Genomic DNA, 233,423 nt, shown 5'->3' on the forward strand with positions numbered 1-233,423 from the left:
AAATATGTCAGAGCAGTCAAATACTGAGATCATAAGAATGTGGCCAAATACTTAGTTGCAGGGTAGTAAGAAAGACCATAATTTTGAAATATTACGAAAGACTTATTACTTAGAAAGAAATATTACTTAGAAAAGCAGTTGGCATTACAGACTCCTAGCCAAAGGTGCCAGCTGTGCTATGGGCTTGAGTGGCAGGCAGGATGAAGGCACAGTTTCTGCAGTAATGACCAAAGGTGGAGGAGATATAAACATCGTCAAGACCACGTATTACATTAGCAAATGAAAGGGCTGACAAAGAGGGACAGGACTGAGAGATGATGTAAAGTCATTAAGGCTCATGGATTTAAAATCATTGAGAGGTTGAGCACAAGCTGATGAGTCCAAGCCTGGCAGCAACACTGAGAAGGCACGGAGATGGAGGAGAATGCAGTAATGGGGTCAGAGAAGAGCAGAGCTTCCTGAAAATGAAGACATCTCTGTGGCCCTCGTGACAGCTGGGAAAATTATAATCAAAACTGTGGGCTGGATGAGGAGCTGAGGGTAAAGTAATGAGGAGCAGAGGAGTAAAATGAGATGTAAAAATAAATAAATAAATGAAAAATAACAAGCTGTAATCAGTGAGAGTGAGATTTTTGGAGGTGGTGCAAAACAATACTGAGACTGTGTTAAGCTCCTGAAATTCAGCAAGTGGTATAGATGGGTTCTTAATTAGAACTTTAATGAACTATCTGACAATCTATGGTATTCTTTCTAATGAACTGGAAGGGACAATGGGAAGTACTCACTACCAGCTGGCAGGCAGGCAGAGCACTTAGCTACAGCAAGCGGGAGGCCCTGCAAGCATGGTGTCATGCAATTGAGGCCTCTCTGACACTTCTGCTTAGGTAAGGATGCTACAGCAGAAAGAATTAGAATTTTAAAAGAAGCTTCTACTTAAACTATAGAGACTGAAACGCTCTCCACATGTACGAGAAGCTTCTCTCCAAAGGCCTTGGATACAGAAGCAGATAGACTTGCAGCCCTGTACCCTGTACAAGGCTGGTGGGTACACAGCTGCCATTGACTTCAAGGGGGCTTTCTTGGCCAAAGACCTCTGGGGGCTGTGGAAATGCAGTCACAAAATAAAATATTTTATTTTTTTTTTCTGCATGTCTCCAGAAGGAGAGAGTTTATTAAAAATTAAATGGAAAGGGTTAAATAAAAAAAAAAAAACCTACAGAAACAAGATCTACCTTAGTCTCTGTAAAAAAACATGATAACTATGTCTCTCCTATGCATGACAGGGATAATAATAATAGTAATAATAAAGTTTAGGTAGATGAATCACATGAATATATCTCTCCATCTATGTATAATATATGAATCTTGAGATTACGCAGCTTACAAGGGACCAACTCATCAGTCAGTGCAATTATATTAACATCTATCAAGCAACATGTAATTATATAAACAGTGTGTATTTAGTGTTTTGTTGCTCATTTTGAGGTGGGGAATCTATTCTTCATAGCAAAGACTCCCATTTCATTCAGGAAAGCAAGTAAAGAATGGCACTGGAATGGTTTCTTAGTGCAAACTGCCTATGCATATTCTCCATTCATAAAACACTTCTGCAGCACCAACTCTTTAACTCAGTGGTGTGTGCTCTGTAATCCATTATATTGTGCAATCTACAAAGTATATTTGTTTTGCTAGTGACTGTAGTTCACGCAATTATTCTAAGCCATAACAACACAGATATGTTACATTTGTAATTTTGTTTTGCATTTAGACAGAAATTCATTTATTTTACTGTGGGGTGTCTTACACTGAGGGAGAAACTATTTTTCCTGGTATGTTTCTTAGCAGATATTGGAAGTGTTTCTCACAAAGATTTAGTAGCAACTAAACATTAAAATATATATATCTTGGTGCTGAGAAGGGATGAGTTTCAAAATGCAGGAGGCATGGAAGATCTAAGTCTTAGCTGCAAACTGTAAGGCAGATGCCCACCGTCCTAGCACCTAGATCTACTATGGCCACCTGCAGGTTTTAAACCAGGGCAAACCTGATCAGCATCACTATTCTGCACATCCTGGTTCTCTCTGAAAGGAAAGAGAGCAGCCAGGCAGGGTCTTCCAATGCATCTCTGGAGTTTTAGTAGAAGCTTCTTTTAAAATTTTAATTATTTCTGAGGTAGCATCTTTACTTGAGCAGAAATATGTGACAGAGTGTCTGGCCCACAGCAGAGGCTTGTTCAGCAAGAGTTTGCATTGGCCAATAACCTGTCAGTGTAACTTCAAGTTACAGACCTATGGCCTTATGTCTAATTAGGTAATTCTTGATTTTCTGCTCTGTAAAACCAAGTGGTCTTCTGGTCTTTCTATTTCTGCTATATTCTTTATTGCTTACTTTTCTTGCTTCCTATTTCTGGTTGTGATCTTATAGGATTTATTGCATTCAAAGAGAAAACTTTATAGACCATAGACATGATACTATAGAAAATGTGTTAAAAATTTCATCAGTAGTGTTCTCATCCATATTCTGTAGTGAACTAGTGCCCTGGCATGGGCTTGCCTCCTGGAAACCTCGCCTGTTCAACTACAGATTAAGTTAAAGGTTTACTACTTGCAAGAACAGAACTGCACAAACATTCCTTGATTTATTCTGAACAAATGTGTATGTCTTTGATTTCAGATATGCAGACTTAGAGGTGGAGAGTGATCTTGTGGTGAGAAATGGGGTGAAGCAGACATGGTTTCATTTCCTGCCTGTACTACAGGCTTGCTATGTAACCCAAGATAAGCTACTAAGCACTTTATCCATTATTACATACTCTGAAAACTTGAGATAATAATATTGTATTTCACTTTGTATGCCCTTATTCTTGCCTATTAAAATAACATGCTTTCTGGCTTAACGTGGTTGGGGATGTATTTGTACAGTAAACAAACAAGTACATGAATACAGAACTCACTTTCCAAGACTTCAAATCTGTGCATATTCAGGATTTGCTCATAAATGTAAATTGGCCTTGAATGGGAGTGCTTGCACAAATCTGTCTGCCTATTCATCTAGTTGCAGGTGTGTTCAGGTCATGGGAGTGATCTGGAGTTGCTGCTAACTGGAATTCATGAATAACAAAGCGGTTTTCAGGACCTAAGAGTTCAATCAGAATTAAGCTAGCATTTTCTTTATTTCATGTTCATTATCAACTAACGAGGAGGGTTTGTTTCATCATATACCTCTATGATTTAGGTTATTTGCCTGAAAAATGAGATTTGATTAGAATCCTTAATCTAGTTCTTCCAGATTTCTGGTACATGACAGGTGAGGAGCCAGTAACTTCAGAAATCAAGAGGTTATTCTCTCAGCTTCCATGGAAATTCTACAGTAATTAATAACATTATGTTGTAAATAACAGTTAACTGGGAATTCTTAACTGGTATTTTCATGACAAACTGTAACTGCTGTGAATGGCCACACTCCACTTTATGATTTTGCTCAGGCAATTTCCTTACCACCTTAGTATGCTAAGAGTCATTCAGGCAGAGTAAAATGTTTACGGCCAACTTTGATGCACAGTTCATAAAAGTGATTACCATGGATTAATGAATAGACAGACATACATTTGGATCCAGGCCTGATAATATGACTGAGTTGAGGATTGGAGTTATTCATACTTCATTGCTAAAAACATCTGAAGGAAGAAAAATTACCGTGTAACCTGACTAGCCTAAATTTGAATAAATATATGTGTTCTCTCCCCCAAAATCTGCCTGTAGTCTCAGTGGCTATGACTTTACTCTTTATGTGCTTTAATCCCCATAGTTGTTCATTTGTACAGAAACCAAAGCTGTAGTCTAGTTCAGACCTGGATGCAGACAGATGGATTGATCCCTGACACAGAGGTGTTGCCAGTAGCATAAAATGGCACCTATCTGTTAGCTGTGTCACTACCTTGTGACTAATAATGGGGGAAAAGCAGGGCTGTGTAACCCCACTGCCCTGTTAATACTGTCATTTTATTTTGGGATGAAAGGCACTAGATGGATCTGATCATTAAGGCAATGAAAAATTTTCCTACAGTTAGGACCAGAGAAATATTAGTCCTTAAAAAAAATAATATTTTATTACTTTTTGATGCATGAACCTGATATTCATATCAGGTGGCATATTGTAAAACTAAAAAATGTCTAGATATCTCAGCACGTGAGTCTAATAAATTAAATCAATAGCTGATGGTGTTCTGCACATCTTGTCCTTGATTTATGTATTAGATTTTTATAATTTGATTGGCTTTGATTTTAAGGCTTTGTTCCTCTCCAGTCAGACCCTTGACTTGTCTCCCTTGATCCCTATCAAACAATAATTATGAAATGATATGACTGTTAGAACACAACATTTGCAAAACATAAAAATGAAACAACAAAGATTCCCAAACAGTTCTGTTTACCAAAAATATATTAAAAAAAAAAAACCATATTTCTATACAAGTGTATTTTTTCTTGAAAGTTTGTTATGCGGGCTTGATAAGGATTCCTTCCTGTATTAAAAAATAAAATAAAATAAAATCTTTCATTTCTGTAGACAGTGTGAGACTTCCTGGACTATTCCTCCTAACTCTCTATCTCCACAATTCCACCTAAGTCTACTTACAATTCCACCTAAATCCACTTCACCATTTGGAGTCTGCCCATTTTGAAGTTACTGCTGATAGCTATACGCTGACTGAGGAATCGGCACTATATTATCAGAAGTGCTATTTACATTTGCTTTGATGTCGTTTCTGGCAGTCTTACCATCTGCAGGCGTATAAAAGTAACACCTGTTCAATGAATTCAGAATAAGGACAGTTTATGGAGGTATCCACACAGAACATTACAGAAGCTATCTGGTAGCCTGGAACATTAAAAAGAATATCAAGAGATAAAATACTAATCTTATTCAAAACTCTTGCACTGAAAACTGGACAATAATATTCAGGGTTTAGGAAAGAGAATGATTTTTTTTATATATATATATTTTTTTAGACAGATGAAGAGTTCAAGGATAGTTACATGTCAGTAAAAATGCTAAATGTCTGTAACAACTCCACTGAAATCAGAGGTGTTTCTTTGAGTTTACAGTGATGGAAGTGAGCTTAGAAATTAGTTCTCAGTCTCTAAAGTGGTTAAGCTATCCAGGGAATTGATGCCTCTACCCTTCTCCTTCGCCAGAAGGCTTTCTATGTAGTTCACGTTTAATTTCTTAATGCATCATGCTCTTCCTGGAGAGACTGAGCTTTGTCTTCTACTCTCTGTTGATTCACTTTGCTGGAAATTAATGTTTAGCCTTTATTTGCCCATTAATCTAGTGTTGTAGGACAAATCTATTTTATATATTTGAAACTGTATGTCTGTGTGTGCTCACATATCAAAACAATAGTATAATTCTATAAAGAGCAACAACACACTGTTCTGAGACTGGCTGGGTTGCTTTTTCTCCTTTAGTTTTTATTACTTTTTAATACAGCGATGCCCTGTGTTACAAGTTTTCACTGCGTGAAGGCCTTTGCTGCAGAGACTTATTACATATAGACAGGCACAGGTCTCCTTTTATCGTAGTGATGCAGGTCAAATGAACCGATAAGTAAAGTGTTTCATAATAGAGTTTATGTTAAGCAGGATGTTGAATGAGTTTTGTTATGCTGAAGCCTTATAAATGTTATTACTTAAAATATAGCCTTTAATCACTTAATGGCTAATAACACTAATATTTTGTTTTTGTGCAGTAGTTCAATTAAATTAAATAAAACTGCAGTCAAAGGAATGTTTTAATTCCTTTTCTGTGTTTTTTTTTTTACCTTTCCTTTCTTTATCAGTTAGTAGTACAAAAAATTCTGTATTGCAGGACTTGAAAGGCACAGAGCCCAGACAATACAAATTGTTCAGGGATCGTCTTCAGCTCTGCCAGAGCCCTCATGATTCTCACTATTTCTGTTTTCATTCATGTCAGCCTTGAAATGTTTATTTTTCAGCTTAGGAGTAGGGTACGAATGTAAGCGGTTTGCTTTTTAAGATGCTGCCCCCCATTGTGTTGGCCGCTCTGGAGCACTTTGTCTGTAGGCATGGCAATAAAAAGTAGAGGGCATGATACAATTCACACTCATTCTAGTGTAAAAGGCAGCCAAAGTAAATGGAGTTAGACTGAAATAAGACTTAGACCAGTTTCAGACTCCAGTTACAGGTGCGGGATTGGACTGTGGTTCTTCATTTTCTCTTTAAAAGGAAAACATGGCTTATTCCTTACATTTTTTTTTGTCCAAAATGTTAATCATTTGTAAGTAGGATTTCTCTGAAAGCTCTGTACATGTATAAAATATAAAAATATAGAATCATAGAATCACAGAATGGTTTGGGTTGGAAGGGACCTTAAAGACCCAGTTCCAATCCCCTGCCATGGTCAACCTCCCAATTGACTAGGTTGCCCAAAGCCCCATCCAGCCTGGCCTTGAACACCACAGGGATGGGGCAACCACTGCTTCTCTGGACAGCCTGTGCCAGTGCCTCACCACTCTCTGAGTGAAGAATTTCTTCCTTACATCTAATCTAAATCTACCCTCTTTTAGATTTAGAGAGAAATCATGATGACCAGTTAGTGGAAGCAAACAAAAACAGGAGCAAATTCAAACATTTAATTATTTAAATTTCTATAACACTACTTGTGATACTACTGTCCATAAAATGAAGATATCCCTAAAGATTTCTCCTGCTTAAAGTTATGTGCATGTAATTACTGTATCACGAAACATAATTATGGTACCCTCAGAGCTTTTCTATAGTTTTTACAAGCAACCTGACAAGGGATTGATCAAGTGCAGCAAACACTCCAACAACACAATTTGTATTAATTTCATCTCACAATATCAATTTAAATAAATACAAAACTGTTGAAGTATGGTTTTAATGCTATAAATGCCTGAACCTCTTATAACAAATTATTTTACAAAATGGTCCTTATGACAACATGTAGTGATAATCAGATTTATTCCTCTCAGGGAAAATGGTCCTCTAAAGATGAGAAAATCTGACTTTTCATGAAGCTATCTAGTACAGTAACAAAAAACAGACATTGTTGCTTGGAAGTTGTTCTTTCAAAGTTCATCCTTTTAATATGTAAAGTTAGAAATATTTATTCTTATGCACATGTTTTAGGTTGTCTACACTAAATTTCATCTGCCATTCCATCTCTCACCAGGGACCAAGAGGTGTCTGCTCCTCTTGACAGTGGAAATTGTCTGTACTAACTTAGTGTCATCAGCGGTCTTTGTAACCTCAGTATTTATCTCCTTGGCTGTATCATTATCATCGAGTCATATATTGTTCATATTACAAAAAAGATGTGTTTAGGAAGGTACAGCAAGTGCATATTTAAGGACCTGTGTAGGAGGGAAAAGGAACCATGGTGAACATCTGCAAAAGTTGTGTTTGTACTGGTGGTTTTGGGGAACTGGAAAGCTCCTCTCCCTCTCTTGTTCCCTTCCCCCGTCCCATTGTGAGGCTGTAGTGGGTCACCTGGGCTGAGCTGTCTTTGTACAAAGTAGCCTTGGTGTGGATCCAGGACTAGAAATGAGGGACAGACATGTGCATACAGGTGTGGTTCTTGACTGAGACTAGACGTAACTGCCCATGCTATGAGAATCAGCATTGAAATCTTTTAGAGGAATACTCCTTGAGCCTCCTATGGTCCATGTGCTTCTGCAATGAGTGCTGAGTTTCCACTCAGCAGATGCTGCACCCTAAGAGCCAGCTCTTCCTCTTGAGTTCATCAGCCGTTGAGACCACAGTAGATGTAAGGAAGGAACTATTACCTCCAGTAGCCTCAAGAACTGGTGAGCAGATGCATCAGAAAGAGCAGTCAGGCATTGGAATTGATTGCCCAGGGAGGTGGTGGAGTCACCGGCCCTGGGGGGTCTTTAAGGAAAGGTTGGACATGGTGCTTTGGGACATGGTTTAGTGGGTGACATTGGTAGTAGGGGGATGGCTGGACCAGATGATCCTGGAGGTCTTTTTGAACCCTAATGATTGTACGATTCAATGATATCTCTGATGTGATGCAAGAACAAGAATTCACAGAGTGTCTTCACATGGGTATTGATATTGGAGATGAAGACAGGAAGAGAAGAGGGGTGTGCACAGGCTGTACTAGGCACTTCAGCTGATGTAGTGGACTGCCCTTGGCAGCCAGAATCCATGAATAGATAAGATGGGGAGAACCATCCAGCACCATCTTATTTCTCTCTGCCCCACACAACTCCCACAGATGGGGCATTATGGTTTATTCATGAGAGGCTCCATACCATGTTTCATTAAAAATCGATTCTGCTGCATAGACAAATGATCAAAGCGCATACTTTATAATGAGTTCCTTTGTCTATGCCAACTCCCCAAATTCTGTTATTAGTGGCATAGATAGTGTGTGTTAATTCAGATTATGTCTTAATAATTATGTCCTTTTGGCAGGCCAACATGACATCTTCCCAAAACCACAACTCTCACCTTCAAATACTGGCCAAATTACTCAGGGCTGAGCCACCATCCCTGTCCTGCTAAAAAGATTACTTCATCTTCTAAGTGTGTCATGCAAGCTGCTTTAACTATGAGCTAATTTAAATTTCTTATGGTTTGGCTAAGATTAGCTCATAGAGTGACATTTAAATTTCATTTGCTCACAGTAATTTTGTTGTGCAGAATGTTGCAGATAACAGAGAAACGACAGATTATGTAAATAGCCATTTATAAACACAGTGGCTTTTTTCAATCCATTGTTCTGAACATCCTACCCAAATTGCCTTGTGCATGTTCCTCATTTTAAATATGTGTCTGTGATCAGACACTGTGCTTCAACAAACATTTTGAAGCTTCACCCGTCTCCTGAAAAGTAAACCTGTTAAAGTAAAAACACTGTTAAAAGCCAGTTATTTCATATACAACAATAGCTACAAAAATTCCTGCATAAAGGGCAAAAGATATAAACTAGCCATCTGCTACAAGCAGCATCAACAACACTCAAAAGTGTAAGAAAGACATGATAATATTTGAAGTGAGATTGCTAGGCATTTCCCAGAAAGCCACATACGTTTCTTTTTCATTACACTATTTGGAAGCCTCTTCAAATTATGGCAGTGAGAGCTTGGGAGAGATGGTTGAGTTAAATATTCATACAAATCCTAGTGTTAAACTCTGCATCTTCCCACATGCCACTGTATCCTGTAAGGACACTGCCATCACACAGATAAGCGGTGTTTGTTGGTGTGGGGAAAGCACTTGCTTCCAAGGGCAGGACTTTTCAAGTCCTGCTTGGAAGGAGAAACACCCATGGAGGAGTTGTTTTGTGTGGATTCTGTTTTACTAATTAAGCTCAATGCAAAAGTTAGAAATAATAAAAGGGAGAAAGGAAAGAAGGGGATGGTTTTGCTGAAATGATAAGATACAAGTTGAAGGCCAAACAGAACTCCTTAGTGCTAAATAAAAGAGAAGACATGAAGAAAAGCAGCGCTTTCAGTTGTATTCACTGAGATAAGAGACTGAATTAAGCCTTGCTGCTCTAATGGCAGTGATGACGGCTTAAGCGGGTGTGACTTGTGGGAAGACCAGATGAATGCCCTTCAGCAGGAGCAGGTGACACCAGCCCTGACAGCCACAATGGCATTTCTCCTCCAGGAGAAGCTCCTGCTTCGGTGCCAGCTGGTTGTCCATTGCCCCAGGCTCCAGCAAAGCACTCTGCTCTCTGCTGTGCTCCAGACTGTGTCTTCCAATTGCAGAGTGGTGAGTGGTTTTCAGAAATATCACTGTTCAAACAGGAGCCAGAAGGAGCTACCTTTCATGTGGATGGGATACAGCTGGCCTCCTTTAGGTCAATTGGTTAGACTTAATTTTGGTTTGATTTTCTGGTTCAGTAGCTGAGGTAGAGAAAACCAAATGTAAAAGCTTTGAATGGTCCAGTAATAAGAGAAGTGTCTGAAAAGTATGCAAGAAAGGTGTGTCCTAAATGATATAAAATATATATGTTGCATAAATACATGGTATTTTTTTAAAACAATGTTGCATTAATGATAAATGCATAATTACAGTGAAGTCATTTAAACCCAGTGATCTTCGATGTATTTGTAAATATTTTTGTAAACATACAAATCTTTTAATTGCATTATGGCTATTAGTACCTATTATTAGTGTGGTCCTAATGTACTTGTTATAATCAGATTTCCATATTGTTTATTAATAAAGACTGTATTAATATGTAGCAAAATTTAAATATGTTATATTCATCCATTTTTCAAGCTAACAGCTGTTATGTGCTTTCATTATAGCTCAGATGTGAGTAAATGCTTTCTAAAATATGTTATTAAATATTGTGTGACTATTCCCTACATATGTTATTTTATATTTATGTTTGTGTTAACAGAATTGTGCAAGCACTGATGGCAGATGCAGGACGACAAAGTTCAACTGTGCATAAAAACGTAAAGCTGTGTTGTGCAGCTATATCCTTAAGATAGGCCAACTACGGTGTCATCGTATTCTGGGAAAAAAAAAAAAAAAAAAAAGAAAAAAAGAAAAAAAAGTGGGTTGTAATCTGTGAATATCCACTTAACATGAATCCGATAAGCATAACTAAAGAAAACAATTTGAAGAGAGGTGGATGGAAAGAGTTAGTCTGAGAGGCATTCAGTTTTATCTGAGATCCATTAAGGTAAGGTTGTGGATGGAGTACACTTCACAGAGAGCATTTCAACAGTAGCACTAGATGCTTCCTCCATATTGCATTTATTAGCATGATAACTGGCTTTCTACCACCACAACCATGAGTCATGCCTCTTCTAAAACAACAATAGCTTTGTGGAATATATCGGTCAAATCCCAGGGCAGCATGTGCTCTCAGCATCAATTTCATGAGGTGTTTGGACACCGCAGATATTGTATTCAAAGAATGGGAGAGGCTTCCAGCTCCACAGTCTGCCCCTCACTTGTGGGATGAGCATACAGGACAGAAGCTGCCATGTACAGTTTCTGCTTTTCACCTCCCAGACCCCCTAGGCAGGGGTCTTCTTGCTTCAGAGACTTTGGAAGAACTGATGGAGGATGAGGAGAGGACAATGTTTTTTCCATGGAAAATCTGATCAATCAGACATGAAGTGGGTTGGTAAGGACTAACACAAAGGCACAGAGCAGTAAAGGGGATCTTCTTCTTCCTCCCATCAGGAAGAAGTAGACACAAGGACGTTTTAGACTGTCTGGTTCTCAGCAGCAGAAACATCATGAGGGACTGTAGAAAGGGATAAACTCTGAAGATAATCAGGAAGGAGAGTTCAGGAGACAAATACATTTGGGGAAGAAATGGAGGGATGCGAAAGAAAGGCTCATGCGCTGTGCCTGCAGCTTTTGTGACATACTGTCTGGACTGCCCCACATCATTGCAGAGACAGTGCCCATCCTGGGCTGAAGAGGAACATCTAAGCAGGTGTACTTGCTTTGGCCTTTTCTTTCAAAGCAACCAAAGGAGACAAACCAGTGTCAGGTGTGACTGGGAGGCTAGTTCAGGGCTGTATTGAGATTACCAGCTAATTATCCACTGCTGCCAAAAGAGGGCTATGACTTTGAGCTATCTTAAGGATAATAACTAACTCCCAGTTTTGGTCTCACAGGCCCCTAGTTTCTGAATAATTACTTCCCAGAAGATATTATTCATATAATTTCAGAAAGATTCAGAGTTCATGATGAATTGTACTACTTTGATTAAGTGATTTAAATAAATTTCTCCCTATGATGTTATTTCTCACTACCATTTTCAAAAGATCAGAAAACAAAGTTCAAAACCTGTTAAAAAATAACTGAAATACTTTAGCATAATTTGTTTCCTAAACTTTTCAAAACTTGTCTAGCCTTGGCTGAACAATTATGTGCAAGCTAAAAAGTATTTTCTCTCTTTTGATAGAAACTGGGAGAAGAAAAATACAGAAGTCAAATGCTATCTTTCATGTTAGAAGCCTATAGAAATACTATATTCAATATTAACCTTGGAAAGGCTATCAGCATTCTACATTCAGTCCTGATATTTTGTTATAATGTTAAATAATTAATTGCATATGTATAGCTACCCAAAGGACTTTTGCAATCAAAACTTCTATAGCTCCTTTCAAACCCACTTATTGGCTCTTCAGAATTTGTTTGCTTTTCCTCCCAGAGGTTAAGGACAAAAATAGATTCATCTTCTCTGAAGCATCGTGGAAAAACTATTCCCCTATTTACCTTGAAACTTCTTTAATCTTTCTCTCCCTCCCTTCCTTCCCAATTCTGTTTCAGAGGGTATATTTTAGGGGACACAAAAGCTCAGTTTGGGGACCTAAATTGGAATTTGGTAGCCCAGGTGTCTTGCCAAAAGAAAAAGATAGTCAACTCCAGAGGATAATGCAAATCTACTCTGGTGACTACCCGCTTGTAGCTGAATACAAAATTCTATGAAGACTTACAGAGAAAAAATTAAACAACATTATTCTCTTAGTTGCTTCTAATTTACAGTTGACAGGCAGGTTTCTAGTCTTGTCATGCACAATAGGAGTTAAACAAAAGCATAATGCAATTTAGCGCTTTAAAATTTATCTTTCATCATCACTAAAATGAGTCAAATCTTTAAATATTGCCACTAATGCCTTTTCTGGAATCTGTGCCTGCATTACTTTCTGTTTCACTTTCACCAAATAAACAGTTTTTTATTTCTTAAGTCTATTGCTATGTTATTATTTAATGAAAAGATGAGATCTGGGCTGAAGTATCATAGTACTTATAAAGTAGGATCAATAATTAGTAAAATAATTGTTCTGATATTTTGCAATACCTTTTTCTGTAGTCTATGTATATCAATAACTCCACTAAGCTTGCTGAACTTTATTCAGAAATTGATATTTTCAGTGGCAGAGAGAGAGAGAGAGATCAAGTAATCTAACTGCTTGACCTAGTAGAACATACAAAAATGCATCTGGTATTTTTTGCACTGAATCCATTATCTTCCACTTAAGCCACAGTATGCCTTTTGGAAAGACCTATAATTCTGAGGCAAAGATTTCAAATAAAGGAAAATCCACTTCATATTGTGATGTGCTGTATCACTGGTTAAATAAAAAGTTTTTCTCACAGTAATTTTTTACCTTTGAAATGGAATGCATTTAGTCTCTCAGAAATTTATGATTACTGAGAAAACCCTACATTTCCTTTCAGGTGGTTACATGTACTTTGTTTCCAAAGTTAGGCTTAAAAAAATCACTTGTATGTATTTCCAACCAATTGCCAACCATTGTGATTCTATTTAATTCTGATACTGTTTAAGTGCACCTGTCACTCCTACGCCGAATGATTGTAATAGATCACCAGCATGAGGCTGGCAGATATGTCAGTTCCTGAGGTGGAGTAGTGTCATAACTTTTAGTTAAAAAAAAAATAAAAAATTAAAGAAGTTACTTATTAAAGAAGTTACTTGAGAGTTTGGGCCAATTGTATCTAGCTGCATTGACCTATAACAATTCTTTCTTCTTTAAGAAATCTTTCAAAATTAAAATCTCTTTCAAAACATTAGGTGTTTCCTGGAGTGGCTGCCTTGGAGCAGTGTGTGATCTGACCCCACTCTCCCATTCTGCACTAACACTGGACAGCTTCCTAGCACTGCAGGCAGGATGAAGAAGGGAAACTAGAGCTTAATGCCACCTCCTGATAGGACACCATAGCTCCTGGGTGCCCTGTGAGTGCCTGGCCCAAGACTGATAGGGAAGTGGATGTCACCTGGACAATCCTGTTGTCTGCAGTGGATGCTGGCTGTCACAATGTGCCAGGTATGCAAAAAAGCAGCTGTCATCCTTGACAACTATTAGGAATAATTGCCAAATTTTCTCATTTTTTCTACTCACAGGGTGCTAAGCCCTCTGTTTTTTTTTTTCAAGTAACCACTGAAGAAATGACACAGTGGCAATGTCTTGCCTCTCTGAACCAAAAATGGCACTATCTGTGCTATGGTCCATCTTGTTTCTGGACCTCAGGCTATGTTCTTTATAGCATATGTTTCACTAAAAATATATTTTTTGCTAGTTTAATTCAGTGATGAATTTTACAGATGCATGAGACGAGAACTCAAATCTCTTGTAGTTTATCTATATGGTTTATTATACTGTATATATATGCTACTTAATTGTAAGGTCCCTGTCAACACAGTGTCATCACTAGAAAAAAGTAGGGTAAAAAATTTGGGAACATAGCTAACATAGGATAATGTAGAATTCCCAATAAAACCCCACTAATTTTGTCTGAAATGTACTTGTGCTTTATTGCTGACTAAAGGAATGACAATTCTTTCCTATCCCCTGAGTAAGTAACTAGGACTCTGCATACTGAAAGGAAATGGATTACTTAGATTTAAAAGAGACTTCAGTGAATAAAAAAGTACTAAAGCACAGCCTGATGTAACTCCAGGCTGAAAGAAGAGGGAGAATATGGTTGCCATATGAGTATTCTGAGTTATATGACCCCTTAGGCACTGCTAATAGGGAGGAAAATGGGTAGAGCTCCTCTTGCGCATCTCTTGCAGAATAAGAAATGCAAAGGCAGTGCAGCATATCTCTCATGGCAAAGCCTCAGTGCTGGTTACAGAATTAAGGGGAGAAATGTTGTTTGCAATACTGAGGTATCTCATCTAGTTTAACCTCACCATATCCGCTGGTGTGAATGTTTTATTATAACTGTTAGGACTACAATAGCTTCCTTTCTCCCCAGCCTCATTATTGTTCAAGAGATATGTAGTGGGAGGAAATATGAGCTGAAACAATCCTGTTTTCATGCTTGTCACTTGACACAACTGCTGCTGCACAAGGTCGCTGGCTGGTGGAAAGATTGCCACCACATTGCCTTCAATATCAATATCAGAGCATTATTTTCTCTCTCGCCGCATGCATTTTTGAATTAATTTGCAACACAGGGTAGTAACCCAGGAAGCCTCTCTCCTTTCCGCTATCATTTTCAATATCAGTCCTCAGGTGTCTCTCCTGCTATGGTAATCTACATAAGAGGTCAGCTGACTTTTTCCTGTGGTATAATAACAGAAGGCAAAACCAGCTTTAGGCTTTTCAGCTAGGGGTGTGCTGCGGTGAATCCTGACATGCAAGTCCCACAAATAGCATGCAGGTCCCCTCAATACACTGGGGAGCAGTAGCATCCAGGGGGACTTGCATGCTCAGGCTTCCTCATGGCCTGGAGCATACCCAGGTCCCACTGGCATAGACCTGGGACACAGCTGATGGACCTCCTATATCACCCATGCTGAATCTAGTTAAAAAACCTGTGATCGGATTAGAAATGTGACAAGGAAGAATTAGAGGATTTTGTGTGAATATTTCTCTATCCTATTTCTTTTCTTTCAAACTTTTATTTTAAATGATTAATTTATATTGTATAAGATGACTCATTCCCTTCTTTAGTGCAAGGTTGGACCTTCTGAATATCAAGTTTACTGCTATGTGGGACTACAGTTCCCTAAGGGTCTTCATCTGCCAATAATCTTAATTGCAGTTTGCTGTAATTGACATCTTATCTATTTCGTCTCCTTCTTTCCAGTTAGAAAATTCAACCCCCTGACAAGCTAGCTCTAGTATTTGGTGAATGTGATAATTAAGCAGGAATTGGCAACCACTTCATAGTCAAACTATATTTTGTTTTTAATTAAAACTGCATCTAAGCCTTTGGTGAGGCATAAAAATGAATCTTAACCATACCTAGACCTTGTATTGGGTTTATGTGGAAAGGTTTTGGAAGTGGGAGGGCTGCAGGTGTGGATTCCATAAGAAGAATCCAGAAGCTGCCCCAGTCAGATAAGAGCCAGTTTCAGCTCAAATGCAAAAAGCTGTACAACATCAGCTGGGAGAGAGGAGTGAGAAAATGAGAGAGAAACAACACGACAGACCCCAGGTTCAGTGCAGAAGGAGGGCAGGAGGTGCTCCAGGCATGGAGCAGAAGCTCCCCTGCGAAGAGGCCCTGGTGGAGCAGGCTGTCCCCCTGCAGCCCATGGGTCCTACATGGAGCAGATCTCCACGCTGCAGCCTGTGGAGGAGCCACTGGTGGAGCAGGTGGATGTGGCCTGGAGGAGGCTGTGGCCCATGGAGAGCAGCCGCAGGAGCAGGCCCCGGGCTGGAGCTGCAGCCCGTGGAGAGGAGCCCACGCAGGAGCAGGGGGGTTGGGGGGAGCTGCAGCCCATGGGGGATCTGTGCTGGAGCAGTTTGCTCCTGGGGGATGGAGCCTGTGGTACGGAGCCATGTGGGAGCAGTGCTCGAAGAGCTGCTGCCTGTGGGCAGCCCCCGCAGGCTCAGTTCGGGAAGGACAGCATCCCGTGGGAAGGACCCCACGGGGAGCAGGGGCAGGGAGAAGGAGTGGCAGAGATGAAGCATCAGGGACTGACCGCAGCCCCCAATCTCCTTTCCCCTGCACCTCTCAAGGGAAGGAGGTGGAAGAGGGTGGATGGGGGAGCATATTTTTAGTTTGCGTTTAGTTTCTCACTGCTCTGGGCTGCTTGTGATAGGCAGTAAATTATGTTAATCTCCCTATGCTGAGTCTGTTTTGCCTGTGGTGGTAACTGTTGAGCAACCTCCCCGTCCTTATCTCAACCCTTGAGCCCTTTTTCATTGTATTCTCTCCCCCTTTGTTTTTAGGAGGAGTGAGAGTGGTTGTGGTGGAGCTGAGCTACCTACTGGTGTGAAACCACCACAGTCCTAATGCCATGCCCCCCAGTTACAGCTGGTGCAAAGGGATGTCAACAGAAGGCAGCCTTTCTCTGCTGATTTACATCAGTCAGGTGAAAATGGGATTCATTGATCTTTTTCTCAGAACTTTACAGAAAATTACCTCCTTCTTGAAAGTCTCCAAAGGAATAAAAATTTACCATTTAAAAACATTTTGGCCTTGGTGTTACAGTTTGTCCATATTCTAGACAAGTAGTTATATTTCAACTCTTTCAATCTAAAATTGATTGACGTCTTTTGTTTAGCTTCAATCTATAGACTTATAACTTTGTTATAACAACAACAAAAAAGTGTATTTTAAAGTGGAAAACAATTTAGAACAAAGTAATTAATTACTAATGATTATATCAGTGAAGCTGACAGTTGGTACAGTTTTGACCAAAACTCATTTCTAAATTGTTGTGTTGTATCATAAATTTTCCATGGCTGCATTTTTGGTGGGAAAAAAAAAAAGAAGAGTAGTTGGTTGTCATCCTTCACAACTGTGTAAAACAGATCCTTCCCCATCTCAGAAAGTTTGTAGCAGAAGAGTCCTTTTTCCTTCTGCGAAGTCCCTTCCCAGGAGGTTCTGTCCTGGCTGCTTTCCAAGCTGCCCCGGCAGTATTTTAAGGATTTGGGGATACAAAGTAAAGCAATAGTAGAAAACTAGGGTTTAATTATTGTGCGACCCCTGGTAAGACTTCTTGCATAATTAAGTATTTCTGTTATTTCTAAACTCTAGTCTAGATGAAAAAGTGAACAACCCTTATTTGTCTGTTTTATTTGATATACCTTTTAAATTCATGACATCTGGGTTGTGCCAGGTTCTGCTCAATTGAACGTTTGTGCCAATCATTTGGAACAGCATGCTGACTATTGATCTATTACTCCTCTTTGCTTCACTGCGAATTCACACAAACATACTCCAAATAAATATGCATTGAAATTGCGCAGTAAAGATTTGTACAAAACCAAACAAAAGGAAGAGGTGTTTCAACTCATATCTAGTTAGACCAGAAGTTCTTAGTTGGTGATATTGTGGAAGCTAAAGTTTATCATCAGTTAAAGGTGAGTCTGTGTTGGTTCATGGAAGAAAAGTTCTGTGAGAGTTCTTTAATACAGAGAAGTTGCCTGTAGTGAACTAGAGAAAAGCTCCATTTCCTCTAATGAAGGTTGGATGGATATTTACTTATTCTATTGTATAGTTTTTCCTAGGCTTCAGCTTTCAGGCACTCCTAAATAAAGCATATTAAGATAGTTGGATGCCTCTTCTGACCCAGGACAGCTGTCTTTATAATCTTATGTTCAGAGATGGAGTGCTGAACCATGTTCACTGCTTTGAGCAAGGAGGCTCTATTTTGGTACATTGTCTTAGCACAGAGTTTTAAAAGTTCAAAACTACATGTGCTACTAGAATAAATGTCATTTACAGCAATACCTAACACTCAGTCAAAGCGAGGTTTCTAATAGGCTTCTTTTGGTAATGAAATGTAGCTGCCAAGCCTGATTCTAAAGACAATGAGTCACAAAAGAAACAGAAGTAGAAGTCAATTCATCTCACCTAACTAGACATCCCTGATACAAGTGACCCTATCTGAACTAGTCATGCTCCCTGTGTATTCAACAGAGTGTAGTCAATAAGTAATGTAAGAGAGTGTGAATTTCTCTCCAGTGACTGTGATGGAAACCTCAGAGCTCTAGTTCAGATTAAGACATCTGACTTCCAGGCAAATCAGCTTTGATGTTTAATAGGATTTTCAAAGCAACTAGGCTAGTAATAAATGTAGACAGCCAACATATTACTGGATGCCCAGTCACTTGGGAAGAAATCATAGCTGGGAACATCTCCCTTTCCTCCTCCTTTCCTTAAACTTTTATTGCTGACCATGGCATTACATGATACGTAATTTCCCTTCAGCTGGTTGGGGTCAGCTGTCCCAGTGGTGTCCGTTCCCAGCTTCTTGCCCATCCCCAGCTTCCTCGCTGGAGAACAGGCTGGAGTGAGAAACAGAGAAGGCCTTGATGTTGTGCAAGCACTCTTCAGCAATAGTCAGAGTATTGGTGTGTTATGAACACTATTTTAGTCACAAATCCATAACACAGAACCATATGGTCTGCTGTTAAGAAGATTAATTCCTTCCCAACCAGACTGACTACACCCTAACATGTTAACAATTCCAGACCCCCATTTAGATCAGATTTGAATGATTATGATTATGATTATTTCATAAGAATGAAGCTCTTGTTAAACATTTTAATCCAAACCCCTGTTCTCCATCTGAGGAAAGGAGACCCTTAGCTCCTGTTCCAGAGCCAGTGTGAGAGGTGACATATCCAGCCAGCCTTGCACAGTTTCCAGCTCAGCACTTTCCAGCCCACACTTCAGTGTCTGTCCTCCTGGTGTACCTCTGGGCCAGGCTGGCAGAGGAATGCATCCCAACTTGTTGTACAGCACCTCCTGATACTGACAGCAGAAAGAAATCCTATTACCCCCCTTTACAGAGCCAGAAAATTCTTAAAGAATGGTTTTCTGTCAACTTGTATCTTTTCTGTCCCTTGTGTGTGCCAGAACTCCAGAGAATAGGCATTGACTGGTTCCTCTCTCTTACGTGCCTTTTGCAGGTTTCTTATACACCAGTCATTCCTTGTGGACTTAGCAGTAGTCCAGTAAAACAGAAGGATATGATCAGGGAAATACTATTTAGGTAAAGGGCTTTTAAAATGAGGGTGGAAACCCCCGAAGAATTCTGAATAAATAAATAAATAAATAATCTTTTCAAAAGTACCTGCAATGGTTTCTGTTTCAGGGTTGAGATCACATTAGCAAGGCTTACATTCAGACAATTCTAGATGGATAAACTTGCAGCAAAGACAGCAAGCTGGGGCCCTGTGGTCGTGATTGGCCCAGGGGAAGCTTACAGTTTTTCCCCTTAAATGGAGGAGAGGTAGATACATCATCCAGCATCAGTACTGGTATTTCAAGAGCACACTGAACACCTTTCACAGTACTGGTGCAGGTTATTCTCTATGCTATCGCAAAATCCTCCATTAAGCATGCTGTGAAGAAGTCATGGCAGATCGCTGCACCAAACTGGCTTTGAGTTATTAAGTGGTAATTTACAAGAGATACAACCCTGCAGATGTCTGAAGGAAAGGAATGCAAATGAAAAATATGCAGGTCAGGAAGGGGACATTAAGAGGAGGAAACTCAGCTGCATCCAAATTCTGATGTTACCCCATGAAGGGCTTTGTTTCTTTTCTGAGAAGGGCTGGTTGCTTTTCTTCATGGGGAGAGGGGGTAGAGAAGAGGAAAGAAGCAGTATTTCAAGAGGATGTTAAGGGAATTGCAAGCTTGTGCTTGAGACAAGTTTAAGAGTAATCTATAAGCATAACTTCATATCACAGAAGGGAATGGTGGGGGTGAAAAAGGGATCTGTACTGATTCCTAAAGGTTCATGTAGTCAAGGTGCTTGTGTGTATGTGTTTAGGCATATCGCTCATGGACTGCTACTCTATATCAATATATGTATTCCTGCATATGCATCATATCCAATTTTACAGAGAAAATCAAATGACACGAGAAAATCTCCGAGACGGTTTGGATCTGAGATGAAGCTTAGCAGCTTGGCTCTGACATGGGCTGTGCAACAGGCTTGAGAGGAAGGCCAAAGCACACAGCCACAGGTGGGAAGAGGATTGTGTTCCCTCCGTTGTGTGAAGGCTTGCCCAGTCTGCTGAGAAATGGAGACTGGATAAGCCCTCAGGGATAAAGTTTAACATCCATTCCTACATTTCTTTTTTTTTTGTGTGTGTGTGTTTGTGTGTGTGTGTGTGATGACATTTCTGGGTATTACTGCAAATAATGCCTGTTTTGTATTTAAATGCTTTGTCCTGCAGTCTGATTCAGAGGTGCTTTCAGTGCAGGGCTTGATGAGGCTGGCAAAATGAGAAAAAACAGTCCTTGATAAAGGAGGGTCAGCAAGGCAGGGCACAGCAGTCTTTTAAAATGGGAAAATTCTTGCTAGTTTCTACAGATGAAAAACACAGTCTCTGTAACCATAGAAACATGATGGGCCAAGGATAATGCTGAACTTCTGATGAATTTCTTTTCAGTATAAAACAGTGTTTGGAGGAAGAGATATAATGTAGATAAGGAGTAGTAATAACAGCACTTTACTGTCTGTACTTCCTTCCCCTGTTAGCTCTTGGAATACTTTTGATAGGTCTTATTATTCTATTTTACAGGATGGGAAACAGAGACACGGGGAAGCAACATTGATTTCCCCATGGCACACGGCGGAACCAGGAATAAAACCCAAGTCTTCTCAGGTTAATCGGGGTTGAATTAACAGAAGGAACCAAAGTGCTCACAAGTAGCTTTGTGAGTGTTCCAGCAAAAGTTACATGAGATGTGATATGTGTTCCTGCAAGTTACATGCTGCACTCAGTCGTGCTCTTTGGCTGTCTCTATACAAGAGTATCTGTGTTCCACATGCCTGAACTACCAGCTCTGATCTATCCAAATTCTGGGCAGGTGTTTTGGTTTTGTGCCCAAGCTATAGGCTTCAGTCTGTGCCTCTGTGGCTCCTTTGCTTTTGATGTGCAACATATATAGACATACCTCGGCTAATCCCTACCCTGCTGCAGTCACACTATCAACAGAATGGAGACAGAACTTTCATTTTTCACTCTGCCATGGCACCAAGATACCTTGTAAAATCCAAACATGCAAAATTCCAGTGGCACTTTGGGTTTTAGCTCCTAAATGCTCATTCAGGCCTAAGGATAAAACTCCAGCCTCCACTGAATTTTGTTGGTATGAATGAGGACAAAATTTTTCAATACAAATTTGACAAGATAACAGGAACAGAGTAAGGAGCCTGAGCAAGGAAGGGAGATTTGTAGAAAGCTGGCCAGTCTTGCTGACTTTCAGTTTTCTTATGTATTGATGTGAAGCAAAAGCCTCATGAACATGAAAACCTAGATGTCAGCAGCAGAGCTCAGATACTGCAATGGCAGTAAATAAATGGAAGAAATGACACAAATGAGTTGCTTGGAAATATTTGCCAGGAATTTGACATGTATCCAGTCTCTGAAAATACCAGCAGTGCCTAGGCATTTCATTTCTAAACCCATAATAATTGCACTTAATCTGCGCAATAAATTCCTCCCGTGAAAGAAAACGTTGATCATTGTAAGAGTGTTAATAGCTCCCCCCAATGCTAAAAGGATCTGCATATATGCATAAACACTAAGGGTTCCCACCAAGCATCCACAGATGTAACATAGGATAAGATAATTAGCAATTAATGATGTGGCAATTACAGAAGTAAACAACAAGCTTAGATCACACAGTAGCCTTTCAGGCAATGACGGAACTCATTTTTCATGCGTTCAATTTAGAAATGAGACTTTTTCCTGTGGAATCCCTTTTGATTTTGACCAGAGTAATGCATACAAAATTCTATCCTGTGGAGGCATTCATAAAGCCAAAGGACATATTTAAAAAACTATACTCCCTTATAGCCACAGGGAATACATTTTCATCTCCACTCTGCAGGATTCTCTTGAGGGCTTTGCGTGCTAAGGTTGCGATGAAAAGAAGTTATTTAAACTGTATAAATCAAACATCACAACACTATAAAATCAGAAGCCCCATTAGGACAATTAAGGGGGTCAAAATTAGGCTACTAGATACCTTATCATGGAGTCAGAAAAAAAAAAAAAAACATTAAGTCCTCTTAAAAAGATGATTCATTGATGAGTGACTTGAGGCATTTTGCTCTTAGAAGAATAGCCTACAAAAACATCCTTTGCAAGGGAGGTACTCAGGGCTAATCAACAGAGGAATGAGCATAGGCAGTATATGAACTGCTCATTCTGATTAGCAAAAGCATGAGCTGGGGCTTTTCATGGGATGTTTGCATCCATTTGGTAATATTTTTTTCGCCTGATGGTTGCAGCACTCTTCTGGAGCATATGGCTTTGAATCCCTTCAACTGGGGGGTGGGGGGAGAAGATGATTAAACCATAATCTTCCTTTCTGGATGATAGCCCTTGCCAAAAGCCAACAGTACGAACCACTGCGACCTCTCCAATTGCTGTGAGGCTCAGAAATGATGGCTGTGCCTTTTCTAGGACTTGATGCTGTCAGTGATGGGGGTGTCTCCATGAGATTAAGGTTATAAGCCAAAGGCAAGAGGACTTTCAGAGCCACTTAACCTTTGTGTTTGCTTTGTCAGATTCTCTTGAAGTGTTGCTGTTGTTCAAAAAAATAAAATAGAATTTCAAACATTTTTGTCATATCTAGCCTTTAAGCGGAGATCAGGCATTTCAGCCCATTTGGATTATATGTGAAGCACTCTGCTTTTCTTTCAGTGCTAGTTTCAAACAGCTGGATTCTGCATCTGGCAAGAAAAAGAATTATTATTTTTTAAAACTGCATATGCCTGTCACACTCTCTTTGAAATGCTAATGGCTATAGAACCGAGAGCTCATTTCCTATTCTGACAAGCAAATGATTAAAATCAGCCTGTCTATCCCTCTTTGGCCTCTGTTTGAGCTGTCCAATAGCCACAATGCTTTGGCAATGAAAATAGATTTTAGAGGAGATATCTCATCATGGGGAAGATTTCCTTTGTATAGATTCATATGTGAATTTTTATATAGAAAAAGATGTATCAGTTCTGGAGTCATGAATATACCAAACTAGGAGGCTGATTCTGTGATTAAATAGTTAAATTTCTGTAAATAAAGTATTTATTTTCTGTCAGGTACGAAAACATCGCTCAGTGTCTCTTCTTTGTCAGGTCTGTGAACATATGTTTTCCAGTGGACATCAGTTACTTCATCCACTTTGACCTCGGATTTTTGGCCATATTTTCTTAGGATAGTAAGCCTTTATACCTTTCTAAGAGGATTTTCTTAGTTTTGTATAATGCCTGGAGTTCTGGCAACAGTTAGAAAACAAATTAATATTTTAATGAGGAACATAGGTAGCTGATGCAAAATTTCAAAGAGAATATTGAAAAATAACCTGTTTGTAAGCGTATGAATGAGTCTCACCTGTACACTGCTCTGTTAGACCACTTACATTCTGGACATATCTGCAGAACTAGACTTTGAATTGTGCCAGCGGGGAATTCCCCTTCTGTGAAGATGCTGCAATGGGAAGGAGGGAGCTTGTTTGAAAAACTAAATATGTAGTTCCTTTCTGTATTATGAGTAACTGTCCATCGGAAATGTAAATTCATTAAAAGGCAGTTGTTACAAGTTTAGAAATGATCTGTACTCACTTTAGCAACAAGATGTAAATGTGTGTGTATGTGTAGGAGGCAGGCTGAAAGGGGACAACAGGGTGTAACTGAGAAATAAAGGTCTGGAGGGGGCTGGTTAGACCAGTAAATTGTAGTTATGACTCTCCTCCTGTCATTCTCCCATCTTACCTACTGCAAACTCACAAAAAATTCTCCAGCTCTGTAACAAATTTAAGACTTACAGTATAAAAGACATAATACCTCAAAAATGTTGAGTGTGTCATGAGAAGAGAGCAGGGGATCTCCAAGACATTTACAGTGTCATGTTAGCCACCTATCAACTCCATTTACTTATATCAGTTGAAAATATAATTAACTATTTTAAATACATAAATTTTTCTTTGTTTTAAAATTATTTTTAAAAGTATAAACCAGTAAGCATTTCTATGTATTTCTTGTAGATTAAGAGAATAAGGAGAGACTTGCTTTATTTAGAAGTTTATACAATTAACCTTTTGATAGCAAAAAGCCAGGTATCTCAGCCACGGCACTAATAATTTTCTAATGAAATCTTTTGCACAAAGACTTTCAGCCCTGGTGACTTATTTTGCATGACTTTTTAGCTGCCTGAAGTTTCTCTTCAGTTGTGTCTCTTACAGCTTGCAAATGTACAAGTCCAATGTCTGGGGAACCTTGAGACTGATATGCATTGTTTCCTCCAGCCTAGCAGTGGATTCATTTTCCAGTGCCCTCAGCTAGTTTCATATAATTTTTCACAGTCAAAAGAAGACTTATTTAAAAAAAAAAAAAAAAAAAAAAGTTTTATTGTTTGTAGAGCCTGCTACTTAATTCCGATGATTCTGTCTACCTTACTAACCCAGTCAGGCTATGGCCAATTTTGTCTCCTGTTTCATATGAGTTCTTAACTGTAAATATCAGTAAGGAAATTGTATTTACCTGTTTCTGTTCTGCTTTGAAATTCTGAAACTCCAAAAATATTTATGTGAAACAAATCAATATATTAAGTTTCAACTTGATTTCAGATCACGGCATTTAGAATCAATTTTATGTTTAATGCTTTTAAAAAGAGCAGTATTATGAAGCAATACAATAACTTCACTGCTATTATGATAGCATCCATAATCCTGGGGCAATTTCAGTTTGCTTACATTGGAAGTATCTTGGCAAATTGTAAGTTCTAATTAAACACTTGCATTTGTGATTAATCATAACTATAGCTACATGGAGATCCACTAATTTCTTCAGAGATGAGTAAGCAGTGTGCACTGCTGTGTTTACTCAGTACCATGGGTAAAGCATGCACATGAGGGAGAGACATTTGGAACCACCACAACAATCTGAGACATGACATCATCATCTTGACCACCTATATTCTCAAAATGAAACAAACAAGCTAGAGACACCAGCTGTTCTTACTTAGGTGCCCCAAACTTAGTCTGTTAAGTCTAAACTGGATGTTCCAGACTGCCTTAACCATCTACACAAGCCAATGTACAAACAGAACAATTCATCTTGCTCTAAGGTACATCTCTAATATAAGCCTGATAAACCAGCAAAAGGAGGAGCCTCTTTCTATCCCTTGATTTGAAATGAAACACATCAGCTAAGGCTTAAGCAGCTAACTTAGAGATATCGCAAATCAGTGAAATGAACTTTACCCCTTTTAAACATATTTGAGAAAACTGTTTTTACACCTGGGTCTTTGATACCCAGTGCATCCTCCAAATCTAGATCTTCAAAGAGTCTTCTAAAGATCAGCAGAGGAATCTGTATTTAATGTCTTACTCCATGGGCAGTTTAAGTCACCCAAGTTCAATTTAGAACTGATGAAGTCTTAAATTATCAAGCTACCAGTATATAATAGCTATTGGCTATTATCTATCTGGTACTCCTATTCTTCATTCTTTGCCCTTTAGCTTACTTTTGAAAAAAAATCTACTGACAAACTTTTATCATAGAATCATAGAATGGTTTTAAAGGACCTTAAAGATCGTCTGGTTCCAAGCACCCTGCCACAGGCAGGGCCACCTGCCACCAGACCAGACTGTTCAAAGACCCACCCAGCCTGGCCTTGAACACATCCAGTGATGGGGAAGTTCATTCAACTTTTCGAAGGAGTAAGGTTTTTCATCCTCAAAATATTATTTGATACATAAAAAGAATTTCCTTTCCAAGCTCAGGAAGTGTAGCTGACATCTTCAAAGTCTTTGATACAACGATGATCATATTTGTGTTTGTTACTTTGCTTGTTGTGATCAAAACGTTGTTCCAATTGACTCTGCATGGTTTTTAGATATTGGTTCATTTTATAACATCTCTCTGACTCTTGTTGTCTTAAATTACGAAGCTGAATATAATTTTAAACTAGGAAATTTGAATTTTTATTTTTATAAAAGAAATTGGATCCAAACATCCCATACTGTTCATTTTAACCATTTTTATTCCAATATTGTGGTATTTTCCTGAGAACAAAGCATATCACCCTGAAAATAGCTATCCAGTTTTATTGAGTACCTTGTTTTCCTGTAAACAGGTGTATGACATCCTCTTCTGAGCTGTAAATAATAAGAAAACTCTGTCCTATGCCCCAGTCCTTGACAGTCCAAACAAAGGCTGTGTGATAGTAATGGATACCAACTTCTTCCATGATGTCAATGTGAGGATGTACCGACTGCTAGTGAAAGACAGAAGGGGAAGGTAGAGTAGAAAATAGTAAAAATCTCAAAGGATGCAGAAATGGAATCTGATAGCAGAAATTCACAGAGATCAAGGATCTTGCAATCAGACACAAAATCATTACCTTCATAACTACAGGTTGCTGCTTCTCCCACACTTAAATAGGCAGACACACACGGCAGACTTAGAGGAACCATAAATGAAGGTTAAATCTGTACTAATCTACCTAAGCTTCATTAGATAAACAAGAAGACATTGTCTTATAAAGTCTCTGATTTCCTGAGATTTTTATAGACAAAACCTACTTGGGAAGTAATATGCATTTGAGGCATTGATAGCTGTGGATTGAACTACGGTCTCATGAATATTCAAGACAAATCTGGAATGTGTTTTTCATGGCCTGAAGCTTGTACCTCAGTGTACAGCCTTGGGTTATCTAACTGCTTGACCCTTAGAGAGAAGTGAATTTGATCCCTTATATACTACTCTGTAGGAAGTTTGCAAGATATTTAGCAAAATATACTGATAAAGGCTTTACAAATGAAGCTAGAGATACGAAGATGAGATAACTTGTGTTTAACTTTAGCACATGCAATAGGACACTTCCAAGGGCAGGAATGATAAAGTGTTTAAGCAATATATGTGATTAACTATGCAGAGAGGAAAAGGATAAAGACCTGACAGGGAATATATTCTGTAAAGACTCTTATCAATTGACTCTTACCAGTCAAAGCAAAGGTTAGAGTGTATTTGCAGTGATGAGCAGGTGACATAACCCTTGCAAAAATAGGTCCCTAGCCAAAAGGTAGATAGCTCCATACCCAGATCTCATTTCAGGACAAGTATCATTTACAGAAAAAACCTTTGAAACACAAATACCACTTGCTAGTAGTTCACAGGGGAATGGCACCTTCTTTGTTTCAGTAAGCTGGGTGATTTCCCCCAATATCTCCCTACAAATCTTAGAAGAGCAAAAACCGTAAGCAACCTGGAAAACTCCCAAAACAAAAGAACGCCTGCAAAACTCCTTTGCTGTTTGATTCCTGGCTTATGTGAATTTAGAGTTTCGTTAATCATTAGAAAAGGTTAAGTATGTTTTTGTTACTTAGCAACCATGCCTAGTTTTTAAAAGTTTGGTTTTAAATTATATCATGCATTTATCCATATTTTTCTCTGCTTCTTTTCTCACTGGAATTCAAATGCATGAAAGTTTGAATGTAGCCAACCACCTGAACTCCTGATCTTTGCTCCTACCTGCTTGCAAGAAATATGGAAAATCAGAAATAAAATACAAACTGGAGCCTCTCATCTGCATGAGGATTTATTCTTAGCTGGTTTTCAATTTGCACTGTGATGGCAGAGAAAATAACCTAACGCAAATCACAAGGTTATTTTTAGTCTTTGTTTTATTTTCCCTTCCAGTGTTTTGGTTGTGGTAGAGCTTTGTGCTTTATCAGTTTCAACCTAAACATGGAAGCCTGAGATGAGTATATTTTCAGTATTATTTCTGAGAAGTGTGATTAACTTTGGAATCAGTTAAAATATTGTACTACTCTGTTTAGCTGATGCTCATGTATATTTTAATACCAGACAAATATTTAACCTAATGCAGTATGAACTGCAATGCTTGTACACCCTAAAGGTTACTTGCTTTTTCCAGTTATGTCAGTTGCTGTTATAGAGGATGTTACTTCTTTCTGAAAGCTTTGGTTTGCTTACCCATTTTACAATATTAAGTTGACATCCTAGCTAGGTAAAATCAATGAGAGCTTTCTTATAGAGTATCCTGGAGTCAAGATTTTACTTTGTAAGTGAAAAACACAGTTTGGAAAAAAAAAAAAAAAAAAAAAAAAAAAAAAAAGTAAATAATTGTAAATATTATAAATAATAATAAAACATCATATCCTGAAAGTACAAAATGCTAAAGCAGTTATCTATTGCAGCGACTAAGCTCTTGTTTCTCCCTGGAAGCTGCACAGCATGCACATGAACAGCCAGCTGCTGAGGCCTCTGTCTGCCCAGGAGCTCTGCTCTTGTGAGCTGATAGATCAGAAGTTACCTGGAATTTGGCAGTTCTCATTATTTGTCCTTTTTAACATCAATGGTGTTCAGCAATGATTGTGAATGCAGAGCTGTACAAGCCATTCCAAAGGTCCTGCGATGCTTATTTTGGATTTTTTGCTGTGCTGACAACACATCTATTTCTGTTCATAGCAGCAAGGTGAGCCTGAAGAAACAGAGGAAGCTAAAGAGCACAAGTGCTTCAGCAGCTTAGTGTGTACTGGGTCTTGGTCCATGTGGGAATAATTTCAGAATCTCAGGCAGCCAACAGAGAAATGGATCCCACTTATCAGGGCAGAGAAACCAGCCTGCTTCAAACCCCCATAGATATCTGGAAGGCTTTGGAACACTGGGTTTATATTCATAGGATGAGGACTACGAAGAAACGTAGAACTGATAAGGTAAGAGGAACTTTTGCCAAACTCATGTTATTTCCCACTGTTTTGGAGAAGGTTTCTGTTCTTTCTCAGTCTTCTATAAGTAACAAGGGCAACTGCCTGAGCCTGACATTGTAGGAAGCACTGGTGAAAATCAACAAATGTAAGAGTAAACAGAGAAGAGTGTATGTCCTGTTGGACATTAGTCTAATTCTGACTGTAATGGTGGTATCTTCAGTCTTCCCACTCTAGAAATGTCTTCTAATTCTCCACTCCACCTTGGTTCAGGGCAAAGGTTGTGTAATTGTTGTGCAAAGGGAAGAGTCCTAGTTGAGGCTCCACATGCAGCACTTCGAAGCAGCAGTCTCCAGGAGAGTGCAAGCACAGGGCACCTCCTGCCTGCCTCTGAGTTGTGGTTATTTTGCCAGTAGTCTGCAGAAACTTCACACTTCCTCCCTGAACAGGACCTAACTTCCAGGAAAGCAGAGAAACACCCATGGGATGGGACATGTATGCAGGAGGTTCTTGTTTAATTCTAGGAGTGTTCCACAGGTATGTTCCCCAAAGGGTACCAACCTGCAACATAAGTCATCCATTCCGGTTTATCCATCCATTTTTTTAATCCCAAATTCATTTGTGCAGGTTATGGATTATTCACACCCAGAAAACTGTCTTCATACTTCTAGTGTGCTCGGATCTTTCTTTTTTTATAAAAAATCATGACATTTTCTAGATTTCATCACCAGATTAAGTGCATTTTCCGGAGTTACCCAGATTTACTTTCAGAAACAGCAACTGACATTTCCTTAAAAAAATAAAAAGGGTGGAGGAGAAAGAAAACCATCCCTAAGCTGACAGAATGCAACAGTAGGAGGCAAGCATTCAGCTGGCAGTTACTTACTTCCTGGCATGCAATTTTAATTAAGGAGTCAGCATGTCTGCTACACAAGCCCACAGGAGGCAGTAACTAAAAATGACTGGGAAAATGTCCACGCGTAAAAAGGTAGGAGAAAGAAACAATGACACTATATTTCAGGAGGCTAATTGAATATGTTCATCCCTACTTTTCTCTACATAAGACCTATTACCAAAGGGAAACCAAGCAGAAGTTGCTGTATCACTGAATGCACAGAAATACCTATTTTGCAGTATATAGTCAGAGATTCACTATTGATCCAAGGGAAATGAAAGACAGCATCCATTTGTTGTTGTTGTTGTTGATATGTTTTTGATATGTTGTTGATTTTTTTTTTTTTTAGTTTTAGCATTTCTGCAATGAGATTTTTTTTTTTATATTTTATGCTGGGAACATTGCATTCAGTGCAATTATGCCTTTCACCAAGCAGTTAAGTTGCCCAGTGAGTAAGAAGCATGAGTGACCTGCTCAGGAGCCTTGTTCTGAGGTAGCAGTTTATATTTTTAAGCCATAACCCGGCCAGATTTTTTTTTTTTTTTTCCTTAGACCATAGCTGTAGTGATTACTTAGCCAAGTAAGTCAGCAAGGAGATTACTTTAAATCACTTCTAGTAATTTTTTCATAAAAAACTTTTTTTCCCTGATATGATGAGTTTTTCTTCTTTTTGCAGAGCCAATCATGAGGACATAGAGACTGATTCATATCCTGTACTTCCAACAACCATTATTAATCACACAAATATCTTTCCAAAGAGGTACTGCAAAATCCCTCATTGAAATCTTGTTGTTGGCTGTTACTTTCTCCACTGGTAAATATTCAAATGTAACACTGAGAAATAAAAAGGAGAGAGTTCATGCACCTGCCTTGTTTTATATCTATACACATCAATCTGAAAGGACTGGGACTAAAAATAATTTGTGAAAGAAAAGCAAATTAATATGATATGACTTAAAATTAGAGCTATGGGTTCTGCGGAGAAAAGAACTGGTCAGCTAATCTCAGTCTTTCTGCCTTTGTGTCACTTCCACTTATTAAGAGCTCTTCAGCTGGCAGGTATAAAATTTATGCTTATTGGGTGAATATTGGAGGAACACAGTGAAGTCAGATGACTGAATAAAAAATTCATCTATTTTTTTGTTTCTGTAAGTGCCATTGAGTAGGCTCATTATGGGTCAAAATATTATTTATGAGAGGGTGTAACTTGGGATGAAACAATGAAAAATCAGTCATGAATTTCTCCCTCCTCCTGTTGAACTGCCTTTATGAATCGGGATTGATGGGGCAGTGTTCAGAACAAGCTAGGACCATGAGAGCTGTGTGAGGCTGTACATGATCTGTCTCTTCTCTCTTTCCACAGAACCAGAGACCAGATCAAAAAGACTCTAATGCTAATATTTAAGATTTTGATGTCTTGCTCATATGAACAAAATTCATGAGAAAGAGTGCTTTACTGCCTTTTCTTTTTGTCTTAAGCTAACCTATAGGGAGAAATTTTCTTTTACTGAGCAGAAGAGAAAATATCCTAGATTTTTTTTTTTTTCTCATAACCCTGCAAAATCCAGACATGAATAGAATAGCCTGAAGATCTCTGTAATTTGAACCAACTGACAATGATCACTTCAGGAGCCATCAGCTCCTTGAAAATTGCCATAGTTTACTGACTGGCAGTTGCTTCTCCTATCTGTCTTAAACTACAAAATGCCCTAAAGGAATTGAAGAAAGGGAAGCATAAAGACCCAGTAATAAGCTCTATATCACTGCAGAATTGGCAGAATTGCCAGTTTTTAGCCAAAAAAAAAAAAAAAAAAAAAAGGAGAAGGTAATAACCAGTAGCTATAGGGCTACCAATTTTTGCTCCCAGACCACAGCCACACCCATCAGTATTGGTGTGTCAGGGTCTGCAAAGCCCAGCCATCCTCTGCAACCTGCTGGTCCCTGCTAGGATATTTGGGTTGATGACATTTGCCACCAGGTTTAACCAGCTGACATTTTTTGTTTCTTTATAATAAATAACTTGATGCACTATTCTGAAGCAGTTTGAACTTCTAGCCATCTTACTATTAAATAAGCTGAAACATCCTTTTGCCAGTCTCTCTCCCTTTGTCTCTGGAAAGCATCATTTCAGAAGATGCTAAGTCAAGCGAACCTTCTTCTGGGGACCCTGGTCTCTCCATCTCAATTGGAAAGGGACTCTGGGCAGTGGATGAATTGAAACACCTGTAATGTAGCTGCCTCAAATTTAGTGATAAGAATTTCATGCAGAAAAACAAAACAAAAGAAAACAAAACCAAACAAACTCACTCCATTTCAATACCAGACTTTCCAAAATGTTAGCCCATACTTCATCCTATACTTTTGCTTGGTGAACCTCAAACTCTGGTTTCCTTTGAACAATGACTGTAGCTTTAAAGGTGAGGTATTTATCTTGTGCGTGTAAAGAAGGGACTGGTGTCCAAAGCGGCTACAAAGAAGTTCTTAATAAACTCAGCTAAAATCAGCTGCATGCCTCTAGTCTCTCTGTATAATTTTATACAAAGACATGAAAAAAAAAAAAAAAAAAAAAGGTTTTTTAGATGAAATAAAGCTGCCCTCAGGCAGTGATAAATTGCAATGGAAGAGCCAATTCAACTGATCGCTATATTACAGACAGCATGGTTCCTGTGTTGCAAGGATAATATTTATTTTCATATGGATGGGCTGTTCTTGATTTAATTTATTTGTGATAGAAAGCTCAGGTAGGCATCAAAACTGCAATTGCAAAGCATGGCTGCACCGTGATTATCTAAGCATGGCATACATGATCGTTTATTGCATTTAATCAATAGCAGCTCAGAGATAATGCTTCTTCATGCTGAGGGCTTTAGGAAGAAACACAGACCTTCTGTGGCTATGAGGAGGGCAGGAAAGAGGGCCTGCTCCTGAGTATTACCCCCTGCTCTGTACACAGTGTCCAGAGAGGAGGAAAGCTGGGAAAGGGAAACAAGCCCAAGAACTGCGACACCAGGATTAAGCAGAGGTGGATGAAAAAGGAGAGAAAATCATGAAGAGCTTTAGGGGTTAGGAGGTGCATGAAGCAAAACTGAGTGCTGTCCCCTAGGCTCCATTAGGAGCCTGTGGAAGCCTGGAACAGGAAGAGTGCCCCATTAAATGCCTCACTCATGACTGACATCCAACAGAGCTCAGAGAAGAGCTCCCAATAGTCTATTTCCATGCATATTGATTTTTTTCTTTAAAGCTTATCCACGATATTCATGAAATTTTAAGGAAAATGCTCCTTGACAAACATTAGATGTCTTCTCGAGTTTTCTAATGGAAAAGTGATCTGGACTTCTAAATGCATAACATTTAAAGTGAATGTGCAAGAGCCATTTTTTTCTCTTCCAAATCCAGCTAACAAAAAAGTCACTCTGATCTCCAGTTTGAATCTGCAGGAATACCCTTATAAAGGATATTCCATAATTTTGGGGTTCTGGTAGACAAAAAGCTCGACCTGAGCCAGCAGTGCATGCTTGCAGCCCAGAAGACCGACTGCGTCCTGGGCTGCATCAACAGAGGATTGGCCAGCAGGGGAGGGAGGGGTTGTCCCCCTCTGCTCTGCCTTTGTGAAGACCTGCTTGGAGTACTGCATCCAGGTGTGGGGCCCCCAGCACAAGAAGGATGTGGGTTTGAGTTCGAGTGGGTTTTAAACTAAAAGAGGAGAGAGTTAGATTAGATGTTGAGAGGAAATTCTTCACTCAGAGGGTGGTGAGGCACTGGCAGTGGTTGCCCATAGAAGCTATGGATGCCCCATCCCTGTAAGTGCTCGAGGCCAGGGTGGGTGGGGCTTTTAGCAACCTGGTGTGGTGGGAGGTGTCCCTGCCCATGGCAGGGGGGTTGGAACTAAATGGTCTTCAAGATCCCTTCCAACCCAAGCCATTCTAAGATTCCATGATTTTACGTGAATTTCCCTGCTTATTTCATATCGATTTCTTGAACTCCCTAATACCTGGGGGTTAGGGAGTACATAGCAGCAACATTTACCTGCCTCTGGATCCCACTCATTAAATATTTAAATATTAATATGAAGAGTTTTTGTTTGTTTGCTTTTGATTTTTGAGTGTATTATTTGCACTAAGTGTGCAAGCAGCCCAGAGGCAGGCCAATAACAGAAGCAAAATCAAAACACACATGAGAAACAGAGAATGAAAGAAATGGGAAAATGGGAGAACAATTGCCTCTGGCCATCATTTTACAGTTTTTAGATAAGTTTTGAAAAAATATTAACTCATTTTCCCCTGTAGTTATGTAGCTGCAGTCTCTGCAACTGTAAGGAAATAAAAAAAATAATAAAAAAAAAAAGCGGAGTGAAATGGTTTTGAGATTTTAAAATGTCACCAGTAGAACTGAAAGAGAATATATCTTTTTACAGATACATGTTAGGTAGTGTTTTTTTTTCATTGTTGTTGTTTGTTTTTTGTTTTTAAAGCATTCATCCTGTCAGGCATTTGGCTCCCCTATGGGACAGGTGAAATTTAAAAGAATAGATATCATGGTCTTCAGAGTAAATCTATTCATTATAAATAGAAAGGACAATACTTGGATAGGTTCCCAAATATGATAAACAAATGAAGAGACTCTTGGGTATGTCTAATTTATGTTATCTGTAAATTTAAACTGTACAACTGCAGCACTAAAAGCTCAATAGACTTTATCTTGCCTGGTATCATTGGCAGCTGTCCAGTAAAGCACTTACACATGGCTTAATTTTAAGGACATGATGCCCTGGTTTCAAGCCAGAGTACCCAGCAGCGTATTGGAATAATTCAGTGACAAGTATTTTGAAAAGCCATGCAAAAAATACTGTTCTGCTGCTTCTTAAGAACGACTATATGTGGTTGATTTAAACACATTATTTTACCATTACGTTTTGAAGATACACCTAGAATATTCCTTTCAGGTAGCTGTAGAGAGCAATGACGTCTCCCCCGAGCCTCCCCTTCTCCAGACTAAACAACCCCAGCTCCCTCAGCTGCTCCCCACAGAACTTGTACTCTTCATCAGATTTGTAGCCCTTCTCTGTGCATGCTCCAGGGCCTTGATGTCCTTCTTGCAGTGAGGGGCCCAGAACTGAACACAGTACTCAAGGTGTGTCCTCACCAGAGTTGAGTACTGGAGGACAATCACCTCCCTGCTCCTGCTGCCTACACTATTCCTGATACAAGCCAGGATGCTGTTGGCTTTCTTGGCCACCTGGGCACACTGCTGGTTCAGCTGGATTTTGCTCCATTCACTACCACTCTCTGGGCCCGGCCATCCAGCCAGTTTTTAACCCAGCAAAGCTTGTACCTGTCCAAGCCATGGGCTGCCAACTTCTCCGGGAGAATGCTGTAGGAAAGCTCATGTCTCCCTGCCTCAGGGTCCTCTTTTAGCTGCTGCACTGGACATGAACTCATACACACACGTTCTTTACGTGAACAGGTACAGAACACCCACTTCTCTCACTAGTTGAGAGTTGGATGATGAATGCCATGTTGCTAAATGAATTTAATTTATTAATGGGTCAAAAATCCATTAAACACTTTCTGACACGAATACATTTATAGCTGAATATGTGATATCATATAGTCACTTTACTTACCTATGATTAACTGAGGCAATGCCAATTAAAACTGAGATAAAAAAAGTTTGTAGACATTTATTAGTTTCATATTTCTTGTGTTTTCCTAACTGCTACCTACAGTGCAATTAGTGGCATAGGCCATTAATAAATTCAAGGTCAAATTGCACAATCTTTCTTAAAAATAAGAGGGAAATGAGCTAACAGAATTGGAAATAACAGCAAGGCAAAGCACAAGGACCCTAATAGGTTTACTGACCTTCACTCTTCAGATGGGTTAGTAGTCATTATAATGCTGTGAATGTTCCCTTAAATAATTTAGATGCCATTGCTTGCTTCTTTGAGGCACTTCATCAAGGTTCTGTGAAGCCAGCAAAGCATGGATAAATATTGAAACTCCTCAAAAATATAATAGACAAAACTGCTGCTCCATTGCATCCCAGTTATCTTACTTCTAAGTTTTTGCTCAGCTGTTTTAAGAACTTCCAACATACTCCTAAATAATTAATTCAAAAATTACATGCATTCTGAAGGAAAACAGGAAGTGGGGGAAAACCCGTTTATGTATAGCTTCAGCCTGTAATGTTTCTTCTATTTTCATTTTAGTGAAATTCCTTTAGCATGGTTGGCCCAATGTGGAAGAAATCAGTAAAGCAAAGCCATAGCTTAAAAGTCATGGTTGCCATACATGAAGAAAAAAACAAACAAACAAACAAAAAAAAAAACCAGCAAAACAAAACCAAATGGGTAGAACTTAATATAAAATATTGAAAAGACTGCCTAAACTTTAGAGAGTATTTTCTTTTAATATTTTTTTTTTCACAGACAAACTGAACTTAAGTACCTCCTGCCTCCTTTGAACAATTAGCAACAGATTACACCCATTTCACTGCCATATGCATTTGAAGTTCATGAAGTTCATAGGTACAACCTTAATATTTCTTTAAGGCTTTGAGTGCAACATTTCAGTTCCATTGGCTTCTGCAATGTCAGGGTCCTGGAGTTTATATATCTGATAGCCCCCACACTTCGGCTGCTTGACAAGCTGTCCTGCTCTTGGCAGGTTTTTTTTTAGAGTTCTTTTTCCTCCTAGTAGCTAGGATGAAAATAGTGGTGATAACACACTGATGTCTTAGTTGTTGCAGAGAAGTGCTTGCACATAGCCAAGGACTTTTCAGCTCCTTGTGTTGCTCCTTGTGTTGTCCAGGAGCTGGGAGGGAACACAGCCAGGACAGCTGGCCCAGACTGGCCAAAGGGATGTCCCATACCTTGTGGTGTCATGCTGAATAATCAAGATGAGGTGGCTGGCCTGGGTTGGGGGTGTCTGCTGCCTAGGGACAGGCATCGATTAGTGGGTGGTGAGCAATGGCATTGTGCATCACTTGTACTTATTATTACTACTTTGTACTTTTTATTACTACTACTATTATCATCATCATCATTACTATTATTTCTCTTCCTTTTGTGTCCTATTAAACTGTCTTTATCTCAACCCAAGAGCTTTTACTTTTTCTCTCTTGATTCTCTCCCCCACCCCACTGTGTGTGTGTGTGAGCAAATGTCTGTGTGGTGCTTTGCTGCCTGCCGGATTAAGCCACAACACAAGCACAGAGCCACCAAGCTGAGCAGAAGCTGTAACTTTGGACTACTTACTGATAGCTACCTACTTACTGGTACCTGCTTTCTCAGAATCCTCCCCAGCCAATGTTCAGAATGCATTACAAGTAGCAAAGGAAATAAAAAATAAGACAAAAAAAATGTTTAACAAGTAAATTAGAAGGAATAACAAAGAATGCATAGGCCATAGTTCACAGGGAAAGAGGAGCAATTAGTGATGACACAGAGAAGATGAAATCTTAAGTCGTTTTACTTTTGTTTTAATTTTCATACAAAAAGTCAGTTGCGACCAGATGCTCAATAAACTTAAATTATTAAGGATATAAGAAGCAAGCCCAAATAGAAAAAGAACAGGTGAAAAAATATTTATATAGGTAAGATGTACTTAGATCAGTGACAACTGACTCATTTGCCCTTCTGAGTACTTAAGGAATTTACATGAAACAATTCCAGAATAATTAGCATTTGTTTGTGAGACCTCATAGCAGATGGTGAGGTATGCCAGGAGTAAAGAAAGATCAGCCTAATGTGTCTAATTCACTCTTGTATCCAGAAAACTACTGAAATAAGTAATTAAATAATCAATTTTAAATATTTAAAGGATAATAACTTGATAAGAAACAGACAGCACTAATTTGTCAAGAGCAACTCATGTCAAAGAAATCAATTTCTTTCTCTAGCTACCTGGTGACTTTGACTGGTCTAGTGGATGGAGAAGCAGTAAAAGTAATGTATCTTGGCTTTGGAAAGGCTTTTGTTCCATGACATACTCCTAAACAAACTAGGGAGATAAACCAAAGAAAAGTATATAGAGTGGGCATATGTCTGTGTTCAAAGTCTGCACTGAAAAAAACAGTGGTTGCTTGCTAAAAAAGTGGCAGCATATATCCTATAGGTTATCTTGGAGAATATCCTGATTCTGTGAGATTTAGTTTCATCCGTGATTTAATTCATATATAAGAAAATGCTATAATAAAATCGGCCAACATAAATGTCTTATGGGTTGTGAGCTCTTTGGAGACAGGTTTAGAATACAAAAATATCTTGCTGAATTGTATAAATGCTCTGAAATAATAATAAGTAAAAAAAATATATAAGTGCAGAGAGCTCCAGTTAGCAAGGCAATACCTAGTGCACAAGTGAAAAATGTGAAAAGTGAACTGGGCACCATGTTCAAAGTTCAGTGTGTATAGTGGATCAGAAACAGATGCTTCTCTAAATAGAAGAAAGAAAAAAAAAATGCAGTCTGCATGTTGGTATGCATGAACAAAAATGTGAGGTCTAAAGCAGTTATTGCACTGCTGCCAGAACTTCTGGGCCTTAGCTATATCTATCTGCTACATCTGCCTATATTATTGGATCCATGGTGTATCCACAGCAACCCCCACCTTTATGGGCACCCCCATGTCCAGGAGGGATGTGACTATAATGGGAAGTGTCAAGAACATGAGAAGAAATAATAAAATATTTAGAAAATGATTATTATATGAAAAAATTGAATTTCCAAAAGGATCTGCTGCCACCACACGCAGATAATGACATGAGCAGTACAGCTAATCAGAATCACACATGGTATACATTACAAATTGTCTCTCTTCACATGCTGAATTTCTCCACCTGTGACTGGCCATTGATATTATGCCCATGAATGTACAGATACAACAGAATTGTAGGCTAAAAAGCAGAAGTCTGAGTAAGTGACAGAATGGCAGCTCTGCATATTAAAAACAGACCAAAAAAAATTATCCTGTAAGGAGAATAATGATCATCAATTGGTCAATAGGTACTCGGGGGCTATCTGAGATGGGACTACTTTATTTGAGGAAGATTTAGATTATATATCAGGGATTATAATATGCATTACGCAGTTTTTTGTAACTCTACTTTGTTGAATGCTTCTCTTTACATAACTTGGCAATTAGTTGAAAGCAGAGCTTTTTTCTCATTAATTTCTAGCTGTAGTGGTACTTCCTGAAGTTAACAGCAGAATTATCATTTATAAATGCTAGCATGTTAACTGAATTCAAACCATTTGTTTTTTTACTACGCTTTCTGCATTTACAAGGATTGTTAATATAGTTTCAATACTGTCTTGGCTACAATCAAAATTACAAAGAAATATTTCCCTTTTGAATTTGTAGTAATAAGCAGCTGCAAAAACAGTTTTTGGTTTTTGTGCTTAGAGGTCTTAGTAGCCACAAGAAAAAAAAAATCATGAAAAAACCCAAACCCAACAATTTCTCATTCTAATCAATCTTCAGCTATTTTCACAATTAAGAAACAAGCCAATATAATGTTGGCAATGAATTGCTTAGTCCTGCTGAGATGCATAATTTTATCCTAGGGGAGCACGTATCTTGGGAAACAGTTCTATTTAATTTGCAACCATAATCAAGTGATGTGATTTTATTTATATAGGAAAAGTGTATGAATTTTATTTACAAATGGATTGCAGCAGGATGTGGCTCTCTACCTTGGGTAATCACACTGAAAGGGCTTAAAACTATTCTTTGGGTAAAATGAGTGGGATTTTCTACAGATCTGACCCACTGCTAACTAGCTCAAATCTTCCATTAATGTTGTGTTTCACCATTTTCTCAAAAGCTTTTTTATTTTCACTTGCTTTGCTAGCCTAGAAGAGTTTTACAATTTTGCTACGGCCCTACACAAGACAGTAGCTGGCAATAATTAGTACTACTGTTTTCTTTCAGTATTTTTCACATTTATGCTAACACTATTAACTTGTCACAAAAACACCCCATTGGCCTCAAATCAGAGATAGCTTGGCATTTGTCAGCTGTGGACGAGGAAGAGGTCCCAAGATGTGCTCATTCTGGAGCCTGCTTAAGCAGCTGAGTCAGGTTGAGGACAAGTCCTTGGGCTGCAAACTGCCAGTAATGGTACCAACTGTCAGAAGACCACCTCAAGAGCTGTACTCCCAGGTGATGAAGTGAGGTAAAGTCCTTGGGAAAGGCTGCTCTAGAGACCAGCTAACATGTAGCTAATTTTGATTGTGATACAGTTTGAGGGAGCTTTACAGACAAGATGTTTGTCTGGCTGGACCAACATCTGCTGTCTGCCCCTGTGCTTTGCCAGCTTTGAAGGGGAAATTTTATCTGTTCATTAGCTAGGAGGAGGTTGAGATTTCCTGCAATTTAGTCCACACGTGGTGGTGTAGCAGAAGCAGAAAATTCCCATGCTCCTGGTAACTTCATATAGCTTTCATTGGCCTTGTCAGCATCATGCATAATACATCTATTTTATCCGTGTGGTCTGTAAAACCACCCTGGAAGTCCAACACAACTCAAGACTGAGGTGGTAAATGGCTGCAAGAAAGCACTGGGAAGTTTGGCTCTGATTAAAAGGCTTTACTCATAATCCATTATTAAATGAACTGTGTTCCACACCTAAGAATTTCAAGAGTGGTGTTTAAAAATACCATCAGTGAGATATTGCTTAAGCCATGAATTCTATAATTGCTACACTGAAATTGTGCAGTGCAACCAGGAAAGGTTTAATGGCTTATTGGAGTTGAAGAATTGTTCTTAATGGGCACAAAACTCCGTCTGCTTTCACAGTGTGAACAGGGAAAATTATGGTACTATCTATGCCATCCATTTCCTTCTCCTCTGATGCATTATAATAGCATCTAAAGAAAGCGCTAGCCAGCACATGGTTTTCTATATTATGCAAACTGAACTTTTCAAATCCGTGAAGGATGTCAGCAAAAGTTGTCAGTCTTATACATGGATCATTACCAGTTTTGAAAGGTGAGACTCAGAACTGCAAATTGTAGGTTAGCTTCTCTCTCTCTCTCTCTCTTCATGCCTTCCTTTACTTCTTCCCTACTCCCTTTCCCATCTCATTTCTTGGTTGTCCCCCCCACACACACACACTTCCCCCTCCCCTTCTTCCTTTTATTTATATATTTTTGCAATAACAAGCAGTGTCTTGCGAGGCAAAATAAAAGACTGATAAAGGACAATTGTTCAGAGAAATTATCTAGGAGGGTAGAAAATTCTTTTGCATTTTCTTGTCGTGTGTTATGAATTCAAGCAAGTGCTACAATAAACAAGGTACTTTTATTCTGTTTACTTCAACTGAGCCAAATAGTAAATGCTATGAAATGTTTGTGGCTTAGTTACACGTGTCTGGAATGCTTATGTTGTGTAGCTCTAGTACATATGCTTATGTCTGCTTTTCTAGCTATGCTCATGATGTGCACAGGTGAAGATGGACATCACAGAGGGAATTACAATATTCAGTGTGAAGAACAATTAATCTCAGTGATGCTCTGTGTACTGTAAAGGCCAAGCCTCTTAGCAGTGAATCCTGTGTAAAAAGCCACCTATATTAAAAACTTTTGGTTTTATTTTTAGTTAAAGAAATTTGCCTGCCCTAAAGATCCAACTTCTGTATTTTAACATGTTTTGGATTTATATTTTTTTTTCTGTGCCCAAAAGCTGAAGAAAAATCCATGAATCTGCCTGCCTGCTTAGTGCTGGAAATATTAAATTACTTTCTCAATCTGTTCAGACTGATTCATAATTTAGGCATATCTTGATGTTACTGTGCCCATGTCTCTCTGCATGTTGCAGGACCAAGATCCTGGTGCAGTGAGACACTCTTACCCTTAGCTCCCAGGGGCAAAGGTCTCTTCCCACTCCTTGGAGGGTAAAAAGTGGGAGAGGGCAGAAGTGTGATTCTGGTCCCATCTGCCAGATCCAGACCTTCCCCTCACAGCTGGCTGCCCATGCTACTGGCTTATAGCTATCCTTTTTAGGCTCATGACTATAAATTTCTTGCCTACATGGAGTCTGTCAGGAGGAGAATACATCTTATACCTGGTAACTTTGGTCTCTCTTCTGGGATATAAATACTCTGGGTTCAAATCTCTCAGCGTTTGAGGAGGGATCACAAAAGAAGTTTTCATGCATCTTGTGTTGTTAGAGGATGTCGGAGGATGGAAAGAGAAATCTCTAAGTGAAGGAAGCAGATCTCACAAAAATGCCCTGCAGCACTCTTGGACTGATGCCTGAGAAGAGAGTTTCAGGCACTAACTTCTCCTTAGTGTTTTATTTTAGGTGGTTTGGGTGTATTAGCTTGCTGTTTCTTCAGTGATAACTTGTTTATGCCCGTATCTTGTACTGGAGTTTTGAAAACTTAGGACAGCAATATGAATCCCACCTTAGAGCTTGACACCCAGTTTTCTACATTTGTCACAAATGGATGTGGCAGAACCTGAAGCTTTTCATCAAAGGATGACCAAATAAAATGGTTGGAGGCAACTCTTACAGACATCCCTGAGGGGCTGCTCCAGCACCGCAACCTATAATGATACACCCTGACTTCAAGGGGCACTGAATCAACTAGGGCCTTCAGGGTCTGTTTTGCATTGGTATGTTGCTTTCTGAATTTCTAATTAGGCACCAAGCATTTAGAGACTATGATATATTTATTTTGTATTTGTAGAGGAACCTGCCAGAAAGCAGAATTTTTATTTTAATTGCTTTATAAAGCTCAAAGACCTTTTTCCTTTTCAAATTCTTTTAAAAGTGGATGGTTTTCAATATCCAGTAAGTTTAAATTATTCTCATCAGGTACTCTTCTCCACCATATATATCAGGGTTAAGATAGCATACAATAAAAAAAGGTTTAAGAAATCTCAGGCACTTTTATTGAAAGACAACCGTTCTTCACACACCACAGTTTTAGATCCTGCTAATTTATCACAAAATAAATGTTAGACTGTACAGCATTTGGGAAATACTTATTTTAAAAATAGGAAATCAGTTGTGTAAAGAAATGTCATACAGCAATTGAACATTTCACAGGTAAAGGAACATACAACAGCTTCCAAGAGCACAATGCAAAAGTATTAAAGCATAGCACTTACAAAGAGTTTGGTAATTGTTAAAAAACGCAAATCATGACATCAACTTTGCACAGACAAAGAACTAAGCTGATAACTTAGTTATCATTTATCACCGGCAGCTGCAAAGTAATCTGACATCTGTGCAGACCTGGCCTCTGGGGAATCTCCCCAGCCCCAAGTTGCTGTGGGCAGCAGCGTGACTCCATCAGGGCAGCTGGCATCCGTGTGGGCTGCCAGCAGCAGGACGGGAGAGGTGGCAGGAATGGACTTCTCTATATTTAAGGGATCACTAACCACAGAAACAGCCTTTGGGTCCTGACAGCAGCTGCACATAGGATACAGCAGTCTTTAGATTGTTGTAATTAGTATGATAACTGTCTTGGTATCTACACCTAATCAAAAATTTGAAAAAAAGGGTAAAATGTGGTGTGTGTTTTTTCACTCCACCCTTCTGGAGCTGCTGCTGCACTGCTGCTCAGCCACCCCTCAGGCTACAGACCCGGTTGCTTTAAACTAGTAAACAAACACAGGTACTTCATTTTAAAAGTACATTAGGGAATTTACACTGCAAGATTGATCTGACTGATGTGTGTAGTAATGGAACAGTGCAGAAGCTTTTTCCAGGGTGTACTTGTTTTGCGGTTACTAGTAATCTAAAAACACATCCTCCAAAAGCAAAGTGAAAATATATTAGAGATTGTACAGCCATAGGAAAGGGGAACAGAGACCTGGCACATCTCCCCTAATGAAGTATATGACAAAGGCTTCATTTAATTCAGTAGGAATGAGACCACAAAATAAATAGTATGTCATAAATATTACTTATGTAATAATACAATTGTCTAATTAGACTCATCTGAGACAAAAAAAAAAATACAATATTCTATATGGAAATTATGCACAAAGCAATTTACAAATAGTTGATGCAGTCATCATGTATTAATCAACTTTTAAAACGATTGTAGATGCATTTCCACCACTTGCCACAATACTGACAAACTCTGGGCAAAGCAAGGAACCTCACAGTGCCGGTAAGGAGCACGCAGCCAGCATGGCATGCTGTGTCTGCACGCAGAGCCAAAGCCACCCACAGGGTACCCAGAGCCAAGCCTTCTGAGCTCCTTTTTTCTCCATCTCAACACTCTCAGGTGAGGAATTTCCATCAGTATTAATCTCTGCTCTGCAGAGATCTTAATTTTGATGTAAAAAGGTCCTTAGAAGGTTTAAAAATAAGTTAGCAATAATGTCAGCTTAGCTCAAAGATTGTGTCTGACCCATTCCTTACACTTTTAGCAAAACAAGAAAAAAATGCTAGTGAAACACTACCTTTCCACTACTACCAACTTGTTTATTCATGACTGGTTTGCATACAGCATACAATCTGTCAAAAACCTCACGCTCAATCATTTCATTTTTGTCACTAGTTTATCATATTGTGACAGTTAATATGCTGGTCACTGACAGTTTATTTATAATTCTGCATTTCATTTTGGTAACTTATAAATACACATGGCACAGCAAACAACTTTAACTTTCATTACTTTACAAATCCCTTCCTTCTCTCTTTGCACATAATTCACTCTGTACACAGATTGTAGCAAAAATAGTTTTTAAAGTGCATTCTTCATTAAATAATTTAAATCTTTCTTTTTTACAAAGCAAGAATCTTTTTCAGGATCTGGTAGATCCTGAAAAAAATTACTTAGTTTAGGGAAATTCTGTGGTCTGCATTATGTGGGAGTTCGGATTTACACATGGGTCTTTCTCAACATATTGTCTACAATCCTATGAATAAACCAAAAAGTAGAGCAAAGGAATGGCTGAGAATTATCCAGCACAAACTGAGCTTCAGCTTATGCTGAAAACAATGTCACTTACTACAGAGTTGACAACTTCTGCAGAGTTCTCTTCAATGGTTCAAAATGATTAGTTTCTTCCATGAAGATACACAACTTCAAGAGAGAATACAGGTGTCAAAGCACAATTTAATAGCACAGTGCATTTGTGGACCTCTGTGGGCCTCAATGGCATATTCAAGGCTGAGGTTACAACAGTCAGTTTTGTATTCTGAACATTAACAAAACCAGGGACAGCTCATAAGCACTTAACAAATTTCCTCTTGCTGAATAGCAGTTGTCACATGATTAAAATACTGTCAATTCCTTGAAGAGCAGACCAGGAGAGGCTGAAAATACCACTTTCACTGAGAGTAGTGAACGCCAAGCCACAAAGAGGACTTTTCCCTACCCTTATGTTTTGTGAAAAAAATAAAAAGCATTTTTTCCCATAGAAAATATTATTTCCCAAATAAAAGGCAGGGAAAAAAAAATCTATTCCACAAAATGAATACTAAAACGAATACAGTATGTTTGTTCATTTGTTTAAAGACAAAAAATATTCACCAAGAGGACAGAAAAGCACTGAAGTACATTACCCAGGGTAGCCCTGCTGTCTCCATGCTGGAGGTTTTCAAGATGTGACTAGACAAATCCCTGATCAACCCAAGCTCAGTGCTAACCTTGCTTTGACTGAGGTCAGACAAGATGGTCCTCAGAGATCCCTCCCACAGGAAATATTCTATGATTCATTGTTTCCAATGCTCTTGAATAATCTGGAAATTATTGACTCAATTGGAAATGTAAGACCTGGGAACCTTATAGTAAGAGCACTGTCTCAGCTGGTTTTCTTCTCTATGCCTTCAGGATCAAGGGACTATATAAACCACGAACTCCTTGTTTCTGTGCTGCACATCCTTCTGCAAAGACACAGTAAAACCTATGTCTTTGATTAGCTATTTGCATATACATTCTCCTATAGTGCCTGATGAGGCTTCATTTAGATAGGTGTTGCATATCTGTGACCATAATTATTACTGCAGTGTATCAATTAACACTCACACAGTGGCAGCTCGTGATTGGCCTAGTCATTGACATAGCCCTATCTTGCTAGGCACTGTACAAAAAGTACAAAAAAGAAAAGAAAGAAGAAGTTAGCCATCATAAAGAGATAGCAGCTTCAGCCATGTTGGCAAAGTGTAATGGCACGTACAGATAACAATTAGTACACAGAACCATCATCATTAAGAGAAAGTGCGTCTTCACTCCAATAATTCATCACAGCTGAACCTGCAACCTGTAGCTAATAGAAGAAACTATATATAACAATCCTATACATAGTATTCTGGCATTATAGACAGCATGGTTGATATCTCTACTCTAAATGCACACTAACAAAAATAAACATAAAAAAGTAAAATATCTAATCAAAAAACTAAAGCTTTTTTTTTTTTTGGCTTTTTTTTTTTTTTGGTAGGAAAAATCAATAATTTACAGGATCCATAAAAGACAGATTAAGGCTTTCATCCATCACTGAGGTTCCCCAAGGGATGACCCAACCTAAATACATGAAAATTTGGTTCACACTATTAACTAAACACTCTTTACAAATTGTCATGTGTCCTCCCAACAGGTGGAAAAAACAACTCCATAGTCCTTACTGTGAAAACATACAACAGTTATATACAATTTCAGTAGCTGAAGATATCTCTGAACTGCAAGCTTCTTTTGACTACATTGCACTTTTTTGTTTCTAAAATTCGTACACTAGAATCCTTAAACTGCTACCTGTCCTGTAGAGGTCATGCACCTCCTGATGAAGATGCACTACAGTCTTGTTTGATGAATTGAGCGTTACATCTTCAGCACTCTGTCTTGTGCTTTCATTCACCAGGAGGATATATCTCTACTTTTGGCAGAGAAGCATGATGAGAATTTAGTCTCCATTCATATTGATCAACTCAGATCTATCAATTCATTTTTATACAGGAAAATTCTAGACAACATATACAACTATGACATGTTTCAGTGAGGTCCTGGAAGGAGATAGATTTTAAACATATGCTTAAGTACATATTCTCCTTCCAGATTACAAGGTGCTTAACAGATAAAGTGCTGCCTAAGTGACCATGCTGCTCTTCTCCCTTTTTTGCACGTTTGACAGGTCTGTAAACCATATGTTCAAGACAATTCCCCAACCTGATTTTTGTTTATGATCAACACCATTTCAAATAGCATTTGAATCTAGAAAACAGAAAAACAGTATGTTCTTGGACAAAACCCAAATGTCACCAGGGGTCATAGTAAGAATAGACACTTGAAATAATAACATCTAAATCTCATTATTTCTCTACCCTGAGCATGGGGGCAAACTGCCAGTGACAATAGCTATGTACATTTAGTTTTTCCTTCATAACATGAAGATATAAACGTTCAGACTAGCTGAACTATATTAGAAACTTGATCTGACTTGATGATATTTAGAAAGTCTAACATTCTTCCTGATTAGACTCTCAGAACAGATCATCAGTCTCTTGGACTGTGGAATAAGGCATTTACAGTAATGGGGATCCCTATTGTTATAGTGACAAAAAGCATTTTAAGTGACTCACCATATGCCAGTGGAACAGAAAAGAAACAAAAACAATCCAAACCAATCCCCAGGTTTTGTGGTGGTGTGTTGTTTGTTTGTTTGTTTTTTACAACCCTGTGCTGTTTGAAGAAATGATTGGTGCCCAACTTGGATAAGTATAGAGATCGAATATAGGCACTATCCATGTCATAATTCCAAGCATAACGACAGCAACTCCGATGATATTAATGCCCAAACCAGCTTTCACCTAAAGGAGGGAGAAAAGAAATCAAAGACTAATATCAAGCCTGTGAAGAAAGTTTTTAAAATGGTAAAAATCAGACAATAATGTTGCAGAGTGATTATCAGAACCCTTTGGATAGTGTTGCTTAAAACTCACCATGTCCATTACAGTTAAATGACCATATGAAAACACAATGGCATTGGCTGGGTTTGCTACTGGAAGAAGGAATGCAAAAGAAGTACATAGTGTGGCAGGTATCAAAATGAAGAGTGGGTTCACGTGAATGGCTTCAGCCTGCAGAAAGAAAAATAAAAAAGAACAGCTGTCAGGGGATGCATTTGCTAAATGAAATACATAAATGCAAACTTACTATATTAACACAAGCAAACTGTAAACTGCCAGCTTAAATAGTGAAAAATAACCTTTTCTGGTAACTCTTTTATAAGATTATATCTGAAAATGCTCCAGAGGAGAACAGGTATTTCTAGCACAGGATAGTTAATGAACCCTAAATTCACACCTGATTTTTCTCTAATTGTAGCTGAGTCTCTAATATGAAAAACTCTTGCAAAGAGTGTGGGCACAGCACAAGCACTAAAACCAAAACACTGCCAGAAAGATGATGAAGTTGAATTTGTGTATAATGCGCAGGAGGTACTCAATGTAGTAAGGACTGAGTTTTCTTGTGAGATAGGGAATGGAGATTAGTGTATGGCTAGATTGGTCAAGTAGCAAAGACAAGAAGATAGCCATAGTAAGTTTTGAAGAAGAATTGGGTGTTTTGATAAAGATAATGAGAAAAAAAAAAAAAAAAAAAAAAAAAAAAAAAGGAAAAAAAATGAGGAAAGGAGAGAAGAAATGAGAAGTACGTCTAAGCACATCTATTAGACCTCTCTTCTTTTTGGTGACAGCTTGAATGGTGCATTGTTAACCATTTTTTTTTTGAAGATTTGGTCCTGAAGAAACACTGTGAGAGTTGTCCTTTCAAGTGTTTCCATTATACTCAAATAGGAGTAACAGCTTCAATTTTTGAGTATTGCACATTTATCTTAATTTTACTGATACAGCATCTCTTGTAAGAAAGACAAGACAACCAGCTATCCAATGAACATGGCAATAAAGAAAAAAAAAAAAAGTTAAGAAGTACTTTATGTAGACTTTTAAAAAACTGCTTCTTTGAGCAGCTATATTATTACATGGATGACAGAGCACAATCTGGTTAAAAGCAACCTCTATGATACTCACCAAAGGAGATAATATAGGCAAAAATATTGTAATGGTGGCTGGATTGCTGGCAACTTCTGTTACTGAAGTGACAATAAGGCATGATATCAGAATAATTAGCCACAGGGGTAGTGATCCTAGGGGGGTCAATTTACTTGCTACCCAGTCAGACAGTTTTGAAACCTGCACAAGAAATATGACAACATGATTATGTTTTACAAAACACTGAACAGAAAACTATAATGAAATGGTATTGAACAGGAATTAACTCATTTGTTAATTATGAAGTATTTGTGTAAAATAGAAAAAAAAAATATCTGAAATAATTCCATGTTCCTACCACATGTTTTTAAGTACATTTTTCTAAGTTACTGTTGTCCTGTAGGCACCCATGCAAGCTATATTCCATTTATTTATATTTGCACCTTTGAGAAGGTTAGAGGAGATGTACTCAGAAAATTTGTCATACACATATATCAGGCTTCATAAACAAATCTTGGGCCAAGACCTGTTTGATTTGCTGGAGTAGCCAGCAGGACTCTGCATAGGAATTACCTCAGAAACCTCTGCACAATTCCTACCACATTGGGCTTAAATTAAAACAAGTAATTAACAGTAATCATCTTTGTTCATAGCCTCTGAAGTCAAGGAAAACTTTTTTTTTTTTCTTACCCCCACTTTGTAAACATCTTGCATATTCACATTTATCCTGTTCAATATTGCTACAAGAACAATTTGCTAAAATAAGAGAGTAACCTTGAATCCTCTGCATGTCTGACTTGTGTCTGATGTGGGTCATGCTAATTGCACAGATCTTCTATAAATTGCATTACCTCACAGCCGTCTGCCAATGCAAACCCGCCACCAACAAGAATAGCTATTTCCCAGGGCATGCATGACTGAAATTCCTTCCAAGTAATCAGTGGAGTGTAACCATAAGCAGCTAAAGAAAAAAAAAATCACCAACGTTTAAAAACATCTTGAAAAACATCTTGAAATAATTTCTCTGAAGAAATACTTTGAAAATATTCAAAGGCAAAATCTAATCATTATAACCTGAATAAAGTCTTTGACAGAAACAACCTGTACTTCTGGGACAGATCCTTGGCTGCTGGAAACTATCACAGCTGGAAGACGACAGCTACAAAAGTTTCCACCAGCGGAGCATTGGCCCCTTTCCCCTCCTTCCCTGTGTGGAAGACTGCTATGGGATATCAGTAAGACTAACTTAATCAACAAAACTCTACTGTTCATACAGATTGCCAAGGTAACACTCTATAGGCTCATTTAGGTTTTGATCTCTGCCCTGTGTAGCCCAATTCAAAGCCTGTAGCAGTCTCTGGAGAGGTGTTTTTCACTGATGCCAGGGAGCTGCAGACAGCAGGCTGCTGTACAGCACTGGCTCACAGAGCTCACACTGCCTGAATGCTATCACCTGTGCCAGGGAGGCTATATTCCCCCACAAGGCATTATCTTGTATTAAGGTTGTGACATCAGTATTTAAAGACATTCCTCTACTGAATGCAATGTGTTATGTTTACGGCCGAACCTTCAATACTGTATTGTAATAAAACACAGATCAAAAGATACTTAACTGCTTTCTCCATTTGAAGTCTTAGACAATGTTTTTGCAGGAATAATAAAGAACAGGAGGCCAATCACCAGGGCAGTTGTTGAATCCGTAGCATAGCCTTTGTACCTGAGTTAACAAGAATAACACAAGAGAACAGCATGTACATATATACAGTCAGGACAGCAGTCTGCTATGTTGTGTGCCTGTGCCCAGGTGCTGGCTCCCCTGTAAGGAGAGGTCGGGGCTGCCCCAAGCCAGGCACACTCCAATGGGCCCAACACATGACATGGCTGGGCCCAGCAGCCAAAACGGTGGCATATTTGGGAAAATGTGTTTAAGAAAGAGTAAAAAATGACACATAGGAGGTGACAAGTGAAGAAAATAAATGAGGAAAAGACCCTTGTGACCACCACAGTTAGAGAAGGAGAAGGAGGTGCTGCAGGCATGGCAGCAGAGATCACCCTGCATACATGTGGAAGAAACCATGGTGAAGCAGTGGAAAAGTGTGAGGAGAAAGGAGCAGCAGAGAGGAGCTGTGACGGACTGACCACAGCCCCGACTCCCCATCTCCCTGTGCCACTCAGGGTGGGAGGGCACAGAGTCAAGGATGAAGAAGTAACTTTGAGCTTCAGGAAAGGGAAGGGAAGGGAAGGAGGAGTGTTGTTTTAATTTGCCTTTGTTTCTCACTGTCTGAACTGTTTTAATAGAGAGTAAATAAAAATAATTTTCCCCAAGTTGATTCTGTTCTACCTATGATGGTAATTGATATGTGGTGTCCCTGTCTTTATCTTTCCCCGTGAGCTCTTCCATCATATTTTTTCCTGCTGCCCTATTGAGGAGGGGGACTGAGATGGCAGCTGGTGGCCAGCAGTCTGGCAGCTGGCCAGTGTCAGCCCACCACATCTGCAGAAATAGAACATGTAAGCCCTATAAATTCATCAGTTCATGTCCTGAGTAAACGTGCACTACTTTGTCATTCAGGAATAAGCTGGGGGAGGAGGATGTTTAGGAATAGCTGCTGCTTAAACAACTCATTTTCACAGTTCAGTGGTAAATTTAATAATTTTAATATGCTCTGTAATAGATCCAGTCCAACAGGCCTGAAGAGCACTGTGCCTACCCACAAAGGATGATGCTCTTGTAGCTAAGGGAAGACAGCAGAACTTTATTATCCTCCTGTGGCTGTCACCGCTGTGGTCACAGACACAACGGCCGTGTTTACTTTGAACATTTCCTGTGCGTGAGAATTCCTTGCACCAGTGTTTTTTCAGCTGATCCAATTTCCTTCAAACTAGTACAGAGTACAAGACCAGGCAAAGTGCAAAGCTGACCGCCAAGGCAATTTTAACACACACTTAACACATCCACCTGATTCTGTTAGATAACTGATCTTATTTCAGTCAAAATAGTCTGTCATTCAATAGAATTAAAAAAAAAAATTGCTAAGAAAGTCAAACCCAACAGTTTTTAAAGCTCAGTAATGTTTTAATATTTACTGTAAATTATTATTTTTTCCTGAACCAATATATTAGTCCTCTCAGCCTCATACTACGTAATTCTCTGCATTTTCAGTAGGTGCATGCATAACTTCTCAGCAGATCTCAGGCTTAAGGTTTTATATTAAATCAAGGCTTTTCACCAAAAGGGAAAAATCATCTCCAATTATAGGTTACAAATGTATACTCTGGTAGATCCCTTTTCTTTAACATCATTAGATGAGATTCACAAAACCTTAATATGCATAGCACACTGATATCACAGCCAGTATAGTTTTAGCTAAAACTGTCACAAAATGAACCTGCCATAAGAGTTGAAGTGGCTCGCTAATACATTTTTGTCTCCTGTTTTCTGTTGTCTGCCAGCACAGAACATGCTTTTAAAAAACAAACTTGTAATGGTTTGTTAAGGCAGAGGGTTCTGCCCATATATCAACTTTAGCCTAGGTCCAGGTGCACTGGGGTTAAAAATCAGAAAATCCCTTCCTCTAGCATCCTATCCTGCACTCTTTTAAGACTTTATATATGTATATATAAAATAAATACAGAATCACAGAATCACAGATTTTACAAATGATATTTATATAGTACTATATATATATATATATATATGTGGGTTATATAATGTTATATACATTGATAAGATCCCCCATGAGCCTTCTTTTCTCTAGGTTAAACAGTCCCAGCTCTCTCAGCCTTTCCTCATAGGAAAGGTGTTCCAATCCCTTCATCTTTGTGGCCCTTTGCTGGACTATCTCCAGTAGCTCTGTGTTTGACTTGTACTGGGGAGCCCAGAACTGGACACAATTCTTCATGGCCTCACCAGTACAGGACAAGGATCATCTCCCTGGACCTGTTGACCACTGTCCTTTGCTGCACTGTCCTTTGCTGCAAGAGCACAGTGCTGACTCATGTTCAATTTGGTGTCCACCAGAACCTCCAGATCCTTTTCTACCACACTACTTTCCAACTATGCAACCCTTTGCATGCAGTAGTGTCTGGAGTCGTTTCTCCCCAGGTGCAGGACTTTGCATAACCTCTTGTTCAACAAGGAAAGTGCAATTATTTTGCTAACAAAAACAAAAAACAGAGAACACAGTATTCCTTGTGCCAAACACTATTTTCAGAAAACTTGCTTGGGAGACACACACACACAATAGCCTACCATTAGTCATACTATTATGGAGACACACTTGAGACCTTTCCAGAGAGTAGCTATTCAATAATTGGTGAATTTTGAGATTAATAATTTTCAAAATCTACTTATCCAATCTGTAATGCAATTGCATATACAATATTGACTTGCTTGTAACACTGGAAATCTGATTGTTATTTAAGAAAGTAAAAAATCCATTAATCAAGGAAAATTCACAATAACTCCAACTGATATCATTGTAGAAAAAAGGACTGTGAGGAAAAAAAAAGGGGGGGGGGGAAATATGATGACACAAACTCGACACAAACTCAGACAAAAACCTGAGGAAGAGTGAAGGAAACCCACCTTGTGTACATCAGCTCTAATCAGCTGCAGCCCAGAGTTGAAATTTCTGTTTCTTATGAGGTTCATAAAGTGCTAGCCAAAGGCCAACTTGAAATTCATTTAATTGAAGCTAATACCCTATAACCTGGAATCAAGCCAGGACATAGGTGGAAACTGCTGTAGCAAGAAGCGATGTGTGATCCTTTGCTGTCAACAGATGGAGAGGAAACAGGCATTTTCACCCTGCACTTCCCTCTGTAGTGCTATAAACATTGATTAAACCATTCTGCTATCTGCCTCCAGAGGGAGGTAACAGGGGCTCAGGGCGCCACAGCAATGGATTAGTCTTTGCTAGACTTACAAAATTTCCTTGAGAAAAATGAACTTACAAATGTAAAGTGTGTTTGAAAGGCATTTGATTTAGTATGGCTATTAATGATTCTTAAAAATGAGCTCTACTCAATACTGATACAGCACAAATGTGGGTAAGAATTGCCTGACATTTCAAAAAGTGGGGAGGATATCATCACTGAATACCAATCTTTCTGCTGGAGAAATCTGAAAAGAAATTGGTGTCTATATTTTAAAAGAGTATTCAGTAACTTGTGAAGATGCACACGAGGGGCTGGAAACATGAACTTGGATTGTGAGAGTGATAAGAATTTGTTTCTTAAAGGAAAACTTGACTCATTCCATTTGGTTTGTCAAAAAGAAGCTTGTAATGTGATATAATTAAACCAGGTAAGTATATCCTTAAAGCACTTATCACCAAAAAAAAAAAAAAAAAAAAGTAATCTAGCAGGGAAAGACAAAAACAGATGGCTGGAAGCTATATGCAAACAGCAAACAAGGTGTAAATTTGTCTTGTTTATTTTGGCAACAGAGATGAGTATCTACCAGAATAAACTATCGAAGAAAGTGGTAAATGCCAAAATATGAGGAATCTATATTTTTCCACCCTGATATCAAGCCTGGTTGCTTTCTGGGAAATATTCTAATAAAATAAATCTCTACCAGGCTTGACACACAGAAACATGTAGCAGCTTCTGATCTTTAGCATGTTATAAGAAATGAGGGGGTGGTCCTGTCTAGTTTAAGACCCTGGGACTGTTGTCAAACCAACTTAAAAGTTCCCACTTAGTGGCCCAGGGGGTACTCAAAGTTACTTTAGCTCTGACATTGCAGCTTTGCTCCTCTAGTTTCATGGACTGTTTTATAGTAAGGTCAAAGCTCATCTGTGCAGGTGACAGAACTTCCCTCAGGCTGACTCAAGACTGGGATAAAATCCTGTAGAAAATAAGTACTATCATAAATGTAAGGGCAGAAAATATTTCCATACATTTGCTTTCTTTAACATATACTTAAGGAAGTTGTGCACATGCCTGTCACTCTATATCACAATGCAAAACACTGAACAGCTGTGTGTGCAAAGGCAGTAGTGAACACATGCATGAGAGATGTAAGCCACAGTTCATGCACTGTAGAAGTCCCTTGGGCATGACAGTATTAAGCGCAATGCATTGATAGATGCCTTTTGCCTGTTTTTTCCTTAGTTTTCTTTAAAGATGGTGGTTAACTACTACTCCTAGCTGTACCTGTGCTGGCTTCTTACCCCACTCATCTTGACTGGGAAGTTTTCTGTTGCTTGTGAAAGTAAAATTTTAAATTCCTGGTTTGATGCCTATTAGTGCAAATGATGGATAAATTAAAGCTTTCTAGAAATAGGAAATGTCTGAAGAGTAATACATGCTTTCTTTCCCCTTTTCTAACAAAAGTTAGAGATTAACACAGGCTTTTTTTCTCTTCAGGTTACCTCACAGAAATTATAACGTGATTCATCTTGATGTGACATGATGCATGCTTGCATTCCTTTCCAAGGAAAACATTTCAGGGCATCCACAAAATAACATCCCCACACAGAACCTATAACCACGTATGAGAATATTCTGCTTTTCCCTGTCAGTGAACAAAATCCTCAGACAACAGTAAACAGACAGCTTCAAATAAGAAAATGTAGATCTCTGGACTAAAATAATTCATTTGAGTAATAAGTCCCAAATCTGAAAGGTTGTTTACCAGGTCTGTTTTTCAGTATCAGATGTATCTCATTAAATGGAGCTCAATGAGCACTGAATGTTAATATCAGGCAGAAAGGGAGGCAAAGCCAGCCTGATTGCTTAGCTGGCTGATTGCTTGATTAGGTCAACACTCCAAAACCCTTTAAGATTACCGTGGTTCATATGAGACAATGATCATCAGGTCTTTTGTTGTTGTTATGAGGGAAAAAAATGTTCCTTGGCAATTTTTTGGGTAACAAAAAAGTAAATCATTTTAAAACAATCTTAGTTTTTATGCACTTAATGCTATTTCTACAAAAAAAAAAAAAAAAAAAAAAAAAAACCAACCAACCAACCAAAAAAAACTCCTCACCTTAAATCTTCAAAACACTACTATTATTCTTTGCAAATCCCTTTCCAGATGTACTAGCAGAGCATTGCTGTGTGTTTGCATGTGCGTGTGTGTGTTTGATAGACTGCCTGAATGGTGTGAACATATTTCAAGAGAGGAGGGATGATGGATGTGTGTGCACATGTCATTCATGGAAACAGAAACACAAAATGGAAAGTTACCATCTGAGTCTAATTCTGGCCTTTGACTCAGATAGTGATAAACGTTAAATCTACAAGGGCCTAAACAGCACAAAGTCCTGCTCCTCCCTGTCCCTCCTCCCAGTCGTCCAACTACTTCCCAGTACTCTAGAGCAAAATTCAGACCTTTATCACAGAACAATGCCAAAATTACAGTAATTACAGCAAGAGAACAGGAGCTATTACAAGCATCACTGTATTATAGATTCTTGGAAGACCAAGCAATTTCTTAGTGAAAACACATCTAGGTGATCCTGGGGAAGGGACTGCAGAAGCAAGCTGAAGCAAAAGGACAAAAAAGTGTAGCAGTTCCGGATTAGTTCCTCCTTTTTGATGGTTTGTTTAACTGTGACTTTGTGAGAGTTCTGTATGAACAGATAGTAATTTATGTCAATAATTAAAGCTATCAAAGCAGAGGATGTTGGCCTATTTGCATAGAAGTTGGGCTGTCACTAATGGCAGCAGATCAAAAAATCCTAACCAAAGATCTTGTTCTTGAAACTGCAGATTTGGCAAGGAAATAGGAAAGAGTAACACCAATCACTATGCCTTCTCCATCACCAGATCAAGTCTAAAAGATAGGCGTAATCCTTTTTAGAAGGTACTTTGTTTAATACTGCAATGGGTTTAGGACATTTCAGATATTGCAGCACATACCTCTATGGAACTGCCACAGTTGTACCTATTCTCTATATACTACAGAAGTTTTTAAAAATGTCATCATGGCATCTTTCCAAATTATTAAATGCATTTTTTTCTATCATTTTTCCATTTTTTCTTTTATATTTTTATTGTGAAGTAAAGAATGTATGCAGTTAAAACATGGTGCAGTGAATCTCACTGGTGTATCAAAAAGATTACTTACTTTGGGAATAGTGAAGACCATCCTGGGATGAAGCCAGGTTCTCTGGTAAACCACAGCAGGGTCATTAAAATGAATAGGATAAGCGTAACAATTTCTGGGTAGCTATAGCAGAAACACAATGGGTTATACATTTTCTTGAATTTACACTTGGATTTACTTGTTCTTGTTTGCAGGTTCATAGTCTGACATACCTCATTGGTCCAAGCTTTTTGTATTCTTCCTGAATCACCTTTGCCGAGGCCTCTTCTCTAGCTGTTTTTTTCTTGCCACACTTGAACATGCTTTTAAAACTGGAAGGCAAATCAGCAATATTGGAAGATGGATTAACAGTGTATGCAGAAGAAAAAAAAGTCCACCCCTTCCAGTTAGCAATAGCATTTTACAAAAATTTCTCACTTTACAATGCAGTGTCTCCCATTTAATTATCACATACTAAACTGAGCACATTGGAATTAATTGGCAAAGTCCAGTGGGAGACTGACAGAGGCAGCAATAAAATGTGTCCTGCTATTGACTAGCTCATTTGTTTTATCCTATAATGGGTTTAGGACATTTCAGATGTTGCTCACAGGGAAGATGAAGCTTTAATCTTGGGAACTAATTGAAACAATCAAAAGCATAATCTGTCTGTTTAATGAAAGTCATACATGATTACAACTTTACTTTGTATTTTAATGAAAAAGTTTGTATTGCATAAGTAGCCTGCATACTGATCAGCAGAACAGTTGCTACAAGCTAGGTTTTCATTCTTCGATAATATTAAAAAGAACACTATCAAAACGATCAAGAAAAAAATGAAAGAATAAATGTTCAGATACAGAATGGTAAGATTGGGCTTATTGTAAGTCTGCTTAAGAGCAGGCAGTCTCACTTTTCATCTCTTGCACCATAAGTAACCATGTAACTGGAAGACAGCAGGCCCCATTGTTATCTCTGCAGGTGTTAGTAAATTCATGGAGAACAAGGCTTTGAAGAGTCAGCCAAAAAGAAATATTATTCTCTGCAAAACCTTAAAAGCACAAACTCCAAGAGAAAGAAAAACCTGCCACCACATACAAATATTGGAAAAAATGAACTTTTTTACTTTACATTCAGAAATGTAGTCAACCAGTTTATAGCACAGGTATTGCTCAAGTATTCAAGTCAATCCCTGATTCCAGCAAAGAGCAACATCCTGCCTGTCTTTAACATCTTCAGGTCTTAGACTAAAATGCACATCATTTCCATACTCTTTAGTCTTGCACATGCAATATTTAATTATGCAATAATTAATAATAATGCAATACTTAATTATGTTGTGTGTATATTTTAAAGGAAGGGATATCATCATTTATGATATAGACTTTTCATACTAGGCTGAGTAGTCAGGGATCCTTATTTTAGAGAATTCTTGTCTCTTCCAGAGATGGAGCTCTACTAATCAAGGATGTAAAATTGCTGTTGCTGCATTATCTTTTTAACAAGCCTGTTAAACCTAGGTGGAATATTTACTCCTGGTATAAAGCATCTTTTATACTATCAACCTTTACTCTTATTGATTACATCATTTACTTACTCAAACCCAAGGAAAAGCCACTGGAGCCAGACCCAAGAGAGCACCAGAATAACGACTGTGATGGGGATAGAAAGGATAAACCAAGATCCAAAGTTGATGCACTTGCAATCTGGATAACGTCTGGATGAAAGTTTAAAACAAAACAAAAAAAAATACTGTTTAGTTAAGCTTAGCAAAGGAATGAAGACTTGTGAGAAGTGCCAGAAAGCCCTCTTTTCCAAGAGAGTGCTTCTGGTTGGCAGCTGCCTTCAGCATGAGGTGGCCTCTGGTGGCCTCTTTCTTCACCCTCCCATGCTGTTCCTGATCATCATGACTACCACATGAACTGTCCCTGCAGCTGTGCCACAGTTGTTTGAGCATTGGGTCAGCAACAGATCTGTGCATCTCCCACTGATCTAGGTGCATCTAACCTGTTCAGGAGGCAAGGAAGGGCCACTCACAATGTTAAGGGCCACTGGGACTGCAAAGAAGCAGAATCAAAGAAAAGCTGCTCTCTGAAAGGAGACTTCTAGCACAAGCAAATATACTTGAGTCTCCAATGAACTTAGAAGACAACAGTGGAGACAATGTAGAGACATTTATTATTAAAGGTTCCAAAAGGTATTCAAAGCTCATTAGAAAGAAATTTATTATTACTAATTTCCAGAACAGGTGGGGATGTTTATCTGTCAGGTGGATTGTCTCACAAGTCACATTGTCTCTATGAGGCTTCCTTCATCTGCTATTTGCAGATGTGGGTCTGACAACCACAGCTCTCTCTGTCATCTGCAGTTCAAATACGGAGAAATGGGCTTGGGTCTTCTGAAAGAAGAAAATTTACTGTTGAATGAGATAGATGCCAGAAAGGCAAGAATAATGAATCCTACCTTTAGTTTGTCAATTTACTTTATGAACAGATTTCTTTCCATCTTTGAGCCTCTGCAGCTCTGCTGAGAGAGCTTCTACTGCTACAAGTGAAAATTCTAGCTTTCTTGGACAGCTTTCTTCCTTCATGCAAAATCAGATGGAAGGGAAAACACAATGTCCAGAAGGAGACTGCAATGACTATTTCCAATTATTATGCAATCTTTTGTATTTCATGCCTTGCTAGAAGAAAAACAAATGCAATGGTCTCATAGGTCATTGAGACAATAAATGTTTATTATAAATGCTATCTCACATGTTGTGCAATTTTTAGGATTAACTTGTATATATTATGATGTTGACATATATTGCAATTAAAGTGTCAGCTGGGATTAAACTACAACGCCTACCCACTTCTTGAGATGGATGCTGTAAATTGCAATTGTACATAGTGATGAGACAGTGAAAATGGCTATTATATACTATTTATAGATTACATGGCTATTTCGCTTTTATTACATGATTAGCCACATTGATTTTTGAATGTACATACTCCAATATAGGAAAAAATGACATCAGCACAGCAATGACTTAGCATTTCATCACTTGCTAAGTATTATGATCTTATTTTTGACATATGCTTGATAATTCCTTATTGAAAAGAAAACAAGCTCTTGAACACTTTATACTAAAGGGTCAACTCCATTATAAAATATTAATTTATGCTGGTCAGGTTTCATGGTAAGTTTGTGCAGTGCTGAACATATATTTAAGCATTTATAGTAATCTTAATAATAAAGTTATCTAATCTTCATTTCAGTAGCAAATATTCCTCAGGTAGATTGGATAATAAATATAAATAGTTACAAAAATTATCTATTAAGTAGCACTGGCTGGGTTATCTGCTATAGTTAGCTTGTAGGTCTTGCCTGAGGCAAGGATGGACAGGACACACTGAACTAGTTGTTTTCCAGATCTGTTTTCTGCAGAAAATGAAGAAGTGTGATTGATTTTAATAATTCCTACATTGCAGTGATATGGTCAGTAACAGTGCACTTTTTCCAGGGAAACAGTACAAATGCCAACAAACTTGTTTCATAGAACAAATCCAGACAAGATTGATTATTCTTTTCATGACTTTTATAAAATTACTGAGGTTGAAAATAATACGATGTTGGCAAAGTTTGATTCTTCATGTTGGAAGGTCAAACTCAGTTATCAGAAAGGCATTGGGGAAATTGAGGAAACTGTCAGTGAGCCTGACTGAATTAAAGGTTTCCTTACAGGATTTACTCTTCCTCAAGCATAGGAGAGCTCAGTTCTCTGCTTGGCAGTGAGCCTTTGACTGAATCAAAGGTTTCCTTACAGGATTTACTCTTCCTCAAGCAAAGAAGAGCTCAGTTCTCTGCTTGGCAATGCTGTGTATGACAGGCTTCCCTCTGTAGCCTCCCCATAGCTTTCCCCTGGGTGCAGCCGCCTGGGCTCCTAGGATCCGTGGCGCCACTGATACAGCCCAGCTGCAAACCTTGGATTGCAGCTCCGGAGAAACTGCTTGGTCATGTGAAAGAGCTGTGAGAAAGTCTGTACAGCACAGATACGTAAGATAAGAGAGGTAAAACTGCAGATATGATACTTGGCAGACTGTAGCAGCCTGAATGATTCAACTGGAAACATACCAATACAGAAAGGGATACAATACTAAAAATCAGTAAAAACAGAGTCAGAAGAAAGGGACCCAGCACCGCTAAGGATCTGGTCAGGGAGCATTGAGGACCAACTTATCCTCACTGATGCCCCCTGGCAAGTAAAGGCTTCTGGGTGTCTCATGGGAAGTGGTGCGCAGAGTAATGCTTAGCCTACCAGCTGTCTAATCAGCTTCTTGGTATCAGAGCCAATATTTATATATTTTCTTTTCAGTTGGATATATTCTAGACACTGTATTGGAGTGTCTCTTTGTGCACAATTAAAGAATGAATAGAGTGACCCTGGGAGGATTAGTAGCAATTCTGTCTTGAAAAGCAGCCCTGGGAGAAGTTGGTCTCACTGGCAGGGATGCTTAGCATCGTTGCTGCCAGTGCTTGCTTCTGCTCTGTGGAACAGGGCTTAATTGCGTGTCCTAAATCAACAGCAGGCTGAGGATTCCCAGCAAGGCACAGACTCCAACACTAACGCAGATATACGATCTTCCTCTTCACCTTTTTCATATTACAAATGAAAAGGAGGGAAGAGGGAGAACAATAAACACTGATTGTAGTTTATTTAATACTAAAATTGGGAAGTTATGAAGAATACAGAATTCTTCAGTGTTTTGTCACTTAGATGGAAACCCAAGAATATTCTTGGTGTATACAGCTCTCTTGCTGAATTGTCCTCCTTATGATGCTCGTTATGATGCTTATGATTTATCATCCTTGTGATGCTTATAATGCATAAAGGTAGGCTGCAAATGTGTCCAAGTCATGCTAATGGGTCAATTCCTCCTTCAGACAGGACATAAATACAAATGAGGCCTCTTAGGAGAGGGGTGCAAGACAGTTAAACAAAAAATATTTGCACAGTTAGGTGGTAGATACAGCTTAAGTTAAGGATTAGGCTCAGTGGTTGTGTAAAGATTAAACAAAAACCTGGTGGGGTATAAAACTGGATTATACACATAGTGCTCCATGTACACCTCATGCTCCTAGCAGAGGATGAAGACCCAGGGAGAGAACAGCAATCTGCTTATGCATTCTTGAAGAGATTGTTAACAGCTAAGACAAACTGAAAAACCAGCTGTGAGCCAGTTTTCTTCAGGTTTGCTAAAACTTCAAGGGAAACGAACAAGAACAGTTCTTATCCCTAGTAATCAATCTTGGATTCTCCTAGGCTTGTGAGTATGGAGCCTGCTTGAACTAGAAATGCTTGTATGTTTAAAAGTTATAAGTTTATAGCTTATAAGTTTAAACCTACATGTTTAGAAGTCTGAAGGACTTACAAAGCCACAATCTGCCCTGTTTGTTTGGCCCCAGTAACAGGCAATCTCTCATAATGTCCATACTGGTTCCATTGTTCCTATCTGCACCAGACCTTCTTGTAGCACAGACTGTTTTACAGTGAATTTCATCCATTCACAGAATACAGGTTTCACTGTTTTGCTGTCTACAACATAGAATATTGGGCAGAGGGTAATAACAGGATTGTGTTTTATTTTTTCCTGTGTTAAAATTAGAGTAGGAATATTTCCGGCAACGAGTAATTTGCAGAAGAAAAAAAAAAAAGTTAAACAAGAACTATTGGTTTTTCAAAAGGTCTGGAACAACACCTGCCAATTTTAATTTTGAAGTACTTTTAATTAGAAAAGGAATATTAAAAAAAAAAATTAATAACCTCAAACCAAAGTGTTCCATTGAAAATAAAGTTTCAGATTGGCTTGAAATGATTTGCTTTCTCATTGATTAACAGATCTAAATTTCTCATTTCAGCAATCCACTAAGCATAACTTCCTGGAAGTCTCCTGATTCTTCTTGCTAAGTGGACCTGAACTTAGTATTGTTTTTCTCTTCACACAAGCCCAACCTTTTCCATGCAAATACTCAAAGAATACTCCTCAACCAAAGAATGGTCATCTTTTTGTATGTATTGGATGATCACTTACAGACGATCATCCATGTAAGTCAAATACAACCATGCAATTTCATTTTAACCCTTTAACAAAAAAAAATAATGAAAAGAAAGCAATAGAATCAAGTATGATCAAATCAAAGGGTAAGGTTTCTAATGCATTTTAGGGGAGCCATTTGAGAGCTCAAGGAAGAACAGTTAAAATTCTGGATTAAGAAGAATACAAATAATTTAATATAGTCTCTTACGTATTGAAGTGCTCAGCAAAAATCAAATTAGTCGATGTTCCTGTGATTGTTGTCAACCCTCCAATGGTAGCAGAATAAGCAATACATAAGCACATCACTTTGAAAATCCCACTGTATTTGTCCTCTCTGCTTTTTCTCCCTGTTTCAGCAGGTGGTAGGTTCTGCTTAGTAAGAATATAGACTGATTAACATATAAGAAGGGCTCATCATCAAGCACAAAAATAGGATTCAAGGATGTCCCAGAACAGTCAGACAATTTTCTGATAATACAGCCATATGAAGTGTGGTTTGGTTTGCAGTGGCAGTGCAATTATTCATGCAAAGGAAAAGAAGGGAGAGTCAAACCCTGAAGTCCTTTGCCTGAACTGCCTCAGTCTTTACACAGGAACTGCCTTTATATATACTGATACATATACACCTGATATATAGAATCATTCTCTGATGAGGTTGGTTTAATCACATAAAACACCTTGGAAGCACAAAACCAGTAAAAGATAACTAAATAAGCAAACTGTATGTATATGCGAATCCACACATACTTATTCACATAAAACTAGCTTCATTGCTAGCAGCACCATGTTAAGTGTTACATAGGAGTGAGATTTGGGTTAAAACAAAATTGCACATTAACAGAATAAGAAAAGATACCTTACATACCTGTTCCTTTTCTTTTTCATTTTCCTTTTCAATTGTGCACACGGTACTACTCATATCGGTGTCATATCTGCAAAAACAAAAGTATTAATTGCAATAAACAGATGTTCTACTTAGATGAATTCTTAAGAGAAAATTTAGAAAATGAATAACTATTACCCATTAACTTGTTTGCCTTTCTCTGTCCAGTCACTGTTTTCACATTCTCCTACATTTTCTGTAAGACATTGACAGAAAGACAAATAAATGTTTAGGGGTACAAATCTGGAATGTCTCTATCAGCATGTCCCATTCCTTGCAACTGCTCTGTATCATCCCATGAACACATTTACAAGTGCAAAACAGCTAAGTTGTGCCCTAATCCTCCACAACTCATATTACCCCAGGGTCTCAGTCTCATAATGATGAGAAATCTTCTCCTAATTTACAATTCATCTGTGTATTTAACCAGTTTAGATTCATTTGTTCTTCCAACGCTACCCTAGAGCTTAAAGAGCTCTCTTCTCTTGCTAACATTTAACCTCCCGTGTATTTATAGCCTGTAGTTATATTTTTTTTCAGACTTCATTTTACTACGCTGAACAAGCCAGCCTCATGTCTTCTCCTCTCCTGCTGTATTCTGCACCTGTTCAATTTTAATTAATCTTTGTGAATGTGAGAGGCCTCATGCACAGTAATCAAAGAGATGTCTCTCAACAAAACACATAATGATGCTGTTACTTGCCTAGCCCTTCATGTTATGTGGTGTTTCGTGTGCTGCAGAGTGAGGGTGGGCAAACAAAAACTGTACCATACACCTACCGTCAAGCTCCAGCGCCAGGTTAGTGGAGCCATTAGAGTAGGACATCTCCAGCATGTCAGCTTCTGCATCAGCTGTGGTGATCTGCTGAGCTACGGCCTCTACAATCGGCATCACCATGGCAGCCGCAGAGGTGTTGCTGAGCCACATCGACAAGAAACTACAGCTCACCATGAAACCCAGTGTAAGCCTGGAACAGGAGAGAAGAGTCTGTTACTGCTGCAACAACACCTCCTATCACCAGGCTGTTTAATATAAATGGAAAGCTTTTTCAACAGAAAGCTTGAATGTAAGAAACAGTAAATATTTACAGCTTGTAACTGACCTCTGAGGAAGCTGATGAATTAGAATGATTTTGGTCAAAGATATTTTCACACTGAAATAGAGTTATAAGGGTCAAATATACTTATAAATGGAAATTAAAGAAATAATGTTTATCTACAGAATAATACTGTATATGAATCATCTTTGAAGAAAGAGCGCCATGGATGTCACAAATTCAGATCAAACTTAAAATGGCTATACTACTAATGCTATTAGTCTTGTATTGTACAAGCTAGCTCAAAACTCTGGGCTGTGAGTCACTTAGGCTGTGAATCCTCTGGATATCAGTCTGGGTGTTATAAGGAGAAGTATTAGCAATTCAGTAGGTGGCACTTAGTTTTTAACCTATACCTCAAAGTGTAGGGATTATTAGTGCTTCAATAAAGGCTATATTTCATATTAAATGGGAAAGTGAAGGTCATTATAAGTCTTGGTCTGGTCTTAGTGCAGCTTGTGCTAAGTTTGCTTCAAAATAGGAACTGCATCTACCCTACTAGAGTCGCTCCAGATTTGCACTAAAAAAAAAAAAAAAAAAAGCAAATATTCTACATCACATCTTGTGAAATCGGGTTAAATTTAACATACAGACTACACTGTCATATTTAATGCATCTCTTGGAGTTGTAAATGAGACTAGTTCTCTTGGCTTCTTGTCCCAAGGTGTTGGCAGTGTCACTGGACACCTGCCATGCATCACCATAGCAAGGCAGTAAACATGAGTGAAGGGACTGTGGTGGTACAGCAGTTTATGAAAAGTCACTTGTGCAATCTGAAAAGCTCTTTGCCTGGCCTAGATCAAAAGCTTTGTAAAAGCTCTATGGATTACTCAACACATGAAAATGAGATTTAATATAAAAATAATGTAAGCAATGTATTATGACATAAAAATAGCATTCAAAATGCCTCTCATAGCCTTTCATTTCAGCTAATGGTGAAAACATTTCAAACTTGCTTCTTTTTTTTTTTTTCTCAATATGGGTACAAAAAGTTCAATACCTTGATACCCTGTCTTTCCTCTGTGCACTTTTAATTGCATAACAATGAAATGATCTTTAGAACTGCAAGTGGCAGACCTGATTCAACACAAATTGTCAGCACTATTATAAATCCCATTAACTTTACTCAGTTCTTGATCAGGTCCTCAGATGGAAGTTGGGGAAGAATCGTGTTTTCAGGAGAAACATTTGTGCAGAAAACACTGGTCAGGATAAGTACTCCCGCTGTCCTACACCCCACCCACTACTGCATTCTCAATGCCCTCTACTGCAGGAAACTCCTACAGTGATATCTCTGCCTTGGGCTGGATGTGGCTCCAGTGTGCAAAAGCTGTCTGGGGACTCTTGCTTGTGGAGGAGGGGGGTTATGCAGAAAGAACAGTGTGCATCACTTTGCAGGGGCACATAGCTTATGAGCAATAGATGCTGAGAGGCAGGAGGATCCTCTCCTTCACAGATCATCTTATCATAAACTTATCATCTTGTTACCATAATTAGGAAGTGTGATAGAGCTGAGATAGGAGGGATTCTGCTTCCTCAGGGTTACATAGCTGTCTGTGGAACTGCTCCGGGTATCTTCAGCAGCTGGATGCAGGTTCCTGCATCCACAGCATGTTCCTCAGCAGTTTTCGGTTAGTGGATCACACCATTGACTTGTATTCTCCCTTTCAAGATTTCATCCAAAAGATAACTGCATACCGTAGAAAAAGAATATAAGGAGTATTTTGTCAAAGAGAAAGAGAAGAAAGAGAAGAAAGAGAGAAAGAAAGAGAGAGAAAGAGAGAGAGAAAAAGAAAGAGAGAAAGAGAGAAAAAGAAAAAAAAAAAAAAAAAAGAAAAAGAAAGCTACCAGCTGTCTGAAGATGTGGGAAAAATCAAAGTACATGTGATATTTAAATTTAGGACAGACAAACTACCAAGGAATAGAAATATTCCAGTATTTCCAAGAAGTGTTATTAGTTAGATCACTCAGGAGGTATCTTATGTTTTAGACCTAGCTTTCTACTTTTCTGACTTTTTACTTCCCATCACTTTCTGTTTTCTGACAAGGAGTCATAAACATTGTATATTCTGGGAAGCCAGATTCACTTTACAGATCTTATCTGCAGCCTCACTGGTGTGCTGACAGATGAATCTGGGGGCCTAAAGCACTCCTAGAAGCTTTCCTTGCAAGCAAAGAAAAGTTTTCACTTCATAAGATATATGTTGATAGCAAGTCAGTAAAGAGTGCAAGATTTCATTTCTCTCATCACCTCATCCAGCTGGGGAAGTTCCTATTCCTTTGATATTTTCTTCACAAGTTGACAAAGAAAAAAACATAAATAGAGGCACTGTGCTTCATGTGTTTTTCCTTTGCCAACACAACTTTCATGACTTTATTTTCCCTCTTGTGTATCTCAACTCCTTTTCTGTATTTGTGAAGTTTCCAGAATTTTGCAAACAGTACTGAACTACAGATAAATATAAAGTATAGCACAGATTTTTGGTTGTAGGCATCAGGTATGTAAAGTGCTAAACATTATTAGGACCCTTACATTATTCACAGATTCATAAGTTGTTTGGTATTTTTGATGTTTTTGTTGCTGCTTAGAAGGTTCCTTATTATGAGCAGAATCACTGTAGGGAACTTTCAGTGTTATAATTAGTATTTCAGCAAAATAATAAAGTGTCACCTACAAATCAATCATATCATTTCAAATATCTACTTTGTTTCAGTAGAAAAGAAAAGGTGGATTTCTACTGCAGAATAAGCAGTAGGCAATTATTTCTGGAATTCGAAGCTTTCCACAAGTATTATTGTCCTCCAAGACATTGTTTAGCACGTACCATGCGGGGTTGACACCCACTAACATCACCATTCTCAAAGCCACTCTTTTGTGGAAATTCCATTTTTCTATCGATGTTGCCAAACAAATTACTCCCATCAGCAACAGATGAAAGTCTTTAAAATAAGCAGATGCCACCTGAAATAAAAAACAAAGAAGTTATGTTAATTAGTTGTTTTCTTTTTTATTAGTACTTGATACTAGCAGTTCAATACAGATATGTATTGAAATGCATGTGGAGAAAGATTTTTGGTTTAAACTTTCATTAAAGGTTTCATGTAAAATTTCATTAAAGCTCTTAATTTCATTTAAACCAAATAACAATGTGCCAAAGAACACAGTGTTAAAACTCAAAGAAAAATAAGGCTTGTGGTATAAACAACCTAAGATCATCAGTCATGTCTCACATAAAATCTAAATAACCAATGAAATGCTGCTTTTTATTAACATAGCCACCTATTGAACAGAGAAAAGAACAACTTTAAACATGGAGATATAAAATATCATCTGTGGTGTCGTCTCTGATGTGCAGATAGATTTTGCACACAGGGTCTTTACTGTACATGTATCATACTGCTTCCGTAACATTAAGGATATCTTAAATCTATCTAGCATTTTCCCATTGACTGGCATCTAAGCATTGAATCACCGTCTAGGAAAATAAATAAATAAATAAATAAATAAATAAATAAATAAATAAATAAATAAAAGAAATATGGACCAGTCCTGAGGACAAATCACATACAAATCACGTGAGCTTGAGATAGGCCTACTGTGACTGGCACTCAGCAAATCCATGGATTTAACCCATCCGGTTCTTTCTTTGCAGATTTTGTTATTGAAATCTATAGTATGATAGGGAAAAAGGAAAAAATTACCTCCTTGGATTCCATTATACCAAACAGTGGGAACATAAATGCAGGAAGCAAAGCTGAAACAGCCAGCGGCAAAGGTTCTGTGAGCCAAAAGATGGCAACTACAAACAGTGTGTATGCACATTCTGCTTCCTAGAATACAAATAACACCAATGAAAACAGGAATGGATCACACAGAAGGAAAAAAAGTCACAATTGCAAAAAGTCTGGCTATGTCAGCTGAGAGATTACCTCCACCTGGAACTAGTATGAGTCAAGGGACCTGGATTCAGGGTACTTACTGTCTTCTATTGATAATCTTGCTAAGGTACAAAGCAGTCTGTAAATAGGTTTAAAGAATGTTTTGATATACTTAAATTCTACCACTTATGAAAGGACATAAAAAAAAGACATTGCTTTTCCTTCAAGCACAATTAATCCTATAGCTCATTCTGGAGCTTTCTCAGACCATGAATGAACATAAATAATAGAGTCATAAAAACATTAAGGTTGGAAAAGACCTCCAAGATCATCTGGTCCAACCATCCCCCTACCACCAATATCACACGGTAAACCATGACCATGTGCCAGGTCCAACCTTTCCTTGAACACCCTCAGGAACAGTGACACCACCACCTCTCTGGGCAACCCGTTCCAATGCCTGACTGCTCTTTCTGAGAAGAAATGTCTTCTCACTTTCAGCCAGAACCTCCCCTGGCACAACCTGAGGCCATTCGCTCTAGTCCTATTGCTAGTTATCTGCAAGAGGTCGACCCCCAGCTCTCCACACCTTCCTTTAAGGCCATTGTAGAGAGCAATAAGGTCTCCCCTGAGCCTCCTCTTCCCCAGAGTAAACAACCCCAGTGCCCTCAGCCGCTCCTCACAGGACTTGTGTTCCAGGCCCTTCACCAGCTTCGTAGCCCTTCTCTGGGCATGCTCCAGGGCCTCGATGTCCTTCTTGTAGTGAGGGACCTAAAGTTGAACACAATATTTGAGGTGCAGCCTCACCAGAGCATAGTACAGGGGGATGATAATCCTTCCTGCTCCTGCTGGCTACATGCACTATTTCTGATACAAGCAACCATTACAAACATTCTGCAGCTACAAGCACACAGAATGCAACTTTTAAACCTCTTGGAGTGTTTGCAGTCAATAATAAGTCAAATTTTGGCTCTTCTGTAATCAATTAAATTTTGTCACCAGTATCAATAAGGTGAGAATAACATATAATATGAAAAACAAGCCTGACAAGAAACACCGTTACTGTTCTTAAGATTTGTAATTTTAGCGAGTGACTTTCATTCAGAATTCTGGAAAACAGGATTTATTTCAGTGCTGCCAGTAAAATGCAGCCATCTCTTTGCTGATAAAGAACAAATGAGAAAAGACTAGGCTGAGGGAGGAAGAGTAAACAACATGGAATCAACTGAGGATGCAGCCAAATATAAAGAGATTAAGTGAACCTAGTTTTTTCTAGAATCCTAGAAGCCCATTTTTTATAGTTTTGATTTATATTTCTGCTCTTGAAGAAACTGGTTTAGATCTTTTAATGTCAATGTTTAGGACATGAAACTACTTAGCAGCAACAGAGACTGTTTGCAGTAGAAGAGGAACTGAATGAAACGGGGCTGAGAACCTCTTACTGAAATCAAGATTAAATCCAAGTCAGTCAGCTATGTCTAGCATTCATTTTTGGGAAAGCTTGTGATATATATATATGAAACTACTTAAGAATGACGATTCACTTATCACCTAACAAATATTTATCTCACTTAAGTACTACCAGATTAAGAACTTTGCAGATTCTTAATGCTCAGAGAGGAATAGTGAAACTGTGAAGTGAGACAGTGTGAAGCCTGTTGCTATGTATCAGCTATCTATATATGATGCAAGGACTTCTGAACTGGACTTTAATGTATTTTCATTATACATGTTATGTATAATGCATGTGTGATAACGCATCACAGGAGAATTCTATTTCATTCTGTTGATATCAGACTGTGCCAAATGGAAGCACTAATATAATAAGATAGCTGTTCCATCAGCCTGGAGTTGTCACAAGGGTTACTGAATGCCAGCAGAATTTATTTCAAGTGAAATAAAACTAAGGTATTCTGCCATAACCTATGCTATATTTAGGAACCAGAGGGAATTTCTCAGAACATTCATTCCAGTCATTTGCTGTCAGACAACACAGTATATGATGAACTTAACAAAATCTATCATCAAATAAAAAAGTAATTTCATCTGTCGGTTCAACTCCACTGTCAAACACACAGAGCTGATTAAAAGTAGCCAAAATGTAATGGTAAGGACAGGATTTTCAAGGTGGTATGGGTGATGTTAAATGAGAAAAACATTTACTAAACAAGAAAAAATATATATAATTCAGAACTTCATGCAACCAGCACAGAATCTTTCTTATATTACAGCTGTTGTCTTCTATACATTTCTATGAAAATACTCTGAGTTGATCAAACAAACAAACAAAAATCCACAGTGCAAACATAATGAAGTAATTTTGAAAAGATCTGGGAATCTCAAGCTTGACATACAGCTGCAAAATAATTACCTGTCACAGCAGGTCACTTACTTTGGTTTTGATGATGAGTGGGAGTGGAAGTAAAAGCAGTGGGGTGAGGACAATGAGCAGGAACCTTCGGTAGGCCAGGAGGTAGTTAAGAACCTTCATGGTTGATGGCTGATGATGAACTTTCCTGCAGAAACTGCTGAAAAAAAAATAGGTCTGACTTTAAATAGCTAACTCTGATTAATATTTTTCCAAACTATCACCTTTAGCCATTGCTAAAGCAGGCCAGTAAACCAAGTTAAAATTAAATCTTGCTTTTTATGGCTTTAGTGACTTTATTAACAGTAGGTTGATAAGATAAGTGTTCATCATAAACCAAGGCTAGATGCCTGTCTCCTCATGACTTTCTCCCCCTGCCTTTCCTCATAACAAATCTATGTAATTAGAACAGGTTTTAGGCAACTAGATAACCAAACATTTCAGGTGCTCTCCCAGTCACTGCTGGCTACTGTAGGAAACTGAAACATCCCATATACATAGAACATATGTTCAAGCCCAATTATGTCATGAAGTGAAAACATATAGAAGATCATTTTGCTGGACAGAGTTAAAAATCTAATTTTCAAAACTTAAGAGGACAAGGTCTTGAGCATCTTGATCTAGCTCTGAACTTTGTTTTGAGCAAAAGCTTAGACTAGATGACCTCCAGAAGTCCTTTCCAGCCTTAATCTTTCTATTGATTCTGTCGTTTTGAGTTTGAAATACATGAGAAAAATAGGTTCTCTCTGTCTTGTCTGGCAAAGAGTGTATGATTTTTTGTTTGTCATCTCATCTTATCCTGTTTTCTCACAGAAACGGGAGAAAACAGGATAAGATGTTCCATGTAGCTTTGACGAAGACTAAGAATGGGAGAGTTTATGAGATGATCAAAAATGAATAAATACTATTGCCTGAATTTTCCTGTTTTCAGTAAAAGAAAACATTGTACCATGTTTGTTATACAACAGAATAGCATCAAATAAAGAAGAAGAAAAAGTAGGAAAGAGTTTTGTATCTGTGGGTAAAGATCAAAAGGGAAAAGAACACACTTCTTCATGCTTAGGATCTTAAGTAAAACAGAAGATTGGAAGAGAAGACATGAAGGAGTCTTTGAACTACAATCAGAAGCATCAAAAGGCCAGTTAATAAGGCAGATTTTAAAAATCTGTATAACTTTTGATTATATGGATCCCTCGTATGAGGATACAGACAAAACAGGTGCACAGACTGCCAGTGTTGGGGACAAAGTTTCAGTTTCTGAAGATAGGACTTTGTTTTTTACTAGGGAAGCAGCATTTCAAATCTAACTGACAGGAAGGAATTGATTGACAACCCAAAGATGGAAAATAATTTGGTGGTAAAAGTAATCATAAAATAACAGCCTTTGCTATGTCACAGAAAGAAATAATTGGGAAAACAGCTTTGACACAACTCAGAACTGAGCCTGAGACCTCCTGAGAAGATAATGTACGGGATAGAGTTCAGGTGAACTGGTAGGTTTTGAAAGGGGCTATTCTAAATATATAATGGTAAACTATCCTACTCACAGAGTTCGAAGACAGTGAGCACAGAGAGAATTTATGGTTCCTGCACCAGGAAAACTTCAAATATCTGAAAATGCAAATGGGATTTTATGAGATCTGGGAAAAATGGCATGTGTCTGAGGACTGCTATAAAGAACAACATAAATATGGGAGAATAAATTCATGTAGATTTGTATGTGAAATATATTTCAGTTGTAGATGTCAAGGAAAATTTCTGTTAAAATGTCAGAAGTAAGAAGAAAACAGAGAAGAGTAAAAGGATTTAATAAACAGAAGGGAAGGCAAACTGCAGACAGAGCTGAAGTATTCAAGATTTTCTTTGCCTGAGTATTCACAAAGGTAAATGACAGTCAATTCTCTAATGAAATTAATTTTAATAAGGAAAAAGGAATGCAATATGGGCATGGTGCTGATGGGAGTGCTGAACATTTAGATTTAATATATGTATTCAAGTCAACAGTTCCATATGAAATTCACCCATAATTCATTGGTGAGAATTCATGCAGTAATCTGAGAACTTTTACAATGTATTTGAATACTTTCTGATATGCCATATATTTGAAAAACTGTGGAGGATTACAAGTTTCTAACAAATTGGTCAGGCATATATGGAAACGAAATATGGCTAATATATTTCAGGCAAACCCAATCTAATGTTCTTTTTCTTTTATGAGGCAACTGGCTTAGTAATCAAATATCAAATATATGTATTTTATTTGATTTTAATACACCCTTTAGATGAACTAATAGAAATTCAGAAACAAACGCAGAAGAAATGCTCTAGGGGAAAATGACATTTGGGTGCACAACTGGAAAAAGAAAAAAAAAAAAAAGCTGTTCTTGAAGAGTACTTATGAATATTTTACATTCATACTTAAATGACATTTCAAATAGTGTCCTGAAGTGGTCTGTTCTGATTAATTTTCTAGCCCGTATTTTCATTAGTTATTTGAATCATAATCTAGCAATGGAGAGAACAAAGTTTGTACACAGAAGTAATACATTCCAAGTCTTATTAAACCAAAAATGCTGTTTTTATCCAGTATTCCCAGACCATCATGACTATAGCAAAATGTGGCATGGAAATGGGCTTACGGATTTTAAAACAAAACAGAGAAAGAGACTTCCAATCAATACTAATCCAAGTGAATTATTCCTGATGAGACAGTAGAAAATGGCTTGCAGAATTATCATCCAAATTTGCAAGACTTTTTCCAGATCCCTGGTCTCAGATTTACAGTCAGCCACTAGAGATATTCAGAGCAAAATTGGGAGCTAAAAAGAAAGAAAGAAATGCCCTTCCATGTTTCTGCTGAGGCACATTTCTGGAGCAGTTAAGCCTTTACAAGTAACCTGAGAATGTATCAACAGACAGATGCTCAGGTAGATTATTATCTAGGTTATTAGGAAGAGAATGCATCTTTCCCTGTATGGGGATGCATGGCAGATCAATTAAATCACACTGCTGCATACTCTAAGGCAAGTGTCATGTACTTAGTGTGGTGGAGGTGACCACCAGGTGGTTAGGAACTTACCCAGTAACCTGTACCACTGCCCAAAACACTATCCTGGGCCTTGAAAAGCAAGTTCTGTGGTGGCACAGTAGCCCAGAAAGAATCAAGTCATGGAATGGTACTCATTTAAAAACATAAAAAATAAATCATTAAGTCCTGAGCCAAGGAACACGACACCAATTGGGTGTACCACATTCTCTATGATATACCAGCCTCTGGGAAGATTAAATGATTCAATGGACTGATAAAGACTACACTGCAACACATAGGCATTGGGATGCAAATTTAGTAGCCAGAGGATCAGATAACCAACCTAGTTCTGGCCCCCCACACCCCTCTCAACACCTTTGTACTGTGGAAGGAGATAAGGTGAGTGACCACCATATCAGATGGAGCCAAAGTCACTGAATAAAAAATGTCAATACACATTTAAAGAAAAAATTACAAGTGTGGCCCTTAGATGGAATGATATTTGCATGTATATCAAAGGACAGGAAAGAGGGTGGTCGTTAAAGGAGAAGTACTGGATAGTGTGGGACCTAAGAATGATGTAGGTGCTGGTGAAGATTGTACTGTGTGTGGCTGGGGTGGAATTAATTTTCTTCATAGCAGCCTGTATGCTGTTGTATTTTGGATTTGTGAGTAAAACGGTTGATAACACACCAGTGTTTCAGTTATTTCTGAGCAGAACTTGCAGAGCATCACGACCCTACTTTTTCCCACTCTGCCCTCTCAGCAAGTAGGCTGGGGGTGTGGAAGAAGTTGGGAAGGGACATAACAAAAACGATATTCCATGCCATATGATGTCACACTCAGCAATAAAATCTGAGGGAAAGGATGTTTTGAGAAGACAGGCATTGCTCAGAGTCTGGCTGAGGACTGGTCTGCTTGGGGGAGGTGGACAGTGATTGACTGCCTTTACATTGCTTGTGGTTGTGGGTTTTTTTGTTGTTTTGTTTTGTTTTGTTTTTCTTGTTGTTTTGTTTTGTTGTTGTTCTTTCCTCCCCTTTCCTTTGCTTACTAAACTATTTCCACCCATGAGTTTTCTCACTTCTGTTCTTCTTATTCTCTCCCTTGTTCTTCTGCAGGGCACAGTGAGCTGCTGGGTGGTGCTTGGCTGCTGAACCAAGTCAATCCACCACACCTTGCCAAAGGCCTTGTAAGTTATGTTGACACTCTCCATCTTACTTTGCCTTTGTCTTTTGACCATCACAGATATAATGGCAATACTACTGTCCAAAACTGAAAGAAACACTTCAGTTACACAGTGATACCAGGGATTTTCAAAAGCACGCAAAATTTTAGTACATGGCTTTGCAGGGCAGGATCCTTGGAAACATGGGGATAAAAAAACATGAAAGAAACATCCTTATCAGATGTTGATCTTATGGGATTAACAGGATACCTTTATAGAATGAGATGATAAGCAACATTTTACAGCAGCACTTCTAATTTAGCAGCAAAGCATTTGTTATACCAATAAATAATTATTGTAATGGGAAGGCTATGTCCTAATCACTTACTGCAAAAGATGTGGGGCACTGCAGAAAGAAATAACTCTCTTTGGTTTGGGTCTTAAAAAGTTTGAACAAACAGGATATAGCAAATACCTATCAATAAAACAATTGCATCAGAATTACTAACTTTATTATTATTGAATAATTAACTTTCCCTCACTCTTGTTTGCAACATCTCCAGTTTTATTTGAGTATTTATTTACCACTGTCAGGGATCACAGGGTTTATTTTCTTGCCAGAGAAAAACTAAATATCTTTAGTATGAACCCAACATTGACTGATGCATTTTAAAAGATGGAATTGAGAATAAATATTTACTAAATGAAAAGCATGGAAATTAAAACATAAGTACTAATTTCTTAAGATCTTGCATATTCTGCTAGGCATTCAACCATCTCAGGAAATTTTGCCTGGCTGTTTCCCATTTTTACACCTCGTTATTTTTTCCTGAAAAGCTTAACAGCTTTGGGGACTGAAAATTTAATTTACAACCCCAGAAAGTACATGTGAAGAGAAAGAAACTCTCCTTCTCTCTCCTTTTCTCCCTGTTACAGATATGAAAACAGGGAAGTAAAAACAATCAGTATTACGTTAAGGATCAGTGGTAGAATTGGGTGTGTATTCACAGGTGTTTCCCACCACACAGGGCCTCCCATCAAATCAGTAGTGAAGAGAAACGATGCTATGAATGTGCTGGGTCTTGATCAAGATTTTGTGAGAAACACAAAGGAATCAAAGCACCAGATGTTGGGAAAATGTAATAGTATATCTAAGATTTAGCACTTAGGGGTGTTGGTGGAATAAAATCACATCCTGAAGTGTTCCCATTTCTAAGTACATATCCAACATGATGGCAAACAACTGCTCCAACAAACTCTAAATGCCCTAAAAACTCTCTTAAGTTAGTAAATCCTTATGGAAATGTGATTTGATGTATTTAAAACTCCTCCCACCACCCTTTGGTCTTTTTTAAAACTGTCTCCTAAGGAACAGTGTCTTCTAACCTTAGCGGAATGCTATCAGGGACAATGTGATTTGTATGGAAAAGGGGGTAAACCAACATGCAGAGCACACGGGGGGAAAAAATGAAAAAAATATAAGGAATTCTAATAATTCAAGACTCTGGACAACATGTGGACTTAACACAAACTAAGGAAGGAAACTTCTGAAATAGTTTGGATGATGTATTCCTGTGATCTTGTCCTGATTTTCTAAAGAGTGGTAGTTAAAAAATACCTTCAAAGCACTCTTTTCCTTCCAATTTTCTTTGCATTTCTGCTCCTAAATTACAGAACTGCTGGGAAAGTGATAGCTCTTTGGAAGAGATTATTGACAATGTTTGGAGAAGCAGTTCAGAGAAACCAGATGAAATCTATTTTCATCCTGTAGCGAGAAAAGAAGAGACACATTTCATACCTACATTCAAGCTGTATTTCTGAATGGACAGAATTTGACATGTGTTGAGTATGTTTCCAGACTTACTCCATAAAAGCAAACAAAATAAAAAGAAACAAAGCACAATGACTTTAAGCATTTTGAAGACTAAAATTTCAGTATTCATTGTAAGCACAGTATATCACTCCTTTTAGTTTTGAATAGAAACCTACTGTGCTTGAAGGACATTATTGCCACGATTTTTCAAGATGACCTGTACTCACAGTCTTGTTCTTTGAATCAGTTCAAGTGCTTCAGCAATTACTGTATAATCTTTCTTCCTTCTGAAGCTGAATCCTCTCTTCTAATGATGCTAGATAGTGCTGAGATCCTCTGCTATACTCATTCATCCCAGTAGAATCCATGCCTATATGTCTTCCCACCAGAATAACTGGTCAGCAGCAAAAATAGTGATATGAAGTAGTTTTTCCAAAACACAATTTACATGTAAACTAAATATATATACTGCCTGTATAAATGTAAAATACAAATGTATAATAATATAAATACAGATGATTTAAAAGAAATAATTAGCTGGGATAATGGTCTCATGTATGTAGCATACCCTGAAAGCTTAGAAAGGCCCAGTTATTTGATTATACTCATTATAAAAAGTCTGTATCTACATGAATTTGTTTCTCACAAACTCCTTGATAATGTTTATCTCCAACTCTGAACTAGCTGTAAACAAGTTAGCTTCAGAACTGGAAGCAAATTAGCTTCATCAGTGCCTTTGGTAAATTAGTTCTGCTGAGAGTGTTTCCTGGCTGAAACTGATTCATTGTCTGTTAGTTTATCAAGTACACAAGGATGTATTTTGAATTGGCTTTTTATTTATATATATATATATACACATATATATGTATGTGTATATATATAAACACACACACAACTATTTTGCCTTCAGCTTTTTCTATGACTTTTCCAGTTTTGAATTAAATCATTTCTTTTTTTGTTCCTTTTTTATTTATTTATATTTTTTGAGGATGTGATTTCTATGTAATTATGCTCTTTGTCCCCATGCAGCATCTTCACTTATTTTGGTCTTTATTCAACCTTTATTTATTTATTTATTTATGATATTTATTCAACTTTTTCTTGTTTATGATCAGTATAATGCAATGCACCTTCTGATGGAGAACTTCCTTGTTCTTGTTTTACTGCTTTTAGAAGGGAAAGCTTAAACACAGGACAAGATAATTTACTGTCCGTGTTGTCTGTTCTGTAACAGTAAAAACAACAAACTAGACTTCAAAGTGACGGAAAAAATACCTTTTTAGTTATTAATATTTTTAAGTCACAAGAGTAGGTTTGTTGTTAAATTAATTCTGAATGCTACTCGTGGGGCTGAGCTGATTACCTAGGAATAAAAGAAATGTTATAATTGCAGACTTTGTTTTTTTGTTTGTTTGTTTGTTTTGCACATTGAGACACTGAGCTAGCAGATTTCTGAGGGATTTTGGCCTGTAAGATACATGGTTGGCACTAGTGAATGAATAAATCTTGACTTGGGTTCTGACTGAGTTTGCCTGTAAACTCAGAAGGTGTTCTATGGGAGTTGCAGAGATGATGCATTGAAAACCTGTTCTTACAGACAAAACTGCATTTCACAACTTTCAGTTCCTAGTTTCACAAAGCAAACCTAGCTAGTGTGTTTACCTTATTGTTTTCTCTTTTTTCCCCACTTGCTTAGTATGAGGAAAAGTCGCATGCATCTAACAGTATTTTGTTGATTTGTCTGTTTGCACTTCAGGAGAAGTGTCTGTTATGACTGTAAGAGCACTGACCAAGAAGGAGCAATGAGTGGCGCAGACAGTATGCTGGGGAAGTTGTTTTCTGTCCAGTGTTTGGCCAAAAGGGCCAACCATACCCTGGGGTGCATCAGGCCCAGCACTGCCAGCCAGTCAAGGGAAGTGATTGTCCTGCTCTGCTCTGTGATGGTGCAGCCTCACCGTGAGCACTGTGTGCGGTTTTGGGTGCCACAGTATAAGAGGATATAAAACTGTTAGAGTGTCCAAAGGAAGCCTACAAAAATAGTTAAGAGTCTATGGGGCAAGACGTATGAGGAGCAGCTGAGGTCCCCTGGTTTGCTCAGCCCAGAGCAGAACAGGCTGAGAGGAGGCCTCATGGCAGCCTGCAGCTCCCTCACAAAGGGAGGGGCAGGCTCTGAGCTCACTTTGTGCAATGTTTTGCTCCACCATCTTTCCAGAGGTTTCACTGAATGTCCCACGTTCATGTACGTGGTTGTCCAATGTGCTCCTTTTCAGGAAGAATCATTCTGCCTCATGCTCTTGGCAAACTTTCTTTGCTGGCAACCAATACATAATGGAGGGGAAAAAACAAACAAACAAACAAGAAAAAAAAAAAAGAACTCTCATAAACTTTCCATTTTCCTGCATATTATTCTCAGTGACCAAAAAGACAATAGTATCATTCTTTAAGAGACATTTCCTCTGATCTACTGTCATGCAACTCTGGCACAAAAACGGAACACTAACTTTACATCGTACATAAACCTAATTCACCATTTAACAACTTTCTGTCTCCCTAAAATCAAATCATAGAATCATAGAATGGTTTGGGTTGGAAGGGATCTTTAAAGATCACCCAGTTCAACCTCCCTGCCATGGACACAGACATCGCTCACTAGATCACGCTGCCCAGAGCCAGATCCAACCTGACTGAACAATTCAGATGGGGCATCTGCTTTTCTGGGCAACTTATTCCAGTGCCTCACCACTCTCAGAGTGAAGAATTTGTTTCTTAAATCAATTCTAAATCTACACACTTTCAGTTTAAAATCATTCCCCCTTGTCCTATCACTACACTCCCTTCTAAAATGTCTCTCTCCATCTTTCTTATAAGCTCCCTTTAAGTACTGAAATGCTGCCATGTGTCTCCCTGTAGCCTTCTCTAGGCTAAACCCCCACTTTCTCAGCCTTTCTTCAAAGGTGAAGTCTGTTTTCCTGCCTTTCCTGCTTCATTTCTTACACAAGGGAATTGAAAGCTCTTGCACCCTATAAAAAGTGTCCTTAAAGAGCTGCCTATGAAGAAAACATGATTTCCATGTTTTGCTTATTGAATGATGGCCCATGTAGTTTGGGATGTATGAATCCTCCTTCATCAAGAGGACCAAAATCTTTAACCTAGAGAGGATATGCATGGGCAAATCTTTTTATCAGAACAGACACTCCCAAAGTCTGGTCAAGTATGTGTGCATACCAGAGTGTCTAACTGCCATGTGTGGTCTAATGGTCTGCTGGAGTTTTTAGTACAAATGTTTCAGACTTCTCCCCACTCAAAGGTATACATTCCCCATGTAATAAAGTAAGGGAGCCCATGCTAGAGTAAATATGAATTTGTAAATCTCTTCAGAACATGAGGTGCTAATAATACTCTCCTAGATTACACAACACGTTTGGCAATTAGTTTCAAAATATGTTTGTGAAAGTAGTTCATATTTTTTTCATCAGACAACCTGAGCTAGAAAAATTCAGGTGCCACCTGATTAAACACCATCCTATGTTTTTGATCTTTATCATTTTGGAGGATGTATTTTGTTTTAAAATTAATGGCATGATATGATTCCCAGAAAAGAGCTTTCTTTTTTTGGAAGGCTGCATGTTTCAGCTCATACAGAATGCAAAATAAGCAGGAAAAAAAAGTCTGCCTAGATTGGCACTGTTGACTATAAAATATGGCTTTGTTTGCAGGGGGCTTTCCTTCATGACAGCAAAATCTACTTGATGTGGTCTTCCATCAACTAAAATTTGAGTCATATTGAGCACTGTACCATAATGATATGTGTTGGGAAGCAATATGATAAGGGAAAATATTTAAATCACTTCATCAGTTGTTTGCTGGCTTAACAGCTTTTTGTTGTTTAATTATTTCAAGTGATGACAGCTAACTGGAAGTGGTATAATTATACTTTCTGCAATTGATGTTGTCTGTGCGCTGATGACATGCTAATGTCATCAGCCATGCTGACTTTTGTCTGAGATGACTGATCAGTTTGTGTTACTGTTGAGGAAAGAACTTAATCGGGCAAAACCATTGACTATTATCTTTGATTTATACTCAGAACAATGTTCAACTTCCACTTCTTTGGAAGAACAGAGGAAGAATTATTGCAAAGAAGAGTACTACATTCATCCTGGGGAAATACAAAATTGAATCAAGATAGTTTGTAAAAAATGGGTGTAAGAATTTTTAACTGATCAATGTCACTGAGTAAAATTTTTTGGAGTAATTATCCTTAAATGATCATTCCTAAACTTAATCTGATTTTTTTCCATTTTACAGTCACTAATAACTTTAGCAGTTTGCCTTGTTCTATAGAAGATAGTTCTTGTTCCATTTTATTAATATGCTTTAAAAGACATAAGATTTATTTTTCTCCATCAAATTTAACCTTGTGAGAAAATAAACGTTGGTGGGTTTTTTGTTGTTTGTTTCAGTATTCCCAAGAGCTATTTTATTGATCAATCTTCTATTATATTACCTACATGTTCTCCACATTCATGCCATAGGAATTTAATTCTATTTTCTCTTCTTAGTACAGATTTTTGGAATTCCTTATTAGATCTTCTCCTGCCTTGGCTCCAAACTTGAAATTAATAATTTATTCTCCAAAATGGTGTATGTTTTTCATAAACATCCATATGCAAATCACATTAAAAAAAAAAATCTTACAATGGTTAGTTATGTGTAAAGTTTTGACTTCATAAAACTTCTGAGTTTTGAAGTATATCTTCTCCTCCAATAATCTTATGTACTTGCCATTATAAAGTTTATCAAACTGCTAGATGATCTCACCATCCAAAGTATTCTCATTGACAGGCATATATTTTGGCTAATCTTCAATCCTGTTTTTCTCATCCCTTCCTTCAGTTTTCAGTCATCCTTTGTGTCTTTTCCTGTGACCAGGTTATCATACACAATAAAATTGGAGCAGCCGTTTAAGTTTATACAGTCCTGAGAATATTCCCTTTTCATAGCCACACCAAAGACGGGTTTATCTTAATCAAGATTTTGCTTCCTAATCTTTCACTAATTTTGGACAATAAACACACAGACATGTTTACAGAGGAATTCTTGGTAATCCAGACTCTCTCAAAAAAATTCTATGAAATCTTGTAGCAAAACAAAGCATACAAGTGCTCCCATCTCCCCATGCAGTAGCAACAAGCTAGACTTAAAGTAAAATTGTCAAATTGTCCTGGGGGCCATCTGAAGATATTCTTTATTTTTCTTCACTCTTTTAGTGGGAGCTCTCTCAGCACCTAGTGAGCACCGTACAAGCTTGGCTTGGTGGAGTGTCTCCTGTGCAGCCAGGAGGCTGAATGCTTTGCTGGTAGTCAATGTGGTCATGTTGCATGCCCTACGTCAGGCAGTTCCAGTGAAAGGGAAGAGGTTCATGAAGCAAGACACTGCTTGGAGGAGAGAGTAAGATGCTAGCACACACAACATATAATCAGCCCCATTCAGCATGGCCAGGAATCTTTCTGTTAACAAAGTTGATTAAAGTTCAGGCTGAAACTGCAGTGATGAGAGAAGGCTGCAGGCACAAACTTCCCCTGGGGTGGGAACTGTCTCTGCTCTCATCTTCACAGCCCTGTCTGCACAGATTCATAGATTGTCTTCAGTGTTATCACTGGGACTACCCAAAGAAGTAATGGAGTGTTAGCAAAAAGTCATCTGTGGAATACTTTCTAAAATGGTTAATTCTGTTGAGATGAAAAGTGACCAAATGTAAATTATGTTATACCTACAGAACTAATCTTCATGAATTAACAAGTGTTTACCTTAACCTAGCTAAACAAAGTGTTTGCAACTCAATATTTTACAAGAAGTTTCACTGAATTTGAAAGTAATCTGCCTAACATGTTATGAGAAAGGCAACATGAGATTTCCTGTGCTGTGCTGCAAGTGTTTTTTCTTTCAGGAAAACTGTTTATTGTGGGGTACAAGAGCAGTCACATAACAAGATAGAATATTTGTATCAGTGTTATTTAATCACCAGTGCAGGAAAACATATATTTCAATGGAAACATATATTTCCAAGAAAACATATTTCAGTAATCAAAGACTGAAATCCAGATGTAAAAACTCACCGTAGAATTACAGGATTCGCTCTGCATCCAGTAATGTATTTATTAATATAATAAAGCAAAAGTACATAAGAGAAAAATATTAATCAATAATTGCTTAACCATTAATATTTTCTTTTAAAACAGACCAAATACAGAAATCAGGTCCTGAGTTGCTCTGAACCATATTTTCAGGCTCTTCCAATTTGCATCATTTGAAATTGAATCAGTATTGAAATCTAACAGCCTGAAAGATCAGGAAGTACTAATCATGAGGTTTGGTTAGCACTCGCCCATTCTCCCTTATTCTGAAATAATTACTTATTTCAAGTTCAAAGCAAACTGCAAATTAATATTGTAGGGCCATGCTGGTTTTGTGGAAAGAGTCAGAATTCTTCTTAATTATGCCTAACAGCATACATGAAAACCACAGAAAAATGATATTACTTTGTTATTAGAAGTAATTCTGAGCCTGTACTTGAGATCTTAAGATGTCTTAAGAGTTTCTTTTTCCCTGCATGTGCATTTCACATCTTCAGCATTCGTTCATTGAAAGCCTATCTATGTCAGCCTTTGAAGCCAATAGGAGCTCCGAGTACACAGTGGTGCCAGCACCTAATAAATAACAAATCTGTTCATCAGTTATAGTGCAGAACTAGGGGACATTCACATCCCCCCCAGAATTCATTATGATGGAGGGAAAGAGAAGCTGTGGCAATTCCCCACAAAAAATAACTGTAAGAAAAGCTGTAGGAGCAGAAGCTAGGACTTTTGAAATATGCTGTTTAATTGGACACCATCCAAAGTCCTGAAACATTCTGCAGAAGCCTCTTGGTCCTTGTGATGTGTTTTCATTGAGTCCTCAGCAGGATTCTGGAGGACTTGGACTCCTGGCAGAGCCCGGAGCTCCCTGGTTCCCAGCCAGCTCGGCCACACATAGCTAAGCCTCCAGGCTCAGGGTCAGCGGAGGCTCACAAACATCCATCAGCATTAGGCAAGGCTTCTCCAACAAGTAAATGGAACATAACTTCAGAGGCAGGTCTACAGCATGTCTGCTGTTACCTCTGTGCAGCAGAGATGAAGCAGGAATAAACTACTGCTCATTTACCTGGAGGAGGGTGCATACACTAGATCTTGCAGGATTGTCAAGCATGACACATGGAAACTTGCTCTGTAGCCAGGCTAAATTTTCAGCAGCAGCCAATGCCAACAACAGCTGGACAACTGAATTTTGGAAACAGCTTGTGTCTTAGATGGCTCCCCTCCCCCCCTTAATTTCTAACCTGCAGCATTTTTTGCTCTTAGTTTAGTTTCATTCTGATTCAAAACAAAGGTAAGTTTTGATATTAACTTCTCCTGTGAACTGGAAACACACTGCCTTGGCCAGCTCTACTGTTCCATTCCAATGACCTACTTGCCTGGAGGATCTGCTTAGGCCAAGGAATTCAGATCACCAGATCCAGTGGGTGTAAATTAGGCCAGAAGGGACACAAAGCATACTTAACATATCAGAAAACAGAAATGTCTTTTTCTGTCTTATAAATCAATAGTATCAATTTTCATATGAAAGATTTCATTAGCCATGTATTTCCAATTCACAAGAAAATATGATGGAGAAGAAGGAGATACATTACGACTCCAAAAATATATGAAGTGTGGCACCCTGGAATTCCTTATTGAAATTACTTATGGAGAGACATTAATCACTGTGCCCTCCAACTTGGCTTCAGGTCACGACCTTTACTCTTAATCTTTGCAAAGATTAACATCTAGACAACTTACATATATAGCTCTGTAAAAGATTTACAGACTGAGACTGTAGGAATGAGCTTCCCCTCCTTCTGGTTCTTGCAAATTAAATTCTGGATTACGTTCTCTTTCTCCTCACCCTCCATAAAATTTTCCATAAAATTCTAGCCATAGTGGAATAATAAAATAAAGAAATAAATAAATAAGTAGTAAGACCTCTTCAGATCAGGGTCCTTTTTTTTTTTTTTTTTTTTTTTTTTCCTAAAGCATGTCTTGAATGATTATTACTTTACCTATGAACAGGCAGAAGGAAACACTTTGGAAGAAAAGGTTGTATTTGTGTATGCTGATAGGTAGCAAAGTACCTGCAGCTTTGGGCTCCCAAGGGCTGCATTCTTACAAAGCAAACTAAACAGCAGCAGCTTCAATTAAGTTCTTGGCCAACTGTTGGATACACTTTAAACAAATCGTTCACATTTCAATGAAATTAACCCTTTCTTTCCTTTTCTGTTATGTCATGTGGCAACTTTCACAGAAAACAAACAAACAAAAACCCCACCTTACTATCCCTGATCAATTTCCCTTATTTTTTGAAAAACGTACCTCCTACCTGAGTCAACAGTTTAAAATCCCATTATAGCACACCTATTTGTTCAGTACATAAAAGTCTTTCTGGAAAACTAGAATGGCATTCCCAACTATGGCACTCAAGGCCAGCCTGACGCTGTACCAACCACTCACACTCACTATATCCAGTCCCTGGAGGGGGACAACACACCTCCCATGTTCTCACCTCAGTCTCCTCTACCAAGGTTGGCACAGGGATGGGCTGTCAGCCCCAACTGTCAGTGCCCAAATAGCCAAATTCCTCCTGCCTGCCCACAGCTGTGGGCAGTGGTCCCAGTCAGGAGGAGGGATGGTAGCCTGAACTAAGGTTTACAAAAACAGATCCATCTCCTCTTGCTGCTGAGGCTGAGACAGCTTCCAGTGGATATTTCTGCCGTGTGGGTTAACAGCATCCATGTCCCATTTCATTTAGGGTCTTCATGCTCTGGAGGCAAACTGACAGCAAGCGCTGTCAACCCACTGCAGCCAAATGTGACAATCTGTAGACACACACCCATTTCCCAAGGTATTCTGGAACATGATAACAGGGGGTTAATGAGACTTTCTGTCAGATTCTGGAAAACTCTCTCCTGGCTAATCAAGCAGTCCGTAAATTCCTCTGTCACAAGGTCCAGTGCCTCCACATTCCTCCACAAAGTGTCAGGGTGATCTAACGACAGGAAGTCTGCAGCTGCTGGTTGCAGAGCAACCAAGGAGAGAAGCACTGCATTATACCGATTTGGTCTCCAGCCAGACTCAGGTTTGTGTTGCTGGTGCTGGGGAATAGCTGAGCACAGCTGGGTGAGGAGACTGGAGCTGTCCTCAGCTTTGGAGTTTCCTCACAAGGCCAGTTCCCTAGGGCGGGTCCTCAAAGGCAATCAAAAGGCTCTAAGACTTGAAAAAAAAAAAAAAAAAAAAAAAAAAAAAAAAAAAAAAAAGCTAGATAGGACATAGGACATTAATAAAATTGATTTTTATACATAACTCCCTCTCTGACTCACTCCTTTATGCTGGGCTCGGTTCAGACATCTTTGTGGCTTCCTGTCCACAGGAAATTTTGTGCAAACCCCAGTGATCTGGGAAGGCTTCCCTCAGGCCCTGCAGGGCTGACTCTGCTGCTCGCAGCCCTTTCTGTCTCTGAGCTGCAGGTTCCCAGCCCCGTGCCCTGCTCCCCCACTACCCTTCACTTGCTCTCAAACTTTCCTCATCCTGATGCACTCTTGCTCCCGAGAGTTCCCACTCTTCTCTCTTGAGAGGCCAAATAGCAAAACCAGCTCTGAAGACAGAACTCTGGCTCTGGCAAGGGTCTGCTCTGGCTCTGCAGGACCTGAGGCACAAGACAGCCTGCAGCCAGGACGAGCCACATCAGCCTGGGATATGGGTCATGGGGAGCCTGACTGTGCAGGCAGAACAGGCCTCCTTGTGCCCATGCGTACATGGAGGTAACACGCTTCAGTTCCATTCCCTGTAGCCAAACTCCAGAAAGGCCAATATTTTATCCAAAATAAAACCCCAAATCTGAAGTCCCTCCCCAAACTTTGGAGAAGGCCAGCTGCAGACCTACAGAGTTGGTCATGCGCAGACCTAATCATTGCAAAACAACATTCTTACACCCATGCCCTCTGTTACCGATATTGACGGCAGTACAACAATAAATGTAATGATTAGGAATTAATGTCCTCACCTGATGTGAATTAACATTGGCTAATCCCTGCAGCTGAGCCAACTTCTTACTGGTAGTGAGCAGCATATTGCAAACACTGGCTATTGCAAACACAGGCCCTATGGTGAGCTATAGCTGAAGACAACCAAATACATACGTGTTCTTAGGTGAATTTCAAAAATCTGCATACAGGATTCCCTGCTTTCCTACTCATTTATTTTATTTTATTTTCAACTAATTTTGCACTACCTTTATTTATTTATTTATTGCCAAGGCTGCTTTTCACAGTGAATGTCTGTTGCTTGCTGTAGCATGGTTTGACAGACACTTCTTACAGTAAACAGCAAGCAAACAAACTGTCCATACATTGTGGTAAATCCATATTTTATAGCAGGTATGTGCTGTACTTTTAATTTAAGCGTGTATAAAGTTCGTAGGTGCAACACAGTAATTCAAATGGTAATTTTTAATACGCAAACTTTCTCATAAGCTCTACTATTGCGAAGATGACTAGAATTTGAATGCCAATAAATGTTTGAACCTTTGTAAAACATTTCTAGGTTTCACAAGGAATCAAGCCCTCTGGGTCTTTTGTCTCTAATATAGATAAAAAATATCCTATTAATCTTCATTCATTCCTCAGATAATGAAAAATAAAAAGTAGCATTACGCTCCTGAGGTTCTGATATTTATCAGTTTGAAGGGTTATTCCTACTCAAAGGCTGTCTGAAAGAGGACAGATTTCTCCTGCAGGAATAGTAAGAGATTAAATGGGTCTCACTTCTTCCACTTGCATATTTTAGAAATCATTGGAATAAAAAGATTGTTTATAGAGATTCTCCTCATTTTTTGTTCAGCTCATACACAATTAAAAAGTCGGAACTGTTTCTCTCCTCTCAGCAAATTGTAAGGAACCAATGTGCTTTAGATATCTGAGGATCTGGCACTGTTACAGTTAATTACTGGAATATTATTATTTTTAAAATCATCCTTATCCTGCTAAATTATTATATTACAGTCAGGCCTACAAGACTCAAACTGAAACTGTGGAAATATTGCACTAAGGGTATAATGTCTATTTTCCTTCTAACTTGGAAACTTGCTTTTATCTTGAAAATAAAGGGAAAAATGCAATAACACAACCAAAACAACATTAAAAGTTTCTTTTTCCTGACTTCAGTGAAACAAAACTTACATTACCACTACACTAAGTGAGGGGAAAATGAGGACAGCTGTCAAGAGTCTAAGTACAATTTAATCTACAGTTTAATCTGAAGTAAAAATGTCTCCTTCACCAATTTATTTTAAAATAATGCTGTTTCACTGGCACAAAATAAATAATTGTTCAGATATTTTACCTGAAAAAGTGGATGTTCAGCTTTCCAAAGAAGCATAAAATTCCTTGCAGCTGCACAGCATCATTTACTAGTTTCAAGGCACATCTCAGTGATTCTCTCTTTTACTGAAGCAGAAATCATGGCACATGGAGAGGAAGGTGTGAATTTTTCTAAAGCAGCCTGTCATTCAGAATGCTTCCATGTTAGGGGCTAGTCTCCAACAAAGTTAATTTCCAGTCAGAATCTGAATGTGTAGGTTCAATTGTCATCATGTTCAGCTGCACTGTCAATTGCTTGTATTAACCTGGTGTTGGAGAACCTTTAGCTTAGCTCTTCATCTAATTCCATCTGCAGGCATTACAAAATTGTGTCCAAAAATTGAGCCTTTTGCACTGAGTGACATATTGTAGATTATTGGTAGACTAAATGTCAGTCAGAAAAAAAATGGATTTCTCCAGTTCCAACCTCTAGGTAATTTTGCCTCCCTACTCCAAGCCTTCCTGATGTGCCCACAACCTTCTGCTTCTTATAATTATATTTAGGAGCTTAGTATTTTAAGACCTAAAGAGAACTAAGGGGGAATTATCTTATCTCAAGTGTCTGCTTCGTATCAATTAAACATGAAAAACAATATGAGATAGTAATGAAAAGGAATGAACATAAAACCAGATTCATATATGAACATGTGTCAGTGACAGCTACCTCCATGGTGGACCAAACAGTGCATTTGCAGTATTTCTGCAATATTCCAGCAATGGGGATGAGATCACAGTTCCTAATATAACCTCATTATGTGTCCTGCTGTATGAACTGAAGTTATTCAAGGCAGAGTATAAAATTATACGGAAAGCTTCGAGGGGAAGCAAGTTCTCTTCTTTACTCCTGAAGCTGCCTTAGAAAAGGGTTGTGGCAGGCTTGTAGAGCAAGTACCGGACAATGCAAGAGCAGGGTAGCAGAAAGCAAGGAATGATAAATCTTAGACCTGAAATGTCTGACTGTCAAACCCTCTCCACTGGTCTGCAACCGCTGAATGAGAGAAGAACTGAAAATGATTTGGCTAACAGGGCTGACAAGCACTTCATCTTTGCCAGCAGGTTCAAAACTCAGAAGTCACACTGCAATCTGACAGTCCCTACGTTGTTTGCTAAAAAATGACCGAATCTCACTGACTTTTTTGTTCTCCTCAGGGTGAAGGCTATACTGGCAGAAATATGACAGAAATACTCTTCAAGAATAATTGGTTTATCGAAGTGGCACACTTCTAGCAATAGACTTAATTAAAGTTTTAAAAGTTCAAGCTTCACTTATGGAGCTACTTAACCAGTTACTTGCTTTGTAATTGACTCAAATGCTGTCATTTGCATTTGAAGTTAAAAACAAGCTGCATTGCCTTTTGTGTGGTTTTGTTTGTTTGGGTTTTGTTTGTTTTCACATCATATTGCGGCAGCAATTTTTATTTACTAGAGATGCACAAGATGAGATTTGAAACAACACATTTTTTTCTTTATCATTCATTTTCTCTATCATTTAATAAACCTCCCTTTCCCTGAAGTATGTGAAAGCCTAAAAAAATAAGCCATTTGATACACGGGCACTATTGCCCTCTTTGGTGCTACATGCATGACTGAGCAAAAGGCAATGGAACAAGTTATGCCCATAACACCCACAAAAAAAGACAAAAGTAAAATCATCTCTCCTTCTCCCTGCCTGTGGTGAGGGGTCTAACATCCCAGTGACCAGATCTAACTCAGACTGGGAACATAAGGGGTTTGATTTAAACACAGAAGGTTTGCAGCCCTGTCATTCAGCCATGTGTTTTGCAACCTCTTACTGTCTACTCTGCAATGGGCTATGCCAGATTTCATCTGCAATGGGCTATGCCAGATTTCAAAGATAAAGCCAAATCTGAAGCCTACAGAAGGAGCTGGAAAAATTCCTGTTCTTCCCAATGCCTTTGGAGCCTCGTTTCTAACCAATGCTGCCCCTTAAATACAGATATTGCAGGGCATCTGCTGGAAGCTGTGTATTATCCCTGGACAGTGTAACCAACGTGCTGGGCTGGCACTTCCCCTGTCCTCACAGAAACAAGGAATGCCTGAAAACCGGAGGAAATCAATGCCAGTTTGCCCTTAATTGCTCGGCAGTACAGCAATTGCTTCACATTAGCAGTTAACTAACAGAGGTAACATTCAAAAGTTAGGGAAAACCCCATAGTATCGCTATGTTTAATTTTCCCTATTCCATTTCCAAGCTGTTACATGATCTGGTGAAGTCCTGCTTTGTTCTCTCAGAGTCTGTTGCCATGGAAGTGACTAAAATATCACAAGTTAAGCTTTACAGCCTCTATTTCCTAAACAAATAAGTGCCTTTTCCTTCAGCAAAGGACGACAAATAGCACTTGTGCTGCTCCCTGATAGGCATTGAACTTGCCAAATGCTTTTAAGTACTGTGCTCAGCTCCAAGCAATCAGGTCACCTAACAGGAAGAACCAGCTAGAACATGCAGCCTTGTCTGTGGGCAGGAGAGGGATATTCCGGAGTTGCAGTCTTCACAGTATTTCCAAATCAGACCTGGTTCACCCTTCACTTCTGCTGTGTACTAGCAAACAGATGCATTGCAAACATGAAGAAGAGGGGAAACAAGGTGAGCTTGAACACAGGTGAAGCTTGAAGTCAGACATGCAATTGGGCAAGATAACCCAATGAACAAAAAAGATGAAACAGGAAAAGGCTTGATGTTCAACTGCCAACCCAGTTCTGCCTATGAGGGAGTAGGACGATGCCTTCATTTTTGATAGAATCATAGAATCATTAAGGTTGGTAAAGACCTCCAAGACCATCTGGTTCAGCCATCACCCTACCACCAATGTCACCCAATAACCCTCATCCCTAAGCACCATGTTCCAACCTTTCCTTAACACCCCCAGGGGCAGTGACTCCACCACCTCCCTGGGCAACCCGTTCCAATGCCTGACTGCTCTTTCTGAGAAGAAATGTCTCCTCATTTCCAACCAGAAATTCCCCTGGCACAACTTGAGGCCATTCCTTCTAGTCCTATCACTAGCTACCTGTGAGAAGAGACCGACCCCCAGCTCGCCACACCTTCCTTTCAGGTAGCTGTAGAGAACAATAAGGTCTGCCCTGAGTCTCCTCTTCTCCAGACCAAACACCCCCAATTCCCTCAGTCACTCCCCACAGGACTTGTGTTCCAGGCCCTTCACCAGCTTCGTAGCCCTGCTCTGGACACACTCCAGGGCCTCGATGTCCTTGTAGTGAGGGGCCCGAAGCTGAACACAGTATTCGAAGTGTGGCCTCACCAGAGCCAAGTACAGGGGGACGATCACCTCCCTGCTCCTGCTGGCTACACTATTCCTGATACAAGCCAGGATGTCATTGGCCTTCTTGGCCACCTGGGCACACTGCTGGCTCATATTCAGGTGAGCATTGACCAACATCCCTGGATCCTTTTCCTTTGCACAGTTTTTCAGCCACTCTTCCCCAAGCCTGTAGCACTGCTTGGGGTTGTTGTGACCAAAGTGCTGAGGGCACTTTGACACTTCTCTTTGACACTTCTCAGAGAGGAGAGCTGACACTGCTTGACGTGTTTTTCATAAACACTGAAGTTCAGGAGATCATAGATACTCCTGCTGTGCCTGCTGCCTGTAGGGATAGTGGAAGGAGAGAAGGACACCTTGCTTTCCTGCTTCTTAACCCCAAGATAACCTGAGGCAAGCCAGCCCATTGTTTGCAAGGGGGCGGACTCGAATGGCTCAGCACAGTGTTTGTTTTCTCTACCTAACACGTTCAGAGCAAGCTAACAGGAGGACTGGAAGCAGTCTGACACTGCAGGTTCTCCCTTGGAGACTGTTTTCAAAGAGCAAATATAGCTGTACTCACTTTTTCTGTATAAGCAGATCCTTTCTCAGAATAAAAGCTTCACTCAGAAAAGCTGTTTGCATGTTTGTTTGTTTTTTTTCACAACACATGCATTTCTACAGAACAAAGATTATGGTGACAGAAGTATTCCTGGCATTTAAAGCAGATTCTGTGGTTTCCCATTTATTTATTTATGTATTATTCCCCACAGGAAGGAAGCTGGGAAAGAGACAGGAAATTCATCTTTTTATTTACAGGTTTCTTCTCTAAACTTCTGCAGCATTTCATAGATTTATACAAAAAACATTAATTCCTCTATCCTGTGCAGGTCTCCCAATCTCTTTTTAGAGCTCCTCCATACAAGGATTTTTTTTTTTTCCTACATTCCTCTGTTTTCTAAGTCAGTTTGAATTTATATATTTGTGAGCAACTTTTCATCAAAAGGAGGCTTAAGGCTTGGCCCTTGACTATTGATTCTTTTGACTAAATTGTTTTTGAGCAGATGTAGGTTCTGTGTTGCTTGTGTTTTTGATGAGCTTACAATAACTGAAATTTAGAAATATTGGGCAGTGACACATGATCTGCAGTCCCAACTGCCTTGGCAAGGATTGAACAAGCTAAGCGAGACCAGGCTCAGTCAATGTGCTCACCATACCAGGTGAGTGGTATGGAAGCAGAAGCATCTCTAGGAGGTGGTGGTAATACCACACTGCAGAGCAGAGAGACATAAATCTGAAGAGGCTTCATATTAGCCCTTCAGGAGCGGGAGGAAAACTGCTAATCTTAGAGGCTTGGCCAGACGGTATGGCTGATACAGCCAGTGTCATCCCAAATACCAGCTGTGTTCTCCACTTAACAGGCAATTTCACACAATGCTGTAGTTCAGCAGAAAATAGAGGTTATATTCTGCCAAAAGCTGCAGTCTTTCCTTACAGATGAAGCAATTTGCACCAGAACATTTTGATTTGAAGACCTTTTTCTGTATGAGAAGCATGTATTAGTATTAGGGATGAGATGACTACCACCATAGCACCACCAGTAAAGCAAGGTCACTATGTTCCTTAACAGCATTAAAAGTATCTAATAAGTGATTGTTTAACATTGGACTTAGTGTTTAAAGGGAAAAGATCATCCTTCCAAATACACTAAAAGAATAATAATTAATGACAATAATGAAATGATTGTACTTAGAACACTAAAAACAGATATCATTGCCTCTGCTGCAAGTGCCCATCAGTCTTCTTTTCATAAAAAGGGTATAAAACATTGGAACACAGATTGCATGGCAGTTGAAGGTCTGTGCTGACACTTTGAGACAGGAGGCCCAATATATTAAAGTATCAAAGAAGAGGAACACTTGAGCTACAATTCTGATTGCTGTGTAATTTGCATGTACAGCAACAGCCTCGCCATAAACAGCTTTTAGAATGAGTCACATTGCACAGCAGGTGAATCCAGTCCTGGATTTGCAGCAGACACACACACTGCTGATTAGACAAGATGCAGATTTTATTTAATGAGTAACATGCAATTTACTGAATCTTTGAAGAGAAACCTTTGGCTATTCCAGATGAAGACAATGACCCCACTGAAGGGTCTTTTACCTTTCTGATAAGGAAAGGTGGTAAAAGTAACTAGAAGGTAGTCATTCATTATGCAAAATCCTTTATCTCATTCAATTCTTAGACACCAGTTTTACCACAGAAAGTGTTTCAAATAATACAACTGAGAAAACTATCTGTTAATCTTTAACTCGTTCATTTGTCACCAGAAGTGTGCTTGACCCAACAATCTATGACCAGTAATCCCTTTCTGCCCCCTTGAACTTCAAAGAGTGCTATAAAAGCAATTATAGGAGAAATGGGTTCAAATTATGTCAGAACATGAAGAAACTCTCATTTCCCTCACTCAGTCAATAAATAATTCTTGTGCTACTTAAGGCAAACCAAAACAAAACTCGCACTGATTTCTCTCCACTTGGGTACCTAAGCATCGTTACTAGGCCACACGGGTTGGTAGTAGCAAACTATGAAGGTCCACCTTTTTGCTGCAAAACCAACCAAACCGGTAGATTCCCCAAAATGTCTGTGAAAATCCAAATCAATGAAATATGATGCAACCGTTCCACTCTGGCCGCGTAAGTACACACCCACAAAAGTTGTACAAGCAAAAGCAGGCCATCTGTTTTGTAATTGTAACACAAGCTAGCTCTAAAAAAGATAGACGAAGCCTCAGACTTTCCCATTCAAAATTCAAATGCCTGTTTCAAACACTCTGGGGGTCCGCTTCTGCTGCTTCACACACGTGGTAAGACAAACGGGTATAGCCTGAGCAGGGCTCCCTCCTCCCACTCCTTCCAGCCACCTCAGCGTCTGGAGGGCCTCCAAAGCCGGGGTTCCTGCCTCAACTTGCAGACAGCCCCCAGCAGCAGCTCTGGGAGTAAACGTGGAAAATTTGGGGAGCTTTCTGAGACATCCCAGTATCACGCGGGTGCGCACACCCTCACGTGTAGTGGCAGGGCCCTTTGTGGCCGCCCTTGCTTGTCCAGTGGGGTGTAGGACTCTGGGAGATGCTCAGTCTGAGAAAAACAGGATGGCCCATATTGCCCCTTCTCTTCCACATTTCCTTTCCCTCATTTTTGTTAAAGATAAGGGTTGAGACCATCTGAGGCCTGGGATACCTGTTCAACTGCAATCTGAAGATACAGAATGGGAGGAGGAGGCCGCACCTGGATCATGGTGCCCTCTAGGTACTGCCTGTGGTCAGCCTTTAGGGTCTGTGTATCAGGATATGAAAGAGCACCCTTGAGATTTCTCTCACACATTAGCTGAACTGTGTTCAGGCACGCGCAGACATAAGACAGCACCCAAAATGGAGCTGGTTCTGCCTCCCAGGCTGTCTGCAGTGTGGTCTTGAGCCCTGCTATGCCACCTGTCTGCCTGCATGCTTTGGTTTCTTCTTCTGACAGCTATGAAAAAAATCCTTCATCAATATCACTATAATGTGTTAAGACATCAATGTTTGCAGCTATGTGCTTTGCTCCCCTGCCAGACTTTTATTACTCAGAAACAGCAATGACAGACATAGACAAGCACCTGCATCTCACCTACTCTAGTGCAAAATCTGGTATATTACCTCCCTAGTGAAAAACGAGAGCACAGCAGTGTGAACTGAATGAACAGCTGAGCCACAGGTACACATGAATAGAAGGCAGGGTAGATTGAGAGAGCAATGTCTTAAGTCATGCCAGTATGCCTCAGTGAAAGATATTTGTAAAATAGGTGAATTGATCACTCTGCTATCCGTATGTACCCATACTTATCTTGAAGAATAAGGATACATAAAATTACAATTCTAACATTACATCAAAGTCTTGAACTTACCCATCCTCCAAAAGTACTTTTATGAAAACATTTGTGTGTTTGTTTTTCTTCATGTTTCAAACATTATTATTGCACGGTTTTCATTAGCCAAAGAAAGTTGCATATAATACATGTCCCATGGTCACCGTACCCCATCCTATGTGACTTCTACACAACTATTTAAAGGAGTATTAAACCAGACTGGAAATGGACTGGAAATGTCCACAGTCTTCTACTGGACATGAATATTGCCATTTGAAAAACAGAAAAGATACGATCATTCAGTAAATCATTTTCTATCATGGTAGTAATAAATGATATGTAAGAGTCAAAACTTAAGTTCAGTTATAATAATTCAAGAACATACCAGATCCAGGGGTATAGAGAAATCCAGCCAACCTAGAGCAAGGAATCTGTGTTCAAACAGAAGGCAACTAAAAGTTGTGGTGAAGAAAAGGAAACCTCTTCATTTGTGGTACATCAGTGGCAGATGATCTGCTCTTGGATCTCAGGCACTGTAGGAAGGTCTCCTTTCCACCCACACAGGTAGGAAGACTGAGATGCTGACCCACATTGTGGAAGTGAGAGACTAGTTACTTAGGGAACCACCCCTTGGCAAGATCTTGTTTCTTTCTTTGCTTTTTTTTTTTTTTTTTTTTTTTTCACTGCAACTCAGTATTTTTTTTAAGCTTCTAGAAATCAGAGTTCTGAAGAAACAGCTCTTTCCTCCTTGATTTTGCATTGATAAATTTTGATAGAGAATATACTAATCTGAGAGAATAACCATCATTAGCAAACAGAAGATTGGGTTCCTTTATTGAAAGATTATTAGACGCAACAGGATTTTTGTGTTTGAGCAGACTGAAGGTGTTTTATATTTGTTTCTTACTATCCCACCTATTGCAATTGGCAACTAATTAAATTAATTTTCCCAAAGTCTTTTTATATTTTTTAGCTTGTGACAGTGACTGGTTAAGTGGTTTCCGTATCCTTACCTCGACCCATGAGTTTTTTCTTTTCCGTCTTATTTTCTCCTCTGTCCTGTAGAGGAGGGGCAATGAGGGAGCAGCTGGGTTGGCATCTAACATTTGGCCAAAGTCAACCCATCATGGGATGCAACAGAAAAAAAACAGCATGCAGGAAAAGGACTCCCTGCCCCCATTGCATACATGTAAGTGTGCATCGTTTTGCTCCTCTTGTTCAATGTAAGGAGAAGATTATGTAAAAAATGTAAGGAGATTATCCACTTGTCCCCACAATCATCACCACCTGCTGAGACTACTGCTAGCTTTTTGCCAGCAGTGACCAATACCCAATATTCAGGCTTCTTCTCATATCTTTGATTATCCTAGGAGTTAGCTTTCTCATGGTCATTCCTTATTTTCAGTATCTCTAGGTTCCCCTGCTTGATCATAGATTATGTCGAAAGAGTTATGGAGCCCTCTAATGCCTGGACACTGCCTAATTCGGCTGATACAGATTTGCATATTATTTACCAGGCACCCAGAAGGAAAGGAGGAACCAATTACTTCATTGAGTCTTCCCTTGACAGATGGAATGACTTATCCTCCTTTACTGCCTACATAAAAATACTACTTTGGGACTATTTCTACTATATTCTGTTTCATTATAAGTCATTTATGGGTTTCCACATGGTTTGTGAAAGGTCATTTTGTAAGCAGATAAACCAGTACATCAGGACACAAAATGAACCTATACCTTAAAGGAATATAAGGAACCTATTCCTTATATAATAGGAACAGGAGTCAGAAGACTCAGGTTGTAGCTCCATCTCTGCTCTCCCCTCCAAGTGATCACTGCTGAGTTCTGAGATGAAATGCCTTAAGTAACTTATGGCTTCAGGCCTTTGGGGTTTGGTTTTTCTCTGGTCTTAACCTTCTTGAATTTCTAAGGTTATATTGATTTTCAAGTTGTGCTGTAGGGTTGTTTTGTTTTCTTCTTTGAGAAAAAAAAAAACAGAAACTATCAATAAAGTTTCATTTATTTATACATTAGATAGGAAAAAAAAAGACTTTTGTTGTTGTTGTTGTTTTAGCTGTGCTCTTTCCCATCATCCCCTCTATCTTTATTATTTTGTACTTTTTAGAAAAATGAGCTGGCACTCATGGAAGTCAGTGGAAATACTTCTGGTAACTTCAGTGAGCTCTAGGGGAAGTCCTAAAGGCTCACACCTTCCAGGCAGAGCTAATGTTCTTGCTGGAACTGTTCCCTGGGCAGGCATGTTTTAACAAGTGCACCTATGATTAAGCTGGATTGTGAAAACAGAAGTACACAGAACCGTGAGCCCCTGACACATTTCTAACTTTATTAACAAGGTAAACAGATGCAGGCAGGTGCAAAATCCTTTTAGGATTTCTTGAGGCCCAGCCCCTTCTGGAATCAGTAGTCTTGTGTTTGCCTCTGGCTGCAGGGCAGCGCAATGTACAGCCGCAGGGATTCAAGATGGCATGGGGGCTCTGGTGGTGCACACAGCCCCCTGGCGTGGTGTTGGGTGTCCTCCTCCAAGGGCTGGCAGTGGGATGCTGCAGGGGTGGCCGCTGTGAGAACCGTACAGAGCAGCTCATCCTCTGCTAAGAAGGACCCTTATTGTCCCCTCCAGGCCATCTGGCCTCCAGGACAGTGAGGGTTGCTGATAATCACCTGCTTTTCCTGCACTTTTCCAGCTCAGACCTCACAATAGTAGCCCTGCACATCAAGGGCTACAACACATGGCTTGTCCCAGCTCTGGAGTTGGAAGGAACCTTACAGATCATCTAGTTCCAAGCCCTCTGCCATAGGAAGGGACATCTACTAGATCAGGTTGGCCAAGGAACCATCCAGCCTGGCCTTGAGCACCTCCAGGGATGGGGCATCCACAGCTTCTCTGGGCAGCCTGTGCCAGTGCCTCACCACCCTCTGGGTGAAGAATTTCTTCCTAATGTCTAATCTAAATCTACGCTCTTTTAGTTTAAGACCATTCCCCCTTGTCCTATCATTATCTACCCAAGTAAAGAGTCCTTCTCCATAATTTTTTAAGACTCCTTTAAGTATTGAAAGATTGTAATGAGATCTCTCTGGAGCCTTCTTTTTTCTCCAGGCTGAACATCTCCTCTTCCTACTTGATCTCTTCTGAAAGAGGCCTACATTTTCTCTATGGCACAGCCTATGTGAAACTCTTTCCTCCTCCCCTGCTCCTAGTCTAGCCTAGGCGAGCAAGGGAGGGTACACGTATCCTCAGTGCCACACTACAGTCAGCATACTGTGAGCTCTAGGACTGTTCATAGGCTCAAGGGGAGGCTGGACAAAGACATGGGATATAAATATACCTAGAATTATTAAATACAGACCCCAGCTCTTGCTGAAGAAGTCCCGGAGCTTAAATGGTTGAGACCAGGAGAACATGTGCAGGAAGTACTAATACTCACAGTACTCATACCACTGCTGGGGACAGGATCCTGAGCTAGGTGGCCTTCTAAAGCTGTTCTTCAGTTCTCATATATCATCACCGTTGAACAAAATCTATTCCAAATTTTGTTGAATCTATATAAAAGTCATACAAAAGCTGTCTTAAACCAAGCCCCTCATAATGTCCTTCTTCTCTTGTGGCTATCAGTTACACAACTATTATATAAATTTTCAATGAAGCCTCATTTGTCTGACTTGCTTTAAAAGGAAACTAATAAAGTACATCCAGTTGTCTCTTCTGGCAATTGATTTTTACAGAGAAAAAGTGCCTTTCTAGCACTGCATTTTTGTGTAGATCAAATGCCAGCATTCCTCAAGGTTTTGAAAAACATCTGGGAAAAATACTGTACCAGTGGAGTCCCTCCTGTAGTTACATGCCAGCATCATTTCTGTTTTCCAAGTCAGGGTTGAATTATACAGACAGAATATCTTCACATTGTATTTCATTTACCTCTTTGACTTCATACCAAAAACATGGCATCCAGGAACAATGGGTAGAAACTATTACTGGTTTAGTTAAATAATTGATTCTAACCTTCTTTCCTCTTTATCATTGTCCTATGACATGGATTAGGATCAAAATTTTTTTTTCTCATGTGACAGATGTAACCTTGTCAAAATGTTATCTTTTTGTTCTTTAACTACTAATAGAACATGTACAATCTTAACAAAGCATTACAAACAAAAGAATAAAAATATATTTCACCTTTTTTTCATCATTTTACCACTTAGTTTCTTATAACATTTAGCAATTCACTCCACAGTCAGATTTCCCAGTGAGAGGCTGTAGTACCTTTATTATTTGCAAAGGAATTCATCAAACCAAGTGTTTTCAGACTTCTGGAATCAGTGAGATGACCATAAACATGCTCAGACTTAAACAGTACCTTCACACAGTGCTTCTAGTGACTATAGGTTTTTTTCTCCTTTTCTGTACAAACTTCAAAACTACTTCAAATATACCCAGAAGAAAGAATGCTAAGAAAATTACCTTATCTTCGTTAACATATTGTCTGCACTGCACATTTAATCATACTTAGTATGATAATAAGTTTAATTTCTTATTGAATAAGTTATTTATAAATCCTTCCCATTTTTCTCTGTTGCGATAATCTTTCTTCACCAAAAATATATAATATGAAGGCAGTTTGTACTGGTCTTTGTAATAGCCAGAGAGAGTAATAACCTTGACAACCTCACCTCAGACCTTAACACAGTTAATAAAAAATCATGGTAATAACAAGCAGAATTATTTCTATTGCCAAACATACGGGAAATTTTAATATGTAGTTTGATTATCCCATTCTGCTATGATATCTTTTTAGGTTACACATACTGTAAAGTAGAAGGGTAATAAAAGACATAAATATCAACCCAGGAGAATCTGAAGCAGCATATAATTAAATCAATCCATGGCTATTCTGTCTGTGGAACTGACAGAGCAGGACCTTTGGGATCATCAAATCTGCTGTTTGCTGTGAGCTGCATGATCATGTGGACTCCATAGGCCAGGATCCACAGTAAAATTGCAGATGTCACCAAGCCCATCCAGATTCCAGGAGAGAAGAAACCCGTACAGTCACTGGCATAAGAAAACTGGCCGTTTTCCACATTGAATCCTTGAAGCTGAGAATGAAGAAAGGTAGATGAGTGCAATTAAATATAGAGCACAGACCCAGCGGATTTCAGGATGTATGTGGGCATTACAAAAAACACACTCACAGCCCATTTAAAAAGAGTGAGAACGAAATCCTTTGCTAACAATTTTTCAGGTCCCCTTTCCACCCAGAAAATTTAAGATGTGGAAGTTTTATATTTGGCAAGAGGGAGGTTGTGTTCCCACTTCAGAAATGTGTGTTACTGTTAGAAGTAGATTTCCAAACAAGATGTGTGATCACTATAGCTTGATGACCACTGCAGAATCAGGACTCTCAATGTACTCAAAGGCATGTGAACTAAAGCTCCCCAAATGAAGGGAGATGTGTTGAAATACCCCGTTGTTTTTAGGTAATAGCTCCTTGACAAGCAGAACTTCTGAAGCCTACTTTAAAATGCGTCTAATGATAGATGACTTTTTAAGCTGAGTTTTAGTAAAAATTCAAGAAGTTGGGAAGGTTTTTCTCCCCACCTTCTTAGACATCAGAGATGCAAAAGAGAAGAGGCAGCTTCCTTCACTGAGGTGTGGATTCTATGTTGTATATTCACATATGAAACCTAAGTTTTCCTTGTGGTTAGGGAATCTTGTATTTCTTCTCTGATTGATTTCTCAAAGTCTGCTACTGGTTGATCTCATGCCGTATAATTTTCCTTGGAAAAATCAACCGATTCGAGGATCTATTCTCTGCCTAGCCATCAATTTTGCAAAAATAATCAACAATCTGAATGCCTTTGAGACTGATACCATTCTAAATTTTTTGCTAAAACCAGTCAAAGGATTAGGAAACTATGAAGAAAGCGAAGACAATCCTCCCTCTACACACATGGACATAATGACATAAGCACCGATTCCTTCGAAAGTAAGGGAAACTTACTGGTGGAAGAAAATTAAGGAAAAGAAGATATTGGATTTTTATTTTTCTATGTTCCAGTTCCATGATTACTCTATGCTTTCAGATAAACTAATGTGAAAGCTTTGTGGTAATAACTGAGTTTGCAGTTCCTAGGTAAAGTGTTGCTGCAGATACTAAAGAAATTAGTCTGTGGATTGCATACAATGCTACATCAGTGAGCTGACTGAGTTTGAGGTCATTTGTGGCTCAGGCAGCTGAAGTTAAGGTGTACATTATGTGTGGTAAAAGCAACGACTATACCTTACAGAATGCTGATTAATAAAGCTATTATCATATGCAGAAGCGAGGCCCATTTAGGCACTGTGGAGGCGAAGATAATTTTAGCACTAAAAGATTTTCTGGGCCTCTCGACGAATCTTTCCAAGTCAGATCGTGGTAGCTAACTTGCAAATCTTGAATGCTTTCACTACAGGCAGCCAGAGTTCTGATTAAAGCAGGATTACTGAAAGTAAGCTGTTGGGCAGGATAACTGCATGGTTTTCGAGAATACAGGTGATTACCAAAGCCTTTTCTTGTTAAGCCACTGCTTTGTCATGAAATATAGTCTGAAAGACATATTTACAATAAAAACAGAAAACAGGTGATGATTTATGTAATTTAAGATAAGTAAGTTACCACACTTAGGGGAAATTTCCAAAGCACTTAATAGCTGTATTTGCTTCAGCAAAGCTTTATCACTTCTGATTTAGAAACAGAAATGCTAAATTTTATTATGTTGAACTTATTGATGATTGTTTTGTTTGTTTGTTTCTTTTTGAAGAAGGATTATGCTTATTGAACCTCTGAGGGTGAAAGCTTTAACTGTACATTCTTAAAATGCGATGCCTACTTTTAGGAAGGAGACGAAGTATATGCAGGATTCTTTTATTGTTTTTCTGAAGCTTAATCATTTCTGTGGGGGTGTTACATCCCAGCTGGGAGGTAAAAATGTGACTACTACTTACGAAAAAGTTAAAAATACTTTAATGTACTTCTCTAATTTTTGTGAATGCAAAATGCAGGATACAAGCCTCTGTCCTGCAGAAGTTTTCATTTCACTGTTTGAACCAGCATCATTTGTCAAGACTGTACTCGTCTACATTTATTGTTTATTTTTTAAATTATTTTGTTTGAATTGTTTCATTATTTGACCTTTGACAAAGCCTTCAAGTAAATCTGTTGTTTTCATTGCTCTTAAAAGTACAATGCACATCTAATTTTTTAAGGTAGAAATACTTCAGCCACAAAGAATCCTAATTATCCTAATCCTTATTAACTTTAAAGTTTTGCTATTTTTTGTTAAAAGCAAAGTGGCTTCTAAATCAGTATGATGCATATTAAAGAAAAACTGTGCTTGATGGCAGACTCCTGTTTAATTTCACAGAAACTCTTGAGATCCTCAAAACGATCATGGTAGAACAACCATTCTTGTTACAAAAAAATAATGCATTGGTACCCTTTACACGGATGAGCAGTGACATTGTGTAATGGCTTTGTCTAGATACCATCCTACAGAGGTTCTTACATGGTAGTGACCAAGCTAGCTCCAGAACTAAAGCAAATGGCTGCTCATTTCAACACCGACCTGGAACAGGCTATGCAAGGCTTCACTGTGTGGGTGCCATGACCTTCTAATACAGTGATACTGCTTTGATGACCCAAGGTTGTAAAGTGCAATTGTACGAACTAGATTGGCACTGGATCTTGGTCTCTGATTCATTGCATAACACTGAAATTAAAATCATGTTTCTCAGTGTCAGCAACAGATCTTGTGCTGGCTGCAATCACTAAGCACATCCCATGTGCTTTTTTCAACTTACAACATAGCTTGGGAAATACCTAACCTCATTATTGGTCAAAGACAGATACTGAGATCGTTTAGACTTTATTACATGTAAGTGGAAGACAGTTGGAAAGGTATGATCTAGTTCAGAGGGAATTTACTTAGAAAGTGGCCCAAAATGGAGACTTTCTGGTTTTACTGAGTCACATGCAATGAAAATGATCTGAACAGGCCTTTGCAGACTGTTTTTTTTACTTAGGACTTACTAGAGAAAAAGGCCTTACCCCAAAGGAAAGTTCTGTTGTCTGAACAGTGGAAGGAGCTAATGGTCCAAATCAGTAAGGAAGGTGGGCAACCTACTACTTCTACTTTTAATCAAGATACTAGTGGAAGGATGGCTGCTAAAGATAGAACAAGACTTCTCCCTAAGCTTTGAGATGACAACAGTATCAAGGTACACAGAAATTCTAGGAAAAGGTAGGTTGTTGTAAGTGGACCTTTTGTATTTTCTTAGACTATGTATTTTCATAGCTTAGCTTCAAAGATTTGACTAAGCAAAATCCAGTTGCACAGACTCAGGTATTTTCAAGCCTTTCCATAAACAATACAATCAGAAGGAAACTTAACAACATTGGTAATTAACAACATTTGAGAAGCTATATTGCTTCTCAAAAACTGTGGGACTTAGGATCTGTGGATTTCTGCAAAGGGGAAGATAAAAACTAATGATTTGGAAGGAAAGCTGCCAGAGATACTTAGGTTTAGCATTTTTATGTGACTGAATAATGACCAAAGATATTAAATTTGCTGTTATTTCAATTCTTCATTTTTGCATTCCATCTTTTAGAATCTGAATCTGCAATGGAAGTAGCTATGGGTAGTAGGAAGAAATTAAATCTCACCACCAATGCTGTTCCTTCAGGATTGCCAATGTTTAAGCTGAAATGTCAAATACTAATTCAGATCATTGAGACTGTGTGCTACCAAAATCATAACTATGACCATATTAGCATTTGTATCCAGTTATCACGAGATTAGTGCATCTCTAACAAATAAAAGTCCACTTTGGAATTATTCCTATCATTTTCATGCTCTTTAATCAAAGATATCCCTTAATGTAATATTGTTTCAAAATATAAGTGTTGATGTACTTGTCCTAAGTGAAGATCTGTGCCCAAAATAATAGACACAATCATCTACACCTCACATATGTAGACTGCACTACTGCACTAAATATACAGAAAATCTATATCTCATTAAAAAAAGGAGAAAAAATAAAAAAAAAGAAGAAAAAGAAGCAAACTGCTTTCCTTCTGGGCCATACAGGACCTAATATTGCTTCTGATTGAAGCTCATGGCAAACCTTCCATTAAATCTAATTGTACTGGGCTTTGTTTCTGTCTGTAGGAGTTTAGACAGTCTATGTCATTGAAAGCTGTAACCACACTAAGCTGTACTTTCCTAGGTAAATAAAGAGCAAAGAAATCAAATAAAAACAAAGTAAGCAGCATAAAGCCACCCACTTAAGAGGCCCATGTTTCCAATAGCAGCCCAATTCATTAAACAGGCATGGAGATTTAGTCATTCTTTGCCTGATTAAGCACATTTGGTTTTATTGGCTTTTCTTCTCTGCAGACAACTTCAGAATTTTTTTGTTTTTCACAGCTGTGCTTCCATGTTCTTATTGTTCAGCAACTGCCATCTCTTTTACCCCTTTATTAAATAGCTCACCTATGGGGAACAGCTTTTCTTTTTACTTTTTTTCCTCAGGCTGAATTGAAAGTAAGGGCATTATGAATGTGTGTCGTTCAGCACCTACAATAGCAAGTAATAGTTCCTAGAATTATCTCTGAAATGGCAATGTGTACTCACTTGGAAACTGGAAATGAAAACATCCCAGTTTCTTGCTTCACTGTTGGATGGAATCAGCCTTGCAGGATAGAGAGTGCTTGTTCCCACCAGCTGACAATGAAATGAATACTCTGCAGGAGCAGAGATGACAGAAACATTAAACGTAGCAATTTTTCCTTCTTGTTCAATCTCAACTGAATCCAAAGTGGACCAATATCTAGCTGAGCCTTCATAGAACTTGTTGGTCATTATAAACCTAGAAAGACAACAGAGAAAAAAAAAAAAGAGTTCAAATGACAGAAAAAAAAAAATAACCTTCATTTGATAAAGCACTGGTTGCAAATAAAGGTCCACAATCAGTAGCTGCATACATCACAGTTGGTATCTTGGCCTCCCATGTCATTAGGATTGTTCATAAGTGAAGAGCCTTTGTGAATGTTTCTATTCCTTCTTGGAGTTTCATCTCACAAGCTGTGGCAGGCAAGGAGCAAGCAAATGTGATTTCATTCTTCAAGGGCCTCTACCAATGCAGTATTTCATCAGTTACCAACAGTTTATAATCAGTGAAGCTGAACTTGAGAGACTGTCAACAGGCCTGCAGTGGCTCTCAATAAACAATTTATGGGATTTTATTTTTTTTTTAGATTGCTTTTATGATAGGTACAGGCCTGATAACCATTTTGATTTATCATTGCAATTCTTCCATGTCTCAGATGCCTAAATAGCAATCTGCCTTTGCAAATGTCTGAATTTACACTGGAGGACAGATTTTTCTTTCACTAGATGAGGAGGAGGGGTTGTTAGCTCTAGTTTCCTAATTTGTAGCAGGTTAGCCACAAATGAATATTTTCTTATTTTACAACAGTCAGTTAACAGTAATTTATTATTATGGAATTTGTATGTAAGTTACTACCACTGCAGTATGAACATCGCCCGAATGTTTTGAGTTAGAAATAATTGAGAACATCCAGAAGTACATCTTTGTTTATACACATCAGGACTATGTCTTCATCTTTACTATTTTTATCCTGTTGCTTTTAGGTAATCATGTTATCTCTTAAGGAAATGATAAACTTTTATCTTTATTGTATGTTGCCTAATACTTTAGCCCTATTTGGTTTATGTACTCATTCATCTATTGTTTGCTGAAGATTTTTTCTGCTTATTGATATCCACAAAGCATTTAGAAGAAGAATCTTTTTAGGAATAAGTGACCCTTGCTACAAAATTAAATATTCTAATATGTCTATCCACAATGGGTGTTGCTATCTGTGGGTCTTAACATATTGGGTAACATTGGGATTCAATTATGATAGGTTTGAAAAATAATTAGTTTAGAAATGTGGAACAATACAGAATATTATATGTTCCGTATGATGTATAGATGGAGAAGAAAACATTCTCTATTGCTTGTTTAAATCACTTACTTTCAGTAGCATATCATCCACACAATGTAAGAGTGTAAACTAAACACAACGTTCCTTAGAAATAAAGACCAAAATCACTACATTAATTGAACTTTTTTTTTTTTTCCTTAAAAAAAAAATAATCTGTGGCTTTTGATTCATATAACTCCATAATCCTGCAGAGTTTCAAAATCCTCAGAAGAAATCCTAGAACTCAAAGTGTCGTTCAGGTGAGAAAAGGATGTTTTGTCTTATGGCATTCCTTTATGTCCTGAACTTAAACAGCTCTTTCCACACTACACTCAGCTGCAAACATCAATGAAAAAAAAAAAATATATATATATCCTTTGAATTGCATTTAGTACACGTTCACACATATTTATGGAATGATTTTCTATTGTTCAAATGATAAAGTTACAAAATTAAAACCTATATACTCATAGATACTAATTGCTAGAAGAAGGGAATCTTTTCCTGATACATAGCACAAACTGAACAGAATTTGCAGCTATAGGCACTAGCTGCACTTTTTCAATGTAAAGAGAAGGACAGTTATAAATACACAGAAGCTTACTTAAATGTTTGTACCAATCACAGATATTGGGTGTGTTCTGTACCTTTGCTAAGAAGATAAGAAGACGAGGAAATTCCTTGGAAACTTACCATATGAACAAACAAGTTTTATAAGGCTATGTATATAAGTACAATCTAAAGTGGCATCTGCGAGAACACTGTCTCTTCGCATTGCACAAAAACTAAAGCTTAAACTTTTTTTTTTTTTTTTAATTTATGAGAATTAAGATTTTAATTAGGGAACTAGTTGCACAAGGTTAGTGTACCTATCCAGGCTTTTGTCCTTAGAATTTTTCCAAACAACTGATAGTAATTGTCTCCAACAAGGACACACTTAACTGATAATTGATAAAACTGTTAATGTGTTACATTACAAAAAAGACATTCAAGTAACAAAAATCAATACTTTTTTAAATTTAAGTTAATAAATATTTTCTTAGGTGAATAGATAGAATGAACTTGACATAGCAAATGCATGACAAGGGGAGGAGAGGTAATGAAGACTTTATTTGTAGAACTGAAAGTTCTTGCCTTTTACAGGAAATGATGGGCTCATATTGACTATTAGAGGCAATACAGGAAGCAAATTTACACATAGCCATTACGTACTTGTGAGTATTGTGGCACAAACTATTCTTGGTCATGTGCCAGACTCCCTTTGTGCCAGATAACCATACGAACTCTAAATGCCATCAGCTGTTACCATTTCATGCAGCTATTCATTACAAGGAGATAAGTTTCTGAAAAGGAAGTTTTCTGGAATTACTGCTGTCCCAAAGATTGTAAAAAGAAGCACAACTGTTACGCAAAAGACTTTACAACACAGTTCTTGGATCTATTCTATTCCATTCTATATATGCTACACAACAACAAGTACTTGGAAGTTTAAGTGGGGAAAAGAGTAAGGAAGTCCTGTCCAGGTAACACTGTGCACTTCTATCCACTTTGGCACCGTTCCCCAGAGAAGATGACAAACAGATGCATGAACAGCTGGAGGTCATCGGCTGCTGAGAAAGCTGAGATGCTTTTTTTCTTCCAGCAAAAGCCCGCTGCTCCTACCCCTGCTGCAGCATTAGTGCACTTTTCTAAAACTCACACAGCCAGAAGCCCTCTCGTATGGCTCCCCAGCAGCTCACCCCTCTTTGGCAAGTGCAAGAGGTTGACCACTGCTCTTGCTGGAGGGAGGGAGAGGGAGAGGCAGCTGTTTGCATAACAAGGCAGCTATTGCAGTTGCTTGTAGGAGATGGATATGCCTAGCTGCTCAGCATAATGTGGAAGACTTGTAGTGTTTAAGGGCAAGTAGTGTATCTAGCTCATGCTGCTGAGGTTAGAGTTTATTTTACTGAGGAACAAATAGAGCTATTTGAACGTGCTCTTGTCTGGCGTCACTTTATTTCTTCAGGGAATGTTCCCCTACACCTAAGTAGATGGCCTTTACAGGGAAAAAAACACAGTCATGGCTCTATCCTGCGTTCCTTCCCACCTCTTTGCCCTGCTTGTGTCCTTTTCACAGAGGCAGAATGTGCTCTTACTAAAAAGTCATCTTGAACAAGAAATGTAATTGAAGTGAACCAGAAGGTGAGCAACCAGAGGTTGTAATGTATCTGTGGGTTTTAGAAGTCCTTGAGAACAGACACAGTGGGATAAGCAAAGTAAATAATATGCTCCTTTATCATGAAAGATCAATGGATTTCTCTGGTTCTGTTGAGTATGTATTACATACCCCATGCAATATCACATTATGGTAGCAAATAGTAGCTAAAATGACCTCATTGTCTCTTAAAGCAAGAGATAAGACCAAATAACGCAAATGACAAGGCGTGTCTTTAGCAGAAAGTTTTCTTTACAAAGTCTTCTGAGGTGTCATGGGTTGATGTTGGCCAGCAGCCAAGCACCCACATACCCACTTGCTCACTCCCTGCTCCCAATGGGGCAAGGGAGAGAATAGGAAGAGAAGAGCAAAGAAACTTGTGGTTTGAGTTGAAGACAGTTTAGTAAGTGAAGGAAAGAGGAAAAAAGGTGATGCAAAAGCAATCACTTCCTCCCGGAAGTAGACCAGTGATCAGCAAATACCTGAGCAATGGCTACCCTGAAAGCCAAAAACCCCACAGCCCTTTCTTCCGCTACCCCAGTTTATATTGCTAAGCACTTTTCACATATAAAAAATTTTCGCTTTAGGCATTTTTGTCTCTACACACATGAAGCTCCAGATGCTTTTTGGAGGGGCAGGATAGTGGTAAGGTTTTAAATAGCAAAGCATATTCATTGTTTTGCCACCTATCACGGCCTCTGATCATAACTACAAGTGTCTCTGTTCACTCTAAACACAACTCCAGACACATAACTGGCTCTCGTCAAGACAGGTCCTTGTTACATGCAAATTCAGTTCAATGCAAGCTACCTGGTCCAAATCCTTCCCCTGTAACTAAGCAATTAACTGAGGTACTGAAATGAAAAGGCCATGTTATCTTTGCCAGAGCTTAAGAAAGCATCTGCTACTGCTGTGAGGACTGCCATACAACTACTGGTCCACAAACCTCAGTTCTTTCCTCAGCAGCAGGAACAGCAGTTGATTTTTTATCCTCATCTCTAAAGTATATTAGTGAGAGCAACAGCAACAAGTTTTCCCTTTGAGTTTTCATGCCAGGTCTTCCTTTTCCATATTTTCTCTTCCCTGTTCTTATGGTAGAAGAATCCTGGTCTTATCACCGTCCACAGAGCAGAAAAATTATCAGTTTTTGCAACCCTCATTAGCCACATGCAAACTCCAACAGAGTACACTTGTAATCCTCATCAACACTAAACACAACCCTGGCAATGCTGTTAGACTTCAGCTACTAGAATTATTTACAAATTACAGTTCAGTTTTCCTGAGACCGGGTTATGTTCTGATCCTATGAGCAAAACAAGATGCTTTATATGCCACTATGTTACAGTATGGTTGTTTGCCTGCACTACTTTTTCAGAACTTTACCTGAGCATGCTAATGTATTCTCTATATAAAGACTATTATTCCTCTCTATATAAAGACTATAATTGTTCTACTCTATGATAACTCCTCCACAAAGAAACAAAATAATGATTTTAAAAACATTTTCACTTAACTCCTCCTCTTTTTTCTTTGTCCTGGTTTACAAATGGGCTTTATACATCGCAAAGATTTATTTAAGAGTAAATCATAAGTTACCTTATCTCTAGGCTGTTGATCCCATTCACAGGCTTTGTGTATTTTAATGACAGTCTGAGAGTAAGAAAAAGATTTTTAATGTTAGAGTAGTCAGCTTTAATTAGATCATTGTGACATTTCAATCAGAGGGAATATTCTGAATCAATAGGCAATTACAGAAGTCATGTAGCAAAGGTTCACAGCACAAAAAGTACACAGAAAAATATGACAAAATATTTCTATAGTCTTTTTTTTTTTTTTTTACCCAAGAACAGGTGCTTCAAAATAAAGGAAAACAGAGATCATGTTTCATTAATGTATTTCCAACTGAAGTACCACCTACCAACTGGCAATATTCCACTTCAAGGGAATTTTACAATGAAACGATCATCTCATTAATGACAGCAGAGATCTCTGTGACTGTAAGATCATGCACAGAGAAACCTGGTTGGACCAAATATAAACAAACAAGGAACTAAGTAATGTACAAGGAAAAAAATATAGAAAAATAGAGGGTGCATCTGAACACTCTCTGTGATCTTGACTCAATCTTCATCCAAGAATATTAAATGCAAAATGCAAATTTTGGGTGCTTTGGAAGAAGAAAGATTTATCCTTTATTAACTTCTCATTGTTTCATTTGATTAGCTTTCAGAACCACATATATGTGAAAAGTGAAATTTCTTGTTCTACTCACGTTGTGTTGACGTCGGAGCACACAGAGGAAGAAATGTCCACATTCTGGATTACAAATGTTGCATTTGTCAAATCTATAAAAACTGAACTGTAGGCTTTGAGGCTGAAATTACCAGCATAAAAAAGGATGCAAGTATTATTTCCAATGGTCACATTCACAGGAGGATATGATGAACTGTCTTCCTCAGTGGCCATTAACTGTCGTCTTAAATTCCACATCGTTTCAGTTCTTCTAGAAATCTGGAACAACAGCACATTAACAATTCATCACCTTTGGAAGAGATGATGTCAACTGAACACAGACCTTTAACATTCTCTCCCATGAGCCCCCATCCTTCTTAGATATGTAGTTGACCTCAATATTTATAATTGTCTGTCTTTTTAATTAGCAGTATGGAGGTTAATTGGGTGGTATTAACCTTGGTTCCTATGGTCAGGTGTCCACGAATGAAAACAAGCACCACTGACATGAGGTAAATTAATATAAAACTGTGTCAATGCTGCCTTAAGATAGTAGTATGCATTGCTGTTAGCAGATAAAAGAAATATATGTATAGATTACAGACGAATAAACAGAAATAAATTCACCTCTTTCCTGTGATAAAATCACAAGAAAACTTCAACTTGCCAGCTCAGTGGCCACACTCCTTAGTAACGATAACAGTTTTCACACTGTTGATTTTAACAAGCATGAAAGAACGCTACTTAAAAATAGCAGTGTTATATTTAGGCTCTTCTGATGGCTTTGGGAAGATCTATGCTCACTTGGCTGAGATGGGGAACTCTTATATGAGACTTCACTGCAAATACATTTGCTTGCAGGAATTTTTTAATAGGTAGTGCCTTCTTTATAAGAAGTGCCTTTCTGTATAAGGGAAGTGGCAGCAGTGCCACTTGCCCCTTTTCCCAGGGCACCTTTGGTAAAAAAATTCCCACTGATGTAAATGGTAAAACCTAGCTGATCGCATTGGACAAAAACTTTATCCTGGTGTTCGTGTCTCACTCTTTACTTCCTACTCTGTTTGTATCTGTGCTGTTCCATCTGTTTTGAACGCTCACATCAGCTTTACAGCTTGTTATTCTACAAGTGCCCTCTGCCCTTGGATAACTTTGGGATACAAGAAATGAGAGTCATAACAGGAGTTACCAGAACCGTAATTATGTGGAACTATTGCCTGGAATCATTTTAACAGGTTTAAAGACAGGCAAGGACTTTTCTTCCAGTCTGGAAGAGAAGCTATAATACCACTTTATAACCTGTCTGTGGAGAGGAGCCCCAAAAGATTTTGTCACATTAACTGCTGCCCTCTAAACGCTGTGGGCCATCTGTTATTTACAGTGCATCTTTGCAGATAGCGATCTCACTCTGTGAACAAAGCAGAACGGGTCGAGTAAAAACCTTTGACTAAACACTCAAACAAAGATTGCAATCTTCCTCTCCCATACATGCATACTTTATGAATTCCTTTTTAATTCACAGTAGTGCCTTTTCAAATACATCAGAACATGCATTATTTTAAATGAATACCACTTCCTTTAAAAGAAGAGTGTACAACAAAAGAAAATATTCAACTTTTGATATAAAACTTTTAATCTTCCCTTAGGCTCTCCTGAAATGTAATCATTTTATTTCAAACTGAGAGGAAGAGCTGAAGTCTAAATTATATCCTGTCTAACAATTGACTTCACTATGTGGGCCCTGCATATCATCTAAAGAGGGCTTTAAAAACCACCTGCTAATAGCTGAAAACAATGCTGCATCGGAGACTGCGATTGGGCTGACTTTGGGGATTAGTTTAAAGTACCTTAAAATAAAAAGAAAGCTATTAGAATATCGTCATGAGACTGCAGCTTTATTTCTATTGCTCTGCTGCCAGTACTTTGTTGTGAGGCTCTCACATAAAGATTCCCTTTGGTCTCTGAACAGGCATATAAACCAGAAGAGCGTTTACCTGTAAAGAAGGGGTGTCAGGGACTAAGGAATCCATTAGTTTCCTCTGACTGAACCTGTTTTAACAAATTTACTCATGCTGAAGAAGAGAGGCAACCCAGCTTGCCAGTCACATTTCTAAAATCAGGCTTTGTTTCAGTCATTTCTGTGACTGAAAATAGAGAAAGCTGTGGACTGTGCAGCCCAGCAGGTCCTCACCTGCATAGCTACAGGCAGGCAGGACAGCTACACCCGACAGGAGCCTGGCAGTCACCTCTCTGCAGATATGTCCTCCAAGCACTTACCAGCCTGTCTACTCACCCCTTCAGCCTGAAGGTCTATTTCTATCAGGTACCTGTGGCTGGTGTAATTCAGCACATTCAAAACCTGAAAGCATACCTCACAGCAACTCAAGATAATTTAGCCTTGAGGCTGGAGGGAGGATATCTGAAATACCCCAGCCTGGGACCCAGTGCAGAACCAAAGACAGTGATTGCTGCTTGCCCCGACCTTCAGTTTGAAGCTGAGAGCCCCACCACCACATCCCTGCCTCCATATTTCAGAATAAGCCTTCTTATTCCTTTGTTGCTGCACAAACATGAGCTTACTAAATAAAAATCATCTTCCCCATACCATATATTCCATGCTAAGCTACAAATGACAAGATGCTATGTTGAGAAATTGATTGTGTTTACATTGAATTCTTGTAAATCAATTAGATTATTTAGGAACAACCCATAGTGGCAATGCTCTCAATCATTAAAGCATACTTAATTCTGTTGCTTAGTGACCCCTTCACCTTTACCTAATCTGAACCATACACACTGAGAGTCACTGTCTTGTTTGTCTGGATTTATCAACGGCATTTTAGATCTCAAGTATGCAGTGATCACAAGACCCGATTAAACAAGGTACAAGGGAAAAAAAAAAAAAAGTGCAATTTACATTGGCTTAGCTCACAAATGAACACCATGGTTACTAACTGAACCTGCAGCAGAAGTAGCCTGGACAAAATTCTTCCCTTTCATCTGGTTTGCAACCCTCCTCATTCAGAATCATCTCTCTTGGAAAGGAGAAACACAGCTGATCTGGCAATATTTTGATGCACCAACATGCCAATCTTTTTCAAAGCAAACAGACCTTACATCCAAAATTATTCGTTTTGCTGTCATTGCTGTTTTTGTTTTTTTGTTGGCTGTTCCAAAACAGAATGGCTAGAGACAAGAAAAAAGATATGGGGCCATTTCATATATTTGAAATTACAAACAAATACAAATTGCAAGCTTGCAAACACATAAAAAAATACTGGGCAAACACAATTTTCATTGGGTAAAATTATGAATGGTAATGAACCATAGAAACAGGCTACACTTTGTACTAGTTCCGAAGTGGAATTTTTGGATGTAAGTTCAGCAGGTGGTTATGTCTTTTTTTTGTCTTGTACTTCTTGACTTTTCAATGGTTATGTTTAGCTGTGCACATCAATAAGAGAAGTGTCCCGATTGTGGTCATTGCTTCTTTTCATTTCTAAGAATATGGGTCTATGACCACATCTCTGTGAAGCTGTTGCTCCTCTTGTAACAGCTAGAGGAATGAAGAGGTCATTCTGTACTTTTAGGGAATGGAGGGAGTAAGGAGGATAATTACACTCCCTTTCTCTTTGTAGGTTGTATCTTTGCCCAGTCCTTGCCTCAAAACCAGTACCATGATCTGTGGTGTGGTCTCTGTATATATCACGCTTAGATGGCAAATGGTCATTTTTCCAAATTTGGTCATAATACAATTAAGCCAGGTGTTGAAATCAGAAAACTACATAAAATCTCCATTTCCATTAACAGCAAAACAAAGCAAAAATCAGAAAGTTCCATGTAAGTGCAGAAAGGACCAGATAATTGATGTGACAAAACCATGTGAAAGGTTGCACTATAGCACCCCAAAGACATATACCTGCTAGCTGAACCAGATCTTCCTTTGGTACCTTGAACTGCATCTACCCATAACCTGCCATCAGTAAAGCTTTTGACAGGATACCAAACTGACTGTACATTTGCATTTTCTCCATTTGCTTTAACAGGGATCTTTACAGTGCTTGCTTGCAAAGCATCCTTTTAAAAATGATGCTAGAACGCTGTTGTGTGCTGAGTGCAGCGGTGCTGGTCCCAGCATGATGTCAGATAATGCTGCTTGCTGGGCTTTGGCTGTGGCACAGCAGAAGTCACTCAGCATTCACGTCTCAGCCAAATATCAGTACATTTCAATTCCTTCTTCTGAAATTTCCCTTTCCTTCATGCCAAAAGAGGTCAGTTTTCGTACAGATTTTCAGACTGATAAAAGATCTCAGCCTCACCACAGACAGCAACACCAGCACTACGACCAGCCCCAGCTCTGCCAATACATCAGCTTTGCCAAAAGATACTGTACCAAAAATTTGGGATGCAGGTAATGGCTGTTTGTATATTAATGTTAAAAGTCATCAATTTAAAAAGCAACCACTGGAATTCAGAATCACTGCAAATATGTTCTTTTCAGTGTCAAGTTTAGAAAAATTGCAAGCATTGCAAGAAGAAAAAATATATTTGATTAAACCTGTTTCACTGATCCATTGGTACAGACTTATAGCATAATGGTACTTCAACCTGTCAAAATCTAGAAAATCAAGTAAACAGTTACCAGTTATCTCTGGTTTTGAGAGTTTGAACTTTCCAGTGTTTTTATAATTTCCTTTTTTTTTTTTTGTTGTGTTGTCCCACTCTACTCTCCCCCACACCACTACCCCTGACTATCTTAAAATGTATCACCTCACTTTTGGTGCTACGTTTGGCCAGTCTTGTGTTCCATTTAAATGTCAGGCTGTCTCCCTTTCTTTCCTTGAGCAGACCGGACGCACTCTGGATTCATTCTCTGATACACCAGAGGGCTGTGCTGCCATCCAGAGGAAACCTGACAGGCTGGAGAAATGGGCTGACAAGAACCTCACAAAGCTCTTCAAGGTGAAGTGCAAAGTCCTGCACCTGACGAGGAACAACCCCACATGCCAGTACAAGATGGGATTGCCCAGCTGGAGAGCAGCTTCGTAGAAAAGGTCCTGGGGGGTCCTGGTGGACACCTAGTTGAACATGACTGAGCTCTGTGCCCTTGCCACAAGGAAGGCCAGTGGTATCCTGGGCTGCATTTGGCAAAGTGTTGCCAGCAGGTCCAGGGAGGTGATCCCTCTCCTCTCCTCAGTCAGCACTGGTGAGGTCGTACTGAAGTACTGTGTCTGGTTCTGGGCTCCTCAATACAAGAGAGACATGGAGCTACAGGAGAGAGATGATGAAGGGACTGGAGTAACTCTCCTGTGAAGAAAGACAACTTGGATTGTTCAGTCTGGAGAAGAGAAAGCTTACAGGGATCTTATCAATGTATATAAATACCTGAAGGGGGGATGCAAAGAGGATGGAGACAAGCTCCTTTCAGTGGTGCCCAGTGTCAGGACAGATGACAATGGGCACAAACCGAAACACAAGAGTTTCCATCTGAATGTCAGGAAGCACTTTACTGAGTGTGTGATGGAGCACTGGCACGGGTTGCCAGAAAGACTGTGGAGTCTCTAAGGAGTCCCTCCTTAGAGATCTTCAGAAGCTGCCTGGACATGGTCCTGTGCAACCTGCTCTAGGTCGGCCTGCTTGAACAAGGGGGTTGGACCAGATCGCCTTCAGAGATCCCTTTCAACCTCAGCCATTCTGTGATTCTGTATGTTCCTGTCCTAAATTGTCTGGAGATCTACTACTCATAACAACTTGAGTAGGATGCATGATGAGGAAGGCTTTTTCAACACAATGTTCAAGTCTAGATTCCTAGATTCCAAGAGCTAGAAGCCCCAGCTTATTAAGATGTAATTTCCTACCTACTAAATGAACTACACATTTTATCTACTGCTCTTCCTAATTCCTGTTGTTTGAATTAACTTTCCAATATGAAATGTGAACCCAAAGGTACATGTCTGTCCATCATCTACACAGATATGAAATTAGACGTAATACTAAAAAAATTAAATCCCACCCTATATCAGGGTAGCAAAAATTTTTGAGGAAGTTCAGATTCAAATGCAGGCTTTGATGGAGCAACTACAGTCTTTCATGCTAAGTTGCAAAGTATCTTACCTACCAGCAACTAATTTTGACTTTCATTGCTTAATAACTAAAACTGACAGAGATAAAATTTCTGCCCTGCTGCAACTGAACCCAGAGGATGTTTAAACTCTGTTTTCCACAAGGGATGATTGTAGGGTGACCTGGTTACACTCAGAAACTCCCCAACACTTCCAGTGTAGATGCCTAGCTTATCAGGAATTACCAGAAGCTCATTTGAATGAACCTTTCTTACTCATTTAACTATCTCATTTTAAGGTGGTAGGTTATCACAACTTCAAGGTAGTTTTTCAAATTTGAAATTTCTGTTCATACTTAAATCACCTGATATTTTATAACTTCCATAACACAGTAAAGCTTACATATCTTAAAACTGCACAGATCCCAAGTAATTGCACTTGCAGGTGTTATCAGAACCAGAATTAAATTTCTAAACTGTTCCTTCCCTCCACACCGAATCACTTCAATGCAAACAGCATGAGGTAAAACTAAAATAGAGTTTTCAAGGGAAACAAAGCATGTAAAAATGTGCATTGGGTAGATTCATGAAAATGTAGAAACTTGGTTTAGAAAAATCAATTTCCATATGTTTATGTATAAGACAGAGTAAGCTGCTTGGATTGTGAGATCTGAGGCCTTACATTTTTTACTCAGACACTTTTCCTGACAATGATTTTTTTTTTAAGTCAAAATGTCAAACTGACCAGAATCACCAGTGCACACAGATGAAACAAGCAGGGATGTAGCATGCTTCTCTTCAGTGAAACATGAGACAGAAAAGTTGTTCTAAGTTACAAACAGTGAGAGAAACATGCTTTAAAATAAATATTATCTAATTCAAAATCTATGTACAACTCAACTATGACAATACCTGCCAAAAGTATGGAACTGGGTACGTGTAGTGCTCATACATATGGATACACATACAGAAAAAAAATTACAGAAAGTACGAAGATCCAAATGCACTGTGCAGAAGGTTAGTCCATGGAAGAACAATATTTGTTAGAGTAGAAATATACTCAGAAGCAGACAATTTTCTTATACATTTATCTCATTTTTATCCTAGCTGACTGCATGCATCTTCAGGCAGATCCAGATGGAGAGCACAGAGCTGCATATCTGAGGGCATTTACAACAGGACCAAAAGAAGGAGCTTAACGTGGTCATGCTTCAAGGTGCACAGCAGGAATCGTGTTTTCAAAGCAAGATTAATTTGCATTGCTGAAAATGGAATGGGATCCTCCAAAAAAAAAAAAAAAAAAAAAAAAAAAAAAAAAAAAAAGGAAATGAAACTACTAGAAAATGGCCTACTTCTTAGATTATACTTTCTCCTTTTCCACTTCAGCAGTTGGTAGGGACTCATAAGATCACCACATGCTAGCACAATGAAGTGAATTGTATGCTATTTAGCACCTTTGTAAAGCAACTGTAAGCCTGATCAAGATACTGGAATAAATTTCAGTAGCACGTCCTTTTGCCCAGTGGAGCTCTCGGCCTCTTTTTCACATTTTCATTAATATTCTGATAGAGCAGGGGGAAAAAGGACTGCATAGAAATGAGGTATGTTACGTCAGTAGCAACCATTTATTAACAGTTACTATCATTTTAGTGCCCTAAAGGATATGTGACCAAGCTTACTGGTTCACATTATCATCTGAAGGCTCCTTCCCCAGCCAGGCATGCTTCTATCAGCAACCCAAACGGCTCAAGGACTGTGACCTGCCATCCTGCATCTCATCGCCCAGGATTCTTCACAGAAGTGAGGCTGGGACATGAGTGTTAAAGTGCAAATATAAGCCTGGCTCTAAAAGATAAGGACCTCTTTAGGTCCTGTACTGTTTGTACTCATAGTGCTGTTAAGACCTGTGGAGAGCATCCAAGTCATGACCAAGCATTTGGAGAACTTTGTTTAAAGGGGACAACAGAACTGTAGCAGAGCCAGCCAGTTTAGTGGCCTGTGTAAACACAACCTGCACTGGCAGTCCAAATGTTTATGGCTAGATGTGCTTCTTCATAGGCCTGTTCTTTTGCAGCCCCAGGGTTGTATAAGATCTCTTGATTTCTGCTTACTGAGAACATGGCTATTCCCTGTGCAATTGCATATGGTGCAGAGGTGAGTGAATGAGCATGGGGCATGCACGTGCCAGAACCCAATGCAGAGAAAGGTGCTGACATGCAGCACTTCAGATTATCATTCCACTTGAAAGGCCTTGAAATGAGACAGGGAATTTTTGCATGTATATGATGTACGAGCACATCTACAAATGCCAGACTAGTCCCAGTTTTCCAAAGAAAACTTTGATATTTCCTGTTATTTTCTCACTCCAACTTATAACTGGTTTTTATACCAAACTTTTTCAGCTAACCTAAGGAAGAGCAGCAACTGGCCTATAAAAAGATCTTGATTTTAGAAAGTAAAACATAATATGTATAAAACATAACATGCAGCAGGGGACAGCGCTGCTACACTTAAATTCACCACCTTAAATTTCATTTAGGACAACTACCCCAAATTATTCCAATTAAAATAATGTGTTGTTCATCTATCAAATTTTTAAAATTCATTTGAATCACTTAAATTCAATTTAATCTAGAATACAAGAGAGGAAAAAATGTACTAAGAGTTTGTATTGTAATACAGAATTAATTCTGCAAAGAATCTACCACATTTATCATTCAAGGAAAATTCCCTGATGCCAATCTCCCCAGCTTTAACATTAGATTTTGGGCCCCGTTTCAGGCAATGCTGCCATAAGGATAAAAGACGCTACAGATTTTACATCATTTTTAGACTGCCGAGGGGAATACCCACTCCATCTGACTGTTTTCCCCACTTTCTTATGTCTGTATGTAGAATCCAAGTTGCCATGGGAGATGTGAAAAAGGATGAGATACCTCTGCTGCAACAAGAAGAAACAGACATGTATTGAAGACTGGACCGAGGCTAGGTAGGGGTCTGGTGGGTTACATCATTGAAAAATGCAGACAGGGGCAAAATGTATTAATCATAGTGCTGGGAGAGCTGCCAACATTGTTTTTTACCCAAAATGCAGAGTAGTGATGGGGGAATTAAAAACCTCAACAGCCACAAATTTCTCCCTTCCTCCACTTACTATTTTGATCCTGTAGCACTTTGGAGGACTAATCTACAACACTGGGAAGCCTATCACCACCCTGCCTTTCTTAAATTGAAGACAAGGATGTGGACAGTATGACAGTATTTTAGGTTACAATCACAATTTTTATTGATAATTCAATTAAATTAATTTTTAGCTTTAAAAAGTTGCATATTGTTCCTGCAATTCCTTACGTCTATCTCTAATAAATGATAGTCTAAATACTGGTCTGTTTTTCAGATGGCCAGATTCGCCCTGTAAAAATACCCTGTTCAATGTGACAATGACAGTCTTTGCTTTCAGCATCTCCATCTGTGTGTCACAACCCCTTTGGAGAAAACAGGGAAGTCACAACTTGCACTAATTGCACTTGTGAGGGAAGACTGGCACTGTCTTTCTAGTTTTGATGAATCAAAAGGCAAAGGCCAATAATTCTAGCAAACTGGGTCTTTTGGACAGGGAAGATGAAACAAGCATTTTTTAAAATGGAAAACCAATAAAAAAGTGCTTACCTTCTACTCTGCTTTCTTACACTCAGTAATCCACTTAATTTTTCTGACAGTAGTGTATGTAAGCTAGAAGGTATATATATAAATGAAAACCACATCATGAAGTCTAGACAAAACTTATCTTAAAACTAACATCCATGCACTTTGGAAGAAGATTACCACACTTTCTTTTTTCTTGATAAACTTTAATAAAATCTTCTGGGTTTGTCTCAGAATTGCTGTATTTCCAGCAGCTTAGTTAACCCTTCCAGGGAACACATCTCAGCCCCCTGTTATTAATCTCAACTTCATAATCTCTTTCATCTCCCGACAGTTTCCAGCCCAACAGGAACAAAAATGAGAGCAAAACATGCAAGCTCTGCCAGAAGCTGGGTGTGACTGCCACCTCTGGGGCTGGTAGTTATTGACCCTTGTCATGATACCTTGCAAAACTCTGGAAAGCTGAACTTTGTAAGGTGAGGTGTATTAGAAAACAAAGACCAACTTCCTTCCAGCACTTCCGTGGGGTTGCATTCAGTGACCAGATGCCTGGCAATGGCCTGGCAGTGCCTGGCAATAGCAAGCCTGGCTGGGGACTTCGTTCAATCACAATCAATTGCTCCTGTTGGCAGTTCACACAGTGAGAAAAATTGTGGAGCAGCACAAACGAAGATCATTAGGGTCATAAGGAAAGCATATACTGGGGAGAAGGAAACAGTTTTCAACAGCAAAGCAAGCTAAGTAGGATCTAACATTCACCTTACAATAGTTCTGCTGAAAATAAGGCAAGAAACCCAGCTTATTCTGTTCCAGGATTTTGTCAGTGTTTTGTCTGAAAGCCCCAGAGGCAGAGGTATCTAGCGGTTAGAATACTGAGGGTTCATCTTACATACTATAGTGCACTAAAACATAGGATGATGCTGTTTATGAATCATTAAATATCTATCTGTGAAGTCACTCGATCATTTGGGTTAAAGCAGAAATCCCATCAGAGGAGAACAGCTGCAATGTGGCATTACAATCGTAAACACTGAGGCTTTCGTAAAATGACAAGGACAGAACAAGAACAAAATATGCTATGTAATATTAAATTTGATGTCAGGCAACACTTTATGTATGGGTTTTACAGAAATGCTTCCATTAACAAATTAAATAAGATGCCAGTGGCATTTTGGCAGGAATAGGATGGGTTTCTTGGCTTTTTTTTTTTTTTTTTTCCACTGGGGGCATATCTGTCAGTGACACTAAGGACATAGGTTGTACAAAAGCTCCAGAATAAGAGATTCCCCAAGAGATTCCGCTGCTAGGTTGGAGTGAGCTGGTCAGCCTACATGAACCAGTACAGTGCTATGACACTAGGCTGGATCCCAGAAACCACAAAGACCACAACCTCACGCTGGCCAAATCTGCCTCTGCTTTTACAGCATCCCGGCACATTATTGAGGCCAACAGTCTGGAGATCTGCCTGGTGAGCCACAGCCCTCCCACTGCTGCCTCTGGTCCTGCTGCAGTTTGACTGGTGCCTTCTCAGGTGGCTGCACAGCTCTGCAAGGCTCTAGGTTATTGAATCTACAGGGCTATGTCCCCAAAAGATACTGGCTTCACAAGTTTTTGAAATCAGATGATTTTCTAGGTCTGTCAACGTTCTAAGCCAGAATGGTAAAAAGAAAGATACCTTATATTGACTGAAATCCTCTTGAATCTAAAGCTGTCAGCTAGAAGGGATAGGCAGTATGGTCCTCAGAAAGAAAAAAAAAAAAAGATCTGTACTTCAAAACACGAACACTTCTGTAACTGCCTGTCAACATTTTGTGGCCACCCTGGCCTAACTCTTCACTGGGTCTGCTAAAGCTCTAACATGCTATCTTTGTGAACAGAGGCTTGCATGCAATTCCAGGTTGATTTATTTTTATGGAAAAGCCAGTATTATTTAATAAAAGTAACTTTTAGAAAGAACATTTCAATAGAATTATCCATCACTAAAGCAAGGATATATTTCTGTTAAAGTAATAAAAATGCTTGAAAATTACACAAAAAAAAAATTAGCAGCAGCTATTCTAATTTTAGAGGCATGTATGCTGTATCTACAAATTAATGGCTGCATATGCACAATGGTTATGTATGAATAACAATGGTCCCTCTTTCCTGTTTCAAATGGCAGAAAGTCATTAGCTGATGGCTTTGGATAGGGTCTAATAACTTCAGTAGATCTCAGACACAGTAAGAGTTGGCAAGATAGAAAAACACAACCATTACATGCACAGATACAGCAGATCTAGAACTGCTCCATAAAATGTCTTCCTAGCAAATACCACTGAATTTTTGAAATTGAGACATCCTGTTGCACTATATAAAGTGAATGAATTTTTTTCTAAAACGTAAGAAGAGGTAGAATAAAATATGCCATTTGAAACAAACAAACAAACAAAAAAAACAACAACTGATGTTTCTTCCAATTAGTTTTAACTGAGTTACAGACTGGATGGACTAAAGCTTAGGAGTTTGTTATACCACCTCTAAGCACTAGATAACACACACTTCTCAGTGTTGGGAATGTGTATTTTACTGATTATTGGCATTTTTTTTATGTCATGTGCTGGTATAGTATGTCTTTATTCCTTTAATATTTCTCTCTTTAGCACAGACAACAGAGGCTGCACTAAAAATCATATGGTGCAGGGTATCAATGCTTTTGCCACTACAAGGGGTAGCCCAGTGGTTGCACCAAATGTATCTTTCCTCAGCTTTATTTATTTTATTTATTTTCCCATAATGGGAAAGAATACAAGAAGAAAAGCAGGTCGATGTTTTGGATGAGGCTGTTCTGATATGCACAAACCTTCCTGTCACACAGCACCGAGCTCTTTGCACATCAGCCCGAGGAACACGCTGGGAGGAGACGTGTGCTGTGACTCTCTGAGCATATGGGATTGGTTTCCCATTTCTAACCCCTGACTTCCTCAAAATAGGAATGCATGTTTGCCTCTGAAGAAGATCATGCCTGTGGGTCTTGGTGTCTGGAAAAGGTGTGGGAAATACATTTCTTTTTGATCAGAAGATGCAGTTCCCCTTGATCAGTAGTAGCAATGAATGGGGAAAGGATTCAGAGTTCCCAGAAGAAACCTGCAGATCCTTACTGACAGGGATCTTGAAAATCCAACCTGTTTCACTACAGTGAAATACGGAAAACTGCACAGAACCTGGGGTGACAACTACTTGATTTCCAGCTGACACAGTTGTTTTTTATTATAGATTTCCCAGTTGCCAACAAAACAATGATTTATTGCCACATTTTCATGTGGCAATTCCACAACAACCCAATGGGCAAGCATGGGGAGGAAAGCCTGTAAACTTCCTTTAGCAGAGCTTTTTTTAGTCTGTTGGCTGCTTCTTATGGCTTATGGCCTTTAGTTAAATAAGTTACATATTACCTCTTACATTCCTGTTCTGGAGAAATGCTATGTCAATATCCCAACCTTCCACCGCCAAGCAAAGAAATGAGACCAGCTACATGCTGTGAGACCAAAGGTCCACCTAGCTCACTTCCAGTGCTACTGATCTTAACTGGCTGATATGATTAAGAAAAGGGTAAATAAAAACAATAATTGTCCCAGGATACCCTCTTTGATTCCTGTCATCTTTGGGATAGAGATTTTTGGAGCTGAAAAGAGTCTCTATGTTCACTGCAACGAACATGGGCTCTTCCATCGATCCTTCCTTCCTATATTTCTTCCATTAGTTTACCTGAAGTAAGTTAATTTCCATTAGTTTCACTGAAATCAACCTACTTTTGTCATCCAAAGACATGTAAAGTGAAAAACAGTTTACTTTGTTTCTTTTAAGGAATTTGGTGCTCCTTAATTCCTGTGTTGTGGTCTGTAAGTGGTGATAATCATCAACAGTGGCCAGAGATAGTTAATAATTACTTCACGTTAAGCTTATCCATGTTGATGTTTTTATTATTTCCCCCCTGAACTATTGCTTTTCCTATATATAGTATTTATGTCTTATTATTTATGTAGTTATTTATGTCTATTATTTATGTAGTTGTAAGGTATCCTTTTGGAGATGGGGTGGCCAAAATGGCACACATGATGTCACTCCCAAACTTGCACTCACCAAGGACTTACATGTACATAGTGAAATAACTGACGCTTGCTGCTTTGCCCTTTTCCTTTCCAAGTAATTCCTAACTTTCTGCTTGCTATCCATCCTGCTGCTGAGTGCTGTGATGTTCCAAGAGATCTGCCCACAGTCACACCAAAATCTCTTTTCTGAGAAATAGCAGCCTCTCACCACGGCGCAATATGCATATTTAAGGTTTTCCTTATGTGTGTTACTTTCCATTACACTGGATTTCATCTGTCATTTTATCACCCAGTAACACAGTGCTGTGAGTTGTTCCTCTAACTTGTCAGTACATCGACAAACTTCAGTGTCTTCAGATTTCGGCCCCCTTTCCATACTCTTTGGAACAGCACAGGTCTCCACATGTATCCATATGTAATTCCACTCTCCAGCGTAAACACTGATCCTTTGTTTGCATCCATGTTTCCTACCTTCAGAATTTTTATTTCTGCCCCCAAATAACCTCACTTTTTACCCTTTTTACTGAAGTAATAGGATCACTTTACCTGTGTATTTTACACCTCTCTAAGAACACTGAATCCATACTATATTTTCCTCATGTATTCACTTATTTACTCCTATACTTTCAACCAGTTTGGCCAGTACAGAAGACAGGTTTCCTGGTTGCATTTCCCAGATATATGGAACCTCTTTTGAAACCCCATGTCATACTTGCTACCTCCTGCTCCTCTGGGATTAAGGCCAAACTAATTCATAACTTATATATGTACATATATAAATTATAATGTATAATTTTACATTTGAAATCATGGCAGTTAAGATAATTAGTTTGGCGGTTTCTTGCTTTATTTAGAATTTAGGTGAAAATTATTTTATTTTGGTGATATGATAATATTCATTTTATTGGTTTATTCTGAAATCTATTCTACCACCAGCTCAATAACAACAAAGGTTTTTGAGGCTGTCTGATTACTAGAAAAGTCTTTGAAGTGAGAAGCTCTCTATACTCCACCACAGAGACTATTAACACATAGGTTCATTTGGCTTTGTGTTGCCACTTATTTTTCTGATTTCCTCATTTTGATTAGATCCAATGAGCTCTGAAATAATTCCTGTCTACTGTATTTTAATATTTTAATGTCATTCACACATTATTCTTCAAAATGTTTGCCGTATGATTTTTCATTTAGCTTGCAGGAATTTATATTCCTTTACATTTTCTGAATGCACACAAGACTTTCACTTTTTAAGCCTGGTTGAATTACTTCTAATAGCTTCACCTCCTTCACTCTTGTCACACTGTCATAAGACAGTTTGGGACATTTCCATGCAGGGAGGGAGCAGGGGGAGAGAAGTAGTCTTTAAAAAACATTTTTAGGCATTTCGTTTTAGCTTTCAGTATGTTGTCTGTAAACAGTTTGCATTCTATCTATGAACAGAGTCAGTCAACATAATTAGTGGAGCTAAGAGGGCAAACAGGACATTCTCCATTCTGAGCACATTCAGTTGCTCTCAGTTCAGGTTCCATTTGCCTTTATCACCAAAAGTTTCACCTGATCCAAAGCAGAGAGGCCCAAGAAGCAGCCCAACAGGTTGCACAGAGAGGTGGTGGATGCTCCATCCCTTAAGTGTTAGGGGCCAGGTTGGATGGGACCTTGGGTGGCCTCATTTAGTGTCCTGGCCCATGGCAGAGGGGTTGGACTGGATGATCTTTAAGGGCCCCTTCCAACCCAGGCCGTTCTTTGATTCCATGAATTCACCATGTCACAGGTATATGGTCTGTTTCAGTTTTAGGATTGAATCTTTAGCTCACAGTCATATCGCTTGGATGCTCTGCACAGCCTCAGTCTTCCCAGAGTCTATGGGAATAAAATACTTTTCTCTGCTTGAATCCAAACATCTTTAAGGTATAGCAGCAGTCTTTTAATGATCTGTTATTCTAATAAAATCTTTACCTTGGATTTTTCCTGTCAGAAATTTTTAACATACCTGCCAATATGCCATATCAATATGCTTTCTTATAGTTATGTATTCCCTTTATTCTATCATATTTTAGTCTTACACCTTGATTTTGATCTGTTATTTTTTATGACCTTTAGCTATACATTAATGTATTTCTAGGAGTTTTTGTTGCAGTTTTTATACCTGTATTTTCCCCTTTTCTGTCTTTTCCTTTTTTCCTAAGACAGATTTCTTAGAACATACCATTCTCACATGTGCCCTTCTCCACCATCCCTCCCCCATCCCAGTTCTTCTCAGTCATTAGCTTTAAACACCTTACAACTTTCTAATATGGTTTATCTGGAACCCATCTATAGCCTAAGAAGCTGGAAACTGAAAATAAAAAAAGATTGTTCTGATCAGATAAAAAAATTTAGTTCTGTGCTTACCTTTATTTCCCAATGAAGTCGATATACATATATATATATAAACATGAAATATAAGGTAAACTTGCAAAATGATGTTTAAATTAAGTGAATCTTAACACCCATGTCTACAAAATAGTAGTGCAAAGTCTAGGGTTAAAGGTAAAACACTAGCTTGCAGTTATTTCCCTGAGTTCCCCACTAACACATGAACTGAATCATACAGAATTGCTAGCTAGCATTTCTCACATCCCTAGTATTCAATTTCCACGCTAATTTGGCTACATGTTTTGTTCATTTTTTTTCCTCTAGAGCAACACGTAACTGGCTTCAACCAGCCTTAAGCAGTTCTTCTGTCATTATTTAAAAAGACTACACCTCATCTAAGTAGAAAATACTGAGTTAGCAGGGAAATAATTAAGTGCATATTCTTCATCTACGAGTTAAAGTTTATTTTTCGTGATAATGAAATTCTAAAGTGAGGGAGAAGACTAAAGGATGAAGTATTCCTGTGGCTTCTCCTTTGAAGTTGGAGGCCCTGATGCTCTGTTACACTGTCAAATTATAATTGCTCTTTCAAATGTAAAAAATACAAAAGTAAATGATTAAGGGAGTTCCCATATTCAAGGATGCATGAGGGCATCCCCCCTACAACCCCAGCACCAGCAAATGGTATTGTAAGCATTTTTCTAACATTCAGCTCATGGGAAAGATCATATTATAATGTTTGATTATACTTAATAGTTAAAAGTATTCCATTAATCAGAAGCTGTGAAGTCAGTGGGGTGGTTGTTGCAGAGTTTAGTCTCCTCAGAGTGGTGAACAAAAAAGAGAGAAGCTGGATGCCAAGGGAAAATGCAGCATTGCAAACTGCATTAGTTAGAAAATGCAAAGAATGCAAATAGAAAGAAAATGCAGCAACAAGCACTAGCGAAAGAAGATGAAACATTTCCTAACTCTTCTAAGCTAAGGCGTGCTTGTGTATCATCTGAGGATCTTACACCTTCAAGAGACACTTTTTTAAGAGTTAGTCACTTGTGCTATGGATGCCCATGTTACTTATGGCTGAATAAAGATCTTGTAACTCAGATTGCTTGGCTCTGAGTGGGATCAAAGACTCAAGAAACATAGATGCTACCTAGAGCAGACAGCTTGTAGAGTGAAGCAGTCAAAAGCCCACGGCAGATGAAACTCTGAAAATGTGGAGGCAGCAGAGAAGGTTTAAACAGCACTTCACAATGCATCTGTAAAAAGTGGTGTCAGCAAAATGAGTATCAGCTGGGAGGTAGCCATAAATCTCCACTTGGCAATATGTGTCTCTGCTGCATCCAATCCAACAAGACAACTATGAAGTTGTCTTGCAGAAGTTTCAGAAGCAAACTTTTAAAAAACTGACACGGATGGCATGAGGACCTGAAGAATGGGAAACATGATGAGATTTATGATTTGAGGCATACCTATCTTTTAGTCACTACAGTCTTTTAACCTTTTCAATTGCAACAGCACAAGCAACGTCATGCATTACAGCCACAAGCCAAAAAAACTAGCTAGCAGTGATAAAAGAAAATGACTTCCAGATGACTTGCCTTCCAGAGAAGAAAGGTATCCTCAAGTCTTAGGACAAGTTTATGTTTTTTAATGGAAAACAAGATGAGAAATACTGAGTGAGAGTTGTCTGACTAAAGGTACATGTTGAGTTGTGGCCTAAGCCTGTGGGATGCCTTTATGCTTGTCAGAGACAAAGGGTGAGTTTTTTCTCATCCTGCACCAGTCACCTACAAAATATTCAGAAAAAACATACTCTAAAAAGCTCATTTCGGTCCTTTGAAGAGAGCCCTGGTTGATGACATCAGATATAGACATCTACATTTTGGTTGCCCAGAATTAGGTGATACAAACCACTCTCCCAGTGCCAGCCCAATTCAGCCACATCTTGAAGGCAAAGTATTTTGGAACAAGAGTCAGGAGACGTGGCAGGTGCCTTGCTGGGGGAAGAAAGCTCCATTATGACACAGTGGGATATCCAGAGGAATTATCATCTGGTCAGTGAAACCATTCCATGTTTCAAACAGATGCTGTTTCAGGGGCTTAACTCTATCTGCCAGCTTCAAATTCTGAAACTGGAATAGAACAGGAACCAGCCTGAATAAATGTCCATAGTGCATTGGGGTTATCAACTGATAAGGATGATAGCCCAAAGGGATTTGTGGCTGCACTGACTAAATTGAACAGCTCTTCCTCATCAAGTCAGAAAAGGGACTCAGTCATAGGAGAGTTTTACCTTCTGTCTCATTAAATCACTTTCCGCAAAAGCCAATACCAGTCTGAAATATTTTCTAATATATGTATTTCTCACATTCTCACATTTATTCCCCTTGCTTGAGGTGATAGAAGAATGAATGAATGCAACAAGATGCTATGAAGCCATTAACTCTATTAACTGCCCCAGAGCAAGGAGGCAGAGCTATAGGGAGAGATGTATCAGAGTTCCAGTGTTTGGGAGCTTCACTGCATAAAATTAATTTACTTGATCAGAAGGAGCTTTTTTTTTTTGTTTGTTTTGAGTGTCATGTTTAAAGTTCATTTCCTTCATCAGCAGGAAAAAGCCCACTTATAAAATGCAAATCTTTCATCGAGAGTGATTGGTATTGATTTTCAAATGTACTGAGTACTGTAAAATCTTTTCCCACATGATCAAAGCTTTTTACTTCCCATATAGAGTGGTCTTCTTGGTTATCACTGTGGGGTGACCTGGTAACTCCAAGATCATAGAATATAGTCTTTATAGCTTAAGCAGAAGGAATCAGTCCTCTAACTTATGGCTACAAAATATCTCACATCTTCTGTAGTTCAAGCACACCAAAGATATGCAATATATGCTTAAGAAGAGGTTACATGCAAATGCATAAATAGATGAACCCTCAAAGGCACTTTCCATTTTGCCTTTCCTAGCCCTGTACAGGAGCTGATAACCTTGAATGCACTGTAATAACTTCAAGTAATTTTAGGAAAAAAATACTTCAAATGGTTTTATATGAATATGCATTGAATTTATACAATTAAGAAAAGTGTAAATTGCTTACTTTTTAAAATGCAGAACATCTTAAAATACATTGCTTTAATTATTTAAAAGTACATCAGTTGCTCAAACTAAGTCACTTTAATTTAGAAAGCCTGTTGAAATATGCATAGATTTGAAATTCAACAAACTGTTAAAATTGCTCTAAAAAATCCTTCTCTCGATACCAATTCTTTCATTAATTAAAAATATTTTTCATTCCAATTGTTCTAAAGGCAATTTGAGCTACAAATGCCTGTGTTCCTTTGATTTCAGTAAAGAGCCACAGTAATGAAATAATTTTATTTTGGATCTTCATCTGAAAAAAAAAACACAACAGAGTATTAAAAAAAAATAGATCCTAAGTGCTGGACTCATGTCCTCTCCTTTGCCATAAGAAACACACGTCACAAAGAGTATCAGTGTGAGCTTCCTCACGCTGCTCCTATTGTGTACTCTAACCCTGGTCTTGAAAACCCATTCTCTCAAGTTAAGTTTACAGGGCAGATTGTTGATTAAATTTCTTGTTTTTCTTCAGCAGAACTAGCCTTTTGCTTGGGGTATGAAGGGACCATTCTAAGCATCTTGTTGGACAGGTAGAGATTCAAGATCTTGCTTGCGAAAATCCAGAATACTTCTAATTGCACTCACAACACCTTTGAGGAACTCATCCAATTTTGGTTTAAAGAACATTTATAAAGTTCAATCAAGTTGATTCTTACTCTTCTTTTGGACAAGCTAAACAGATTTCACTCCATGCCCACTTAAAGCAGGTTTTCCAACTGTTGTTCCTGTGCTAATAACAACTGTGAATTGTTCTTAGTGTTCCCTCCTGAAAACTCACTGACTTCTCAAAATCCTGCTTGCAGGGCTCACACGAGATCTAGACAATCTCAGTAATGACTTTCCTGTTGCCAAAACAAGGAAATTATAACTTCTGTATTCTCAATTGACATTATCCTGAGCTTGAATTAAAAATTCAAATTAAACTAAGTACCATATTAGGAGCTCAGGTGTGTTATCCACTGGATCAGATAAGTTTCTTTCAAAGTAGGTACTTTTTAGGATACAGCACGTTTCTCCCATGCCCCTTTTCTTTAGTGGGAATTGCATTCTGTTTTCCTCGAGTCACGACTGTCTTCCATTTAATCACATAAAAATGCAAATATTGCTTGATGACAAGCAGTATGTCATACAAAACAGATAACTCTGCATAAATAAATATTCTGTACTGCTACTTACTGCTAACATGATACAATGATCTATAAATGATGTTCTGACTATCAGCAAGAGCGCAAACTTTGTGTTCCAGTTGTAAATACTGAATATTGACTAAAGGGAATAAAACCAGTTAATTTAAAAAGGAATAAATTAGTAGCCTTCAGTTAATTAACTATACTCCATCTTTACTGACATGAGAAAAGCCTAATAATGTTCCATGTAGACCTTACTATAAAACTGTTAAATGAAAAAATATTTAACATTACAGTCATTAAAAATAATATTAAGTCCTAAAGGCAACTAAAGGCATAGCAAATTTATATCTCCTAGATTAGCAAGGCTTTAGCAGTTATGTGATATAGCTATTGCATATAAAAGTTCATGCAATCATTTCTGGTCAAAACCTCATATAATACAGATTGCTTGTGTGTGTAATCTTGAAAATTATCTACAGCATTCCTCTGTAAACATTAAGTTGTTAGATGCCAAAAATTCGACAGTTCTAGGCACTGAAGATTACTCACCCTTGAAGGTCTCACTGCAGTATAAATTGCTGAAAAATGAATCCCTCGTTCCTCCAACTCCATGGTCAGTCTTCCAATTATTTTGTCTATAAATAGAAACATGCATAATTTAGCAAACTTTGTAAGCTGAGAAAGCTAAAAACCTACAGTAGGTGGCAAAGTAATGAGCTAGATTCATTTAGTTTATTTATGCAATCTAGGTGCTGCTACCATTTGTATGTCAATAGGTACAAATGGGATAAGATATCTTCAGTGTCTTGAAAAACGCACAATTTCAGTAGGGTGATACAAAACCAATACATTACAACAATTCGGATAAAATAGGTGGTTTTGAAGCTGACAAGTGAATACAAGAGAAACAACAGCTGAAAGGTGACAAGTTGGAAAAATTAAAAGCAAGAGCAGAATAAATCAATCAAGAGATGAGAACAGGATGCGTACCCTGTCAGTCCAGTGACCAGTTCACAAATAAATAAATAAAGCTGAACTACTACCCGTCTGTGAATGACAAAGCACACAGAACAACTGATCAGTGAGAAACAACACTCAGAAGAGCAGTAGTCCTCAGATGGGGGCATGAGATGCGTAATATTGGCAGTGATATTCCTTTTTTGCTTCAGTGGATTTAAAGCCTGATTCTGTACCCTCAATGGGATACAGAAAATTTTGCTGTTGACTACAGTGGAGGGCAACGTAGAAATGTGCTGGCATACTTCTGAAAACAGAAGGAAAATCAAGTAAGAAAGAGAGGACCTTTCAGTGCTGTGCAGAAGATTCTCTTCTAGCTCTGAAACTACAGGTAGTTGTGACAAATACTTACAACTGATAAATGTTTTCAGTCTCTATACAAAAATATTAACATCTGCTTACAATGAGGAGCATAATAGCAGTGAATCAAGAGCTGGTATTAGGGTTGTCATTAGGACTGTGAGGGAAATAAGCCAGCAGACTGACATTTACTGTTTCAGTGCCTTCCCACTCCTCAACCATGTAATGGCTATTAAATAGCCTGGACAACACCTTTCTCAGATTTCAAGGTTATACTTTACATGATATTTTGTATTTTATTTTAATGTATTGGTAGTGGAACTTGCATTATTACCCTTTAAAATCATTTTTATTTACAGTAATTATGGTCTCCTGGCTGAGTAAAATGCTTAGCTTTTGTGAAAATGCAAGTATTGTTGTGTTTTCTTTTTTCTGTAGGGTTTTAACCAAACTGATTTCCTTATATCAGTCACGAATCATAGCAATGTAAAGTTTACTTCTAAGAAAATATTATTAAAAGCTTCTACTATAAGAAACAGACTTAGTCAGGAAAGCAAGCGCCTATGTACTACTTAATTATACTGATTGCGGGGGGTTAAAGGAATTACATAATGTAGATTTGTATTCTACATGCACAGTGCAATGCACCAGAAATTCTCAGCAGCCTCAGATAAAATTTTCAGAAGGAAAAATACTACATAGAAAAATGCATAGATTGCATTTATTTTGGTGGTTTTTGTGCGTGTGTTTTTTTTTCTCTTCCGTTAAAACAACTGATTGCCTTCTGAAATAACACATTATTTACATTTCACTTCAGTAAGGAGCTACACGTAACTATAGTTACCAGTAAAATCTATAACTTTTGCTTTTGGGTAGATTCTAGAGGTAATTTCTTCATTTGGAGAAGCTGCTGTGAACATCCTTATGACAATGAAATTGATATAGATCGTTGTTTTCCTGTGACCAGGAAAGCAGCCAAACATTCCACCTTGCTAATGAAGTATTTGCAAATTCTCCGAGGAAAAGGGCCCAGATTTGTACACGCTATTTTAAAGCACCTCAATTCCTTGCCTATATAGGAATGTTAATTATCCCCAGCTCTTTCTGCAGTGGAACAAGAGGCATCTCCTGATGGTAATATTGTTAGAGGGATTTTAGAGTGGTCTTATTGCAGGTTTTTCAGTTAGCGTGAACCAAAAAAACACTACGTAGAACTGTGAATGTAAAACAGTTTGTCCAGGATAACCTTTTTCAGTTAGCATAATTGCATGCTATGCCCTAGTGGAAGGATTAAGCTTTTCTGTCTCACTAAAGACATATTCCTTGAATTTCACCAGGGACTGCAGGATAAGTGCTATTATTAATTTCTAATCCACCTTAATTTCTTTGTGTGCTTTTACACATGGATGGAAGGGATCGAAGAGAGAAACTAAGAAGAAATGTTCTGGAAGGAGAAAGGTAAAACGAAACTAAAGGTATAAACTAGTAAAATGAAACTAAAGATATAACTATGAATAAAAGAGAAAGAACAGAATGGAGCGAGATGAGAAGAAGAAAAATGGGAGAGAAGAGAAAGAGCAGAAAAAGAAATGCACTAAGAATCAGAGCAGAAAGATGAATACACACAAAAACATTAAAGAACCTCATCTTAGATGGAGTTGTAGGCAGATTTCTCATTGATTCTGAGGTATGCTGCATCCAGCAGGTAAGACTGATAAGACAGAATGCAAACTTCTCTTGAGTAGAAAAAAAAAAATAGGAAACTGGCAAAAATTGAGTAATGCTCCCATGCTCCCAAACACTATTTCGTGCAAAGGAAATAAAGAAGAAATACTGAAAAGAAGCATAAAGAAAACAGAGCTAAAAGCAAGAAGAAAAAGTACACTTTTGTTGAATCAAGGCTAAGAAAGGGAGGGCTTACAACCTAAAAATGCTGTTACAATTAAAAAAAAAAAAGAGTAAAAAATAATCTTTGTAGAAACTATTTTATAGAAATAACCCCATATCTGCCTATCTCTATCATGTAGGGAGGGAGAGACTGGACATAAGTCTGAATCCCTGGAACCTTGAGCAGGGTTGGATTCTGAATTCCAGTTTGGATTTTCTCATGAATGTCATTTTAATAATGTGCTAAAACCCCGGCTTACTCCAGCGTCTACAAAGTTCAGAACAGCACATTTCCCTTGGGCAGAATCCGAGCCCATTTGTTCTGTCTGACAGAGATTGCTGTCTGCAGTGAGTAAAACAGCAGGAGAGATTTCTCTGACATTTTATTACGTCAGATTTTAAAGCCATCTACAGTGAAAAGGAAAGAAGTAACTGTGACAAACGTAAGAGGCTTTGTGAACTTCTAGGCAGCGTAATACAGGTCTGTCCTGGTTTACTTTGGGCTTACTGTTGATAGTATTAAAAAAAACATCCACAACCAAACAAAAAAGCAGTATTTATGGGTCAGCAATTCTCTTGTTGCCTTACAAGTATGTGACACAGAGTATATTTGGTTGCTTATCCAAGTAGAATCTACCAGCAGTCACTCCACAAAAAACACCAATAACTCATGGCCTTGCAAGCAGTTATGACCTTGAAGGGTGTGCTGACAGCAATGTTTAGCAAATGGTTGTGGTTATGCTGCAACCGGTATTCAGCCACCTACACCAGCTGGAACCTGGACCACAAGATTTGGAAGGACATTTGGGTCTCTTGTCTAATACCTTTGCGATGACCCTCTTCTGAGTCTGCCCCATCCGCTGCACAGACTTTCAGTGGGATAATTTTAAGGAACTTTTCAGTAACTTTCATTTGAATTAATACTTCCTGCTGATATTTCCAGGTTTTATTCTGCAACACGTTGAGTGGCTGCTTTGGCAGATGTACCAGAAGGTGAGGATGCAGCCCACATTACCACTTCTCCAGAGCACAGCTGCGACTCAGAACACTGAGCGCAGATTTTGCAGTTGGCCATAGGAAGTGGCACATCTTCCCCGTGCACACACCTTTTCCTGATAACAGCCAGTTGACACCAACCACAAAGCTGGTAGTAGCTTATACCTTCGTCATCCCAAACGTGGATGGGACAGGAGCATTAACTTTGCTGTTCCAAAACAAAAGCAGGCTGAGACAAGGTTTGGGAGGCCTGTTCTTGACTTTGTGCAGCTGATGAAAAAAATGGCCTTTAAGGAGGGCAACGTTTAGCCAAGGCCAACATTAAGCCAAAGCTTTTACCTGATATGTTCTGAGGACAAGAAGGGAGAACTGAACAATGGTAATGGTTTTAAACCAGAAGTGGGTATTGATATTAGGAATAAATTCTTCATTCTGAAGGCGGTGAGGCACTGGCACAGGCTGCCCAGAGAAGCTGAAGCCCCATCCCTGGAAGCATTCAAGGCCAGGCTGGATGGAGCTTTGGGCAACCTGGTCTGGTGGGAGGGGTACCTTCCCATGGCAGGGGGTTTGGTACTAGATGAGCTTTGACAATCCCTTCCGATACAAATCTCTCTATGATTCTAACTTCACTGCAATTCAGAGATGGAAATCCAGCTGCTTAATTGAGTCTAAAAGACAATAACTTTGGAGTTGTGCAAGAACAAAGGAGAAAAGATTGCACCACTGATTTCAGTACAAAGGTATTTCCCCTGATTTTCAGATCTGCTTCTGATTTCCCACCCCCTGCTCTGGGTAGAAACTGTCATAGACTCCACGGACATTGCAGTGCACGTCCCTGAAACTACCACTGCAGTCATTTGCAGACTTTGTAACCTGATTTCTAATTTAGAGTAATAAGCCAAAGCCCTGCAAACATCCAGATGCCTCTCACTGCCCGTTTAGTCTGTGGCACCTCTTTTTCAGCCAGATACTGTACAAGAAAAGTTTTAACATTGAGTTGTATGAAGACATTCATCTTTAACAAGCAGTATTTAATACCTGCAGAACCAATGAAAGACTCTAAAATCAAAGGCTGTGAAGGGCAACGGTATTGTTTCACAAAGATTGGGAAAGCATTCCCTGCTCACTCCATCAGAGGGTCTCCACTGTGAGACAAGACCTTTGGGCTGCCAGAGGAGTCAAAGCTGACGATGCAGGGCTCACACTGCACTGGGAGGATCCCAGAGCATGAGCAAAGGCCCATGCCTGAGGCAGAGGTGAATCATCACTATGTTTCGGGTCACAGAGCTGTAGCCATTTCAGTGGGTTTTGAATCACTCACTCAGTACTTCAACACTATGATAATTGTGTGCTTGTAAGTACCGTGGGTGGGGAAAAAAACCTTTTAAATAGTCACATTAAAGTATTACAGCAACAACTGGAAAAACAGAGAACACAATCTGCTTAAGCAAGAACACAAGCTTAAATGGTGAAATGTTAGTGACATCTTGGTCATATTGCTTACCATTTTCAGCCATTGCTTCCAGGGTGGAAACCTCACTTAAGCCACTACAAAGAATATGTGAGAAAGACAGTTAAAAATCAATTACAAACAACGTGACCCAGAAAAGTACACAAGAGCTGACTAATCAAGGTGTCACTTTCAGCATCAGACTACAAAGTTCCTCCATCATCTTCTCATCTCCTCATGACCCTTCTGCAAAGCAGTTTATACAAGGATGACATCTTCAGCTGATTCCTCAAAAACCTCAAACCTCTTTAGCTGAAGAGAAGCCAGACTACTGATGCTATTTTGACTGTTGTCTCCTCAGTTATCCTTGCATTTAGTGGTGTTCATCTGAAATTTGTACATGAGCTCTTTAGATTGGGTGTAATTTATTGGTGTAATTTTTAATTGCACTCTCTTAGGACCCATCCAATCATGCACCATATACTGACAGGTATGAATGCTGAAGTAGCAATCGAGGAAGATAAAGAGCAAGAGAAGCTGAGCAGAGGGGCTCACTATATCCATGCCTTTTATTTCCTTGAGGTACATTGGCATTGTCATACTCCGTATGACTTCACAGCTTTCTGCTGAAATGATACGAAATAGCTGCCCATCTAGATTGGGTTTGTGACCCATACGCAGCCTCCAGGAGCACTCTGTACCAGACAAACCACAGTGATGTAAAAGCCCTACAAGTAAAGTAACAGCCAGGCACTAGGATCCACCTGAAGCCTCTGCCTCCATTAGGCAGCAGTTGTCATAGGTCTGGAAACAGGAGGAGTTATAACCCTCCTTCTACTTCCAGAGTTATGAAAAACAGTCTCATTATTCATTTTTACTTCTAGGTTGTTTGTATGTTTATTTGTTTATTTTTCCTGCCAGTGCTTTGACCCCTGGAATGCCTTCTAGCAATTAATTCTGCAGGTTAATCATGCATTGCATGAAATAATTCAGCTTTTCTGCTTAAAGTGTGTTGCCATTTATTTTCATTAGTTGTCCTTTTGTTCTCATATAATGAGGCAGACAAAACAGGAACGCCTGACTGACTTTTTCAACATAATTCAGCTATTATACCTGGTAAGCTCATCAGAGGACATTAAAAAACACCGGATACACATTTGCAGGAAAAAATAACTTTGCTAACCTTGTAACCTTCCCTTTTGATTTCTAAATTTCCTGAATATATCAGATATTTTCAAAAAAAGATGTAAAAATCTTGCATACTTTTGGTCAGATACCTTCACAACAAGCTCCTACCTGACAAGTGGTTGTAGCTGAACCACAAGTAAGTTTGGCTTAGATGTATTCACTTCCAGGTGAGAGATATCGAGATTTGTCATGTTTGTTAAATTCCAATCTCCCGACTCCTGAAGAAAGCTCAAAAGTTGCCTGGTAGCCTTGGAGTCAACAGCAGGCAAAACTAGAGATGAAGGAGAAGACTGAAGAATTTCCTGTAACAAATTTATGGACAGTTTATTTACATGGTTAATAATTAAACACAAACCAATTTTTTTCTACGTTCTGAATTTAATACACAAGGTGAGGAACCACCATGATAAACACTAAGCAAAATCTCAGCAGCCTGGTGCTGATCCTGGAAAGCAGGCTGATCCTGGAAAGGGGCAGTGAACTGGCACCTGCATTGCTCTTATTCATGCACTTTTTTGGGGCAAGCTTAAGACATACAGTGATGTCAGACCTTACTGTCCCTTCCATGTGTGTGTTGGAAGAAGAGAGGCAGCTGACACAAAAGATCTCAAGCCGAGAAAGGAGAAGGTGGAAAATGTATTGGAGAGTATGGGGGGAAAAGCTGAGGCAGGATACGGATGATATGATATGAAAGCTCATCAGATGACCATCAGATGGGATCTAAATGGCCTCGTAGGTGGAAAGGATCAATGTCAGACACCTCAAGTTCCAGCAGCTGTATTTAGCACAGAGACATATTTTGCGTAACAAATTCCCTTCCTTTGTGTACATCTCAATGGTATAGCACAGAGTACAGATAAGTGTCTAATTTTAACTATTATTTAAATAAATCTGCATTTTTTAGGTTCTGCAGAAGAGCTGTCACCATGGACAAACTTTAGAGCAAACTTTATGCTTTTCAGAAAGCTAGTTATCATAAGTCAAGCAAATGGGGCAAAATACTGGCTTAGCTGAACAGGGAACCCTGCCTGGAACTAGGGCAGAAATAAAAAAAAAAAAAAAATGTGACCTTTGGAAGCAAGGTCTGAATTCACAAGGAGCGTACAGAGCTACATTTCACATCTGCAGGGAAATAAGCAGGATAAACCAAACCCCAACCTGATTTGACACTGGCCTTTGTGGTGTCAGACAACAAAAAAAGGCTTTTTCAAATACATTAACAGCAAGATGAAGGAAAACACTGGACTGATACTTGGAGTGGATAACAAGAAGGAAAAGGTGGAGACATTTAATGCCTTTTTTGCTTCACTATTTAACAGCAACGACTGATCTTAGGCTGCCCAGATCTCAGAGTTGGAGGACCATGCCTGGAGGAGCACTAACTTTCAATCTGTGGTCACTGAAATTGTAAAGGAACATCTGTATCAACTGAATGTTTGTAAATTCATGGGGCGTGACAGGATTCACTTCAGAGTGCTGAAAGAATCTGTGGATGTTATAGCTGGACCCCTCTCAACAATTTACCAGAGGTAAACCCATCTACAAAAAGAGCATGAGGGACACTACAGACCTGTTAGTCTAACCTCCATCCCTGGAAAAGTTATGGAGAAGATTGTTCCAGGGGATACTGAAAGCCACTTAAAGAACAAAGCTATTATCAGGCATAGTCAGCTTGGGTTCACAAAGGGAAAGTCCTGCCTCAGTAATCTGACCTCCTTCTATAATAAGGCCACCCGCCAGGTGCATGAAGGCAGCAGATGTAATCTTTTTGGATTTTAGTAAAGTCTTTGACACTGCCCCTCATGGCATTCTTCTGGACAAATTGTCTAGCTGTGAGATGAGCAGGTATATGCTCAGGTGGGTGAGGAACCGACTGAATGGCAAAGCTCACAGGGCCGTACTGAACGGGGCTGCATCTGGCTGGCAGCTGGTCACCAGCGGTGTTCCCCGGGGCTCTGTTTTAGGGCCAGGCCTGTTCAACATGATCATCAGTGATCTGGATGCAGGAGTTGAATGCATCCTCAGCAACTTTGCTGATGATACTAAACTGGGAGGTGATGTAGGCTCCCTAGGGACGAGAGGCCTTGCAGAAGAATCTGGAGAGACTGGAGCACTGGACACAGCAACAGCATGAAGTTCACCAAAGGAAAATACTGGGTTCTGCACCTGGGACAGAGTAATGTTGGACACAGGTACAGACTGGGAGATGAGTGGCTGGAGAGCAGCTCAACAGAAGGGGATCTGGGGGTGCTGGCCAACAGGAGGCTCAGCATGAGCCAGCAGTGTGCCCTGGCAGCACAGAGGGCAAAACACATTTTGGGATGCATTAAACAGAACATTGCCAGGTGGTCCCTGCATTGGTGCAGCCTCACCTTGAATACTGCATGCAGTTCTGGGCTCCACAATATAAAAAGGATGTTAAGGTCCTTGAAAGCATCCAGAGGAGGGCAACAAAGCTGGAAAAAGGGTTGGAAGGCATGTCCTGCGAGGGGAGGCTGAGGACACCTGGGTTGTCTAGTTTGGAGAAGAGGAGGTTGAGAGATAACCTCATTGCTCTGTACAGCTTCATGAGGAGGGGAAGCACAGGGAGGGGGTGCCAGTCTCTGATCCCTGGTAATCAATGACAGAACGTGTGGGACTGGCACAAAGCTGCACCAGGGGATGCTCAGACTGGACATAAGGAAAAAAATATTTACCATGAGGGTGGTAAAACACTGGAACAGGTTTCCCAGTGAGGTGGGTGTTGCTCCATGCCTGTCAGTGTTGGAGAGATATTTGAATAATGTCCTTTTTGTCAGCCCTGAAGAGGTCAGGCAGTAGATGACCTTTGAAGATCCCTCCCAGTTGCACTATTCTAAGCTTGTTCTTGGTGTGGAGACACACAAACTTCATGTCATGTGTTATCATTCTTTCTATTCACAATGCAAATTATAAGGCTCAAACTGAGCTAGTTCAGATAATCAAGCATTAGAGAGTGTATATATGATTTTACTTATACTTCCCATAGCTGAGTTTCTGGTGAAAATACTTGAGTGAAATGTATTTTAAACATTCTTGCTCTATAAATTTGAAGCCTGCAAAGCTGAAAAACATCTTTCCAAAGATTGTTCTGAATAATAAAATTCACTCGGAATATTCAGGGAAAGAAAATGCAAGATGTAGGCTTGAGAATGATCAAAATTAAGATACCCAAAATTTAATGTGAAGATTTGAAGATATATTTTCACTGAGTCCTAGTTTAAAACCTGTTAACTTCACTTCTGCATTTTCTACATTTAACTCCAGATCAAGTCTGTCACTTGATCCAACATTCAGATATTCAAGTTGTTATAGACTCTCTCCCTCTAACTGATGCGAGTGTTGTGCTGCTAACACTTTTCTCCTCCTACTCTTTTTTCTTTTTGTCTGCTCTCTGGCTGCCTACCACTTTTCTGACCTCCCCTGGTTCTTTCTAAATGCTCACATGTTTTCCTTCCTAGACAAAGGTTAGTTATTTTCACATTTCTATAGATGCTCATATGGGAGGATTATGTAGTATTGTCTGATTTGCCAGACTGATAGAAAAATAACTGCAGAAATTAAAATAGAGCAGAAAACACTGATCTGGTCTTTGAGTAGGGTGTTTAGCACCTCCTGGAAGGGAAGGATGATACATTCCCTTTTAGTTTCTTTTACATATACTAATATAGAGCTACAACCCTGAGCAGTAGTCAGTTATTCCAGTTTATTTTTGATACTTTAATCCCTCGCCCCCTAGCTGCAGACAGAATGGCAGCAGCCAGTTCTTCCAAGGCTATGTATTAAGTAGATTACTCATTTATTGTAGAATAAAAAATAAAATGCATCATTACTGAGGAATGCTTGAATTGTCCCTCTGCTCCTAACCAGTCCTGCATTGCCATCTGTCTCAGCTTCCAGCCACTGGTATTCAGCTGTCTCTTCCATTCGAAGGGCACACACAGCTGGATACCTACTCATTAGCATCAGACAGACATTTTGGTCCCATGCCTCTCGTTTGTGCCTCCTGACATTTGGCCGCGGCACACTTGTTCTTAAAATACCCATATGTTGCTCCAGGCATTCTAGCATTTCAACTACAACGTGTTTTCAAAACAAGAGACCTCCAAAAGAGGGCAGAGGATGAAGAGGACTACTGAGAAACACCTGACTCTGCATTCTGCTAAAGGACTAAGCAAAGAGGTATAAACACACAGTATCTGAGAACAGGAAAGGGAAAAGAAAAAAAAAATCCTCCTATTGACCCGATGGACTGGTAACAGAAATTCCTACATTGACATGAGAATTTTTAGCACATCTAATGCCAAATTACTCTTATTAATTTGCTTTCTTTTTTTAATTCACACACCTCTCCTGAGTGAAATATTGCGAGCAGGTCCACAATTTTATTACATATATTGCCGCTGTTCAGGTATTTTTGAAGGTATGCGTGAGATGACACCATCTACATGTCCAGCCATCCTGAAGCTAAGTAGCTGAATTATGATAAAGCTGTGCTTGGACTAACTTGCCCAGCTTTGGTTTCAGTACTGTGTTAACTGCGTTGCTATTACAGCTAAGCAATTTGAATCTGGAATGGAGTACATCTAGGTCTATCATTAAAGATGTATCATTAAAATCTTTATTAAAGACTCATGTGCCCACCTATGAAGGATCATTTAGGCACACTCATTGTTCTGAACTAGTTTATGTTTGGCAGCATAACTGGCAAGAAGTCTTATAATACAAATATCTCTTGGGAAAAAAGAGTCCTCTGGAAACATCTGGGAACCTACACCTGAAGTGGGCAGGCTCTTGCATGTAGAAGAGATCTTTTACTTGTTAGTGTGTTGTTTAAAATACTGAAGTATTGTATTTATTTTCTACAGCACTGGTCAATGGTTCTTCCATAAAAAAAAAAAAAGTCTATTCAAACTGATTTGAAGGCACATCTGTTTCTACAGACATGGATAGTTACAAAGAACATTATTGTTGCATTTTAGCTTTGCCATTACTATTATCTTACAAATTTTTCAATTGTACCTGTGATATCCAGGTAGATGCATAAAGCTGTATGTTATAATTTTAATGGAAATTGATTTGATGCACTTTAGCTAATAAAATGCATTTCGGCTACAGAAAGCATTGTTGAACAAACCTTCATACCACTGTGTTGTTTGGTGGCAGACACGACACCAGGTTTTTCAAGGGTTACAGAGAGATCTGGGGAACTACAGACAAGCAAACCTGAAGTCCAAGAATGGGAGTAACCATTTTAAAGAATAAAGTACTGACTATAACAATATTGCAGGATTATACTGAGAAAAGGCTGACACAGCTTTTGCTAAAAGGAGTTGTGTGTCACAATTCTGCTGGAAATCTCTGAAGGAGTCAATAGGCATGTATACCAGGGAGCTCCAGCTGTTACAGTGTACTTGGATTCACAAAAAGCACTTGGCATAATCTTGTAGCAAAGACTCCTAAAGAAATTAAGCTGCTTTTGTGTGGTCTTCACAATATTATGAGGTCTTCACGTGGATGATGCGTAGGTAAAAAGGTAGCAAGCAAGGGCTAAAAAAATCACCTGTTACCAAAGCAGAGAAAGGTGGACCTCTGCATTTGGGTCTGTTCTGTCCAGTATGATCATAAAATGTCTGGCAATAAGGCATAGATACTGAGCTAATGAAATCTGCTGATTACACTGACTGATTTGAGGTAATCAAGGCAAGAGACAACAACAGGAGCAAATTTTGGGAAAGCCCCTTCAGCAACAAGACGAGATTTATTGTAAATTGATTTTAGAAGAGCACAGAGTGAGAAAAGAACAACACTAATTTTATGCACACAATAAGAGACTTGGAACTGAGTGTCATCCTTCACGAATGAAACTTTAATGTCAGTTCAGTGTCTGATGATGGTCAAAACTGGGGAAAAAAAAGTATGTCTTTTTTTTAGTATTAGTCTTTTTTGGAAAAGACTATGGAACAGAACAAAAGAAATTGTTATGTCACTGATTAATTATGTTGCACTTATATCTTGATTTGTATGCAATTCTGCATGGCCCCTTATCAAATACAAAAACACAATAAAACTCAAAGAGGTACAGAGAAGGGCAACAAAGGCAATCAAAATTATAGCAGGACCTCTGTGCTGCACATGACTAAGCAGTGCTCCTCAGTCTAGAAAAATGCCCACTGAGTGATGTTACAGTGGAGACACAGAACCACAAATGGCAATGACTTACAATAATAATTATGCAGCAGCACAGCTGGCAACTAATTGTTGCGTGCTACCATACATGGCAGTTCTAAGGAGCTGAGTAGTGTTTGGGGAAAGCCAAAGCCAATATTAAAGAAAAATAGTTCATAGGATAGGTGACTACTTGACAAAAAGAAGTTCCCCAAATGCTAATCTTTGTATTTTATTATTTAATTAAGAAGTTCTTTGAATGTTTAAGATAAATGATCTACATATAAGGTTTCTTTCTGTATTAACTGGAAATAGAATTCTTTTATTGCATACAAAACCACTGATCCCAAAAGCTCAGAACAGCTGCTAATGTAGCTGAACAAATCTAATATCTGCAAATGTCTCTGTGGTTTACAAGCCTACAACTCTTCTACAAATAACACTTTTCTTCTTGTAGTACACGTGCTGCTACATGCACATACACCCTCCAAATGAGATCTCTGGTTTAAGTTTGTGAATAAATTTGCATTGCCAAAGTTCAAAGGAGGATACTCAGGTGGTATAGAACGGTTAAAATGGCCTAATGAATCACTTGTATAATATAGATTGTGAAGGCATAAAACTTTGTGGTTATGCAATATGAAAGACCCTAATTTCCCCAGTGAGAAAATTCAGACCTGACCTTCTCATTGTCCTGTGTCTTTCATAGCATGATTAAGACATAGATTTCTTTCCCAAAGTAAGTCAAGTGGAATACAACTGATGTGATAGCAACTGAGACAATTTTTGTAACCTTTGTTGCACTCAGGATGGAGCTGGATGATTATGAAGATCCCTTCTAGCCCTAAAAGCTACGTGATGATGCACACACACATCATCAGAATTCTGCATTACGGGCATGTATGTGAAAAATAAATATTTAATTTATACATCTCATTTTCTTTTTTCTAAGTTACAGCATCTCATCCACCACAAAACTACACTAGAAAAGATTGCCAAGTCCAACACAACAGATGTAGGAAGTGCTGGAGTTAAGGTTACCAATTTGATTAAATAAACTCCAGTTTTGAAGATGCTGTAATCACAAAAAGTTTCTCTACTCCGAGACAGAAAGAAAACAGAGGCAAGGTCTGAAAGCAAGCAAACTGTTACTGACATTTATTCAGCTTGTTGAAAAGCAGGGTTCAAAACTCTGCTCTGTCAGATACAGACCAAAGATTGATGTAAACGTCCCAAATCCACTCAATATTCCACCCATTTTCTAAAACCATTAGTCCCTAGACTCAGCTTTGGATATAAGCTCTACAGTGCTGATGCGGTCCCAACTAAAAGGCAAAAGAAGAGTTTAAAATACCAAATATCCTTCCTCTTAAACATCCAGGGCCTACAAAAATAAGACCACAGAATCATTAGGAGCTTGCAGCAGTACCACGTATGTTCCAATCAGCTTATGAATTTTAAAATCAAACCAGCTTTGCAGTCCCATAAGCAGGAACACAATCTGCTCCAGACAACCTTGCATAGATTTTAAACCCAGAGAGGGTAAGGCATACCAGAGAAGTGCCAATACATCTGACTGAGGATGCAGCCACTGATCCTTACTCTACAGATGAATATTACTGTCATTCATTCCTCAAAAAAACTATTAACATACTTTGAATAGTTGTTTCTGTTCCTGCATCAGTGTTAAGATGTTGTTATATGGCAAAGATATGAAGGTTAGCATTAGGGATACAAGGAAGATGTGAGGTTTTTAGACAAGAAAGATGTCTAAGACAGATAATATGTAAATATTTATGTGTAAGATGTCTAAGATGTCAAAGACAGGTAATATGTAAATATTTATGTATTTAATTATACATACAGCTTGCTACATAGTGGTTAGGAATTAACACTTCCTCACGTACTCTGTATCAGTTATGTTACTAATAGCTCTGTTCATCCTGCACTGCTCACAGGAATGCCTTAATGACTTCCACATGTGAACATTTTCCTTCTCTAATTACAGTTCAATAAATTGTCATGTCAGTATAACCAGAGATGCTGAGCACAAAATCTGTGAATCTCTTCAGTGAGAACAGAAGATAAAGTTCGTCACCATTTCAGGAGGACTCAGATTCTATGCCTGGAGTTTATTTTAGATTATTGAAGTAGCATGAAGATTAAAGCAATGCAGTATCTAGGCACAATATTCAAACATGACAAAATCAGCTGTCTGGATGGGTCAAGACAGCTTTACCTCACATGAAAATAAAATGAGCGTTCAGTTCTGAAAATCTGGAGTAAATAATTGATTCCTTACTTCTTTTCTTCCTATGACGTCCAAACGCTACTTTGGGGTGTCAGTCTTAGAGTTTTTAATGCATGTATATATAGTTTTTTCATAATACAAAATTGCAACATGCTTAGGAACAATTTTGCCAGTTAAGATAATTCTGAAAAACTGATCTTCTGAAATAAAACAGTCACATAACACACTTCTGCAAACGGAGTTGTTTAACTGATATACTTAAACTGAAATAATCTCTATAAATAATTTAAATTGGCAAACTGCTGCAATTCAGTTTAATTTTGCCAGTTATTGTCTGTTTGCATCTTTCTTACATCATTTTAATTAAAAAACCCAATACATATAAAGAAATAAAAGAGAGAAATGCTTGCCTGAACATTTTGAAATGGATTCTTGTTACCATAGGATTCACTGTAGTATGTGAAATCATCTATGCTAAGCTGAAAAACAAAGAGAGCAGATTGGTGAGAAGGAGCCATGTCCACACTTGCACTTTGTATTGGTAAGAGAAAAGGAATTAATGTTACATACCGTTTCTTGAAGGAACAAAACAAGATTTCTGGGACTGGGGCTAAAAACAGGTTGCAAGAGTACAGCCAGCTCCTGTGCTGAGACAATGTGTCCTTCATGCAAAGCAGGCTCTGGATTCCACTGGGATCTGCAAAGAAAATCATTTTTTTTAACATTATAATTGCTGACGATGATTACACCACTTCTTTCTCCAAATGTACAGGAGCAGTTAAAAACATCATCAACACTGGATTAAGTTCAGGTTTACTGTTCAGTATAACTTTTATTCCATGTCACAGGAAAATAAATTGTCCATGTATGTCTGTATCATGCTAACTGGGTTACAGCAGGAATGGAATTGGTCCAGTCCAGGTAACTCTCACTACTATTACTAGCTGTTCTTGTTTCTGTACAGCACCACAGCTGCATCTTTCCAAAAATTAGCTACTACATATAATGAAGAATATACCGAAAACCTCCAGGGAGAATTCCCAAAGGTAATTCCAATTCCTGAAATAATTTCCAGTGCCATCAAGCACTTGGTGGCTAGAGAGCAGTACAAGTCAGTCTAGACCACAAGTTGTCATAAAACAACATTTTTTCATAAACCTTCTGTTAAGTTAAAGTGGCTTTCTGACGTTTTCATAAAAAATACATTCTCTCCTACAGCTTTTGTGTTGAAGCAACCTTTCTGCAGAATCAGCTCAGAAAATTGCCTATCTAGGAGCAGGAGCTCTTCTGAACAGAATGGCAAATGACACCAAGAAAAGCTTATGACTTCGTTTGCTAACTTGTCCTTAGGAGGACTGGACAGGGAAATAACTTGGCCATTTAGTTTTGTTACTACTAAGAATAGTTCTGAGTAAAATTGTTGGCATTATTCATTCAATGCCTGACTGGGATTTTAACAGTATGCAACATGTTTATAGGGATGAAATTTATTATGAAAATTTTGATCCTGGGCGACTTGACTAAGGCAGTATTGCCATACTGTATAAAACCCAGAGCTTGAAGCATAAGCTCCTCTTTTCCACAAACATCCATTGGTTGCTAAGGCCTGAGAAACCAGGTACTCAGTCCCTCTGAATGGTGCTAACTATAAAGAACAGAATGTGGAGGATTACCGTGTGCTTTGGCATCTGTCATTATATGGTTGCAATTTGGTGAAGTTGAGATTGTAGAAACACAGAATAGCCTGAGTTGGAAGGGACCCATGAAGACCACTGAATCCAACTTCTGGCTCCACACAGGACCTGTGTCTGAGAGCACTGTCCAAACGTTTCTTGAACTCCAGCAGCTCGGTGCCATGACCACTGCCCTGGGGAGCCTCTCCCAGTGCCCGACCACCTCTGGGTGCAGAACCTTTCCCTAACCCCCAGCCTGACCCTCCCCTGTCCCAGCTCCATGCCGTTCCCTCGGGTCCTGTTGCTGTCCCCAGAGAGCAGAGCTCAGCGCCTGCCCCTCCGCTCCCCTCATGAGGGAGCTGCAGGCCGCCATGAGGCCTCCCCTCAGCCTGTTCTGCTCTGGGCTGAGCAAACCAAGGGACCTCAGCTGCTCCTCATACATCTTGCCCATACATTTTACAGCAACCTAGTATTTGTTTCCAAGTGTCTTTCCTTGTCCCAGACAGAACAGAAATGAATGTCGAAGTATTTTTCAAAATCACACAGGCTTCTGATACATATATATATATGCATTTATATATGCTTTAGTATAGCTCTTGATATAGTGAATAGATTCAATCAGATGAAACTAATCAAAAAAAAAGAAAAAAAAAAAAGCAACTCAGAAATGACTTCCCCACCAAGTTTTTATGACTTAAAACAATATTTGCAGTCTCTTGAGGTGAAAGCAGAACAGGGGCGATAGACGCACAGAGGGGGGTCTGTAATGTTTTTGACAGGGGAAACCCGTAATTCACTTCAAGACTCGCCAGTAATTCCAATGAAGGCTGCAGAGAGTGAATCAAAAGCCTCTAACTGCACACAGAGAAGAGATAAAAACAGTGCAGTTTTTCATCAGTGGATACCTAGTTCTCTTCAGATTTGAGGGTTTGGGAGTGTATTAGAGCAAACAGCAAATGTGGGGACTCATTCAGGACAAGGTGCTGCAGATGTTAAATTCATTTCTTGTAAGTCTTTAGGCTGTTTCTTTTCAAGCTTTAGAGGTAAACCTTGCTGTGCAGGAAGGAATTATTTTTTCTGATTTGACAAATTATCATTTGATGTTTTCTTAGTTTTTCTCGGCACCTTCACTTTATTCATTTGTGTTTGACAGCCCACAGTAATTAGTATTTCTGAAGACCATCAGCTTAAAGATTCAAATAGACATGCTTCAACTTTTCAGAAAAGTTGGCCTCATGATTTCAAAGATTTAAATATAATCTTCAAGATAAAGCACTCTGAATTCACTAACTTTCATACTGACTTTATGGATTGCATGGGTACACCAAAGTACTAATGGTATTAAAGGAAAAGAAGATAGAATCAATTAAGAGATGTTAAAGGGCGGTTTGTATGAAGTGAAATAATAGTGAATACCTTGCTATATTTATTTTTGCAAATCAGATAATTGGTAATATCAATTTCATGCCTAGTATTAGAAAAAAATGAAGATTTTGAGAACTCTTTGGACTTGCAATTAAGAATAAAAAGTAAGAGCACATGAAACAAAACCATTTTATTTGCAGCAGTACAATGGCAAATGCTTTTGTCATGAACTCAAAAAACTCAGAAATGTAATGATCCTATTTTAAAGCACTCTTGCTTCTGAGTTATTCCTTGTTTCTCAAAGCAGCTCTTGCTATCTAACCTGAAAAAGCACCTTTTGTGAGACCTTTTTGCTTTCAAGCAGTCAACTTCATTAACTCCAGCATCATCATTAGAAAAAATGTCTCCATCAGCTAGTCAATAATTCTGTTATAATGCAGTGTTTGCCTAATACTCCTATTTCCCATATTATATGTGTTTTGCTTCTCTTAGATAGTTTGCCAAGTACCATGAATGGCAGTGTGCGAGGCTTCACTTCATAGGCCAGTGACCTGGGTGCAACAAAAATTCTCACTGTGATTCAGATGGGAAATGCCAGTATGTTTTGTTAGCTGCTTTAAATGAACTGCAGAGGGAAATGGGGATATGTGTCTGCATGGTGGATAAGCCAAGGGTGTGCATTACTGAACATAATGAACCCATCCATTCCTCTGAACTCCTCACCTCAAGCAGGCAGTACGGGACGGCACAGGATGAAACAGGCAGCAGGCCAACACATGTATCGATTGCTACGCCTGATTGCACACATGAAATTTGATGTCCAAAGATGCACAGCCATGTGAAGTCATCTGCATGCCAAGCAGGCTTAGCACCCCCACAGCAGAACTGTCATCCTCAGCCACGGGGGCTCCCTATGACAAGGATCTCTGCTAACATTTGTGCTTTCCCTCTGCCTAGGAATTAAGAAGCTTGAAGCTCAGCTGCTCTCTTTTTCCTTCAATAGCCAAAAAATGCAGTAAGGAAAGGAAGGATAGCTAAGCTTGGGGTGGATTTTTTTTTTCTTCTTTCTTGCCCTTTAGTGCTGTGGCAGACAGGAAGTCTAAGCATACAGGTTATTGCAGAGCTGGGATACATTCTCTGATCTGTGTTCTTCCTAGGCGGAAGGAAGACTTGAGCACTTATTTTTGATGGGAGCAAAGATTTCAAGATTGCTTGTATCTGGACCTTCAAGAGGACAGATGGTAAGATAATAGGACTTCATTGCTCTAACCTGTGAGTCTATGTACTTGCTTTGTAGCTGGCTTCTGAACTCTTGCCTACCAGTTCTTGTCAGTTGTCTCTTTCAGATGCCACATGATTACCACATAAAAAATAAAATTTTCCCCTGCACAGAAGGGCTAAGCAAGCTTTTGGAAATGATCTTTAAATATCACTTCTACACAAAAAGCTCATGTCACCATTTCTAGTAGCACCAGTAGAATGAAAACTGGTGCCTGTAGATAAAAAAAGAAAAATCAAAAAGCTCCTCAAGCATGCTAGCACAGAGTATCTCCATACAAGCCCAGTAAACTTATGGCAAAAAGTGGATGGCCAAAGGATTCTGTTTCCACTGTATCCTTTTTATGCTATATCTCCTTGCAGGAGATTTTTCAGTGAAGTCCTTTCAGCTTTAGGAAACACCCCAAATGGCATTAAAGGCCTCAAAACCACTTATAATCTGGATTTTCCAGAAAAGGTTTCATCTCCCAAAATAAGCATAGCATAAATGAAAAGTAGCAATAAATTCTCAATAACTACAAGCAAAAGTCATCCTAAAACAGACACATGAAGGGCAATCACAAAAGCTAATTTTAATTAATTTATTTCCTCAGGCTCCCTCTCTAATCTGTAAAGAAATTTCTTTTGAATATTTTTCCAAAATGGCTAAATCATGTTTCCGGTCTGAATCACATGCTAGAGGAACCTCTCTGTCTCTCTTGGTTTGGAAAGTAACAATATTAACAGTATTAGCTTAATGCCTGATTTAAGATAAAGGCTGTTTTTTTCCAGGGCGAAGTCACTTTGGAGAACGTCTACTGATATGTTAGTATTCCTTTGTGAAAAGCAGGACACTGTGACCTACCGTCTTTTTCCCACTTCATCTTTCTTCTGAGTGCAATAAAGAAAGATTGTTGTTTGGTGAAAAAACACTCCTGTTTCTCAAAGTACAGATCTGCATTTTTTCTTCTCAAGGGAAGAGGTATTTGATTTGTAAACGTCCCTGTTTACAGCCACTTCCTTTATGCTCTGCACACTGTGCATGTCTCTCAGTTGCAGGCTTCCTCTACATCTAACATTAGCTTGAACGGTATGATTACAGTACAATAACGCATAAAAGAAGAGTTTTTAAACTTCTAATACAGCTCTTCTGAGATCCTGCCTTACAAACACTGACTAATTCTAAAGAGTAGCAAAATATATTAGAGCTCAGCAGTTCAGTATTGTGTCCTGATAGTTAACCCAGGAGAGGGTGATGGAAGAGATGGGTGAATCTCAACTCCTGTTGGTCAGTGAGTGAAGCCAAAGGTTTAAATTGGTGACACATGTTTCCACACAGTGAGCAGAAATCCTTTGATAATTACTGTACTTCTTCAGTTACCCTTCTTAAAATTCATAGTAATAGTTCCCTGATTTCAGTAAGCCTGTAGGCCACACACCGAAAGCCTTACATCACTGCAAAGTACCAAGATGTAAAGCACAGAATAGAGTTATGCAAACAGAAGTTCCTGTTCCTCTTTATTTTATAAAATAACACAAATCTCCTTTACACTAGCTTCACAGGCTTTCACAAGACACAAGAACTAATTTGTCCCTCATAAAGACTTCCCCTTTTAAAAATGCAGAGGTCACGATAGGAGGAACACTTCTTCTGTTCATGGAAACATGAAACTAGTTTCATCAGTCTACCATCCTGATTTTCTTGCTCTAGATTTGTTCAGACCTGAACAATCTGCACTAGGGCGAGCCGCTAATTGCATCTTGGTGGAAAGTTTGTTTTATGACCACCCTGAATTAACCGATAAGACTTTGCTTATATTGACAACATGTGTAATATTTATATAAACTAGGATCTAGGACAAAGGAAGCTACCAATCCTTTCTTAGACTCTTGAGATCACTTTTATCCTAACAACTCTCTCCAACATTTAAATATAGAAGTTTAAATATAAAATTTAAAAAAAAGGCTTTTAAATATAGAAGTTTAGCACTTATTCTTGTGCCTGGGTTATAAAAGCGATCAGCTTAAGTATTTTGAATACCAAGAACCTTGATGTTGAGATATCTGCTTATATCTGTTGGGGGGTGGGGAGATGGGAGGGATAGGTGGAGGGTGTCAAAGTTACCTAATCAAACTTTATCAAAATGGTAACATTTTCAGACTGCTGTATACTGGGGCTGCCCAGGGGCCAGAAGTTCAGTTTCTGGAAATGCTTGAGATGGGAAGACATATGTCAAAGTTGTTATTAATTACTGCAGAGAAAATAATACAATGCCCAGGATACATATGAAACAAACACAGAAAACACCTCCTACATGTATGTTTTCAAATGTAATTTTTCCATGGATCTCAACATTAAAGCATGACATATGAAAAAACAAATAAAAGCATCATGCTTGTCTATATGACACCATACACTATTCTTCAGGAAATCCTTTTCTGTGTAACTCCTGACAATCATAAAATTTCTGAATCCTCCTATTGCTGAATTAAAATCATTGCATTAAGAAGCAACTAAAAAAAATAAAAAGAAGCAAACAAACAAAAACAACAACACAAATGGATTTAGCTCTCAGACTTAAAGCTTAATAATCTTGCCTATAGACAAGAGATTTCCACTGGCATAAATAACTAAGAGCAGTGCTTGGTCTGTCTTCCCGGTGACAGCTAGATAGTTCATCGTGCCTCAAACACATTGAATGGCTCAAAGTCTCACGAAAGGTAAAGTGAATTCAGCACAACCAGCTGAAAGGATAATTATCTCCAAGAAACCACTGGCTGGATTCCCTTTTTCCTTTACAGAAGGGTACAATTGTAAGCAGCACTCTGGGAATTAAGAGGGCGATGGAGGTGCAAAGGCAGCGAGTCCCACAAATCCCGATGGGATGGTTGCTGATGGCCACAGCAGCACAACGCGCCCTGCGTGGCCGTGCCCACCAGCAGCCCCCACCACCGTGTCCCTCCTGTTCCCTCCCGGAGCAGACAGCATCCACTCAAGGCCAGCCACGGGGCAAGAGAGCTTTTCCTGGAGACACCTGTCTGGAGAGTGACACATTCAGCTGCTGTTTGTGATGGTTTGTATTAGGGAAATTAATTAATACCCAGCCGAGATGAGGCATCCTCTTGAACTAGGTGTAATGCATACGCTCTTGCAGAGGACAGGAGATGAACTCTCCGCTAGATTTGCTGTCTATTATTTCTAACTGCTGATGCCTATACACAAAGCAAATGTTAGTAAAATAATATTAAGTGTTATTAAAAATAAATAAATAAAAATAATAAGAAAAGCAGCTTAGAAGTGGAAAATCAGCATCTGGGAGTTAGGAGCTGCGCAGATTAAACTTGGCCACGCAGTTTTTGGTCAGCTCCTTTTAGGGAGGCTGCCTTACGGCATGCCTTTAAGCCAGGAAAGCTCTGTCGGAGGGCTTCAAGGTTGCCTCTGGGTGCACAAATCCTACCCGCTTCAGGCGTGAGGAATTAAAACCCCCTCGCCTTAGCACCCCCTTAGAACCGCAAACAAAACCGTGTAGCTTCACCTGTTGGCTTGCTCACCCACCCGCAAGTTTACGTACGGCGCAAATTTACCACCCGATAAGGCAAATTTCCCCCTCGCCAGGCCCTGCTAGGTAGGAAACCCACTCGCACCCCCGCTGGGAGCAGCGGGGCGGGCACCGCTGCCTGCTGGAGCTCTCCTACCTCGCGGTCGACCAGAGCAGCGCGGGTACGTGGCCCCCTGCCAGCGCCGGCCGGGCGGGCAGCAGCAGCGAGCCCAGCAGCAGCAAGGGGCCCGGCGGCAGCGGGGAGCCGGGCGTTAGGGGGGTCCCCGTCCCCAGCAGGGTGCCCAGCAGCAGCAGGGGGGCAGCCGGGCAGAGCCGTGCCATGCCTCCGGCGCAGCCCAGGCGGAACTGCGGCGGGCTGGGCGCGCACCCAGGCCCCGCTGCACTTCCTGCTCCGCCGGGCTGCCCCGGCCTGACGGCGGCCGCAGGGCGCTTGTCGGCACAGCGCCGGCCTCCTCGGCTCGGGGCTGGGGCTCGTAAAGGGTTTTAATAAGCCTCCGTCTCGTAAAAACTCTGCGCTGTGTAAGCGGGGAGAGATTCCTCACACGCTCCTGTGGCACCGAGCCCCCGGGGCAAAGCCCCTTCACACCACTGTAACGCTGACAAGAGGGCGCTTTCTGTCACAGCGCCGGGGGCGTGGGGGTCGCGCCGCCACCCGTGGTGGGGTACCTCAGCATCACTTGTTGCATATTCATGTGTTTGGTTCAGAATCGCTACGCATATTCATTGCTTTCCCCCGAACTGTTTACATCGCCTCTGCCCAGCTGGGCGTGCTTCCCAGCCCGGGGTGAGGCTCTCTGGGGGTCTCTGAAGAGCCCCGGTGGTCGCAGGCGAGTGTTTGCTGCCTGCTCCTGCCCCTGTCCCCTTCCCCTTCCCCGTCCCCGTCCCCGTCCCTGTCCCCGTCCCTGTCCCTGTCCCTGTCCCCGTCCCATGGAGGCATGCGCAGCTCCTCTCTTCTCCCTGTTCTCCCTCGTGCTGTTTCAGCAGATCAGGAAGAAGCAGCAGCCTGCTTCGTGCAGGCAGCTCCAACTGCTCCCATGCAAAGTTTCTCTTATCGTGCACTCAGGCAAGTGCTCCGAAGCTAAGCAGGCATCGTGCAGTTGTTCAGCTTTTGAGCTCAAATCTTTACAGCTCGGGATGCAGAGCCTGTCAGTGGTAACACCAACACGGGGGAGACTCGCAGCATCCAGCTCCTGACATACTGTGTCCTAGCTCCTTGGTAGCTGCAGGCTGATAACAGCATTGCTCGGCTTCCAAGCCAAGTTTATCAAAAAGTTTTCCATGCTGAGCAAAATGTATGCTGCAGAACTTCTGTCTCCTCCCCCTGCTATATATTACCGTGTCCCTCAGCTTAGCTCTTTCACATGTGTTGAGAACTGGTGTCACACATTTGGGTGTTGACAGGTTTGAAGGCTGCAGTAAATCTCCCCATCGCGGATTCCAGTGAGAAGGAAGAGTGAGAAAACGGTACGCTTGGAGTGCATCCACCGAGACATGGAGTTGTTCAGCTATCTTTTGCAAGGAGCGATGCTCTCCCAAAAAATCAAAAATTTCAGAAGTCGGGAGCAAATTAGAACCGCTTCAGAACCTGACTTCAGTATTTCACAAATCTCATGCAAGATCAAAATAGTCATAGAGCGATTCTTCACACTGGGGAGCAAATTTCTTTGCAATCCCTTTTCATCCCTGCCAAGTGCTGAGTTGTTTCTGTGTCATCTGACTACATCAGGCAGCAGCAGTCATTTAGCACATGTTGAGCACAGGGCATGGACGCCTCTTTGCAACCAGGAGGAGATATTAAGGACATTACACAAAAGAAATTGTTAGCTATGCTAAAACAAGTTGTGACAAGGGAAAAATAAGGAAGCACAACGCAAATTATAAGGCAGATATAAACAGAAGTCAGAAAGCATGCACGCCTGAATCAGAGCACACATAGCTTGACTCATGAAGTCCATTTGCCTTAATTCACAGTGTATTGTGCCAGCACTGTTGACTAATATGGGACAATTTGTTCATCATTTCAATCTCAAATCAGATTCCAGATACCAAAATAATATTTCTGAGGAAAGTAATAAAGCCAATCCCCCACGTGCTCCTTTTCTTCTCCATGTTACCTTTGCATAACACTGAAGTTAACCCTTTTATTGCACTTTCCCCTCCTCATGGATATTTCATAAATCCTTCATCTCCCTTTTCACAGGCCACTGTTTGTCTGTTTAAGGGAACAGACAGGTAAGAACAGTCCAGACCAGAAAGGACAGGAGTAGAACTGAAACACCCTAGAGAGAATTTAGGATGAGTTGGAATAATTCAGTCAACAGAAGCAAAATTCTGGAATTGTTTGGCCTTTCCATGGTGTCTTCCAGACCTGGTTTCTCACCTAACTGTCCGGAATGATACAGAGACGTTTTGTATGCATCTCCAGCCCACAAAGCCAATGGACTGCAGCTCCTCCTGTCTGCTTCTTACAGTTATTCTTCATGTAAGAAATGAAGAACTGAATGTCAGCATTACATAAAGCAAGAGTGCATAGTGTGGTTGCCCACAGAATACTAAAGGAATCAGAATTTGCAGCAAAATTGTCAATTTTACAGAACCTGCTGGATTTGCATTGCAGTTGGCAGTCTCGAGAAATAGTGTGTTACTGCCTCCACACTTGCTTTTACTCCACTAAGCCCATGCCTTCTGCAGCTGGCTCCTTTTATTCTCCAGCTCACGCAATGAAGAGATCCTTGCTTTGAGAAACAGAGCAATAAAGCAGCGTATCTTCCTATTCTTTCAGCTAAGAGCAGGTTCTAGGGGCTCCCCTCCATTGCTAACACAGTAGATAAATACAACCAATGCTGCCAGGACTTTCATATCTGAATAAGCCCTCAATGGTCTGACTTGAATGTGTGGAAATCAAGGCCCACAGATACACAGACAAATAATGCACTGTACCCTGATAGAAATATCACCACAAGGGCAAATGATTCATTAGCAAGTAAGTGAAGATTCCATACTCTTTTTTTTTTTTTTTTTTTTTTAATGGGTGACTAATGCATTTCCACAGGGCCAAAGCATTTACACCATTTAAAAAATTCCACTGCTGCCATGTGAACATCTTTTGCAAGTCCACGCTCAACTGCTGACACCATGAATGAAGAACCTAACTCATGTAAGAGATTCCTGGCTTCTTGTTTCTGAAGTGGTTGATGTACAGTAGACTAATGAAAACAAAAGAGAAGCTAAAACAGGGGAGAGAATTCTAAAATACAGGTATATAGTCCCTGTCTCTTTCTGGCTGGTAATATCTTAAAAAACTGATCAACCCTTGGTTTGAGTTGGATCTTTCACAGGGGATTTGCACACTCAAGCCAAATCACACACAAGGGAAATGAAGCACAGCTGGTAGATGTACTCTCCATATTCTGCCTTACAGAAGCTACCTTAAAACTTTTTGAAACAAAAGCAGATTGTTTTCTCTCGGATCACTGTATTACTTAGGATCAAACTTTTAACTGAAAACAAACCGCATTTTCCTTTTTAATATTTCTCCGCAGCCCACAGGTTGGGAATGACTGAAGTGAAGAAAGTTCTAAAAAAGGGAATGAGAAGAACCCATTGACTGGGATTTTAATTTGCCTCCCCCAGAAAATTTGGCTCGCGAATGCATCTGCATATATTTGCTCCTTTCTCTCTTTTTTCCTCACTTCTAAAAATAAAGATTTCTTGCCAAACCATACGAAAGAAATTTAGCTACTGCAAAGAGGTTTTTCAAAAGATTCATTTCTCTGAATTAATTAAAATGAGATGAGATGGGGTTGCAGAAGTTCTTTCATTTGTGAGCAGGAACCTAAGCAGTAATATAGATTGATGCCTTTCAGCGTACACAACAGCACACCAAGTTTACTCATGCATTTTCCACAGAGGCTTCTCCTTGTAAACTCATAGGTTAAGTCCAAGCTTAGAACTGCTTGTACGTGAAGACTTTAAAATCCAGCAGAAGTTCAAAATCCTGGAACCCAGACAACTGTGAAACCACTATGAAACTGCAATGAAGGAACACCTCCACCACTATGTATCTCCACTTAACTAAGACAATTTCAATATGAGAGGCTGTAGTATTGACATACCTTGTGCTTGCCTCTTACTCCTACCCATTTATCTGGATTTATACAAGCTTTCTTTTACAATTGTATTCATATCACATATCCCACATATTTCTCATCCTGTCAGAGTTGAAATACAGAACTTAAAAAATAATGGGGAGAAAAGAACAAAATGATGTTTAATTTCTTTTTCTTGTGAAATATTTTTTTTTTTTTTAAGAAAAAAATAATCCTCTCAACTTCATAATTCTACAAAAAGAAGTGTGAATGCCAGATTTGTGTGGGATGAAGGTAAATTTAGGACTGTAAGTCAGGCTAAAAGGGATCACTCTTGTAACAAGGACAATTTATAGTGCAAGATAAGCTAAAAGATTATCTATAGACCAGTGACAAAAATAAGTGCCAGCCATTTTCTTTGCAAATATGATTCCTCAGCCACAGTTTTGGGAGCTAACATGGTACTACAGCAGCATCTTAAAAAAATCTTTTCCTCTAGCTCAGATAATAGACATATTCAAATTTAGGTTCTTTAAAAAAAAAAAAAAAAAAAAAAAAAGCCAAGATTTGGATGATGGCTTTATATACATGTATATACATATACGTTATCATTAATATTACTTCCTATTGGAAAAGTATTTTCCATATGCTAAGTATTGATTAGCAGCTACTTTGCTGCCCTCACATATGTAATTTATAATCCTGTTTCTATCACTGTTTACAATCACATTATACAAGAAAGGAATTAATGCTTTGTTAATTCTGACATCTTTTGGGGTCAAGGAGGTGGAAAGAGTGGTTGCTTTGAGTTCCTCTTCCTATGAGACATAAAGGCAGAAATTTACATCTTGGAAAAATATAATTTGTAATCTACATAAACACGTGAAACAAATAAAATGTTAAAGAAAATTTTAAAATTATTTCCTTTTCAAAGCAAAACACATTTCTGTATGTTATATAATGGTAAAAATCCTTCTTTGTTTTTAAATTCAGTAACAGTGGAGAAATAATGTGTAAGATGATCAAAGTCCCAATTGAAGAAAACTAACAGGAAATAGCGTATGGTAATTTCAATCATGTTACACAAAAAAAAAAAAAGAAAAAAAAAGTCACCCTAGTTTTGAATTATGTCGGCTATACTTGGCCAAATCTTTTTTCTTTTTTGAACAGTTCTCTTTCAATATGTCATATTCTCCAAAACACTCAATTCCTATGATATCAGAGACCATTTTTGGACACTGGTTAGAAGGAAGACATGAGGTCTCACTTTATATACAGGTAGCTATTTGTTTTTTTCCCATGAAAGTTCAAAATCACAGACAGCCATGCACCAGACAATGCTCAAGTGGACTTTGGCGTAAACCAAAAAATTTCTGTGGGTGAGCAATTCTGTAGCAGGCCGAACAACTTGTTTGTGAATGCTCAACTGAACATAGAATCTAGAACTCTTCAAGCATAAATCCATAATTCTGCATCCAGTTTCAAGCCCCAAATTAAGAAAGGCTTTGGTAAATGGGAGCAAGTTCAACAGCATTCCACCAAGAAGCTCAGGAGGCAGAAGCGCTTGATGTGAGGACAGGCTGGTCTTGTTCAGCCTGAAGGAAAGAAGGCTTGGGGAAATCCTGATAGCAGCTTTCCAAAATGTATGAAGAGATTATCAAGATTAAGTCAGGCATGCATAGTAAGAGGATGAGAGACAACAGACTTAAATGAAATAAAGCAGCTTTTAACTGGATATGAGAATAAGCTTTTTTTTTCAGGTGTGGAAAGCCAGGCACTGGAACAAATTACTGGTAGAGGTGATGTATTCTATATCCTTGAAGGTTTTCAAGATTTTTCAAGATGTGTATGGATAAAGCCCTAAGCAATTCAGTCTGACTTCATACCTGCGTGGGCTTGGAGCAGGAGCTGGATTCCTGAGATCCCTTCAAACCTGAATTATTTTATGATTCTGTAAATTCCAAAAATCTCCAACACCACATAGCACTGATACCAAAGGACTTGTGGCTTCTCACATTTGTTCAAATTATTTCCTTATTGTTTACTGAAACCACCTTTCAGGGCTTGTAATGTACATTTTAAACAAACATTTAAAAAGAAATTAATGTATAAAGAAGTTTGCTACTGTTTATATGATGCATGCTTTTCCTTTTGCCCTTCAATCCATAATTTTCTTCAAAAATCCTTTTATCACTCAGGCAGAGGCCCAGTCTTAGCAGCCATTCTTATCTTAAGGCTCAAGCCCTGGTAAGTACGTAAATCAATGGTAATGCTCATGTGCTACTAGTTCATATACTGAAATAAAACCCAGAATCTGCAATTAATGGCAAAACCAGTGGAAAGACTTCCATTGATGTTAGAATGCACCGCGTCAGTCGAGTCTACAAGTTTGTGTTCTGTTGAAGGAATCAACCTCGTTACCAGCTGTTTGGTTCTAAATATACGCTTATCTATATTTTTAAATGCTACTGCTTTTACTAGACAGTTTTATATGTCAGAGCAAAGGGCTTTGCCCTTGGTGAAAGACATGTCTAGAATAGAGGTTTCAAGCAGTCAACAGAAGCTAGCAACTTTCTGTAGGACTTTATTGAATGGACACCATCAAACATTTTTCACTGTAATTATAATCAAACATAACCATAATTAGGGAAGCAATTAACTTCTACTTTAAATAACAGAAGTTCCTCAAAAAAATAAATGTTCTGAACAGTCTGCATTGTGTATTTTAAAGTTTTCAGCCTGATTCACAATAATTTCATGATCTTGGATACAACAATTGTATACTGGCAGTTCCATTATGATCAACAAGATGAGCCATAAAAAATGAAGTTACTGTTTTACACCAATGTTTCCAAGTCAGAGCAGCTATATTTGGAAGGGCATATCAATTTTGTTGTTCTGCAGGAATGCACAGTTTGAGGGGTTCTCTGCCTTATATGCTTAACGCCAGAAAAATACATTTAATATATTAATATAAAATTAAATAATTTATTTTTACTTTTCTAAGTGGAAGATGACAGAGGTAGCTAGATTTCCTCAAAAGCAATATTACACAGAAACAAATATTCCAAGCAACACAGGCATGCACAATAAAGCAGTCATAGCTCACAAATGTATATAGCTCATCAACAATATTTTTTAAATAATGAGGTTACAAACCATGAAATATAGTTATATTGAATAATCAAGATCAAATTATTTTATAGGCAGGTTTATTTTGATGTTATACAATTAAGATATTGGTAAAAAAATCTTCAAAATCAAGTAAATTGTATTAATCAATAGTTCAGTTACCTTCTTTAACTTCAGTTAATTTCGCTAAGAGTTATGTTTTTGTACTGGTAGGAATAGGCGTAGCTATTAAAAATTAACTTGCATTAGCCTGCTTGTTACTCCTAGGCAAAAATGATGTCATTGCTGGGATCTGAGCAAAGTACTTTTTCGCCCGGATATGTTTTTGTTTTATTCTGTGAATAAATGCTGCTTCATAAGCCTGAAAGAAAATCCAAATGCCATTAAATACAATGAAAATATTCATCAATCCACAGATTGCTTTATATTATAGACAGTATAAATAGTGACCCTTCAATGGACTAAGCCATATGATTTATTCATATACATTACAGAAGGAAATAAAACATTTTGTAGTTCTATACTGCTACCTTATGGTCCAACAGTGAAAATCACTAACCACTCCTTGTGAAATGTCATCTTTTAAAAACAGGAACACTTCTGGCATTTTTTATCCAAGATAAAATTCATTCATTTATTTTCAAGTAAAAAAAGTTGTATCTATCTTTTAAAAATTAAAAATGACAATGGCTAAATATCATCATTTGCAAATTGATAAATACAGGAAATTTCCTTACTAAGAATCAGAGTGATTAGTTACAAATAATCACTGCAGAAAGTGTTTTTCAGTGTTTGAGTCAGCAGTGATAATATTTTCACAATTTCTAGTGATTAGTACTATCTCAGATGATGCTGTAAATAAGCATAATATTTACTTGGAAAAAAAAACAGGCAACTTTGCTATCTCTAGATAGCTTAAGAGGCTTTTTGTTTGTTTGTTTTTGTTTTAAATGAATGAGATCCAACTTACAGCATTTTAACATTGCCTCATTTTCTCTTATTTCACAATTACTTTTTGAAACAGAGCTTTGGCCATTACCAGTGAAGAAAGGCAATTCCTTGCTGGCCCGTTTCAATTTTTGTAGCAAGAGTTAACTACAAATACCATACAATTTTAAGGTAGGCTTGCGTATCTTATCTGTTGCTTTTCTGAGCTTTCTCCCACCTCCACTGAAGCAGGAGATGCAGAGGAACCTTCTATGGCCCTCTGCCAATCATACAGTTGTTCTCCAACTTTGAACGAAGGCATTTGAAATAGGAAAAGTAATGGTTCTTCTCAAGGGTATATACAGAGCATATACCAGCTTAGAACACATTTAATAAAAAGCGCATGAAATTCAAGACTTTTACTTGTCTTCACAGATGAAGTTTGTTTACTTTCGGCTTTTCATTGTAACTGAATAATATAAAAAAGCTGAAAAAATTCACTCTGTACTCTAATGTAGTTTAAATTTCATTACTTGGGCTGAATCCAATGACAGAGAAAGTTTAAATCCAAACAGAAAAAGGTTTTATTGCAGTTACATTAAAGTAATGAAATATTTTTACTACAATTTATCATTCATATTAAAAACACAAGTGTAACCTGTGGACCTAAACAAGTTAATGGCATTTCTGACTATGACATCCAGACTTAAGAAGTTAAACCAGGTAAATGCGTAATCAGAACCTCTGCCTGCTATAAAGCCAGTAACATAGATTCATGGATGCATTGTTAGACTCAGAGTGCCTGAAGAGCCTTACTGACTGGAAGTGAGATAGAGGAGTTGATAAAGGAATTTCCAGCTTGAAACTGATTGTAACTTTTAAAGGTAATGCTCATATAAACACAGCTGCTTGAAAACACAAGTTAGGCATGCACAGACAAAAATATAGATAGCTGAATTCCCTTTATCTTTAGAATGCCCTAACACATTTTGTTCCCAAAGCATAACTTCCACTGAGTAATTCTTTTCCTCTGTGAATTTTATTCTCAGATACTCTCAAGACTTCCATAACAACTAACATCAGAAGTTGCATTTGTGTTGCATACATACTGTGTTAGAAATTGAATTAAGAACATCCTGAATAAAAGAATGCTATACAACAACGGCCTTGGATCACTACTTATATAAATCAGAAACCTACAGGAGAGAGGCTTAATAATCCATTACTAATCACAAGACAAACACAGTCCCCAGGACTCTATTGTGCCACAGAAAATTGAATACTCTACCATATGATGTCCAGTGGAGTGAGTTATTTACCAGGCTACTATGTTTAGATATGGGATTTGGGGGTAGTGATATAAAAATACGCAGTTTCAATTACTTCTGTACCGATTCTTAAGTTTTCCCAACTCAGAGCTGCCATTACATTTTTATTATTTAATTATAAACTGTAGGACTACATTTTCAGTGGCACTTAAATGTAAGAAAGTGGTGCTATGTGAGAACGTAAGCTGGAACATTTTATTATGAGAAATCCTTAAATTCTAGACAAAAGATTATACGTGCCATTCTGTTATTTGATGATAAATTTATGAGGCCAGAAACAAATGAGGCTAAAGCCTATACCAGACCAAAAGTACACAGGTGTTACAGTATTTAGAGCTTAGCATATTTTACATCCAGGCTGGCTATGTCGGAGCACAGATGAGGGAGCATCACAGATGTGGAATGGTTCTCAGTAAGCAGCACGGATGAGGCAACTTAGCTTCTTGAATTTCAGGTGGGAGAACCAGGGCAAGACAGTTTAGGTACGTGGATGTGAGCTGTAGTCTGCCAGCTGCCCTCTGGACTACTGCCTTGTCTATTTAATACTACAGACATAATTATTTAAACAGATATAGTGGGCCAACTTAAACATGCATGAGTGTAAGGACTTTGGCCAAACATCACTACGCACAGGATTCTATTAAAATGTAATAGAAGTATTGGAAACAAATTAAGCCCGTTAAATTTTACCTCTTGAAGGTTACACAGCTTAAGATGTGCATCTGCCTCATCTTTAGTGAGAAGAACTGTGTTCCACGGAGACCACTCCTGCTGCTTATCCCATCTGACCATCACCAAATCATAGAGGTCACTGCAGGCACTAAGAGCGGACTGACAGCCCCAAATGTTCTCAATCATGTACTGTAGATCTTGCAGCTGAAATGGAAAATGGGTAAGAAAGAAGAAACTTATTTCATTCTACAAGAAGAACATGGTAACCATGTAAGAATCCAAATCAGTCTTCAAATAAAATATTGTTCTATGCACATGTCATACAATCACTTGGTTAAAGAACATCTAGATATACACTACATCTTCCTCTAGCATGGTGTGGCAATTATCAACTACATTTTTATGTCATCTCTAAAACGCTACATTCTTACTTTGATTGTTTCTGCCAAAGGCAATTTCCCATCTTCCTTTGACATCCTGATTGCTTAAATGCTTTTATAAAACTTCTTAAATCCCATGTTTTTGTTTTCTCGCATGGCATTCTTTAACCTGCTCAGACTTCTTTGGTTAATAATAATAATCCATCTCTGTTATTACTGAGATGTTTACCATTTCATTCAGGGGTTCAGAATTACTGTTATCGAATTATTACTGTTATTACACTACTAAATTACTTCAAGTTTACATGCAGTCAGGATAATAAGGTGTGGAAAACGTAGGAAATTAGGCCAATAAAAACTCTCACCCATGACAGACCCTAAATTGCCTGCTCTGCTTCCTTCCCCTCACTCTGCTGTTGATGTGCAAGAGTTTATGGTGTTCGTGACTCTGTTACTCATTTTATCAAATGAGGTCACATATGATCAGGTAGCTACACTACAACATTAACAAAATATAATGGAAGGTCCATTTGTAAAGGTTCTCTGGTACAGAAAGGTCTTTAGATATATTTTTCACCCATGTTTCAAGTTATTCTGCATTAATCTTAATTTAATTTATAACTAGCTGTCAGAAAACACTACTAAAACTTGGTAAAAACAGCATCGTAAATGCAGAAGAAGAATTTAAGACAGCAGTTACCACTGAACTTTGGTAAAGTTTTCAGTTGCCCTCCATTGATCCTTCTCTGTATCAGTCATGGAAACATTATTGGAAGATTTTTTATCTACAGGAGCCTGTAAACAACAGACTTTTAAACAGGTTTTCTTCCACCTAGCCTTTTGAAAAAGGCTCATTTCTCTAAGGAGAAATCTTGATTTATTTTGTTAAAATAAACGTTTACACGCTATTTATTAAATTCCTGACAAAGGATGAATGAAAGTATACCAGCATGGTGCTTCAGTGACATACAGCCTAACGTATTCTCATCTATCTTGCTTCCAAAAATCCAGGAGCCCATCTAAATTATTTCCAGGGAAAATGTGGATAAAAGCTTGGCTTAGAACCTCCACTTATAATAAATGTGTGCCTACTAAGTCCAGGAACATAGGATTACTGCTACATCTGGTCTTAAATCTGGTCCTGTGGGGCCTCCTTTACTAGGTTTCACTAATTGCTTCTATTTTCAGTATTTCCTCCTTTTCACAAAATTTTGAATAACTTCTATATCTTCTAAGAAGCCAGAAATCTGTCAGCAAACATATTAGCAAGTACTACTATTTATTTTGTGTGTGTGTGTATGTGAAGCTGTACATCTTAAAAGAATTCGCTAAAGTCTATATTGGAGTATATAAAGTCCCATGCAAAACAGATCTACAATCTGACTTTCTTATTCCTGGATTATTTTTTTTCCCTGAAAAAACAGGCAAAAGTTTGTTCTATGTTAAAACTAGTCTACTTATGGGGGAAAGTTTTATTTAAGAGTCAACTTCTGCACTTTCTTGAGGTAGATATGTTTTGCTGTGAAAATTTACAGCTCATTGATTTCATAAGAAACTCAGTTCCTCCATCCCAATAACTTGTTCTGTTCTCACAAGAAACAGAAATGCCCTTACTGCCGTGTAACAGGTTGGGAGCAAGTATCAGAGAGCACTCAGCAGCTGAGACTGGGAAATGAGGGTAGGCAACGAACTGATAAAGGAGTGAAGAGTATTCATTAGTTCAAATGATCACATCCATTAGGATTTTGCCCATCAAGAAAATCAAAGCCATACTCTGTACCATTGATTCTAAGGAGCATGGCATAGTTAAACCCTCTGAAAGAATTAAAGGCAGCCTCAGGACTTGACACAGCTGCTGATCTAACTCATTTTGATACCACAAAGCAGGTCTTTAGCTGTAGCAAGCTGAATTCAGCGGAGCTACACCCTAACACACGCCAACTGCTTTATTTGCCTTAACAGCACGTGAAGTGTTCAGCCCAAGCAGGGTTAGAATCAATACGCAAGACATCTGAAGAAAAATCTTCTATCTTATCACAAAAGTCTTGCATCTATCCACAGACAATCCAGTTTTGGTACTGCACTGGACAATAAATCAAGCTGTCGTAGACGTTGCAAAAGACTTCTAGTTGTGCCAGAGTCATTTTTGATGCCTTGGAGCTGTTTTCTGGATACAGTGGAGTAGAGGACAAACAGCGGTTGTTAGGGGAAGAAAAGAAAAAAAAAACAGCTTGGAAAAATGTAATAATTTAAAGAAATGTTTGAGAAAAGACAAAACTAATAACTTAAGATGCAAATCTCTGCTGTTTAGATATTTACAGCTCTGAAGAGAAAAAGTTAATTTGGATGAAAATGACATGGAGTGTCCAGAGATGCTGTAGTGGTAAAACTGCAATGGCAAGAGAGGGCTTTCAGTGTCAGCAGTTAAAAAACAGTCATGTTTCAGTGCATTAACGGCCACCAGCATTCCGCAAGGTCAAGCATCTGCTGTTCTAATGCAGCCAAGAGAGTTTGCTGGAAAAATTTTGTAAGTGATGTGATGTGAGAGACATCCAAGTGAGCTTGAAGGATGTTTACACGTTCAAATAAAGAAAAGAAACAAAAACAAACAAACAAAAACTATTCAGCTTAAATAGAAACCAGTATTGACAAACAAGCATCTACTAAAACTCTTCTGTTATATTTCTTAACACAGGCATGATAATTAAAGATCCAATCTTACTTTTTGGCATATTGATGTCTGGCTTCTGTTTGCTTGGTTGCTGTTTTAGACATCCTGAAAATACAGTTCAAAACTGTCCTATGAATGTTGATGCCATAGAGATTCCTATTTCTAAATCCCAGAACGTTCAAATAAATTTGGGCTGTTCGATTTTCAAAAGATAATATTTTGCAATTACTTTAAAACTTTCCCAGTGGATATTGGATGTCAGATTCTTTTGTTGACAAAACAAATAGTAACAACTAGAAGAGACAGAGTTTGCCAAAGGTAGAGGCAAGAAGTTCTTTGAACTGAGTTGTTCTTGCAATGATCATTAAGAAACATTACCTACTTAGAAATGCTGCAGAAGACTACATATAATTACATATGATAGTAAATAATTTAGAAAAATTAAATATTTAGTGAATCTCTCTCACTGAGTGCAAAGCAGTAAAAATTCCAACTAGACAGATGCTCTGCTGACATAAAACAGAATGTAAAGACCTTGTTTTCTTTATTTTTTCCTTCTGAGAATATAAAAAATTCACTTGTATTACTACAACAATTCAGAAAAAGGGGCTAAGGTTGTTTTACTAACACTATGTCTTCAGCAATACTCCAGCCACAAAAACATCACTGTTCCTTTACCAATGATGCCAGTGGCTTTAAGCAACAGTATCACCACAGCAGTACCAGAGAATCTGGATCATCTGTTTCTTTGACCTGCTAGCCAGTCTTCTACCTTCTTTTAATATATTGCTTGTAACCACAGCTACATTTCAAGAGCTCGAGTGCTTTTTCTTAATGGTAGTGAACATCACATATCACAGGGAGTTTTTGTCGCTTTTAGCTTTTAGTTCTCTTCCTGTCAACTACATCCACAAAATAAAAGGAAAATTAGAGACAAAGCCACCAGTTTCCATTATTAGCAATGATCTCTCAGACAGTACCTGAACTAAGAAAACAATTTTAGTATCATCCTGGTAATCAGCTTCAGACTTCTTGAGATTTTCTAGTATAAGTCTGTACTTCAAAAATGATTCCCGTTGCCGAGCCTCATTATCAAGCTTGCAACACAAGTGACATCTGCCAATGGTGCGGGAATTAGCAGGAACAGGAAATTCAGTAGATGGTAAGTAATTTTCGCAGCTATGACAGAAGTTAACATTTTTATAGAGCTTTAGAGGATGTGGTGGAACCTAAAAGATTTAAAAAAAAAAAAAAAAAAAAGTTAATTTATCACAACATGATAATATCTTTGTATTACTTGTGAGCCACCCTAACTCTACCATGAATAGATTGTACATGTATTTATGCAAATGCTCTAATATTTAAAAGCTACTAATTAATTTTAAAATACTCATTAGGATTTTTTTTCTTTTAAATAGAAGACCAAAAGCCATTCTATTTTCTTACTGTTCTTGTTTAAACCAGTTATACAAATCAGTCAGTTTGTTTTTTTAAGATATATGAAGACCTTCTGCGCCAGTGCTCTTGCTAGTGCTTTTCTGTAAGCAGATTGTCATCTTTCCAGAATGGCTGATAACACAGAAAGCAGAAACCAATTCTTCAGCATTTAATTTTTCATGTGGAATCTGTTCTTCACGTCAAAGATAAAGCCTTGAGCTTGCAGGCATATTAATACTTCAGCATAAAAATATGAAATCATAAAAACTCTGTGTCCAAAAGCAATACTGGGGAAGAAAGTGAACGAAACTTGCTAAAAACCTTATCCTCATCTTGCTTTGTGGTTCTGGAAGGAGTATAATGTAGTCTGTGCAGAAGGCCCACGTCTGTAATAGGGTAGCTTGAACAATCTGACAATCCCGCTACCCACTGTGGTCATCTGCCTTTCTTTGAAACACCCAGAGGCTGTGGTCACTTTGACTGTCTGCTAATGAACTGCCGTCTTTTTTATGGTCTACGGGAGGTTACAAGGTTCAAAAATAGGTGCAGTTCAACCTTGAACTCAAGATACAGTGAACCAAAAGCTACAAAACCCAAGCATTTCCCATCCCCACTCTCTGCTATGACCCATCTAGGTAACCCTGATGATAAACGTAGTGAAAATTTACTGTTAGTTGATTCTAAAGCCCATTATCGTTTACTAGGTCCCTATCCTTGAGGCACTATCAAACACCATAAGAGGAATCCTCTCCTGATATATGCAGAATACATGTCTTTTTCTAAACCAGCCATAACGAGTGATATTTTTACTACAGTCTGGAGTTAGAAATTAAAAAAAAAAACAATCACACAACTTAAAAGAGGTATCTACCACTATCTCCCCTTCCTAGCTGGATCTGCTTTTCATGAAGTAACAATTGGTTGTACAACAGCAGCTCATCACTTTGACAATGGCAACGCTCCTCCTTCCTGGATTTGTGAGACATTACACCTTCTTCCAGTGGAAGAAAAAATGCTTTGCAATTATGTCATTTTCAGCTCTCTCTGTTGGTTGGTGTCGTTGCTGTTACAATTTCCTGTTACTACCTTGTAAGATCTGTAAGACCATTTACAGCGCTCTCTCTTTACGATCTGCTACTTCTCAGATTGTTAAAACCATGTTAAAACTATGCTTTCTCTATGACTATATAAGATGATTTGTATGAAAATTGTATGTATTTTTACTTCTTGAGGAACTCCTCCAGCAATTCTACAGCAAAAAGAAATAAAAAAGTATTCATGGTTTTCCACTCCCATTTTCTATCCTATTTTTTTGGCTATTTGGTTTTATGGCTATTAACTCAGACTGCAAAACAGGAACAATACCTTAAGTATCTTTGCAACTTCAGGGTTAAACTTCGGTGTTTTAATATACTGTAGAAATAACGTACAAATTCTTTTCCTCAGTCCTTCTAAGTTGCATTCTTTCACCTCTCTTGACATAAGATCAACTTCTCTGTCAATTAATTCCACTATTTCCTTTGTTAATTCACATGCATGTTCCTGAAGGAAAGTACAGAATAAAAAGGGGGAAAAAACCAATACAACAATATAACAAACAAAATATTTCTAACACAGATACAAAAGCAAACTATGGACACTATGCCATTCATTCACAGCCCCTTACATTCTCAATATGAACAGAAGAACCTGTAGTGTCTTAGGAAAATAACCTCTAAAAACACTAACGTAAAAAGCCAAACAACTAAGAATACTTACAGATTTTGCTTTAAGGAGCCTGTATGTATACTGAAGCTATGAAGAACTGCAAATCTGGAGGCACTAAAAAACACTGAGCATCTGACATGAGGCACAGAACACAGGCACAGTTTTGAGTCTCCAAAATCCCCAGAAAGTCCCTAAGGAGCTTTGGCTTCTTTTGGCACCCTCTGGCTATGTGACAGGAGGTGTAACATGTATACACAGTTGTGTTTTTTTTTGTTTGTTTGTTTGTTTTTGTTTGTTTTTGTTTTTGTTTTTTGTTTTTTTTTAAATATATTTTAAAAGAAACAAAGACAAAACCACCCAACCAGTCAAAACACACACACTAAAGACCTGGGAGATTTATAAGCATCCTTGGAAATTAGTCATTTCAATACTTCAAATGCTTATAAAGAGATTCTCCAGGGATAGATAGCAGGTGACTAAGTTCAGGGTTTCTTCACCTAAAACATGAGTGTTAATTTACAGAAATTCTAGGCTTTGATTACTACAACAATGACTGTATTCAGATGGGCAAAAGTTCATAAATTAGCAATGCTCCCAATGTCATATTGACTTCAGATCAAATTCTGCTATTACCAAAGGCAACAGGAAGATGCTAGTTTGTTTCAGTAAGACCAGGAAACAACATTCTGTTCTAGTTTGATGTCAACTTACCATCTTGAAAGTGCCTTAAAGCTGAATTAAAAAAATAAGTAAATAAAAGGTTTAAAAGAAATGCAGCCAGCTTCTATTTCACTAAGAATCCTGGCAGTAGCAGTGGGGATGGGGAGTGAGAGGTAAAAGAAAAAAAAAAAATCAGTATTTGCCAGCCATAAAAGTGGCAGCCAAAGCAACAGAGAAATTATAAGGTTCTAAATGGGGAATCAAGAACATCTGTTTCAAGAAAAACAAAAAAATAGTAACAGACACTCGCATCTCTGTCATGGTTTTCATCAAGTTGTTACAAATATTAAGCTAATCTTTGTCCTATATTTGTATTATGTTTTAATACACACACACAAAAAAAAAAAAAGACCAAAAACTTAAAATTCTACCACAACTTGAAGAAAAACGCGTACATCACAAAGTGCAATATGAATTTAGAGTATACCTGGAATATAAATTATTCTCTCATGGTACATTAGACTCTTGCTGCCAGCTGATCATGCTGGCACCTATTTGCCAGAAGTGTTGCATATGTATTGACATAATTAAATGACTGTACCTCTGGAAAGTGTAGCTTCAAGCCAAACATAAATAGAAAAATAAAACATACCTCCACTGTACATCTGAGTGTTAACAGCACATCTACTCTCTCATCTTGTGGGATGTCATTCATGCTAACACTGCGGTAGATTTCAAGCAGTTCTCTGGCTCGGAGTGTGTACGGTGTATCCATTTCAGTGGTTTTTCCATCATATGCTTTCCATCTCTTGGGTTGTGCACACTTCAGAAACAATTTGTACAACTGAGCTATTATAAACTGATCACCAGCTGACCAAGTGCATTGTTACATCAGGTTTCACCAGAGCAAACACTGACTTGACTTTAATGCTTGGCTAACACAAAAGGCTAATTCTATTGTCGATATTTCTACAGTACCTTTTCCACCAGAGCAAGCATTCAATTGCACACTTTGTTTAAAATTGCAGGTCATGAAAATTTTGACTTGGAGTATATTAAAAATAAATAATATTCTCCTACAGGGATACGCTCTGCTTCTTTAAAATGAATTTACTGACAGTAGTGTTGGAATACATTTGCTCTGTGTTTCATCTCGCAGTCATAAATCCCTCTAAACTATCAGTAAGATCAATGGGACTGTTGACTGTGTAAAGATCTCAAATTTAAGGCCTCAAAGGCTACTGCGGCGCGAGGCACCTCCAGGGAACTGTTCTATTTTCGCTAGCTGTACAGGCAGATAGAAGGCATAGACTGGTAAAGCTGACTAAGGTACAGTATGAATTTACAGCTTATTGGATACTTAGCTGGCTCCTGTTTTGCAGACCTAACTACAGACCATACTATTCCAATTCTCTTTGCACATCTTGAACTTCTGCAGTGAGAAGTTACATGGGATCAGCTGCACTACTCAGTTCGAAGAGTCCTGGCATTCTCCTCTTCCTGCAGGACTGGCTCTGGTTGCTGTCCACACTGATACAGTGTGGGGCTAATTAACCATGGAGACAGATATCTCAATCCAACAGAAAGATGGCATTCGAAACCCTCTCCCCATCATTGTCTAACACCACTCTTCTTCCTTAATCTTACACTGAGACAGTTATTTGTAATTTCACTGGGTGTGTTAATCATTCATTTTCACTGCATTTGGAACTTGAATATTCTCAAACACCTGTGAGCTTCACTTTGAGATCTCAGTGTCAGCTAACTAGAGCAACACTTCATGAAACCTTTGGATGCCTGAGTAGTTTTGTGGATATGATTTTAGTATCTATGTGATTATTATTATGATGATGATGGCTTGTGATGGTGGGAAGTCATACAAATAGCAAGAATGTTAGGTAGATAGAACAGATAGGAGCAGTCTTCACCACATCAAAATAGGGCTTTCGTCTTTTAAAATTATAAAATTAGGCAAGCAAAAGAAAGACAAAGTAATTGAAAAGATGGCCTAATACTGGATAACGTTTAATTACTTTATCAGTAGGGATGGAACTATAATTAAAGTATTATTAATCAGAGATCACAATCCAGATCCAGAACTAATTAAGAAATGCAACAGCAAAATGGACATTAGTGAAAAGTAGAACTCGTCATTCCTTAATGAAATCTTTGAACTTCTGCAAAACCAGAAAGAAGCTGTTTTCTGTCAGGGAGAGAAAGGAGCATTCTAACGTAACTTCATGACTTTGTTACACTAACTTTGTACAGAACTAGAAATACTGAAAAAAAAAAAGGCAAAAACCCACAAACTTAGAAGAAATATTATGTTGCCCATCTACCTTACGAAAAAGCTGCGACAATCATTGATTTCCACAGTGTACGTAACTGCAGTACATACATTTGATCCTCTACAAAGAAATCACTTTTTGTAAGACATAAAGGTCATCTGCTTATACTAGGGAGAGTCATTGAGCAGAGATTGCCTAGGACACAGTTACTGAAGCTAGGTTCCTTTGGTAAATTTACACAATCCAGCTATGAGCTAGCAGTCTCAGGGCTGTACGCTGCAGACCACCTGTAACACAGACAACCTATGTTATGATCACATTTAAATTACTCAAATCAAGAAAACCTATCTGTAACTTCCTCACTACCTCATCAAAAAGGGTATTTTATAAAATGAAGCAAATTAAACAAACAATGAATGATGCAGCTTTTTATTGAAAAAATAAATACAGAGATCTCATCACTATGGACAGGATTTCGAGTGTATCAGAAAGAATCTCAATCTCACTGATTTCAGGACTATTTTCATGAAGGATTGACATAACAAAACTAAAATTACAGATTTTTTACCCAGCTTTCTCCTGACTGAAACTGTCTGCTGGCAGTGCTGTGGAATTTACAATAATGCTGTTATCTGTATTACTTCAGAGAGCAAGACTACTGTAACTGCACTCTGCTGCCAGCACAAGAAACCAGAAAAGAACATCTAAGGAGAGAAACAAAAGAGCACAGATACAGAGAGAAAAAGGTAAGCAAAGCAAAAAAATGAAATTCAGAAGACGTGTACAGAAATAGCAAAAAGTTTGAAAGGTATGAATAGAACAAGAGTTAATAATTACAGGACTGCCTTTTAAAAAAAACTCCAATTTTGCTCTTCAAAATTTGAATGCAGACAAATGAACTTGGTGTAAAGAAGACACCTAGAAGGTAGTGCACACATGACCAGGAGAAACCATTCTAAAAGCACATAGGGTACATGCCTAACTTAGGAATGAAGGGAACAAAAGTTACCATGAAAAAGCAACTTTCATATCATGTTGGCTAAGTAGAGCTGCTTGCATTCTTCATGCATGAAGAATGCATTACAACGTCATTACAACTTTAACGGCAAGTGTCTGGATTAACGTTATCAGTTCAAAGCTGAAGAAATAACTGAATAAAGTGGCTATAATCCACTCCAACAATAAATTTCATGTGTTTAAACTGCCTTGTTACAATCATAATGAGACACCTATTCAGTTTGACATTGCCTTTTTTTTTTTTTAAATGCAAAGTTTATTACTTTCTTTATCTCCTGTGTTAGGCTGCTATCTATGTCAACGGGTTAGTCCAACACCAAACAAACACTACTGTTGAAATTATGTTAAAACAAAGAAGAAAAAAAGGAAAACAAACAAACAAACAAGCAAGCAAGCAAAACCATGAAAAGATGCAGAAATTAAGCTAACTAGCTTGTCAAATTAGAAAGAAATTAGTCTCTGTACTGAAACACAAAAGTATAAATGTAAAATATGAATAAATAAAATAGTAATAAGTGCTCCTGAAGTATGTCCACTGTTTGGAAAGAGATGTCTCTTGTCTCTCAGGTCTCTCATGAATCTCCAACCATCAGCTATCAATAGGAGTTATGGTACTGAAGAACATTTTACTTCTGATTCCTAAATGCAAGAAAACTGTCTGGCTCCTGAGAATATATACCAGAAGTAATCTATACAGGGTAGCACACTGGAAAGCAGTGCAGAAAGGAAAAATAAAGATCAAGATACAGTTAAGAGGAAATATATTTGCTTTAGACTGAACCAGGCTTCTTTTCTTAGAAGGATGATAAAGGAATAGATGTTAAATAGTAGAAGCAAGTATTTAACATAGAAACGATTCGTGATTCTTGGTATCATTCCTAAATATTAAGTTTCTTTGTTTTTTGCACTCTTGATAGCAGTAACAGAGAATTCAGTCATGTCACGGCAATAAACCTGGTAGCAGTTCCCCCAGTATTTCAGATAAGTAATTTGTTCATAATGAAGAAAGATGATAGACTTTATCAAATCATTTTCTGGGGGCCTGTTCCCATGCATCAATAATAAAATGAAGAGTTTCCTTTGGACAGAACTGCCACTTTTGAGCACTAAATAGTCTAAAAATTTTGTTATTCCCAAACTATTGCTGTTGCAGTATTTCTTTTCATAATTATTTCATATCCCCTGAAAGCAGACAGAGAAAAAAAATAATCTTCTGAGAGGTTAGATTGCTGTTTTAACTTAAAAGGACTTTATTTTTTGTACTTCACATTAAAGAGCCACTGAATGTAATGTCATTCTAAATCATCTTTATATGAACTAATTCTCTCTTTTGTTTTTCAAATAGATGAGAACCCAAAGAACACTCACATTAAATTTCATCCCTATGATTACAGAAAAATAAAATCTCAAGTTAAAATTGTAGTTCAGCCGAAACCAATGAGTTAATCACTGAGTTCAATAAGATACAAGATACAGTTAACGCTCTCTTGGGTTTCTATCCTGTACAGGAACACAGAGTAAATACTTCCTTTGAAGACAGGCATAAGATTATCTAGGAACAGAAGCCTGTGCTCAATGGGGAAATAAACAAAAAATCTAGCTCCTGCAGTATAACATTTTTGAGGAAAGAAAAAAAGAAAAAAAATAACTAATTCTGTAGAGTAAAATTTAATTTTTACAAATACTTAATGCATAGTTCAAAGTTTGCATTTAAGTTTAAATGCAATAGCAAACTTTTCCACTATAGAGAGCAATGAACAGTACATACCAGAGGGAAGATCATTTAGTCATTCGTTTTGTTTAGTGAAACTGAGTATTTTTGAAAGGTAAGCTTATAGGCAGATTTTTAAAGATACAGAAACTGATTAAGAAAGAACAGAGTTTCATGCATGAATTCTTACATTCTAATTCTCACAATACAAAATACAGAATAATATGCAGTGTCCTGATATTTTATAATGGCTTAAATTAGCCATTCTGAGTTCTGTTAGAACTTGAGCCTTGCATGATGCTAAAAGTGCCATCAGAATCACGTCCTTTATGCATGATGGTTACACAACACAAAATTAATCTGCTCTGTGCTGATTTTTGTATTATACATATACGCAGCTACTTTTGTATATGAAAAATCTCAAGTGACAGTCCTAATGATGTACTGATGCATTGTTCATCCTTCAATAATCAGTCACAGTGCTAGGGAATTTTCTCAGCTTGGAAAAAGAGCATCACTGACACGAACAACTAGAAAATCTGGATATAGAGAACATTAGGATTCACATGATTAACTTGTAAAGCTATAAAAGTTACTTTGGGCTGGTAATTTACAGATGCCTTTTCTCTTCCTGTATTTCGGAACTTTACATTTATGTTCAGCCTAAAACTACTTTACTGACCTTGCTCAGAAAGTGCAGTACTGCTTTATGTTGATTCTCCTCATCTGCGTTTATTTTGTGTCTCCCAATGGAAGCAATCAGCTGTGCCTCTTCTTCTAGAAGTCCACAAAGTGCTGCCTTTCTTTCAGCTCCAGTAAGAGTTGCGTTAATCCGTTCAATCTCCTCCTGCCTCCATGCTACAGGTATAAATATTTTAGGTATTTTTTTAGATGCTTTCCAGTGAAATTCCTACTTTCCTATTTCAGACATAACATAATTATTAATAATAATAATAAAAAAACAGTTTCTGTATTGGGAAATCGATTGTTATACATATTTTCAGTACACACAAAATGGCACAGAAATTAATGTAAATGATACAGGTGTTCTAAGAGTGTGTGAGCGTACATCAATTGCACACTGCCAAGTCATACTCCAAACTCAAAGACGATTTAACAGAAAAATGAAAAAGAAGAATAATTTAGTTTCTGTGGAAATGCAGGGTGCAATGATTTCTTCATGATTTTGCATCTCAAATAATAATGAGTCTCAAACAGCTGTGAATGATATGAACACAAGAATCATTTTAAACAAATGCTGATCAAACTTGCAAGACAAGATATCATGAAGATCCTCCCAACAGATTAAGAACAGCATCTTACTGCGGTGCCACTGGTTCTCAGTGCTTAGAAAACCACTGCTTCTCCCTGCAGAAAAGAGTAAAATCTAAAGAAGACTGACGTCATCCAAACCCAAGATAAAACTTGGCTGACAATCATGTTTAGCTCTTCAGGTCTTAACAGTGAATATTGAGTAGTATCATCTTTTGCCACCTAAGGCAGATGGAAACACACTTATAAATAGACAATCACTACTTCACTCTCCATTTCCTCTTCCAGAACTGAACCATTTAAATAGAAGGAAGGGACACCAAGCCACTAGATAATAATCACAGCAGCAAGTGAATCAGTACATGCTGTATGAGCACCTGGCCTTCTAACTCACAGGGTCAAATCACCAAACCACAGGTATCTCCTACACTTTGAAGTATAAACTAAATACTTAATAACAAACATGCAGACACACCTATCATGGCTTATTTTGTGGTACCCCTTCTGATATGCAGCCTACGTGCCCTTACAGGAATCCCTCAGTAAAATCATTATGTTTATGGAAAGCTGTTTTGCTTTGCATACATCATAACAATTCCTGGCTTTTCTGAAGGGTCAGTTCCATTTCAAATACATCCTGATATTTTTGTAGGTAATTTTGTAAGACCTCAAGCTTCCATATTCCTGAATAGCATCTCAAAGTATCTTGTTATTATTTCAGAATATTTATACAAAAGCAAAACATGGGGTAGAGAAAACAATACAATGTGATGCACACTTACTGCAAAAGCCTATATCATCAGGTAAGATTAAAGCCAGGAGGAGGGAAGGGAGAAAGGTTTATTTTCTGCCCGTGGCTTCCTTATCTACAATACCTTATGTTTTCTATTTTAAAATATTTCGATCCATTTCCTTAAGGCTCTCCAAGCTTTGGTATTAATGTGACAGCTGTCTGACAAATTCTGAGTACCCAAAGATATATTTTAAAATAAAGCCATTTCTGCAAACAAAAGCACAGCATAGAATTAATTTACATGAAGCTTTATATGCCTGAAGGGGGCAGCAACTTCAAAGGTAGAGTTAATAAATACAATAAGCAATTTTGTACTTGCAGAGATGAAGGTGCTATGAAACAGTTATCCATACTCACCTAGGGTGAGTCATCATATACATACAATCAAGTTAAAGACATTCTTCTTAGATTATGTTTTACAGATAGAGATTGGATCATTATATTTTTTTTCCTAGTGTTTTTATAGAGCAAATGAAGTTGTTCATACTTTTCAAATAACTAACAAATGTCTCTATATGCAGACACGTAGAATATTTAGATACATCTCATTTGCACCAGACAGTCAGCAGGCAAGTTTTTGTACCAAAATGAATTGCTTCTACTGGCTGACCCTGTAATATTATCCCGGTGTTGTGATCAGCAGCAATAACCTTCACAATCTCTAGAGGACAATAACCTCATTCTATTACTGTCACAATGATTTAGCTTGTGTAGACTGGTGACACTATAAGAATGTGAGTTTCAGATGCAGGTAGGAAAAAAAAACAAACCAACTTCCTAGAACCACTAAGCTCCGTTATAACAAAGAGCATGACTGCAAGTTTCCAGAGAAGCAACTAGTCAACAACAGTAAACAAAACAAAAGCAAGCAAACAAACAAACAAAAAAAAACAGATTGATACCAGCCAATTGTTTTACAGCTTTTGAAGTGGCACTTGCTTCTCAGGTTGCCTAGATCTTAAATTCCTGAACACGCAAAACTGGAAGTTCTGTTATTTATGAATCCAACTGTATTAAATTAAGCAAAAAAGACTGTTATATAACAATAAGTTTTAAATCTAAGAATATCAGGGAAATCAGTGCTTAATCACAACTTTATCTCAGCTTTCTTGCTTCTATTGCAAATAAGCCTCTCCACGCACAAAGAATTAGATCACAGTCGATAGCACATTAACTAGGAAGAAGTTTAAAGAAATACTGGAGAAAATCAGATACTAAACAGTAGTCCTTGCCATAAATTGAGAGAGAAAATAATCAGTTGAATATCTTGGGTTTTGATTATCAAGTTAGGCCTTTAAGAGTGCCCAATTCTTCAGAAATAAAAAGCAAATCTTCTCTGAGGAGAAAGAGGGAAGGAAAAAACAACCAACCAAGCACAAATCCCAGAAAGATACAATCCCCAAAATTTTAAATCTTAAAACCAGTAATAAATTTTTACATTTGTCACAGAGAACAGTAATATTTATATCACTTACACATTTAGACAAAGCGATTTGTTCTGTGCCACACAAAGTATGACAGAATTTAAGATAAGTGTGTAACCTGGGACTTCTTGAATCATGAGCCTAAGCTGTATGAATAACATGCGGCCAAATTTATTTACTCAGTTTACAATAGGAAAATAGTTGGGATGGTTTAAGGTACATCTGGTATCTTTGCAATGAATCAGGTAATCCATTAGGTCAGATCTGCATTAGGAACAGTAAGGTAAAAACTGCTAAAGAGTTATTATACCATAAGCAAGCACTGTAGGCTTAGATAAAATATGAGTTATAGAAGTGACAGTGCAAGCTTCTTGCTTAAAAGGAGACATTTTAAAAGAACTCTTGCAGTTTTTTGTTTTTTTTTTTAGTTTGTTTTTAATGTGCTGGTACATATCTTTCATTTTTGTTTTTCCAAAATGGCTAATTTTCTGTTATATTTACATTATTCTCCTGTTAGACTTTAAGCCAATTATCTGCAGTATTCACTTTATTTTGCCAGAAAAGTTTAGAGGTGCTTGCCTCTATTAGACATCATCCACTCTGATAGGAGAAGTCTTTCAAGATGCTCTATAGGAGTCTTAACAGATTTTTAAATTTTTGACAGCAGTTTTGTGAAACATGGAATACATTAGAAAGGAAAAGAAATGGTGACAGAAGAGGACATGGACGAAAGCAAAAACTTAATTTCTCTTGTAAATTTCTGGGCAAAATGTAACCCGTTATGAAAATATCTATATTAAACGGCAAACGATGGATCTTAATTGTGATTTCTTGATGGCATTATTTTCAGCAACTTATATGCATCAGAGTTACTTTAAACTTCTGATTCTTAAAAAAATTAGAAGTTGTTCCTCTAGCTGACCTTACATCATTACAGATGAAGGCAAAAACAAACAAACAGGCAAAAAAGTCCCGCAAAACAGCACAAATACTAGCACCATTCTATAAGCTGATAATTTCCTAAAAAGCTTCTAGAAATATATAAAAGTCACGTAATGCCTTAAAAAAAAAAAAAAAAAAAAACACAACTTGCCAAAACCAGAAAAGTTTGTTTTCGACTGTACTCTTTGGCTGCTTTAAGAGCGTCCCTTTAAGAAAAACTTACATTCTAAAGCATGGTAAAGCAGCTCAAAGTCTTCTTTTGTTTTAGGGTTCAGTCTTCGCTCACGTTCCCTCCTCACTTTGTCTTCTTTCTCTTTTTTCTTTTTTAACTCTTCTTGTGCCTCCCATGCCAGCCTCAGTCTCTTTTCTTCCTTCAATTTTTGTACTAGTTTTCTAGCATGCCAACGGCGGAAATATTTCTGTAATACTATTACCTACATGTGATACAATACCAAAAAGTCATCAATTTAAAAACAAACAGCATAGTTATTTTGGGTTCCATTTCTACAAGATCTTAGGGGTGTCAGGTCATGCTAACCAAGCAAGTTCTTACAGAAAACTTCTAACCAGAAGATACTAAAGCATCTGGCTAAACATATCAATACACTTATCTCACTTGGGGAAACCAATTGTTTATCCATTTAGTCAAACTGCCTATTTCAAGAAATTAAAATAAGACCTAGGGCATTTACAAAGCAGTGTCCAGAGGCTAACATGATGACAAGGCGTACTTAAGTTAGGTGCACAGTCACTGAGTAAGTGGCTTGCATGAAGAAACTTAAAATGCCTGAACAGCCAGCCCTGTACAATCACTGTACAGAATCTGCAGTCAGAATCACCTACAGGAAGCAACTCTGTGCACCAAAAAGAAGCCACAAGCCCACTGTGTGTGTCAGGTCTGTTTATAAATAAATATATAAATACATACATACATACATACAAAAACACAAAATCCAGAAGTCAAATGCAAGTCGTGTAAATCCTAGTCCAATACTCCAGCTATTTGAGGCTGTACATGGCATTAAAGTCCTTCTGAGGATATGAGAATGCCATAGGGACAAGTGTATTTTAATCCCTAATAATATGTATGGAAGTTTACCTTAAAATAGATATCATTACATTCACAATGTGCAATATTTAAGAAACCATAAGGTCTCATTCAAATGTTGCTGAAAACACTAATATTGTAAATGTGCAGACACACACTTACCCTAAATCAGAAAGATTACCAAATGTGAAGATTAAGCTGACATTTGGAAGCTCACTGTTGAATTTACTCTTTGAACACTCCTTAAATATTCAAGTAACCTTTGTGCTACTTTACTTCACAGATACAGTTGCAAACAGAAGAGAACTTACAGCTTCAAGTCGACGTTTATGGTATTCTTCTGCTGTGAAATACTTTCCAGGTGTTATTAGTTTGTCAGTCACGCTTGACACATACAGGCCAACCTTAGTCATCTGTGTTGATGTTGGATTTGCTGTTTGTTGACGTTTATTTTTTTGAAACACAGTCTGGGGAAAAAACGCATGTCAAATTGTAACAAAATACAGAGATTGTATTGATCATCATTACAAGAAGTACAAAATTAGCTGTTTATAAACAAAAACAAAAAACACAAGCCTAATGATATTAATCCATTAAATACATTCACCTGCATACTTATTGCTGACTTACATCCTCATTCCTATTTGAAATAATTGTGTCAATGTTCTATTGTTTAGAAACAAATAATAATAATAATAATAATAAACATTCTAAAAAGACACTACAAAGCTATTACCTGTGTTTCCCTACAAAATAATGTAGTTCCTTTTTCAGGTCTTTTTTTGGGTATTGTTTGTGATCCTGCATTATGAAATTCCACTCCTGTTATTCTGTTCTTAAATCCACCCAGAAATGGTTTACGAAAAGTAGGTCTTTCAATTTTTACAGCTACATCTTGGAAGGTATCAGGATCTGTCCAAACAGAAGTTCCAAGACAGAAATATTGTTTCTTTTAGTAACAGATCGAGATTTTAAAATGTTTGTTTATCTATCGAGATAGATACACATTTAAAAACACCATTTACCTGTTTGTACTCTGACAGTGATGACATCAGGCATGCGGTAATCCTGTTGAACTCCTTTCCTGGCAAAATGTCCCAGATCAAGATGCAACTCCTCACACTGGATAGTTTCATGAAATGTAGCCACACTCCACATAAGAGTTTTATTATCCTCAATTACGCTTCCTAAAAAATAAAAACAAAATTAATTTCTGATATGCTTCTCAAAACAAATAAATACCTCTTTCAGGTTTACACCTAAATGATGTTATTGAAACATTGTAAGGCAGAATAATCATAGATTTTTAAGCTGGAAAACAGTTTGTTTCAACAGAAAGCTGAAGCAGTATTAGATACTATTTAAAGAGAGATCTAACGTAATGCTTTTACCACATAAAAAGTCATTCATATTCCAATTTAAAAAGTTATAGTAGCTAAATGTATGTTTTATTCTCAAGTAAATAATTTTATAAAGTTAGTCACGTACACAGTGAACCATTATTGAAAATCTTACTGAAACCCACTCCAGCTTAGACCCGATCTAAGCATATGATAGCTGAATCTGTGTGATCTTCCACACGTTACTTGACTTTGTGGTGTTGACTCAAAGACTATGAACCAGGTTTACTTAGCTTGAAACTCCAGACATTACTTCTTTTTGGCTTAGAGATAAGATACACCATCTGGCTTTGGTACAGTGCTCTTCCCAGGAAGTGATGACCAGCTACTTGAAATAAGAGCATCTGAACAGAACCCAGCCAAGAGGCAGGCAGGCAGCAGCTCTGTATTGTCACTCACTGTGCTCACACGTGGAATGGGATGCGCTACCTTCAGCTCTGAAGACCTAAGGAAGCAGGGTGCTGAATGGAAAAGGGGAAGTCACACAGGACAGAAGAGAGAAACATCAAGTAAATGCAGGAAGCACTGGAGTGTTTTGAGGACTGCAGGAGAAAGGCATGGAGTACAGAAGGGTGACAGGTAAGTTACAGGCGAACCTCAGAAAGGTAAAATAGCAAGGTGACTGCTATGATCTAGCCTAAATTAATAGAAGTCATGTTATATTTGAATTATGCACTGCTATTTTTAACACACCTGTACAAAACACATAAACATACTCATATACATTTCTGGAAACAAAGATTGCCCTATAAGATGTTCTATTAGTATACAAATTGCTATCACAATGTGAGATATATAATGCATTCTTCACCTTTTCAATCAAATTTTATATAATAATTTTAAAAGTCACTTCAAAACCAAAAACCTGCAAATGTGAACAGGAGGGTGTGAGGAGTGCAAGATGGCATAATCGAGTTGAAGAAAAAAATCTCCTTAAAGCACTAATGTCCAACGTTTTAACAAGTTCTTTACCTGTCACTGTCGAATTTGTCACATTCTCTGACAGCACTGCATCTTGAGATGTTTCTTTTTCCCTTTCTGAATTTTTTAATGCAAGTGAAGTAGGGTAACTTGTAGCAGTAACAGGAGATGCATTCTCGGGTGATGCACTGAATGGGCCGTCTGGCTCACACGCACCTTGCTCACCATTTTCCATCGCTCTGAAAAACTTTTCCTAAATCCTCTCTCAACCAGCCTACTCAGAACAGCTGGATGACTTATTTTCATCCAGCTGCAAAACACTGAGCATCTTCACAGGTCTTTAGCACACACAACGCTCCACCACGGTGCCAGCGAGCAGCCAGCAGCCCCTATACATATGCATGTATGTATATAATGCATATATACATCGGTGAAATGTGCACAGGGAGGAATTCACAGCCAAGCCAGCCGGCGGCCAGGCCCTCCCTCAGGGCGCACAGCCATGGGCTCACCTCCCCTCAGCGCCCCTCAGGGCGGGCACCACCAGGGGGCAGCGGGTCGGGCCGTTGGCCGCCCGCCTCCTCTTCTCTCCCCCCGGCTCGGGGCACGGCTGGAACCCCCGGTACCCCGGTGCTTTGCTCCTTTCCCCCCCGGCTCTGTCAGGGCGTCCCGAAGCAGCCGCTCCCTGCAACCATGGCAGCGCGGCCCCAGGCATGCGTCCTGAAGGGCGGCGGGGGACGCCGGGGAAATGGCGGCGGCGGCGCCGTGAGGGGACGGGGGCAGCACCACCGCAAAACCTCTCGCTTCGCATCGGCCCTGGCTTGTTACGAGGGGCGATGGAGGGTGTCGGGCATTTCCTCTGCGGGCAGGGGAAGGAAAGACCCGTGTGAGGGGATTCGACGGGTGCGAAGCGACGAGGTGTTGCTACAGCTCGCACAGGTGTCTCAGCGCCATGCAGGAAAACCCCGAGTCCAGCGACCTCGCACAACTACTTTAGAGTTAAAAGGCACAGCTGTGTGGTGCCAGGCTCTGGGAGGACCCTGGTAAAAAAGTTATTTCAATATAATTACATATTTCAATATATGTTTGGAATTACATCTACACACCATGTAACAGTATGCCGCATTCACGTTACAAAGTCTCACAGACTTCAGATTACGAACACAGACCTGCTTCCCATAAGGGCAGAAACAGCCCCTTACTACTGGTATCTGTTTTCTGACCCCTGGACTGAACCTGAACTCATGGTAGAAGAGGACCAGAAGTAATTCTATAGAGCAAATCACTTTGTCCCTGTCATATAACCACATTGGTCAAACATTCAAACTCACCTGCAGCGTGAAAAATGATTTTCATTCTTTGGGAAAGCATATACCTTGAAAACAAAAAAGCATCTTTCATCTACTTCCAATGGAATGTCAACAATCAAAATTACATAGATTAAAGTTGTCTTGTTACGAAAACAGACACTCGACAGACTAAACAGCACAGATAGCACTTGAGACAAACAAAAACCTCAGTGCTGCTGTTAGATGGCAAACTAAACGTTGTTTTACTGGTTTAACAATCTGCATCTCCCTTAGGTTGTCTTAGGTGATTGTCACACATAATGACTTTAATCAGAGGATCTTAAAGTGTTTTGTTAACTCTAAGGTTTGCGCTGATTTACCTTACCATACAACAACAGATAAAATCTTTCCCTTCATCACATATTCCAACATAGTTAATAGAGAAAAAAATCAAGCAAAATCATTATAATCAGTCTCCAAACTATGCCTTGCTGGCATATTCATCTTAAAATAATTTACTTGCAACATAGTACGCCTAATATAGATTCTCTCTTGCCTGTAAAATATGTGTGTACTGTTTGTTGCTACGGTGTAGATTTAAGTATCAGGTATATAGTTACAAAGCAAATAGCAGGGTAAAAATTACTTTGTTTCTCTTCTTGGCAGAGGTATCCCGAACTAGGATGAAGTGAACTACACAACACCAATACATCTCAAAACAAAGACCATTGTCTTTCCTTTGTTTTCATTAACTGCTATTTAATGCTGATTCTACAGCATACTATTAATTTAGCAAACTTACATAGCATGGATGGGATTCATTTCTGCTTTCTAAAATTGTGGAACAAAACTGAACCAATGATAGAAGTAATGGAAATAAATTATAAGGCATGCAGAGAATTTGATAAAAAGCTGAAAAGTCCTTATCTGTGATTCCTAGACTTTGGCCTCAGTAGAACCTTTTTAAGACTCAAGTTAATTGACTCCTAAATCAAAGTATTTGTGAAGACTAATTCAGTATTTCAGATAGATTTAGAAAATTATCTTGAGAGACACAACACAACAGAAACACTTATAGACCAGCAAAATCATTGCTAATATAAAGTAGGAAACATAATTAATGAACTCATAGGACAGCTAAGTCACATGGCCAATACAGCTTTAGGAGTTCAGCTACTGCCTCAGGAAATAAGTGAAAAGATAGCAATATTTTGCTACCCTCCTGCACGTATTACCAACCAAAATGTGTTGGTGTTTCATTCCCTGCCCTCCCCCCACACTTTTTCTCACATTAGCTTAATACTTATTACCTAAGACTATTTGTCTTTATTTCTCACCCAACATGGTTCACCCTCATTCAGGTTTATAATCTTTAGTATTTCTCATGTGGAAATGTTGTTTGCAAGCTTCAGTGAAGTCTTCTTCTGGAATGCCACCTAGTGGTCTTAGCTCAGAAGAAACGAGATTTTAACTTTCCGAAAGCAAAAAAAAAAAAAAAAAAAAGCTATTAAACCAAGCAAGTAAAATATTTTGAAAAAAAAAAAAAAAATCCTGTAATTATTGTAACAGTCTGTGGGGAAGAAAAAAAACCACAACACTAATGATGCAGCAAAAATAATTGCTAGAGTCAACAGAAGCAATACGTAGCTTACATTAGCTATACCTAGTGGCTTTTCTTCTACCTGTCCTACTCCCTAACACCTTAATTGTAAAAGTATTATATAAGAGATGTAATTAACCATTAATAATGAAGCCACAGGTAAATCGATAGTCCTAGACAAGATACCTATTAAAAAGTATTTAATATAGAACAGAACTGTCAACCTTTAACAGGATGCAGATTTTTGTCAAATAGCTAACTATATTCTTATCTTGGCACTTGCATCAAGTTTGTTAATGGTACTGAAAAGGTACTGAAAAAATATGAATAAAGACAAACCTGCACAGTGTTCTTAGATCTAATTGGGGTAGTTTTAATTCGGGCCTGTAAGCTTAGATTTTTAGGCAAGTTTTCAGGCTTCAGGTGTGCAGTCTCCATTTAAATGCTTGCAAGAACCTAGCCAGATGTGTTGAGAAAAATATTTTTCTCCTAATTATTAGTAGTAATATTCCAGGTTTGAATTAATATACATATAAATCCATAAAGTACATGTTTATATACAAAATCTTTATAAAAAGCAAGTTACATACATACAAAATAAAGAGTGATACTACAGTTTCTGCCATGTACATTATGGTAACCTACCCGTTTATCAAGTAACCTGTTCCTGCTGTCATGGTAAGGGCTGACATCTAGCACTTCCCTGAAACAGAATTACTGTTCATGTGGCCAGTAAAATCAGCCAGCTCAAGACAGTGATCCAGATGAAATCTAAAAAAATAAATATTTTTGGTAAGCCTAGTTTTAGTATTTCATCGCTTTCCTAATCCTGTGGCCATAAAGACCCTGGTACTGGCTTTGAGAAAGCGGGAAGAATACAAAACCAACAGTGGGAGAGAAGGGTAGGATCATGCTTTTCTACAACTTTGATTTCAAATAACATTTGTATATCAACAAATAACAGATAACAACAACAGAAAGGAAATGAAACAAAGTTTGTAAAGCACCAAAATTTTCTTAAGGCCATTTTTGCAAGAAATTAGAAAGTCTTCAGATTGCTAAATACAAGCAGACATTAAGACAAAACGTGTTTTTATGAAGTAATTTTAATTTAAAGGTTAACTGTCAGTAACAATAGATTTAACAGTTTTGAATTTCAAGAAATTACACCATTTGAATATTATATTGGCCATTTCCACTGGTTAGAAGGAGGTTCTTCAACTAGAGGCTCCCATGGTTTCCACTGTAACATTTTTCTTGACAGGGAAAGCTCATTTTCAGCCTATTAAGAAAGACCATAAACAAAGTAAATTAACAAAGGCTAGATTTAGATTAGGTATCAGGAAGAAATTCTTTACTCAGAGGGGTGAGGCACTGGAACAGGTTGCCCAGAGAAGCTGTGAATGCCCTGTCCCTGGAGGTGTCCAAGGCCAGGCTGGTGTGTTGGAACTGGGCGGGCTTTAGGGTCCCTTCCAACCCAAACCCTTCTATTACTCTATGAAGTTTTTAAAATCTATACAGTATATTAAGTTACATTTATTTCAATTCATCATCTCAGTGATGAATTACTACCTATCACTATCTCAAATTTTAAATGTGCTTTTATTTATTTATTTATAGGAACTGAGTAACTTTATTTTTTTATTTTTTTAAGTGTATTGAGTCTCCTGAGGGATACTCAGCCTGTTCACCTACTCATTCCCAATGACTACTTCATGATAACTTCATCCCTGGTATTTTCCAGTCTATTAGAATTATCCCCTTGTATCAGTCAGCTCTCCTCTGTGTTTTTCACTGATTCAGACACTGTAAGAAGCAATCTAAGTGTGCATGGTATATATGTAAGCATAATACAGCGAATGAGTAATTGTGTTCATTTTTAAGATGGTCATCCTACCCGCTATATGACAATTCATTTCCAGATTCTTTAAAAAATATATATAAACCCATGTATTTATTTTTTGTTGTTTGTTTTACAATAAAGGGAGACACAGAAAAGCGTCAAGTTCTGAACAAAAGCTCAGTCAAAGGAACAGTCAAAACTACTATTCCAACTTATACCCAATTTTCAAATTTCCTGCTTTACCTGTACAATGACTTCTTCTATTCGACCACTATTCAGTTTGTCCTGTAGCTTCTGCACATCAGTTTCCTGTGTATTCAGATATATATACATATTCAGTTTTATTGAAAAGTAGAAAGAACAGATACATCACAAAAGCACTAATTTAAACTGATTTGAACAGATACTCTAGCCAACCTCAAAACTACCATCTAATTTGCTAGCTTCTGTCATTTTACACTATATTTTTTGATTGTAAACAAAAGATCAAGCTCTCAACAATAAATACTAAAATGCAATACTATTTAATGACATCCAAAGGGCTGTAGTAGATCTTAGTTTTTGAGAATCATATGCAACCTCCCAACAGTCGTGTTACATACATGTTACCTGTATTGCATAGTTTAACGTACCAAAACATATTTTAAAGTGTCAGAGGCAAAGGTTTTGCTAATATAACATATTGGTAAGAGGAAAGACATTTTTTGTGCAAATGCGTGAAAGCTACCACTGTTTTAAAGATCTTCAAAAAAAATATTTTTCTTTTAATTTTCAGACAATATCAGAAAAATAAAATTATTTTTTAACATACCATCAAAATATTCCAGCCAATAACAAAAATGGACCTCAAGACTTTTGAATTTTTTCTGAATCGATACCCAAAAGTTACTTATACTCCTGGAAAACAGGCATTTTGAAAATCGTTTTCTCATCCTAAAAATGTTTTCACACATGACACTTAATGATAGAGCTGTACTTACTGTTTGCACCAAATTAAGCCGCTGATTTACAATCTGCTCAGTGTATTTCCTATACGCTGCATCTTTGGGAATGTTTTGCAGAACACCAAGGATTTTAGTGTACAGTATTCGCAGGCGCTGAAGTGATCAAAAGATACGGTTAAAATCTGCAACTCCAATTATTTAACTACTTAACCTATTACCTAACACTTTTTTGTGCTACAGATAGTTACAGTATTCAATCTAGAAATAAGATTAACAGAATAACCAAATCTGAACCACAGAATTCTGTCTTGAATGGGATTGGGATTTATCAGGACCAAAAGTTACCACTTTTTGGTTAAAAAAAAAATAAATATATATATATTAACCAAAGCTGCAACTTAAAGTACACTTGATGCAAAACTGAAACAACAGAAGCTGCAGTTCTAATGACCATAATTTTCACAAATCAGATATGCTTATGACCAAACCATTTGCTTCTGAAAAATTACCTGGGAAAGATATAAAGAAGCATATAACCTACTGCATAACTTTTTGTTTCTTTGTTTTTTCACCTCTCCTTATGATGGTGCAAGGTTTTGAGTCATATACAGATTAAACTAAAACCTGAAACTTCTGTTAGTGGATTTAAATGCAGCAATAAAGGACACATTAGGATGATGAAGAAATTAAGCTTTTGTTACGTTGACAGGGTAACCGTCTAACCTAAGGGGAACAGATGCACTGTAGGAACAACGCACAACAGAAGTGGAATAGTGTAGACATAAACACAAAGAAGAAAACACAGAAAATGACATGAGGATTGGCACAGTATCTATAATTTATCTAAAACATTATTGATTTATTTGCTCTGGACCTTAAATCCCTGTAAGAAATGGAACTGAGTAAGTCCACCCAGAAGGTGCCTGAGAAGGCTGTAGACTAAACTAGAATCATTTGCACAGAACAATATTGTTTATCACAGTGGATCTTTATGACGTTATTCCTAAATATTGGTGGCAAGCATTTTTTGAAACAGAATCGTTGCACAGCAGGAAATTTCAAAGCACAAAGAGGTTTAAGAATTACTCGAATCCTTTCACAGCTCATACCTCCTGATTAAGAAAACAAGATGCAACACACTTTCATTACTGACCCTGAGGAGGTAAAAAGAAAGCACCAAGCTTCCAAGAACCGCTGAAGCATTCCAACCTCAACAGTGTCTTGCCCAGAAGGGCAACTGCATCCTACACTGCTTCAACAGAGGAAGTGGCCAGCAGGTGGAGGGAGGTGATTGTCCTCCTCTGCTCTGACCTTCTGAGGCCCCACTTGGAGTGCTGCGTCCAGGTCTGGGGCCCCCAGCACAAGAAGGATGTGGGGCTGTTAGAGCAGGTGCAGAGAAGGGCCACAAAGTTGATCAGAGGGCTGGAGCAGCTCTCCTGTGAAGAAAGGCTGAAACAGCTGGGGCTTTTCAGCCTGGAGAAAATAAGGCAGCTCTGGGGAGACCTCACTGTGGTCTTTCAATACTTAAAGGGGGCTTACAAAGAAGAAAACCAACTTTTTATTCAGGCAGGTAGTGAGATGGTAAGGTGGAATGATTATAAAATAAGAAAGGGAAGATTAAGATTAGATGTTAGGAGATTCTTCTCTCAGAGGGTGGTGATGCACTGGAACAGGTTGCCCAGAGATGTGGATAACCCTTCCCTGGAAATGTTAAAGGCCCTAGGTTGGATGAGGCCCCAGGCAACCTGATTTTGTGGATGCCATCCCTGCCCATGGCAGGGGGGTTGGAACTAGATGATCTTGAAGGTTGCTTCCAACCCATGCCATTCTGTGGTTTTCATACAGCTGTGCATGGACAGGTTGGATGGGACCTTGGCCAACCTGGCCTTGTGGAGAGCTAATCCACTAGACCCAACCTAAGCCATTTTATGATTCTATGATCATAGGCCCTAATCCTGCTTTGCACCAAATGGTTAGGGTAAGGTTAGGGAATAGGGTAAGATTCCCCTGCAGAATTAGAAGGCTTTTATAATACATTAAGCTGGCACTACTTTAAGGTATACAATGAACATATATGAATATACATATGAATGAACATATATGAATACGTAACAAAAAAGGCTTTGCTCTGACAGTTTGTGTTACATACAGCCAAGCCACTACATACCTCATGAGGATTTTCAGCTACAGCCAATCCTACGAGCCCAGTGGTCTGCTCGGAGAACATAAAAGCATTTACTATACTAACGCAGCAACACCCACACTATTTATTTTTATTTCGCTCTGTCCCCCTGTACACCTAGCTCAGCCCCTCCTGTGCCACTAACCTCTCTCTCCCACCAGACGCACTTCCTTCCACAGACCCACAGCGCCAAACCGAGCTGCCGGTGCCGTGCCCCCGCCTCACCTCTGCGCACCCAGGGCTCGGGCAGCGCCCCGAGGCCCGCACACCACCACCGGGCCTGACCCTGACGGGGTCCCGTCCCCGTCCCCACACCAGGCCCGCCGCCGGCCACCTCCGGGGAGGGGACCCCGGCCCCGCACTCCCCTCAGCGCCCTCCTCACCCCATCGCTGCCTCCCCGGGACCCCGCAGGGCAGAGCAGGGCAGGGCCGGGGGACGGGACCCCCGCGGCGCCCCCTCACCTTCCTCAGTGCCCCCGCCATGGCGGCGCAGCCGGGAACCGCCGGGCGCATGCGCGGCGCCGAGGGCCTGAGGCGGGCGCGTAGAGGGCATAGAGAAGGGCGCCGGGCTGCGCATGCGCCGCAGCCTCCTGGAAGCCGCTCGGAGGGCGCGCGTAGTGCCAGGACCCGCGGTGTTTGCTCGCGCATGCGCTGTTGGGAGGCGGTGGGGCTGGGTGGTGTGACTTGCGTTTCCAAGGCGGATGCGTGAGGAGATCCCCGTTATAAACACAAGCACGTCTAATGATTAGGGAGGGTGCCCACTCGTAAATGCCAAATAAAAAGCATCTGGAAGTTCCTTGGGCGTCGGTTGTGTTTTTGTACACGTAGAATACATCTGGCTACTTGGTTAGTGGCAGAGTATAACAAAACAGTTTAACATCTGGGAATAAGGTTCAGTTTGGAGATACTGCAGAAGTTTCTGAACAATTAAAAACAACCTGAAAATGGTATGCATGTCTAGGATGATCAGGAGGTCCTCCCTGAGGTCAGTGACTGCCTGGTGAGCAGCCCCCAAGCTGGGTTACGGTTCTGGACTCCATTTCATAAGCAAAAGCGAGCACACACCTCTCAGGAGTTTTGTTCATTAAATTAATTTGTCTAGGAATGGTATTAGAAGTAACTAATTAGCAGTAGAATCCAAAATAAGGTTCACTGTAGTAGATTACAACAAGCAGGCAATTACAGAGTTAATGTGTGCGAGAAAAAAAGTAAAATACAGAAAACAGAAAGCTGTTAATTAAAAAACTGGTGATAGACTGAAAGGAATTAGCAGTAAAGAGGCATTTACAATTATTGGTGAACATAAACATAAAGTTCATTTAAAGATTCATTGTACTAAGACTTATGTTTACGGCCTAGCTACTAGTTTGAAGGGTGAGTTTTGCACAGTAAGATTTGATAATATTTTAATTCTGACTTTATATTGTATTTACTCCAGACAAATTTTTCTTCAGAATTCATTTGGCCCATGTTTGAGTTTCGCTTTTCTGGAACTGGTAAGGAAAACCAACAAACTGAGCTTCAGAGTATCACAGTTTTTGCTGAAGCCTTATAGCGAGACATGAGCTAGTTCAGCTGAGTTACCGAAGCAAGGTGATTAACACAAGGTTTCTATCTGAATGTGGGGTTTGTGCTTCTGCACTCTTGAGCCAAAAATTTTAGAGATTGCATCAGATAGATCTGAGGTGTCTGAATGTGGCCTTTCTGATGCATTGAGAATCTCCCTCTTTCCTATTAAAAGGATTTTTAAAGTCATTTAAAAAAAGATATTAAAAAAAATAAATAAATCAGCCTTTTTAATGGTACCATCCCTATATTTTGCCCGTTGCTGTGGGGCTCCAGCCAGATGATCTACCTCCTGATTACATCCTGACCACAGCACAAATTGTTCTGCATTCTTTATCCAAGTTAGCTCGATTGGCTTCATTCAAATACAAGTTCTTACCGTCTGTTTAAACAACCCAAGCATGTAGTGTCCTTGCCACATCCTAGAACAGATAGTAAAAGCTAGTAGTTTTCACTAGTGTGTTGATAAACCAATTTATGAAATTGATCTGGAAGTGATAGAGTATGCCATATTGCCAAACTCAGTTTCAATACATAATTTGTTTTAAAACATTACAACTCTGAGGCCATAAATACCTTCAAAGTATCATTGGATAAATCCGTAAAGCAACTACCTGTTCTGTGGGCATGGGGGAACACTTGGCATTTCATTAGGAAATGCTATTAGGAGTGTTATTCTGCACATTAATATACAGAATGCAGGCACCCTCAGAAGGCCTTGCTATAGCTGTGTCTTCCCTTCCTTCCCTTTTTTGTCTCACCAATGAATTTATCTCATTGTGAAGTCTTGCAAATTACCATATGATTTGATATCATGAGAAGAGTCTTATTTCATTTATTAGCCCTTTACCTCCATGGAATGTAACTGACTGATGGATACATACTGCACCTTGTAACTATGTAAGATCAGAATCAGACATGTTTATGCAGCAATGCATAAAAAATTAAAATTTTATGTTAAAAAATAATTGAAAAGCAAAACAATAGCATGCTTATAATATGGATATGTGTTAGTTCTGATAGTGTCCTGATTACATAACAGAAATGAAAGAACAAAAGGTAAGCAATTAAAATGTTTATGTTCTTTATGTATATTACAAATGTATATATTTTAAATATTTTTAATATATAAATATATTTCTGTTTTTACCGGCTTTTAGCCAACGGTAGAGCAGGATCTCAGCATGTCTGCTTCTGTTGAACTGAATGTGTTTTTTGCAGGCTCCCAACACTTGTCTAGGTAACAATAGCAAAAGGAGTTGCAATTATTGGAGTTAGCAGTTATAGGAGTTGCAATTAATATTATTTATCATCATTAAGTTATTTTCTTGATCTTGTGTGCAAAGATGAGATGCATGCAGTACCTTAGTTAAGTTTATAGTTATGCAGTTCTATAAACACAGGTGTGTCATAGGGCAATTGAGTTCTGACAGTTTATTCTAGCAAGAGTTAACAGTGTAAAATTTCATTTTATCAGAACTGCTAAATCAAGCATATGTTGGAAGTTTATTGTTTTAATTTGCTGTGTTCCCTTTTTGTCGATTTATTTTGGTAAAGATAGTAACTACTTTGATTAAAACAAAAGCAAGCCAGAGGTGTTGCATCATTGATGCATCTGTCTAGCTAGAGAAACAAAATACAGCTTCTTCCACTCTCCTGTGATTTAACTTGCTGAGTACTGCTGTTCTTCATTGGTTATTTTACATTTATATCACTACTGTCAGTGGTGCTGTGTCTTTTTCTTCAATTTCAAGTTATTGGATCTGTAAAGCTTTGCATCATATCACCCTCAGAGATAGTGATTATCACTATAGATATATAGTATATATAGATATATGTCACTATATGTAGGTTATATATACATACTCTATCTAGATTGTGTATCTATAGTGATTATCACCATCTACCTCTAGACAGAATCTACAAGTAGTTAATGGCTAAACCTTCTGAGATCTCTGTTAATTTATGTTATGTTACCAGATTTTGTTAATGTAGTCCTTGAGACTAAGTTGGCAATTACCTTATTTTCTTAATGAGAGTTGTTGAACCAATGAGGGCACAGATAACCTTATTATTACCATCCAGACCCCATGGTACATTTGGTGAGATTTTAGAGAAGTCATGTGTAATACTTTCCTGTGGGTTGAGTCTGCTTGTGTTACAGTTGTACAAGGTCAGACCTTAATTTATCTAGCAACTGCGTATTTAATTTTAGAAATATCACAGGACACATCAGCTCGCAGGGCACTATTCCTGGCTGTTCAAAATGCAGGCCCCAGAGTAACAGTGGCAAGATAATGGGTTGAAAAGGTGAGAATATATGTTATGCTCGCCAATTAAACTAACAGTGAAGTAGTTTAAAACTGTAATATTTAATAGTCTGAGTCCAAAAGTAGACTGCTATTAATTATTTTATTGCTATGAATAACGTCTTTGCATGCCTAAGGGTCTTATATTAATAGAGGGCAAAGCTAGGATTGTCTAGATTATTTTAAGGATAAGAAACGAGAATAAAATTAACACACCTAACATAAACTTTATACCCATGCATCTAAAATGATAAATGCTTGACACACTTCTTTCCAAGGAAAGACTCAATAACCATGAACTGCAAGTTCTTTTTTTTTTTCAGTAAAAACAATGACTTTAAGATAGCAAAACTTTTTTCCCCCTTTCTTTCTTTTGTTCTTATAGGTGAAACAACAGTAAGTAATCTCTCTTTTTTTTCAGTTAGAAAATGGGAAAAAAAATAGTAGAAAACTACCAGACTACTCCAAATGTTGTTTAAGGAAGATATTCAATATAAAAAACTTGTGTAGAAGGCATTTGCAGTTATTTCTAGAGATCTAGGGCTGAGGTCTGGTAACTGCAAAACCTCTGTAGTCGAATGGAAGAGAATTTTGGTGCTGAGCTTTGTAGCCTTTTCACTTCTGCGTCACGTAAGAGGGAGATTTCTGCTGCTGCTCAGTGTACCAGCCGTGCTGTTTTACGCCACGGTGATCCGGTGGAACACCCACGCTTCTGTCAGACCTTGTCACCTTAGCACTGTGTATTACCAGCAGTGATATAGCAAAGCAGGCTCTCAAAGCATTTACAGACCTCGAGCAATGCGTTCAGCACTTGTGCTGTGGTGAGGCTTTTACCTTCTACTTACTCTACCATGTCAATCAGTTGCTACCTCACTAACTTTTCTCATTTTAGGATACATTTATATATTTATTTAGTTTCGTGGAATAAGGTCGTTTGAAAACAGCACACATAGTGATTTTAAAACACTGCTTACCTAACACCATTCTGGTTAAACCTGTGTTCAGGTAGAGCTCTGTGTTGCCTGTGGCATTAGCAGTTCTGGGGACTACAGTGAAGCAGGAGTTAGCTGACCAAATGGGTATGGGAGCTGTACGACCAAAAACCAAAACAAACCAAAACAAAAAAAAAACAAACCCACAAGTTTATATGATGACTGATTTCTTCCACTAAGCTTTTGGAGATAAAGTGGGGGTAGACAGTCCATATATTTTTCCCCAAATAAAAGGATTATCTTGCTAAATGGCTATCCTGCAAGGTGCTCTGTGCTCTTATTTTGGAATCAGTGAAGTATTAATTGATCAATTCACAGGATTAAACCATTTGTGAACATCGTCATAAATATAATATACCAAAACAGCCTTTTTTCAGACAGCTTGTAATGTGAGAACCTAATCAAAACCCCTATGTAAGTCTTCAGAGTCTTTCCATTCACATAATGTGGCTCCAAGGCAGGTATAATGTGTTGGGCTGCAGTGTAGTAATGAGCATTCAGGCTGGATTCCCCTAAGGGCTGCAGCTTCAGTGGGGCTTGCAGGGCATGACAGTCTACCCGCGTGGATCTGATGCAGTGACCATGATTTCTAAAAAAGCTGCTTTATAAATGTCAGCAATGGCATGGAGTCTTCAAGTACAGAAGGGTTTCAAAACATGAGGAAAGGTGTGAAGGAAGTCAGGGTAGCTTCCATTTGCCTTTAAGCTGCTGTGCTGGCAACAGGAAATTATGAATGACACGCATTTCTCCTTAAAAAATGAACTTAACTAAATTAACTCTGTGGTCTCATAAGGAATACCTCCCAGTGAAATATCAATTTATTCTAAAATGCACTTTTCTTTTAGGTGATGGTAGAAGAGCTTGTAGGTAAGTTTGCTGAGATACTTCAAAAAATACTAGTCCAAAAGAGACCCTGCTGCCTAACAGGTTTGTCAGTCTTCAGAACAGTGTACATTAGTGAATTTCAACATAAGTATGTAAGGGGTTACATGATGGAAGCTTTAACATGCCGTCAAAGTTAGGAAAGTGCTTGTGAAGATGAGAAGATGAATTCATGAAAGAACCTTGACTCAGAATTCCCTGCCTGCCAGCAAAGTGCGTTGCCAACAAGAGATGAGGAATGGGGCTCATCTTGTGGTCTTATCGGTGATAAAAAATAAATAAATAAAAGCTCTGATTAATAAGAAGCTCATGGCAGCATTTAGAAAAGTTATGGTCAGCAGCTTGGTTTTCTGTAGCCTTTTGAAGTTTCTGTGCTTTGTATTACACCTTGGTATGTTGACATGCTGAAAGAGATGTGAATCTGTATTACTTGGGAATCTGAATCCAAGCGACATTCAACTTCCTAGTCATTCTGACTCAAAGCCCTTACTGATTCGAATTTGTTTTGCAAGCTTTATACTAAGCAATGAAGCATTTGTGGATGGAATAGTGATGCTGACTATGGTACTTTGATTCACTTACTAATTGCTGGATCAATGCAGAAATTTCTCTAAGAAGAAACCTGGTTAGCACTTTCTCTTGAAGATCATTTGGCAGAAAAAGGCTTCCAAATAATTTCTATAACATTCCCTCTGTGGTTGCCAAATGACTAGGACACCCTGCAGTAACTACCCTGTGAAACATACAACATACGCTTAGTGTAATTATTTAATATTATAGAATCATTTAGGCTGGAAAAGACCTTCAGGACCATCTAGTCCAACAGTTAACATGATCTACTGATTGCTGTCAGTAAACCATATCCCTTAGTACCACGTCCACATGTCTCTTAAATGCCTCCAGGGATGGGGACTCCAGCACTTCCCTGGGCAATATTTGTACAACAATTTGATGGCAGGTGTTCTAGTATTGCATAAACTCAGAGAATAGCAATAATAATAATAATAATAATAATTCAACATCTGGTGTCTGCAGTTTGATTAAAGCCCAAATGTGTTAAGCTATGCAAATCAGAGAAGCTCGAGCAAAACCTTAAGTCTGCCTGTAAAAAGTTGTGTAGCTATAGTTATGCAAATAGTAACTTATGTTTCTGATCTTACATATGTTTTATGATATATAAATGCCACATTTTATGCTTCAGGAACCTTCAGCAAGATGGTACAAAGAGCAACATTCCTTCCAGTTGTAGTTAAAATTTACTAGCAAGGCATTTGGTTGATGTGGTATCACTAGCAGAAGGCATGCTGAACATAAGCCTCAGTTACTGTTGATGATATAAGAAGACTGAATTAAACTGGTAACTGTAGTTAAAAGATCTGACATGTTCTGTTACTAATCCACTGGGTTTTCCAACTACTCTCACACCTTGAAAATAACTGGCACAACTTGAACATCAGCCTAGCTCATGTACCAAATTCTTGTGGATGTCCATTAAACTTCAAGGCTGCAGAACCAGTGCAGAGACTCAAAGCCCTCGGTCTGCTTTTATAGCCCCCGTGCCTTGGCAGTGTAAAATCAAAGCAAGATTTGGAAGCTGGCTCATTTTTTGTTGTTGTTTGTTTTGTAACTATATTAATGGGTGGCATTAAAAGTGATAATTAATGACATAAGACTGTTGTCATTTTGTATCGTAAGACTACCTGTCCGTCCGGTCCAGAATCCTATACATTATTATATTAATGTAAATAGGTTTTGCATTTGGTATCCTCTCTTAAAATCCCGTATTTTTTAATCGAGGAAATACCCCCATCCATGCTCGATTCTGCTCCAGGAGAGGACCGGTGAATACAGATTACAGCTGAAAACTTGTCTAGTAAAGTTCATTTGAATTCAGAACTGGATGACGTGTCACCTCCTAAACTTTAGTGATATGCCGTGGGCTTTCTCACTCTGAAATCCTGCGGTTGGTAGATCGGTCTTGGATCAGCTGCTGGTGCCACCCTGGGTGAGGGAGGCAGGAAAAAGTTTTCTTTCCCCATGCAAAAGAGTCGAGTTCATAACTTTGCTGAGTGCAGTGTGTGATCACCCTTGGAATTGGTCATATGTTTCATTTGGAATTGCAAACCCTCTCTGTAAATGATTCTCAAATGGTTTGAGTGTCTTCCTTTTTTGTTTCTGGAATTTTAAAATGTGTATATATTTATGTTTTGCTCATGAATTCCTTGCAAATGCCTGTTTTTGGTTAGGAATCATTCTGAGAAGATCAATTTGCTTACTGTTTGTTATTCATGCATGTATAGAAATCATATATTCACTGATTTGGTGACTGCAGCTTTCTAAAGAGGAAAAGTCTATTTTGTGGTTCACAAATTGTCCAGTATTTGTAGATAACAAATGTAGCACGTGAACAGCAAAAAGAGCTTTTCTAATTGGAATGTCCGGTGCTTCCAGGATTGTTTTCTGTCATTTTAAAATAGGAGTAAACTCACCAAAACATTATTAAATTAAAATAAATTGATGGAAACACTTGATTTTATTATTTTAAAAAGTGTATTTCAAATAGCTCACCATAAAAAATGGCGGATGAAAGCGAAGATTTAGCTGAAGATCTGCTCACCGAATATGCCATACAGCTTAACATTCAAGAATCAAATGCAGCCAAGCCACCAGTGTCTTCCAGTTACAATGACAGGTACCGTAAATTCAGTATGTGCATGAGAGGTTATGCCATATATTTAGAGTGTTTAGAGACACTGATTTATTGCTTTATACCATCCTTAATACAGTTCTTGATTTGGCCATTATGCATCATTCTCTGAGAAGCACTGCCTGAAAAGAGCAAACAAAATAGAAATGTAGATTTTGTTGTTTTCGTATTCTTTCCTAAACCATTTCTAAAATGTTAGACTTTAAAGAATAAATTTTAATTTGTTAGTAATCTGTTTGGTACTTGTAACAGTGTTCCAGCCTTCCCCCATGCACTTAGATATGTATGTGTGGAAGAAAAATCCAAACCAGAAAAACAAAAACCCTGCAGGAACATTCAGCAAGGGTTCACAGGTGACATTGATGTTATAGTTAAGATTGGTTCCTTCAGTTATGAAATGTAGGCTTCAGCTGAGCTACGTGGGCTGATGGAAATCATCTCTGTGGTGTTACGCAGGGCTCTGTGCTGGGCAGGCAACACTAAAAGGCAGAGCAGGCTTCTGCTCTGAGCTGCCTTCTGGAGTTCCAGAGGGTTTAGGGAAATGAGATTCACTTGGCTAAACTACTATTTCCCATAGATTTTTAGGCCATTTACATTCTTATGAAAAGGGTATAGAAGAAAGGAAACAAAACTTTGTCTTAGTAGGGAGATTCTTCAGCAATAATCCTATAAATATATTTTGTAGGTTGGTCAGTCTCAAAAGTGAAAGGGAGATGTAGAACCGTAAGTCTTGGAGGCCTGTTAGCATGTCTTAGTTTCCTGTGGGATCTCGTGAGAGTCTGGGTTCTCATCAGGGGCTTCTGTTGTGAGTCCGGAATCTCCCTTTTCAATAAGGGCTCTTGGTGTATTCAATGGGAATTCTCTTATTTGGCTACTCCTCCTTTTATTATTATTATTATTATTATTATTATTATTTTTAATCGAATGTATTTTTTAAGATGCTTGTATCACCAAAATCTCTCAACGCATGAGCAGACACCAGCATTCAACTTCCATCTCTCAGAGAAACCTCCATGAGATGGTAGTTGAATGCTGGTGCTGGTAAATGATACTGAAAAAAAATATCAACTATACTTTTTCAGGGACAGTGGTACCATCGACATCATCAAACTGTCCATTTATGAACACTGCCATTCTGACGCCGTCATGTTCTCATTTGCTGTCTAAAGTCCGTGAATCTGAAGGGCTCCTTGCTGTACTGTGTGGACTCTGTAGTCCACAACCAGAATTCTTTTCTGAATTAGGAGGTTTGTCAGAGCACTTCACAGCTCCTTCTGGAAATTGCCATGCCTGGGGATGAGAGGGAAGAGGAGGGGAAGGGATACCAGGCGTGTGCTCTGGAGGCTCATCAGGAGGTCAGCCTGCAGCAGGAATTGCACTGATGTCGAGAGCATGGGCTACTCTGAAGCTCTACGCGTCAGGTGTAACTTAGGAGGTCACAAGGCTAATCAGGACTGTAGCTGATATGTTTCACGGGAAAGTTGGATCAGATGAGAACCTAATATAAAATATTAAATAAATAATATAATGCATCTACCATTTGTTTATATTTTCTGCCTTTTTTTTTTTTTTTTTTGGATAGTTTTGTACCACCTAGTGAGGAAAATAGGAAAATTGTAGCAGCCATAAAGCAAGGTAAAAACCCTAATATAAAACAGTCTATTTGCAAAACTAAGCTTTCCATATAATATTTTTTTTTTCAAATACATCTCATTTTATCCACTGGATTTCTAAAGGTCAAGTATTTGGGCTCCAAGACCTTGTGAAACAGAAATATGCTTTGGATGAAGCTGATGAAAGAGGCTGGTTTCCACTGCATGAGGCTGCAGCTCAGCCAATTCAACAAATACTTGAAATCATTTTAGATGGTGAGTAAGGTAAAAATATTTCACAAGATAGGGGAAGCAGAAAAGAAACACCAAACAAAAAAACAGACGTGCACAGAAACAGGCTGGAATTGATTACTAAAAAAAGTATGAAGAAATCCTTCATGGAGCATCTTACATATGTTAAGTATTAGGCAAATTTTCTTTTGGGAGATGTTGCATCAGTTTATACCAGTAAAGAATTTGGAGTGTTTTTTAATACTTTTTTTCAGAAGCCCTACAGTGCAAAAATGAACATACATGTGCATGTTAGCAATATTTGTCCATTAATGTAATTTTATGTTTTACTGTCGTCTAGCGTCTTATAAAGCAATGTGGGAATACAAAACGTGCGATGGAGAAACACCACTAACTTTGGCAGCAAAAGCTGGCTTTGTGGAAAACGTACGAGCATTGCTGGAGAAAGGTGTTTGGCCCAATACAAAAAATGACAAAGGAGAAACTCCACTTCTTATTGGTAATTGCCTCCTCAATAGCCTTGAGACATTCACAAAAGTTAGATTTGCTAACCCTCTGATGCTGATCTTTCTCAGCTGCCCTGCCAGTGAGTCAAGAGATCTGTTATTCTAAAGGATAGTTCAGAAGTGAAATTAGACTTCTACTCTGGATCATTATTTTATACGAAAATGATTTAGGGGTGTAAATATCTGGACATTTCAAACTCAGATTCTCAAAAGGGCAGAACATAGTCTTAAAGTATGGCAGATGTCAATTGTGCTTTGGCTAATAACAGCCACTGAGTACACATTAAGATTAGAGTTACCAGATGACTAAATCATAATTTTGAGGGATTTTGGAAAGATATTGTAATGCTTTATTTTATTATTGATTTTATTATTTTTATTGTAATGCTTGCACCGACTTTAAAAGTAAGACCTATTGCCTAATATTATGTTATTTTTATTGTTGCTTTTCCTTGCAATTGAACTGATGCTGCTTTTGCTCTCAAAACTGATGTATTTTACACATCATGGTGGTTTGCCTTGATTTCCCAGGAAGCTCACATCATCATTTATTTACCAATATATGAACTGGATACCCAGATTTCTAGCACTAGAAATCTTTTGATTTTCCTCCTATCAGTACAGAATAAAAAGCTTCTCTAAACTTACTAGATACCTTTAAATTTCAGGTCAACATACCTGAAAATATAATTGTATGATTTTCTTCCCTTTTTAATATCTTCAAGCTGTAAAAAGGGGCTCTTTTGAAATGGCATCCACTCTGATAAAACACAACTGTAGCATCCACCAGCCGTGCGTAAAACGTTGGTCAGCAATGCATGAAGCTGCAAAGCAGGGACGCAAAGATATTGTTTCTCTTCTTCTGAAGAATGGTGGAAATGTGAACCTTAAGGATGGATATGGAGTAACACCATTAGGTGTTGCTGCTGAATACGGTCACTGTGATGTGCTGGAACATCTTATTCATAAAGGTATGTAGTTGGGTAAAAAGGAAATACACCTCTGGACTGGCATATGTCTTGTCTAGTTGCTGCGGGGTTTTAGGGTGATGATGGAAAAGGAGAGAAAGAGTACTGATGAATGAGAAGATTTGGTTTCTTGGAAGGAAAGGAAGCATCTATGAGTATTCCTACACTTCCATAATCCACATGAGATGAGTGACAGTGTTGACACTAATCCATTTCAGTCAAAGAGGGACTCTATTGTACTGCTATACGTGTCCTTTCCCTCCCTTACTTCTGTGTTCTTCCCTTCCCTTCCTCTGCTTCCTTTCTTTCAACAGTGAATATAATTATGTTGGTATTAAATAATGCATTAAATATATTTCAAAATACACTAACATTTTGAAAATCCTCAATTATAACACTTAAGATCAAACCAAATCCCACTCAAGTAAGTGTTTTCCTACATTAGAACTTGTATCTGTACAAGATTTTTTTTTTTGCCTTTGAGGACTAAATTTTCCACATTTCTTAATTCCATACCATTTTAATTTAAATACATCTAAAAATGAGGAGGAAAGTACTCTGGGCTTGGTATTATGATGATCTGCAAATCAATTTGGATATAATTCTGAGCTGTCTATTCTTCAAGGTGGAGATGTTGAGGCCTTAGCAGATGATGGTGCATCAATACTGTTTGAAGCAGCCGGAGGAGGTAATCCAGACTGCATAGCACTTCTTTTGGAATATGGAGGAAGTGGCAATGTGCCTAATAAGGCAGGACTGCTTCCCATACACAAAGCAGCTTATGAGGGCCATTACCTGTGAGTATGAGTTTGGACTTCATGTGTTCTTTAAGATACAGCGTGGCTCAAGGTCATATTTGAAGAACACGATGTTAAACATACAAATGTAGAGATCATTTATATTTCAGAAATGCCAATGTTTTGTCAACTTGAATCAACTTGTGTTATTTTAGAATACAGAAAGCAAAATGCAAAGTATACTTCTTTAAAACTAAGTGAAAAGCACTGAAACGACTTAAACACAAGGTCCCATTTGACACTGCTCAAAACAGGTGATTTGTGTTAGGATCTTCTTGTGTAAAGAATCTACATGTAGGTTAGCATTAGGTGATGGTCATTTTCTTCATGCAGGGGAATGATGCCTTACTAATTTTCTTCACTGTTTTTTAGGGTCCTGAAGTATCTCATTCCAGTCACATCCCAAAATGCAATCCAGAAAAGTGGGTTAAGCCCTGTTCACTCAGCTGCAGATGGTCAGAATTCGCAGTGTCTAGAGCTCCTCATTGAAAGTGGTTTTGATGTCAATACTCTCTTGGCTGAGCACATTTCAAATAGTTACGATGATGAAAGGAAAACTGCACTTTATTTTGCTGTTTCAAACAATGACATTCTTTGCACCGAAATATTACTGAAAGCTGGTGCAAATCCAAACAAGGATCCTTTAAACTGTCTTCTTGTGGCAGTGAGAGCTGGTAATCATGAAATAGTAAGGCTACTTCTATCTCATGGGGCAAACGTCAATTGCTACTTTATGCTGGTTAATGATACGCATTTCCCCAGTGCCATTCAGTATGCCTTGAACGATGAAGTGATGCTGAGGCTGTTGCTGAATCATGGATATAATGTGGAGATGTGTTTTGACTGTATGCATCAAGATATCTTTGGAAATTCTTTTGTGTGGTCAACTCCAGAGGAAGAGATTCTCCCAGGATGGACTTCTTCTGTAATAAAGGATAATCCAGTAAATACATACCTTCCTTCTCTTCTCTTTCATATTTCCATTAGTCAGCTTTAAAAATTCCAGATTATTGTACGGAGTTAGCTTTAACCTATTCACAAAATCCTTCTTTGAAACACACTAAAAATATTTTTTGACTTTGAGAGAAAATTATCTATGTAGAGTGGTTTTGTTTTGGTGCCTGTATATTAAAGATTTAGGAAGGAAGTTTAAAGAAGCTGCAAAGCAGGATATTAGTATTTCTGGTCCTGTCCAAACCAATGGAAAGGATGCATTTCCAAAGGGAAATCACAGCTGAACAAAGCAATGCTGGAAATTATAGCAATGTTATAATGGTTACTGGCCTTTGAACCTGTCCAGAAGAATTAAGGGATCACAAAGGTTAAGCATGGAAGCAAATGGCTTTTAAAGTAACTTACATAGACATCAGTTTAGGGCTGTTAAAGGTCATTCCTAATACTTTAAATTATCTTGTGTAATTGCTTTATTTGTGTTACTTTGGCATTCCTCTGCACACATTTTGAAGCTGTTCCTTGATGTGTTTTTCCTTCCAGTTCTGTGACTTTATTGCTGTTCCTTGGTTGAAACACTTAGCGGGCAAAGTTGTTCGTGTTTTTATAGATTACATGGATTATGTCCCTCTGTGCACAAAAATTAAGTTTGTCCTAGAAACACAGAAGGAATGGCCAGAGATTCGTCAAATATTGGGTAAATATCTAAGTTCTAGTTAATGGTGTTATGATTTATTATAGGAAACTTTAATTCCCCATGTCAGGTCATATTAGTCCAAAATATGCAATCCATCTGTGTACTAGCTAAGAACCAGGTTATGTCTGTCATCCATTCCTCAGATTGAGAAAGATCTTTACTTACTGCTATTGGTCCCAAGTTAGTTAACTGGACTGGATTATGACAAGTGTGCATCTGGTGAGAATGAGACTCATAAGGAATGTCATTGTCATGTGGGAAGGCTCCTCAGTTAAGCAGGACCATTGAGGTGCTTCTCAAACTCCATATTAAGCCTTGTAACACCAGTCATTGCACAGCTATGGGACTCGACATTTTTTATCGAGGAGTATTGCTCACACTTCATCCTTCTTTTTGCTCCCTTGATCTCTCAAGTCTGTTAGTCATTCAAGGATTATCATAAAAGCATGGTTTAGATCCTATTATGTTCAAAGTGAGAGGTGATGACAGTGAGTGTATCATCACAATAGTACATCACGTCACCATCAATTCCTGTTTTATATGATATACATCTAGACTTGCCATTATTAATACTGCAGTTGAATAATATTTTTCTGTACATTTTTACTTCTGAAGTTCTACAAGTTAGCTTAGACCTTCTACCACTGGTGGCAGCAAAGACCTTAAAAAAAAAAAAAAAAAAGACTTGGGAAATACATGACAAGTTCTCTTTGCAGGAGATAATTTTATTAAACTATTACTTTATTTTTTTTAATAGAATTTGATTTAACATCAGAGAATGTAGAGAAAAGAAAGATCATTTATTAGGTACCATTGATTATGTTAAATAATGTCTAGGTGTTCAGATGGATGTTTTGGAGACACAGCACAGTGTGAATATTTCTAAAAGGCAGACATACAGTGTTAGGCAAATATCTAAAAGAAGAAGTTTGTTTAATATCAACAGAGTGTGACATCACAATTTTGAAGTAAAATGAATGGTATTTTATTCAGAAGTGGCAAGATAATAATAATACCCCAAGCCAATAGATTTTGTTATTGATTTTATTACAGCAAGTTTTGAGATTGTGAACTGTCTTACAGTCAGTGTTAATGACATTATTTTTCCACTATTTCTCTCTCGCTATTATTTTTAGATAATCCTCGCCCATTGAAACATCTTTGTCGCCTGAAAATACGTAAACTCATGGGGTTGAGGAGGCTCCAGAAACTGTCATCTATGAAAAAATTTCCACTTCCACCGGTTCTCAAGAACTATATCCTATATAAAGAATATGATCTGTATGGAAAAGAGATACATTTAGAGTAGTTTTTAAAAATAACTGTGCACAATCTGTAATTAGACTCGTTTCTTTTCTTTCTTTCTTTCTTTCTTTCTTTCTTTCTTTCTTTCTTTCTTTCTTTCTTTCTTTCTTTCTTTCTTTTTTTTTTTTTTTTTTTACTAGCTGAAGCGCTGCTTGTTGTTTTATATACACTCACAACATTCTGATATTTGTTGTAAATAGATCTTTTATGGGAACAATTTTTTCTTCAAAACTGGAACGTTAAAGCTCATGGTTTAACACAACATTGTACTATCTGAATCTAGTCTAAAATCAGAATAAGGACATTATAATAATTATGTAGAAAATTACACTCTAAATGGGAATTCAGATGAAGAAAGGACAAAAGAATTTTCCTGATGGACTTTGTACTGATGATAAATACAATTGTTGCACTCCTATTGTGGCATGAGTTTATCTGGAAAAGAGATTAAATGTCTAATTTAACCTGTCTAGGAAAATTAAACCTCTAAATGCAAGTCTTTTTCATGTAATTGGCATGAAGTGTAACACATTTTATATTTGAAAAATAATGTTTCTATTATAAAATTCTCCAAACACTTCAAAGATTCTTTTTAGCTATTTTTGCAGAACGAGCGTTCCTAGGTACATCTGTTTGCCAGTACAGCATACCAGTACAGCATATTTTAGTGCTTGGCAAAAACCAAGGGACTTCAGGCTTTCTAAAACAGTGGGTAGATTTTGATAGACAAACAAAGCAGGAAATCAAGTAGCCTATCCCCTTAGCTGAAAAATGGTGCAGTGTCATAACTTTAATCATGGCTCCTGCAGAGCTTTTTCAGATCATTTCTCAGCCAGACTAAGCAAGACCCTTAGTTATGCTGTGATGCACTTGGCAGCACATTTCTGTGCATGCTGAGAATAAAACACAAACGATTAAATATTCTTTATGGTATTCTATTAAAAGTGGATTGCACTTACTCCCTTTGCTATCCTGCCTAAAGTCACAGAAGATTTCAGTTGGTGGATGTCCATGTTACGTAGTGCCTAATTCAGAGCATAGCTAAACATGTAATTCAAGAGATACACTGGTTCTCCCTCCCTTTCACACACACACGGGCACGGACACGGACACGGACAGCTGAAGCATCCTTCTGCCCTGCTCCATATGCTTGCTTTCCATGTTCTTTAGAACTTTGTGTCTGCTGCATGTGATTGCCATATATAACTTATTAACATCTCAGTCAGAAATGTAAATTCCATTTCCGAAGGCAACTCTGTGAGTTATTTGTGGGTCTGTCCTTCCTCACAATATATTTACAGGAACAAATGGAACAAGCAGAAATTACTGGTCTGGGACACAGAGAGGATTTGAGCAGAAGGCTTAGTAGTTGCTTCTGCTCTTGCTAGGGCAAGTACTCATCTGGTTTTCCAAGACATGTCCTCTGTTGTTTTGCCAGAAATTCTGACCAGGATGGAAGGGAAGAATTTGGTCATTTGTGCAAAATTCCCAGGTATGTGGCATCCACACCAGGCCCTGGCAGCAGGATGTCCCAGCTGATTTCTGACCCCATGCATGGCCTGAGGGCTGAACCCTCGATGAAACCAACGTGGCTGTAGGCAACCAAGGCTCCCCAGCCCAACGCATCCTGGATATACCAGCCTAAATGCATGTGTGCTGCATAACCTATGGACTGATATTTCTATGTGGGAATTTCTAAGCAGGAATATGGGCTTAATAAGTCTTGAATAGTGGTCATTTCAGTGAATAGAGTGACCACAACATAAGGACCTGGGTAGTCACATAACTGATACAGTATACTGCTACCAGCAAAGGAAACATGATCAAATAGGGCTTTAGACAGGAGATTTTAAACCCTTTCTGTGGCTAGAGCCAAATTCCATTAGTAATTTTAGTTCATGGGCCAAGGTTTATATTTAGGCCTCTATACACGCCTCAGGCAATAGTTAGAGCGCCTCTGGCATCAAAGCATTCAGCTCGAGGGCAAAGTATTGCCTGAAATGTTTAAAATATCATGGACTAGTCCTTAAAAGATCACTGGGTAAGTTTAAGAGGTTTATCATGCTTATCTTTTGAACAATACCTCTGGACCATTTTTATTTGGGCCCCTGTTGCAGAAGGTGGCCTTATTCTACTTTAAAGCTTTTCTTTCCCACTACATTGAAGATGTTTATTTATTGAAGCCTTTTTCCTCCTGAATACTAAAGGAAATATAACACCATAAGAAAGCATGTGGAATGCCTTCAAGGCACCTGTGAACTGAGTGGAGGAGTGCGGGGCAAAACTTTCTTTTAAATGGAGCATGAGGTGAAATAGATAGATAGAGAAAGGAAGCTATTTACTCTGTGTCATGCTTATGGCAAAACTAGGAATTGAACACAAATCTTTCAACTCCCATGTTTTGCAGCCAGATAATTGATTATTACTATTGTGGAGTTGAGTTTATACTGGTGAGAGCAGGAAATGTGTGAAAAGAAGTGAAGGCAGCAACCCCAGCTGTAAGAATAAGTGGCTAGGGAAAAAAAGTTACTCATTTTTTTCCCATTTGGATGCTGACTGAACCCTTGTAATGCTGGGTTTTCATTTTCTCTGCTATTTGGGTGTGACTTATTAGGTGTTCCATTGCAACCCAATTCCATGGCATGTCTACCCATGGGCGACATTGGCTAGAAGTAATTAAATGCCCTGGCTTTGATTCAGGCATGCTCTTGGGTAGGGACTCTGATCAGTTTGGGGACAATGTTTGAAAGCAGCGATATCATTTGGTCTCTATTTCTCATAAAATCTGACACAAACAGCTGCGCCAGACTGATGAGCTCCCCGAGGAGCCAGGAATTCAGCTGTGGTTATGTCAGCTATTGCAGCATCAGTGAGATGAACTCTGTAGCTGTGTTTTCATAGTTTGGTGAAGGACCAAACCACAGCCATGAGTTATATTACCATCTATACCCTTTAGGGCCCATAGTATCGTGTATGCCTTCCATAAAACTTCCATGCACTGGCTACCATTTAATCTGAGAAGCTGGCATGGCAGATCCTTGCTCCAGGTATCAAGTGGGAGACAATTTTACTGTTTTACTGCAGGAGCCAGTATTCTGCCTCCGTTTTTTCATTCCTCAGTTGCCTTTTCTCTGATTATTCCTGACAGTATGTGAGTCCTATATGGAAAAACACAGTCACAGAGCAGTGCTCTTTTGTGTCTACCTTTGGGTAGGTAAAGGGATTTTTCTGACCTTTATTTGGGGCAGAAAAGGCTTCTAAAGTAGCCAACAATTTAGCTATGGTTTGCATGGAGAAAAGTGGCATAAATTGATGAGCGCTTATCTCTGTAGCAGAACAGGTCTCATCTCCATTAGCTTTTGCATCAACCCCCTTAATATGTGCCTGGTGAACAGTGCCTTGCCCTCATCTCTGTTGTCTTCTGTGTATCCATCTTTGCCTCTCTGTTGTACTCCGCAATGGCACTAGGCTGCCTGCTGAGTCAGTCCATTTAAAGCCTTCCTCCATCTCCTTTTTTTTCCCTGTGAGCCTTGGCACTGATAGATGTCTGCTCAAGAAGGGTGGTATCAGGAAACATTATTCCAGCCAAAGTGAATTTCAGCCTGACTGGCTCTATTCTGGCTTGTTCTCTCCCTGACCTTTCCACTGGAAATTGTTTAGGCTGCAGTAATTAAAACGGGAACCTTGCTGTCCAAGGTGTCTCTCCTTTGGATTCCTTTTCTATACCTACAGATAATGACCTTGATTCAAACCCACACTGTCTATCTCCAAATGCATGGAACAGTCGTCAAAGAAATCCATTCTGATCCTTTACCAAGACAAAAGCTGGATAAATCAGAAACAAGTACACGGGTAAGTGCACTGAATGACTGTATAAATATTTAAAAGTATATATTGCAACGGGAAACATTTTCTCTCTGGAGTACTCCCTTAAGTGTCACTCACAACAGCAAAAGAGGTACTTAGATCAGGAGAAGTATTCCCTGAGGAACTTGCGTTTCATGACTCTCCTGAAAAGCTGTAAAAACATGTTGTTAGTAGTTTTAAGACTGATATGGTAGTGTAGCTCTGGTGACATGTACAACGTATTTAATTTCATATTCAAAATTCACATTTGCAGTAGAAATCTTTACATTTGATCAAGTCTAACAGAAAACTATTTACTTTTGCCTGCATAATTTGTGCATGGTAGATACAGTGCCCAGACTCCCATTGTCATTAATATGGGCTATTTCAAAGTAGACATAAATTCTCTACTTTATTGTCTTTATTTACTTAGTACTGCTGCTTGTATTTCATTCCTTATGATTTACATCATTTGTTTATACTGCTAGGATCTTTTTTTTTTTTTTTAATAATAAAAAAAATTATCTTAATAAACACACACTGTTAAAATACCTTGACTTCAAATCGAGGAAATGCTAGTTATAGAAGTTAGTACTTGTATTGCTCCCTGGGTATAAAGAAACAGCTTTTTTTTTTTTTTTTTTTTTTTTTTATCTGAAAGGCAAACTGTATATTTGTCTAAGCTACACAGGTGAACTGTCTGAGTCTGAGGCATTCAACAAAGGATTAAGTGCATGCACTTTTCATAATTACTCACAATTTAATAGCTACATACTCGGACCTAGACATACAACTTATGGTGCATTTGCAAATACCACCATGAATAACGTAATGTTTGTAGTGGCAGATGTTATATATTTTATCATGCTTTTTGGGAAAGAACAGGCTGACTACGGGTGCTTAAACAGTGTCCCATTCAAACTGTTCTTGTAAAAACCACCCACTTTATGCCTGTCTGCATTCAGGAGTACCTCTGCTACTTTCTCTGCCATACAGCAGCCTCTGCTTCCTGTCCAAAACCAATGAGCAATATTGCTCTGTAATACCAAACAGCTGCTGTGGTCACCCTGGTGTCTGTACATCAGTAGTGAGTGAAATTATTTCTATATATAGTTCGTAAATCTGTTGGCAATGTTTGTAAAGCACATTGAGATTCTTCCTGAGGAATATGAGCAGCTATATGAAAGCAAGAGCATTGGGACAACCATTGTGTATAAGGCACTTTATCTTTTTGGTGTGGCAAAAACTGGCACTGAGGAAGTGGACAGTCAGTAGGGAAGTAGAGAAGCACTTACAGAACAGCACAATAGTTTGCTCTGTCAGAGATAAGCAGGTTCCCCTCATGCTGTTATTATGGAACGTGACTTATTGTACTGACACGAGATGATTAGAAAGTTTTCCTTCTTTTAATCAAATGCTGACGGAATTTGTTAGTCCTCAAATGTTTTTGTTTGCACTGTTACCTTTTTTCCCCCAGCGGTTTCCTGCAGCAAGGTTCACCTCTTGACTCCACTTCCGAGATGCATCCTTGCACACTTCCCATCACCAGCACCAGCAGAACCCATTCTGTTCTTTACTATGACTTTTTCTTTGACATTACTATGACATTTTTCTATGATTCTTCTGTCTGCTTGATAAGCAAGGGAACCTGAACGCCCCCACCATCAAAACATATTAGATTAGTGTTTGCCCCATGGCTTGGTGGTTTATAGCATTCCCCAGACTTCTGGTTACCTTCCCAGCAGCTGGTGGGAATGTTGTTTTCAAAACGAATCTGAGCAATAAGGCAGTCCACATGCACATGTTTTTGAGTGAAAGCTGATCGCTGTTTGTGGTGGGTCTGAGCTGTTAAGCTACAATTGGACCTGGAATCTGCCCTTCCAGTGGCCTGGAGTGTGCTGCAGAGGGTCAGCGGGAAGGATCTGTCATTGGTTTAGGATGTCAAATCAGATTCCCAAGCAAAGACTGGTTTGGGTTCACGGTGGTCTTTAAACTCATCCCACTTTTTGTTTCCTTAGCAGGGATGAAGGGAAAAGTTTTTCTCACTTGTGACTCCCCATTTACAGCAACACCAGGAGAAATGGACTGGACAACAGAATCATCTGTCACAGAGAAAAGCAGCTGAAAAATTGTTCCTTCAAATGCCTTCAGTGCATGCTTTATCCCATTTGCTGGGCTGATACCAGTGTTAAATGCAGGTGATGACACATCCTTTTCAAGAGCGGTACGGTGTGCACAATTTTCAAAAGTAATGCTGGTCCCTTGGGAGAAAGAGCTACAGCTTGTCCCATCAGTCTGCCTGCCCGTCCTGCCTAGATGCCAGGCTGCTGACCCTTTGTCTCTTTTGGACTCTGCGTTCAACCTGGGCCTACAGAAGCAGCATACAGAAATATATGCATGAGGAGGAAGGGGAAAGGAGTGTGAGGCAGGAGGGGGATGGCAGGCAGCAAGGCAGGCAGCACTGGGAGGAGAACAGGGGATGTGGGATGAGGGGCAGGAAGGAGAAGGGGTCAGGGAAAGGAGGCAGGGAAGGCCACAGCAGTGAGGAGATTGGGGCTGGAGCATCAGGGCCTGCATGAGGGGTATGCATCAGGGAAGGTGCTGGGTGAGGAATGGGGTTGCAAAAGAGGTGGGGAAGGGTGAAAATGTGCAACATGAGGGAATGGGAAAGCCCAGACATGCTGTGGTGGCATTGTTTTTAATGTGCTTTATAGCAACTGGACCCATTCCTGCAGCGTGGGCCGGCATTTTGATACAAGCCAACGCATCTGTCTGACAGGCTGTCCTTAGGAGCTGTGACTGAAATAGCCAGTGCCCCGAGGACAGGCCGTGTCCCACGCCTGAGGACAAGGTTGTACAACACTCACTTTGCTTTCCTGTCATTTGGCCTGTGCTCACCAGACTGCAAGTAAAGTTTAAGCTGTGGATTTTGCCCCAGTCGGTGATGCCTACTGCCCTTCTGATGTTGCTCACTTCCTTTCAACAACTTGAACAACAAGGTGTGGAAACCTGTGAGAAGCTGAACATTTCCTAGGCTGCTGTTTGAAATATTTAGTTGTTTGGAAAGGAAAAAAGAGGCATAAGCACTTAGAAGTGTCTCGTCTTCTAAAACCTAGAAGATAAGTCACCTGGGCTAGGAAAGATTGTCTGACAGGACTTCAGTCCTGTCTGAAGTCTACCAGCCTCTGAGTGGGTTCAGTCCCACTCAGAGCCAGAAGCTTGCACCCTAGATGTTTGAAATGGCAAAGTGAGACCTGCTTCAATAAAATGGGCTCTCTCAGCTCCTATCTTCTCTCATGTTAGCCCCCGTCCTGAACGAAGCAAATATTTCAAAAATTATTATTTTTTTGAATGATCAAAGAGTTTTCATGGCCTAGAAGTGACAAGCTATTCCCTGAATACAGGATTTTAGCAGGGTGTCAGGGGCATGGTTTGAGGTTTTGTGCTGGTCGGTGGCAAAGTACTTTGGAGGATTCATCCTAGATAACAGTCAACACAGCAATTACAGACCTGTGCATGTGGACTACTATGTGTAGCCCATGCTCTGCCCTCGTGTTGCTTGTGATAGGAGGAAGTTCACTGTGCCACCTCTCGCTTCAACCACCTCACACCTCGCTAGTACAACATGTCTTCCTGAAGGGTTTATATTGGAGTCACAGTTCTGTGATTGAGCATATAGTGTGGGATGTACAACAGGATGCCCAGGCTGCTATTTTTGCCTTTTTTTTTTTTTTTCCAGAAATCTGAGTGTCTGAGTGTTTATAATGTCTGAGAAATGGGACTGAGGGAAGAGAACAAAAAGTCTAATGCAGGAATGGTAATACTAGGAAAATAAAATCAATCCTAATTTTTAGCAAATTTCCTCTGAGAAGTTAGGCAAGCCAATTTAATCATAATTAAATAATATGAGTGATAATCTGTGGTCTGAACTGTAGTGGTGGGCAGCTTCAGCAATGGGTGATACCCACAGGAGCTGAGCACTGACAAACTGAAGTGTTGCATAATGCCAAATACTCCCAAAAAGCAAATCCTAAGCATGTCACCGTAAGCAAATCCTAAGCATGTCACCGTAAGCACTCTGCGTTAGTGGATACTTTCAATCTTAAAGTCTCTTTATTTCTCCTTTCAATTGAGATAACACTGCCAACTGTTCTGAAAGCGTTCTTAGACATTAATCATTAGTAATCTTGTTATGCTGAAGAAAACGACAAGACAAAATTTTGAGGGGCTGTTTGTTAAATATGCATGATCTCTCCTGCACACTGAGTGGCAGTAGGGGTCCTGGGGACTCATGGGACCAGAACTGAAGCATATAATTTTATATCACAGAATTATGGAATTAAGCACTGAGTTTCTGTGCTCATCAACAGGCAAGGGCAAATGTAATGCCAGCATTTGCTGATCTGTGAGTGCTTGGCTTTACAGTTTTAGCATCATTTTTGTGTGTACAACTTGCCAGCTTTATTACTTTTATCACTGTTGTTCCAGAGACTGTTCATGGGTGTTTGCACTTGTCCATTTCCTTATAAAGAATGGGTCCTAAATTACTGTGAGTGACATGTACAGGTTTAAGAAAGGACCCAAATCTCTTGTAACCTCATGTAACTCTGCCAATCTCCCCTCACTTCTGGGAAGACATTTGCAATAGAAAAGCTTACCCATATTTTGTAACATCTTTAAATTCTGTTATCCCTTGGCTAGAGCAGACATCACTGAGATTCTCATCTTATGATAAACATCATCACTGTACCAATGTATTGTCATGCCGCTGCAAGGAGTAGCATTGAAGGTAATGTTCATGTTGCTGTGAAGGGCTGGAATAAATTACCCTTTAGAACATTCTTTGAAAAGTGAGCAACATGTCACTTTTTGAGGTTTCTTTGAGTTTTTAAAATTAGAATTCTACACAGAAAAGAGTAAATATACAAGTCAAGCGGTTGTATGTTTGTACCTTGTATTGTGAACTCTCAACATAAGAAAAGTCTAAGGCTTACAAATTGTGTTGTGTCTGATGTTTTTGCAGCTTGTTTTTGCTTTTTTTATTTTAAGAAAAGATTGGCGAATACAAATGACCTGCAAATATTTATTTAATTTGATTACAAATGTGCAGTATTCTTTAATCTGATTTATGAGTGTTTTTCCTGTGTTAGGAAAGCAAAGGCTTCTAAGCTTTCATCCCACTTGAGTGAGCTAAGCTGCATGAAATTCACATAGAAAAATGATGAAAGGAAATATCTAATTTATTTACCAACTCTGTTTGTGAAAAGCATGCTCACTCCTCTCTATGGCCATTAAAACAACATATGCAGTAATAAAACTTTATAAACAATTTGGCTAAACACCATACGTCAGTTCTAGTGCCCAATCCATGCTAATCAAAAAGAGGCAATTCTGGACAAGTACTTAGTTCAAATGATTTCACTTACATTTCCATTTAACATGGAATTTACCATCTAAAAATAAAACCACTGTGACTTTTCATTTTATAATGTTAACATTTATCATTTTAGGTGGGTTTCTACTTCCTTGGACCCAAATCTACTTTTTCTCTATTTCACTCTTCCTTTCTTTGTCTCTCTCTCAGAGCATTGGTTTTCAGATATTGCTGGCCTGGATGTTTCCAAAAGCTTTGCTTATTTACCATCATTTATAGGTAGTAAAGAGAAGAAAAACAATGTGAAGTTACGCTTTCTTTCTGTGGTTCCTTATACTGGAAGATACCTCTCTCTAAAAATAATGTCAGTATAGTGCTTACTAGAAGATGTGATAACATACATATATTTATATGTACATTGTTCCCATATACTTATGTGTTTGTGTAAATACATTATCATATATCTATACAGGAAAAAATACCCATAGATATACATACGTGTATATATATATGAATTTGAGGGTGCTCTCCAGCTGCACATCCATCAGCTCCAGTGAGTGATGGCCATAAACTAAAATGCCCACTAGAGGCCTCATTTGCATTAACGAAGCCCGTGCTGTGCTGTGCTGTGAGGTGCCCCTACATCTCCATGCAATGCCACCGACCCCAGCAGCAGCCTGCAGTCCTCCACCAGAGCAGCATCTGGCACCAGCTGCAAAGGGATGAGTCGATCCTCCCCCTATCACTCCTGAGCAAGGAGAATCGGCAGATAATCCAGCTGGGTGATGTGTGGCAGGTGAGGTACAGGCACCACAACCTTCTCCCCTTCTTCTACCACTTGCAGCCTCCTGCAGCCGCCTTGCTGCAACGACGGTGTGGTTTGGCCAGAAAACCATGAAAGGCAGCAGGACTCTGGTGAGCAATGGTGAGGCCGTTCTGTTCCCAGCCCCTGCGGCAGCTGGGGTTTATGTGAATTTTCACGGCTCTTTCCTCCTCTTGTTAACAAGCGAGGCCAGCGTGGTTTTCTCCCCGCTGCCCCCCCCCCCCCCCCCCCGGCAGCGGGTGCCCTCCTGCGAGCAGGCTGCTCTAAATAAGGCAATGGTCACTGTGTCAGTAATCCCCTCTTCCAGGGACCTGCAAACACCAGCGGTGGGACATTCTTTCTCTTCAGATGTCTAGCTGACGTCTGATGCTTAAAACAGAGCATGCTTTCATCCCTTCATGCATTGTCGTAAGCCCCTGGTGATCACTCTTAAAAGGGTGCCTCAGCTACTCAGGGAAACAGTTGCTGACCAAACGAGACACGGCGTGCCTGATCCAGCCCTCGTGAATGCCCGATCCTTTCAGTTTTGTACCAGCCTGACAAAACGGGACCATGTCTACCTTTGGCTACAGAAGAGAGCTGAGCAAATATGAGGACATTGATGAAGATGAGCTCCTCGCTTCTCTCACTGAAGAGGAGCTGAAGGAGCTGGAGCGGGAGCTGGAGGACATCGAGCCCGATCGTAACCTTCCCGTAGGGCAACGGCAAAAGAGTCTGACAGAGAAAACACCCACAGGGACTTTCAGCAGGGAAGCGCTGATGGCCTACTGGGAGAGGGAGACCAGAAAACTCTTGGAAAAAGAGAGGCTGGGTGCATGCGACAAGGTAAGACCCTGAGGCGTTCGCTGCTTCCTAGAAATGTCAGGACTTCTTCTTCCCTGGCTGATCTCACTTGCTGCTTTTATTTTCTTTCTGTCTCTTGTAACATTTTTAAGAACATTGTTGGAGATATGTTTGTGCCCGCTAAAGCACAGAGAATTGGCTCAGAGAATTCTTGCACCCTCTCTGGAAGTACATTACAAGCTTAGCAGAAAACAGAAGAAAATCCTGCAAAAACTATTGCTGGTGATTAAAAAATGGGCAGGAATACAGTTTTAAGGGACAGGCTAAAAGTTATTGCCAGGTAGCGATATAGACTTTTGGTTAACTTTTGATTTTGTTTAAAAGCTTATATGCTGCCTTTTAAAAACAAACCAAACCAAACCGAAGCAATCATCCCCTGAGCCCTTGCAGAAACCATCTGTGAGACTGAGCTCTTTCAAAAATTAGCTTTTGTTTTCTCAACAGCTTCCTGTAGTTTCAAAGCAAAGCAAGGACTTAGGTGTGAGAGTAACTTTTTTGATTTTTAAGCACGGCTCCAGACCAAGTTTTGCCTTATGAGGACATGTTCTTCTATGTTTAAATAAAAAAAAAAATACAAAAAAAGATAAAAAAAATAAAAAAGCAAATCTCAACTTGTAACAGCCTTGTCAGGAGCTCAGTTCATTTGCAAGAAAATCTAATTAGGCCAATTTTACATCAGACTAAATATTGTCTTAGAGAAAAATCACTTGGATAAAATTAGCTCGTGATAATAATAGTCAGGATTTCTTTGCAGTTAAGTGTTTGCTCCTGCTAGTGAATGGTGTTGTAGTGTCTTTGTAGGCAAGCACACCGAGTGCTAGCTGTCATCAGACCATTAGTATCAGCTTGCAGACGTGGACTTCACTCCCTGTTTGTCAAGTGCTAAGGAACGGAATGGCAAGATTAATGCTTTTTTCCAGATGAGCCTGGAACCTGAAACCTGGTTGGTTACAAAAACCTTCTGAACAGGGCTCATTCTGTGTCACAGAATGGTTTCCCATGCCTGTATAGTATTAACAAGGTGCTAATAGCTAAACCTTAAAATGCTTGCAAAAGCCTTTGTTCCTTTAGATGTGAGAAGAAAATTTCTAAAAGTGTCCAAAAATAGGAAAGTGTTCACTTGCTGATGTCGGAGGCACAAATGAAGGCAGTAAGAAAACGCTTTCTGTGTTTCTTGAAAGCAATCTCTTTGCCCTCAACTGTCTGAAAGTTAGGCACCTTATTTAAGATAGCTATTTGTGCTATTTCTATAGTTAGTGGCAAGACATCAGCCCCTTCAGAAGGCACACATCCTGTAGATAGCCTTTTAGGGTGAGTGCCATGCCCTCCAGAGGTATTTATCTCACTGTGTTGACTATCTGCGGCCTAACTTTTCATCAAGTTGCTACCATGAAGTAAGATGAAGCCCTGCAGGCTGCCGGCAGCAGTCCTGTACTGAAATGCTGCCACAATACCCGGGCATGTCTCTATAGATCTGCAAAGAGGAGTACTCCATTGCAGAATTGTTGTTCAGGTTGCTGTGAGATATGGCATCTAACCATGTATGGAGATACGACAGCTGACGATGTACGTGCTGGGAAAATAAATTCCTCCTCTACCCTCAGAAGTGCCTCTGAGAAAAATCAAGTTTGTTTATTTATTTATATTTATCTAGAGTCATCAAAACATATTAGCAGTCCATTCAAAGGCACAAGCTTCTGCTCATATGCAGCTGTGCTGAAGACTGTAGGGTATATGCTTGGGCAGATAAAAGCATAGCAACACAGATGCTTTCCTGGATAACCGATGTTTTCAGCTTTTAAAAGGCTGCATATTTGTGCAGAAGCTGCAGATACAAATCTCAGTCCCATAATAAACCTGGCTTAAACACATCCCTGTTTCCATATGCAGCACAGCAACTTTCTGTGTTAAGGGACTTCCTTCACAGACTCTGCAGGAGAAGTGGAGGCCAGATCCTGCAAGCCCTCCACGCACAGGGTGATGGAGCTGGATCCTGCAAACCCTGCATGTGCTGAACTCTCAGCAGTGGTAGGCTGGACCAGTTCGATGACCTGTTTCATTAGAGTCAGGCTTTTGTGAACACTACAAGTATCGTCTAATTTTCATGTGTCCCAACACAGCAAACTGCTCAAGACTATGAAATGGTACCATGCAATCTGTAATTACTATTATTTTAACCTTTCACTGGCATTTTTAGAACCAGATAATTAAGAAAACCTAAATCTACACAGCTTTTCTAAAAATAAGCTGCCAAGTTAGTAACAATTCTGTTTTCCAGAAGCACAGAACTGAATCACTGCGTCTCCACAAAGTACACACTTACTATTTTACAAAGACCAAAACATGAATGTTGATAAAGTCGTGCATGCAACCACTACACTTCATCCAAAATTTTAAAAGCATTTACAAACATAAAAAACTTAGACTCTGGCTTGCCCAGTAGACTGAAAAGGACACCTAAGATCTCTTTTTGGTTAAGAGGGTTGGTCACAGCTCGGGGGCTCAGTCATGACCTGCACAATGCTGCCACGCTTCTGGAGCTCTCCAAATAGAGAGTGGGATTTTTGAGGGGTACAGACCTTTAGCTGCTCCTGCACGTGGAGAATTGTCCACTGCCACCATAACTGCTAAGGACACCTGGCAGAACTTTGAGAAGTGGATCCAAAGCTGCTATTTGGGTGCCCATCAAACACACTGAAATAACCCTGGGGTTTAGAAAAACACTCATTGAATAAGCAATGAGTTATAACCCGTTGCAGTATGGCAGCTGGCCTGTGTCCACTGTTCAGGAGCAGAGTCTTGGCTGTTGGCAAACATGAAGAGATTTGGGGTTTATTGACATGATTACATGTTACCTGTGGGAAAGTGTTGTAATCTTTTCTTCACAAATTGCTCCTAAGCGTGTATAACACCCTTAGTTTATCCAGAGTCCTTTCTGCAGGACTCATGTAATACTATATTATCTTCCACATCTATATGCCTGTTTACACATGCAGACACTGTTTGTATTCTAAGTCATGGCATTCTTTAGCCTTGTTGGATGTGGTAATGTATACAAGGGAGACTGAGCATTGACGCAGCTGTCTAATCTTTATGAAGTCAAGAAACTTGTTGCTCACATATCACATCCATTCTGAAACTGCAGTCTTGTGTTTCTGCTGGCAGGGACCCATACAGCTCCATTTAATAGCCCCTTGTAGACATGCCAACAAAGAGAATGAAGTTTATCCATGTTATGGTATCTTGTATTAAGTCTTCTCTTGGTAGAAATCTTTGACATCTGGGAAGCTAATCCAATTTACACTAAGCATTTGTCTTCTAAAGAAAATGAAAGAAACAATGATAAAAAGGTGTAAGGTGCTGAAACAGTTTTTCTGTTCCCTTAATTGTCTTTGTTTCTGGGAATTTTTTAGCTATCAGCATTAAATTCTGTAGTTTCAAGATAATTATTTTTGTGCAAAGAGGCAGTAGCTATGTTACTGCAATTGTGTTTAACACCCACACCTACATTCCCGTTCAGGAATCAGAGCAAGAAAATGACAATTCAGAAGACATTCAAGAAGAATATTTTACAGAAAGCAACAGTGAAGTGTCTGAGGAGGCATATACTGAAGAGGATGACGAAGAGGAAGAAGAAGAAGAGGAGGAAGATGAAGATGACAGTGATGATGAGGACAATGAAAAGCAAAATGCTGCAGCTGGTGAAAGACCTGTGAATTGTGAGGATGGCAGGAGTTCTGACCATACGAGACACAAGAAGAGTAACAGTGCGAAGGACAGTGAAAATCTGCTCAATGGCCACGATGGTAAAGACACAGACAATCTGAGCTTTAAAAGCAGCGCCATCCACCCGTGTGGAAACCCAACCGTTATTGAGGATGCTTTGGAAAAAGTTCGGAGCAATGACCCAGACACCACAGAGGTAAATCTAAATAACATTGAAAACATCACTTCACAGATGCTTATACAATTTTCTCAAGCCCTGAGGGACAACACCGTAGTCAAGTCATTCAGCTTGGCTAACACACACGCTGATGACAATGTCGCAATAGCAATTGCCGGTATGTTAAAGGTAAATCAGCATATAACTAGTCTGAATATTGAGTCAAATTTTATCACGGGCAAAGGAGTGCTGGCCATCATGAGAGCTTTGCAGCATAACAAGGTTCTAACAGAGTTACGGTTCCACAACCAAAGGCATATTATGGGCAGCCAGGTGGAAATGGACATAGTTAAACTGTTGAAAGAGAACACCACTCTGGTCAAGCTCGGATACCACTTTGACCTTGCTGGTCCAAGGATGAGCATGACAAGTATTCTGACAAGAAATATGGATAAACAAAGGCAAAAGCGTATGCAGGAGCAACGGCAGCAAGAGTCTGGTTGTGATGGAGCCATCAACCCAAAGACCAAAGTCTTGCAGAAGGGGACTCCTCGTTCCTCACCTTATACGTCACCTAAGAGTTCACCTTGGTCCTCTCCAAAGCTCTCTAAGAAGGCACCACCAGCAAAAAGTCAGCCGCCAGCTCTTGCACCCCCACCCCCACCTCCACCCCCCCCTCCTCCTCCTCCTCCTCCGCCTCCCCCAGTTATTCCAGAGAAGAAGGCACCAACCAGGAACATAGCTGAAGTCATCAAGCAGCAAGAAAGCTCAAGAAAAGCCTTACAGAATGGACAGAAAAAGAAAAAAGGCAAAAAAAGCAAAAAACATGAGAACAGCATATTGAAAGAAATTAAAGATTCTCTAAAATCGGTCTCAGACAGAAGATCAGAAGAAGGCTCCCGACCCTCCACCCGACCCTCCACCCCACAGAGGTCTCTCCATGACAACCTTATGGAAGCAATTCGAGCAAGCAGCATAAAACAATTAAGGCGGGTAAGTAAGAGATCATATTTCTGTAACTGATCGTGGCTCAGATACAGCACAAACTCAATTAACTTTAGTACATAGATATTTAATAAAAACATTCTTAGAAATGCGAACATAAAATACTCGGGAGGAGGTTTTCCTCTGATTAGGCTTTTCTTAGCACACTGACTTCTATTTACCCGAGATTGTGACAGAAAGTGAGGTACTTTCCTAGGTTCAGGCTTGTTATGGGAGGTGGTGATTAGCAGAGGGATCTTGGGAGAGTGCCTACAGCCCAGGAAGGAATTTTGACACCCAGACTGTACATCAAATGTAATGAGATTTCCACCTCTCTGTGTTTCGTAGGTGGAGGTACCAGAAGCCCTTCGGTGAAAGCCTGGATGACAGAAGAAGCAGAGCATGGCAGTGGTCAAGGGGAGGCTGTTGGGCTGTTCACCAGTGGTAAAATAGACTCTGTAGCAAGCTGCTTCCTAAGTACCCTCTTAGATTTGAACCATTTCCCTTTTCCTTTCAAAGAAATAAACCCACTAACTACTAAACAATGCTTTAAGGATACATTTGCCTTATAATCTGTAAATATGGAAATAATTTTCTTTTTTATTTAATAAGATTTCTATTGAAAAATTGCTGCTTCTTTAGATATTCTTTTCAATATCTGATTGCAAATCACTGGACAACTTCTTCACACTGAGATGTAATAGTTTACCAACCTGTGGTTTCTTCATTATTTTTTTCCATAAATTTACAATAAATGCAGTTTGAAGCTTTTAAACAGAAACATAGTCTTGGGTTTTTGTGACTGAAATCCTGCCAGATCTTTGTGTGAACATTAGGAACATCTCCCAGGAAAGAAAATGAAACCTTTCTTACCTGCATGCATCAGGCTTGTTTGGAGGATTGTACCTGAGTCTGTGTTAGTACAGTTCCATAGAAAAAGAAAAAGAGAAAAAGAAAATGGTTCTTCAGACTATATATATACAACTCACATCAAGTTGTGGGCTTTACCAGGCCACTGGTATTGTATACCAGGTCCTAAACCTTCATCTAACAGAAGGGAAAAGTGGGTGATGGCCAGAGCTGCAGTTCATGTTGACTTAGGCGTTAAAATTAACATGGATATTTTAAGGTGCAGCAGAATTATTCAACTGAAATCCATGTGCACACCACTGTATCTAGGCAGAATTAACCCTAGTGCCAAGACTTGGTCAGATAGAGAAACCTGAAGAGCAGACTTGCATTCAGGTGGAAAAGGACTTTCATACGATACCAGTTGAGCTGAGTGTGAATCGTCAACATGATATGGCAGAGGCAGAGCCAACATCATTTGGAGCTGGGTGGCTGGAGGTATCACATCACAGGCAATGGCATGAGCAGCCCTTCTTCGTGTAGTACTAGACAGTCCAGCTCTGTCTGATTAGTCATGGTTCTCAGTGCATCAGATAGCATGAAGGCAGCAATAACATGAAGAAAAACAAGCAGTAGTGAAGATGTTGAAGGTCAAGGAGAAGTAAAGGTTTTCTGAAAAACAACTAATTATTAATTAGTTTACTTATTTTAGCAAAAAGTAAGAGAATTGGTATTTCTTTTACATAACACCACAAGAAAGAAGTATTTATGGTCATCCAATATGGTGGTACCGAAAAACTACAGGTAAGGTTGTATCAGGAAATATTCACCGGATAGATTTCCCCAGAAAGAGGTACAAATTACTTGAGGGCAGTGAAGCATAACAGAAAAGGGATGCATTGGTGAATTGCCAGGAAAGTTACTGTTATGATAAGAAAAAGGTGAAGATACACTTTCAATTTTTAATTTATTTGCTTTGGTAGTTACTGAGTAGAACCAACTAAAAGCAATTTACAACTAAAAGCAATTTACAACTAACTGAAACACTTCCCAACATTTTTCCTCTAGTCTCAGGTTCACAACAATTCATGAGTATTTCTAGACCTATTACCACAGGAAATATGCATACAGATAGTCTTCCGCTACCTTTATGCCAGCATAGAATCCCATAGCATAAAATTGAATCTGTGGCCAGTCACTCATGACCACATAGAAGCTGGAGCCTGGGATCTTTTGAGGATATAAGCAATACTGGAATGCAGCCATGCTCAGGAGGAGGCCCACAATCCCAGACAGCTTTGTGAAGGATAAGAAGCAGCAAAATGTTTAATCAAATGACAGAAGCAGATAAGAAGTTGGAAGGGAGAATGAAAGATAGGGACTGAACTCCAGGAAAGCACAATGGAGGGGATTTAGATGGAGAGTAAGAAGTGAGGAAAGTAATTGTACAGAAGAAAAAAAAAAAGGAATACTGAAAAGTGGCAGATGAGGAAGGAAAAATGCAGAAGAAGAAAGAACGCTAGGAAAAAAGAAGAAAAAGAAAGGTAGAATTCAACTTTCAGGTCAATAACTGTGGTTTCAGTTACTTCTTTACAACTCATATATTTGAGAAGGGGAAGGGAAATGGATGCAGACTTTATGAAGATTGAACCCGCGCTGCAGCCTGCAGTTGTTGACACCTTCCTCATCAGTCCTGTCTCTCCATCACCACTCCACTGCTGGAGATTAGTGTTTCTGCTAAAAGGTAAAGTCATGGAAGCGCCAATCGCTTGTGGTTATTTAAGCTCCTGTGGCACACTCCTTCATGAAGTGTCAGTCCTGTGTCCTGGCCAAATTCTAATCTGGGTAATTACCTTCTGCCTACATAAACTTCACAGCACTTTGACTTGGAGGCATTTCAAAGCCTGTCTCCTACTTGCACAGCTGTGAGACAGGGCCCCTGAAAACACCTTGTTAAGATTTTGATGCCCTGTTGAAGGGGAAGGCAGCCCCTTCTCTTCTTAGGCGCACATCAGTCCTGCTGTGGTCAGCGTCCTGCTCCTCCCGGATGCATGTGCAGCTTCCAAGAAGCCATTTGTTTTCCTTTAAAGTAGGCAAGTGAGCACCATATGACAAGCAAACGAAACCACTCTGGGAGGTACTATGCCACCTCCCAGCTTAGCACGAGTCAGGAGTGGAGGGCTGCCAAGTTGTCCCCCTGCCAAGCTTCAGCTCCCCTGGGTGCAAACACCCCTGCACTCGTGTATCTCCCCTGGGGCTCAGGTCCTGCTGCTGGGCTCACTTCACTCTCTATTCCCTTCCCTTGAGTCACAGGGAGGCAAATAACCTCCTCCGAAGGCCTGGCAGCCTCTTGTTTGGCCTGTATGGAGGATGTCCCCTAGGTCAGCTCCTGCACATTCCTGTACCCTCACCAGGGCTGACAAGGAGGCCCTGGGGTGCAGCATGTTCCTCGACTGAACTCAAAGGATTCCCTGCAGCACGTGGCTGCCCACTTGCTGTCAAAGACCAGTCAGAGAATGCGCACACACAAAAACCTCTCAAAATGAATAGGTCAGCAATAAGAGAGCTGCAAAGAATAATCAAGTACTTGCTGTCACTGAAGAGGCAAAGAGGCAGGGCAGGACAAGAGGTTATATTGTTTTTAGGAACAGCCTACATGTCCTTAGAACATTATTTGTCTCATCATGGACTGCAGAAGTGACCAGCCCACTGAAGAGCAGAAATACTGTAGCTTTCTGACATAGAAAAAATAACAAAACCTGCCTCCCCTGTTTGCACTGAGCCAAATCTCTCCTGCGAGTGTTCCCCCAAATTCAGCCTGGGGAGTGGGAGTGGGACTATGCAGGTCACAGAAGCTTCATGTGGTGGTTGAGATGGACACAGGGTCCTCTTGGCACCCCATAGCTGCTCTGAACTGTGTGCTACAAGGGTGCTGTTGCAGTGGTGACCTGCCACCAGGCTGCCCTGGGCATGTGGGGCAGGCAGCACTGTGTGGTGGTCGGAGCTGTGCCACCCTGCAAGGCCTTGTGCTCTGGATAGTCCAACCAGGAGGCACTGCCTCAGCTGCAGCCTCATGCTGTGGCCCTTGTAACCTGTTTCCATGTGAGCATCCATGCTGCAAGGCCCAGTGTGAGAGAACAGACCTACCAAAGCACCAGAAAATTCAGAGCTTCATTTTCTACCTGTAATTGCAGTACTTGTCCTTCAGTTTGTGCCTAATCACCTGGGGAAGTGTTTGAGTTTATAAAAAGAAAAGAAGCTTGTAAAAGCATAAGAGATTTTGCTTCCATGTCTTTTGAAAGTTTCTTCCCTCCTGCTGAGCCCCTTCTTAAAAGTTTTGGGTAGTGACCTGTGCAGCTTGGGGATTTCTCTAGAGATAAGTGTGCTGGTCTGACAACAGGCTCCATCCAACTCCCTGGCACCATGGAGGTGCCTTCTTCCCACTCATCAGGGCAGGTGGCCAACAAGGCTCCATCCAGGTGAAGCCACCTACATTTCTGGAGGCTAAGCCTGTGCTCCATAGAGATGGGAAGCCAGAGGAGCATATGCAGTGCTGTTCCATCAAGACTTGGTTGGAGGATGGATGTTCTGGGGCCTTGGGGACTGCAAGGTGGAGGGGAGCAGGAGGTTATGGCCAAAGACCCTTCCTCACCTGCACACCAGCCACTCCAGCATAGAAGAGAAGCTGTGAGTATTCAAGACACCACTCCTCCACTCGCACAGTTTCCTCAGAAATTCATTGTATATATGGAAATAATAATTAATGTAAAGCAGCTCTGCAGCCAAAATAGAGAGAACTTTTCTTTGGTTTATGAGCAAATGACTACTAACTACCTTAAAGTACCTCTAGTCAGTGGATGTAATGGGAGAGGTAGATCCAAGAACTGTTCCTGGATGTAAGCCCAAGTGAAACATCATCTGGGAGGTTGTGTACAATTCTGGTAACTAAGAGTCATGACAAATTGTTTTGAGTTGGAAGCAGGGCAGAAAATGGCTAGGATAATTGGGAAGCTGAGGAGACCATCCTACAAGAAGAAATGAGAACAGGTGGTGGGATCAGTCTAGCCAAACAAAGGCTCAAAAGGATTTCGGCTCATGTCTATAAATAATGCAAAGGGGAAGGAGCTATTCAGCCACAGGATGGTGTTAGCAGTTGAAAAACAATGGGCATAAAATATGCATGGCTACATTTGGATCAGAAATTAGAAGAAAATTCCTGACAGAACAAAAAGGTTGTTAAAACATCTTTCTCGTTGAAAATAAATAAATAAATAAATGGGCAAATACACCAGTTTGCTGTTAAAATAATGCAAGAGGCTTATGAAAAGGGTAGTATGGTATGGTACTTTAAGTAACAGAAGCTTGAAGCTTGTAACAGAAGGCCCTGCCATTATTATTTTAATGCTGTTAGATAACTCCACAAGATCTTCAAGCCAGGATAGTATTGGAAGTTATAAAAATCCCCTACAATTTGTACTAAGATGCTTTATTTTGAAATCTGTGTGTCAGATGCAACTTCAGAGAAAGAGTATGACATAGAAGCCAAAATCTTTTGCTAGATGCTCAGGTGCAGCACCTTGCACTTGGCCTTGTTGAACCTCAGTAGGTTCACATGGGCCCACTTATAAAGCTTGTTCAGGTCCCTTTGGACGGCATCCCTTCCTTTTGTTGTGTCAACTGCACCACTTAGCTTGGTGTCATCTGCAAACTTGCTGAGGGTGAACTCAATCCCATTATGATGGAGATTGGCTTGGCAACTGCATCAGCCAGTTCCCTCAGGACCCTGGGATGCATGTCATCAGGCCCCATAGACTTGTACCTGTTCAGTTTCATCAGGTGGTCTTGAACCTGCTCTTCGCTTACAGTGGGAGGCTCTTTGCTCTCCCAGCCCCTGCCTAGAGGTTCAGGGACTGGAGAGATGTGGGAAGCTTGACTAGCAGTGAAGACTAAGGCAAAGAAGTTGTCAGCCTCCTGTATGTCTGTTGTCACCAGAAAGGAAGGATCAGTCCAAACAAAAAATGGAAACATAGAAAAATTATTCCCTTTTTAAAAACCTTGGCAACAGCCTGCCTGTCAGGTGCATTTATTTCTATCTGTAACATTTTGCTTTTCCAGTTTAAAGTTAATATGAATTTTTAAAAAGGCTTTAAAAGCCTTTTTAATGGCAGAAGTAAATGTTTTTCTACAGAACTTTAAGACAAGTAAACTTATTTATCTTAAAAAAATTGTCAAAGTAAAAATTCTCAGTGGGTTTTTAGTAACAGCCAGAACATGTATCTCAAAGCCCAGACTGAAGGTTATGATGTCCTAGGATGGACTTCTGCTATTTGTGTCCTCTCAGGTAAATTTCTTAATTGGAGATATCAATACTGTTTTGCCTCACAGTCCTTCAAGGTCATGGTCACACCAATTCAAATGTACTCAAAAATCTTCAGATATAAGGAGGTATATATTTTATTATTATTACTATTATTATTATTATTGTTAGTGGGAGTTTTTTGGCTGAATACCTGAGTGTATATGATTAGTGTCAGTGTAATTCTAAACTGTCAGAGAAGCACAGCCCATGGCCAAGCACGGTAAGTTTTGTAAATGAAGGTGAAGCAAGCCATGAGAATAGGAACCCCAAGGTTGATGCCACTGTATGAGAATGCCATCAAAAGGAAGACATGCAATTTCTTTGATTTAGCCACCTAATAAGCAAGTATAGAGGCACCTGAGAGGACAGAAAGAATTGCTTATCCACCTCAAGGAGAATACCCTGGGGCTGTTTCCCAGGAGAGGCCTAGAAGATCATTTCACAAGATTCACAAAGAGTAACCTCCTTGTGGCTCGTAGGAAGAAACTTACCAGACGACATTTATTGTGCAGGAGATACCTGATGTTTCAATTCCATAGACATGAAATTCTTCCCTTCATTACGCCATTCTCATGAGACTATTCTGTCAATCCAGCTGTAAAGTGTTAAATATTTATTGGGTTTTTCTTTCCAGGGCTTTTTCTGAGAAACATTTAGAGCTATAGCTTTATTTTGTTCATTAACATACTCATGAATGTTCCTCAGGGCTGTAAATGAGCCACACGTCTAGCAGTGAATTTCACAGGCACCTGAAGGAAGTGTTTATGTGTACACAAAGTCGGGTCACTTCTTTCACTAGGTCTCAGTTTACTGCTCTTTAAGTTTGTGATACATGCATGTGTTCCTCTGTTTCACAAACAAGCAGGAAAGCAACGGTGCTTATGTTTCAAATGCTCTTGAACACTTCCGTCAACATCTAGCTTTTCATTTTCATCTTTACTTACCACAGTGGGTTGGTCTAGGCTGTACAGGGCAGGCAGATGCAAGCCAGTGCTGCCCATATTGCAAGCCAGTCAAACAGACACCCACCCTGGTCCAGAAGCTGTGTGACTGCACAGGCAGCACCCAGCTGGTGCAAATTTTTCTGCCTTACATCTGAGTTTATCGCACAGGTTTGGGTGCCTCACTGGACAATGTTACTTGACTTTCAGTCAACTCCAAGTTGTCCCCAGTGGGCTCTGTAGACTGCATCTCATGTAGACTGTGTCTCATGACAGGCTTATCTTCTGTCTAATTATTCATAATCCCAACTTCAGTTTCTTTACAGTGATCAAAAATAGTTTAAGTTACAGTCACTGCAAACATCCTAACTGATGGGTTTTAGGTGCAGTACCAGCCAGAGCAGCCCCAGGAGAACTTTGCAGTTCCGAATCACCACGGCGGTGGTCCCTGTTGCCCTCTGCCTGCCTGGCTGTGCATTAAGGGAGCTAAACCACCACAAAACTAACCTGGCAAAACAAACAAAGAAACAAATAAATAAAATCAAACAGAAAGGAACACTGTTCTGCTGGTTGTTTCCACAGATCTCTGTCTACAGGCTTGGTGCTATGTTGCTGGTGCAGGGAGGTGAGGAGAGCCTCTAGCCGGGTACAGAGGGAGGATGGTGTCTGGGCATCATGCCTTTAGCGTGGCCTAAGTTGTTCTGGACCCATACCCTAGGCTCTTTGTGACTCTTGTGACAACAGAACTGTGGATGTTGACAGCCCAGCACAGCTGAGCAGCCTGCATCACCCTGCCATGCCACTGGCTCCTGCTCTTGAATTCCCACTGAGATGAATCCCATGGATCACATGGAGAACTGAGCTCACAGCTGGGTGTCAGACAATCCTGGGCTCTAATCCCTCTCCGCTGGCTCACTGCTATCAGACACAGTGTGTCTCAAGGGCACTGAGCAAGTTGAGTCAGCTTCGTATCTCTGCAGAACACAGGTTAGTTCTAGAAAGTGTTTTCAGAGCTGCCATCGCTCCAAGGAAAGACCAAACATAATTCAATCATTAAAAACACTCTGTAGATGGAAATCCTAGTGCCCCTAAACAATCTGTCCCTAAACAATCCCCCATTATATCACTGGAAAGTTTTCCTTAGTGCTTAGTCTTCTTGTTTGGAAAGTTAAACCCATTACTCATTGTACCATTTGCACTGGACACATAGAATCATTTAAAATGGATAATTCAGAGTGGCAATGCATGGGCTCATTGCACCTGGGATGGGGCAACCCTGGCTATATGTACAGACTGAGGAACAAGAGGCAAGAGAGCAGCCCCACTGAAATCTGGGGGTTCTGGTTAATGGCAAGTTGAAGATGAGCCAGCAGTGTGCCCTGGCAGCCAGGAGGGCCAGCTGTACCCCAGGGTGCATCAGGCCTAGCACTGCCAGCTGGGCGAGGGAAGGGATTGTCCTGCTCTGCTCTGTGCAGCCTTACTTTGAGTACTGTGTGCAGGTCTGGGTGCCACAATGTAAGAAGGACATAAAACTATTAGAGATTGTCCAAAGGAGGGCTATGAAGATGGTGAAGGGCAAGACATATGAGGAGCGGCTGAGGTCCCTTGGTTTGCTCAGCCCAGAGCAGAGCAGGCTGAGGGGAGGCCTCATGGTGGCCTGCAGCTCCCTCACGAGGGGAGCGGAGGGGCAGGCGCTGAGCTCTGCTCTCTGGGGACAGCGACAGGACCCGAGAGAATGGCATGGAGCTGGGACAGGGGAGGGTCAGGCTGGGGGTTAGGAAAAGGTTCTGCACCCAGATGTGGTCGGGCACTGGGACAGGCTCCCCAGGGCAGTGGGCACAGCATCGAGCTGCTGGAGTTCACGAAGTGTTTGGACTGTGCTGTCAGACACAAGGCCTTTTGACATTCATTCATTCAAATCTAACAGAGCCACAGCTATTTGCCATTGCACATGTTAACCAGCTGTGATCTAATCAAGACCACAGCTAACAAACCACAGCTTAATCCTGAAGCAACCATTACCCTTGCAGCGTGCCAGTCCACGGCCCCTCAGATGTACTCCCCGACAGCGTACTCAGGCAGCAGCAGAAGAGGAGACGTGGTGGTGAGCACTTGGGGATGTGAAGTTGTTATCAGATCTGCACACCTGAGTAATCCAAGCTTTTTTTCCCCACCTCTCACCTTGCCCATTGGCTTTCTGGCATTGTCCCATTGTGTTCATGTTAGTAGTGATGCCCGGTATAAAGTGATAATGAAGTCATGGGTGGCTGT

At 39.0% G+C, this 233,423-nt stretch overlaps 6 protein-coding genes and 1 long non-coding RNA gene across 20 annotated transcripts; 3 read left to right on the plus strand and 4 right to left on the minus strand.

Moving 5' to 3' along the window:
- Positions 1-16,711: 16,711 nt before the first annotated feature.
- On the plus strand, positions 16,712-22,497 carry LOC311430405. Its single transcript, XR_014688770.1, has 3 exons — positions 16,712-16,842; positions 20,330-20,452; positions 21,014-22,497. It is a non-coding gene; the product is annotated as an uncharacterized lncRNA (long non-coding RNA).
- Positions 22,498-42,942: 20,445 nt separating this feature from the next.
- SLC13A1 (solute carrier family 13 member 1) lies at positions 42,943-71,525 on the minus strand. The gene is made up of 15 exons (XM_084532592.1): positions 71,390-71,525; positions 68,821-68,949; positions 67,944-68,080; positions 64,802-64,989; positions 64,160-64,217; positions 64,004-64,070; positions 63,347-63,507; positions 58,656-58,775; positions 57,292-57,390; positions 57,101-57,202; positions 50,634-50,737; positions 49,872-49,981; positions 49,060-49,221; positions 47,971-48,108; positions 42,943-47,838 (listed from the first exon to the last, which is right to left on the minus strand). Exons 1-15 carry the CDS (start codon positions 71,486-71,488, stop codon positions 47,698-47,700), a joined length of 1,815 nt encoding a protein of 604 aa, XP_084388718.1. The 5' UTR covers positions 71,489-71,525; the 3' UTR covers positions 42,943-47,697.
- Positions 71,526-100,292: 28,767 nt separating this feature from the next.
- Positions 100,293-155,520, minus strand: ATP6AP1 (ATPase H+ transporting accessory protein 1). The gene is made up of 10 exons (XM_084515428.1): positions 155,187-155,520; positions 147,766-147,892; positions 147,606-147,674; positions 138,867-139,060; positions 137,625-137,668; positions 132,470-132,555; positions 111,549-111,787; positions 110,873-110,926; positions 105,728-105,962; positions 100,293-101,149 (listed from the first exon to the last, which is right to left on the minus strand). The coding sequence occupies exons 1-10, from the start codon at positions 155,369-155,371 to the stop codon at positions 100,940-100,942; spliced, it is 1,443 nt and encodes a 480-aa protein (XP_084371554.1). The 5' UTR covers positions 155,372-155,520; the 3' UTR covers positions 100,293-100,939.
- Positions 155,521-161,706: 6,186 nt separating this feature from the next.
- Positions 161,707-186,179, minus strand: IQUB (IQ motif and ubiquitin domain containing). Of its 9 annotated transcripts, none has more exons than XM_084520189.1 (12): positions 184,920-185,372; positions 183,573-183,734; positions 183,284-183,459; positions 182,859-183,014; positions 181,723-181,933; positions 178,392-178,436; positions 177,751-177,926; positions 172,705-172,875; positions 171,051-171,227; positions 169,229-169,477; positions 165,216-165,401; positions 161,707-162,631 (listed from the first exon to the last, which is right to left on the minus strand). In XM_084520189.1, the coding sequence occupies exons 1-12, from the start codon at positions 185,101-185,103 to the stop codon at positions 162,506-162,508; spliced, it is 2,019 nt and encodes a 672-aa protein (XP_084376315.1). In that variant the 5' UTR covers positions 185,104-185,372; the 3' UTR covers positions 161,707-162,505. The 9 variants fall into 9 exon arrangements, with proteins under 9 accessions (XP_084376315.1, XP_084376316.1, XP_084376321.1 ...); XM_084520195.1 differs by lacking the exon at positions 161,707-162,631 and adding an exon at positions 184,347-184,408 and having other exon boundaries at positions 162,638-165,401; positions 184,920-185,054; XM_084520191.1 differs by lacking the exon at positions 161,707-162,631 and adding an exon at positions 184,201-184,408 and having other exon boundaries at positions 162,638-165,401; positions 184,920-185,054.
- Positions 186,180-188,845: 2,666 nt separating this feature from the next.
- On the minus strand, positions 188,846-193,414 carry NDUFA5 (NADH:ubiquinone oxidoreductase subunit A5). Its single transcript, XM_084520265.1, has 5 exons — positions 193,189-193,414; positions 192,712-192,756; positions 190,581-190,697; positions 189,844-189,909; positions 188,846-189,039 (listed from the first exon to the last, which is right to left on the minus strand). The coding sequence occupies exons 1-5, from the start codon at positions 193,372-193,374 to the stop codon at positions 188,938-188,940; spliced, it is 516 nt and encodes a 171-aa protein (XP_084376391.1). The 5' UTR covers positions 193,375-193,414; the 3' UTR covers positions 188,846-188,937.
- A 1,824-nt stretch (positions 193,415-195,238) lies between these two features.
- ASB15 (ankyrin repeat and SOCS box containing 15) lies at positions 195,239-208,415 on the plus strand. Of its 5 annotated transcripts, none has more exons than XM_084506915.1 (10): positions 195,239-195,351; positions 201,039-201,167; positions 202,765-202,817; positions 202,919-203,050; positions 203,367-203,525; positions 204,258-204,503; positions 205,126-205,297; positions 205,670-206,240; positions 206,792-206,945; positions 208,082-208,415. In XM_084506915.1, the coding sequence occupies exons 2-10, from the start codon at positions 201,052-201,054 to the stop codon at positions 208,252-208,254; spliced, it is 1,776 nt and encodes a 591-aa protein (XP_084363041.1). In that variant the 5' UTR covers positions 195,239-195,351; positions 201,039-201,051; the 3' UTR covers positions 208,255-208,415. The 5 variants fall into 5 exon arrangements, with proteins under 5 accessions (XP_084363041.1, XP_084363043.1, XP_084363040.1 ...); XM_084506914.1 differs by lacking the exon at positions 195,239-195,351 and adding an exon at positions 196,471-196,602; XM_084506917.1 differs by lacking the exon at positions 202,765-202,817.
- Positions 208,416-218,611: 10,196 nt separating this feature from the next.
- LMOD2 (leiomodin 2) lies at positions 218,612-224,778 on the plus strand. Of its 2 annotated transcripts, XM_084512384.1 has the most exons (3): positions 218,631-219,118; positions 222,657-224,012; positions 224,352-224,778. In XM_084512384.1, exons 1-3 carry the CDS (start codon positions 218,846-218,848, stop codon positions 224,376-224,378), a joined length of 1,656 nt encoding a protein of 551 aa, XP_084368510.1. In that variant the 5' UTR covers positions 218,631-218,845; the 3' UTR covers positions 224,379-224,778. The 2 variants fall into 2 exon arrangements, with proteins under 2 accessions (XP_084368509.1, XP_084368510.1); XM_084512383.1 differs by lacking the exon at positions 224,352-224,778 and having other exon boundaries at positions 218,612-219,118; positions 222,657-224,299.
- Positions 224,779-233,423: the final 8,645 nt, after the last annotated feature.

This window comes from Aythya ferina (genome assembly GCF_964211825.1).
Source record: "Aythya ferina genome assembly, chromosome: 1".
Classification (NCBI taxonomy): Eukaryota; Metazoa; Chordata; class Aves; order Anseriformes; family Anatidae; genus Aythya; species Aythya ferina.

Excerpts from the sequence above, each read along its gene's own strand:
- LMOD2 (XM_084512383.1), top strand. The coding sequence starts at position 218,846 with ATGTCTACCTTTGGCTACAGAAGAGAGCTGAGCAAATATGAGGACATT. Across the intron at positions 219,119-222,656 it reads GGCTGGGTGCATGCGACAAG|GAATCAGAGCAAGAAAATGA; the intron begins GTAAGACCCTGA and ends ATTCCCGTTCAG.
- SLC13A1 (XM_084532592.1), bottom strand. The coding sequence starts at position 71,488 with ATGAAGGTTCTTAACTACCTCCTGGCCTACCGAAGGTTCCTGCTCATT. Across the intron at positions 50,738-57,100 it reads TGGTCTTCACTATTCCCAAA|GTACAAAGGCTATGCTACGG; the intron begins GTAAGTAATCTT and ends TTGTTAACTCAG. Across the intron at positions 48,109-49,059 it reads TGCCTATATTATCTCCTTTG|GCTGAAGCCATTCACGTGAA; the intron begins GTGAGTATCATA and ends TTCTTTCTGCAG.
- ASB15 (XM_084506915.1), top strand. The coding sequence starts at position 201,052 with ATGGCGGATGAAAGCGAAGATTTAGCTGAAGATCTGCTCACCGAATAT. Across the intron at positions 203,526-204,257 it reads AGAAACTCCACTTCTTATTG|CTGTAAAAAGGGGCTCTTTT; the intron begins GTAATTGCCTCC and ends AATATCTTCAAG. Across the intron at positions 205,298-205,669 it reads GCTTATGAGGGCCATTACCT|GGTCCTGAAGTATCTCATTC; the intron begins GTGAGTATGAGT and ends ACTGTTTTTTAG.
- IQUB (XM_084520188.1), bottom strand. The coding sequence starts at position 185,103 with ATGGAAAATGGTGAGCAAGGTGCGTGTGAGCCAGACGGCCCATTCAGT. Across the intron at positions 178,437-181,722 it reads GCTTTACCATGCTTTAGAAT|GGAGAAGCAGTGGTTTTCTA; the intron begins GTAAGTTTTTCT and ends TCTTTTCTGCAG. Across the intron at positions 172,876-177,750 it reads TACTGCACTTTCTGAGCAAG|TGTGCACAACCCAAGAGATG; the intron begins GTCAGTAAAGTA and ends TTGTTTCTGAAG.
- ATP6AP1 (XM_084515428.1), bottom strand. The coding sequence starts at position 155,371 with ATGGCACGGCTCTGCCCGGCTGCCCCCCTGCTGCTGCTGGGCACCCTG. Across the intron at positions 147,893-155,186 it reads CTGCTCTGGTCGACCGCGAG|ATCCCAGTGGAATCCAGAGC; the intron begins GTAGGAGAGCTC and ends TTTTCTTTGCAG. Across the intron at positions 105,963-110,872 it reads ATCAACAGCCTAGAGATAAG|GTTTATAATGACCAACAAGT; the intron begins GTAACTTATGAT and ends TTGTCTTTCTAG.
- NDUFA5 (XM_084520265.1), bottom strand. The coding sequence starts at position 193,374 with ATGCGCGAGCAAACACCGCGGGTCCTGGCACTACGCGCGCCCTCCGAG. Across the intron at positions 189,910-190,580 it reads GGCTTAATTTGGTGCAAACA|GAAACTGATGTGCAGAAGCT; the intron begins GTAAGTACAGCT and ends CTGAATACACAG. Across the intron at positions 189,040-189,843 it reads TAGAAGAAGTCATTGTACAG|GCTGAAAATGAGCTTTCCCT; the intron begins GTAAAGCAGGAA and ends CTTTCTTAATAG.